Consider the following 243,793-nt stretch of genomic DNA (forward strand, 5'->3'; position numbering starts at 1 on the left):
AATAATACAATCTACACAACACCTAACCCAAACCCGAACTTCTGTGAAGAAGTTCGGGTTCGGGTACCAAACATGCCGATTTTTCTCACGCGCGTGAAAAACGCATTAAAATGTTCCTGCAACGCACCCGCATCTTTTCCCGCAACACACCCGCAACGCCCGTGTGAAATCAGCCTTAGGCCGCTTTCACACAGTCTTTGGTCAGTGTTTGATCTGTGATTTCCATTAGTAATTGTGAGCCAGAAGTAGGCGCTGGTCAAAAATGCAGATCAAATGCAAATCTTTCCATTATACCATATTTGTGTATAAACACTTATGGTTTTGGCTCAATCACTGATGGAAATCAATGATCAAACACTGACCAAGCACTGACTCTTTGAAATAGGCCTTAGCATTACTAAAATGTTAGCAGTAGATAATGAATACATGTTTATTGTCCCAATGGATGAATACATGTAAATGTATGGTGCTGAAATCTGAGCATGGGGATATTTTCACTAATGCTTTTTTGCCAGATTTTGTGGCATGATATTATTTCAAGGTACCATATATTCTTGTTGGGAAGAATACCTCCATAATGCGGCATGTAGTGCAGCTTGTTACAATCTCATAGATTTGTATGGACTCTGTTCAACTCTGTTCCTCTGAAAAATGGGAGGTGCACAGAAATAAATGTCGACTGGGCTCCTAGCAGGCTATGGGCATAGGAGTTATGAATATCGATATGGTCATAGGCATGAGGCCTGAAGAAGGGGGTTTTATGTGCTATTTCTGCTGCAGAGACCAGATGAGAATGTTTTTGAAATGGCCATAGTGTCATTTTCCCCCACCGACTATAATAGGGAAAATAACAGTATACCGGTTCAATCGTCCATTTACCCAAACATTCTGAGGTATATCTTATGCAAAATTTAGAGTACTCATTTGGTTATATTTTAGAGGGTAGCTGTTAGTTACTCAAAATTGGTGCTTTTTTTTTTACAGCAGGAAAGTGGTGTACAGGGCTTGATAAATTCGTCCAGTGTATTAGAAATATTATTACAGGTCCCGTGGGGATGGAGATTTATACAAAGATTGAAAGCACATTGGTTCTCCTCAAGAAGAAAGGAAACTTTCTTTGTAGAGACCCTGGTAGATAAATATTCTATAAGTAAATATGCAACCCATTACAGAGTCTTTACACATAACTAGCTAGACCAGCCAAACCATAGACACCCATCTGTAGGAGCATTGTTTTAGAGTTTTTGCTCCTCCTCACTGTAGAGTAGGGTTCTATTTGCTGGGTGTGTTCCCTTAGATGCAGCTCTTGAAGGTACCATTTTTTCTTACAGAGATAGAGCTGATGAAGGGAGTAAAAGTACTATGTGCTGATAAGAGCAAATATTCACAGCTGCCTACAGATAAGTGTTTCTGGTTTGGCTGATATCACTAGTCATGTTTAAGGCTCTCTTATGGGTTGAAATTAGCTGACTGGGTAGGTACCTTTTTAGATGGCACGAGAGACAGTTTTCTTCCTTCTGGAGAAGAGATAATTTGCATACATTTCCCAGGAAGCACTGCCTATAGGACTCCCCACAGTTAACAAGGAGAACCAGTACAAGAACCAGTACCTTCCAATAACAATACTTAAAATAACACCAAAGACAGAAGTTGTGGACCTCAGGTCTTGCAGTAGATATGCCACAATGGATCAGTTTTGCTAGGAGTTTTCCTTTAAAGGCTTTTAAACTGTAAAGCTGAAATAGCACATTAGCCAGTAGCCGCTAATCAGATCACATCTAGAATACAGTAAAGGAGCAAGCTGACTGGTTGCTATGGACAACTACAACTCTTTCTCTTGGCATTATGTGTTTTATACCAAAGGCCCAAAGCTTTTATTTAATTTTTTTTTCAACAGCTACATATCTGACTAGGAAATGTTTTACAGTTTCATGATCATAAAATGTTTTATAGTAATGTAATTTGCCCCAACAGAAATCTTTGTTTTCTTTGTACAATTTGACTTATAAATATTATACATCTGGATCAGCAAGAAAACATAGTAATCTCTGTAACTAAAAAAGGTAAAAAAAGAAAGCATTCCACCGGTAGAGGCTTTTCTAGATTCTGTGGAAAGGGATTGAGAATCTGAGCATTGCCAGTTAAGAAGTGCATATATTTTTCAGCAAATCACTAGTTCCTCACAAGAAAGAAAATGAGAAAAAGGATCAAAGCACTCAAAATAGATAATATCAAAGTAATACAAGCAGAAATAAACTCAACAGTTGCAAAAAGGAATAAAAAGGCAAAAAAACTGTCTTGGGCATATTTATTATAAAATATTCTACTCGTATACCAAACGTATCTTCAATTTCTGTCTGAAAGCTCAGCTTTGAACACCATTAGATAGCACCCCTCTTCTAAGTTCTCTATACCAAAGGTAGTAAGTAAGACCCTGTGCAACACACTGAGTAACAGTACACTTTTTGTCTGATAACCAATAGCACCTCATTGATGCCTCATTTGAAGCTACTTATTGTATTTGCAGTACTTGCCTAAATGTTAAAACCCTATAGATGCACATTTCAGATAATACAAAGTACAGTCAGGTCCATAAATATTGGGACACCGACACAATTCTAACATTTTTGGCTATACACCACCACAATAGATTTGAAATAAAACAAACAAGATGTGCTTTAACTGCAGCCTGTCAGCTTTAATTTGAGGGTATTTACATCCAAATCAGGCGAACGGTGTAGAAATTATAAAAGTTTGAATATGTGCCTCCCACTTGTTAAGGGACCAAAAGTAATGGGACAGAATAATAATAATCATAAATCAAACTTTCACTTTTTATTACTTGGTTGCAAATCCTTTGCAGTCAATTACAACCTGAAGTCTGGAACGCATAGACATCACCAGACGCTGGGTTTCATCCCTGGTGATGCTCTGCTGGGCCTCTACTGCAACTGTCTTCAGTTCCTGCTTGTTCTTGGGGCATTTTTCCTTCAGTTTTGTCTTTAGCAAGTGAAATGCATGCTCAATCGGATTCAGGTCAGGTGATTGACTTGGCCATTGAATACCATTTCACTTCTTTCCCTTAAAAAACTCTTTGGTTGCTTTTGCAGTATGCTTTGGGTCATTGTCTATCTGCACTGTGAAGCGCCGTCCAATGAGTTCTGAAGCATTTGGCTGAATATGAGCAGATAATATTGCCCAAAACACTTCAGAATTCATCCTGCTGCTTTTGTCAGCAGTGACATCATCAATAAATACAAGAGAACCCGTTCCATTGGCAGCCATACATGCCCACACCATGACACTACCACCACCATGCTTCACTGATGAGGTGGTATGCTTAGGATCATGAGCACTTCCTTTCCTTCTCCATACTCTTCTCTTCCCATCACTCTGGTACAAGTTGATCTTGGTCTCATCTGTCCATAGGATGTTGTTCCAGAACTGTGAAGGCTTTTTTAGATGTCATTTGGCAAACTCTAATCTGGCCTTCCTGTTTTTGAGGCTCACCAATGGTTTACATCTTGTGGTGAACCCTCTGTATTCACTCTGGTGAAGTCTTCTCTTGATTGTTGACTTTGACACACATACACCTACCTCCTGGAGAGTGTTCTTGATCTGGCCAACTGTTGTGAAGGGTGTTTTCTTCACCAAGGAAAGAATTATTCGGTCATCCACCACAGTTGTTTCCGTGGTCTTCCAGGTCTTTTGGTGTTGCTGAGCTCACCGGTGCGTTCCTACTTTTTAAGAATGTTCCAAACTGTTGTTTTGGCCACGCCTAATGTATTTGCTATTTCTCTGATGGGTTTGTTTTGTTTTTTCAGCCTAATGATGGCTTGCTTCATTGATAGTGACAGCTCTTTGGATCTCAATTTTGAAAGTTGACCGCAACAGATTCCAAATGCAAATAGCACACTTGAAATGAACTCTGGACCTTTTATCTGCTCATTGTAATTGGGGTAATGAGGGAATAACACACACCTGGCCATGGAACAGCCGAGAAGCCAATTGTCCCATTACTTTTGGTCCCTGAACAAGTGGGAGGCACATATGCAAACTGTTGTAATTCCTACACCGTTCACATGATTTGGATGTAAATACCCTCAAATTAAAGCTGACAGTCTGCAGTTAAAGCACATCTTGTTTGTTTTATTTAAAATCTATTGTGGTGGTGTATAGAGCCAAAAATGTTAGAATTGCGTCGATGTCCCAATATTTATGGACCTGACTGTATCTCTCAGTTGAGATGCCCAGGTTGCCCAGCAAGTAATGGCACCCAATAAAATGGTACATCCTGAGCAGGCAACAGACTATTTTACTAGCTGTTCTAAGGGCTTTGAAGCTCCTTTCTATATTATGATTCAGTCATATTATAATGAGAAAAAACACAATTTAAATAGCACTATAGTGAAGCTGGTGAGGTTGTGTATATCATAAAAAGAGTCTTATGTGGCTGCTGTAAATCAATGGAGGAGGATACTCCTTTAACTTTTTTTCTTGTGAACGTCCACAGGGATCTACAAAGGCACTGCAATTTTAATAAACAAGGGGAAGGTGAAGACATTTTGAACCTCCTTGGAAAGTCCTAGTGTTTGCTATGGGCCTCCTCTACACTATATCTGTAAAAGTGACAGACTTGCAATATAGTTATCATGGAGCTATTGGATGACAGGAAGATTGATCTAGCTGAGAGGCAATCCTTGACAACCACTCTGGAAACCTTACTTTTCTTTCATGTAGCTAGTTGGAAGGGTGGTTCTGAATAATACAACACTAAGTAAATTTCTCCAGTCTAATTACCTCCTAATAACAACGGGGGGAAAAATGAGATACGGTCCTAAGAAGTTCTAAGAACAAAATACATACAACTAGATTTGCTAAAATATGGGGTAAACTTGAAAGAGCCTAAACAAACTAAGTTTTCACTCTTGACTGGTGCTATAAACAATGACTTTGGAATGAGGGATGCAAAATCCTCTCTTGTGACCTGGCAGGATGTACCTATACAGTCATTATCAGGTCCTGGTGTCTAAGCGGGCCCAGTGTCGTCTCTGGTATGAAAGAACACATTAGTTTAATAAATTGCATGGTGTGGTGACTTGGTATCAGATTTTGCACTGGGGCAAAAGAACGTCAAGTTATACCTCTTTTAACATGAGAACCTCTATTCAGTGACACTTTCATAATAGTCCGTATCCCAGCCAGTAGGGAAGAAGGGTGGGGTTGCTAAGGCATTCCAACTGGGTTCACTCCTTTACCCATGGCTGGCAAAAAATGAGACTGAAATCAAAATGAGTATCAAGGGAAAGGATAAGTTCTCAGATTTTAAAGTGAACTCAACAAACCGTCAGTGGAGATAGATGATTTGTATTCTGAGGATATAGTCTAAGATCAGTAGGTGCTTATACACTCATCTGGATAATTACAATGTTGGACAAATAAGACTAGACCTTCACCATGGAGCAGTCACACATGTACTTCATGGACAATGTTACTGCTTACCATTTTATTATATTGATACATATACTATCTTACATTATGGACCACTCCATGTTTGTATGGTTGTAAGGCAAGCTCTTATACGTTCTTTATATCTGGGATATATCAGCTGTTTGTGAATGACCTAGACTTTTATCTAACCAAGATCATATGGAAAGCAATACCACTTCACATTACATTGCTCCATTGACGTGTACCCCTTGATCAATATTCAAGCCAGCTCAAGCTTGCCATTGACTAGTATTGCTATCAAACTTGATCAAGTGTAAAGAAGTGAATATTGGGTTGTGGAGGGCTTTGGACAAAACAGGAGAATATCACTGACACCAGTATCATTGTGAGTATTTTGCCCCAACTATTAAAGAAAATACCTGAAAATTCACGGATGAAAGGTTATACTTATATTTCCAGAGCAATCCAATATCAACAGGAACAGGCAATGTGTGCTTGAATATATTAAGAATCCCATCATCAGACTATTGGATGTGTATCAATGGTAACCTCAATTTCTTCTTATTCCAATAATAATCTAGTAGCAGCAATAGATTAAATAAGTTAATGTGGTAGTATAAGGCCACTATTAAATCAGGTAAATGTAAGCATTTACTGACTTTAAAAACATCATAAATTGGAGCTTTGGAAATCAAAAATTTCACCGCATTTCACTGCAATTGACCCTACTTCACTGAGGTACAGAAAATGATTGGCTACAATGCAGCACCACTTTACATGTAAAATGCAGGCGGCTCTAAACTTATTCTAAACTAGAGAAAGCACCAGGTTTCATGTTCTTCATAGCTCAAAAAGAAAAAAATGGCCACTGGCCTGAAGAACTGAGGTGATAGAAATCTTTTTTGTGTTCTGAATCCAGTTGGTAGCACCCTTATGACATCATAAAGTGCATTCACACTGCACTGTGAGGTAAAAATACAGGGCCTTATGAACAACGACCCAAAGCATTAAAATGATGTCATTTCTCAATGCCCGAAAAGTGCTACCTGCAAAAGAGCCTTTTCTTTACTATTTTTATTTTAAAAAATTGTTCTCAGTGAGGCTGCCTCGCTGCTCCTTGTCATGTGCATGGAGGCTCATGTAGCAACTGTGTGCTCTTCTTCAGTATCTTCCCTTCTTCGTCTTAGAACTTCAGAAGATGACAATGCACTGGCCTTGCTCTGTTTATTAACAGAAGTTTTATTGGCTGGTGTACCTAGGTTCTCGGTAAGTCCACCGCTGTTTTCTGCAGGATATGTTTTTTCAATATTGGTCACTGAGCTGTTTTTTCCTTGCACCATTGCATTCCCATTGGTAACGTTGTTGGCTGCTGAATCCTGTTGAGTTTGTTCAGCTGCAAGAGCAGACAAAGGTGCATCCACTGGACTATTACCTACAGAGGTTTCAGTTAAAACAACTGTAGGAACAAGAGTTACCGGTGGGATTGGGCTAGGGAGGGTAGCACCCTCTGGTGCTCGGAGCTCCAGAGCTGCATGTTCTGAACTTGGAGTCAAGCTGGTAGGAGCTGTCTTCTTACTGCAGGATTCACAGCACAGCTTGTTGTATCCAGGTATAGAGCAGTACCGTGCCAAAACCTCCATCTGACAGAATATGGACTTGTCTCCTTGGCATGAGTCTTCTGTAGAGGAAAGAATTATTTGGTTAGACCGTCCATATTAATTATAAAATTTTATACTATATAGATTATACTTATAGATTATAGATTTGTAGTTAGCTTTGTTTTTCCTTTAGCTGGGGCCAGTGGCGTAACTACAACTGACTGGGCCCCACAGCAAATTTTTGAAGGAAACACAACTTCTCTGCTAACCCCAACCTCCTGTGGCTAGTCAAGATTGAGTTCTCAGACAAGGTCCACCAGCTGTTCCATCTGTTTCATACTGTGTCATTGTATATCATTTCATTGTATACTACTGTTGACGGGGCCCTGACAATAAAATCTTTTAGTCTTCCTTCTGAGGGGGCCCCTAGGGAGTCTGGGCCCCAAAGCAGCCACTTCCCCTGCTTCCCCTATAGCTACGCCCCTGGCTGGGGCAAAGATTGACTTTGCTTACCTAGTAGTGTATCCAAATACCCTGGTCAGGGGGAAGCGGCTTGTTGGCAACCCACTGGCACAAAGTTCATGGGGATTATGGCTTGCTGACATGAATTTTTATTTTTGTAGCAGAAGTGCAATTAGAAAGAGAGCATTACATCATCACATATTTCAACTTTGATGTAAAACAAGTGTGCATGAATTTAGAAATATGAACACTAGATGGCAGTATTTCAGTAGTGCTGATCTCAAGCGGCACTCCGAATGCCACATATGCTAGCTATAAAACATGCATCTATCTACTGATCATAGCAGACAGGAGAAATCCAACTTATTTTAAATATGCTGTCATTTGGTAGCCTTCATTATCAATGGGATGGGAAGTACATAGACTAGAGGGAATATAATAGCAAATAAATGGGGAGTTTGCGGAATCCTGCTATTTCAGATTTTACCCCTTGCAGGAGAAAAGAACCATTTACCCTTGAGCCTAGGCTTGATCAGAGTACGCAAGAGGATGAGGACAGGGGGCCAAACAGTAGATTTGCTTTCCAATATGGAGGCTTCTTAGAAGTCACACAATATATAATGTCTAACCAGGATGGTAAAGCTTTAATATCTGATAGTGAACCCACACTCACATATAGTAGATAATTGATTTCAAGTCAAAACTCCATAATTTGCTACTATCATTTCTGCTAAATACAGACGCCAGTCTCCGTCGAATTTGATGTCTCCTAACAAAGCAAGTGATATGTGTGCATTTCACTGATCTGGGTTTAACGTACTGTATTTATTCTACATTGATCTTATTTATCTCCTGATTTCTTTGCATACCGCCAGCTTTTGCATCAAACTGAGTCCTTTTTGGTTGTTGTGGGCCTTTTTGACAATATCAGATTCCAAAAATTCTTTCTGCCCCTAATTAACAAAGCAAATAATTGTGCTATGTACTGTATTTCTCTACATTGTGCTATTCCATACTTACTTGATATTTTATTCACATGATTTTTTGAGTTTAGTGAGGGGGCCCATGGGGTTTTGGGGGTACTTAAATCACTTGTTTCTGCTTGTTGAGTAAGCCCTGGAGATTTTCCTAAAAGAAAACAATAATAAATGTAATATTATTTTAGAACAGACATCCATAGAATGAAAAAATGAAACTACTGGAGGTTACGGAATTTTCTCTTGAAGGTGTTCTTCAGATACCAGATTCATTTTTTGTCATCATTAAGAAAATAAAAATACCATGCATTAGGACCCTTTCACTTTTTCACATTTTGTTATGTTGCAGCCTTGTGCTAAAATAAACAAAATTAAGTTTTCCCCATCATTCTGCACTCAGTACCCTATAATGACAAAGTGAAAACAGAATGTTTGACATCTTTGATAATTATTTGAAAAGGTAAAAATAAAATCTTGCTTTGACATAAGTATTCACACCCTTTACTCATTACTTAGTTGAAGCACTTTCGGCAGCAAATACAGCCTCCAGTGTTCTTGGTCATAATGCTGCAAGGTTTGCACACCTGAATTTTAGGATTTTCTGCCACTCTGTGCAGATCCTATAAAGCTCTGTCAAGTTGGATGGGGGACCGTCAGTATACAGACATTTTCAGGTCCCTCCAGAGATGTTCAATTGGGTTCATCAGGGCTCTGGCTGGGCCACTCATAGACATTCACAGAGTTGTCCCTAAGCCACTCCTGTGTTGTCTTGACTGTGTGCGAAGGGTCTCTGTCCTGTTAGAAGGTAAACCTTTGGCTCAGTTTAAGGTCCAGAGCACCGTGGATCAGGTTTTCATTAAGAATATCTCTGTACTTTGCTCCATTCAGCTTTCCATCAACTCTGACCACTTTCCCTGTCTCAACCTTTGAAAAACAACCACGTGTCGCATGATGCTGCCATCATGCGACACTGTAGGGATGGTATTGGGCAAGTGATGAGCAGTGCCTGATTTCCTCCAGAAATGGCACTCAGAACTGAGTCCAAAGAGTTCAAGAGTTCAATCTTGACTTCATTAGACCAGGGAATCTTGTTACTCACAGTCTGGGCCTTTCAGGTACTTTTTTGCAAACTCCAAGGGGACTTTCATGTGTCTTTTTACTGAGGAGAGGCTTATTTTTGGCCACAGATGGAATGCTACAATTATGAAAGTTTCTCCTGTCTGCACATTATATCTTTGGTGTGTAGCCAGACTGACCATTAGGTTCTTGGTCACCTCTCTTACTAAGGCCCTTCTCCCCAATTATGTAGCTTGGTGGGGCGGTCAGCTCTACTAACAGTCCTGTTTGTTCTTCCATTTAAGAATTATGAAGGCCACTGCGCTCTTGTGAACTTTCAGTGTAGCAGATTTTTTTGTACTCTGCTCCAGATCTGTGTGTCTACACAATCCTGTCTCTGTGAGAACTTATATAGACAGGATAGTGTTTTTCGAAATCATGTCCAATCAACTGAATTTACCGATGGTAGATTTCAATAAAGGTGTAGAAACATCTGAAGGATGATCAAGTGAAATGGGAGGACCAAAAGAGCTAAATTTCAAGTGTCATAGCAAAGGGTCTGAAATGTTCATGGCAAATTTTGGTTTTTCCTTTTTTTGTAAATTAGCAAAAATTTCTAATTCTGATTAGGATGTATTGAGTTCAGAATGATGGGGAAAACTCATTCTTTTTTTTATTTTAACAGAAGGCCGCCAGCATAGGAAAAAAGTGAAAGGGTCTGAAGACTTTCTGAATGCTAAACATTACAAGCATATGAAATATCTTCATGTGCAGTTCCCTGCTCACATGTTGCTGATACTGCCAGTTTAGCAGGGGTGAGCATGTTCTGTGAGGGTCCCCACATTGACTTTTATCACCTATCACTTCATGCAGACCCCTCCTCACTGCGCTTGATAAATGTCAGTTGTGCAAAAACTTTTAAATGGTTCTGGTATTTTGGATGGCAAAAATGTTGTAGACATCGAAGGGCTATTCAAATAATTAAAAGATAGAGACAATAAATGTAAAGTCAGTAGCTAATAAAAGAAAAGATTTAAAAAGCTCGAATATTACTATAATCATACATATTTGCTGATATTTAAATGGATATTGCAGGGCAAGAAAAAAGCTTTACCAGGGGGTGTACATGCTGTAAAAATAACAGAACCTATACCCACCTTACCAATCCCCCCATTGCTGCAGTTCTGCTCTGCAGTGAGCCAAAAATGTGGGTGGTCTGGTTATGTGGGTGATCTTATGCAGTGATTGACAGCCCCCACATGAATAGTAATGCAGTTAACTGTCAGTCACTGATAGTACTGCCTCATAAGTCCAGAATGAGCGGAGAGTCATATGAATAAACCTTTTCACATAAACCAAATATCAATCTGCTCCACTCCTCATGTCTGTGGCTCTTCCAGCTATTACAGCACCGTTTCTTAGATACATGTGCCAAATGTAGGTTAAATTGTTTAGCAATCAAGTCTGTACTATTTCACTGTGGTTTCCATAACCTCTGCTTGCATTCCTAAAACAATGTAACACTCAATTTCAAAAGTTGGTTCAACCAAAGTGAAAGCCATATGAGCTGCATCTTCTAATCATACCTGGGCAGGGGGCCATCTTGCAGACTTGGATTGTTTCAGGCTTTTCGCCATCACATTGACTGATAACGTTATCACTTGCTTTGCACACAACTTGGCGCTGCTGGATGCCCTCGCCGCAACTTGATGAGCACTGTGAAAGCCAACAAGATAACATCGGTCAAGAAAGAACACAGCTTGTGGAAGTGTAGAGATTTCCTTCAGAGAATGCAGGATGTGAAGTGTCTTCCAAGTCACTGGTCTCTTACAAACATACAGCAGATGCACCACAACCTCCCCTGAGCCTCATAAATAACTACAATAAATAGATATAAATGAAAAGCACATGGTGAGTAGCACAGATTCATGTATACTTTGTTTTTGCCAGAGTTGTTTTTTTTAACTAAATATTTACTTTTGTATACTTACATGCAGTAAAGCAGCTTTGACGTCAACGTCAAGAGAGGAAATTACACATCTGTTGCTGTCTTATCCATTGCGATTGCATAGAAATTAAGATAAAACTTTAAAGGGATTTTATTACTGAGGCATGTAGCCAATGGCCAATCATGTGGCCCCTTGATGAAAGCTTAGAGGAGTTGGGCAAGGGGCACATTGCTTGGAGGTCACCGTCATCAGACCCTCACCAATTGGACATTGACAGCATATCCTAACCTCTTTAACATTGCCATATAATGTACAGTTGTGGCCAAAAGTTTTGAGAATGACACAAATATTCGTTTTCACAAAGTTTGCTGCTAAACTGCTTTTAGATCTTTGTTTCAGTTGTTTCTGTGATGTAGTGAAATATAATTACACGCACTTCATACATTTCAAAGGCTTTTATCGACAATTACATGACATTTATGCAAAGAGTCAGTATTTGCAGTGTTGGCCCTTCTTTTTCAGGACCTCTGCAATTCGACTAGGCATGCTCTCAATCAACTTCTGGGCCAATTCCTGACTGATAGCAACCCATTCTTTCATCATCACTTCTTGGAGTTTGTCAGAATTAGTGGGTTTTTGTTTGTCCACCCGCCTCTTGAGGATTGACCACAAGTTCTCAATGGGATTAAGATCTGGGGAGTTTCCAGGCCATGGACCCAAAATGTCAACATTTTGGTCCCCGAGCCACTTAGTTATTACTTTTGCCTTATGGCACGGTGCTCCATCGTGCTGGAAAATGCATTGTTCTTCACCAAACTGTTGTTGGATTGTTAAAAGAAGTTGCTGTTGGAGGGTGTTTTGGTACCATTCTTTATTCATGGCTGTGTTTTTGGGCAAAATTGTGAGTGAGCCCACTCCCTTTTCATGAGAAGCAACCCCACACATGAATGGTCTCAGGATGCTTTACTGTTGGCATGACACAGGACTGATGGTAGCGCTCACCTTTTCTTCTCTGGACAAGCCTTTTTCCAGATGCCCCAAACAATCGGAAAGAGGCTTCATTGGAGAATATGACTTTGCCCAGTCCTCAGCAGTCCATTCACCATACTTTCTGCAGAAGATCAATCTGTCCCTGATGTTTTTTATGAAGAGAAGTGGCTTCTTTGCTGCCCTTCTTGACACCAGGCCATCTTCCCAAAAGTCTTCGCCTCACTGTGCGTGCAGATGCGCTCACACCTGCCTGCTGCCATTCCTGAGCAAGCTCTGCACTGGTGGCACTCCGATCCCGCAGCTGAATCCTCTTTAGGAGACGATCCTGGGGCTTGCTGGACTTTCTTGGACGCCCTGAAGCCTTCTTAACAAGAATTGAACCTCTTTCCTTGAAGTTCTTGATGATCCTATAAATTGTTGATTGAGGTGCAATCTTAGTAGCCAACAATATCCTTGCCTGTGAAGCCATTTTTATGCAACAGCAATGATGGCTTGCACGCGTTTCTTTGCAGGTCACCATGGTTAACAATGGAAGAACAATGATTTCAAGCATCATCCTCCTTTTAACATGTCAAGTCTGCCATTTTAACCCAATCAGCCTGACATAATGATCTCCAGCCTTGTGCTCGTCAACATTGTCACCTGAGTTAACAAGACGATTACTGAAATGATCTCAGCAGGTCCTTTAATGACAGCAATGAAATGCAGTGGAAAGGTTTTTTTTTGGGATTAAGTGAATTTTCATGGCAAAGAAGGGACTATGCAATCCATCTGATCACTCTTATAACATTCTGGAGTATATGCAAATTGCTATTATAAAAACTTAAGCAGCAACTTTTCCAATTTCCAATATATATGTAATTCTCAAAACTTTTGGCCACGACTGTACATTTTTCTGCTACGTACTTAAGTCACCAGTCCCTGATGATTTTTAATAATGGGATTGAAAGTCAAAGAGAGGCTCTATACATATTAAGCTACAAACCGGATTCCAAAAAAGTTGGGACACTATACAAATCGTGAATAAAAACTGAATGCAATGATGTGGAGGTGCTAACTTCTAATATTTTATTCAGAATAGAACATAAATCACGAAACTAAAGTTTAAACTGAGAAAATGCACCATTTTAAGGGAAAAATATGTTGAATCAGAATTTCATGGTGTCAACAAATCCCCAAAAAAGTTGGGACAAGGCCATTTTCACCACTGTGTGGCATCTCCCCTTCTTCTTACAACACTCAACAGACGTCTGGGGACCGAGGAGACCAGTTTCTCAAGTTTAGAAATAGGAATGCTCTCCCATTCTTGTCTAATACAGGCCTCTAACTGTCAATCGTCTTGGGCCTTCTTTGTTGCACCTTCCTATTTATGATGCACCAAATGTTCTCTATAGGTGAAAGATCTGGACTGCAGACTGGCCATTTCAGTACCCGGATCCTTCTCCTACGCAGCCATGATGTTGTGATTAATGCAGAATGTGGTCTGGCATTATCTTGTTGAAAAATGCAGGGTCTTCCTGAAGAGATGACGTCTGGATGGGAGCATATGTTGTTCTAGAACCTGAATATATTTTTTCTGCATTGATGGTGCCTTTCCAGACATGCAAGCTGCCCATGCCCACACGCACTCATGCAACCCCATACCATCAGAGATGCAGGCTTCTGAACTGAGCGTTGATAACAACTTGGGTTGTCCTTGTCCTCTTTAGTCCGGATGACATGGGCGTCCCAGATTTCCAAAAAGAACTTCGAATCGTGACTCGTCTGACCACAGAACAGTCATTCCATTTTGCCACACTCCATTTTAAATGATCCCTGGCCCAGTGAAAACGCCTGAGCTTGTGGATCTTGCTTAGAAATGGCTTCTTCTTTGCACTGTAGAGTTTCAGCTGGCAACGGCGGATGGCACGGTGGATTGTGTTCACTGACAATGGTTTCTGGAAGTATTCCTGAGCCCATTCTGTGATTTCCTTTACAGTAGCATTCCTGTTTGTGGTGCAGTGTCGTTTAAGGGCCCGGAGATCACGGGCATCCAGTAGGGTTTACGGCCTTGACCCTTAGCACAGAGATTGTTCCAGATTCTCGTGAATCTTCGGATGATGTTATGCACAGTTGATGATGATAGATGCAAAGTCTTTGTAATTTTTCGCTGGGTAACACCTTTCTCATATTGCTCCACTATCTTTCTGCGCAACATTGTGGGAATTGGTGATCCTCTACCCATTTTGGGTTCTGAGAGACACTGCCACTCTGAGAAGCTCTTTTTATACCCAATCATGTTGCCAATTGACCTAATTAGTGTTTAATTGGTCTTCCAGCTCTTCGTTATGCTCAAATTTACTTTTTTCCAGCCTCTTATTGCTACTTGTCCCAACTTTTGGGGATTTGTTGACACCGTGAAAATTGGAATCAACGTATTTTTCCTTTAAAATGATACATTTACTCGGATTAAACGTTTGATCTGTCATCTACGTCTATTACAAATAAAATATTGACATTTGCCATCTCCACATCATTGCATTCAGTTTTTATTCACAATTTGTTTAGTGTCCCAACTTTTTTGGAATCTGGTTTGTATATGTGCCAGAATAAAACTGCCATTCATCCTTTTGGAATGTATGTATGTGTCTTAGACACTTTTTGTGCCTCCCTTGGTAATGGGGTGTGGGCTATCGTGAAAGCCATGGCTTAAGAAGCGCTAGTGTGCACCAAAATGATACTAAAATGTTGTAGCAAAGTTAGCCAACCAATTGGTGATATGAAGTTAGACAAAAGTATCTAAAAATGCACCAAATAAATCTGAAAATTGGCACTATTAGGATTAGTAAATAATTATTACAGAGAGAAAATGTATTCAATCATGTTACATCAGCTTACAATCTAAGGGGATTTTAACAAGATCAACGTTTGATATTCCAGCCTCTATTTCCCCTGCGCTGCTGAAGGATGCACTTAATTTATGGCAAGGCCTCATCATAATTTAGGCATATCCTCCTAAACTGAAATCTATGGCAGCTCGGATTTGTCTTCACCAGAAAAATGGCCCTAAAAAAGATAATTGTGTCGGACCACTGACCCCCTTCACTCCCACCCCCCCCCTCCCTACTCTCCCTCAATCAACCCTTGGAAATGGAGAGGGGCGGTGTAGAATAAATTTAGTCCCAGAGCGTGTTAAAAATTCCTGTGGCATAGGTAGACGATAAATCCAATAAATCTCCCCCTACGTGTTCACTGGCACATATTAGCAGTCAGATCTAGCATCTGCCATGGATATGGGATGTATAGTCAGTTGTTGTGAAATCCCCCTGACCAGGTGCCATTGCCCTGGAAAGAATACTGTAAATTAATGAATTCATATTCTATTTCTACACAATGCACACTCCTACAAGAGAAAATGTAATTGCTACTTCACAGTTCTCTATTTACTAAGTAAATCCTCTCTCAATGACCACCGTACAAGTACTAACCTGTGACCAGGCTCCTGTTCTCCACTGTGCAGGACATGGTATACGGTTGCATGGCCTCCTCGGTTCTGGACGCTCAGCGGTACAGTATTTTGTATGGACAGTGCGATTGGTGCCATTTTGCAGGTGCTGGATACATTGGACTAGCCTTGTTTGGACACCCAGCTTGCCACACGTTTTGCTGCAAAGTCCCCACTCGTCTGCTACCCATCTACAAGAAAAATCAAACATTTGTTTTTGTACTCAATTATAATTTTGGAATAGTGTTCTATGACCCCATTATACAGTGACTAACCTGGCTACAGGACATAAATAAATGTGCAGTGCATCATTCTGCATTTAGACCTAGTCATTCTGTGATTAATTTGAGAAGCTTAGCAAGATGGAAGCAAGATGTCAGTGAGTCTATCTTTTCTGTTGAAGCCTTTAGAAAGCCACGATGATAACCAGACACAATGAGGTAACCTAAATAAAGCTGACCATCAAAAACTTTATGTAAGCGCACCTTTCCCACAACTCACTGAATAAATGAATAAAAAAAAAATGTTTTGCTTCTCTAAGAATTAAATTTAACCCAGTTAAGTTAAAAGTTCAATTGAAAGTATAATATGCTAGAATCTATACTTTATGTAAAAATAATAATGAATTTACATGATTTTGCATTCCCATCTGGACATTTAATTCCACAGGATATGCCATAAATCTCTAATAGGTGCAGGTCACAGAGGTGAAACTCCCATCTGTCTTGAGAGCAAGGCCTTATCTCACCTGCCTGGAATGCATACAGCTCTCTCCATTTATTTCTATGGAATTCTCAAAACACTAGTTGAGTAAGTACACTTGGATATTTTCACAAACTCCACAGAAGTGAATACAGTGACCTATTCATGTGCGGCATATGCCTGTTGGACATTTATGGCATATGCCATAAATATCCAGCTATGACTATCCCTTTAAAACCCCTAAAACTTAATCCATAACATTGTAGAGTCTTAAAGTGACTTTCTGAGTTGGGCACCTGCCACATGGCAATAGGGCATATAGGTGTTATAGAAGGGGGTTATCCTCTATTAGCCAGAGCATAGAGCAATGTCTCCCAATCATAGTTACCAAAGACCTGGATTTCTTGAGCCCTAATCAGGGGATCTCCAGGAGCACAGCACCAAACCAGACTTCCACTATGGAAGGCAAACTAATCTTGTACTATCAAATACAGTTAGATCTCTCTCTCTCTCTCTATATATATATATATACAGCTGGCTCAAAAAAATAAAGGGAACACTTAAACAACACAATGTAACTCCAAGTCAATCACACTTCTGTGAAATCAAACTGTCCACTTAGGAAGCAACACTGAGTGACAATCAATTTCACATGCTGTTGTGCAAATGGGATAGACAACAGGTGGAAATTATAGGCAATTAGCAAGACACCCCCAATAAAAGAGTGGTTCTGCAGGTGGTGAACACAGACCAACTCTCAGTTCCTATGCTTCCTGGCTGATGTTTTGGTCACTTTTGAATGCTGGCGGTGCTTTCACTCTAGTGGTAGCATGAGACGGAGTCTACAACCCACACAAGTGGCTCAGGTAGTGCAGCTTATCCAGGATGGCACATCAATGCGAGCTGTGGCAAGAAGGTTTGCTGTGTCTGTCAGCGTAGTGTCCAGAGCATGGAGGCGCTACCAGGAGACAGGCCAGTACATCAGGAGACGTGGAGGAGGCCGTAGGAGGGCAACAACCCAGCAGCAGGACCGCTACCTCCGCCTTTGTGCAAGGAGGAACAGGAGGAGCACTGCCAGAGCCCTGCAAAATGACCTCCAGCAGGCCACAAATGTGCATGTGTCTTCTCAAACGGTCAGAAACAGACTCCATGAGGGTGATATGAGGGCCCGACGTCCACAGGTGGGGGTTGTGCTTACAGCCCAACACCGTGCAGGACGTTTGGCATTTGCCAGAGAACACCAAGATTGGCAAATTCGCCAGTGGCGCCCTGTGCCCTTCACAGATGAAAGCAGGTTTACACTGAGCACATGTGACAGACGTGACAGAGTCTGGAGACGCCGTGGAGAACGTTCTGCTGCCTGCAACATCCTCCAGCATGACCGGTTTGGCATAGGGTCAGTAATGGTGTGGGGTGGCATTTCTTTGGAGGGCCGCACAGCCCTCCATGTGCTCGCCAGAGGTAGCCTGACTGCCATTAGGTACCGAGATGAGATCCTCAGACCCCTTGTGAGACCATATGCTGGTGCGGTTGGCCCTGGGTTCCTCCTAATGCAAGACAATGCTAGACCTCATGTGGCTGGAGTGTGTCAGCAGTTCCTGCAAGACGAAGGCATTGATGCTATGGACTGGCCCGCCCGTTCCCCAGACCTGAATTCAATTGAGCACATCTGGGACATCATGTCTCACTCTCTGTCCAGGAGTTGGCAGATGCTTTAGTCCAGGTCTGGGAGGAGATCCCTCAGGAGACCGTCCGCCACCTCATCAGGAGCATGCACAGGCGTTGTAGGGAGGTCATACAGGCACAGGGAGGCCACACACACTACTGAGCCTTATTTTGACTTGTTTTAAGGACATTACATCAAAGTTGGATCAGCCTGTAGTGTGTTTTTCCACTTTAATTTTGAGTGTGACTCTAAATCTAGACCTCCATGGGTTGAAAAATTTGATTTTGTTGTCAGCACATTCAACTATGTAAAGAACAAAGTATTTCAGAAGAATATTTAATTAACTCAGATCTAGGATGTGTTATTTTTGTGTTCCCTTTATTTTTTTGAGCAGTGTATATATATATATATATATATATATATTTTTTTTTTACCTGTTTACTAAAACATATTCAAGTTATAGTAATATAATGTAAAATATAAATCCACGACACACTCCGTTATTCCCCCCAAAATAACGGAGTGCCTTCCAAAAAATTTTTCATAGTAATATAATGGACATGGACTACCTGTTTACTAAAACATATTCAAGTTATAGTAATATAATGGACATGGACATAAAGTCCAGACTTTTAGCTTTCATTTGAGAGTATTCACATTAAAATTGGATGAAGGGTTTAGGAGTTTCAGTTCCTTTAAATGTGGCATCCTGTTTTTAAAGGGATCAAAATTAATTGGACAATTGACTCAAAGGCTGTATAATGGGCAGGTGTGGTCAATTCCTTCATTATTTAATTCTAAATTAAGCACATAAAAGGCCTGGAGTTGATTTGAGGGGTGGTGCTTGCATTTTGAAGATTTTGCTGAGAAGTAAACATATGCGGTCAAAGGAGCTCTTTATACAGGTCGTACTTTGATTCCGGCCGCCTCTCGGCATGTTTGCCGTGCTGGCGCCGGAACTCCGGCCCGCCCCAATTATAGTAAATGGGGCCGGAGTGGTAGTCCGGGGGCACGCGTGCACTAGTGGCAGCACGGATCCGACAGGCTGTTCACTTGCTGGAACAGCCTGCCGGAGTTCCTTGCCGCTAGTGTGAAACTAGCCTTACAAGATGCTTTGCTGCCCCTACACCAAGCTTATAGAAAGTGTTAGGATAGCATTAAAGTGGTTGTCTCACTTCAGCAAATGGCATTTATCATGTAGAGAAAGTTAATACAAGTTATTACTAATGTATTGCGATTGTATATTGCCTCCTTTGCTGGCTGGATAAATTTTTCCACCACAATGTACTTTGCTTGTATCCAGGGGTTACGACCACCCTGCTATCCAGCAGCAGTGGCCATGCTTGCACACTATACAGAGATGCTGGTGTCTTTTTGTATAGTGTGCAGACACAGCCACCACTGCTGGATTGCAGGGTGGTCGTAACCCCTGGATAAGAGCAATGTATAATGTGATGGAAAGGGTAAATCAAGCCAGCAAAGGAAGCAATATGGACAATCACAATACATAAGTAAGTGTCTTCAAAAAATTGCATTTATCATGTAGAGAAAGTTAGTACAAGAACTTTCTCTACATGATAAATGCAATTTTTTGAAGTGAGACAACCCTTTTAAGGTTTCCCCAAGAAAGTAAACATTTTTCAGACGTTCCCCTGTAAATAAGTTTGGAAATCACCGGGATGGATGCTAAAACTGATGATATTCAAGACTGTTGGTGACCTTGGGATGTAACATTTTATTCTGCTAAATTTTACTCATCCTCTATTTATAATTTTTTTGATAGGTGGTCACAATGTTTTATCTGTTGACCTATAGCTGTGGTCATTGGAAAAGCTATTATCGGGATTAATTATCTTTTTGACAACCGTATTCACATGTGGTTTACTAACCATGTCCTAAAATCTGCACTCTTGTCAAGCAATGGTTAGGTTGTTAATTGGTAAATGATATAAATTTAGACAATACTTTTAGGATCAAGTTACTAACTTGTTCATACCCTGGCTGGGAGCATTCGTGCAAGTTACACCGTTTACGAATAGGCTTTGGTTTCTTGTTGTTGTCACATAGGGTACGTTGAACCATCCTGCTGTCACTTTTTCTCCGACATCCATACTTTGTATACTGGATACCTGTGAGGTGTGACAATATAAATTTATAAGATTTACAGTGTTACTTGATGTTGTGCTCTTGCACATTATGAAGCCGGGAAGGGCTTTGGGAAGGGCTTATTAATGTTGTAGCCTGAAATATCACAATAATGCATCTCATACCTTGGTGCATATGTGGCTGGGACAAAATATTTGAGCAGTTTTGGAGGGTTGTCTCTTTGAGTTGGGAATATAATGATGTTGTGATTTTGTTACTGGTTATTTGGCCTGTATTCCCAGATACAGTATGTACCAGTCCATGTAACCATTAGCAATGATGGTTGAACAGGAAATGTTGAAAATTGTGTAATTGCTCATATCTGTCGTATTACTGGGGTCATTAATATTGACATTTTAGTATATGTAGGTTGTAGATAAACCCCTCTCTGTTTGTGGCTATACACATAAGATGGATATTGGTCAAATACCCATGGAGACAACTGGTATCTCCCTTAAATTTCTTATAATCATGTATGACCTTCCTTAGCCAACAATTAAAGCTACTTCAAGCTCACACCTCCACTTTAGTGGTATAACAGGGTTGTCCCACTCAATCAACAGGTTATAAAGGAAGGTTAGAAGGGGCTCCAACCTCTGAAAGCTTGCTTACCTCCACCACATGCTTTGGAACATTGGGACCAACTTTTCAGTGCCCATTCATAAGAATCCATCTCCTCCAGTAGAACATTGTTGTTACCAATCATTGGTAAAAGGTCTTCATGAATAATATATTTATATGTTAGGCTGCTCTTTACCTCCTCATCCTGGGGCACAACCTTGAAGGCAGTAAGACAATGGCATGATAGACTCATTCCCAAGAATATGCTTTGAGAAATTGCAATAAAAGACCGAGTATGAATGAATAAATAAGTCTAACAGTTTAAGCACTTAAAGGAATATGTTAAGTTATGCCCTATCAAGGATAGGGATAACTATTAGATGAACTAATCTATTAATTTCTATGGGAGTTTTAGAAATAGCCGAGCGCTATACTAGGCTGTCTCCGGAACTTCCATAAAAATGAGCCTGCATGCCCAGACAGCCACTTTGTTTATTTTGGGGAGCTCAACAGGGTACAGAGGGTACAGAGATCCTGTGATCTATGGGCTCCCAGTGGTAGGACCCCCACAGTTGTAATAGTTATCCCCTATCCTGTGGAATACTATATTAATGGAAATAACTACATTTTTATTCACTAATTAAAACCAGATACTGAGACATTCTTATTTCTAATCTGTTTTTATTTTCTGATGGCATATTTTCTTTTTTACAATCTGTACATTCTTTTGCTGGCTACCATATTACCTGACCAGCAGTTGGCTGAATTCAGAGATATGCTTTACAGTAGGCACATGGGCAATAGGAGCCTGTAGTCAGAAGAAGAATTATTGACTTCTATGAAAGAATTTGTCATTGTGCAGGGATGGGGAGAATATGAGCTGTGATCATCACCTATTGTGAATAGTGTTATTCTGTTTTATCTATATACTTAGGTGTTACATTTCATTGTAATCCAGAAATGATATTGAGATGACTGTTGAAAAGTGATTTCTACAGAAGAGGAATGGCCAGCCTACTTTTAGGCTTAGTTGCCAGAGTGAAACTGTAGGATTTTAGGATTGTTTTAATTATAGTAGAAGAAAAACACATGTATCTTAGAACATTCTCTCATGTAAAAACTCTTTCAAACCCCCAAGTAAGGTCTAGAACAGGCATGGCCAACCTGCGGCTCTCCAGCTGTTGTAAAACTACAACTCCCAACATGCCCTGCTGTAGGCTGATACCTGTAGACTGTCCGGGCATGATGGGAGTTGTAGTTTTGCAACAGCTAGAGAGCCTCAGGTTGGGCATCCCTGGTCTAGAAGGTGTGACATTGTCTGAAAACAAGGCAATATAAATGTTATTTCACCTTTCACACAGTTAGAGACACTCCCATAATGTCCGTTTTTGTAACTAGTAGTGATCGATTCATCTGCTTGAAATCATCTGTGTTACAGAGTTGCTTTGATGCTGTTATATGTAACATACATCATAAATGTGTAATTTTAGTGAATGTAGAAGGCTGTGGATAAGCTAAAGCAGATTTGCTTCAGGCACTTAGGAAGATGTCGATACATTTGCAACCAATGACAAGGAAAGCAACTTGCGTCTTGCAGTTCCTCTGCATATTGTATTTATAATGGCAGCATTTCTGCAAACCTTAATATGTCAATTTAAAATGCATAAAATGTTATATTGACCGACAAAAAAAAAAAAAAAAGGGGAGAGAATTTTGGACAATGTTATCATTTCATAAAAGTCAGTGCGGCTGTGTGCTGTGCATTCCCTCCCTGCTGGGGGTGAGTGCTGATTGATGGCCTGCTGCATCTGCACAGGTTGCATATAATATGTATTTGCTTATGGCTCAGTGTTACATGAGCTCCATAGTAACTTCTCCTGTATGCTTACCAGTGTGACTGTGAATAAATAATATCTTATTGCAGTGATTAAGTTCAACATGTACAATCATAGTGGTAAATGGATCTCACCAGGACCACAATGGGTTCATGCAATGGCCCATTGGTTTTCACAGTTTTCTTCCCATCTTCAACAGTGAATTCCCACTCCAAACCAATTTCTATAAAAGTTCTCGATTTATTATCTTTGCCTTTAGCATTCAGGATAAAGTTTCCACTCACTTGATTTTTAATAGCTGTAAGAATATCACACAATGAAACATAACAATGATAGACTTTACCACCAGCAACTTTAAAGTTAATTGTACTGTGTTCATATATACATTGTATCTGGCCAGGGGCGGACTGGCAATAGATCCTACAGGGAAATTTCTAGGTGGGCCGATGTTCAGAGGGCCGCTCAAGCCCTCCTCACGGCCGCCAGCCGGTTACATGATGACCTTATGCTCTCAGCACTAGTTAATGCTGGGACCATAAATACAGTGACTTTTTTTTGTATAAGAAAATAATACCAAACATGTTATTTTTAGGTTCATAATTGTTTGCTGATTAATCTCCTATTATAAGATTATACAAGTTGGAGTCCATTTTATATTACTAGCTTCAGACTCTCCTTTCAGACCTGCATAAATTTAGATAATAAATTGCTATGGGGAGATTACTGCATCATGATGCATACAGTTCTATTGAAACTAAAAGGGTATTCTGCTGATAAGCAATTATCATCTATCCATTGGCTGGGTCATAAGTGCTATAATGGTAGATGTCTGATCACTGAGTTCCTCATTGATTGTGCATTCTTAATCACCACTCCATTCAAATGCTGCTATTGGCTAGGGGCAATGGGAAGCAGGGGTCATTAGTTTTGGCAATCAGTGGGTGAATAGGTGTTTATTACTTATGACTGGAATATCTCTATAATAATAAATCTGCCTTCAGCTCTCCAATAGGCTTCTCCTTTAAATAACTATAATGGTTTAACTCCAACATCTGAGCCATTGGCCAAGTGGCTTGTGAGCTGGCAAAACTATTCCATAACTTTTATCCTTAAACATTTGGAACTTGACAACTTTTGAAAAGCCCAGGTTCCATATTTGAAAACTTTGACCCAAAACAAAATTTGGTCAGATGTGCAATGCAATGACGTATATAATAAAATTACTGATTTAAACTTTTCAAAGGACTGGATCCTCTTACCGAGACTGTTAGAAGATGTTTCTGTCTCTTCTATTTGTATGTGCCTGGCTCCTGCTGGAATCTCAAACATTTTTAAAACGCCAGCTGCAATAAAATGAGGATACTTTAAAGATTTTGAATTAACTTTATCAAACAAGTACTTAATTTAGAAAACACAATAGTTAATGAACAGTCATCTTAAATGGCCACAAACATTTCACACAAGTTTGCATAAATCAATAGTACCTCTTTCTCCACTTATCGGCTATTCCCCATCCCTCCTAAACTAAAGGCCCTTTTTACATGGGCTGAGGATTATTGGCAATTAATGTGTTTTGGAAGCCTTGTTCATAGTAGTTGGCTTGCGTACTCACCCAACAAATGAGCAAATGCGAATAAGGACAAATGATTGTAGTAGCAATTTTACATCCGCATTCAGAGGGGATGATTGCTGCATGTAAGTGCAGCTGATTGAGTGGGCAATGATTGGGGATAAACAAATTATTCTCAATCTTTGTTCTGTGTATCTCCATATGTAAATGGACGCTAACATTCTCCAAAGACTTCAACTGTCAGCATGTAATTTAATGCTTTAGTGAGCTGACAGCCTGTCTCTCAATCTTGGAGAATATTACCTTAGAGGATGTGGATAGAAGTGCTGCCTAGTGGAGATAGAGCCATTTTTCTGTAGGATATAATGTAAAGTTATTGAAATACTATACAAGTATCATCAAGGATCTAGAAAAGCTTTGATGGTGTTACTCCTAAGCCTTGACCTGTTCTGCCCTCAGTCTAGTTCTCACAGTCTCAGACCTGATCTTCCCTCATTTAAATAATTTGAGACAAATTAGTTGCTAAGGACGCATTGACTGACAGCCAGAATTAAAAAAACTTGAAGCTATAGACAGTGGATACATTCAGGGCCGTCTTTAATATTGATTGGACCCTGGGAAAAAATTTACTTGGGCCCCCTGGATCCCGCCTTCCCACACCCTAGCATGCAATCACGCCCTCCACCACAACACACACACCTGGTAGAGTACAGTGAATGACTGTAAATACTTCCAGTTCTGAAGACTCCAGTGGCTCTGGATCAGTGCTCTGGGCAGCTGGGCTCAGGCTGGAAGTGGGCACCGCTCTGCAGGAAGGAGACCGGGGCTTGGCTCACCCTAGTATTACAGTGCACTCCAGAACCCCACAGTAAAGCAGTATAGCACCCCACAATATACAGCAACCCAACGGTATACAGCACCCCAGAGTATACAGTAGAGCAGTATAGCACTCCACAATATACAGCTCCCCACAGTATACAGCACCCCAAACTATACAGAATACAGCAGCTCACAGTATACAGCACCCCAAACTATACAGAATACAGCACCTCACAGTATACAGCAGCCCACAGTATACAGCAACCCAGGTATACAGTAAAGCAATATAGTACCCCACAGTATACAGCACCCCAATGGTATACAGCACCCCACAGTATACAGTAGAGCAGTAGAGCACCCCACAGTATACAGCACCCCATAGTATACAGTAGAGCAGTATAGCACACCACAGTATACAGCACCCCATAGTATACAGTAGAGCAGTATAGCACCCAGTATATAGCACCCCACAGTATACAGTAGAGCAGTATAGCACACCACAATATACAGCACCCCACAGTATACAGCACCCGACAGCATACAGTAAAGCAGTATAGAACCCCACAGTATACAGCCCCCCACAGTATACAGTAGCTTACAGTATATTAGTATAACAGCACCTGTCACATTTTACTGATGTAATCTTCACACAAAAAAGCTCCACAAGTCTGGAAAACTTCTCCTGCAGCAACACTCCTGGTAGACAGGACCATTGATGACCTCATAGCCATGTGACCAGTAATCTTGCTAGGTTACTGGTCACATGGTGATGATGTCATCTAAGGTCCTTAAGAGAATCGCAGCTCTCATAGTTCCCTGCCTGGAGTGCCAGCCGGCAGGCAGGCATTGCATAGCATGGCAGCACCCCACTGTGTAGCTGACAGCCTGACACCCGGGGCAGCGGCCAGCAGGGCTCATGAGGAAGCTGCCTTGGGCCCCCCAGGAGCCACTGGGCCCGGGGCAGCTGCCCCTTGTTAAAGATGGCCCTGGATACATAGCAACAAGTCTGTCTCATATGACTCAGAACAACTTGGTAGCAGCCCTAGATCTGTCATACCATTCTCCATATCATGAGGATCATTCATTTTCAAATTATTTCTAAAATGTAAGTATGGAGTGGAACCTCTTTAATATTTTTATTTTATAAATGTGCAATGACCAGGGGCATACACACGATTTTGACAAGAGTAAGGGTGTGTGTGGGACAGGGGCCCATGGATATATATACATGTAGGGATACACATTCACAATACACACATTCATTTCACCTTCAGCCAGTGCTCACATAACTGTGCATCCTACTATGTCCTCATAACAGGGTCAACCATAGTGCCCCTAAAGTGCGTTCGACTCCAGCCTGCTGTACCTGTGGAATGATCCATACTCACCTTTTCCTCGTTGCTCCATTCTGGCTTCCTGGCTCCATTCACTGGTCTTCTAGTCCCTGTCTATAAACATTGCATCCACAAGTGGTACGTGACACAGCACTAATATGCTGCTTGGGGACATGTCACTGCTGAGGCCAGTCATTGGCTGCAGCAGCTTACATACATGTCCACGTTCCATCAGGAAGTTTACAGATGGGGTCCGGATGGCCATTGATGGGAGCCGGAGCGAAGCAAGGGGAGCAGGTGAGAATGTATTTTTTTCCTCAGGTCCAGCAGGCTGCAGTCAAAATTTTAAAAAAGCTAAACGGCCCCTTTAATATAATGCAAGCCACAAAGCCATATACAATGCTAGCAAAACTAATATCAGTACAAAATAATACCAGCCTATTAGCCTCATTTGTCAGCCACAAAGAGTCAGATGCATAGGAAAGTACAAAAATGGTAAAGTTACACTAATTTAACACGCTTGCCATCCTATATACCATTTGCAATACCTAACAGAAAAATGCAATAGTTTTTCTTACCAGGCTGCTTTGGTGATTTGACTAAGGTTCCCTTCACAGTTCGGCAATGAGAATTATCACCTCCGCAAACACCACACTTATCATCTTCTTTCATAGAGCTAATTTCCTTGTCACATCCAAAGTGCTGTAATATAAAGACAAAGGTCCTCTGTTAGACAAATCCGGTGAGATAATGGACAACCGTGAAAGAACCTGTGAATTTAGTCCTGGAGGAAATGGCTTTCATTCACCTGTTCTGCAAAAAACATTCTTGGTCCAAAAAGACTTACATTACTCTTACCGGTATCGTTTTTTCCCTTTAGCCCTCCACAACGGCAGTAAACATGGAGATTATCCCGCCTTCTCAGGGACAGGAAAACAGCTTTGTGGACCAGCCCATATAAGGCCCCCTCCCTCTTACCTCTCCAGTTAGTAACCTAGTACTCAGAGATAAATGCAAGGAAGGTTTAATAAAGAACAAAAGTAACAAATATCAGAGCCAGTCTGCTCTAACTTAGAAGAACATATATATTTCATCAATAGAATATATAAGTATGAATACGTATTAAATAATGTATATCTAAATATAGTAGATTTTTTTTTTTTTTTTTGGGGGGGAATTCCTCCTGCCGTTGTGGAGGCTAAAGGGAAAAAACGATTACCGGTAAGAGTAATGTAAGTCTTTTCCCTACGCCTCCACAACGGCAGTAAACATGGAGGAAGTAACATAGGATAATAGCCTAGGGTGGGACAACTGCAGATAGGACTCTCCGCCCAAAGGCTAAATCCCTATTTGCAGAAACATCTAACTTGTAATGTCTAAAAAATGTACATGGATTGGACCATGTGGCTGCACGGCAGATGTCCTCTAAGGAAGCTGAAGCACCCTCGGCCCAGGATGTGGCTAGGGCCCCTGGTAGAGTGAGCTTTGAGAAACGGTGGAGGAGGAACTCCCTCTGTCTGGTAGGCTAGATAGATACAGGACTTGATCCATCTTGATATTGAAGTTTTGCTGGCAGCTTTCCCCTTCAACATGCCCAGGTATTGAATTAGAAGTTGATTAGTCTTCCTAATCTCCTTAGTGGCTTCCAGGTATTGGAGGACACATCTCCTGACGTCCAGGTTATGAAAAAGTCTCTCTTTTTCGTTCTTTGCCTGAGAACAAAAGGAGGGAAGGATAATTTCCTGTTGGCAGTGGAATTTAGAGACTACTTTTGGGAGGAATTCAGGAGCATGTTTTTAGTGTGATCCTGTCGTCAGAAACGGAAAGGTATGGAGGCAGGATAGAAAAAGCTTGTATTTCGCCTACCCTTCTGGCCGTAGTGATGGCTAGCAGGAATGATGTCTTAAGAGTAAGAATTCTTAAGGGTATATCTGTAATAGGCTCGAATGGAGGGTACATAAGCTTGGACAGTACCAAGCTTAAGTCCCAGGGAGGCACTAGGGATCTTAACCTAGGGCGAATCCTGATGGCTGCCTTAAAAAACCTTTTTATTATTTCCATGTTAGCCAGTTTACAGTCCATAAATACACTCAAGGCTGCTATCTGAACCTTCAAAGTACTTACTGCGAGGCCTTTATCCAACCCTGCTTGAGAAAGTCCAGTATGAGGGACATCTGAGGTTCTCCTGATGGGTCGTATTATCCTCCCCGAAGAGTAGAAAGGATTTCCAGGCCCTCAGATATATTTTCGAGGTGACTGGTTTCCTACTAAGAAGTAAGGTGGAGATCACTTTCTAGAGAAACCTTTGTTCCTCAGGATGTTTCTTTCAGCCTCCAGGCCGTCAGACGGAGTTGGGCGACTTGAGGATGAGAGACCGGACCCTGAAGTAGAAGGTCTGGGCGAGGAGGGAGGATCCAGAATTCTTCTCCTGCCAGAATCTTCAGGATCGGAAACCATGATCTGCGGGGCCAAAATGGAGTGATCAGGATGATTCGTACTCTTTCTTCTAAAATCTTTGCTATGACCCGCTGTATGAGGGAGAATGGTGGGAATGCATATAACAGGATTGGCGGCCAGGGTACCGAGAGCGCATCCACCTTTAAGGGTTGATCTTCTACCGCCAGAGAGTAGGAATCGGAACCTGTCTGTTTTTTCTCCTGGCGAACAGGTCGATCTTCGGCGTTCCCCACCTGGAACAGATCTGCTTGAATACCTGAGGGGTTAGCATCCACTCTCCTGCGTTTAGCTGGTCCCGGCTGAGGAAGTCCGCCACCTGATTCTCTTTTCCTCTCACATGTGCTGCTGAAAGGGACTGAATATTCTTTTCTGCCCAACTGAAGATTTTTGTCACCACCAGGGCTAGCGACAGGCTTCTTGTGCCGCCCCTGTTTGTTCAGGTATGCCACTGTTGTAGAGTTGTCCGACAAGATCTTTACATTCCTCTGTAGGAGGGAGGGTGCAAATGTCTTCAGGCTTCCCAAACCGCGGACAATTCTCTCTTGTTGGAGGAGGCTTTTTGCAGAACGAGACCCCACTGGCCTTGAGCTAGTTTCCCTTCCATGTGGGCTCCCCACCCTTGTTGGCTGGCGTCTGTAGTAATAACTACCTGATCCGATGGTCTCCAGGGTACTCCTTTCAAAAGATTTTTCCGATCTGCCCACCAATTCAAGGATGTTTTTACTGCATGAGGGATTATTAACCTTCTTGTTTAAGGATGTTTGTTTTTTGTCCCAGGTTCTTAGAGAAATGATTGGAGGGTTCTTGAGTGGAACTGTGCCCATTTTATGAAGGGATAGTGGATGTCATTAGACCAGGATGACCATAATCTCTCTGAAAGAGACCAAGTGTTGTTTCTGAAATCTTCTCACTGTCGTGATCAGGCCATCTTGTTTCTGTAGAGGAAGAAAAAGAGATCATTTTCTCCGAGTCCAACAGTACTCCTAGAAAGTTTATCTGGGTTGAGGGTATGAGACAGATTTTTCCGTATTGATTATCCACCCCAGGTTGGTAAGTGTGGTCCGGATTGTCTGGAGCTGCAGGGAGTAACAGATAGGATGATGGGGCTGCTATTAGGAAATCGTCTAGGTACGGAAAAAAATAGAATTTCCTTTAGGTGAAAGAACTTGGATACTTCTGTTATGACCTTCGTGAAAAGCCTTGGGGCTGAGCTGAGACCAAACGGAAGTACCCGGAACTGGAAGTGGCACAGCTCTCCCTTGAACCATGTTGCCAGTCTGAGAAATTTCTGATCCTCCTTCTTGAGGGGTATATGGTAGTAGGCATCTGCCAACATATTGTTACCATGGCGCCGTTTTTTGGGATCAGGCTGATGACTGTTTTTATGGTTTCATCTTGAAACCTTTTGTATATGATGTATTTGTTTAACATCTTCTGGTTTATTATTAATCTGAACGATCCGTTTGGTTTCTTTATCAAGAAGATCGGGGAGTAAAACCCTTTCTTCTGTTCTTGCTTTGGGGACTGGGATGATGGCCCCTTTCTCCAGCAGAAGTCTCAACTGATGATCCATAGTTAGTTGGCTTATCTCCCCTGGACGAGGGTTCTCCATATATCTGTCAGGTGGGCAGGTTTTTAACTCTAGACTGTACCATTTTTTATGACTGACAGCACCATGGAGAGGCCTGGATATTTACCCAGGCTGGATAGAACTGGGACAGTCTTCCTCCCACTACGCTTTTGGCGTCATTGAGTAGAGGTGTGGGCCGATTTGTCAGGGTTAAACAGGAACCCTCTGCCTTTACCCCTATTGGACTGCCAGGTTGGTCTAGTGTCCTTTCTTTTTTGGTCCGGCCTACCTCGTTTCTGGGACCGAAAGGACCGTCTTTGTTGAAAAAATTTTGATTCTGTAGGAAAGCCCTTCTTTCTATCTGAAGCTTTCTCTAGAATGTCGTCCAAGGCCGTACCAAACACCCTATCTCCCTCACATGGCAGAGTGCACAGCTTGTTTTTAGAGGCTGTGTCACCCGACCAGGTGCGTAACCATACTGCTCTTCTAGCAGAGTTAGAGAGGGCAGCAGATCTGGCTGAAAGCTTCACTATGTCTGCTGACGCGTCTGCCATAAAATTAGCGGCTTGTTTTAGCATAGGTATAGAAGCTAGGATGTCTTCTCGTGGAGTGCCTGACTCTAGATGTTCCTCCAACTGTCCCAACCAAAGGCCCTGGGTTCTAGCTGTATAAGTTGCAGAGATCCCTGGTCCTTAGAGTGGCCGTAGAGGATTCCCACATCTTTTTAAGGAGGCTTTCACATCTTTTGTCCATCGGATCTTTCAGAAGGCCGAGGTCTTCAAATGGAAGGGCAGTTTTTTTGGAGATTCTTGCTACTGGGGCATCTACTTTAGGGGTCTTATCCCAGGCCACAGAATCATCTTCCGCGAAAGGGGTATTTTCTCTTTAACCACTTAGAGGCGGACTGTTTTTTCTCAGGGTCTCTCCATTCGAGTGTATTAACGCTCGGAATGTTAGGGTGGACGGGAAAAACACGTTTTTTCCTGTCCCCTAATCCAGCAAACAATTGGTCCTGTACTGAAAGGGGTTCTCTGGGCTCTTCCAGGTTTATTGTAGCCCTAAAGTTTTCAGAAGGAATCCGTCTCCCTCAACTGAACAGAGAGGTTTACCGCCTGCTTGATCTGAAGTATCAGAGTCAGACCCAGAGGAAATTTCACCTTCATCAGGTCAGAGTCCTGCATATTAGAGACTATGGCTCCTGAGGTAGATGGTCTGGGAGGCAATGTAGATAACTAGCTTCTACAGCTTGCACCCACTTCTTCTCTGATTATGTTTTCAGACTTTCAATTAAGGATGGGGTCTCCTCTGACACAACCTTGTCACAACACTTTTGGCACAATGATTTCTTGTATGTACCAGACAGCGATTTCTTGCACATTACGCATTTTTTCTTCAAAGGCGGATCCTTTTTTGAGGATTCTTTACCCTGAGAGACACAAAGTTAGAGAGGAAAGTTTTACCTTAGTCTCTAAAAGAGAAGGGTAAAGAACCACCACCAAGGAGACCCCCATACAGGATAAGCACCCTGTTATTTAGTAATGGGAGGAGGCTTAACCGGGCTAGAGGGCTGGAGGTATCTGTGGCCGCCTGGGCGAATCGTCAGCTTGCTGGACAACTCTTTCCTCAGGAGAAGAGCGCAGGGAGCTGCATCTGGACGCCGGCAGCCGCGCTCTTTTACTTCCTGGTTCCCACTGATGATGACATATGCCCCGCCCCCCCCTCGCGTCACGCGGCCGCCTTCCGACGTCACATAGAATTCCAAACTGCCGGCGCGCGCCGCATAGGGAAAGAAGTGGGGAGCGATCCCAGGCCCAGGAACGCTCCCCCGGCTCGCAGAACAGGGCCGGTCCGCACTGGACGCGGGTCCAAAGCCCGGGGTGGCCAGCAACGCTGGGCTTAAACCTCAGGGAAGGAGGAACTTTTATAGAGTTCCGCGACCCTATCCCCTGCCTCAGCCCTCCGGCCAGAGCCGGGATACAAACCGAAAAGGCTGGGCGCGTGACTGATCCATTCCGGCAAGTCCTGACCTTCTGAGGGACAGGAAAACAACTGGAGAGGTAAGAGGGAGGGGGCCTTATATGGGCTGGTCCACAAAGCTGTTTTCCTGTCCCTGAGAAGGCGGGATAATCTCCATGTTTACTGCCGTTGTGGAGGCGTAGGGAAAATATATATTTTTTATATTCTTTCTCTGTTAGCAATTTAATTAAAGGGAAAAAGTCACCCAAAAATGCTTTTGCCAGTTTATATATATATTTTTGGTAATTCTAATTCCTTATCATGATTATAGGACTGCCATCTGTCCTGAGTTGTTCTTAACAGCTGGAGCGTAACTACTGCTATAGCAGCCATAGAAGCTGTTACAGGGACCGTTGGTCTCAAGGGGGCCCAGGCCGCTAGCAGATGCCACATGTGCTCCCCAGCAATGCCTGTGTACAGGGCAGGAGCAGGGGGCATGCACACTGCTCACACAGAGCTGCCGCTGAAGACAAGGGCTGAGTACAGCCACAGAGGGACAGGACAGTAAGTCAGTGGGACCGATCCTATGATGTACTACACATGTAGTATCAGTAGCTAAACCCCTGTGTCTCCAGTGTGACCCCTTCCTCAAGCTTCCACCTTAAATATAGTTTACTATGTTTTCCTCCCCTACCCACACTGGAGCCCTCCGGTGCCATTGTTCTGCACTCTCCTAACTGTATAATCATTGTGCACCTTCAGTTTTATCCCTTACCTTTCCTCTCCAGACTATTTCTGTAAAATGCCACTATACTTCACCCCAAATCTTGTTCTCACTGCTAACAGGGATAATAAACTGCAGTATAGAAGTACTGATGCGTATTATATAAGTGATTGTATTGTCTAGCCCCCTAGTGTGACTAAAAAACAAGAATAAAATGTTTAAAAAAACAACAACAAAAAATAACAACACAAACACATTTTCTGTTTGAAAATGGTTCATTAAAGGGCTTCTGTCACCCCACTAAACTCATTTTTTTTGGTGTACTTATAATCCCTATACTGCGATATATCTATACATTATGTTATTAATCATTTTCGTTCAGTAGATATGTCAAAAAACGTACTTTTATAATATGCTAATTACCTGTTTACCAGCAAGTAGGGTGTCTACTTGCTGGTAGCAGCCGCAAAAAACCGCCCCCTCCTACTGTTGATTGACAGGGCCAGCCGCGATCTCCTCCTCCGACTGGCCCTGTCAGCATTTCAAAACTCGCGCGCCTGTGTTGATTCGGCACAGGCGCTCTGAGATAAGGAGGCTCGCCTCCTCAGCACTCCCTCAGTGCGCCTGCGCCGATGACGTCTTCTCTTTCGGTGACGTCATCGGCGTAGGCGCACTGAGGGAGTGCTGAGGAGGCGAGCCTCCTTATCTCAGAGCGCCTGCGCCGAATGAACACAGGCGCGCGATTTTTGAAATGCTGACAGGGCTAGTCGGCGGAGGAGATCGCGGCTGGCCCTGTCAATCAACAGGAGGAGGGGGCGTTTTTTTGCGGCTGCTACCAGCAAGTAGACGCCCTACTTGCTGGTAGACAGGTAATTAGCATATTATAAAAGTATGTTTTTTGACATATCTGCTGAACGAAAATGATTAATAACATAATGTATAGATATATCGCAGGATAGGGATTATAAGTACACAAAAAAATATATATGAGTTTAGTGGGGTGACAGAAGCCCTTTAAGTATAAATAATTTGCATTGTCATGGCTGTAATGACCTGTCCTATAAAACGAATGCAGTCGTCATACATCGGGCTTTCCTGGGCCATCGTCAGACTCAACATACAATGCCTCAGACACTGCTGATCTGTGGTTCATGTGATTAACTTGAAGATCCAACCAATCAACATGGCCATTTCACTGATAAAACACCTGCATTAGCTGTCTAGTGGAACCTCTCTACAGTACGGTGGTGGTACCACATGTTCTGTAGTGGTCTTTACCTTTACCAGGATGAGCTGCACCTTCGGATACCAGGTGAGGGTGGCTCCATTTTATTTTCCTTGTACTCTGTATGTACTGTACAGAATGCTGAAGAAGCTTTCATCCTCTAAATAGAAAGTAATTTACAGCTTCCAGCAGCTCCTTCAGGCTGCTGTATGTAAGGACTTGCTTTATTTGTAGTAGTTGGCTGCTTGATTTTCATTAATCTTTATTTTATCTTATTTCTGGGTGACATTTAGGGGCTTTGGTTGGTCGTTCGGGAACCGATTAACCCTTTCCGCGATCAGCATTAGCGCTGATCATGAACATTAGCCCCAGGTGTCTACTGTATGAGACAGCAGTCAATCAGCTGCTATGGTGCTTGCTCAGGACTGGGATGGGCACCATCTTTAAAGACCCGACATTCTCCATACTATTATGGTGGATGTCGAGTCTTTTAAGATTTTTTCCGTTCCGTAGCAGAGTAAGCGTCATAGCAACAAGGTTCCTGCTGTTTCACATAGCAGACACCCAGGGCTAAAGTCCACAATCGATGATAATGCTGATGACGGACATTTAACCCCTCAGATATCAAATGTAACTATGGCATCTGAAAGGCCAAAAACCCTGAAGCACGTGCTTGCCAGGCAGGAACGTCTCCCTCAGGCAGAGATCGGGAAAGAAGTTCCATTGAAGTAATAAGCCAGAGCCTATACTATGCTTCTAGGCGTATTACTGTTATATTACAATTTAGGCCAGCAGGTGACAAAAATGAATTGTAACATACCAATATTTGTATATGGATAAAATGGCATTACTTTATGCAAATTGCAGTCCATTTTTGAGCTTAAAAAAAGGTTTTTAATTTTTTTTTATAAAAATTTCAAATTAAAGTCCCCCTCCCCCCCCCCCCCCCAAAAAAAAAGCCCATCATAGACATTGCCAAGTCCAAAAACAGCTGTACTCTTAAACTATTAAAAAACCTATCCCATACTGTGGATTCCCATACTGTGAAACCGCCGTATGAAAAAAATTTGTCCAATTTTTTCATCGCTACATCTCACTAAAAATCTGAATAAAAAATGATCAAAAAGTCATATACACCCCAAAATGGTATCAATAAAAAGTAAAGATCATCAGAATATGCCAATGAAAAACTATACAAATGTGGTACAGACCTAGAGAATAAAGAGCACAAGTCAGTTTTACCGGATACTGAACGCCGTAAAAACAAAACCCATAAAACTATGGCGGAATTGCATATTTTTTTTTCCAATTCCACAACATTTGGAATTTTTTTTCCAGGTATTAAATACTAAACGGTGCCAATACTAAACAGTGCAAATAGAAAGTTCCACATGTCCCACAAAGAAAACGTTCCCATACGGCTATGTGAACAGAAAAATAAAAAAGCTATGGCTCCAAGAAGGAAGGAAGTAAAAAACTAAAACGCAAAAAAAGAAAATTGCTCCATCAGGAAGGGGTTAATATTGTCTTATTGTCTTTTGAGGGACCACGGTACATTTTTTATCCTGTATTTAACACAATAAAATTAAATTAAAGGAAAAGCTGATTTTTGTCACCTCACCGCCAAAGAATAAAGAATAAAAAGTGATCAAAGTAAAAATGCCCTCACTCAGCTCCTTCAATGTAAAAATTCAGTTATGGCAAGAAAAAAAAAAAAAGTTTTTGTTGTGCAAATGTAGGAAAACACCCAAAAAAACACATAAGGTTAGTATCACCATAATCACTCTGACCCACAAAATAAAGGCAATTCTCATGGCTATAATTATATCACGTAAGCGATAAGCAACAGGCACTCTTCCTCTGCTACATCAATATACAGTTTACACAGTAATTGCAGGTTTGAGGTCTGATAATAAAGGGTTCTGGGGTCGGTTCATGAATTTACGGGTCTGGTCTGGTGTAACATAATACACCAATACTTAATATTTTATTCTGCTATAGTGGTCACAGGCACATCATCGCTGCAGCCAATATATGACATCATGGCTGCAGCAGAGAAGAAGATTGGAGTAGCAGTGCTGGAATGGACAGAGTTCAGGATGGTGAGTATACATTGTTTTTATTATTCTAAAAGAATCCTTGCCTTAAAGGAAAAAAAAAAAAGTTTAAAGAGGTTGTCTTGTTTTCTTAAATTGATGAACTATGTTCATGTTAGGACATCAATATCAGAACGGTGGGGGTCCCATTGCCGGCACCCCCACTATCTGATATTGATGGCCTGGTCAGAGAATTGGGTATCAATATGAGCAAACCAGACAACCCCTTTAACTATCACATGGACATAGTAGATGTTAATGTTCAGGCAGAATGAGGGGGGGGGGGGGCAGTCTGTGACAGCCAGCCTTTTCTAGTTACGCCCCTGCTTATCAGCATTAAGAAGATGCTTTATAGCGGCCACCATGAGCCATAGACACAATGGACAGGAGAGGAGTTCACTGATTGGGAGAGTTTTCTAGACATGCCCTGTGATCTGTGCAAAGGTCAGGAGGGAATAGATAAGTTGTCTGTCTATATAAGTACAGACAGCAGAGGTGTGTTTTTCATTAACTATAAATATCCATACTATAGCATAGGGTTTCATGTATATACTTTTTTATAGGGACAGCAAGAAAATACAAGTATCTATTATCAGGGGCGGATTGGCCATAGACCTTACAGGGAAATTTCCTGGTGGGCCGATGCCCAAGGGGCCGCCTGAGCCCTCCTCACAGCTGGCCACTGGAAGTTTTTGGGGATGTATTTTGTGCTGATGGGGGCAGTATTTTGTGAGGGACTGAGGTATTTGCTCTGTTGCGGTGGTATAATGTGCCACAATAAGGTATTGCTTGCCCCGCCTACTTGTGTTGGTCCTGCCTTCCATCAATTTGGACCGACTACAAAACAGGGCCACTTTAAGTTCCCAATCCGCCCCTGTCTATTATCTATCTATCTATCTATCTATCTATCTATCTATCTATCTATCTATCTATCTATCTATCTATCTATCTATCTCATATTTATCAATCTATTATCTATCTATCTATCTATCTATCTATCATATCTGTCATTCCAGTCCTGCCGGTAATGACACATTACCGTTTAGTGCAAAAAAAATGCTCTGTGAACTCAAGAAAGAAGGAAATATAAATAAAAAGAAAAATATGCTATTCTAGTATGTGTATTAACAGGTACTGTCAAGGGATCCAGACTACAAAGTGCCCCTATTTTGGCAGTACATTGCCTAATATATTATGGAACAAAATGGATAAAGTAATATTTAAAGTTTACATTAATTGCCACTAATTCTGGAGCAACTTCCATCCATCCACAAGGTGGCAGCTGTGAATTTAAATAACACAATGGCTGTAATTAATATTTATTTTCATAGTCTGTATAGCATTCCCATAGCCAGTAATATAAATTAAGATTTTTCAGTGGGTTTCCCTAAAAATCTGATACACACTTTAACTGGACACTTCCCTGCAAAGAGAGGTCATATCAGGACACATGTAAGTATGTGATATTTAGCTATCATTGTTCACCAGTGGAGGGTGCTATAGCAAACACGAGGAAATAGATTCCTTGAGTATACAACTAGTGGTATGACTACAAGACCTGTAGGAGAGGAGTTAGGAACAGCTCGGCTGACAAGTTTTCTGGTGAAATCTTTCATTCTCAGTACACTTTGGATGTTCAGAATACATGGGATTATAAATCACATAAGAAACCCAACCGATTAAAACAATAATAAATTAATAAAAAACATGGACACAAAATTTAAGTGGAATAAATTAGGCCACGGCCAACTTTATTGAAGAATAACTTAACATAATATATAACAACCATAAAACTTACTTAACCACAGATTAGACCAGCCATAAACTGGACCAAATTACCATATCATCTATTCCACTCTATTCCACTCGCCAATATCTAAACCAATATCTGAAAGATGAATCTTATCTGCAAAATAAAGGCCATAATTCTGTTTATCGAATTCTAACTTTATCCAGATACTTAAAGTTCGCATAAGACAGACACAATAACGAGACAGGAGTCCGGAAACAAACGCCTAGTTCTCACCATGGTACACTTCATGCAAAATGCTAAATCAATGGTGCCCATCTTACCGACATCATTACCACCCGCATGAAAAATAATAATGTTAGGATCAGGATACAGAGAGCACATTTCAAGAATGACATCCATCAAACCTTCCCAACGTAGTCCCCTAACCCTGTTCCCGAAAACCCAGACGTCATCCGTTGAGAAGGAGAGGTTATCACCATATGATCTCTTCACCGCTTCTTTCATGGTCCCAATGCACAAAGGAATGGCCGACAATCCATACGGTGATTTCTGTGAAGGCTACCGAGAAACAGACACAACATTAGACAACATTAAGGGATGGCCGAATATAAAGATCAAAACGACTAGAAGACCACCTCACAATCTATTTAATTACCGATTTAACCTAAACCAGGACTGAGCCGCCGTAGTTGTGGCTCCCAATCCTAAAAGAGTGTGACGTAAAATTGAAACTCTCTAAACCCAGCTCCCGTAGACATTTGGAAAAAACAGAGCGAAATTGATACTGCGTTAACGTAGAGGAGTTTTCATGGATAAAACACCAAATACCCACCAGCTGGCTAACGGTTGTCAATATTGCGATAACATACTTACTGGGCAAATTTGCCCCAGCCTTGATTTTGGCCACACTGAATTTAGAATTTGGAAGAAAAAATAAAGCATAAGTACTGTGAATATGCACATTTTGTAATGTCAGACCAAGCTCAGATCCCCTATTTTTCGGCAATAGCTCACTGATCCGAAAAGGCTACAAAAAACATGCAAGAAAACGCAGTGGAGAAAAACAGCGCCTCAAAATCGCTAACACAAACTGAAGACGTAATGCCACACAGTGAACATAACAAACTAGGGGAAATAGGGAACCTGCTATCAGGGGAACAATTCCCTTTCCTATAACCTTTTAGCATCTGCTTCACCATAAAATGATTCAAAAGCGCAGGGGCGCCCAAGACCTTAAGAAAAAAGGAAACACCAGCTAAAACCCGAACCACCGTAGAATGAGCTAGTTGTCTCCTAAAAAGCGATAAATAAAAAGCTAACGCCGAAACTTCACTTCCTACAAAAGGAGACCAACCCTTATCAGCCGCAAAATGACACCACCAACCCCATGAACGCACATAATCAGACCAAGTAGCAGGGGCCACAGAAGACTGCAGATAAGACATACCTAGGACCAAATCAGATTCCAAAGATAAAGCGGCACACATCCCCTTCCATGTCGACCCTACTCATCAACATGCGAAACTTCTGAAACTTAAAACAGGGAAAGCGAGTCCAGCAATAGAGTTATCCACACCCGGAAATATGACGTGCTTTCACCCAAATATTCAATTTTTAAAACAAAGAAGCAATAGATGATGTAACAATTTAACAACTAACGGGCATTTGTGACGATAAACCAATTAACTACAAATAAAACCCATTTATTATCAGTATGCAGATAAATTCGCTTATTAGAGAAAAACTGTCCCCATAGAACTAACGACACCACCACTGGGAAACAATTCCAATAGCACAATATTCTTTGTTACCCCATTCGCCACCCATGATGGGTGCCATTTAGAAGTACACCAATGGCCCCCCCAGAATTCACCAAAATCACAAGCACCAGCCGCATCCGTAAACAAATCCAGAGTAGGAGCAGACACAAATTCCTCCTGCCAAAAGAAACAACTATTATATTGCCTGAAAAAACTCTACCAAATGGACAGATCCTCTTTAACCTCTTTACACAATCGCCCATGAAAAAAAGGGATACGCACACCTGAATTTTTTCTAGCCAACTGCCGACAGAAAACACAACCTGTGGGCATAACCAACAAACCCAACACTGACTGAATCACTGTCGCTTTTTCCTTACCCAACAATTCAGATATACGTAGCAGAACGTATTTTATTAACCTTTAACAACGGAAGACGAAACTCCCCTTTCACCGATCAATTGACAATGCCTAAGTATTCCAAACAAGTAACCGGAAAAACTGTCTTATCAGACGCCAAAGGAACACCGAACTCTGAACAAATAAGAAAAAATGAATTTAATAAATCTGAACAGAGGACTCACCCGGACCAATAAACAAAAAATCATCTAAACACAATGCTCAGTACTGAAACCACCCACTCCAAAAAAGATGAGAAAACTTCAATAAAGAGATAAAGAAACATCAATCGGCAAACACATCAAAATAAAGGAACCTTGAAAATGAAAACCAAGTGAACTAAAAGCAGAAGGATGTAATGGTAATAGGCGAAAAGCCGACTGGATGTCCGCTTTCGCCATTAATGCCCCCTTTTCCAAAACTACGCACTATATCCACTGCTGAATCAAAAGTAGCGTACTTCACCGAACATAATGCTTTATCAATCTCATCATTCAGCAATTGCCCCATTGGGCAAAGACAAATGATGAATTAAACGGAAAGCTTTAGGCTCATTTTTAGGCGCCACACCTAAGGTGGAAATGTGAAAAATCAGAAAAGGAGGAAACGGGAAAGGACCAGCCATCCTGTTCGCAGCCAATTCCTTCTGGAATTTCTCCTGCACTACCAAAGGAAGCTGTGTAACAGATGATAAATTATTTACCCACTCACAACCTACTCCAGCAAATAATGGTAATCTAAAACCTACTGAAAAGCCATCAAGAAGCAGATCCGCATTCTTGCAACTTAGATATTGCTCTAGCCACGGACGCATGCTCTCCAATGTTACTGAAGTTCAGACTCTGCAAAAAATTATTTTGTAGATGGCCGAGTGGGTAAATTAGCTCTTTTAAAATACCACGCCATGAGATGGCTGCCCCCACAAAATGCACATTCGTGACGTTACTTACAGGAGGCAGGCCATCGATACTGCGCTTTATTAAATGCAAAGCCGTGCCTTCTTTAGCCCCGAAGACTGCTGTACCATAAAAGAGGGCTGCTGCTTATGAGCCGAAAAGGATGTACACTGCAGCACCATAAATTAAGCCACAAACCCACATCCTTTGTGCCACAACTCATGCTAGGGTACACTGACAACCTAACACCTCATTATAGCTAAACCACCCGATACCTCCAAAATTTTTAATATGCCTCTAGAACATTGTCTATAACGCTACAAAATATACAATAAACCTGCAACCAATTATTAAAGGTCAGAGGGATCGGACGTCTCCTATCTTCCTTTGACTTATCCTCCTTTTTTTCTAATTTCATGACAAACTCCTTGGACGCAAATGAAAACCAAGAGGTGAAATGTCACAGAGAAGCGACTCCTTATAACATTCCTCCACCACCCCTTTTCTTTCAACAACTAGAGGAACTGGGAGAGAATCCCCACTGTCCGAAACCTCTTCACCCCCCGCGCTCGACAGGCCGCCAAGCGCTCACAACATCATCCGCCCAAAGTAGCTGGTCCAGCAGGAGGAGATAAAGAGGGAACCAATTCCCTTAATGAGGACAATACTCCCGAAAGGGACGCAATACACAGGGGCCAGCCCATTCAGGCACTCACCATTCAACGCATTCTCCAGTCCGGACCCTGAGAAGGAGAAAAGATCCTAGGGCTCCTTGGAGGAATTTCCGTGCCTGCATCCCCCTGCTGCTCAACACGGAGTGGAGCTGCTGGGATGGACACTGCAGCGGCAGGCACCCGAGTCCCGGTGCTGACGTTTCTTCTTTTGCCTTGCCGCAGATGACGATCCCTCCCAAGCCAGCATCCCTTGAAGAAGTCACCTGGGAATCTTGAATCTGCACAGGGAAAGCGGAACCCGACAGCCGACCAATGTTCCTGGGGGCGGAATTCTCTGGTGCACATCCGGAAGTAACGACATCAGCTTGCAGATACTTCCTGTTTAGGCATCTGCAGCTGGCCGCTCCTTGGTGGACCTGGAAGGGGAAGGAGAGAAACGGGTGCGCTGCCTCCTCTCCCACTGAGAGGAGTGCAGCGCAGGTAAAACAGGAGGAGCTCCCTTATCCAGCACCATATCTGCCGCAGCGCCCAGGTCCTCCACAGCACCGGACTCCATCTCCTCAGACGAGGGAGGTGCAATTTCCCGCAGACAGGCTTCCAGCCTGGCCGACATGTCCCCGCTCCCAGCGCACCTCCGGAGCTCCGCAAGCAGATGAACCATAGTAAGTAGTAGACTGGACCACATGGCAGGTCAACGATTTTCACCACAAGCGGCAATCAGGCAGCAGTCTTCACAGGGGTGGCAGGAGGGCAACAATCTTCACAGGGGCAGCGGGCGGGCAGCAGCTCCTTCCAGGCGGCTTGCTAGTAGTGTTAATCGAGCACCAAAGTGCTCGGGTGCTCTGGTGCTCGAGTAGAACACTTTGCAATGCTCAATGGAAGTCAACGGGAGAAACTGAGCATTAAACCAGGCACCCCTTGTTCTGAAGAGGGGAGGGTGCCGGGTCCCACTGAGTTCTATGAAGAAGATCACTGTACAGTGAGGGAATCTCCCAGTGTGAGTCCACGGGTTAGGAGTCCCTGCTCTGACTCCATGTATAGCTATGTCCATATATGGAGTCAGTGCTTGGGGACACCCAGTGTATTTAAATCTAATTTAGCCTCTATTTCTGAAAAGTTTCTGCAGGGATTTGAACTCACAACCTTCTACATTAGAGGCAACAATCTTAACCACTCAGCTATAAGCTGAATGATTAACTATATCAGAAAAAACTCATAGTAGTTTGTCATGTAGAAAGTATTCCTATACAGCAGAAGTATCATTCAGTGCAGGTTAACATCTAACTGTATAGCGCAGTGGTTAAAGTTCTTGGCTCTAATTTGGAAGGTTGTGAGATTAAATCCCGTCAGAAATGTTTCATTAAAAAAATAAAAAAAATCATTAATTAACATTCCCATATGTCTACTTTATGTTGGCATCATTTTGGTAAGTGCAAATTTTTTTTTTTTTAGAACGTTAGAAGGTTTAGAATTTTAGAAGCAATTTTTTTTAATTTTTAGAAAATTTCCAAAGTCAACTTTTTTAAGGACCAGTTCAGTTCTGAAGTCACTTTGTGAAGCTTACATAATAGAACCACCATAAATGACTCCATTTTAGAAACAACACCCCTCAAGCTTATTCAAAACTGGTTTTAGAAATGTTGTTAACCCTTTAGATATTCCACAGGAAATTAAAGCAAAATAGAGGTGAAATTTCAAATTTCACTTTTTTTTGCAGATTTTCCATTTTAATATTTTTTTTTCAGGGTTAACAACAAAAAAAAACCTCTATATTTTGTGGTCATATACCAATGTTTGGGAAAACGACAGGGCACAGAAGGCAAGGAGCGCCATATGGTTTTGCTGGAATGGTCTTTGGGCACCATGTTTCATTTGAAGAGACCCTGAGGTATCCCCACAGTGAAAAGAAAAAGTGATCACATTTTGTAAACTATACCACACAGGAAATTTTTAAGGGACGTAGCAAGCACTTCACTCAACAGGTGTTTCATATAATTTTGAATACTTGGGTGTGAAAATGAAAAATACATTTTTTTTTACAAGAAAATGGTGCTTTAGGGTCCAAACTTTCTTTTTCGCAAAAGATTTCTAACATGGAATTTTCTGTCATGGTTTTTAGGAGCGATAACTGAGTGCTTATTTTGTGTGGGACAAGCTGTCGTTTTTATGGCACCATTTTGAGGGACATTTGGCTTTCTGGTTGCTTTTTATTGCATTTTTTGGGAGGTGAAGTCGTAAAAAAAATATTGAAAAATGACACCAAACTGCTTTTTTTGGTACTTTACCTCATGGGGTAGATCATGTGATATTATTATAGAGCTGGTCGTTGTCTAGTTAGTTTTTTTATTTTCATGTTTTAGACAACAAAAAATCATGTTTTGTGTTGCCATTTTATTAGAGCTATATTTTTTTTCATTTTTCTGGCTATAGTCTTGTGTGAGGGCTTATTTTTTGTGGGACGAGTTGATGTTTTTATTGCTACCATTTTTGGGTACATATGACTTTTTGATATGACTGATTTATGTTTTTGTGAGGTGACAAAAAAAAGCTGTTTTGGCATAATTTTATTATTATTTTTTTTACACTGTTCACTTGATGGGGGTAGATCATGAGATATTTTTGTAGAGCCAATTGTTACGGATGTGTTGATACCAAATATGTCTATTTTTATTTATTTTTTATATATATATATATATTAGACAATAAGAGCATTTTTAGAAAAAACAAAATCATATTTTTGTGTTGCAATTTTCTTACAGCCATATTTTTTTTTATTTTTCTGGTTATGGTCTTGTGTGGGGCTCATTTTTTGTGGGATGAGGTGACTTTTTTTGCTACCATTTTGGGGTACTACGACTTTTTAATTGATTAACATTATGTTTTTTGGAGGTGAGCTAACAAAAAAATCTGTTTTGGCGCAATGTTTATTTATTTAATTTTTTTACAGTGTTTCCTGAAACTTTTTTTTTTTTAAAAACACTTTATTTTTTATTTTTTTATTTTACACTTTGTGTCCCCCATTTGTCCCCCATAAGACCTCTGGGGGACGTTTAACTTAATTTTTTTTTTTAGAACTATTGATTTCCCCTGTAACGTAGTAGCCCCAGTTACAGGGGAAATACACCCCCCAGAGAGGCTGTACAGCATAATACTATACTATACAGCCTCAGTGCAGGGCTGATCAAGGTCTTTGGAAGACCCGGAAGCTCCTGCACTCCTCCGCCCTGGCGGTCACATGACCACCGTGTCGGAACAGGAAGTGGCAAAACCGCTTTCTCAGCTGTATACACAGTGCTCATTCAGCGCTGTGTATACAGAGATCTAGAAGGCAGGGACATTCAAGAACGGGCCCTACCTTCTCTCTGGGGTGCCCTGCTGTCACTGACATCTCTGAACGGACATTCCGAAATGTCCTATCAGAGATAAACCCCAACCGCCCAGAACGTTTATAGTCAATGGGCGGTCGGGCAGTGGTTAAAGGGGTTGTACGCTTTTTTATATTAATGACGGGATATATTGATGACCTGAGGATTGTTCATCAGTTTAAGAAAGCAGACAATCCTTTTAAAAATGACCTATTCACCACTCCTGACTTGCCTGTTTTAATAGCTTCATGCATTCCTCATGTAATAACAATCTTGAGCATCTAGTCTTATGTCTGTATATTGTGCCATTCCTTTATTATTTCTACTAGAAGTTATGAATGAAGTGCTAGCAGTCTGCAGTAAGGGTACAGAGGGGTGGTAACAAGTTGGGGGAGTGTACCTACACAGTCTGAAAATGGCAGCACTGATTGGATGGAGTGATTCTATGCAGGTACACCCCCCCAACTGGTTACCTCCCCTCTGTACCTTACTGCTGACTGCTAGCAATACATTTCATAACTTATAGCTGAAATAATAGAGGAATGGCACAATCCTAGAGTCATAAGAGTAGATGTTCCAGAATTGTTATTACATGGGGATGCATAAGCTATTAAAACAGGCATGTCAGGAGTGGTGAAAGGTCCTCTTTAAGCTCTTGCCACTCTGGCCAAGATATAAGGATCCTGAACAGAGAATCTCTCTCTATTAGCTGAGAATTCCATAACAGGATTTATGAAAATGGGTTTTATAACCTGTGTATTCCCTTTAGTACATTGATGATTTATTTAAGAGGCTGAGCACTCACCACACAATCTCCTCTGGCACAAACACTATAAGGATCTTTGTAGCTACAACGGGTACCATCATGGACCACCTGATTCATGAAAACCACATCTCCCGTTTCTTTAGACTGGCATATAAGTTCACATTTCTGTTCATCTGTAGGGGAAAGCAGGTTAGAATATAAATAGCTACAGAGTTTGACGGATATGAGACGAAAACCGCCCTTTTAACACTATATCATGGAAAACTCCTGGGCAACCAGCTAATTTGTGATGTGCCCAAATTTTCTTCTGCCATTAAACAGCCATTATCCTTAGTAATAGAATTTAACAATAGTAATTTAGGTCATAGACATAAGATGTTTTTTTTAAAACCAAAGATCTGATGGCAATTTTATTTTTAATAGGGACATCCAGATTCTCCCCTGACATCGGGGAAATAGTAATCAGACACAATAGATTGCAGCCAGTTCAGTAGCTCAAACTGATGCGCTATTCAAATTTTGGTTGACTTCCATCTTTTGTCTATTTTCTGTTTTACAGTTTCTACTGTATCTGCTTTCATCAAAACATCATCAGATGTGAATGGACAATGTACATTATTCAAATAATAGTGACCTATTGATATAAAACATGTCTCTGAAGGTGTTTTACCATCATGATGTTCATAGGGAAGCCAAGTGTGCTTGGTGTTTTGGTGCGTTGTAGTATGAGTTTCGCTGGGAGCACTGCTGAGCACGGAAATCCTCAAATGGTCCTCGACATTCTTCAGTGTTGCACATCTGATATTCATAGGTAGGACCCAGGCAGTCACGACCTCCATACGCTGGTCTGCACAACACAATTTATAATAAATGTTTTAGTAGCCCTGGGTTATGACAGTATTGGGTCATCATTCTCTTTCTCCTAAACAGTCCATGAGACTAAGGGGTTAGAGATGCACAAAAATACTTTACAGTACATTATTGCTTTTGTTCGTTTTTAAACATAGTACCCAGTAAGACAATGTATTTGACCTATTAATATAAGGGATGTGTCTAATTGCTGGGGATCCTTCTGGCACCTCCACCTATTACCAGAATGGGGGTTCAATGTCTCCCATTTGAATAGGTCAATGGTCAAGTACTGCTGCTCTGTTCAGACTTAATGGGATTGCTATGGATAGCCAAACTCTGTACTTGGTTATCTTCAGAAACCCCCAAGACATTGAAGCGAAAATGTGCATGCTCGACCACTGCTATTTTCAATAGTGGACCCTGGCCCTCTGTTCTTTTTGTATCCCTACCCACTGTGGAAGAAGTAACAGTCATTCTGGGACAACCCTTTGAAAGTTATTTTCTAATTACAGTTGCTGAAGTTTCCAGTGACTGCTCATTATCCCTTTAGCATCTTCTATAGACATGTAGTATTCCATATGAAAGGACATCCATGTAATACATGGGGTGAACCATTTCTGGCAGGGATAAAATGCTATGTGTTCGTGTCCCTCTGCTCTGGATCATAAAGGGAAGTGCCAAACAGTGATTCTCCTTTTTTGATGTTGTAGAGTTGAGATAACCTCTTAAACCAAACAGTGGGAGCATATAATTTGTTGGAAGGAGGCCTGCTCTTGTGTCTACATTTTCTGGACAATCAGGGACACGTTGCTAAGTTATTCTATACATATTAAAACAGTATTTTCATTATGTCACAAAAAAGTCACATGAATCATTATATTTGTCACAAAATAATCATAAATGGAAAGTAAAATGTGTACTTTTTATTAATATTATAAGACTAGGTATTTGGGTTAGCATATCACACATAGGTACGTTTATTCTATTTTCCAGTTTTTGTAAAATCTGTAAAATCAAATGTGTAATTGGGGTGTTATGGTTTAAAAAAAGAAAGAAAAAAGAAAAAGATTCACCTATAAAGGTTTTAGAAATGCATTCCTGGTCTCAAAGGACTGATTCTGATTTTGTCATCAACGCTACATAAAGTATATGGTTGTTAAAGGTGTTCTTAATATTGGATTGGCGGGGGAGGTCCGACACACAGCACCTCTACCTATCAGCTGTTCGAGAGTTGCTCCGGTGCTGGAACTACACAGCTCCACCCATGGCATAGCGGGCAGTGCTGGTCACTGTAACACTCCTCTCGCTGAAGTGAATATGAACAATGCTGCAGTAATAACCAGCTCCTTCCACTACACAGTGGACAGATCTCTGAAGTTCCAGTGCCTATTTTAAGCACAACAGTTGATCGCCAGGGGTGCGGGTCTCAGACCCCTCCAGTATCATATTTATGAACTGACATAAGGATAGGTAATCAGTAGTTAAATCCTGGAAAACCCCTTCAATATGGCCATCAGTCTAATTCATAATTTATATTTGGTGGGTTCATTGTTTCATAGTCTGAAGCCCCTCACCATCGTAGCAAATGGATTGTATGAAAGATAAAATCTATTACATAGGGTTCTTCAGATGAGAATCGATATCAGTTGGCGGCCAATACAGATTACAGATAATATACATATATAATTTGTTACATAGGTAAAAAACTCTTTATGTCCATCATCGACTTCTCCTTTTAGACTCCACTCTAAAATGTCGGTCTTAATAAATGATCCCCTTAACATAGAAGATGTGTTATGGTAACCTAGAAATATAAGTATGTTCAAGGCTCAATCGTCTTAAAATTTGAATCGTTAACTCTTGTGATGACATATGGCAGAATAAATGAGGTTGCAAGAAAAAGAAGAAATAATATCTGAGAAAGTAGAAGCAGTTGAAACAGCAAATGATGGCTTTGAGCTATATTAACATTTGCCTTCAATAAATCACAACTTTCTGAAAATTTATTGTTTTGCTATATGCCTTATGCCAAGTCTGTGTTTATGTAATCCGAAAATATGGTGGAGAAAGAACAAAAAGAGCACACAGATGTGGCTCTGCTGAGAAGAAAGAACCACCAGAAGCATAACATATGCTTACATTTCACTGAAGTGGAATTTGAAAGATTACTCACAAGTGTTAGGCACACAAGCTAGGGATCTGGTCCCCAAATTGAGCATGTGAGACTGTCAGCCATTGATTCCATGTAAGCACCTGCTGAGTCATACCATTTCACAAATGAAATATTAAACTATTTTTCAATTCAGTGGATTGTCTGGAAGTCTTCTCGGAGTGGCATGGCAATGATTGGTTTAAATGTTTTGCAGATGCCCTTGGAATGATTCTGGTATGCCTTAAAGAAATACACAACTCAACCCTTTGAATGTAGAAACAGTCGGTACTCTAATAAAACAATGGCATTCATTGTTTAAAAAAGGTTTTAGTACAGGTCAGGAACAGCATTTGTAGATTTGACATAGATGATATTTAGGAATTACTTTATGGAAATTTAACTGAAATGTATTTTTTTTTATAGAAAACTAAACTAAAGCGGTTCTTGAGGGGTATTAAAGGTACATGGTAGAGCTGAGTGATGAAAATCTGCAGCATTTACAATAACCAGAATGTGTGTGGGATTTAAAAAAAAAATCTCATGGACACATTGCAGAATCTATACATAACGTGATCTTTGGTGTGGATTTCCACTTTAAATTTCACCGTAGAGGTTGAATGCAGCATTTACACTGCATGTGCGGATTTTGGAGCTATTAAATTCCGGGAGTGCTCTGAAGATTTCCTGCTGCAGAAAATTTCCGCAAATTGTGTGGATGTCCAGTAACACAGCTTGCTGTGGACATAAACTAATGTTCAGCTGAATGCTTGGATCAAACAAGTGTGCATGTTTATTTCAGCTGGGAAAGATGGTTAAGTAACCTATAGGCACATCTGATGCCACTTATTAAAACCCAACCAGTCAATTCCTTCTTTCCCCTGATGGTGGACAAAGATGTTCATGTTTCTCTCTATAGTATATCAATATGGCCAGCTTATGTTCAGGATGGGGACACAAAGGGAGAGATCGAGTGTGTGTCTCCAGGAAAATGTAGATGGATAATATAAAATGTATAATATACAATGATGTCAAACAAGAATAACAACAACAGGGCACATGTAGATGGGTGGCACATCACATGGGTGGTTACACCACTACTGCTCTTAAAAATTCACTGAATGATTTCTCAGAGTTTTATAGCGATGACAGTTTCTAGGAATGACGCATGGAGGACATGTTACCGCTGTGGCCCACATCAAACAAGTTTACCAGCAGGGACTTAAGCAAGGCAGCGGTGGCAGGGTCGGACCAAGGCTCACCGGCGTGGAGCAGGTAAGTATGCTTCACCCTGCAGGTCCTATCACATAGGGGGTCTGCCCAAAAGACAGTGTTGGACTGATATTCCTTGGGCCCACCAGAGGAAATTATTGTTTCGGCCCAAACTCTATATAAATCAGGTCTAATAGGTTTAGAATCAAAGAAATAGACCTTGGTGGCAAGTGATTGGCTCCAAAGGCAGCTCCAAATGGGATTTTTCTCTTGGACCTTTTGAGAACCTGGGCACACCAGAGGATCCTCTTAGAAAGGATACACCCTCTGAGCTGCCAGCTAGAAATAAATCTAGCAGAACAATTGGAGCAATGAATGTGGAGATCTCTGGACCCATGTGAGGTACAGGGCTGATTCTAGCTTTGTTAGAAAGAGGTTGTCATGTACTATATGATGTCTGATTTTCATTGTTTACATTAATCATGGGATAACCCATTTAAGGATACTTTGGCCAACTTTTTGTCTGTGATTTTTTTCTTTAATTGCAGCATACTCTGATTGTGTCCTTTTTTCAGGCATCTTCATACAGGAAAAGCACAAAAAATGGTGTATGACTAAAATATACCACCCATAAAAAAACACTTTCATGAATTTTGCACCAATTTTATTTACAAGCCCAAACGTGCCAAGAAAAAGATGTAGTGTGATAGCATAATTTTTTTTTACTCTGTAGGTTACACCTCATGTGTTGCCTTACAAATACTGATGTAAAATGCTGACCAAATACTGACCGTGTGAAAGTTTCCTTCATGGAAAAATGTCCCCCGGATATATAAATCATATTCACCTGACTTCAACCTCTGTATGACTAAACTGCAGACTAGAGATTCTATTTCAAGGCAGTAGTAGGACTTTCTCACTGTACACATTTCATAAAATGCCCACATTTTTTCCCAAACCTCATATGGAAAAATGAACATCCTTTCCAAATTACCAAGGTTTTCCATTCCACAGGAATATTGGAATATAGTACTCTCACCACATTCAATTAGTGTAGAAATGTCTTTCTGCTTTCTCTCCTTCCCATAGACACATGGATTTAGTAACAATCCCATAGTTTATATCGCTGCAAGCAATATATTTTACAGTACACATCACTACTATCTGTATCTTGTTATCTTATGAAAACTCAATGACTGGTCAAGGTACTCTTTAAAGGTATTTTCCAGGACCAAAATATTGATGGCCATTAGTATCTCATTAGTGGTCTAGGACTTGGCACCCCTACTAATCAGCTGTTTGAAGGAGCTGTGATGTTTGTTTGGTCTCTTCATTATTATAATTATATATTAGTTTATCCTTTCCAAAGCTCACTAGGGTGACACAATCTTCATACTGTATATAAAAGCAATCATGAGTATACTTCACCTTGTGGGACTCCACTGTCTGTGGTGCTCTACTGGACCTCCATATACTACCAGATTCATACGGATACATATAGAGGCATCCTCCAGTGGAGGCCACATTATGGAAATATTCTTTTTTTCCAAATCAGTTTCTCTTAGAAGCAGACATCAGGGTAGCGCATGCACATTTTAAAGGGGTTGTATGTCTTAGAAAAGCTTAGTTTTGTAACAGAGATAAGTATTTTATTAGCCAGATTTTATTAGCCAGATTAGAAAGCAGCTTGAATGGGTAGTAAACTAGGAATTCATTTTACAATGAGGGCTCATCACAAGTCATCAGATCACCTGGGGACCTTTCACATAAAAATGCTCTTCAAAAGTAGGTAAAATGTCTATGGTACTTACGGTGGGTTGTTGCACTGCCTTCCACGGGAACGTACTCCTCCTCCACATGTCCGAGAACAGGATCCATATCTTGACCATGAACTCCATCCTCCATCCTGAGTATAAGATTGCTCTGGCGTCTTCCAGATGCAATGGCCTTTAAAGCACCACTGAAAAAGTAAGAATACATTACAGTACAGATGAATGTTTAATGTCATAGCATATGTGAACATATCAATTCTTGATCTGTATTGAAATCCTACAATAAATTGTAGTAAGTGCAGAAATAGGTTACATGAAGAGTGGCATAGAAAACTAATGAAGCCCCTAACTAGAGCTTAACTCAGTAAATAATTAGATAACCAACAAAGCAACACTGAGAACTATTAAGCTAAAAAGGTATATTTTTATTAGACATATGGTTAAAAACATAGACGAAGAGATGACAGACAAGTGCAAAATAGTGCAGTACAATCCTGGGAGAGTTAATTCAGTATAATAGAGTAATAAGGTAAGCGACCAAAAAATATATATATATATAAATGCCTGTATATAAAGAGGACTCCTATACAAGAGCTACACTTGAAAAAAGTCCACAGTGCAAATAAATGCATTCAGTATGAAAGTGCAAGTGCGTATATGCAGTTGTGACTAGGGGACATAAGGTATAAATCCTCAAGTGTGGCTCTTTCCAAAAATGCAATTGTATCTATACCGCTATAAGTAACAAGCGGTAAAGTGCAAGTGCAATATAGGAGATAAGAGGTGAATAGCAAGACCATGTATGGTACAAAAAAGGCAAAGGGCCGCAACAATGATAGTGAAACATGCGGTCCAAACAAAGCAAGGTCACATACCGTTATGGAAGTAACAAGTCCACAGGAAGACTGCACACCCCGACGCGCGTTTCGATTTGAAACCTTCCTCTGGGGGTACAGGTACCCCCAGAGGAAGGTTTCAAATCGAAACGCGCGTCGGGGTGTGCAGTCTTCCTGTGGACTTGTTACTTCCATAACGGTATGTGACCTTGCTTTGTTTGGACCGCATGTTTCACTATCATTGTTGCGGCCCTTTGCCTTTTTTGTACCATACATGGTCTTGCTATTCACCTCTTATCTCCTATATTGCACTTGCACTTTACCGCTTGTTACTTATAGCGGTATAGATACAATTGCATTTTGGAAAGAGCCACACTTGAGGATTTATACCTTATGTCCCCTAGTCACAACTGCATATACGCACTTGCACTTTCATACTGAATGCATTTATTTGCACTGTGGACTTTTTTCAAGTGTAGCTCTTGTATAGGAGTCCTCTTTATATACAGGCATTTATATATATATATATTTTTTGGTCGCTTACCTTATTACTCTATTATACTGAATTAACTCTCCCAGGATTGTACTGCACTATTTTGCACTTGTCTGTCATCTCTTCGTCTATGTTTTTAACCATATGTCTAATAAAAATAAATTGTAGTAATAGAATTGAACACTCTATTACTAGCATGCGTGGGAACACTTGTTCTTGCTCTGCACTGGAGGAAGCAGGGCCTGACGCTCCCAGCGCTGTGATGTCTGATCATCGTGTGGAGAGAGCAGATAATATATACTGTTGGCATTGCAGGGGTTAGGGTTAAAAAAGCCAGGAAATGGATGTGTGTTAACAGCCCTTTTTTTCCCTCACTTTTGTGTGAATGTACCGTAAGGGCTCATTCAGATGACCGTATATTTGTGTCCGCATCATTTCTGCAATTTTGTGGAACGGATGCCTACCCATTCATTTCAATGGGGCCCCAAAAGATGCGGACAGCACACCGCGTGCTATCTGCAACCGTAGTGGCCCCACAAAAAAGATAGAACAGGAATAGGCATTTCTATCATAGGTCTGGCCGTTCCATTACGCAAAATGCTGAACGCACTCGGCTGGTATCTGTGTTTTGCGAATCCGCAATTTGCGGACTGCAAAACAGATACGGTCGTCTGAATGAGCCTAAGTCCCACTTATACCTAGCATTGCCCAAATCACCAGAAAAAAACTCCACTACAATTAGGGTCATTGTCCTGTTGCAAGGTCTGCTTTCAGGAGAACGTCAGTCCTCTGACAAAAATTCATAGCAAAGCAAGTTCTATTATGGTGATCTGCTCAGATCCTAATGCAGCAAAGCAGCCCCAACTATATAACATTTCAACCACATTCTTTACAGTTAGTATCAGGTTATGCTAGTAAAATTATGGATTCGTTTTTTACGAACCATAGTATGGTGACCATATAAGTATATGTGCCCAGTAGAGATGAGCAAAGTTATGGAAAATTCTATTTGGCTGCTAAGCCGAATTTCACAAAGAAATTTGCTTTGTGGTGAATTACTTACATCATGAAGCACATTTCTTTGTATGTGGGGGGTAAAATGATAGGGAGCGGCGATTGCGCCGCCCCCTCGTCATTGAACCGCTCAGATGCTGCATTCTTCTCTGATCGCAGCATCTGAGATTAAAAATGAGGGCTCTCAGGAGTTAATAAGTTTAAAAAAATACTCACTATCCATCTATAAGGTATGTTTTTTTTTTTTACTGCTATTTCAGGGAAAATGTATTCTTTGCCACGAAGTGCAAGTAAATTCAGCTTCTCAGCAAATCAAATTTTTCCTGAAATTCATAATGAAGTCCACTTCAGATACTTCAATTTGCTGAACACTAGTGCCCAGAAAAAGTTTTCACCTGGCTATGGGCAGATTGGCCATAGACCTCACAGGGAAATTTCCCAGTGGGTCAATGCCCAGGGGGCTGCCCAAGCACTCCTCTCTGTTGCCGGTGCTCATGTACCCAGCTAGAGACCACACATACCCTCCTGAATTCAACTACTGTGGCCCGCATGTCACCTCCTAAGCCCCCTGCACCGTATCTTAATCAGAGACAACTGGAGGAGGAGAAAGAAAATGGCAGCTATTGATGGCCACCACAGATGGACAGCTTTTGGTGCAATATGTTATGCTGCACTTTGTTATGTGGTTCTGATGGGACTGTACTTTGCGCTATTGTATTGCTGATCCCTTTTACTTGTGTTACCCACCTTCTGTCAATTTGGACCCCGCTACAATATGGGCCACTTTTAGTTTTTTTTTTCCAGTGCCACTTTAAGTTCCCACTCTGCCCCTGCACCTGGTACATTTTTATATAGATCTAATATATAAACCTCTTTCTAATGTTAGACTTGTGCAGTTTGATGTTAACAACTAGTGTATATCATGAAGTTTTAGGGTTGTTAGAGATGTTTTCTGCATCTTTAATTCTGCTGCTCGATGTTCAATAGTTTGATGATCTTTTTAAAGTGGTATTTCCAGTACTCAACTAGCGGACCGTGGTTCGAATCCGGACCGCGGTTGCCAGCTGTCTGGACCCCTGCAGTGGTGTGCTAAGTCAGGGGCAGTCCACAGTCCAGAAGCAATAAGCGCTTCCATCAATACAGATGGAAGCGCTCATTGCAGGAGTGCAGGGAGCTGCGGTCCTCTCACTCAGCTCCCCGCACTCCGTCTCTCCTTCTCCCTGCTCCACCATTCAGCCTGCAGGCACAGATCGCGCTGCCGGCCTGTGTTAGTGGAGCCTGCAGTCCGGGAATCTGCATAAGCTCCGCCCACGCAATCCTGCAGAGCGATCTGTGTCTGCAGGGGAGAGAGGACTGTGAGCTTCAGGAATGGGAGAAGGTGAGTAGTTACTGTGGGTTTTTTTTGTTTGTTTTTTAACACAGAGGGGGCCTAATGGACATTTCTACTCTGGAGGGGGCACAATGCCGAACAGTGTGTTGTCTGCCGGGTGCTCTGGTTCGGCATATTGCGGATCGGATTGAAAGATTGCTGGGTGGGGCTGGGGAAGACCCGGCGGTCATGGTACACATTGACACCAATGACAAAGTCAGTGGGAGATGAAAGGTCCTTAAAAATGATTTTAGGAAACTAAGTGAGAAGCTCAAGTCCAGGACCTCCAAGGTAGTATTTTCAGAAATACTACCAGTGCCACAAGCGTCACTAGAAAGACAATGGGAGCTTAGGGAGTTAAATAAGTGGCTCAGTAGCTGGTGCAGGAAGGAAGGGTTTGGGCTCATGGAGAACTGGGCCGACTTCGTGGTTGGTTACAGGCTCTACAGTATGGATGGGCTACACCTCAATGGGGAGGGTGCAACTGCCCTGGGGGAAAAAATGGTTAGATGGCTGGAGGAGCTTTTAAACTAGGATCTGGGGGGGGGGGAGGTGTCATACTAATAAGGGGGTAGATAGTGTAGCTAGAGAGTGGGTTATAGAAGGGGGCAGTGGGGATTTAGTGGGGACTGGGGTTAGCGAGGAAAATAGGGAGAAGACTGTTCATAACTATACATTTATGAAAAATAGAACTGCTGGTAACAAGAACCTGTTATATACAAAAATTAACCAAGGTAACCAAAAAATCCTGGATAATCACTTTACAAATAATAGTAATTTAAAATGTTTTTTTTTACAAATGCCAGAAGTCTAGCTAGCAAAATGGGGGAGCTGGAGGCTATGGTACTAGAAGAACACATAGATGTAGTTGATGTGGCTGAGACATAGTTGGACTCTTCGCATGACTGGGCTGTAAATATTAAGGGTTTTACACTATTTAGGAAAGACTGGGTCAATAGAAAAGGTGGTGGTGTGTGCCTGTATGTGAGGAGTGATCTGAAGACAAGTGTGAAAGAGGCAATTGTGTGTGAGGATGGTGAGTATGTGGAAACCTTATAGGTGGAAGTTCAAAGGGATATAAACAAAGAAAAAATAATACTTGGTGTAATCTATAGACCCCCTAACATCACAGAGGATATATAAACGCAACTGTATAACCAAATAAAACGGGCGGCACAGGCTGGTACACTGGTCATAATGGGAGATTTTAACTTCCCAGACATTGACTGGGGTCATGGTTCTGCCTCAACCGCAAAGGGGAGAAAATTCCTCAACTTGCTGCAGGACCACTTTATGGGTCAGTTCTAGAAGCTCCCACTAGGGGCGATGCTCTGTTGGATCTGGTAATTTCTAATGATGCAGAGCTTGTTGGTAATGTTACTGTTCGAGAAACACTAGGTAATAGTGACCACAATATAATTATATTCCCCCTAAACTATAAAAAGCAAACTCTGTCAGGCAGAGCAAAGACACTGAATTTCAAAAATTTCCCTGGGTTGAGGGCAGCATTTCAGGGCAAAGACTGGGAGCAGCTACTGTCACATAATAATACTGAGGATAAATGGGAGAGCTTCAAATCCACATTGAGTAATTGCACTAAAAAATGTATCCCTTTGGGTAACAAGTATAAACGGCTAAAATTAAACCCCCCATGGCTTACAGCTACTGTAAAAAGAGCAATAAAAGACAAGAAGTGGGGCATTTAAAAAATACTAATCTGAGGGGTCAGCTGTAGCGTTTGAAGATTACAAGGGACTTAATAAAATCTGCAAAAAGGAGATAAAATTAGCAAAGATACAAAACAAACAGCAGGTAGCAAAAGAAAGCAAAACAAATACCAAAAAGTTTTTTAAATATATAAATGCTAAAAAACCTAGGTCTGAGCAGGTAGGTCCCTAAATAATGGTAAAAGGGGGGGGGGGGGTGTAGTCACTGAAGATAAGGAAAAGGCAGAGTTCCTAAATAGGTTTTTTAGCTTTGTATATACAAAAGAAGAGAAAGGAGCTGATATCTGTGGCACCGGGGCTGTTAGTACATCCAGTGATATACTCAATTGGCTAACTGTAGATATGGTCCAAGAGAAGTTAAATAGGGTAAATGTGAACAAATCTCAGGGTCCAGATGTACACCCAAGAGTGCTTAAAGAGCTCAGTTCAGTAATTGCTGTGCCCCTGTTTATAATTTTTAAGGATTCTCTAGGGACTGGTACAGTGCCAAGTGATTGGCGCAAGGCAAACGTGGTGCCCATATTCAAAAAAGGATCAAAGTCCTCCACAGGTAATTATAGACCAGTTAGTTTAACTTCTGTTGTGGGAGAAATGTTTGAAGAACTCTTAAGGGACTATATACAGGAGTATGTGACTATAAATAATATTATAAGTGATAACCAGCATGGGTTTACCAAGGACAGAAGTTGTCAGACTAACCTGATTTGTTTTTATGAGGAGGTGAGTAGTAGCCTGGACAGAGGGGCGGCTGTGGATGTAGTGTTTCTGGATTTTGCAAAGTCTTTTGATACTGTCCCTCATAGACGCTTAATAAGTAAAGTAAGGTCTATTGGTTTGGAAAGCATAGTTTGTAATTGTATTAAAAACTGTCTGAAGGACCGTGTTGTGGTCAATGATTCCTATTCAGAATGGTTCCAGGTTATAAGTGGTGTACCCCAAGGTTCAGTGCTGGGCCCTTTATTATTTAATTTATTTATTAATGATATTGAGGAACGGGATTAATAGCACCATATATATTTTTGCAGATGACACTAAGCTGTGTAGAACTGTACAGTCTATGGAAGATGTCCACACTACAAGCTGACTTGAACACTCTGAGTGATTGGGCATCAACTTGGCAAATGAGGTTCAATGTGGACAAATGTAAAGTTATGCATCTTGGTAGTAATAATCTCTGTGCTTCATATGTCCTAGGTGATGTAGCACTGGGAGAGTCACTTATAGAGAAGGATTTGGGTATACTTGTGGATTGTAGATTAAATTACAGCATGCAATGTCAATCAGCTGCTTCTAAGACCATCAGGATATTGGCATGCATTAAACGAGGCATGGACTCGCGGGGCAGTGATGTAATACTACCACTTTACAAAGTGCTGGTGCGGCCTCATCTGGAATATGCAGTCCAGTTCTGGCCACCACTACATAGAAAGGATGCACTGCAGCTGGAAAAAGTACAGAGGAGAGCGACTAAAATGATAAGGGGCATGGAGGGTCTTAGTTATGAAGAAAGATTAAAATAATTTAATTTATTTAGTCTTGAGAAGAGACGTCTAAGGGGGGACATTATTAACCTATACAAGTATATAAATGGGCCATACAAAAAATACGGTGAAAATCTGTTCCATGTAAAATGTGCTCAAAAGACAAGGGGGCACTGCCTCCGACTGAAGAAGAAAAAGTTCAGTCTCCAGAAGCGTCAAAGCTTCTGTGAGAACTGTGACTCTGTGGAATAGACTTCCTCAGGACGTGGTCACAGCAGGAACAGTGGACAGTTTCAAAAAGGGTTTAGATGAATTCTTAAAAGTAAAAAACTAATGCTTATGAAAACGTCTCACTTTCTTCTGGGATTCGCGTCCCCACCTATCTCTTGGTTGAACTTGATGGACGTATGTCTTTTTTCAACCATATTAAATATGTAACTATGTAACACAATGAGCATTGCAAATGTGAAGGGGGCAAAATGGAGGGGGTACAATGGGCATTTCTACTGTGGAGGAGGCACAATGCGCATTTCTACTCTGGAAGGGGCACAATGGGCATTGCTAATGTGAAGGGGGCACAATAGGCACTTCTACTTTGGAGGGAGAACAATGGGCATTGCTAATGTGAAGGAGGCACAATGGACATTTTTACTCTGGAGGGGGCACAATGGGCATTGCTAATGTGAAGGGGCACAATGGGCATTTTTATAATGGAGAGGGCACAATGGACATTGCTACTATGGAGGGGGCACAGAGGGCATTACTACTTTGAAGGGGGCACAGTGCACAGAGGGCATTACTACTATGAAGGGGGCACAATGGGCATTACTAGCACAAAGGGCATTACTAATATTAAGACTGTAAAGGAGGCACAATGGGCATTATTACTGTGAAGGGGCACAATGGGCATTACTACTATTAAGGGGTCACAATGGGCATTATTACTATTTAGGGGGCACAATGGGCATTATTACTTTAAGGGGGGTACAATGGGCATTACTACTGTTAAGGGGCATTATTACTGGGGATTATTACTATGAAGGGGGCACAATGGGGATTATTACTATGAAGGGGCACAATGGGGATTATTACTCTGCAGGGGCACAATGGGGATTATTACTGTGAAGGGGCACAAAGAGGGCATTACAACTGTGAAGGGGCACAGATAGGGCATTACTACTGTGAAAGGGGCACAGAGAGGGCATTACTACTGTAAAAGGGGCACAGAGAGGGCATTACTACTGTAAAAGGGGCACAGAGAGGGCATTACTATTATGAGGGGGCACTTAGGGTATTCATACTCTGTGGGGAGGAACCAAGGAGGCATTGCAATGTGTCAGGGGCACTAAGGAGCATCATAATAGGTGGGGGCACCAAGGGATCACCCTGCTGTGAGGGTGCACTTAGGGGTATCATACTCTGTGGAGCACTAAAGGGATATCATACTTTCTGAGGGGCATCATTATTGTTAGGAGGCACTGAAAGGACATTCTTACTGTTTGGTAGGCAGAAAGGAAATTGGGTGTGCTTGGAGTTGTGGATTATTGCAAAAAAATAAAATAATAAGGTAGCGCTACACGCCAATGGTGTTGTCCCTCCATATATATTTCTTTGTTTTGCAGCTCGAACCTTCATCCTACAGCAGACTCAGGTATGTGGACCTTTACAAAAAGTACTTGAGTACCCCTGCCATAAATGAATATTAGGTGTCTGCCACTTATCAGTTCTGGCACTCATGTCAGGTGAATGGAGATCCAATTTGTTGAGTCTGTGCAGACACTTTATGCATGACATTCAACGGAGAGGTTGGCTTTGCGTGCGCACAGTCCTCTCTCTTGAAATCTTTAAACATTACAGAAAAGCCAAGCATTACATCTAAAAAGGTTCAATAGCTATAATGTAAGACAACAATCATTCTCTGTGTGAAAGATTCTCCAAGTATGATATAGACTCACAAAACAAAATATGTCAAGTCAGCAGCAAATTGTATATATATTATTGAGAAAGTTTTGAATAAGTATTAAATTACCTTTCCAGGAGAACATTCAGTTCCGTCAAGAGGGGGGCCCTTCTTCGTTTTGCAGAAATAAGGATTATCTGGGTGACTGCACCACAGCTGCTTGCAAGGGTCAAATGTTCTAAACTGTGAGAACAAATGAGAACAAACATTTGCAGATTTTCAATCTGACTGTACATGAACAGCCTTTCCATACATTTAATCAGCAAAAAGGTAATTTCATCAGAGAAAAGATAAGTCATTGAAAAAAAAAACTACAACGACTAAGTAGAAGTCTAAATTAGAGATGAGAGAATTTGGGAAAATTTATTTTTGAGCTGATTCGCCGAATTTGTGTTTGATTTAACTGAATCAAATATGCTTCAATCGTTTTGAAAGTTGGTATATAACACTTTCTGGTCTCCGAGTACTTATATTTTCTTCTGGAAAGACTCTAGGATGAGAGACTAGTATGCTACTAGGTACTCTTTCTCATTATGGAGGGTGCCTAGTATGCGTAGTATGTGTGTGTATTGTAGGCCAGTTAATCCCCTCTGGATCTCTGGAACAGATATTAAAATTAGCTTTCCTAAGCCTAGCTGAAGCCAGCAGTAAAATGTGCTAATTTTTTTAATTTTTTTCCCCGGAAACCCAGAGGAGCGTTGACTGGCTTACGACGATACTTCTCATTCATACTTGGCACACTCCATTAGGAGGAATAATACCCCGACCATTGCCTCTCTGCAGCCAAGCAAGTTTTCTTTGCTCAGCTCTTGTAAAGGGTGGTTCCTGGCATGAGACACTCTGTATTCCTTTCTTTTTGGAAAGGAGACTAGCTTGCATGTCTCGTTCCCAAAGAAGCATTATGTGAGGATGCAAGCACAAGAATGGATTAAAAAAAATCTTATTATGAAAAAGCACTGATTGAACAGTTTGAGGCTACCACCAAAAACATAGTGGAAAAATATTTGGAGAAAATTGATCTATATAGCACAAGGAGATATATATATAAGTGTACATACTAGAGATGAGCAAATCAATTCTATAAATTTGGAATCCATCCTGAGTTTTCCCCAAAAATTGATGTTAACTAGAGATGAGCAAACTTCTTCAAATTTGTTTCAGGGCCGACTTGTCAGACTTTTTGAAAAGTTCAATTCAGACTCGAAACAATTACAGTGTAATCATATATGTACCAATTAACCTAACAATTGTTATATATTCTCCTAAGACTCATATTTTTTTTAAAGGCTCAGTAAATAAGCATAACAGAGTCTAGAATAGGAGAGAGAAAAAGAGCTTAAGGTCTATATCTCACAACTCAGTTGAGAGATTTCAGGAGACCAGTTAATGAAGTTCTATATGGCTTGCACCCTGCCATCGTGAAATTAGCAATTGAAAATGAGAAGGCATACCTCCCAACCATCCCGGATTCGGCGGGACAGTCCCAGATTTCAGTGGCTGTCCCGCGGTTCCGGTACTGGGGAGCTATGTCCCGCTTTCTGGCAGCTGTCTCTGCTTCCTTAGGAAGCCGTCCACTCCCTGCTCCATCATTCCTCCTCCTGTTAGCGCTCCACACTGCTGGTCTTGGCAGGGTGAGGGGCCGGCCGGAAGCTCCATGTATCCTGCTGCTGGGGAAGGAGGTGAGTATGTGGAGTTTATTTATTTTTTAGTTTTTTTTTGCTGCCTGTGAAGGGGGTCACAATCCTGGGCATATTACTGTGAGGGGGCACAACTGGGCATATTACTGTAAGAGGGCACAGCTGGGCATATTACTGTGAGGGGGCACATAACTGGGCATATTACTGTGAGGGGGCACAGCTGGGCATATTACTGTGAGGGAGCACAGTTGGGCATATTACTGTGAGGGGGCACAACTGAGCATATTACTTTACTGTGAGGCCCTTTTTTTTTCCCAGAAAAAGGGTCATTCTTATTTATGGGTTCACAGTCAGTGTCTGATACTGCAGTTTAACACCCTGTTTTTAGGAAAACAACAGACCTTTTGTCTAATCTTTTTCCACCTCGTTGTGTTCTCCAGGGTGAGGATCATACATGAAGAATCCTCATTTATTCATCCTGAATACATAATGACCCTGATTTATCATGCCTTCACTCAGAATTCTGGCATCAAAAAGTAGCAAAATGGGGCTTTTGCGGCTTTTTAGGTTCACTTGCGCAAAAATGTTTTGACTTTTTGCATTTTTACACCACTGTATTGCTTACGCGTTTCGCACGATCCCATGCTTACTCATTGCATAATATACTACAGAAATGGCAGTGATTTAAAAGTAATAGTGGATCAATCACATTGCAACGCTAGAAGTGATGACATAAATGAAAATCATTTAAAATAATGAACACTTATAGGCGGGGCAAGGTGGAACATATTGAATATCATATAGGCTAAATGAATACAAATACATAAAATCATTTCTAGAATTCATGAACTATGGAAATCTAGTTTTTAGGGTATGTATACAGTAAGCCTCTTAAATATAACAAACATTGCCAATCTCTGACACTTGTTTGACACCCTTTCAATGCCAAAAAAAAATAAAAATACATTTGATGCTTATAATGTTGCTTCAGTAAAGTACCAACAAATTTTAAAGACCTGGGATCTATCTATTTGTGGTGTACACTTTCTCATTCCAGTAGGAGGGTGGAGGACAAAAGTGTTTAACGGGGTTGTATCTCAAACATTGGTGCCATATTACTAGTGATGAGCGGCAGGGGCAATATTCAAATTCGTGATAGTTCGCAAATATTTTGTAGAATATTTGTCATATATTCGCGAATTCGCTATTATTTTCTTGACTACGAAAATCAGCAATGTAATATTTGCATTAAGCGCGCGCAATACAGGCGTGGGTCACTTTTGCTACATTTTCCAAGCTGTTAGAAGTTTCCTGAGACTGGAGAAAATGGTTGGCACGGGAGAACATTAAAAATGGCTTTATATGCAGATAGAGTGCTCCAATATATTTGCGATTGTGCTAATCGGCAATTAATGATGCGCAGATTTTGGCCCTATACGTGAAACTTCACATTTTAGCAGGTCTGACTACATATTACTGATTGGTGCACTAAGTATTGTTGTGACATCACGCACTATGTCTGTAGCATGTATGTATGGGCAGCAGAACCTATCACACTACTTAACACCCTACACTGGAACAGCTACACTATATCAGGATATAGCCTACACTGACTATCTCCCACTAACTATCTGTATTATACATATAAGCTATCTAACTATCTATCTAATATAGTGTGGAAAGCACAGAGCACAGCAATGACACTGCTGTCTCTCTCAGAACTTTAAAAAACTGCAGAAAATGGCTGCTGGGGGGGTTCTTATATAGTAAGGGGTAGACAACTTTCCTATTGGTTACTAGGGTTGTTGCTAAGCTCAGACAAAGACATTGCAGCCTTCTCATTGGCTCACAAGCAAGAAGCAGGAAGGGATCATGGGTTCTAGAAAAAAATCTAGAATATTCGAAAAATACAAATATATATCACTATATTCTAAATATTAGCGAATTCTCTAAGTGCCGATATTAGCAATTAATATTTGCTATTCGAATATTCACGCCCAACACTACATATTACTAAGATGTGCCACTAATGTCTCATGTGGGTCCCACCTCTTGGACACACACATATCTCTAGAATGGAGCCCACAAAGTGAAGGAGAGATGACCACGCCGAAAATAGCCGAACGCTGGCTTGGCTATTTCAATCAGGTCCTGTCACGGCCATGCCCATGACCGTGACTCCTGCAGTTGCAGTTGCATGCAGTTGCCTGCGGTTTTGTATGGGTGTTCAACCACGGGTGAGGGCCGCTTGTCTGTGGCCTCACTTGTGGTTGCCGCGGGCAACCAGTGTTGTATTTTGCAGCAGAGCAGCCTGAGCGTCGCTAGGCAGCTTGCTGCCCTGGCATGCGGTCACACCTAGCAACCTTTATGTTAGGTGTGTGTATGTTATGCACGTTGTATGTATTGTGTGCACTTCCCATTTATGTGTCTTTCCCTTCTGTGGTACTGGAAGGGTTAACTTCCTTCCCAGTGTGTGTGTGATGTCACTGGGTGTGTCCAACCCTTGGGTGTGGCCACTTTGGCCTATATAGACCCTCTCTCTAGCAGGGCTCAGTAGGTTGCTTCAGTCTTGCTAGCTGAAGCAGCCTCCTGTGTTTTCCATCCGCCTGTGAGAGCCACCACTGTGGTCATAGTTTATGTTTATGTTTTCCTGTACTATTTAGTGCTGCCATGTATCTGGGTTCCGGTGTGTGGATGAGTTTGTGCTGATGTCTGTCTGCTATTTGTGGACTTCAGCTTTCCTGCACACGGATCCAGTCAGCAGGGCTGTGGCAGGTGGCTGGAACTAGTGCAGCACCTGCCATATACATAGGCTGTTTATGTTTCCCCTTTTCCAGCAGCTTGGCCGTTGAGACTCCTGCTCCTCCGTGCTTAGGAGGAGTGGGTTGTCTTACTCAGCTCCTAGCTTAGGGCCATCTTGAGGGCTAGCAGGGACTTCTAGGTTCCGGAGCATGAGCCCTCCTACCATCAAGGTTGGCTCATGTAGCTAGGAGTCAGGGTCAGGTTAGGGATGCGTTTAGGAGGTGACCTGCTCCCTAATCCTGTCTTCTTGGTCAAGCAGCCATAACATCACCTGGCTCCACACGGCTGAGGATTTCCCCCATCCTCAGCCGTGACAGGTCCCTTAGGAGTGAATGGAGCTGTGGCCATGCTTGTGTAATGCGCTTCCCATTCATTCTTACAGGACTTACGAAAATAGCCGAGCACGTGCTATGTTTATAGCATTAAGTAAGATACTTACAGCAGTGCACATCTTGTAACCCACTCCAAAATCAAATCTGCATTGTTCATCCATTGAGTAATTGATTCCTGGTAATTCTGGGAGCTTTGGCCATTTATGTTCAAAGGGATCATCCAGGAGACAATCGTAGGAACTAAAACAGAAGATTGCACATTGATTATTATTGATGGCACAGAATGTGGTCAGGATCAGTCATCTGTGAACCATGTAAGGCTACGTTCATATCTGCGGTAGAGTTAATCTGGTTGTCTGTTCTGACAGAGGAAAAGACTATTAGAGTTACCGTATATAGCAAAACCGGATACTGCCCCACACCATCAGATCCCCTTTGACTATAATAGGGTTCGGCGACTTTCTGGCATAAATGCCAACTTTTGGTTGGACAAATACCACTTGTATGCATTTATTTTGGAAAGCCGACTGATTCCTGTTGGATCCCATTATAGTCAATAGGGATTTGGTGGTGTACAGTAGTGTTGATTGCGAATATTCTAATAGCAAATTTTTATCGTGAATATCGGCACTTCGAGAATTTGCAAAGATGTAGAATATAGTGCTATATATTCGTAATCGCGAATATTCTAGATTTTTTTTCATCAGTAACCTCCTTCTTGCTTGTGAGCCAATGAGAAGGCTGCAATGTCTTTGTCTGAGCTTAGCAACATCCCTAGCAACCAATATTATTATTAATATTATTTATTATTAAAGCGCCATTTATTCTACAGCGCTGTACATATGAGAAGAGGTATACATACATAATACAGACAATTGCACTAATCATAAACAAGACGAGTTACAAACTGGTACAGAAGGAGATAGGGCCCTAACCGTGAGGTCTTACAATCTACATGGTATGGGAGAAGGACACAGTAGGTGCGGGTGAAGTTGGTCAAGGCAGCAGGGTCACTGGTTGTACGCTTGTCTGAAGAGGTGGGTTTTCAGGTTTCTTTTGAAGGATTCCACTGTGGGTGAGAGTCTGATATGTTGGGGTAGCGAGTTCCAGAGTATGGGGTATGCACGGGAGAAATCTTGGAGTCGATTGTGGGAAGAGGCGATAAGAGGAGAGGAAAGAAGGAGGTCTTGTGAGGATCGGAGAGTGCGTGTGGGGGTGTATCGGGAAAGTAGCTCAGAGATGTAGGGAGGGGAAAGGTTATGGACGGCCTTGTATGTATTTGTTAGTACTTTGAAGTGAATTCTCTGGGCAATGGGTAGCCAGTGAAGGGATTGGCAGAGGGGAGAGGCAGAGGAGTAATAGGGTGAGATGTGGATTAGTCGGGCAGCAGAGTTGAGGATAGATTGGAGGGGTGCGAGAGTGCTAGATGGAAGGCCACAGAGGAGAGTGTTACAGTAGTCTAGGCGGGAGATGATGAGGGCATGTACAAGCATTTTCGCAGATTCAAAGTTAAGGAAAGCACGGATGCGGGAGATGTTTTTGAGTTGGAGGCGGCAGTTGGTGGAAAGGGCTTGGATGTGCGGTCTGAAGGAGAGGGCAGAATCCAAGGCCACTCCAAGGCAGCAGACTTTGTTGACCGGAGAGCGTGTGCAGCCATTGATCGTGATAGATAGGTCTGTTGGGGGGGTTGAGCAAGATGGGGAAAAGAGGATGAATTCTGTTTTATCCATGTTAAGTTTTAGAAAGCGAGAGGAGAAGAAGGATGATATAGAAGATAGACATTGTGGGATTCTTGATAGTAAGGTGGTGATGTCTGGACCAGAGAGGTAGATTTGTGTGTCGTCAGTGTAAGAGTGATACTGAAAGCCATGGGACTCTATGAGCTGTCCCAGGCCAAAAGTGTAGATAGAGAAGAGCAAGGGTCCTAGGACAGAGCCTTGCGGGACACCAACAGAGAGGGAATGAGACGAGGAGGTGGTGCGGGAGTGGGAGATGCTAAACGTCCGGTCTGTGAGGTATGATGTGATCCAGGAGAGGGCCAAGTCAGTAATGCCAAGAGATGAGAGAGTTTGCAACAGAATGGAGTGGTCAACAGTCGAAGGCAGAGGACAGGTGAAGGAGAAGGAGGACAGAGTATTGTTTCTTGGTTTTGGCTGTCAGTAGGTCGTTGGTGACTTTGGTGAGGGCAGTCTCAGTCGAGTGGTGGGGTCAGAAGCCAGAAGCCAGATTGTAGGCGGTCAAAGAGGGAGCAGGAGGAGAGGTGAGATGACAGTTCAGAATGGACGTGTTGTTGAAGTAGCTTTGAGGCATACGGAAGAAGTGATATGGGGCGATAACTGGACAAAGAGGATGGGTCAAGTGAAGGCTTTTTGAGGATGGGTGTAATGGTAGCATGTTTAAAAGCAGAGGGGAAGACACCAGAGGTTAATGATAGGTTGAAGATATGAGTTAGGGCTGGGATAAACACTGTGGTGAGGTTAGGGATGAGGTGGGATGGGATTGGGTCAAGTGCACAGGTGGTGAGATGTGATCTGGATAGTAGAGTGGAGAGTTTTTCTTCTGTAATTGTGGAGAAGCGGGTTTTGGGAGAAGAGGACCGAGCCGTTGTGTAGAGGGTCTGTGGGGACTGTGTAGTGAAGCTTTCTCTGATGTTGATTATATTTTGTTTGAAATATTTGGCAAAGTCCTCAGCTGAGAAGAGAGGAGAGGGTGGGGGTGCTGGGGGACGGAGAAGGGAGTTAAAAGTGCTAAAAAGTTGTTTAGGGCTGTGGGCCAGGGAAGATATGAGAGATGAGAAGTAGGCCTGTTTTGCATCAGCGAGTGAGGATTTGAATATGAGGAGGGATTGCTTGTATGCAGTGAAATGATCTTTTGAATGGGATTTCTTCCATCGCCGCTCAGCAGCCCTGGAAGCTTGTCTGAGTTTTTTGGTCAGGTTGGTGTGCCAGGGTTGTCTGTAAATTTTTCGGGTTTTGTTGTGTGTGAGGGGGGCAACAGTGTCCAGAGCTGTACTTATTGTGGTGTTATATAGTGTGGTAGCAGCATCTGGGTCTTGGAGGGAACAGATGGTAGAGAGTGGGAGAAGAGAGTCAGAAAGCAAGCGAAAGTCGAGATGTTTAAGGTTCCTGCGGAGGTGTGCTAGTGTGTGGACCGGGGGAGCAGCAGAAGAGACCAATGAAGAGAAGGTGAGTAGGTTGTGGTCAGATAGGGGGAGAGGCGAATTAGAAAGGTTAGATAGGGAGCAGAGGCGGGTAAAGATAAGATCCAAAGTGTGACCATCTCTGTGGGTGGGAGCTGAAGACCACTGTGATAGGCCGAAGGAGGAATAGAGAGATAGGAGTTTAGAGGCGGCCGAGTGGCAGGTGTCAATAGGGATGTTGAAGTCACCCATGATGATAGTGGGGATGTCGGCAGAAAGAAAGTGTAGTAGCCAGGTGTTAAAGTGGTCCAGAAAGATGGTGAAACCAATAGGAAAGTTGCCTACCCGTTACTATATAAGAAATTCCCCAAGCAGTGACATTGCTGTGCTCTGTGCTTTCATCTCGATCCTATTCCTTATCCAATTACATTAGATAGTTAGCTCATATATATAATACAGATAGTTAGTGGGAGATAGTCAGTGTAGGTTAGATAGCAATATAGTGTAGCTAACAGGTTCCAGTGCAGGGTGTTAGCAGGGCCGGTGCAACCATATAGGCGAACTAGGCGTTCGCCTAGGGCGCCGGCCTGCTGGGGACGCCCTGGTGGGCTCCCCCTGACTGGGGCTGCAGCCCTGGGCGAGCGGCTCTTGAGCCGCCCCCAGCGCCGTTACAGGGGGGCCAGTAGGTGGAGGTCCTTCTTAACCACCTCAGCCCCTATAGCTTAAACACCCTGAAAGACCAGGCCACTTTTTACACTTCTGACCTACACTACTTTCACTGTTTATTGCTCGGTCATGCAACTTACCACCCAAATGAATTTTACCTCCTTTTCTTCTCACTAATAGAGCTTTCATTTGGTGGTATTTCATTGCTGCTGACATTTTTACTTTTTTTGTTATTAATCGAAATTTAACGATTTTTTTGCAAAAAAATGACATTTTTCACTTTCAGTTGTAAAATTTTGCAAAAAAAAACGACATCCATATATAAATTTTGCTCTAAATTTATTGTTCTACATGTCTTTGATAAAAAAAAAATGTTTGGGTAAAAAAAAAATGGTTTGGGTAAAAGTTATAGCGTTTACAAACTATGGTACAAAAATGTGAATTTCCGCTTTTTGAAGCAGCTCTGACTTTCTGAGCACCTGTCATGTTTCCTGAGGTTCTACAATGCCCAGACAGTACAAACACCCCACAAATGACCCCATTTCGGAAAGTACACACCCTAAGGTATTCGCTGATGGGCATAGTGAGTTCATAGAACTTTTTATTTTTTGTCACAAGTTAGCGGAAAATTATGATTTTTTTTTTTTTTTTTCTTACAAAGTCTCATATTCCACTAACTTGTGACAAAAAATAAAAACTTCCATGAACTCACTATGCCCATCACGAAATACCTTGGGGTCTCTTCTTTCCAAAATGGGGTCACTTGTGGGGTAGTTATACTGCCCTGGCATTCTAGGGGCCCAAATGTGTGGTAAGGAGTTTGAAATCAAATTCTGTAAAAAATGACGAGTGAAATCCGAAAGGTGCTCTTTGGAATGTGGGCCCCTTTGCCCACCTAGGCTGCAAAAAAGTGTCACACATCTGGTATCTCCGTATTCAGTAGAAGTTGGGGAATGTGTTTTGGGGTGTCATTTTACATATACCCATGCTGGGTGAGATAAATATCTTGGTCAAATGCCAACTTTGTATAAAAAAATGGGAAAAGTTGTCTTTTGCCAAGATATTTATCTCACCCAGCATGGGTATATGTAAAAAGACACCCCAAAACACATTCCCCAACTTCTCCTGAATACGGAGATACCAGATGTGTGACACTTTTTTGCAGCCTAGGTGGGCAAAGGGGCCCATATTCCAAAGAGCACCTTTCGGATTTCACTCGTCATTTTTTACAGAATTTGATTTCAAACTCCTTACCACACATTTGGGCCCCTAGAATGCCAGGGCAGTATAACTACCCCACAAGTGACCCCATTTTGGAAAGAAGAGACCCCAAGGTATTCGCTGATGGGCATAGTGAGTTCATGGAAGTTTTTATTTTTTGTCACAAGTTAGTGGAATATGAGACTTTGTATGAAAAAAAAAAAAAAATCATCATTTTCCACTAACTTGTGACAAAAAATAAAAAATTCTAGGAACTCGCCATGCCCCTCACGGAATACCTTGGGGTGTCTTCTTTCCAAAATGGGGTCACTTGTGGGGTAGTTATACTGCCCTGGCATTTTCCAGGGGCCCTAATGTGTGGTAAGTAGGTAAATGACCAGTGAAATCCGAAAGGTGCTCTTTGGAATATGGGCCCCTTTGCCCACCTAGGCTGCAAAAAAGTGTCACACATCTGGTATCTCCGTACTCGGGAGAAGTTGGGGAATGTGTTTTGGGGTGTCTTTTTACATATACCCATGCTGGGTGAGATAAATATCTTGGCAAAAGACAACTTTTCCCATTTTTTCATACAAAGTTGGCATTTGACCAAGATATTTATCTCACCCAGCATGGGTATATGTAAAATGACACCCCAAAACACATTCCCCAACTTCTCCTGAGTACGGCGATACCAGATGTGTGACACTTTTTTGCAGCCTAGATGCGCAAAGGGGCCCAAATTCCTTTTAGGAGGGAATTTTTAGACATTTGGATACCAGACTTCTTCTCACGCTTTGGGGCCCCTAGAATGCCAGGGCAGTATAAATACCCCACATGTGACCCCATTTTGGAAAGAAGACACCCCAAGGTATTCAATGAGGGGCATGGCGAGTTCATAGAAATTTTTTTTTTTTGGCACAAGTTAGCGGAAATTGATATTTTTTATTTTTTTCTCACAAAGTCTCCCGTTCCGCTAACTTGGGACAAAAATTTCAATCTTTCATGGACTCAATATGCCCCTCACGGAATACCTGGGGGTGTCTTCTTTCCGAAATGGGGTCACATGTGGGGTATTTATACTGCCCTGGCATTCTAGGGGCCCTAAAGCGTGAGAAGAAGTCTGGAATATAAATGTCTAAAAAATTTTACGCATTTGGATTCCGTGAGGGGTATGGTGAGTTCATGTGAGATTTAATTTTTTGTCACAAGTTAGTGGAATATGAGACTTTGTAAGAAAAAAAAATAATAATTCCGCTAACTTGGGCCAAAAAAATGTCTGAATGGAGCCTTACAGGGGGGTGATCAATGACAGGGGGGTGATCAATGACAGGGGGGTTGATCAATGACAGGGGGTTGATCAATGACAGGGGGGTGATCAATGACAGGGGGGTGATCAATGACAGGGGGGGTGATCAATGACAGGGGGGGTGATCAATGACAGGGGGGGTGATCAATGACAGGGGGGGTGATCAATGACAGGGGGGGTGATCAATGACAGGGGGGTGATCAATGACAGGGGGGTGATCAATGACAGGGGGGTGATCAATGACAGGGGGGTGATCAGGGAGTCTATATGGGGTGATAACCACAGTCATTGATCACGCCCGTGTAAGGCTTCATTCAGACGTCCGTATGCGTTTTGCGGATCCGATCCATCTATCAGTGGATCCGTAAAAATCATGCGGACGTCTGAATGGAGCTTTACAGGGGGGTGATCAATGACAGGGGGGTAATCAATGACAGGGGGGTGATCAGGGAGTCTATATGGGGTGATCACCACAGTCATTGATCATGCCCCTGTAAGGCTTCATTCAGACGTCCGGATGCGTTTTGCGGATCCGATCCATCTATCAGTGGATCCGTAAAAATCATGCGGACGTCTGAATGGAGCTTTACAGGGGGGTAATCAATGACAGGGGGGTGATCAGGGAGTCTATATGGGGTGATAACCACAGTCATTGATCATGCCCCTGTAAGGCTTCATTCAGACGTCCGGATGCGTTTTGCGGATCCGATCCATCTATCAGTGGATCCGTAAAAATCATGCGGACGTCTGAATGGAGCTTTACAGGGGGGTAATCAATGACAGGGGGGTGATCAATGACAGGGGGGTGATCAGGGAGTCTATATGGGGTGATAACCACAGTCATTGATCATGCCCCTGTAAGGCTTCATTCAGACGTCCGGATGCGTTTTGCGGATCCGATCCATCTATCAGTGGATCCGTAAAAATCATGCGGACATCTGAATGGAGCTTTACAGGGGGGTGATCAGGGAGTCTATATGGGGTGATCACCACAGTCATTGATCATGCCCCTGTAAGGCTTCATTCAGACGTCCGGATGCGTTTTGCGGATCCGATCCATCTATCAGTGGATCCGTAAAAATCATGCGGACATCTGAATGGAGCTTTACAGGGGGGTAATCAATGACAGGGGGGTGATCAATGACAGGGGGGTGATCAGGGAGTCTATATGGGGTGATAACCACAGTCATTGATCATGCCCCTGTAAGGCTTCATTCAGACGTCCGGATGCGTTTTGCGGATCCGATCCATCTATCAGTGGATCCGTAAAAATCATGCGGACATCTGAATGGAGCTTTACAGGGGGTTGATCAATGACAGGGGGGTAATCAATGACAGGGGGGTGATCAGGGAGTCTATATGGGGTGATCAGGGAGTCTATATGGGGTGATCAGGGAGTCTATATGGGGTGATCAGGGGTGATTAGGGGTGATCAGGGGCTAATAAGGGGTTAATAAGTGACGGGGGGGGGTGTAGTGTAGTGTAGTGGTGCTTGGTGCTACTTTACTGAGCTACCTGTGTCCTCTGGTGGTCGATCCAAACAAAGGGGACCACCAGAGGACCAGGTAGCAGGTATATTAGACGCTGTTATCAAAACAGCGTCTAATATACCTGTTAGGGGTTAAAAAAAACACATCTCCAGCCTGCCAGCGAACGATCGCCGCTGGCAGGCTGGAGATCAACTCTCTTACCTTCCGTTCCTGTGAGCGCGCGCGCCTGTGTGCGCGCGTTCACAGGAAATCTCGCGTCTCGCGTATATGCGTCCACTCGGAATGAATCAACCACCTCCAGGACGCGTCTGTGCGTACAGCGGTCCGGAGGTGGTAAAATATGGCAGAGAAGGCATCTGCTTACCCTGATGGCAGGTGCCTGCTCTGCAAGTAAATTACCGGAGGAGAGGAGGCGGGCGGCAAGGGAGGCTGTTCTAGCAGCTCCCCACTCCTCCCTCGCACGCCCTCTGTGATGCCGGAATATGACGTCATTCCGGCCCCGGCATACTAAACGGCGCACTGGAGGACTGAGGAGCTGCACCACACTGGACCCCAGGGAGGTGAGTGTTTAAATGTTTGACTGAGTGTCTGCCTGTGTATTTATGTCAGTGAGTGTATGTATGTCTGTCTTTCTGTCAGTAAATGTATGTGTGTCTGTCATTGAGTGTCTGTGTGAGTATGTCAGTGAGTAAGTGTATGTCAGTCAGTGAGTGTGGATGTCTGTCGGTCAGTAACAGTGGCGTACACACAATCCATGGGGCCCTGGTGCGAAACTGATCTATGGGGCCCCCTCCCCGTCTCCCCCCCCCAACCTGCCTCCAACCCCCGCCCCACTACCTCCCCTACTAGTGTTGTAACTATAGTGTTATGGGCCACAGTGCAAACATTTTTACAAAGAACCTGCAGATTTTCTTACTAAGGGCTCTTTCCGTGTGGGTAATCCGCTGCGTGACTGAGTGCCAAGCCCCATTCTGGACAGCAGGGACACGGAGCAGTAACATGATTGACTGTGATCTTTTTACTACAAAATCACGGTGACAACTTTATGTCTCTGTGATTTTGTAGTAAAAAGATCACAGAGAGGAGCAGAGCATTACCAATCATGTTAATGCTCCGTGTCTCTGCTGTCCGGAACGGGGCTTGGCTGTCTTTCACGCAGCGGATTACCCGCACGGGATCCGCTCGTGTTAAAGAGCCCTAAGCCCAATGCATGGCTACACTCACCCAGTCCTAATAAAATCTGGTCCTACCTCATCCAGGGTGTCGCTGGCATTGGCGTGATGTCCACTGGATCCGGACCAAGGTCCCTGTGGTGAGAAAAAAATAATAATCACATAAGGAAGGGATGGTGACTGCCCCTGTGAAATCACCAGCAGGGGGCGCTGTGCTGGCCTGTAAGACTGAGCCATGCCAATGTATAGCAGGGTAATCTAGGACATTTCCCCTAAGTGCAACCACACAGTACTAATGCCCACCTTTGTTCCTGTCACAGAAGTTGTGCCCAGATATGTGCCCCCTCATAGTAGTTATGCCAAATATGTGTCCCCTTACAGTAGTTATGCCCATATATGTGCCCCCTCAGAGTGGTTATGCCAGATTATGTGTCCCCTCACAGTAGTAATGCCAGATTATGTGTCCCCTCACAGTAGTAATGCTAGATTATGTGCCCCCTCACAGTAGTAATGCCAGACTATGTGCCCCTCACAGTAGTAATGCCAGATTATGTGCCCCTCACAGTAGTAATGCCAGATTATGTGCCCCTCACAGTAGTTATGGCAGATTATGTGCCCATCACAGTATTTATGCCCAGTTATGTGCCCCCTCAAAGTAGATATGCCCAGATATGTGCCCCCTCAAAGTGGTTATGCCAGATTATCTGTCCCCTCACAGTAGTAATGCCAGATTATGTGCCCCTTCACAATATTTATGCCCGGTTATGTGCCCCCTCAAAGTAAATATGCCCAGATATGTGCCCCCTCAAAGTGGTTATGCCAGATTATGTGTCCCATCACAGTAGTAATGCCAGATTATGTGCCCCTTCACAGTATTTATGCCCGGTTATGTGCCCCCTCAAAGTAAATATGCCCAGATATGTGCCCCCTCAGAGTGGTTATGCCAGATTATGTGCCCCTCACATTAGATATGCCCACATATGTGCCCCTCACAGTGGTTATGCCAGATTACATGCCCCGTCACAGTAGTTATGCCTTCATATGTGCCCTCTCATAGTTATGCCTTTATATTTGCCCCCCTCACAGTAGTTATGCCAGATTAGGTGCCCCCTCAAATTAGTTATGGCAGATTAGGTGCCCCTCAAATTAGTTATGGTAGATTAGGTGCCCCTCAGTAGAGATGCCAACTTTTGTGCCCCCTCACTCTAGTTGTGCCCATCAAACACCCCCCCTGCCCCCAGTCTGCAGCGTTAGAAAAAAATAAATACACATACTTACCTTCTTCCCTGATGAGAGGAGGCAGATTGCCGGGCTTTCAGGTCTCCTCCCACAGCAAGCAGCGCGATCTGGGGCCAGCAGGGGGAGCTCCTGAGCTCTGAAGATCAGTGAAGCAGGGAGCAGAGAGGTTTCCCTGCTTCACTATAGAAACGGAACTGCCTGGCCGGGTGTGAGTGAGTGTGCGCCCCCCCATATTATACATGTAATGGAGGCATGGAGCGCGCTGATGGGGCCCGAAATTGCCACTGTACTTCATGCCAGGCCCCACCAGAGCGCTCCATTACATGTGAGTAAAGAGGGGCCCCTGCCAGCGGCCGGGCCCCCTGGAGTGCCAGGCCCGGTCGCAACTGCGACCCCTGCGACCCTGGTATGTACGCCACTGGTCAGTAAGTGTCTGTGTATTTGTCAGTGAGTATGTGTATGTTTGTCAGTGAGTATATGTGTGTGTTTGTCTGCCAGTGAGTGAGTGTCTGTCAGTGAGTTTCCGTGTGTGTTTCAGTGGGTAGGTGTATGTCTGTCAGTGAGTGTCTGTCAGTGAGTGTATTTGTGTGTCTGTCTGTCAGTGAGTGTATGTGTGTCTGTCAGTGAATATGTCTGTCAGTGAGTTTCTGTGTACGTCATTCAATGAGTGTCTGAGTGTGTGTCTGTCTGTTAGTGAGTGTATGTGTGTCTGTCAGTGAGTTTCTGTGTATGTCATTCAGTGAGTGTCTGAGTGCGTGTCTGTCTGTCAGTGTGTGTGTGTGTCTGTCAGTGAGTGAGTGACATGAGGGGGCGGCAAAATGGATCTTTGCCTAGGGCGGCAAAAATCCTTGCACCGGCCCTGGGTGTTAGGTAGTGTGATAGTAATTACTGTTTCTCTGCTGTCCATACATACATGCTACAGACATAGTGCTGTGATGTCAGAACAATACTTACTGCACCAATCAGTAATATCTACTCAGACCTGATAAAATGTGAAGTTGCACGTATTGCGCAAAAAATATGCACATCATTAGTGCCGATTTTCACAATCGCAAAATTAATGACCGGAGATCACGAATTCGAGAATTTATTGTGAATATTATGCAAAGAATTCACAAAATATCGTGAAAATGAATATTGCCTATGCCGCTCATCACTAGTATACAGCAGTATCTGGCTATTCCAGATAAGGAAACTCTGGTAGCGTGTTCCTCTGCTTTAACCAGCTACCGGAAAACCTTTACAGCAGGTTTGAATTTACTCTAAGGCCATATTGACACAAGGCAGATTTGATGCAGAAATTTCTGCAATAGAAAAATCTCTTCCATACTTCCGAAATGAGTTGTTTGCAGTCATAAACATTGGATGATTGACTCATCCTGACAAAATGGAAGGACAATATTTATCAATGTTTATGGCCAGCTTAAAGGGGTATTCCCATCTCAGAGATTGATGGCATATCACTAGGAAACGCCATCAATGTCAGATAGGGTCACCCTTCTAGGACCTACTCCTATCTCCAGAATGCATCCCTGAAGTGAGGCAGAGTGCACTTTGCAAACTTAGCCACCCTCGATAGTTATAAAAATAGCCGAGCGATATGTCATCAGTGGCAACAAATGGTGAAGAATCCAGCTTCCTTAAAACGTGGGGATTTTATTTAGCAAAAAGTATAAAACTCATACATCAAAAACAAGCATCCGCTACGCCTTTTGAATCACACAATTCACATCCTTACTCGTGACATGAGTTGTGAGTAAGGATCTGAACTGAGTGATCCGAAAAGCGTAGTTGCTGCTTGTTTTTTGCGGTATGGCCTTTATCCTTTTTGGCAAATAAAATTGCCAAGTTTTAAGGAAGCTGGATTCTTCACAGTTTTTTGCCATTATGCTTGTCACATCCAGGCAATTCCATGCTTTCTAAGTTGTAAACAGGTGAACTGGACTCTTTCTTTTTCTATTGATATGTCATCAATGTCTGAGATGGTCAAATCCCTTTAAGTCTTTATTGAAGATAAAACTAATAAAAGTAAGGCTAATATTAAGATGATGATCGTTTACTTTTGTTTGCCAAATATTTCTAAAAGGATTTATATTGTATATTAGCCTAATATTTAGAACATGGATCATACAGACAGTAGTGCTTAGACAGAAGAAGGTTTTCAGATATACAGAACACTACAAGGAGACAGACAGATTCCAGCCAGTGATTGTACTTCGAGAACAACCCCACTACAAAAGACTGTCTAGACCTCCATTGTAGTGACTGACTCATCGACTATTCACAGGTTTTACAGATGTTCAGATTACACATGTGGCTATAACACATCTTTAAAACCACAGAGGTCTTCCAGCTACAGAAACAAAATAACTACGCGTTAAAGGAATTTTTCCTCTTTAGTATAGAATTTCAGGAACTTACTGTATGTATCTATTAAGTTCCTGCTTACTGCATCTTGACCAGTGATAACGATGGAATGCGGCTTGTACCAGTGGAGCCATGATGCTTCCCATACTGGTTTCATCAGCACAACGATTTCCCTGACCGTCATGCTCCATACCTAACCTATAAAATGAAGAAAATAAAAACTAAAATAATATACTGCAGTATAAACTTCAGAACATCCTCATGTGTTATTCAACACTAAATGTGCTTACATTTTTAATACAAACTCTAAATGTTCCTCCTAGCTCCAACATTTCTCTGTGGCAAGTGGAGTTTAAGAAACATTGAAGGTACTTGCATATCATGGAGAAAAACTCATGGGCAACTAAATGTTGGTGCCTGTGCATGTTACGGTTTGAACCACTGTATATTTCAAGTATATACTCTTAGGCTTCTTCCACACCTGCGTCAAAGCAATTCAGAGGAACCGCCTACTGGAATTAACCGTAACTGGCCATTATAATCAATGAGGTCTGGAGGTGAACAGCAGTATCTGGCTAGGCCGGATACAGTGAGCTCTGGCAGGCTGTTCCTCTTCCGGAACAGCCTGCTGGATAGCCTTAGTGCAGGTGTGGTACTAGTTTTAAAGTGGTTGTCCGACTTTAAAGTGTATTTAAAATAACCCCCTTCCCCCCAGCCAAACCTGTCAAGGGAAGGTTTCTTACCTGCTCCACAATGCAGGTAAGTATGCTTCTGTGTCCAACTTTCAAGTGTTTTTTAAATAACTCCTCTACCCACAAGGACCTGTCAAGGGAAGCATACTTATCTGCAAACTGAGATTTGACTGTTTGGGTCCTCTGCTTTCTTCGTTGTCCCTTGTAAACTGGATGGGGTCAATTAGGGTACTTTCACATGTTGTGAAGATCCAGCAGGCAGTTCCGTCGCCGGAACTGCCTGCCGGATACGGAAATCCATGTGCAAATGGATAGCGGATCCGTCTAACAAATGCATTGAAACACTGGATCCGTCTCTCCGGTGTCATCCGGAAAAATGGATCCGGTATTATTATTTTTTTGCATTTTTAAAGGTCTTTGCATGCGCAGACCGGAATACCGGATACGTTTTGCCGGAACACTTGAGATCCGGCATTAATGCATTTCAATGGAAAATAATGCCGGCATTCCGGCAAGTGTTCCGGAATTTTGGATGGAGAAAATACTGCAGCATTCAATACCGTAAGAGTGACTGCACTAAAGACATCCTGATGCATACTGAACGGATTGCTCTCCATTCAGAATGCATTAGGATAAAACTAATCAGTTTTTTTCCGGTATTGAGCCCCTGTGGCGGAACTCAATACCAGAAAACTTTAACACTAGTGTGAAAGTACCCTTAAACTGCTCAGCCAATAACGGGCCACATCAATGATATATCCTTCAAACAGCACATGACTGCTTCTCAGCCTTTTGGCTAAGATCAAGTGTAGTATCTGTTCTTATCAGTTCTGGTGGTTAGTACTGGGCCATCAGGATGTAGAAGAGACTAGAACCACACAGTTGTCACTAGGGTGTACGACTTTGGCCATTATTGTCACATGGTAGGTGACCAAGGGCCGCCGGATCGAGGCCAGGTGCTGAGATGTGCTTAAAATCCTGAGGTGCAGAAGTACCCCAGGAGTGGTGACCCTGGGATGCTGGAGGTGGGAGCCCACTGAATAATGGCACATTTCCACGTTCACACATTTTGAGTGTATTCACTTCTAATCTTTGCCCGGCGTTCCGGCCTGGAGTAAGAAGGACTTTTTTTTTAATAAATCTGGCCAAACGTCTGGACAGTAACTGGCACACATTCACTACTTATTTACTTTATTTTTCATTGTGTGTTTATTTTACATGTTTGTTTTGTCACTAGGACTATTCAGGTTGTGGTGCCCTTATAGTTTACCCCTTCCTGTTGTCGGGGGGGGGGGGGGGGGGGGGGTGAACATCTGGTTCCTCACACCCCTGCAAAACCTCTTGGCTTCTACCTCTGGGGAGGGCCACACCTAGACATTTGGCTTTTGGCCAACACCTAGGTGGCAGCTAGGTGGAAGCCATAGCAAGACAAGCACCTGTCCAGCTTTGACTGTGGGATGGCCACTAGTCCAAGTCTCTATCAGGAGCCTTCTGGCCGGAGAGACGGGATTGGTATAAGGGGGGGGGGGGGGGCTTCTCTTTTGGAGAGGGCCTGCGATTAACACTTTTTGTACAGTACTGTATATATATATATTTTGCATTTGGAAAGTCTTCAGGCCCTTTAACTTTTTTATATTTTATGCTGCAGTCTTGTGCTAAAATAAAAAATAAATATATAAAGTTTCCCTTAATCTGAACTCATTACCTCATAATGAGAAATTGAAATCGCAAACCGCAAATTTATTAAAGAGGAAAAACTATAATGTCTCATGCATGTAAGTATTCAGACCCTTTGCTATCTCACTTTGCTATCTTGCTTGAAATATAGCTCTGGGGGCCTCCCATTTCTCTTACATAGTTACATAATATGGTTGAAAAAGGATGGACGCAAGTCCATCAAGTTCAACCAAGGGATGAATGGGGTGGGAATTAAGGCAAGGGGAATGAGAACCAGACATCTATACATTGACATAAGCATTAATGCAATTTAGTTCAAGGAAATCACACTGTCCACTGTCCCTGCTGTGACCACCTCCTGAGGTGATTATTCCACAGATTCACAGTTCTTGTTGTGAAGAAGTCTTGTCGCCTCTGAAGACTAAACTCTTTCTTCTTCAGATGGAGGCAGTGTCCCCTTGTCGTTTCAGCAGATATTTTATGGAATAGCATAGTGCTTGTACAGACCATTTATATATTTATACAAGTTAATCATATCCGCCCTTAGACGCCTCTTCTAAAGACTAAATAAATGTAATTCTTTTAGTCCTCATAACTAAGACCCTCCATTGCCCTTATCAGTTAAGTCTCTCTTTTTTGTACTTTTCCAGGTCCATGGCATCCTTTCTATGAACTGGCGCCTAGATCTGAACTGCATATTTCTGATGAGGCTGCACTAAAGCTTTGTAAAGTGGTAATATTATGTCCTTGTCCCGCAAGTTCATGCCTTGTTTAATTCTCCTTGCCTTAGAAGCAGTTGTTTGACATTGCATGCCTTTATTTAGTCTATGATCTACAGGTACACCCAGAACCTTCTCTACAAGAGACTCTCCCAGTAATCATCTTTGAAATGTCTTTACACGTTGACTGGAGTCCACCTGTGGTAAATTCAGTTGATTGGACCTGATTTGGAAAGACACACCCCATCTCACAACTGACAAGACAAATCAGAGCAAAAATGAAGTCATCCAGAGAAAAGAACTGCCTGTAGAGCTCAGAGACAGGATTGTATGGAGGCACAGACCTAGAGAAGGGTATAAAAATTTCTGCTTCACTGAAAGCTCCCAAGAGCACAGTCGACTCCATAATTCTTAAATGGAAGACGTTTGGAACAATTAAAACTCTTCCTACAGCTGGCCACCCCACCAAACTAAGTTATTGGGGGAGAAAGGTCTTTGTTAGAGAGGTGACCAAGTACCCAATGGTGCAGGAGCGTAAATACCATAGCAGCAAACCATGCAACTGCTATGGAGCCCAGGGCAAAAGGGGGCCCAGTTTTAATTGGATTATCTCCTCTTCTACTGGACATGAAAACTTAGTCAGGACTCTACCCTCTAAAGGAACAACTTCTAACAAATGAGGCAGTGGAAAAAATGGCCCAAGGGTCATTGAAAAGGGTTTAGGTAGAAACCCTTCTGTCCTATTTGTGTGTGTGTGTGTGTGTGTTTGGGGGGGGGGGGGGTTCGGGGGGACAATGGTGCCTCTGGCTGAGCTCCAAAAATCCTGTGTGCATTGTGTCTGGAGGAAATCTACCTAAACCTATCTAATACAATCCCTACAGTGAAGCATGCTGTTGGCAACATCATGCTGTGGGGTGTTTTTCAGTGGCTAGGGCAGGGAGACCATTGAGGGTTGAGGAAAAACTGAACTGAGCAAAGAACTTACATATTGATCAAAGGTTCACCCTCCAAACCAAAAAAATGGTCCTAAGCAGTCTCGGACTGGCCCACAGGGGTACAGGCGAATCCCCCAATGGGCCCCTGAGCAAGGTGGGCCCCTAGTCTCCCACCCCCTGCACAAGTGGCACATAACACAGTAGACTTACTGCACTACATACATATATTCACTTATATAACACTTGTCCTAAGCACACATCCAAGACAACACAGAAGTGGCTTAGGGACAATTCTGTGAATGCCCCTGAAAGGCGCAGCTAGAACCCTGACTTGAATCGAACATCTCTGGAGAGATATGAAAATGGCTCACCACTGACAGTCCTTTTTGAACATGACAGAGCTTAGGAGGATCTGCAGAGAAGAATGGCAGAAAATCTCCAAATCCAGGTGTTCTTACTTTGGTGCATCATACCCAAGAAGACTTGAGGCTGTAATCATTGCCAGAGGTTTTTTAAATAAGTCCTGAGTAAACGATCTGACTGAATACTTATGTCAATCCAATATTTTAATTTTTCCTATTTTAATAAAATAGCAAAGATTTTGAACGTTCTGCTTGTCATTTTAGGGTACTCAGTGCAGATGGGAAAAACTAGAATTTTTTTAAAATTATTTTACCAAAAGGCCGTAACATAACAAAATGTGAAAACATTGAAAGGGTCTGAAGACTTTCTGAATGCACTGTATATATGCACACACACACACACACACACATACATTTTTATAATTTTTAAATGTTTTGTCCAAACCATTGCTCCTAAACTAAACATGTTCAATGGGACAATGAAGGTCTTTGTGAATGACACAAAGAGTTCCTGACCTTTCTTTTCTGTGGTTATGAATGAAATAACGTCTAAGCCAATGTGAAGGTAATATAGACTGTGGTTTGTAGAAAGAAAAGCAAAAGCTTATGTTAAATGTGCTTACCAAACGTTTAAACAATTCAGTTTCCAGAAGATGTACCTAATTGTAAGCTCCTGGTGGCCTCAGCAATATGTAGTCATCACATGTTCTTTTATCTCAGGATGTAGATACAACAGATAACCTCATTACTTTACAAGTGGCCCGCCATTTAAGCACTGTTTAGACAAATTGCCTTAGATGACACAATCCCCTAATCACAAAGACTAAATTGTCTATAGTTGTTATATTTTACCTAATTCTTCTTTTTTTTTAAATTAAAAATAGCTCCCTCTCAGATGCTGATGTTTAAACAGAACTGCTTGTTGCTGAAATTTTGTTCCTTAAACTTCATTCACATCTGCATTGGAGAATGCAGATTCCATAAAAATATTGGTAAAAAGATGGGATTGGAAACCCAACAGGACCCATTATGTCTGTTGGACACCATCACTGTCTATTTTATGACAGATCCAACACTCCAGTTATTTTCATTGTTCTTCTCCTATGATGAAGCAAAATGGAAATAACAGCCGAAATCGTTCAGAGAAGGCAGCATTTGCCACCAAAAAGGGATCATTTGTGGATCATGTTTTAAATTGAAAATAACATCTTATAGTGCAGTGTGTTTGTTACAAGCTGGTAGTTACTAGTGTTGGTCGAGCACCAAAGTGCTCGGGTGCTCGAGTAGAACACCTCGGGATGCTCGGGTGCTCCACCGAGCACCTGAGCACAATGGAAGTCAATGGGAGAACCCGAGCATTAAACCAGGCACTCCCTGATCGGAAGAGGGGAGGGTGTCTGGTTCATAGTAAAAGTTCAGAAATTGATGGAAACACCACTGAAATGGTTCGGGAACAGCATGGAGAGGATGTCTGGATGCATCTTGGATTCCCAGGTCACTTTTACAGAATGACAATAATACCACCAAACCGAAGATAAAATCGATTTTATAGGAAAAATTGTTAGGAAACATTCTTTCCTGTATATTTAATTGTATATAAAGTGCAAGTGCTGCCAAAAATTACAAGGAAGAGGCACTCTGATACAACTTGTATATCACATAAAGGAGGGCCTCATTCAAATTGTGGTACAATTGTTCAGGTAGTGGGACTCCTACATTCATAAAGCCTATGCACTAAGTGAAAGGGCTGCCAAAAATTACTAGGAACTGGCACTCCAATACACCCTTTATTACACATAAAGGAAAGCATCATACACACCCTTGAAAAATTATGATTGATGGCCTGCTGGTGAACCTCAAAAACTATTGGAGCAAGGACCTGCTGATCTAACCATCTAAAACATTAGGGGCGAGGGCCTGCTGCTGAGCTGACCATCTAAAACATTAGGGGTTAGGGTCTGCTGCTGATCTGACCATCTAAAACATTAGTGGCGAGGGCCTGCTGCTAAGCTGACCATCTAAAACATCAGGGGTTATGGTCTGCTGCTGAGCTGACCCTCTAAAACATTAGGGGTGAGGGTCTGCTGCTGAGCTGACCCTCTAAAACATTAGGGGTGAGGGTCTGCTGCTGAGCTGACCCTCTAAAACATTAGGGGTGAGGGTCTGCTGCTAAGCTGACCCTCTAAAACATTATGGGCGAGTGCCTTTTACTATGAACCAGACACCCTCCCCTCTTCTGAGCAGGGGGTGCCTGGTTTAATGCTCGGGTTCTCCTATTGACTTTCATTGTGCTCGGGTGCTCGGTGGAGCACCCGAGCATTCCGAGGTGTTCTACTCAAGCACCCGAGCACTTTGGTGCTCGACCAACACTAGTAACTACCAGCCTGTAACAAACACACTGCACTATAAGATGTTATTTTCAATTTAAAACATCTAAAACATTAGGGGCGAGGGCCTGCTGGTGACCCTCAAAAACATTATGAACAAGGGCCTGTTGGTGACCCTCCAAAACATTATGGGCGAGGGCCTGCTGGTGACCCTCATAAACATTAGGAGCGAGGGCAGCCTAATAAGCATGTTGATATAATGGAGGAGGAGCACGAGAAAAGGGAGATTGAATCATGTACCCTTTTTAGTGGTGGAAGGGGTGCATGGGAATACAGTGTATTCAATACACCATAAAAGTCATATTTAGAGTGCCTTTATGTTCAGCCGCTTTCCTCTGGTGGAGTAGAGAAGTCAGGGGCAATCCAGGCCTTGTTCATTTTTACAAGAGTCAACCAGTCAGCATTTTCAGTTGATGGGCGGATGCGCCTATCAGTTATTATGCCCCCAGCAGCACTAAATACACTCTCTGACAAAACGCTGGCGGCGGGGCAGGCCAGCACCTCCAAGGTGTAGAGCGCCAGTTCATGCCACGTGTCCAGCTTGGACACCCAATAGTTGTAAGGCACAGAGGGATCACTGAGGATGCTGACACGGTCTGCTACATATTCCTTTACCATCTTCCAAATTTTTTTCCTCCTTGTGACACTAGGCCGCGCATAAAGTTGAGGGTACTTTTTGTAGCGGGGGTCGAGAAGGGTGAACAAAATACGTACAACGCGAGTGTCACAGGAAAGGCAGCCTAATGTAAAGTCAGCCATGTATTCCAGAGTCCCAACAGACAAGACTTCGCTGTCTTTATCAGGAGGATGACTCTCAATCTCCTCATCCTCTTCCTCCTTTTCTACCCATCCACGCTGAACAGATGGAATAAAACTTCTCCTGCTCCTCCTCATCATCCAATTTGCGCTGAGAAGACAAACTCAGGGTGGTCTGGCTATCACCCTGTGTACTGTCTTCCCCCATTTTCACCTCTTCCACATGCAAAGCATCCGCCTTAATTGTGAGCAGCGAGCGTTTGAGTAGACACAGAAGTGGGGTGGTTACGCTGATAATAGCGTTATCGCCACTCACCATCTGTGTTGATTCCTCAAAGTTTCTTAAAACCTCACAGAGGTCAGACATCAAAGCCCACTCATCGCTTGTGAAGAGCGGAAGCTGACTGGAAAGGTGATGACCATGTTGCAACTGGTATTCCACTACTGCCCTATGCTGCTCACAAAGCCTGGCCAACATGTGAGCGTGTGCTCACGTTGCAAAACAGTCGGTGAGCTGGCAATTGCAAGGGCTGCTGCAGCGTTTGCAGACCGGCAGAAGCTGTCGATAACTTGTGTAAATGGGCAAACATGCTGCGCACCTTCACCAGTAGCTCAGGCAAATTGGGGTAGGTTTTGAGAAACCGCTGAACCACTAGTGTGAACATGTGTGCTAGGCATGGTATGTGTGTGAACTTGCCGAGCTCCAAAGCTGCCACCAAGTTACGGCCATTATCAGACACAACCATGCTTGGTTGTAGGCTGAGTGGCGAGTGCCCCAGCTCAGTCTGGTCCCTCATCCCCTGCCACAGCTCTGCGGCGGTGTGCTGTTTGTCACCTAAGCAGATCAGTTTAAGCACGGCCTGTTGCCGTTCCCCACTGCAGCTGTCACGGCTGGGGATGGGGGAAACCCTCAGCCGGGCGATGTCTCTCTGAAGGATAGCTGTTAGGCCAGGACAGGAATCAGGGAGCTGGTCACCTCCTATCACATCCCTAATTCTGACCCTGTCTCCTAGCCGTATGAGCCGACCCTGATGGTGGGAGGGCTCATACACTGGAACCTGTAATTCCTACTAGCCTTCAGGGTGGCCCTGGACTAGGAGCAGGGTAAGACGACCTGTTCCTCCTGGATACGGAGGAACCGGAGTCTCACTGGCCAAGCTATGAAGAAAGGGGAACATATACAGACATATGGCAATGGCAGGTAGTTGAAACTAGTATCACACCTACCTGCCACAGACACACAGCCTGGAACCCATGCACAAGTGCTGCAGTCCACAACAACATAGACGGACACAGCACACACCAAACATCACACAGGAACCCAGGAACCATACGCTGCAATAAACATAAAGACACCACTAGACATATAATATAAAAGAACAATAATGTCTAACATAAGTTTATGACCACAAGGATGGCCCTCACTGGCAGATGGTAAATACAAGGAGGGTGCCTCCAGCTTACAAACAAGGCTGGAGTACCCCTCAGACATCAGGTCTCAACTGAGGCTTTATAGCCCAAAGTAGCCACACCCATACTCAGACACACCCAGTGTTCACACAGAGAAGGGAATTAACCCTTCTCACACCAGGGAAGGGAAGACAGCAACTTAAAGGGAGAAAGTGCACACACACACTCACCTGTTACCGCCGGCAACGGCATGCGTGGCAATCATGTCCTGAGGAAGAGCCAGCCAGCAGGCCGAGACACTGCCACCACATGCACACAACACCAGACGTTGCCGCGGACAACCACAAGTGAAGGGAGGTGTCACAGTGCACACAAACACAACCTCGTGCACAACAAACAGACATACAAAGTGCACACATACACACACACCCAACCAGGTGTAACCGCATGCACCTGACAGCAAGCTGCCCAGCACCAGCTCGGGCTGCCAAACTGCCAAATACATCATGTTGCCAGCGGCAACCACAGGCGAGGCAACATACTACAGCCCTCAACAAGACAAGACCGCAGGCAACTGCATGCGGTTCCAGAGTCACGACCATGACCATGGGTCGTGACAGCAGCGCTACACTGCTTCCAGCTACTGACTGATGTCTGACTGGTGCTGCAAGATGATAATTCAGAGGTGAAAGTGGAGGAGGAGGTGGAGGAAGAGAAGGGGGGTTGCAGCCACTAACGTAGGTAGTGGCGGAAACCCTGATGGAATTAGGGCCCGCAATCCTTGACATCGGTAGCACCTGTGCCATCCCAGGGTACGAATCGCTCCGGCCTCCACAACATTCACCCATTGTGCCGTCAGGGAAATGTAGCGTCCCTGGCCAAAAGGACTTGTCCATGTGTCAGTCGTTAAGTGGACCTTCCCAATAACTGCGTTGGTCAAGGCACGGGTGATGTTACGGGACACATGCTGGTGTGAGGCTGGGACTGCACACTGTGAAAAATATTGGCGGCTGGGGACAGAGTAACGAGGGACGGCCACCACCATCAGGCTGCGGAAAGCCTCAGTGTCCACAAGCCTAAATGGCAACATTTCCAGGGCCAGCAATTTGGAAAGGTGTGCATTTAGTGCTATGGCCTGTGGGTGGGTGGCTGGGTACATGCACTTTCGTTTAAAGGCCTGGGGTATAGACATCTGAAGTGGATGTGCTAGCTGAGGTGCTTGCAAAGGTGCATGGTGGGAGGCATCCGGGCCTGCGTCTTGGACAGGGGATTGGCCAGCACGTAACACAGGGGAAGAGGAGGCAGTGGTGTGACCCACAGACACTGATTGTGAACCCAGGTGTTTGTCCCACCTATTAGGGTGCTTTGATACCATGTGGTGGATCATGCTGGTGGTGGTGAGATTGCTAGTGTTCATGTCCCTGCTCTTTTTGGTACGGCACAGGTTGCAAATGACAATTCTTTTATCGTCCGCACTTTCCTCCAAAAAGCGCCAGACTGCGGAACACCCAAATTAAGGAATGGCAATGAAAAGACCTCCTCGGTATATCCGAGTGTGGGATCACTTGTTTGCAAAGACTCTCCATGGTGGGAGGAAGGAGGATCAGGGCGAGGATTCTGTTGACCAGACTCTTGGCTAGTGAGATTGGACTTTGTGGAATACAGGGTGGTGCTTAACCGACTGGAAGCATTATCTGTTGCAATCCAACCGACCACCTCGAGAGTGCTGTCCTGAGCCGTCCTGCAAACTGGGACATGAAGCTAGATATCGTGGATGAGTGTGTTTCTTGTGCTCTGGCAGCAGGCACAGCTTCACCACGCCCAGGGCCACGGCCTCTGCTTTCAACATCAGCAGCACGGCCACTTCCCCGTCCCTTACTGCTCTCCTTGAACATATTAAATGGTATATATGCTTGCAAGTATGTCACACCTACAGTAGTGCAGGTTTTGTAAGTGTATACGCAAATAAAGTACACAGAATGTCACAGATATTTTTAGGCTGCGCGCAGGAGGTATAGCACAAGTAATGTCGCTGTCACCACCGTCTAATAAAATATTACACTAAATGATTGTCACTGATATTTAGGATACGCACACGTTAAACAGGAAGTATAGCGCAAGTAATGTCGCTGTCACCAGCGGCTAATAAAAATTTACACTGAATTAATGCCACTGATATTTAGGATGGGCAAACGTTATAGTGGAGATGTAGCGCAGGTAATGTAACTCTCCGCAGCGGACACCGTCTACAGAAAAAGTACACTGGATGTCACAGATATCTTTAGGCTGCGCACACGTTAGACAGGAGATGTAGTGCAGATAATGTCGCTGTCTGCAGTGGCCAAACAATTGCAAGCTATTTAGCGCAGGTTGCGCTAAAAATATATATTGCTGCCAGATACAACTATAGTCCTTAAAAGGAGTTCTGGGTCTCTCTAACAATTCCACGCAATTTAGCGCAGGTTGCGCTATTAATTATATTGCTACCAGATACAACAATTGTCCTTAAAAGGACTTTTGGGTCTCTAACAAGGTTTTTCAATAAAAATATTAGTATTTCACAGTATTTCACAGCTCTCCCTAAGACTGAGCCGAACATGTGTTATCGGGTGCTATATAGCACCCGATAGCGAGTTCCGGCCAGCCAATCACTGTAATGTAACCAACATGGCTACGGCATTACAGTGAATGGCAGTACTTACTTGCACGGTTATTGGCTGCATAGCAGGCAACAAACTTACAGGAAGGAGACTCAAGCATCGCGCTCGAGCACACGCGGTGTTCGGCCGAACACTGCGATGTGCCGAGCATCGCGATGCTTGAGTAAAATTTGAGTTCGACTGAGCATGCTCTCCCAACACTAGTATTTGCCACCACCTACCACGCGTTTACCCATAGCTATATATGTCACTGTCACTTTGATATTACTAATGCTGTTTGATGTTGAAGAGCTTGACAGGGAATGCATACAGTCCTAGGAGCCCCCAGAGTGTCATACACAACTTTTAAGGACAATGTGAGCACTTTCATTTAGGGTTGAATGTATTCGTACCCAAATCGAACCTAGGGATTGATTCATTAGAATCAGACCCAAAACTAATTTCAAGAAATTAGTTTATCTGTAGTCTCAATCTGGCTGGCTGAGTGCAATGCCTTGAAAGGAGCTTAGGCAGGGTACTGGCTCTCCTTAAATAGACAATTTCTGTATGCAGACTTTTTGGCAGTGGTCCAAGGTATGGAGACCTGCCTAAGCTGCGTTCAAGGCATTGCGCTCAGTCAATCAGAATCCTACTTAATACTGATGAGGGCAAGCACTCCGAAACAGCTGTGTACAGATTGATATTTGGTTTGCCTACTTCCCCTTGTCATGTTCCAAGACTAAAAAAGTCAGTCTTTGACTCATAGGAAGCCACCCCCAGAAGGTCGCACTAGAGAGATGGTTCTCTTTTCCAGGGAAATACCTCTTTGCATATTTTTTTCCACATGGAGAATTGCCAATAAGACATACCATGGAGCACTGCTAAAAAGTCTTCATACACAGCTGGTCTCTTTAAGGAGAGATAGCACTTTGCCTAAGCCCATCATTTACAGTATAGTACTGTTCTCATATGGCATAGAGAGACCCAAGAGCGTAGCTATAGGATTAGCAGGGGTACCAACTGCTTTTGGACCCGAACTCCACTAAACTGATAGAACATGTCCTATTCTTGTCTGTTTTGAGGACGAGAATTGGCATTTCTACCATACTGCTAGATATGCGGAACGGGAAAGTGTGGGACACCTAAGGCCTAGTTGCAACTACAACTTTTGCACCCCTTATAATTACACCCTTCCCCTAAGCATGCTCTGCTCCTTCAAAAATATAGAATCCCCAATGAAATTACCACCTGTATTCATGCTATTATTTGTATGATTTTGCTATAGGAATACATTCAGTTTTACCACTTTTTCTCATTTGATAAAGAAACCATTCGAGAAATTGCTCTGGAGGAATGCAGCATACTTACACATGACCGGTTTCATGGGCGACCACAAATGCAGAAGAGAACCCATCCTCATGGTTCAGGGTACAGCTGCGCAGTGGGTGACACATACCCGTAACTGGAGCATAACCTAGTAAGCAAAAGAAATAAAATAACATGATATGTTAAAGGGGTTCTCTGGGAATTACAAACAAGAAAATACTTAAATATTAATTTATGATAAATATATTCCCAAATACCTTTGATTAGTTATAATGGCTCGTTTGGTCTAGGGAGCAATCATTAGGAGAAATAAAATGGCTACTGTCCTATTACTAAACACAAAGCCTGTCCTAATCACACAGCAGGACAAGTTACTTGACAACACTGAGCTAAAGAGCTGCCTCATCCTCTTCTCTGCTGTGCTTGTCAGTATACAGCTGATAAGATCTTCAGCTTAATCTCTGTAAGAATGGAGTTAATGAAGAGACATGAAGTACAGGGTGTGGGGGGTAGGGGGGGGGGGTTGGATAATGAGCAGCAACTATTATATGCAGTCTCCATAATCACAGCCCACAGTCTGTCCTGTCCGTTCTGTCTGTACTTCATGTCTCCTCATGCACTCCATTCCTACAGAGATTCAGCTGAATATCTTATCATCTGTATTCAGGATCATAATCCCTGATAGGTAGAGCAGAGATGGGGCAGCTCTTTAGCTCAGTGTTGTGAAGTAACTTGCCCTCCTGTGTGATTAGGATAGGTTTTGTGTGTACTAACAGGACGGCAGTCATTTTGTTTCCCCTGATGATTGCTCCCTAGACACATGAGCCATTATAAATAATGAAAGGTATTTGGAAATATATTTATTATAAAGTAATATTTAAGTATTTTCATTTTCTTAATTATCGGAGAACCCCTTTAAGATGAATCTTTCAGATCATCTTTAAAATAATAATAATAATAATAATAATAATAATAATAATTCCAGCTATAAATCACACCTTACACATGTAACAGATAATTAGCAGTTACTAAGTCCCATTGAAAACTATTGTGCAAGTTAATTATAAATTTGCTCTACGCTGGCCAATGCTATGGAATAAAAAAATGATTATAATTTATACATGCATAAAATTAATGAAATAAATAGTTGTCTAAAGTTGCTATCAGGGTCATATTATAAAAAAAAGTGCACAAGGGGCCTCCACTGCTTTAGAGATCAAGGGGCCATCTAACAATCGCCAACCCTGCCCGGGCCAATACTTTCAATCTGGTTGTTGAAATCACAATTAGATAGGGAGAATAGGTTTTTTATGTGTGCAAGCGAGTGTTCTGCTTCCTTCTCCGCCATTTAACTTATAGACCACAAACAATTTGTAGCATGCAGTCTCCAGGCATTCTCTTTCCTTGCAAGCCTGAGTCATTATTTATATGGAAAGTATAACTATCCTGATTTCAGATGCCTAAACCTTGTCGGGGTCACATTTAATTGCCATTGGGCAAGGTGGATAGGCGTGCATATTCCTCTCTCCATGGAAGTCTTAAGCTAGACATACAGTTTAGACCATCTATTGTGCATGGAAGCCTTAATTGGCGATATCGGGAGAGATTGCAGCTGCTCAATTCTTTTTGTTCTCAGATAAGACTTCTGGCAGCGTCTCTCCCCAACCCCATTTCCTAAGGATGCAGACGTACATATGAGGGGATCGGAAGTGATAGCTGTTGGCTGAATAAGCGGTCAGCTGACAGCTGTCTTATGTGTACGATCGACCTTATGGTGTCACTGGCTCAGCTGTCTCTGTAACATAACTATAAACTTCAGTGGAGAAGGTCATATGTTTGTCATTATGTTTGAGCAATTTTATTCTACCCTGCTTATTGTCCCATATATATTTTTATCTTAACAAAATATGTTGTGTATACAGTATCTGTGTGTGTGTGTGTGTGTGTATGTATATATATATATATATATATATATATATATACAGTTGCAATAAAAAGTATGTGAACCCTTTGGAATTATATGGATTTCTGCACAAATTGGTCATAAAATGTGATCTGATCTTCATCTAAGTCACAACAATAGACAATCACAGTCTTCTTAAACTAATAACACACAAAGAATTAAATTTTACCATGTTTTTATTGAACACACCATGTAAACATTCACAGTGCAGGTGGAAAAAGTATGTGAACCCTTGGATTTAATAACTGGTTGAACCTCCTTTGGCAGTAATAACTTCAACCAAACGTTTCCTGCAGTTGCAGATCAGAAGTGCACAACGGTCAGGAGTAATTCTTGACCATTCCTCTTTACAGAACTGTTTCAGTTCAGCAATATTCTTGGGATGTCTGGTGTGAATCGCTTTCTTGAATCATGCCACAGCATCTCAATCGGGTTGAGGTCAGGACTCTGACTAGGCCACTCCAGAAGGCGTATTTTCTTCTGTTTAAGCCATTCTGTTGCTTATTTACTTCTATGCTTTGGGTTGTTGTCCTGTTGCAACACCCATCTTCTGTTGAGCTTCAGCTGGTGGACAGATGGCCTTAAGTTCTCCTGCAAAATGTCTTGATAAACTTGGAAATGCATTTTTCCTTCGATGATAGCAATCCGTCCAGGCCCTGATGCAGCCCCAAACCATGATGCCCCCCCACTATACTTCACAGTTAGGATGAGGTTTTGATGTTGGTGTGCTGTGCCTCTTTTTCTCCACACATAGTGTTGTGTGTTTCTTCCAAACAACTCAACTTTGGTTTCATCTGTCCACAGAATATTTTGCCAGTACTGCTGTGGAACATCCAGGTGCTCTTGTGCAAACTGGAAACGTGCAGCAATGTTTTTTTTGGACAGCAGTGGCTTCCTCTGTGGTACCCTTCCATGAAATCCATTCTTGTTTAGTGTTTTACGTATCGTAGATTCAGTAACAGGGATGTTAGCATATGCCAGAGACTTTTGTAAGTCTTTAGCTGACACTCTAGGATTCTTCTTCACCTCATTGAGCAGTCTGCGCTGTGCTCTTGCAGTCATCTTTACAGGACGGCCACTCCTAGGGAGAGTAGCAGCAGTTCTGAACTTTCTCCATTTATAGACAATTTGTCTTACCATGGACTGATGAACAGCAAGGCTTTTGGAGATACTTTTATAACCCTTTCCAGCTTTATGCAAGTCAACAATTCTTAATCGTAGGTCTTCTGAGAGCTCTTTTGTGTGAGGCATCATTCACATCAGGCAATGCTTCTTGTAAAAAGCAAACCCAGAACTGGTGTGTATTTTTATAGGGCAGGGCAGCTGTAACCAACACCTGCAATCTCATATCATTGATTGGACTCCAGTTGGCTGACACCTCACTCCAATTAGCTCTTGGAGATGTCATTAGTCTAGGGGTTCACATACTTTTTCCACCTGCACTGTGAATGTTTACATGGTGTGTTCAATAAAAACATGGTAACATTAAATTCTTTGTGTGTTATTAGTTTAAGCAGACTGTGATTGTCTATTGTTGTGACTTAGATGAAGATCAGATCACATTTTATGACCAATTTGTGCAGAAATCCATATCATTCCAAAGGGTTTACATACTTTTTCTTGCAACTGAATATATATATATACACATATATAGGGTGACCACTTCCAGACGGGTATAAGAGGACTACAACTCCCAGCATGTCCAGGTTGGTTTTTGATATCAGAGGACATTACAGGGATGAGGTACTGTATAAGATCAGAGAACTACAACTCCCAGCATGTCCAGGTTATTATTATAGGATATAAGTGGACATTTCAGGGAGGGGGTATAAGAGGAGATATCTACAACTGCCAGCATGTCCAGGCCATTATTATGAGATGTTAGAGGATATCTCAGGAAAGGGGTGTAGGGGGAGAGGACTACAGCTCCCAGCATCCCCGGCCTTGCTGTGACTCCAAATATGTCTGTGTCCATATTTGAAGTCAGTGCTATGACCCTGCAGGGGTGTATTCCCATGCCATGTGCTGTCAGTATGCCTGGGGACACCCCTGTGTATCTTACTTTTATTCAGGCTCTATTTATTAATATTTTAATAGTCTCTGCAGGGTTTGGAACCAACAATCTTTTGCATTGAAGGCAAAGACTCTAACCACAGAGCTATAGGGCTCAATGTTAGCAAATGGAATATTTTCTATGGCTAAAAAATTTGGTAGTATTTTTACCATGTATTATGTATTCACTTAAAAAGTATTCATACCGCTTGAACTTTTCCAAATTTTTTCAAGTTACACCCACAAACTTAAGTATATTTTATTAGAATTTTATGTGATAGACCAACACAATGTAGCAAGTATGTGTGAAGTGAAAAGAAAATTATACATGGCTTTCGAAATATTTTATAAATAAAAATCGGGAAAGTGGCATGCATCTGTATTCAGCCCCCTGAGTCAATACTTTGTAGGACCAACTTTCACTGTAATTATAGCTGCAAGGCTTTTGGGGTATGTCTCTACCAGCTTTACACATTTAGAGACTGACATTTAGCTCAAGCTCAGTCAGAATTAATGGAGAGCATCTGTGAACAGCAATTTTAAAATATTGCCACAGATTCTCAATGGGATTTAGGCCTGGACTTTCACTGGGCCATTCTAACACATGAATATACTTTGATCTAAATCATTCCATTGTAGCTCTGGCTGTATGTTTAGGGTCATCATCTTGCTGGAAGGTGAACCCCCTCCCCAGTCTCAAGTCTTTTGCAGCCTTTACCAGTTTTCTTCCAGGAGTGCCCATCCATCTTCCCCTCAACTCTGACCAGCTTCCCTGTCCCTGCTGAAGAAAAGTATCCCCACAGCATGATGCTGCTACCACCATGTTTCACGGTAGAGATGCTGTGTTCAGGGGGATGTGTAGTGATAGTTTTCCGCCACGCATAGCGTTTTCGCATTTAGGCAAAAAAGTTGAACTTTGGTCTCATCTGACCAGAGCATCTTCTTCCAGCTGTGTCCCCTAAATAGCTTATGGCAAACAGGACTTCTTATGGCTTGCTTTCAAAAACTGCGTTTTTCTTGCCACTCTTCCATAAGGTCAGGTTTGCGGCGTACACAACTAGTAGTTGTCCTGAGGACAGATTCTTCCACCTGAAATGTGGATCTCTGCAGCTCCATCAGAGTGACCATGGGCCCCTTGGCTGCTTCTCTAATTAGTGCTCTCCTTGCCTAAGCTGTCAGTTGGATGGCCATATCTTGGTAGGTTTGCAGTTGTGCCATACTGCTTCCATTTTCGGATAATTGATTGAACAGTGCTGCGTGAGATATTCAGAACTTGAGACATTTTTTATAACCTAATCCTGCTTTACACTTTTCCACAACTTCATCCCGGACCTGTCTGATATGTTCCTTGGTTTTCATTATGCTATTTGATCTCTAATGCTCTCTAACAAATCTCTGAGGTCTTCACAGAACAGCTGTAGTTATACGGAGAATAAATTACACGCAGGTGGACTCTATTTACTAATTAGGTGCCTTCTGAAGGCAATTCGTCACACTGGATTTTACTTAGGGGTATTAGAGTACAGGGGGCTGAATACAAATGCAGACCACTCTTTCCAGATTTTTATTTATAAAAAATTTCAAAAACCATGTATCATTTTCTTTATAGTTCACACATACTTGCTACTTTGTGTTGGTCTATCACATAAAATCTCAATAAAATACTTTCAATTTATGGGTGTAACGTGAAAAAATGTGGAAAAGTTTAAGGGGTATGAATACTTTTCCAGGAAACTGTATATTTTTTTTGGCAAAAAAAGGCTATTATGGGAGAAAAATTAAACAAATGGAAGTGCAGTCTCCATCAAATGAAGGGAATTAACTTCATATAACCGCACTGACTTTAACATCACAATTATTGCAGACTGTGCCTGGATAAGGCCTTATTCACACGTCCGTTGTTTCTTTCCTGATCTGTTCCGTTTTTTGCGGAACAGATCTGGATCAGATCTGGACCCATTCATTTTCAATGGGTCCTGAAAAAAAATCAGACATTGAGCTGTCCGTTTTTTTTCAGGACCCATTGAAAATGAATGGGTCCAGATCTGGTCCAGATCTGTTCTGCAAAAAACGGAACAGATCAGGAAAGAAACAACGGACGTGTGAATAAGGCCTAAGAGTCATGGCCACCTGAGAAGAGTCATGGTTATTCATGAATTCTTGCTCTCCCTGCCCACCGGCTGATGACTGACAGGCTTCTAGTTCTAGTTTTCTCCCTTTCTCTCTAGGAGAGAACTGACAGTCAACAGCAGATAGGCGGGAGAGCAGGAGATTATGAATAACTATGACTCTTCTCAGGTAGATTTGACTCTTTTCAAGGACTGTGCTGAAATGATTATGATGCTGGTTCTCGGCCACCACTTACGTTTAGCTCATGAGTGACACACCGCTGAAATCAGCATTTCTGTCACTAATTTATGCTGCCCTCAGTGAGGTCAGCATAAAGTTGATGACAAGTTCCCTTTAAGGCCTTGTGTACATGACTGTATCTGTTTTGCAGTCCCAAAACTGCAGATCCGCTAAATGCAGATACCATCAGCGTGCTGTTCACATCCGTATGCCTGTTCTGCAAGTTATACAACATGTCCTAATCTGGCCTATAAAATGTGGTCTATGGACCCAATAAAGTCGATGGGTCTTCAAAAAAATGCATATGGCACATGGACGGTACATGTGATGGAAAAATGAGTCAAGCCAGCAATGGAGGCAATATGGAAAATCACAATACATTAGTAAGTGCCTTATATTAACTTATTCTACATGATAAATGCCATTTGCTGAAGTGAGACAACCCCTTTAATCAATGTTAAATACAATGCAGTGTCCCCAACAGGGAAAATTTTTTTTTTTTTAAAAACAAAGGCACAAAATTCTAATATGGTCAAACCATTGGTGCCAGATACCACCCTGTGTTAAAACAAACCTCCTTTTTTCCATGTAAACTTGGCTGGAACTTTTTGTTGGGGAAAGTGACAACCCTAACTGTAGCAGAGAACAGTGCCCCCCCCCCCCACCTTGAGAATCCTGGCCGTTTTTGGTAATTTATAAATCTTGAATGAACAATTTTTTTAGGTCCCAGGAAGAGGGTAATGTCTGGGAAAAAGAGGATGTAGGTGTATATACAGTCAGGTCCATAAATATTGGGACAGCAACACAATTCTTACATTTTTGGCTCTATACACCACCACAATGGATTTGAAGTGAAACAAACAAGATGTGCTTTAACTGCAGCCTGTCAGCTTTAATTTGAGGGTATTTACATCCAAATCAGGTGAACGGAATTACAACAGTTTGCATATGTGCTTCCCACTGGTTAAGGGACCGAAAGTAATGGGACAGAATAATAATCATAAATCAAACTTTCACTTTTGAATACTTGGTTGCAAATCCTTTGCAGTCAATTACAGCCTGAAGTCTGGAACGCATAGCCATCACCAGACGCTGGGTTTCATCCCTGGTGATGATCTGCCAGGCCTCTACTGAAACTGTCTGTCTGTCCCGATGTCTGTCTGTTCTTTATGTGCAACCAAACGACTGGAGCAATCTCCGCCAAATTTGGCACACAGGTACATCAGGTGCCCGGGAAGGTTTTAGACTGGGTCTGCACTGGGCTCTCTAGGATGTACCGTTACTGAGATATTCCCAAAATATGACCTGCATTAGCCAATACAAGCCTGCAAGTCTTTCTCTTCATATCCCAACTGCCATACACATGGTCACATGTCCCTTATCAGCCAATAGAAGCTCGCAGGCCCTTAGTCTCCACATACACACAGTTTTACTTCAGGTTTCCATAATAACCCAGCCATTTTTCTTCACTACTGTAGTTCAGCTTTAGGCTAGGGCTACAGGATGTCAATAAGTCGCACGACACATAGAGAACAATTACGCTGCTACATGCATCCATCTTGGATGGATTGTTTGCGATTGTCGTGTCACAGTCGCAGCATGTCGCATGTCGCAGTGCGACACCATAGCCTATCATTGTTGAGACAAAATGTCGCGCAACACATGTCATCGTGTAGCCCTAGAATTAATGGGGCAGGGCACTGTGGAGGTCACTGTTAAAGAGGAGGGCACTGTTAAAGGAACGGGCACTGTGGAGGTCACTGTTAAAGGAACGAGCACTGTGGAGGTCACTGTTAAAGAGGCGTTCACTGTGGTTGTTAATGTTAAGGGGGCAGGCCACTGTGGAGGTCACTGCTAAAGGGGCGGACAATGTGGAGGTCACTATTAATATTAAGGGGGCAGGGGGCACTATTAAAGGGGCAACTGCTGTGGAGGTCACTGTTAAGGCAGCAGGGTACTGTGAGGTCACTGTTAAGGCAGCGGGGTACTGTAGAGGTCACTGCTAAGGGGACGGGCCCCTGAGGAGGTCACTGTAAAGGGAGTAGGGTGCTGTGAAACTCACTGTTAAAGGGGCGGGCTTGGTTGGATTTTTTGCTACTGTTCTGTTGCAGTCGCAGCATGTCGCAGTGTGACACCATAGCTTATCAATATAAAAACTGTTAAGACAAAATGTCACGCGACACATGTCGCCGTGTAGCCCTAGCATTAAAGGGGCAGGGCGCTGTGGAGGTCACTGTTAAAGGGGCAGGCACTGTGGAGGTTACTGTTAACGAGATGGGCACTGTGGAGGTCACTGTTGAAGAGGCGGACGCTGTGGATGTCACTGGTAAAGGGGTAGGGCGCTGTGGAGATCACTGTTAAAGGGGTTGGCACTGTGGAGGTCATTGTTAAAGAGGTGGGCGCTGTGGAGGTAACTGTTAAAGGGGCGGGCACTGTGGAGGTCACTGTTAAAGGGGTGGGCGCTGTGGAGGTCACTGTTAAAGGGCGGGCGCTGTGGAGGTCACTGTTGAAGAGGCGGGCGCTGTGGATGTCACTGTTCAAGGGGTAGGGTGCTGTGGAGATCACTGTTAAAGGGGCGGGCACTGTGGAGGTAACTGTTAAAGGGGTGGGTGCTGTGGAGGTCACTGTCAAAGATGCAGGCACTGTAGAGGTCACTGTTAAAGGGTCTGTAGAGGTCACTGTTATAGGGGATACTGTCGATATCTTTTAACGACACACACAGAAACATTAAATGAAATAGATGAAATATACACATGTGAAGCCGGGTCTATCTGCTAATGTATATATGTATCAAGGCCGAGTTATTGGCCTGAATTTGTGAGAGGGGCGACCTGCCCTATATCAGCTGCTCACCTCTCACATAGGGGCACGGACGGCAGCAGCATTCCGCGTTACCAGTCTCCAGCCGGCAGGTCTACGTCACAGCAAGATCTCCTTCGGCGCTTCCGGTCAGCTGATTCCTCCGTCGTCGCAACAGCCGGCGTCCGTGCGGCTCGTGTGGCAGGTAAGTGAAAGCTGCCTCTCAGCGCAGCAACGCCTCTTCAGTCCGGTCGGTGGGGTCGGTCCCTTCAAGGTATGGAAGGGACATCCCCACACCGGAGCGGCAGTCCGGCAGCACGCCCCGCTCCCACGTGACTTGCACGCAGGTAGCAGGAGTCAGCGGGACACCGTTCACACATGTCCTTTGGAAAATGCGCAAGGAGTGAGAAAAGGGGTGGAGGATTTCGTTGCATATGGGGGGTAAAGTCTAGCACGGGCCGCCGTGCTGTTAGTTAGGTAGGAGTATGATGCCTTACAGTGGTTATGTTGAAAGTGTTGGAGGATAGCACTCTCAGTACCATGCACCATGATATATGAGATAAGGTACATTCCAGACATCACTTGGTGTAACTTTGGTCCATATCATGGTTGTGGGGGGGCAGTGCTCTTATTGACGTGATATTACGCACTTATTGCAATTTAGCGGAGTTTGTGCGCACAGGTACCCGCCATTTTGCGTGGGCCCCTTAGCCATTCAGCTGGCATCGGTTGCACCCCACGTTTGATGCCCGGTGTGTCCATAATGTCCATAATCTCGTGGTTGGCAGGGGCGTCCGTGCATAAAGGTGGCGACACTCTAGGCAGGCTTTGATATAGAATGACGAAGGTCAGCGGTTTAAAAACAAAAAAAACAAAACTCATTCTGATTCCTGCAGGTGGTCAGGTTCCATTCAGTCATTACCGGTTTCCTCCTATACTGACGTCGTGTCCCGTTCTTTTGGTAGGGTCCTCTCTCCAAGACTTTACACGTTTTCTGCCTCCCGCTATACCTCATCTTCGTTCGTTATGCCTCAGCTGTCAGGTTGTCACCAGGGTCGGTTTTCTTTTCTTGCATGACGGTTCTGCAGTGGCGGTGGTGGAGTCTGTTTTCACGGGTGTTAGTCAGCAGGTCGCTAGACTGTGATGGTGACGTCCCGAAATTTTTTTGTTTTTTTGTTTTAACAGTCTGGTCATGTCTCACACATCGGATATCGTGGAAGCTTCTGGTGAAGATTTTGGTTCCAGGGTATCTGAATCCGGGAGTATTCCTTCTCTTTGCAACTGGACTGTGCCTAAACTTATGTCCGAGTTAACGAAGAGAGGCATTCCCTTCCCGGCTGCTGCCCGGAAGGCGGAATTGTATCGGCTACTGGTGTCCACCCCTGTAGAGCCTAATCAGCAAGAAGTCTCCATGGCTACGGTTCAAACCTCCTTGACTCAACTCCACGTTATGCTCAATAGTCTGACGTCCTCCATGTCTAGTGTACAATCTAGGTTGGAGTCAGTGGAGTCGAGGGTTTCGGGCTTATCTACACCTGCTGCATTGTTACCGGTCGTAACTACATCGGTGGCTAGTACTTCAGGTAACTTTGTTTCAGTGCCCAATGTCACGCCAGCCCATTTTATCCCGGCCAATATAAAAAAGGACATCCTCGATGGGAGGGACGTGAACCTAGCTTCCCTGCTAATTGCCACTCGTGACCTATCGAACAATAGGGTCATCTCTTGTGGCGCTGTCTCTGTCGTCCTGAAGGGTCGCGATCTTAAGCTGGGTAGGAAATTGACAATACCAGAATTTGTACTTGCTTTTAGTTTGTACCGAGATATCATTTGTTCAGTACGGCTGGATAGGAGGGAAGAATTGGACCTATACTTGTTCAGGGTCACGGAGCTAGGCTACAAATACGGCGGGTTTGGCTTCTATGACTATCATTGCTCGTTTTCCGCGAAGGCTGCAGCGGCGCTCAGCCAGTTTCAGTTCACCACCAACTGGGCAAATATTGATACAGAGATATTTTGCAGGCACTTCGCAGGGCTGAAAGCTCCGGCATGTTCATCTTGCCAGTCTATCTACCACACAGGCGAATGGTGTCATAATGCAGCGAATACACCGAGGTCCAATCCTTCTGCTCCTGTCCCAGGTCCGTCGGTTGTGGCCTAGCAGCATGCAACGGTAGACAAACTCGGCCGTCCCATCAAGTACCTGGGCAGATCACAAATCTGCAACAACTATAATTTTTCAGCTTGCAATTATAGTCAATGCCGTCTGTTGCACATTTGTGTTAACTGTTTCCGGGCTCACCCGAAGGTTGCCTGCTCATTAAAGTCAGATAAACGTCGTGAATGTGGATCTCCTGAATTTTTACCTGCAGGGGCACGAGGATACTTGTTTTTGCGATTTTCTGGTGTCTGGTTTTACTGGTTTCCACACAGGCCTAGTAGCATTGCCAGAAGTAGCATTGCCAGATGACACTCATGAGTGTAGAAACTTGCAGTCCGCATTACTTAACCCTGGGTCCATAGATAGACTATTACAGCTGGAGTTAGATAAGGGTTACGTTATCGGGCCCTTTACAACATCCCCGTTCGAACGGTGGAGGGTCAGCCCTATAGGGGTCGTCACGGGTAGATTCAGTAACAAAGAGAGACTGATATTCGATCTGTCGGCACCTCACGGTACACATGCACCTAGTCTCAATTCTCTCATACCGGCTGAGGAGGTCAGCATGGTATACGCCTCCATCGATCAGGCAATCGCGCTTATCTTAGCGACAGGTCCCGGGGCTATTCTATCCAAAGCGGACATATCGGACGCTTTTAAGTTAATCCCGATCAGGCCAGAGCTTTGGCGGTGGCATGGGATCAAGTGGAATACTCGTTATTATTTTGCCACGAAATTGATTTTTGGGTCCCGTAGCAGCCCTTGGATTTTTGATCAGCTGGCAAAAGCTTTACATTGGATCCTAGAGAATAAGTTTGATTGCGAACATGTTATACATTACCTAGACGACTTCCTGCTGATTGAATCTCCACAGGGCCCGCGAGGTGATCTCCAAAGTCTCTTAAATTGTTTTGCGCAGTTAGGGATCCCCGTTTCCCCAAAAAAGGTGGATGGTCCTGCTACCGTCATTACCTTCCTGGGCATTGTGTTGGATACGGGGAGCATGTCCGCTAGGCTACCAGTAGACAAGTTGGTCAGGGTCCAGGAAGTTATTCACAAATTCACAGTGGGCAGGGTCACCACGAAGGTAGCGCTGCAATCATTGTTAGGCATGCTCAATTTTGCAATGCGCGTTATTCCTCAAGGTAGGTCTTTTGTAGCTAGGTTGTTACCAGTCCTTTCAGAGGCCCCCTGTCAGGATAGTCCAGTGTTCCTGGATAGTCAGGCGCTAGCAGATTTAGGGATGTGGGACCACTTTTTAAGTCATTGGAATGGCGTGTCTATGTTTGTTCCAGCAGTCTCAGATAACTCCCCCATTATATTCTCCAGTGGAGCGGTGAACACTGGTTTCGCTGCAATTTTTGGCCCCCATTGGCTAAACGGGACTTGGCCAGGGGAGGTGTTCGAAGCCACGGGAATTTGTCAGTCCACGGAGGCGAGGGACTTGTATCCCATGGTGGCAACAGCTTGTGTTTGGGGTAGCCATTGGACAGGCCGTACCGTGATCTTTACCTCTGATAGTTCCTCCATCATCACTATCCTTGACAGTGGCAAAACTAGGTCTCAACTAGCCATGTCCTTTCTAAAGCGTCTGGTGCAGTTGTCACTCATGCACAATTTCCTGTTCTGTGGCTCCCTCATACATGATGCGCAGATGGTAGCAGTTGACGCCCTAGCTAAGCACAATTACTCTCTGTTTTCTCAGGTCTGCCCTGAAGCCGATACGTCGAGGACCCCGTCTCCTCATCTGGCCTCGCTAATGCTCAACTAAACAGGTTCTTAGCCGCTGCCCATGGGCTGTTTTCCAGGTCTCTCTTGGCCAATACCACCAGAGCGTACAACACCGGCTGGCGCTTGTACTGTAAATTCCAACAGGAACACGCACAAGGCGGTCTTGGTCATATTGACCTCATACTGTCTTTCATCGGGTACTGTCATGTGCACAGGCACCTTTCAGATGGCACAGTGAGGACTTACTTGTCAGGGGTTCAACATCACTTATCCCTCCCTCATCCAGAGAGAAAATCATTATTTTCCAGTCATGTGGTCAAGGCCACATTGAAAGGCTTACAGAATAGTACCCCCGGGGTAAGCTCCCGTAGACAGCCCATTTCCGGCCCGGTATTTAGAGACATGTCCGACCTGTTAGATTCAAGGCCTTTCGGGGTACTACAAAGCTTGGTAGTTAAAGCTGCCATCTATTTGGCCTTTTACGGCTTCATGAGGCCAGGAGAATTCTCCTCTTCGTCACCTAGTAGGCCATTCTTAGCCCGTCGGCAGTTGGTCCCTAGCTCAGAGGGCTTTGTCCTGTCATTACCCGTGACTAAGACTTCCCAGTCAGGCCCCCCTACCCGGATAAAATTCTTCCGTACGACGCACAAATGGTGTCCAGTCCACTTTTTACAGGAATTGTCAGGGGCTTTGGGCGACCTCGGCTCTAACACTCCTCTGTTACCCTTCGGGCCAGCAGCGTTGTCCACCTCCCAGTTCATCTCACATGTGCATATCCTGGCGGTCAATTTAGGTTTAGACCCACTCACTGTATCAGGACATTCCTTTAGGATAGGTGCGGCATCAGCTGCTTCCAAGAATCAAGTCCCGGCACACATTATTCGTAAATTGGGCCGGTGGCGCTCGTCTTGTTTTAATCAGTATTTTCCCAACCCTACAGGGGAGATTTCATGTGCCTTCCAGACTTTGGTGTTGTAATGTGTAAATAAATATGTTTTGTACTTCATGCTGGTTTTTTGGCCTCTTTCAGGTGTACTCTCGACGGTAGCGGTTATGGCACAACTCAGACCGTTAACATCTGTTTTGAGTAAAGAAGGTGCTAGGTTCTGTCACATATAGCCCCGATCACAAGTATCAAGGCCGAGTTATTGGCCTGAATTTGTGAGAGGGGCGACCTGCCCTATATCAGCTGCTCACCTCTCACATAGGGGCACGGACGGCAGCAGCATTCCCCTTCCCTCCCGGCCCGCTCTTTCTCTTTACTCTCCCACAGGGTATGCCCTCTTTCAGGTGTACTCTCGACGGTAGCGGTTATGGCACAACTCAGACCGTTAACATCTGTTTTGAGTAAAGGAGGTGCTAGGTTCTGTCACATATAGCCCCGATCACAAATATATATATATATATAACAAAAGGAAAATGATGGCGGCACTGGAAAAACAAATGCTGGCGGGTGCTAAGTCCAGGGATATAGCTGCTTACCCCATGTAGATAAAGAGAAAGGTGAGAAAGGCTCTTGTATGATCTGAAACGTTGCCTTCCACATGGGTGAATAAACACCAATTTCTTTTTTACTTGGAGTGCTGTCCGCTTTTCGTCTTTTTATATATATATATATATATATATATATACACACAGTCATCACTGTTTCCAAGTACTCATTTCAAGATTAGAGGAGGCGAACACGACACACACTACAAACTGGAATATCATCTGTTTCTCAGTATTCAGTATGTTCCTTATGAAGCTGTATTCCCTTGAAGTCGAGCATGCAGCAACTTGCACAAACCACGCTGACCTCATTAACATCTAAAGATCGTACTTTAAGCAAAAAAATGCACTGTCCAATTTTAGCACAAACTACTTTTCTTTAAGCAGCTGTCTCTACCAATACCCTTTTCAAAGTACACTTACAGTAAGTGCTCTGAAAATTGTATGTGCCCTCTTGTCTCTGCCTGAGCTGAGATCTTATGCACTAATTTTAGGAGAGTGGGTGGAACTCTAGTGTATCCAGCAGGGAGGTCGCTCTTTGAACTTGTACTTGTTTACTAGACATGCTATCATTTGCGTGCAGCTTATCGTGACTGTGTTCTCTTCCCTGTGTACAGACACTAAATTTACCAGAAGTAATCAAGGGATGTAACTGTCAGTAAAGATCACATTCTGTTCAGGTGATTACAGGCTGGTTAGTCCTTATCATTGATCTAGGAGCTTCCATGCAACAGAAGGTAGTATTAATCTTTAAAGGAACCAAGGCGTTGAACATGTATTATTCTTCATTTGTTCATTTATTTTTACTATCTGAGTATTTCAATTAGATTTCAAGAACAATCTAATATAGTTGGGCATAATATGTTAATACATTATTATATACAGTAAAAGTACATTTATGTGTACAATCATGTCCAACTGTCCCCAACAGTCCCCAGTTTTGGTCTCTTTCCGGTGGTCCCAGGACAGTATCCACATGACTTGCCCTGCTCTGTCATCATGGGAGCACTGGGGAAGTGAGTGTTCATTTGACTGTGTTGAGGCACTTAAGGGGACCTCATAATGTATAGGGGGAGCACTTATGGGGAAATCATACAATCCTATTGCCTTTTGAACACATAACAGTGCCAGCCACAGTGTAGCTATCACAGTGCCAGGTACAGTGCTTCTTTCCATTACTGGGGCGATTTGTCATTGATAGGTGATGGCAGAAAACCTTGACATTTCTCCCTGCTCCCTGTATAGCAGTGGTTGTGTATTTGCACATTCACATACCCTAAGACACTGTGTGGGGAATTTATCATTGGCGGTGGTTTGGGCGTCAGTTTAAAGTCTGTCCTTGTTTTGTGAGGTTATGCCAAATTTACTAAATGGCGTAAAGTAATAATATATTTGACGTAAGTGCAATGTGGTGTACTGCTATGTCTTAAAAGTACACCAGGGGTTGCCTGGTGTGGAGATGTGATTTTTTTTAAAAGTCACCCATCAAAAATAATGTGCCAAATGTCACACGTGGGTATCACTTGCAACATTTTTACGCCACAAAACTGGTGTAGCAGACTTGATAAATGTCCCCATGTGTGCGCAAGTACAGATACGCTACTGTGCAGGTAGGGAAAAAACACCAATGATCCCGGAAGTAAAGCCTACTCTTCACAGACTACAAAAGGTCTCTTTTACGGAGGATGAAACATATCATACATTACAGACTTCTCTACTCATATCAGTCAGTACAACTAGGGCATGCTCAGCTCCTCTAGGCCAGCATGTTCTACCAAACAGCTAGACTTCATATTTCATATAGTGGGAGTTAAACTGTACCGAATGACTCTTAGGCCTCAGGCACACGACCATATGTATTTTGCGGTCCGCAAAAAATACGGATGACGTCCGTGTGCATTTCGTATTTTGCAGAACGGAACAGCTGGCCATTTGTAGAACAGTACTATCCTTGTCCATAATGCGGACAATAATAGGACATGTTCTATTTTTTTGCGGAATGGAAATACGGACATACAGAAACCAAATGCACACGGAGTACCTTCCGTTTTTTTAAGTGAATGGTTCCGCATACGGTGCGCAAAAAAACCTGAACGAACACGGAAAGAAAATACGTTCGTTTGCATGAGCCCTTAACTTGTAGTCCGAGGATTAAATAGAGACAAATGCATTACTAAAATACTGGACTGGTAGCACAGTTGGGCAGAAGCCAGTGTGACACTGGCATTCTTCACAGTGAGATCATCTCAGCTTCATGTGCCAAGATTTCATTAGTGCTAAAAAAAGATAGAGACTCTTGGTCAGGAGACAAAAATAATTCTTAATTGTGGAAGCATCTAAGTTTCAACTGTGAGCCAAATATATAACAAGTCTTTAATCTGAAAGGTTAATTGGCAAGAAGCGCAAACAAGACCAATTGATGAATTCAGCCTGGTGACTAAGTCGCAATCTATTCTTGGACTTTTACAGTAGTCATTGTCATGCTGCAATGCGGTGATGATGACTGCCTTTTCCCTAGCTAATATCTGGGCTTAAAGCTTATTTGCATACTCTTTGCATGTTGGTATGCATATAAGTGTTCATGCCTGTTTATTTAAAGGGAAGCTGTCGCCATGAAAATTCTAATTAATCTGCAGGCAGCATGGTATAGAGCAGAAGGAGCTGAGCAGACTGATATGTAGTTTTGCGGGAAAATATTCAGTATAGCCTGTATTTCATTCACTTAAACCTCTGTTCTTTCTGAGCTTTGAAGGCGGTCCTATCAGTGATTGACAACTATCACTGACTGTCAATCACTGATAGGACCGCCTCCTTGACCTCAAACCCACGAAAGAGCATGATATAAATGGATAAATTACAAGTTTTACTGAACCTTTTCCCATAAAACTATATATTAATCTGCTCAGCTCCTTCTGCTCTATTGCATGCTGCCTGCAGCTTAGACACCATGTTCAACATGACATGTTCCCTTTAACCACCTCAGCCCCCAGTGCTTAAACACCCTGAAAGACCAGGCCACTTTTTACACTTCTGACCTACACTACTTTCACCGTTTATTGCTCGGTCATGCAACTTACCACCCAAATGAATTTTACCTCCTTTTCTTCTCACTAATAGAGCTTTCATTTGGTGGTATTTCATTGCTGCTGACATTTTTACTTTTTTTATTATTAATCGAAATTTAACGATTTTTTTGCAAAAAAATGACATTTTTCACTTTCAGTTGTAAAATTTTGCAAAAAAAACGAGATCCATGTAGAAATTTTGCTCTAAATTTATTGTTCTACATGTCTTTGATAAAAAAAAAATGTTTGGGTAAAAAAAAAAAAATGGTTTGGGTAAAAGTTATAGCGTTTACAAACTATGGTACAAAAATGTGAATTTCCGCTTTTTGAAGCAGTTCTGACTTTCTGAGCACCTGTCATGTTTCCTGAGGTTCTACAATGGCCAGACAGTACAAACACCCCACAAATGACCCCATTTCGGAAAGTACACACCCTAAGGTATTCGCTGATGGGCATAGTGAGTTCATAGAACTTTTTATTTTTTGTCACAAGTTAGCGGAAAATGATGATTTTTTTTTTTTTTTCCTTTTCTTACAAAGTCTCATATTCCACTAACTTGTGACAAAAAATAAAAACTTCTATGAACTCACTATGCCCATCACGAAATACCTTGGGGTCTCTTCTTTCCAAAATGGGGTCACTTGTGGGGTAGTTATACTGCCCTGGCATTCTAGGGGCCCAAATGTGTGGTAAGGAGTTTGAAATCAAATTCTGTAAAAAATGACCTGTGAAATCAGAAAGGTGCTCTTTGGAATATGGGCCCCTTTGCCCACCTAGGCTGCAAAAAAGTGTCACACATCTGGTATCTCTGTATTCAGGAGAAGTTGAGGAATGTGTTTTGGGGTGTCTTTTTACATATACCCATGCTGGGTGAGATAAATATCTTGGTCAAATGCCAACTTTGTATAAAAAAATGGGAAAAGTTGTCTTTTGCCAAGATATTTCTCTCACCCAGCATGGGTATATGTAAAATGACACCCCAAAACACATTCCCCAACTTCTCCTGAGTACGGAGATACCAGATGTGTGACACTTTTTTGCAGCCTAGGTGGGCAAAGGGGCCCATATTCCAAAGAGCACCTTTCGGATTTCACAGGTCATTTTTTACAGAATTTGATTTCAAACTCCTTACCACACATTTGGCCCCTAGAATGCCAGGGCAGTATAACTACCCCACAAGTGACCCCATTTTGGAAAGAAGAGACCCCAAGGTATTCGCTGATGGGCATAGTGAGTTCATGGAAGTTTTTATTTTTTGTCACAAGTTAGTGGAATATGAGACTTTGTATGAAAAAAAAAAAAAATCAGCATTTTCCACTAACTTGTGACAAAAAATAAAAAATTCTAGGAACTCGCCATGCCCCTCACGGAATACCTTGGGGTGTCTTCTTTCCAAAATGGGGTCACTTGTGGGGTAGTTATACTGCCCTGGCATTTTCCAGGGGCCCTAATGTGTGGTAAGTAGGTAAATGACCTGTGAAATCCTAAAGGTGCTCTTTGGAATATGGGCCCCTTTGCCCACCTAGGCTGCAAAAAAGTGTCACACATGTGGTATTGCCGTACTCAGGAGACGTTGGGGAATGTGTTTTGTGGTGTCATTTTACATATACCCATGCTGGGTGAGAGAAATATCTTGGCAAAAGACAACTTTTCCCATTTTTTTATACAAAGTTGGCATTTGACCAAGATATTTCTCTCACCCAGCATGGGTATATGTAAAATGACACCCCAAAACACATTCCCCAACTTCTCCTGAGTACGGAGATACCAGATGTGTGACACTTTTTTGCAGCCTAGATGCGCAAAGGTGCCCAAATTCCTTTTAGGAGGGCATTTTTAGACATTTGGATACCAGACTTCTTCTCACGCTTTGGGGCCCCTAGAATGCCAGGGCAGTATAAATACCCTACATGTGACCCCATTTTGGAAAGAAGACACCCCAAGGTATTCAATGAGGGGCATGGCGAGTTCATAGAAATTTTTTTTTTTTGGCACAAGTTAGCGGAAATTGATATTTTTAATTTTTTTCTCACAAAGTCTCCCTTTCCGCTAACTTTGGACATAAATTTCAATCTTTCATGGACTCAATATGCCCCTCACGGAATACCTGGGGGTGTCTTCTTTCCGAAATGGGGTCACATGTGGGGTATTTATACTGCCCTGGCATTCTAGGGGCCCTAAAGCGTGAGAAGAAGTCTGGAATATAAATGTCTAAAAAATTTTACGCATTTGGATTCCGTGAGGGGTATGGTGAGTTCATGTGAGATTTTATTTTTTGACACAAGTTAGTGGAATATGAGACTTTGTAAGAAAAAAAATAAATAATTCCGCTAACTTGGGCCAAAAAAATGTCTGAATGGAGCCTTACAGAGGGGTGATCAATGACAGGGGGGTGATCAATGACAGGGGGGGTGATCAATGACAGGGGGTTGATCAATGACAGGGGGGGGTGATCAATGACAGGGGGTTGATCAATGACAGGGGGGTGATCAATGACAGGGGGGTGATCAGGGAGTCTATATGGGGTGATAACCACAGTCATTGATCACGCCCGTGTAAGGCTTCATTCAGACGTCCGTATGCGTTTTGCGGATCCGATCCATCTATCAGTGGATCCGTAAAAATCATGCGGACATCTGAATGGAGCTTTACAGGGGGGTGATCAATGACAGGGGGGTGATCAATGACAGGGGGGTGATCAGGGAGTCTATATGGGGTGATCACCACAGTCATTGATCACGCCCCTGTAAGGCTTCATTCAGACGTTCGGATGCGTTTTGCGGATCCGATCCATCTATCAGTGCATCCGTAAAAATCATGCGGACATCTGAATGGAGCTTTACAGGGGGGTAATCAATGACAGGGGGGTGATCAGGGAGTCTATATGGGGTGATCACCACAGTCATTGATCACGCCCCTGTAAGGCTTCATTCAGACGTCCGGATGCGTTTTGCGGATCCGATCCATCTATCAGTGGATCCGTAAAAATCATGCGGACATCTGAATGGAGCTTTACAGGGGGGTAATCAATGACAGGGGGGTGATCAGGGAGTCTATATGGGGTGATCACCACAGTCATTGATCACGCCCCTGTAAGGCTTCATTCAGACGTCCGGATGCGTTTTGCGGATCCGATCCATCTATCAGTGGATCCGTAAAAATCATGCGGACGTCTGAATGGAGCTTTACAGGGGGGTAATCAATGACAGGGGGGTGATCAGGGAGTCTATATGGGGTGATAACCACAGTCATTGATCATGCCCCTGTAAGGCTTCATTCAGACGTCCGGATGCGTTTTGCGGATCCAATCCATCTATCAGTGCATCCGTAAAAATCATGCGGACATCTGAATGGAGCTTTACAGGGGGGTAATCAATGACAGGGGGGTGATCAGGGAGTCTATATGGGGTGATCACCACAGTCATTGATCACGCCCCTGTAAGGCTTCATTCAGACGTCCGGATGCGTTTTGCGGATCCGATCCATCTATCAGTGGATCCGTAAAAATCATGCGGACATCTGAATGGAGCTTTACAGGGGGGTGATCAATGACAGGGGGGTAATCAAAGACAGGGGGGTGATCAGGGAGTCTATATGGGGTGATCACCACAGTCATTGATCACGCCCCTGTAAGGCTTCATTCAGACGTCCGGATGCGTTTTGCGGATCCGATCCATCTATCAGTGCATCCGTAAAAATCATGCGGACGTCTGAATGGAGCTTTACAGGGGGGTGATCAATGACAGGGGGGTAATCAATGACAGGGGGGTGATCAGAGAGTCTATATGGGGTGATCACCACAGTCATTGATCACGCCCCTGTAAGGCTTCATTCAGACGTCTGGATGCGTTTTGCGGATCCGATCCATCTATCAGTGGATCCGTAAAAATCATGCGAACGTCTGAATGGAGCTTTACAGGGGGTTGATCAATGACAGGGGGGTAATCAATGACAGGGGGGTGATCAGGGAGTCTATATGGGGTGATCAGGGGTGATCAGGGGCTAATAAGGGGTTAATAAGTGACGGGGGGGGGGGGGGGTGTAGTGTAGTGTAGTGGTGCTTGGTGGTACTTTACTGAGCTACCTGTGTCCTCTGGTGGTCGATCCAAACAAAGGGGACCACCAGAGGACCAGGTAGCAGGTATATTAGACGCTGTTATCAAAACAGCATCTAATATACCTGTTAGGGGTTAAAAAAAAACACATCTCCAGCCTGCCAGCGAACGATCGCCGCTGGCAGGCTGGAGATCAACTCTCTTACCTTCCGTTCCTGTGAGCGCGCGCGCCTGTGTGCGCGCGTTCACAGGAAGTCTCGCGTCTCGCGAGATGACGCATATATGCGTGACTGTGCGCAGCGCTGCCACCTCCGGAACGCGATCCTGCGTTAGGCGGTCCGGAGGTGGTTAAAGGGCATCTCTCAGCAGATTTGAACCTATAAATCTGGCTGACCTGTAGCGTGTGCACTTGGCAGCTGAAGGCATCTATATTGGTCCCATGTTCATATGTGCCCGCATTACTGAGAAAAATATGCAAATGAGCCATTAGGATCAACGGGGGTGTTGCCATTACACCTATAGGCTCAGCTCTCTCTGTAACTGCTGCTCCCTCTGTATTTTGATTGAAAAGACTGGGTTTTGATAATATTTGCACTGCCTGGCCCTGTCAATCAAAGTGCAGAGGGTGCAGCAGTAGCAGAGAGAGCAGAGCCTCTAGGTGTAATGGCTCCGCCCCCGTTGCTCCTAGAGGCTCATTTGCACATATGAAACATTATTTTTCTCAGCAATGTGGGCACATATGATCATGGGACCAACACAGATGTCTTCAGCTGCCAAGTGCACATGCAGCATCAGCCAGTTTCATAGGTACAAATCTGCTGACAGATGCCCTTTAAAGTGAGCCTGTACTTTTAACAAACTTTTGATATGTGATAGTGAGATCAAAGGTTTTAATCAATGGGGTTGAGACCCTACCGATCTCCAAATGAAGAAAAAGAAATGCTTAGACAGAGCACTTTCTCTCATCACTTCAATACAAAGTCTATGAGCCTTTTTTGAGTCCACTGTGTGTCGCCTCTTACTCCTTGTTTTAGTGATCGGCGGGGGTCTCAGTGTTCGGATCCCCACCGATCAAAACCTTCAATATGTCGCTAAGAGATATTAAAAGATTGCTAACAGCACAGCTACACTTTAAACATGTTGATGTTCCTAAAATGTCGGCATGCACACAGCTGGGATCCGTGTTTTGCAGATGCGAGGTTTGTGGACCGCAAAACACTTACCATCATGTGTATGAGGCATAAACCTGTCCAAGATTCTAGAAAAAGCAAAGATAATCAGATCTAAACAACATGAAGTAAAAGTGCAGGGGCTGCAATCCAAAAGTATACAAATGCTAAATATACTGCAGCACTCAAATTTCAGTGTGTAGCAACTATAGCATTAATGCAATTCGATAAAATCCATATATTCAATGCCTGCATATACTGTAGCATGTTGTTTGGATGTGCTGACTTGTACACTCGGGGCTGTGGCTGCTTTGTGCACTTCTTCCCATCTGCCCAAGGCTTTTAATTAAAACAGAATATAGATGGATTCTACTTGTCCTGAGTCCAAGAGAAGTGAGACTTTTTAGCGGAGGGTCCCATCTGAAGAGGTCATCATGTGGGACAGATGGGTTCACACAATTTGATTAAAATGAACGCTAAGAACTTCAGATTAATACAGTAAGAATAGAGAGTATAGCAGTAATGCTATAGTTTACATTTCTATACAAAATTATTTCATAATCTTCATAGAAAAATAGAACTATAACTATTGAGGAAGTTGAGACAGGGCAACCCCCCCACCCCTTTCCCTTCATACAATGATGAGTTAAATGATGAAATTCTATGAAATAAAGTAAACCTATTAAAATTTGTATATAGAAACTCCCCCTAGAAGCAGTTAAAGTTAAAGTTTTGGAATGGCCAACTCAAAGTCCTGACCTTCATCCAATAGAAATGTGTGGAAGGACCTGGGGCGAGCAGTTTTATGGGAGGACACTCACCAACATAACAGAGTTGAAGATGTTTTGTACGGCGAAATGGGTTAAAATTCCTAATCAACAACTACCAGAAAGGTTTAGTTACAGTTATTGCTGCAGAAGGGGTGACACAAAATACTGAAAGCAAAGGTTTACATACTTTTGTTACTCATAAATGTGATATTGGATCATTTTATTATGACCAATTCTAACATTTTTGACTCATTTCTTTGATTTGGTTATCTTTATTTACTTTTAGGACTGATGTAGTTTTAGGTCAAATGATACAGAAATATAGAAAATTCCTTTCAAGCACCACTATATATAATAATCTTCCCTATAAAACAATAAAACCTCACTGAATAGCCACGTCCACCATATGCCCTGCAATATGATATAATAATGCCAAACATATAGCTATATTAAAATCCCTATATGAATCATGGATGGTAAAGAGAATCATTAAGCTTCTACTGAACAGAGAGTGCAATGCGTCTCTACTGAACAAAAAAGATAAATAAGTCAAAATAAATGATTCTGCAAAAAACTGACAATATAGGAGATTGATGCAAGAAGCAAAATATACTGACCATACATAGACGAGGGGTATACCATAGAGTGCAAATGTTATGTTGGAAAATAGAAAGACACCGACCTCAAAGGAAAAACCAATGTAGGTATAGACACTATGCCATAAATAGGTACAGTACAGACCAAAGGTTTGGACACACCTTCTCATTCAAAGAGTTTTCTTTATTTTCATGACTATGAAGGCATCAAAACTATGAATTAACACATGTGGAATTATATACATAACAAACAAGTGTGAAACAACTGAAAATATGTCATATTCTAGGTTCTTCAAAGTATCCACCTTTTGCTTTGATTACTGCTTTGCACACTCTTGGCATTCTCTTGATGAGCTTCAAGAGGTAGTCCCCTGAAATGGTCTTCCAACAGTCTTGAAGGAGTTCCAAGAGATGCTTAGCACTTGTTGGCCCTTTTGCCTTCACTCTGCGGTCCAGCTCACCCCAAACCATCTCGATTGGGTTCAGGTCCGGTGACTGTGGAGGCCAGGTCATCTGGTGCAGCACCCCATCACTCTCCTTCATGGTCAAATAGCCCTTACTTTCAAAGTTTTCCCAATTTTTCGGCTGACGGACTGACCTTCATTTCTTAAAGTAATGATGGCCACTCGTTTTTCTTTACTTAGCTGCTTTTTTCTTGCCATAATACAAATTCTAACAGTCTATTCAGTAGGACTATCAGCTGTGTATCCACCTGACTTCTCCTCAATGCAACTGATGGTCCCAACCCCATTTCTAAGTCAAGAAATCCCACTTATTAAACCTGACAGGGCACACCTGTGAAGTGAAAACCATTTCAGGGGACTACCTCTTGAATCTCATCAAGAGAATGCCAAGAGTGTGCAAAGCAGTAATCAAAGCAAAAGATGGCTACTTTGAAGAACCTAGAATATGACATATTTGCAGTTGTTTCACACTTGTTTGTTATGTATATAATTCCACATGTGTGAATTCATAGTTTTGATGCCTTCAGTGTGAATCTACAATTTTCATAGTCATGAAAATAAAGAAAACTCTTTGAAAGAGAAGGTGTGTCCAAACTTTTGGTCTGTACTGTATATAATTCCACATGTGTTAATTCATAGTTTTGATGCTTTCAGTGTGAATCTACAATTTTCATAGTCATGAAAATAAAGAAAACTCTTTGAATGAGAAGGTGTGTCCAAACTTTTGGTCTGTACTGTATATCCACAATTCAGTCATACAATGAACATACCCTGGGACATGGTTGATGCAGTAGAGGTATAGAGCCCCACGCGCAAAACCTTGACGCACGTTTCACCCTGAAGGCTTTGTCAAATCTATATTGTCTGTTTTTTGCAAGAATCATTTATTTTGACTCCTTATTTGGTAGTCTGATTCATCTTTTTTATTCAGTAGAGACGTATTGCACTCTCTGTTCAGTAGAAGCTTAATGATTCTCTGTACCATCCATGATTCATATAGGGATTTTAATATAGCTATATGTTTGGCATTATTATATCATATTGCGGGGCATATGGTGGATGTGGCTATTCAGTGAGGTTTTGCCCCTCGCCTTTCTTTGTATCTTTTTCCAACTTGCCTTATTTTTCTCCTGATCTTTATATGTGTACTACTTAATAAAGTTATTTTATTGATATATGGTTCCACCGGTTATTTCTGTTATGATATTTGGATTCACCATAAAAAGGAGGCAGTCTAGACTTAAACCCCTTAGTGATGACCATAAAAAGGCGTATTGACAGTCACTAATAGGTTAAAAGAGGCATGAGGCCTAAACAAGGTTGAACAGTCTTGGTTCAGGCAGTGAATGGTGGCTGGCAGCTCATGTGTCAACACAACTCAGTGCTTTCTTCCTCTTAGTGGATTTTAGGACAGCCCTGACTTTCTTAACCAGGCTCTTTGGTCAAGGGAGCTCCTCTCCAGGAACATTTCTGTTGAATTGTGCTCACGAGCACTGCACAATCCCTTTAGTCCTCAAGAAAGTACTGTCATAGAACCTTGCAGATGAGGGTATTTGATTTTCAAACCATGGGGATTCTAAGGGGTTAGACTTTGTGTTTGAGCCCAGAATTCATGGTGTTAAAATTGAAAGCAAAGACACTTTAGACATTAGCATTCAGAAGCAGCAAACAAGTGCTAACTTTCCTAATAGCCAACATAAAGTCAAGACCTTTGACCCAGCAAGCAATTTTTGGAATGTGGGATGTTTTGTACCATAGACAAGCACAACTGTTTGCAGGCTAAAGGTTAAGCAAACCAAACCAACATAGTGAGTTGGGGAAGTACTTACTAAAATATATTGTAGACGGGAAGATGACATCCTTATGACAATTTATTTACTTCTTAAACTACAAAGATTTTCTTTTGACTTCCAGTTTCTTATCTATCCTATAACCTCCTAAACTTATGAGTAGGTTCCTACCAGCATATCCTACTGAAATTAGCTGTAATTTAGTTTTATTGATTCTCTAAGCTGTATTTTTAAGAATATCAATGTTTATATACTGCAAACCACCACTTCCCTTCCTATAGTCAGAAAATATTTTTTGGGGTCAGCACCAACCAGCTGAAGACACATACCTGGTTGACATCATACAATATACAGTACCTTGCATACCTGCAGGACCAAAATCTTGCCTGGTGAGAAACACAGCATGGTCGTGGTGCTCTGCATGATCTGGATCTGAACGCTGCTGGGAATGGGCCCAACGACACACTTGTTCGAGACTCCTAGATGGATTTCCACGTTCTATGAGACTAATAGACTAAAAAAAGAAAACGGGCAAATGTCAGCACATATTTCAGCATCCATGCAAACATGATAGATAGTCGTTTCACTTATGAACTATTATTTAGTTGGTTTATACTTAGTTAACTTGTGCACTTGTTTTCATTTAAAGGGATTGTCTCACTTCACACAATTGTAGAGAATGTTAGTACAAGCCACTTACTAATGTATTGTTATTATCCATATTTCCTCCTTTGCTGGCTTGATTAATTTTTCCATCACATTATATACTGCTCGTATCCAGGGGTTACGACCACCTTGCAATCTAGCTGCAGTGGTCGTGCTTGCACACAACAGGAAAAAGCAGCCTCGTGGTCCCGGCTACCAGAGAGGCCGGCGCTTTTTCCTATAGTGTGTAAGCACCCGATAGTAACCATGGAAACAAGCAGTGTAAAATGTGATGGAAAAATGAATCCAGCCAGCAAAGAAGACAATATGGACAATCACAATACATTAGTAAGCGCCTCTACATGATAAATGCCACTTGCTGAAATGAGACAATCCCTTTAATGTCATCCAGTTTTCAGGTCCAGTAAAAGTGGATTCAGTAGATCCAAGGATTTGGAGACTGGATTGCTAGCTGGCATAATTTATAATGGTCACTTTAAACCACAAGGTGGTTTAGGTCCTATATAATCCATGTGTGTAACTTTTCTATCAATGATCATTCGTACAATTAAAATAAAACACAATTATTTTTTCAAACTAAAAGAAAAAAATTATAATCAATAAACAATATGACAACATTTTTTTATAATTTCTCCACATCAAGCTAATCTCCATTTTGATAATGAACTACATTGAAAATCTTGGCTGAGTTACAGAGATGAGGTTAATATGAAAGAATATATGTCCACCTCCATTAACCCTTTAAAGGGGGTTCTCCAAGATTCAACAATTGATGACCTAGTCCTAGGCTAGATCATGAATATCACATTGGTGGAGGTCAAAACCCCACACCCCTACCAATAAGCTCTTTAGGAGTAGCTCTGGTGCTGGAACTACACAGCTCCGTCCATTGTGGTAGGAGCTGGTTACTGCAGCGCTTCTCCTACTGAAGTGAATTTGAGAAGCACTTCACGAACCAATGGTGTAACTAGAACTAAATGGGCCCCACAGCAAATATTTGAATGCCTTCCTTCCCCCCCCCCCCCCCCCCTCAGCAACCATCACCCCAGTGGCTAGTCAAGATAGCTCTCTCAGAATAGGCCAGGCAGTGGCTCCATCCTTTTCCTACATACAGATACACTTGAGGACAAAATTATTAAACCCCCTATGAAATTTAAAGTTTTTTCAAAATGCCCCTAAGCCCTTTTATAACAGAGCAAGGGTTTTTCAACATAGCATTTGTAAACATACTACATTTCTTTAGAAAGCATAAATCATTTTTATTTGCATACTATAACATAACTGTTTTAAAAGAAACATAAATCACCGAGGTCAATATTATTAGCTCCCTTAAGAACTGCATTTTTTTTATTGAGCCATAGCACGAACCACTGCTGTGCAATGGTGTGCTTTAACTTTGTAATGACGAAAGCTTGTTAAATCAAGTCATAGCTGAGGGTCATCTCCCAATTTACATACAGTATAAAAGCTTTAGTAAGTATTTGAGATGTCACTTGAGAAAGCATCATGACAAAAACAAAAGAAATCAGTTTGGACTTGAGAAAAAGAATCACTGATGCTTACAAAGCAGGAGAAGGATATACAAAGTTATCACAGCGTTTCCAAGTGTCAAGAACTGGAGTGAGAAGTGTTATCAAGAAATTTAAAGAGAGCCACACAATACAAACCTGAAAGAGGTAAGAAGCGCAAGATTTCAAAGACCCTGGAAAGGAAACTAATGAGAGATGTGTCTAAGGACGCCAGAACAACTGCCAAGACACTAGTCAATGATGAGCCAAGTGAGGTGTTGTTTTAAAAAAGACATTCACTAGAGCCTTGCATAGGAATTAATTGCAAGGTTGCAGACCAAGAAAAAACTCCACTTCTGCAGAAAAGACATATTCAAGCCAGACTTAAGTATGCTAAGGACAACCTGGAGAAAGATTATCCATACTGGAAGCATGTCCTTTGGTCAAATGAGACACAACTACATACGTCGCTCCTAGTGAAGAACTAGCTCCAGAAGACCTAAGTGAATGTTTTTGACTGACCTGCACAAAGCCCTGACTTGAATCCCATTGAAAATCTGTGGGGTGAAATGATGAAGAAGGTTCATGCCAGGAGGCCATTAAATCTGGAGGAGCTTGAGAGATTTGCCAAAGATGAATGGGCTGGGATTCCTCAGGAGATGTGTCAGAGACAAATGATTGTAGGCTGTTATCCAGCAAAATGGATAGATAATTGACTATTAGCATCAGGGGGGCTTATAATTTTGACTGTAGTAGTTTTTATTTTATGGGAAATAATTTTGTTTCTGTAGGCAAAGTGAAATGACTATGACTATGTATACTGTCATTGTATAATACTGTTGAAGGGGTCCTGACAATAAAATCTTTCAGTCCTCCTTCCAGACAGGCCCCTTCGGAGTTTGGGTCCCGTAGCAGCAGCTTGCCCCACTTCCACTATAGCTACACCCCTGGCAGTAACCAGCTCCATCCACTATTTGATGAACAAAGCTGTGGGTACAACACTCGGCACCCCCTCCGATCAGCTGTTTGAAGAGAAGGTGACGCTGCATGCTATCACTGCTTTCTCGTTATTACACTACGTGTAGTCTCCTGCGTAGCCGTCATGTAGTGTAATTACAAGTACTCAATCCATTCAAGTGAATGGAGCAAGTACTTAGTTGTCATTAAACTGCACTTCCGAGACAAAGTGCAGTGTAATGAACAGGAAGTGGCGCATGCATGGAGCGCCGCCTTCTCGTCAAACAGCTGATCGGCGGGATTGGCGGGTGTCGGACCCCCGGCCATCATATTTTGTTGACCTATCCTAAGGATAAGTCATCAATATAAACTACTGCACAACCCCTTTAATATGTGTTTTTTATGTGTCTTTTTTTTTGTGTGACTTTATTAAACTCTTTATTAAGAAGTGGGCAGCATGGTTTAGTTAGTGAAGCAGAGCCCTGTGATAACCTATGTTTTACCTGCTTGTTATTCTTCCATATTAAACAGTCAGTCCCTGTCAGCCCTTTCCTTCTGTTTCGATCACTTAGATGCCATAGGCAGTATTTTTGGCCTCTGCCAATCTTGACTGTTGCCAGGGGAAGCTATCTAATAGGCCCCATTCACATGACTGTATTTTTGGTCCACATCTCATCTGCATTTTTTGTGGATTGGATGCCGACACATTCATGTCAATGGGGCCACAAAAATGCGGACAGCACACAGGGTGCTGTCCAAATCCATATGTCCTTTCCGCAGTCCTGCAAAAAAAATAGTACATGTCCTATTCTTGCCAAGAACAAGAACAGGCATTGTTGCAGTGGGTTCACAAAACAAATGAATGCAACATGGACGTCACATGGACGTCATCCTTTTTTCTTGCGGATCAATGTTTTGCGGACTGCAAAATAACTTTGGTCGTGGGAATGCACCCTTAATCACAGCCTGGTAGTGTAATAGCATAGAATATGAGGTCACATTATGTGGTATGTTTATGGAGCTGTTTTTAAGAGCAGGATTCCAGCACTGTGAATGTAAGATGCATGGCACCAATGGGTTTAAAGCATTAACTTGATCAATAAGTCTCGGGTAAAGAGGTAGACATTATAATGGAAGGTAATTATATTGATAATTATAATGAAAGGTATTACATACAATTCTCTCTTGGTTACAATAAAATAATTTGTATAAATCCATGGGAATATTAAACAGTATATTCACTGTACAGTTAGCGGAAAAGCACTTAGACCCAAATAGTAATTTTCTTGATTCCTTACCTGTCTGTATCCTACCATGATTATACGGACCAACACTATGTTGATATGGACACCCAGTGATTCATCATGGTAAATTTCATCTACCTGAAACAGAAATCCCAAGTTAGTTACTTATAGGATAATTTTATTAATTTCATATATTTAATAAATCAACAGAACAATTTACAATATTGAAAATGTACTGAGATTGGGAATCAGGGAACTTTATAAGGAGAATGGTTTGCTATTGCTATTATAAATGTAATACAAAAAAAATATATACTTTTATTTTCGTTTTTGTGTTGGTATTGCAAGTGTTAAAGCCCATGAACTGTAAATAAGACAGCTAGCAATATGGGATCCCCTTCCTTCCGGATCAAGGTATCACATATCTCCCTGACTTTGCCTTTTCATTTCTAGAACATAGTTCCAATTGTGCTCCTGGTGGATGAAGGATGAAGCTGCTTCGAAAGATGTTAACACCAAATAAAGAAGCATATATCACAGGACAGAGTGTTTGAAGAGTCTCCATAGATACATAAACTTTCTACCCTTCCCTCTTTTACCACTTGTTTTAACTGACTTCTGCAAACTTTACTGAAGCCTAACTGGAACATTAATAGAGGCAAGTTAGAAAAGTCTGCTGGAAGATAATGTTAATTCAGAAAGAAGCTATTTATATTATCGCCAGTGCCCTGAAGAAAGCCGCTACGAGATAGAAAGGGCATAAAAAACAAAAAACAAGAATTAGTAAAATTATAACTATATCAATAAAAAAAAAATCAACTTCAGATGTTGTAAACTTGCAATAAATCTCTACTTGTCATCAGTAAAAATAAATATTCACAAAACAAATTTCCTATCTTAAAAACACCTACTCTACATCAGAAGGACTCAGTGGTGATCAAGTGATCGCAGCAGAGCCAGAGCTGAAACTGCAGTACACTTAAATCAGTAGGTGACCATTTTATACATGCTTATCCCAGAGCCAATCTTTCCATTCCTTACGACATATGGAAGTTGTTCTAATATGTTGTTCTAATATGTTCTAATATGTTCTAATATGACCACCCCTTTAATGAAGTCCACCATCTACCTCATAGGAGCCAATACATTCTAATACTGTATGGAGCGCTCACTCCGTACAGTATTTAAACTAAGTATTATGCAAATCGACTTCTGATGTTTCATCCGAAGTCGATTCACTCATCGCTAATAATGAAGATAACTCATATTAGCTGATCAGTGCTATTAATACAGTTTCTAATGTTATTTTTAACTTTCACCTCTTGATTATGCCCATTATTGTTGGGACATGAAGCCCACACATTCCTAGTTATGTCTCTGTTTGTGCTCAACACTATAAAAAAAAAAGTTTTTTCCTCTCTACAGAAAGAAATGATAATTGACATGTTGAGAATGAAGTTACAGTCTCACAAAATTAGAATGCTTCTCATGGTCTATGTAATGAGTGACACTAATGAATTACTTAGAGTAACCTTGCAAAATAGCCTTCCTGAAGAAGGAAACAAACGCTAGTCACTCTAGTGCCACCTATAGGTGGCTGCTCTGTAATCAATGTCTGATTCTTTGTAGAGCTTAGAAACGTAACGTGGGCTATCAGCCAAACCACAGAAACTCATCTGTAGACAGCAATATTTTGGAGGTTTTTTTCTCCTCATCAGTAAGGGCACAGCCCTATAAATAGCCTCAGCCATCTTGGATTCAGCCATTTTCCAGTGTACTTAGTGCAGGGAGAGACGTCCGCAGGTGCTAGGGACAGTGCTAGAAAAGATTTTAAAACTTTTATTTTGCTGTGTAGAAGTTCAGGGAAGGATAGGGAGGAATCATTCCATAGTATTGAAGCAGAAAAGGGTTCAGTAGGGGAGTTTACAACCTGGGAAATAGGAACAATCCTATTACACCTTGCTGCACTGACTGGGGTTCCAAATTGTCATTATACAGCTCTGTAATTCCAGCAAACCGTTCTTATTAGGGTGCAAGTGCTGTTTGATACAGGCATTAACAGGGTTTATTACAAGGAAATATTTCTACGTCTTATTTGCCCTTTTGCGGTGCAGTTATATGTTCTAAAGCATTTTTTGGCTTGTATTAGTGGGGAAAAAATGGCTTATTAATCGTTGTGTGGTGAGGTGAGAAAACTACAGCCCTTTTTGGCATGTATTAGTGGCAAAAAAATATATATTATCTGCCATTCAGAGGTGCAGTTATATGCTCTAAAGCCCTTTTTGGCGTGTATCAGTGGCACAAAAATATGCTGTAAAAGTGGGGGGAAAATGCCCTTGCGTCTTATGGGGCGAATACTAATGAGCACTTCTATTATGGAAGTGCTTATTAGTACTGGAGGACCAAAAAGCTGCGAAGGCTCTGTACTCAGCACTTCTTGGTCCTTGGCTGTCGGCTGTGCACTGGCTGCGCACAGCGTGAGGGCGCTCTGTGACCTCACGCTGTGCGCGCCAGTTCACAGCACAGCCGACAGCAGGATGGAGAGGTGGCGTCCAGGATCAGGAGAGGTTAGTGTTTTTTTTTATTTTATTAAACATGAGGATGCTTGGGGCTGATCTGAGGCAATGGGGGTGATGATAGGCATAATGGCTGATAATTGGGCTGATGAGAGGCATAATGGCTGATAAAGGGGGGTTAAGGAGAGGCATAAGGGCTGATATGGGGGCTGATGAGAGGCATAATGGCTGATAATGGGGGCTGATGAGAGGAATAATGGCTGATAATGGGGGCTGATGGGAGACATAATGGCTGATAATGGGGGCTGATGAGAGACATAATGGCAGATAATGGGGGCTTATGAGAGGCATAAGGGATGATAATGGGGCTGATGAGAGGCATAAGGGCTGATAAGAGGCATAAGGGCTGTAATGGGAGTGATAAGAGGCATAAGGCTGATAATGGGGGCTGATAAGAGGCATAAGGACTGATATGGGGCCTGATGAGAGGCATAGGGGTTGATATGGGGGCTGATGAGAGGCATAAGGGCTGATATGGGGGTGATGAGAGGCATAGGGGATGATATGGAGGCTGATGAGAGGCATGGAGGCTGATGAAAGGCATGGGGCTCTTATCTGAGGTCTGATTGGGGGTCATTTACATTGGGGTCTGAGCTGACATCTGATTGGGGGTCTGATCTGAGGTCTTATTGGGGTCTTATTAACATTGGGAGTCTGATTGGGGCTGTCAGCTGAGGTCTGATTAACATTGGGGGTCTGATTGGTGGTCTGACCTGAGGTGTTATAAAAAATATATTTTTCTTATTGTCCTCCTCTAAAACCTAGGTGCAGGTCTTATGGGCCGGTGCGTCTTATAGGGTGAAAAATACGTTATATTATTTGCCGTTCAGCGGTGCAGTTATATGTTCTAAAGCCTTTTGTGGAGGGTATAAGTGGAAATAAATAAGGACCTATTTGCTGTTCAGGGGTGCAGTTATATGTTTTGAAGTCCTTTTTGGCATGTATTAGTGGCAAAAAAATATATATTATTTGCCGTTCAGCGGTGCAGTTATATGTTCTAAAGCCCTTTTTAGCGTGTATTAGTGGCAAAAATATATATTATTTGCCGTTCAGCGGTGCAGTTATATGTTCTAAAGCTCTTTTTGGCGTGTATTAGTGGCATAAAAAAAGTATTTGCCGTTGTGTGGTGAAGTGAGAAAATTACAGCCCTTTTTGGCGTGTATTAGTGGCAGAAAAAAATATATTTGCCGTTCAGTGGTGCAGCTATATGTTCGAAAGCACTTTTTTGCGTGTATTAGTGGCACAAAAAAAAGTATTTGCCGTTGTGTGCGGAAGTGAAAAAATTACAGGCCTTTTTGGCATGTATTAGTGGTAAAAAAATATATATTTGCTGTTCAGTGGTGCAGTTATATGTTCTAAAGCCCTTTTTGGCATGTATTAGTGGCAAAAAAAAAAAATTATTTCCCTTCAGCGGTTCAGTTATATGTTCTAAAGCCTTTTGTGGCGTGTATCAGTGGAAAAATGTAAGGGCCCATTTGCCGTTCAGTGGTGCAGTTATATGTTCTAAAGCCCCTTTTTGGCGTGTATTAGTGGAAAAAAATATAGATTATTTGCCGTTCAGCGGTGCAGCTATATGTTCTAAAGCCTTTTGTGGCGTGTATAAGTGGAAAAAAGTAAGGGCCTATTTCCCGTTCAGCGGTGCAGTTATATGTTCCAAAGACTTCTTTGGGGTGCATTAGTGGAAAGAAAAGGGCTTATTAGCCGTTGCGTGGTGAGGTGAGAAAATTACAGACTTTTTTGGGGTGTTTTAATTTCCTTTTCATTTATTTATTTGATCTAACAGTATGTCAGACAGAGAAGTGCCAGACCCTGCACAGGGGAGTGGCAGAGGCCTAAATGTTTCTGGTGCAGGCACAGGTGGCAGCAGAGTAAGGGGGCGTGGCAGCAGGAGTCGCAGCGAGAGGCCTTAACTCCCAGTGTCATCTAGCGGTCGTGTCTTAACCAGAAACCCAGAGGTTTTTGAATGGTTGACTCAGTCATCCACTTCATCCCAAGTGATATCAGACACCCCCAGCCAAGAGTTGGTAGGTTCATCAGACACAACCCTTAGTTGGCATGGCCTAGGAGCAGGCCCTGTGCTTACACCTGTCCTCAACCTGCCTCTGTCCTTTTCTGTTCCCTCAGCCAGGCAAGTATTGTATCCTGTGGGCTCAGCTCCCCTATACAGTAAGGGCAAGCTACTAGAAGACAGTCAGCAGCTACTGGCAAGCCAATTATGTGGAGGAGACATCCGCTGCTTCCTCCACTAGGCGGGCAAGTAGTGATGAGGAGAGAGGCGTGAGAGCTGGTGTTGCGATCAGTCAGGCTCCTGAGCCAGAGACGGTTGAGGAGGACATCAGTGACGTGCAGACACTACTCGATGATGATGATGTAGCTGATCGCACTTGGGAGCCAGGTGACAAAGGGGCTTTATCATCATCGGGAGAAGAGGGTGGCAGCTTGCCCATGATGCAGCGGCGGAGCCAGCAAGTCGCTAGCGTGGCCGGGAGTCAGCAGGGTGGCAGCAGTGGGAGGTCGGGAGCCAAACGTGCCCGGGGTAGACCAACCGCTTTGGAGGAACCTAAGTGCATGGAAAGTAGTGGTGCAGGGGTTCATGGAGGCAGCGGCGGTAGCAGTCAGTCAGTGTGGAGTGTTGGGGGTAAAATCACCTACTCGGTGGTGTGGCAGTTTTTTGTTAAGCCACCGGTGGAGGTGAACATGGCCATCTGTGGGCAGAAGGTGAAGCATGGCCAGGGTGCCAATGTTGGCACCACAGCCCTGCATCAACATATGCAGCGTCACCATAAAGTGGCCTGGGAGAACCGTGGCTCCGATGTGGTGGTTCAACCGAAGCGATTGCCAAGAGACAACAGTATGCGTACACTCATCCAACGGAGCAGAAGCTGAATGTGCTCCTGGCCAAGTTGTTGCTGTAACTACGGTCAGGGACAATACATGTCCTTTACAGCCCACTGGGTGAATGTGGTTCCTACACAGCCACACCGGCAACGTGGCCAGGTGATGCCGCTTCACTTTCTCACGCCGTTTGTCCTGTGACAAACTGAACTACTATAGAGACATCCTATGTAGTCAGTTGGCCGCTGCCTATCTGCGCCATCGTCCATCCTCTCGAAGGTCTGACCAGGGGGACCCTCTGAGCTCACGTTCCTCTGCCATGGCTGCTGTGGCAGGGGGGGGGTAAGAGCAGTTCCAGCTCCATCAGCAGCAACTTGAGTCTAGAGTTGCTGATGAGCAGCTTTCTTCACCCACCTAGTGAAGAAACTACTAGCCAGCATCAACAGCTAGACCTGGAGCAGGACCTGAACCAGCAGGTGGTGGCATACTTGGACAGCACCCTGCCATCCCACATTGAAGATCTGCTGGACTAATGGGCATCCAAACTGGATCTGTGGCCGCAACTGGCAGAGTATGCCCTGGAAAATCTGTCCTGCCTGGCCAGTAGTGAGGTATAAAAAGCGGGTGTTTAGTGTGGCGGGGGCCATAGTTACCCCAAGAAGAACACGCCTGTCCACCCAAAATGTGGAGAGACTGTCCTTTGATAAGATGAATCAGGCGTTGATCAGCCAGGATTTCCACCCACCAATGCCTGATGCACCAACACTTTGACAAAAGAGACCGGTTTCTTCTGGATACTTGCCTCAGCTACTATTCTGATGCTGTCACCCGCCTGATGCCACACATCTGATGCTAAGTGCTCCTTCTTTCACTCACCATCTTCAGCTGGTACTAGTATTGCCACCCACCTCCACACTCTATGAACAGGTCACTCTGTGGTCTCCTAATGCTGCTGTCACCTCACCACTCAGGTCTCCTGATGCTGCTGCTGCCACCTCCACACTGTCATTGTGCCACTCTTTGGCCTCTTCCTGATGCTGCTGCCACCTTTACACTGTCATTGTGCCACCCTGTGGCCTCCTCCTGCTGCTGCTACCTCCACACTCTGTCATTGTGCCACTCTGTTGCCTCCTGATGCTGCTGCCACCTCCACACTGTCATTGTACCACTCTGTGGCCTCCTCCTGATGCTGCTGCCACCTCCAGACTCTGTCATTGGGCCACTCTGTGGTCTCCTCATGCTGCTTCCACCTCACCACTATATCATAGGGCCACTCTGTGGACTTCTCATGCTTTTCCCACCCTCCCCACTTCATGACTGGGCCACTATTTTGCCTTTCGGCCTGGCTGACATCATCATTTATTTGACCCTTCTTCTAATCTGTCAGAAGGAAGGAAAAATTAGACGCACAACGGATCCTGTCTATGTAACAGCTGTGAGGCCTGCATGACATGGTCCCTATTTTGCATCAGAATTGGCTTGTTATTTGGTAGCCAAAAGCAGGAGTGGGTACAAAACATAGAAGACATGCAAATATTACATTCACGTGTCATCTCTGTTTTGGATCCAATCCTGTTTTTTTGGGCTTTAGCAAAACTGGTGGATTACTGACCAAATGCTGACCTAGTGAAGGCGGATGCTCCACAGACAGGATCCATTTTTTGGGGGTTATTGTTCTGACAGATCAGAGGAAGGGCAAAATAATCAGTGACGTCAACAAACAAACTTACTGCTGACACCTACTCCACTCTATTAGGGGGGGGGGGGGGGCTCTACTTGTATAAGCATTTAATAGAACAGGTTCTGTAGAAATCTATGTGGAATCAGTGAATTGGTTTAAAAGAAGTGTGCTCTTTCACGCTATAGTAGGATCTCGGGCCTCTGCACAGTTCTTTATACCTGGCGCTAACATTGACCTGTAAGGCTGAGTACACACTTGAGTTATTTGGTCAGTTTTGGCCCCGTAACTGCCCAAATAAGTGAAGTGTGCCATGATTCCAAAAGCGACGCCTGTCATCCACATGTCATACTGACTCACAGTATTATTTTACTACCACAGCAGACTCCCTATGCTAGTTACTGCAAGGCACAGTGTTCTACACCACTATAAAGGCTCTCTGAAGCCAGGAAATAGCATCTTTTTAATGCGATTCGCCACAAATAAGTTCGTATCGAACCAAATTTTTTAGGAAAATTTGGCTGAATTGAATTTTTGAGAAATTTGCTCATCTTTAGTAGCTACATAAGACATAAATTATTTTAACAGACTTACCACTGTTCATTTTACCCAGCCCTTATCTGCTTAGTTTAAAAATTGGTAGATTTTCTCAGCAAGTAGCTCTACCCTTCAAAAAACTGAAACAAAATGACCTTTTGTGTCTTGATGAGAAAAACATGTTACCATTTCCCAGAGAGGATATCAGTTAAAAAAATGTTCTTATTGCTGCTCCGAGCACAATATTGATGGGTTAGCTCTCAATAGTTGCAGAATTTCTGCTAAAATATCCATCACATCACACTAGCACAATAAATATAGGATCTCTCACAAGTGAGCTATGCTTCCGGAAAATTAATACCACTCATTCTAGTACAGATGCAGCAGGTTGCTGTAAAACTGTTCAAACCAAAAATTTTATGTTTTTTTTAATATATTTATAAATTAGCTAAAGAAATCTTGTCTTCTCATTAAAAAATAATGCTAAAAGTATACTAAAAGTACCCAAGGGAAAAGGGTTATCTGCAATAGCATGTTAATGTACTATAATGTTATGTTATACACTGCTGTGTAATGTGACACACCCAGTATGGTTAAAGGGGTTATCCAAGACTTTTAAATGCCCCCATATGCCCGAGCCCCTCACAATGAATATACTTACCTGGCTCGCCACGCCGCTTCTGGTCCCCGCACCGTCACTTCTGCTTCTCCCCCTGCGCAGATGAAAACATCCGGTGTCAGGGGGGAAGCAGCCAATGGCAGGTGGTGATGGGGTGAGCCTCCCTAGCATCACCCGCGATGTTAGGGAGTCTCGTCCCCGCCTGCCACCGGATGTTTTCATCTGTGCACATAGAGAAGCAGCAGCCGCGGTGTGGGAACCAGAAGCGGTGCAGGGAGGAGGGAGCCAAATAAGTATATTCATTGAGAGGGGCCTGGTCATATGGGGGCATTTAATAGTCTTGGATAACCCCTTTGGAGGCTATGTACACGTTCAGAGGCAATTTTTTTTTATGATTGCATGTAACTAATTTTTTTCTAAAAATCATTTTTTCAATTGGTCTTTTATTAAAAATATTGAGTTGTTCTGTCACAAAGGGTTAACTGTTTTTCTAGTTGTGTGACTGGTAATTTCACTTTGTGCTGGTCATCTTATTTCTAAACTACTAAGAGGTCATAAACACTTATTTAGGCCACATTTTTATCAGTAAGATAAGGACTGAGCTATAATGAGTGTTTAGGAGGTCAGAGAGCAGATATAAGGAGCCCGTCAGCTCCTGGTATGACGGAAAAGACAGAAAATCCAAAGGGTGCTACTCGAACATGTCAGCTCTGTACAGAAAAAAGGATGCCATATTTTTTATAAAGACCAATTTAAAAAAATAATTTTTAGCTCAAAATCAGTACAATGTAATAATAAGAAAAATGGCTCCCAAAGGTGTACCTAGCCTTTAAGCATGACACAAGTGTGGCTAGAGTCAACACTTCTGGCCCAGCCCTCTCTGGAGCGGAGGGTGTGGGCTGGCTTCAGACCCTAGTTCCAGAAGATTCTAGTTATGCTAGGAGTAGGTAGTGTGAGGATGGGCCTGGAGGAGCCAGGGAGCAGACATTATGTGCTCCTTTTCTCATGTATTCCACTTCAATTGTTCTGGAGACTGATCCCCATATGTCCTCCACTACCATCCGAGAGAGAGAGAGAAAATATTTTTGAGAATTTGCTGGCTACAGAGAAAAAGAGAATCAGCAAGGTAGCCAGTGTAAGACACTGCAAATTTAATGACCACAGAGGCTACAACATTTTAGTCAGTAAGGTGATCAAAGTACAGCATTTCAGACCCTGCACACTTCAGGTATGATTTTGTCCAGGCGCATTATTGGAACTGCATGCCATCATGTGAATTGCAGACATTGTGCCAGATTACCGTTGCTAGACAGAGATCCCAGTATTAGAGACTGTAGCAAGAGAAAGAGTAATTTGAGGGCCATTGCTGCAAACATCTGTTTAGCTCATGCTTGATCATCTGGAAAAGAGAATTTGCACTGTGTACAGATAATTTCTGGATGTACTTAAACTACTACTTTGTACATAATAAAGAGAAACCTTCAAGTTCAATCCGGCCTGGTTACCAACTCTGCTAACACCATACACTGGCCACTGCACCATTTCAAGCCCTGCCTTGCACCCACACGGACTGATAGGGTTGCCAACCGTACGGGAATGACCCGGACAGTCCAGGTTTGTAATCCTAATGGGGGCATTACTACTACTGAGGGGGCACCAATGGCTCATTACTATTACTAGGGGCGCTAATGAGGGCTTTAATATTCCTGGGGAGCCACAGTATGACAGCGACTTCACACCCCGTGTTAAGCCATGCCCCCATAACCACACACCCTTTGGGTGTGACTTAACTTGCACAGTATTTTTTGTTGGGAAAGGTGGCAACCCTACGGACTGAGGGAGCACACCATAATGCATCAGCATCAGGGCCACTACCACTCCCATTCTCTGCTCCGGCTCCTCAGGGACTTGCTGTATAATGACACCTTTGCACAGAAATGTTATTATTCATTTGCTTCCTAGATGTTTGTGTAATTACTTCATTTAGATGGGGCACTGCTGAATCTGACAAAACTCCATCAAAACTGTACTCCAAATTAGCCTCAATTATTGCTAAAGCCTGGCATCGAAATGAGCCTCAGACCACTGGAGTGATTTTATTGTCTTTCTCTGCTTCTGTTTGTGGCGGCACTCTGCTCCATCCCCCCTTCTTCTAGTGTTAGCAGCTTGGTGGAGGAATTGTACAAGGTACCCAAACAAACTCTGCAGAAGGGAAAACACCACACTCCTCAGCATGAACAAGAAGAGAACCTGGAGGAGCTGTAAAAAGGAGTGAAGGTGTGCTGATACATGAGAGCTAGTAAAGGAGGAAACATCTAGCATACACACATCTAACATGTATTACTAGGTGGAACTTGTCCACATGAGAAATGTCTGAAAGTAGGAGCAACTTGCAAACTACATATCAGGGTTCTGAAAATGAATGAATAAAGTAATGAAGATTGAAAAATTTAGTGCACCCTTTTCAACTCAGGGAAACCATTGTCATATGTAAAAATAATTAGTTCCATGTCAACCTGTCCACAGCCTTTTAAAGGGGTTTTCCCCACCAGGACTGTAGGAGAAATGTAATATTACATGGGGCTCTTTTACATAAATGGGTGACCATAAAACATGGTCATGCTGAGATCTCCAGATCAGGAGCTGCTCTTTTCAGTTGCTTGTTGATTAGTTTTTTTTAATAATTTACATCCATATGTTAAAATATTGAAAGAACCTTGAAGAAGATCTGCCACAGGAATAAAATATATCCTCTCATGACTGAAGAGCTTTTAGTCCAAACAACACAATTTGTGAGTCTTTTAATATACCAATTCCATTATAATTGCTATTCATTTTGGAGTACACTTTTCAATGGTCTTCTTGGACAATGTCTATCAGTAAAATTATTTCCTTCCTTATGTCTGTCTGAAAATCCAGAAAACTAGATCATCTAGCTCCTCTGGAATCGCATGGAGACTAGCTAATGATTCTTAAAGGGATTATGAATCCAACTTACATGGAAGATGCATGCTTGTTAGTACTTTGCAATGGTCGTGGTCTATTTCAATATGTGACCCCCATTGTATAGAAATCAGTGATTATATTTTATACTAATTAGCCCCTGGATGCACCCAAAATTACGCTCCTTTTCATTTCTGGCTGCACTCCAACCACTTTGACTGACAGGGCCTGGTACTGAGGTCTTGCAGCAGGTATTGTGTTCAGTGCATGAGCAGTATAGGGATGGAGACTGCATGCTTGTACAGCACATGCGCCGAAAAGGCCAAATTCCAGGTAGCACTGAACCTGGGAGTGCAGTGTCCCACCCCGTAATAGTAGAAGGGCCCTCTATATATATGGGTATTTGAAGAATGTCAATTCATAAGATGTATGTATATTGCTGTAATTCCTTCTAAGAGACTGTTTTCACCTTGCATGTAGATAAACCTAGTCATCTCTAGGTGCTGCTTGCACTATATATATATATATATATATATATACACTGCTCAAAAAAATAAAGGGAACACAAAAAAATAACACATCCTAGATATGAATTAATTAAATATTCTTCTGAAAAACTTTGTTCTTTACATAGTTGAATGTGCTGACAACAAAATCACACAAAAATTAAAAAATGGAAATCTAATTTTTCAACCCATGGAGGTCTGGATTTGGAGTCACACTCAAAATTAAAGTGGAAAAACACACTACAGGCTGATCCAATTTTGATGTAATGTCCTCAAAACAAGTCAAAATGAGGCTCAGTAGTGTGTGTGGCCTCCACGTGCCTGTATGACCTCCCTACAACGCCTGTGCATGCTCCTGATGAGGTGGCGGATGGTCTCCTGAGGGATCTCCTCCGAGACCTGGACTAAAGCATCTGCCAACTCCTGGACAGTCTGTGGTGCAACGTGACGTTGGTGGATAGAGCGAGACATGATGTCCCAGATGTGCTCAATTGGATTCAGGTCTGGGGAACGGGCGGGACAGTCCATAGCATCAATGCCTTCGTCTTGCAGGAACTGCTGACACACTCCAGCCACATGATGTCTAGCATTGTCTTGCATTAGGAGGAACCCAGGGCCAACCGCACCAGCATATGGTCTCACAAGGGGTCTGAGGATCTCATCTCGGTACCTAATGGCAGTCAGGCTACCTCTGGCGAGCACATGGAGGGCTGTGCGGCCCTCCAAAGAAATGCCACCCCACAGCATTACTGACCCAATGCCAAACCGGTCATGCTGGAGGATGTTGCAGGCAGCAGAACGTTCTCCACGGCATCTCCAGACTCTGTCACGTCTGTCACATGTGCTCAGTGTGAACCTGCTTTCATCTGTGAAGAGCACAGTGGCGAATTTGCCAATCTTGGTGTTCTATGGCAGATGCCAAACGTCCTGCACGGTGTTGGGCTGTAAGCACAACCCCCACCTGTGGACGTCGGGCCCTCATATCACCCTCATGGAGTCTGTTTCTGACCGTTTGAGCAGACACATGCACATTTTTGGCCTGCTGGAGGTCATTTTGCAGGGCTCTGGCAGTGCTCCTCCTGTTCCTCATTGCACAAAGGCGGAGGTAGCGGTCCTGCTGCTGGGTTGTTGCCCTCCTACGGCCTCCTCCACATCTCCTGATGTACTGGCCTGTCTCCTGGTAGCGCCTCCATGCTCTGGACACTACGCTGACAGACACAGCAAACCTTCTTGCCACAGCTCGCATTGATGTGCCATCCTGGATAAGCTGCACTACCTGAGCCACTTGTGTGGGTTGTAGACTCCGTCTCATGCTACCACTAGAGTGAAAGAACCGCCAGCATTCAAAAGTGACCAAAACATCAGCCAGGAAGCATAGGAACTGAGAAGTGGTCTGTGGTCACCACCTGCAGAACCACTCCTTTATTGGGGGTGTCTTGCTAATTGCCTATAATTTCCACCTGTCTATCGCATTTGCACAACAGCATGTGAAATTGATTGTCACTCAGTGTTGCTTCCTAAGTGGACAGTTTGATTTCACAGAAGGGTGATTGACTTGGAGTTACATTGTGTTGTTTAAGTGTTCCCTTTATTTTTTTGAGCAGTGTATATATATATATATATATATATATATTTACAGTATATCGGAGGGGCAAGGCAGGAAGAGCAATGCAGATGAAGTTATGAAGTGAAATGCAGCAGTTGAGAGCAGTGTAGTGCAGTCAGGTCAGTTTATCCTGAAGCCAAGGAAGGCTAACTCAGAGACACACAAAAATCAGATGCCACAGCCAGACTGTGGATTCAGACAAAATGAGCTTCCTAACCAAAGCTAGGGCTGGTCCTGCTGAACCCAGAAGACAAGTAAGCTGACAAGTAGCTACCCCTCAGAGTTGTGCACAGACCCAGTGTAGGCCTCAAGATAGGAAAAAAATAACTGTTTGATGAGAGAGTTTGAAGGAGAGACTAGTGGAGACTACTGGAGACGAGAGTGCTACCTCAGCCTATGAACTCCATTAGCACCCGATGTGAGACAGAAATTAGCCTATGTTACCTATTCACAGTCTACAGTGAAGTACAACCTTTATTTGGAGCCGCAATCCTCTATGGACAGTGTTGACGTATTATTGGAGATTATAAGTAAGCCAGGAAGGCAAGATATTTGTACCGACCGTGTGAAAAAGAGATGTTTATTGATGTATGCTCCACACCTGGAAGATAGACAGTCAGCCAGAAGTTACAATAACCTGAGTGTGACCAGAGCCAATACCTCACCAAGAGCCTGTTATTAGGATTACATGATACAACTAACTTTGAATGGATTACAACTTCCGCTTTGCATTGCAATAATCTGTACATCTACCTCAAGGTAAGTGATTCTAAGTAAATTTTCCAGTTATTTACTCAAACAGACTCCTCTTTATTTAACCACCTCAATTGCAACCAAGGGTGATGGCATCACGAACCTCAGGGACCCTGCCTTCCCTGCACCTTAAACCCTATACCATCAAGGGCACCTCAACCAGCATCTGTCAGGAGTAGTGATGGACGAACATCGGCCGGGATGATTTGCAAACACGATCGCGCAAACTAAATCAAATCAAATGTTAGCGAACCGCAAGTTCGCAACGGGCCCCATTCACTTTAATGGCAGGCCAACCTGAAAAACCTTCAGGTCATATTTGCAGCCACCAAATACTTACTAGAAGTGTACAAATAGTCCCACAACATGGACAGTGACATACTAGAGGGGGATCAATGGCAAAAATTCCCACAAAAAATATGTATTTTAATCAGGGGCGATTTTTATGCGTCTTAAAGAGAAATTCTCAAAAATGTGCCCTGCTGGAGCCTAGAAAATGTTTATTTTAGGCCACGGGAGTAAGGCCCTAAAATTAGGCATTCACCTGACATAAAAGAAATTGTGATTAGGTGGCTCGAGGTATATTATGCGGTCACTGAATAACAATTTTATTTGTAGCCCACTGGAGTACAGCTCCCAAACATTAGGCATTCACCCGACAGAAAAGATCAAGTGATTATGTGGCTGGAGGTATATTAGGCGGTCGTTGGATAACAATTTTACTGCAGGCCAGTGGAGTACAGGCCTCAAACATTAGGCATTCACCAGACAGAAAACATCAAGTGATTATGTGGCTGGAGGTATATTAGACGCTCATTGGATAACAATTTTACTGTAGGCCAGTACAAATACATGTCAAATACATATCTTTAAAAGAACTAAAAATATAAAATTGGATTAAAAACATGGCTAACGAAATACCCCCTCTTGAATAAACCCCAAATGATAATAGGTGAAATTTGATAACACGTGGTTGTCACAGGTGTTGAATTCCTCCGAGGCCCCAACAATTAGGCATTCACCATACGGAAAAGATCAAGTGATTATGTGGCTGGTCATTCACCAGACAGAAAATTCCTTTTATGCCACTGTATTTACATAAGACATGGACCATTCTTTGTTCTGGGTGGTGGCGGATATGTGTGGGCTGGCATGAGGAAATTCAATTAAATGTGGTCGTCACAGGTGTTGAATTTCTCCGAGATCCATGCCTCATTCAATTTAAAAAATGTGAGGTAGTCCACACTGTCGTGAGCTAGGCGAGTGCGCTCATCGGTCACGACCCACCCTGCTCCGCTGAACGTCCTTTCAGGATGCTCGACGAGGGGCTAGCCAAGAGTTCCATGGTAAATTGTGCCAGCTTGTGTTTGCTGGACCACGTGTCTGTGGTCAGATGTATCTTGGCACCAACACTGTGTTCACTTGCTGCTGAACTTGGCCATATGGCTCTGGGATGCCCTTCTGGGAGAAATATTTCCTTCCAGGGACCGTCCATTGCGGTGTGCCAATGGCTACAAATTTTCTAAAGGCCTCCGAGTCCACCAGTTTATATGGCAGTAATTGGTGGGCTAGCAGTTCCAACAAGCCAGTGGTCAGCCGTTGGGCAAGAGGGTTATCCAGCGTCATCAACTTTTTATGCTCGAACATTTGGGCCACGGAAGCCTGCCTTCTGCCAGATGAACACGACAGCACTGTGGAAGGTGGAGTGGAGGACAAATGGGAGGAGAGAGGAGAATGAGAAGGAGAAGAGGCAGGACGTGGAGCGCCGGGAGTGTGGCTTTGTGGGTTCTGACGGGGTTGCTCCCACTGGGCTCGGTGGTGGGAGGCCAGGTGCCTTCTTAAAGTGGCTGTCCTTAGGTGAGTGTTGGGCTTACAGCGACTTATGTGTTGACAGCACAGGATGCAGATGGCAATACTATTGTCAGCAGCTGACACGTTAAAAAAAGCAGCAGCTGACACGTTAAAAAAAGCCCACACTGCAGAGCCATGTGCCGGCATCCTGGGAGTGGCAGATGTGACCGTGAATGGTGGATGGCTCGCTCCAGATACATTTGCAGTCTGATTTTTGCCTCCTGTGTACTGTGAGTTCTGCCTGCTTCTCCTCCTTCTACCACCTATCTGCTGCTCTGTCTCTCCCTCTGCACTCTCCTCCTCTTGCTCTCTTGTGGGCACCCACGTGACATCCATCAACACGTCATTATCGTCACCTTCACCACCACTGACATTAGAGATCTCAGAGTAGGCAGCAACAGCGGGGACCTCCGTCCTTGGGCTGATCTGGGTACTGTCATCAGACCGCTGGGCGGCAGCCGTTGCTAACCCCTCTTACTGATCCGATGCCAAGAATGGCTGTGCATCAGTAAGGTATGAGAATGGATGGGAAAATAATTCCTCTGACTCGATTGGAAGGTTTATGGTGGTGGTGGTTGTGTCTTTGGGAGTGCACACAGCAGAGAGTGAGGAGGGTGCAGATACAGAGGATGAGGAGGGTGCAGAAGTGGAAGGCAGAGTAAGTCACTCAACCAACCCTGGTGCGTCCTTTGACATAATCGCACACATCTTCTTCAACTTCCCACTTAGGCTCCAGCCTGGTGCACCTGCCCGACCCGTACCACCCCTGCGGAATGGCCTGCCTTTTCCTCTGCCTGTCATTTTCAAAATGACCCTGTGACAAAGTCCCTATAGAAGAGCAGTATTTGTGGAATAAGGTATATTGCAGGCCTCAATCAATATTTGGTGGGACCTAGTATATCAATCCCCTTAATCAATATTTGGTGTAAGCTGGTGTATCGCAGGCATCAATCAATATTTGGTGGAAGCCGGTATATCAATCCCCTCTATCAGTATTTTGTGGAAACAGGTATATAGAACCCCTTTCTATATGTTAGAAGGTATATTATAGGTATATCACACCTTTCAATCAGTTGGGGGGGGGGGGGTGGCAACAGGTATATCTCACCAGTTGCAATTAGTTATTCCAATAGCGTTTGTCCTTCTATCTAGCTGCAGTATCTCAGCAGAACCGCACACAACTGCTGCACAATACAAATGCACTATAATATACTTTCTATGTTATAAAGTATATTATAAGTATATCACACCCCTCAGTATGTCACACCTATCGATAGCACACTTATACCAGTCCTTAAATGGACTTTTGTGGCCCTATTAGCTAGCATTTGATGTCCCTAACAGTCTGTCCCTGCTCCACACAGCAACCTCTCCCTACACTGGTAAAAAACTGAATGTAAAATGGCTGCCAGATCGGGTTTATTTATAGGGTATAGGGTGTGTCCATATGCTGAAATATCTCAATTGGCTGTCCTGTCCCACCTGATGGATTTGTCATGGGTCAAAATTTGGAGCATATGTACGCATGTTCGACAAATCGCGAACGAGCAAAGTTCGCCACGAAACGACCGCTGGGTAAACCGCAAGGCCATCTCTAGTCTGGAGATCCCTCACCACCAGAGTGTTTCCCTCAAAGGAATCTGGTGCTTTCCTTCTAATCACTGCATGGGGAGCTGCAGAAGCATGAGTACCAACTGCTACACCCAACAATTCACCACATTCTCACACATTGCCCCTGTGGTCTCGGTCACTGCAGGTTTTCAGGCAGTATGTCTACGTTTGCTGATTTTCAGCAGCCTGGTGGAGCACATGGAAAAAATCCTCCATACTGAACTGAATGCTGCTGTAGCTTTTGCTATTTCTGGTAGCAGAGACGGCGGGGAGCGGAGAGTGCTTCCTTGTCAGACACGCGTGGGGTAGACATCTGCTCGCCGAAAGCTGTGGCAAGCTGCATACACAGTGTATTTTGGCCTTCCTTTTGGCAACAGGAAAACATTCCCCCATTTTGCTCAGATTGCTTCATGTGAATGATACACCTGTCAGTATGCAAGCACCCATACAGCTTGCCATCATGCCCTAGGACCCAGTTCTTTCCAGCTCAGCCCCCCACTGTGATGTTTGGTCATCATGGCCATTGTTGTTGAAATCATCAAGCTTGTCCTCTTGCACAAGCGACCCTCCTTTTAAGTGGTAGATACTCATCTTTATCCTACACTTTCTCCTCCATCGGCATTTCTCAATGTGGGTTCCCAACGGATGCAGAGTGGCCAGCAAGTAGCATAAGCTGTTCTTCTTCTATTTTCCTTTGTTGCATCATGGTGACTATCATAATAATAATAGAGGCAGATCAGGTCCTGACAGTTTTTTGGGAAGCGGTGGCCATACGTTGCCTCTGCTCTTTATTGCTACTGCTGCCACCACCCTCCTCCTCTGATGTTACCTCCTCCTCAGAACACCAATCTGGCTCTCAGGTCCTGCACAACACACAATCATTGTCATTCTCACCTTCCACTAGTGATGAACGGGAGGTGCCATATTCGATTTCGCGATATTTCGCGAATATTCGAATGAATATTCTTATTATTTTCGGCGAAATTGAATATTCGTAATTATTCAATTTTTCGCGAATAATATGCGATTAAAATAATCGTGCGATTTTTTTTTTTTTTTTCCTGTATAAGGCAATGTTCCTATGACTATGGCTAGGCTAATATGTGTATTTTACGAAATTTCTTAATATTGCTCTAACTTCGTATTTTAGAATATTCGTAATATTGCTCTAACTCCGTCTTTTAGAATATTACGAATATTCTAAAAGACGAAGTTAGAGCAATATTAAGAAATTTCGTAAAATACACATATTAGCCTAGCCATAGTCATTGGAAAAAAAAAAAAATCATAAGATTAAAATAATCGTACGATTTTTTTTATTTTTTTTTTCGAAAAAAAAAAAACGAATATTCGATTTCGCGAATATTTGGAACTATATTCTAAATATTCGCGAAATCTCGAAATTGCGATATTCGAGAAAAAAATTCGAAATTCGAATATTCGCGCTCAACACTACCTTCCACCCCATTTTTTTTAGACTGTAATATGTAATTGTGGGCTTCTTGGCCTTCCTCCTAATTCCCTGCACTGGGTGCCACTGTTCCTATCACTGCTCCTACCACCACCACTGTGGCTACAAGTGCCACTACTACAATCACCAACACAGCTATGCGTGGGGTTCCCTGCCTCTTCCTGTACCACCTCCTCATGGCAGTCCAATCACTGACTGTTCTTACACAAGTCATCAATAGAGAGACTATCTTGAGTATCTTCCATTTAGAAAAAAAGAAGGGGCCTACCAGGAGGGGTCAGTGAAGAAAGAGATGATACAACTAAATGCCTCACCTGGCATTGCAAGGAGGAGGAGCAGGAGGAATGCTGTGACCCCTGGATCTAAGGCACGATGTAAGACTCAGAAGTGACGGCCACATGATCCTGCTATGACTGAGAGGAGTGAGCCTTCCAGTCCACAATGTTATCCTCTTTTCATCAATATAATGTGGCACCTATCGGTAGCCAGGGAGAACTGTGACCTACTACTACTACTACTACTACTATTGGCTGGATGACTTGTGCTGCTACTACCCACATTTGGATAATGAGGCCATAGTCTTTCATTTTGCACACTTCCATTTTCCTGAAATTTTATCATGAAGCCTATAAATGAAAAGTTAGGGGTTTCCTATAAATGAAAAGTAATGGGTTTGGCACACAGATTATTAAATGGTGCAAACAAAATTGCAAGTGCTTTTTCTGTAATTTAAAGATGAATACAGTTTAATGCCCCCACCTCTTCTACAAACACACTGCAAACTGGTATTGACAATTTACTTTGGTAATAATGTGTTTGTAAAATGTGTTTGAACTACAAGGTGTTGTGGGGTTATAAGGATGCAATGTTTTTGCTAAAATGTCTTTTAACAATGTGTTTGCTAACACAGGTATATCAGTGCAATTTCTGAAGTAAAATTTCTTTGAACTACACACCTGATGCAGTACTGCATTCACAATCTCATGTATAATAATGCAATGTTTGTGGTAAAATGTCTTATGTGTTCAAAAACATACCGTAGGTATAAAAATTATCCTTTTGCAGCATTGTAACTACCCATTATCTTCAAAAGTGTTCGGTAGGTATTCACTATGAACATACATGTTAATAGCGGGATTTGACTTGGTAGTTGCCAGCCAAATTATCTGACACCCAATGGCAACCATGTAGTAGAGGTAACTATGCTGCAGCATTTGGGCCTATACAGATAAGTAATGGGCCCCTGCTCTAGCAAACCTCATTCTCTTTTTCTATAGACTAAAAACCTACAAATAACAGACAATCGAGGTGACCTAAAAGAATGGATCGGGCAAAAGGCAAAAGGGGCTGGACTGTTCTGTCTTGGGCTTTTGAGGTTTGATGGCATGATCCTGCAGTAGCAGGGTGGCATTTTGATTTTTGTTATGGAGCCCTGCCTGCTATATGTATTCCACTGCTTAAGCAGTCAATTTTCTTAAATGTTTGACAAGTTTAAAAGACATTGTTTGTCAATCTGTTTTATTTAGAGATGAACTAAGTTTTGAAAAATTTGATTCAGTTGCTTCGCCGAACTAAGAATCGCTTTCCATAGTATGGAGCCAGCGCATAATAAACAAAAATCACAGAAAAGAGAAAAAACTAAGATAAAAACATCCTGCACAATATGATAAATAAATATGCAGCTGTCCCTGGCTACATTTATGAAAAAAAATCACAGAAAAAATGGATAATAATGCACTTAATAACAAAATAGATGCAAGCATTATATATGGACTAAGCCCTCATTCTGATGTAATAAAATCTGAGACTCTTAGCCAATATATTTTGATCAAAAACACATCTGTGCCCACCTACCCCCGCCAAGATGGTCTAAGGTCAGGCAGGTCCCACGCTAAACCTACCTATGCCATTGGGCATCTATGTTTAGGAGCACAGACCCTGCACATATAGTCTGCTGCTACTAGTCACCTCTATGTGCATCCAGCAATCAATGAGAGGAGGAGCAAGCAAACCTATATGTACCACCTAATCAAGGCGGTCTGTTTGATGGGAAGGGCAAATGTGCACAGGAATGCTACTCCCAAGATAAAATAGGAGCGCATTCACACTTGAAGTTGCCACTCTTCTATAGACCGCCTTGATTAAGGTGATACATATAGCTGTGCTTGCTCCTCCTCTCATTGGTTGCTGGATGCACATAGAGGTGACTAGGAGCAGCACACTATATGTGCTGAGTCTGCGCTCCTGAACATAGATGCCCAATGGCATAAGTAGGTTTAGCGTAGGACCTGCCTGACCTGAGACCACCTTGACGGGGGTAAGTGGGCACAGATGTGTTTTGATCAAAATATATTGGCTAAGAGTCTCAGATTTTATTACATCAGAATGAGGGCTTAATCCATATATAATGCTTGCATCTATTTTGTTAGTGCATTATTATCCTTTTTTTTCTGTGATTTTTTTCATATATGGAGCCAGCGCAGTTACGGGGAACGTTGATCCCGCTGCCTCCCCATCCTTTAACCCCTCAAATGCCACATTTAGCACTGATCGCAGCATCTGTAACTCACATTCAGCTCTTCAGGGGTTAATCCGGGGTTAAAAAAATAATAATACTTAGCTCATCCACTTGCTTACGGAGAGGTCGTCTGCTCCCATCTTGATTGAAGAAAACCCGCCAAAGGACCTACGGTGAGCTTGATGATGTCGCCGCGCACGTCCAGCATGTTCACATGGTGATGTCATCATGCTCGCTACAGGTCCTTTGGAGGGTTTTCTACAATCAAGATGGGGGCGGATGGCCTCTCCACGAGCAAGTGGATGAGGTGAGTATTTTTTTTCAGCCACCGTTTTTAAGAAAAATTGCCTTGCTATCATGAAGAGCAAAGAAATTTTGCTTTGTGACAAATCAAATTTTTCCTGAAATTCGGATCAAAGTCCACTTCAGATACTTCGATTCGCTCAACACTAGTTATATTCCTTAGTAGAGTGTTCTTTATCTTTGTTGTTATCTTTCTAATTGGAAGAAGGTTCCTTTATGTGTCTCGCATTTACATAAAGGAACAACATGCATTCCATAAACAGATGCTACATTTATAGAAATCAATACATATTGGACCAGGTCCAATTAGGTTGGTTAAATTGTACAATATATTTAAAAGCCTAGCAAGTAGGGATGAGCGAACCCGAACTGTATAGTTCGGGTTCGTACCGAATTTTGGGGTGTCCGTGACACGGACCCGAACCCGAACATTTTCGTAAAAGTCCGGGTTCGGGTTCGGTGTTCGGCGCTTTCTTGGCGCTTTTTGAAAGGCTGCAAAGCAGCCAATCAACAAGCGTCATACTACTTGGCCCAAGAGGCCATCACAGCCATGCCTACTATTGGCATGGCTGTGATTGGCCAGTGCACCATGTGACCCAGCCTCTATTTAAGCTGGAGTCACGTAGCGCCGCACGTCACTCTGCTATGATCAGTATAGGGAGAGGTTGCAGCTGCGACGTTAGGGCGAGATTAGGCAGATTAACTCCTCCAAAAGACTTCATTCTGTGACCGATCTGCAGCTGTGGATCATTGAAGTGCTATTATTGACTTGCTCACTTTTTTGAGGCTGCCCAGAGCGTTTTTAGATCACTTTTTTTCTGGGGTGATCGGCGGCCATTTTGTGACTTGTGGTGCGCCAGCACGAGCTATCACCAAGTGTATTTAACCATCGATAGTGTGGTTATTTTGTGCTATATCCTACATCAGCTGCAGGCTGAGCCTGTGTCACCGAAGTGCATTTAACCATCAACAGTCTGGTTATTTTTTGGCCATATACTACATCAGCTGCAGGCTGAGCCTGTGTCACCCAAGTGCATTTAACCATCAAAAATCTGATTATTTTTTGGCCATATACTACATCAGCTGCAGGCTGAGCCTGTGTCACCCAAGTGTATTTAACCATCGATAGTGTGGTTATTTTGTGCTATATCCTACATAAGCTGCAGGCTGAGCCTGTGTCACCCAAGTGCATTTAACCATCAACAGTCTGATTATTTTTTGGCCATATACTACATCTGGTGCAGGCTGAGCCTGTGTCACCCAAGTGCATTTAACCATCAACAGTCTGATTATTTTTTGTCCATATACTACATCTGGTGCAGGCTGAGCCTGTGTCACCCAAGTGCATTTACCCATCAACAGTCTGATTATTTTTTGGCCATATACTACATCTGGTGCAGGCTGAGCCTGTGTCACCCAAGTGCATTTAACCATCAACAGTGTGGTTATTTTTTGGCCATATATTACATCAGGGGCAAGTTGAGCCTGTCACCCAGCGCCTAAAAAATAGACCTGACATTTCTATTCAACCAAATCTGTACTGTTTTAGCTGGTCAAGTTATTTGTATTGACCGTAAAAGCACACTTTTTGTTCTGGGTTGAAAAAGCATTCCCAAATTTGCCATTCTCAAAATAACTAGTTTCTGGTATTTGAGGCCTACTTGAAGTCTATCCCAAAAAGAAAATCTTACATTGAAGGTATTGATAGTCTCATTCAGAAAAACCTAAGACACACGCTAGCGTGCTGATAGAAGTGTGATTCTGTGATTAAACCTATACTTGTCACACAGCGCAAAAAAAAAACAGGTCTCACATCTCTATTCAACCAAATCTGCACTGTTGTAGCTGGTCAAGTTATTTGTAGTGACCGTAAAAGCACACTTTTTGTTCTGGGTTGAAAAAGCATTCCCAAATTTGCCATTCTCAAAATAACTAGTTTCTGGTATTTGAGGCCTACTTGAAATCTATCCCAAAAAGAAAATCTTACATTGAAGGTATTGATAGTGTCATTCAGAAAAACCTAAGACACACGCTAGCGTGCTGATAGAAGTGTGATTCTGTGATTAAACCTATACCTGCCACACAGCGCAAAAAAAAACAGGTCTCACATCTCTATTCAACCAAATCTGCACTGTTGTAGCTGGTCAAGTTATTTGTAGTGACCGTAAAAGCAGACTTTTTGTTCTGGGTTGAAAAAGCATTCCCAAATTTGCCATTCTCAAAATAACTAGTTTCTGGTATTTGAGGCCTACTTGAAATCTATCCCAAAAAGAAAATCTTACATTGAAGGTATTGATAGTGTCATTCAGAAAAACCTAAGACACACGCTAGCGTGCTGATAGAAGTGTGATTCTGTGAATAAACCTATACCTGTCACACAGCGCAAAAAAAACAGGTCTCATATCTCTATTCAACCAAATCTGCACTGTTTTAGCTGGTCAAGTTATTTGTAGTGACCGTAAAAGCACACTTTTTGTTCTGGGTTGAAAAAGCATTCCCAAATTTGCCATTCTCAAAATAACTAGTTTCTGGTATTTGAGGCCTACTTGAAATCTATCCCAAAAAGAAAATCTTACATTGAAGGTATTGATAGTGTCATTCAGAAAAACCTAAGACACACGCTAGCGTGCTGATAGAAGTGTGATTCTGTGATTAAACCTATACCTGTCACACAGCGCAAAAAAAAACAGGTCTCACATCTCTATTCAACCAAATCTGCACTGTTGTAGCAGGTCAAGTTATTTGTAGTGACCATAAAAGCAGACTTTTTGTTCTGGGTTAAAAAAGCATTCCCAAATTTGCCATTCTCAAAATAACTAGTTTCTGGTATTTGAGGCCTACTTGAAATCTATCCCAAAAAGAAAATCTGACATTGAAGGTATTGATAGTGTCATTCAGAAAAACCTAAGACACACGCTAGCGTGCTGATAGAAGTGTGATTCTGTGATTAAACCTATACCTGTCACACAGCGCAAAAAAAAACAGGTCTCACATCTCTATTCAACCAAATCTGCACTGTTTTAGCTGGTCAAGTTATTTGTAGTGACCGTAAAAGCAGACTTTTTGTTCTGGGTTGAAAAAGCATTCCCAAATTTGCCATTCTCAAAATAACTAGTTTCTGGTATTTGAGGCCTACTTGAAATCTATCCCAAAAAGAAAATCTTACATTGAAGGTATTGATAGTGTCATTCAGAAAAACCTAAGACACACGCTAGCGTGCTGATAGAAGTGTGATTCTGTGATTAAACCTATACCTGTCACACAGCGCAAAAAAAAACAGGTCTCACATCTCTATTCAACCAAATCTGCACTGTTTTAGCTGGTCAAGTTATTTGTAGTGACCGTAAAAGCAGACTTTTTGTTCTGGGTTGAAAAAGCATTCCCAAATTTGCCATTCTCAAAATAACTAGTTTCTGGTATTTGAGGCCTACTTGAAATCTATCCCAAAAAGAAAATCTTACATTGAAGGTATTGATAGTGTCATTCAGAAAAACCTAAGACACACGCTAGCGTGCTGATAGAAGTGTGATTCTGTGATTAAACCTATACCTGTCACACAGCGCAAAAAAAAACAGGTTAACATCTCTATTCAACCAAATCTGCACTGTTTTAGCTGGTCAAGTTATTTGTAGTGACCGTAAAAGCACACTTTTTGTTCTGGGTTCAAAAAGCATTCCCAAATTTGCCATTCTCAAAATAACTAGTTTCTGGTATTTAAGGCCTACTTGAAATCTATCCCAAAAAGAAAATCTTACATTGAAGGTATTGATAGTGTCATTCAGAAAAACCTAAGACACACGCTAGCGTGCTGATAGAAGTGTGATTCTGTGATTAAACCCATACCTGTCACACAGCACAAAAAAAAACAGGTCTCACATCTCTATTCAACCAAATCTGCACTGTTGTAGCTGGTCAAGTTATTTGTAGTGACCGTAAAAGCAGACTTTTTGTTCTGGGTTGAAAAAGCATTCCCAAATTTGCCATTCTCAAAATAACTAGTTTCTGGTATTTGAGGCCTACTTGAAATCTATCCCAAAAAGAAAATCTTACATTGAAGGTATTGATAGTGTCATTCAGAAAAACCTAAGACACACGCTAGCGTGCTGATAGAAGTGTGATTCTGTGATTAAACCTATACCTGTCACACAGCGCAAAAAAAAACAGGTCTCACATCTCTATTCAACCAAATCTGCACTGTTTTAGCTGGTCAAGTTATTTGTAGTGACCGTAAAAGCACACTTTTTGTTCTGGGTTGAAAAAGCATTCCCAAATTTGCCATTCTCAAAATAACTAGTTTCTAATATTTGAGGCCTACTTGAAATCTATCCCAAAAAGAAAATCTTACATTGAAGGTATTGATAGTGTCATTCAGAAAAACCTAAGACACACGCTAGCGTGCTGATAGAAGTGTGATTCTGTGATTAAACCTATACCTGTCACACAGCGCAAAAAAAAACAGGTCTCACATCTCTATTCAACCAAATCTGCACTGTTGTAGCTGGTAAAGTTATTTGTAGTGACTGTAAAAGCAGACTTTTTGTTCTGGGTTGAAAAAGCATTCCCAAATTTGCCATTCTCAAAATAACTAGTTTCTGGTATTTGAGGCCTACTTGAAATCTATCCCAAAAAGAAAATCTTACATTGAAGGTATTGATAGTGTCATTCAGAAAAACCTAAGACACACGCTAGCGTGCTGATAGAAGTGTGATTCTGTGATTAAACCTATACCTGTCACACAGCGCAAAAAAAAACAGGTCTCACATCTCTATTTAACCAAATCTGCACTGTTGTAGCTGGTCAAGTTATTTGTAGTGACCGTAAAAGCAGACTTTTTGTTCTGGGTTGAAAAAGCATTCCCAAATTTGCCATTCTCAAAATAACTAGTTTCTGGTATTTGAGGCCTACTTGAAATCTATCCCAAAAAGAAAATCTGACATTGAAGGTATTGATAGTGTCATTCAGAAAAACCTAAGACACACGCTAGCGTGCTGATAGAAGTGTGATTCTGTGATTAAACCTATACCTGTCACACAGCGCAAAAAAAAAACAGGTCTCACATCTCTATTCAACCAAATCTGCACTGTTGTAGCTGGTCAAGTTATTTGTAGTGACCGTAAAAGCAGACTTTTTGTTCTGGGTTGAAAAAGCATTCCCAAATTTGCCATTCTCAAAATAACTAGTTTCTGGTATTTGAGGCCTACTTGAAATCTATCCCAAAAAGAAAATCTTACATTGAAGGTATTGATAGTGTCATTCAGAAAAACCTAAGACACACGCTAGCGTGCTGATAGAAGTGTGATTCTGTGATTAAACCTATACCTGTCACACAGCGCAAAAAAAAACAGGTCTCACATCTCTATTCAACCAAATCTGCACTGTTTTAGCTGGTCAAGTTATTTGTAGTGACCGTAAAAGCAGACTTTTTGTTCTGGGTTGAAAAAGCATTCCCAAATTTGCCATTCTCAAAATAACTAGTTTCTGGTATTTGAGGCCTACTTGAAATCTATCCCAAAAAGAAAATCTGACATTGAAGGTATTGATAGTGTCATTCAGAAAAACCTAAGACACACGCTAGCATGCTGATAGAAGTGTGATTCTGTGATTAAACCTATACCTGTCACACAGCGCAAAAAAAAAACAGGTCTCACATCTCTATTCAACCAAATCTGCACTGTTTTAGCTGGTCAAGTTATTTGTAGTGACCGTAAAAGCAGACTTTTTGTTCTGGGTTGAAAAAGCATTCCCAAATTTGCCATTCTCAAAATAACTAGTTTCTGGTATTTGAGGCCTACTTGAAATCTATCCCAAAAAGAAAATCTTACATTGAAGGTATTGATAGTGTCATTCAGAAAAACCTAAGACACACGCTAGCGTGCTGATAGAAGTGTGATTCTGTGATTAAACCTATACCTGTCACACAGCGCAAAAAAAAAACAGGTTAACATCTCTATTCAACCAAATCTGCACTGTTTTAGCTGGTCAAGTTATTTGTAGTGACCGTAAAAGCAGACTTTTTGTTCTGGGTTGAAAAAGCATTCCCAAATTTGCCATTCTCAAAATAACTAGTTTCTGGTATTTGAGGCCTACTTGAAATCTATCCCAAAAAGAAAATCTTACATTGAAGGTATTGATAGTGTCATTCAGAAAAACCTAAGACACACGCTAGCGTGCTGATAGAAGTGTGATTCTGTGATTAAACCCATACCTGTCACACAGCACAAAAAAAAACAGGTCTCACATCTCTATTCAACCAAATCTGCACTGTTGTAGCTGGTCAAGTTATTTGTAGTGACCGTAAAAGCAGACTTTTTGTTCTGGGTTGAAAAAGCATTCCCAAATTTGCCATTCTCAAAATAACTAGTTTCTGGTATTTGAGGCCTACTTGAAATCTATCCCAAAAAGAAAATCTTACATTGAAGGTATTGATAGTGTCATTCAGAAAAACCTAAGACACACGCTAGCGTGCTGATAGAAGTGTGATTCTGTGATTAAACCTATACCTGTCACACAGCGCAAAAAAAAAACAGGTCTCACATCTCTATTCAACCAAATCTGCACTGTTTTAGCTGGTCAAGTTATTTGTAGTGACCGTAAAAGCACACTTTTTGTTCTGGTTTGAAAAAGCATTCCCAAATTTGCCATTCTCAAAATAACTAGTTTCTAATATTTGAGGCCTACTTGAAATCTATCCCAAAAAGAAAATCTTACATTGAAGGTATTGATAGTGTCATTCAGAAAAACCTAAGACACACGCTAGCGTGCTGATAGAAGTGTGATTCTGTGATTAAACCTATACCTGTCACACAGCGCAAAAAAAAACAGGTCTCACATCTCTATTCAACCAAATCTGCACTGTTGTAGCTGGTCAAGTTATTTGTAGTGACTGTAAAAGCAGACTTTTTGTTCTGGGTTGAAAAAGCATTCCCAAATTTGCCATTCTCAAAATAACTAGTTTCTGGTATTTGAGGCCTACTTGAAATCTATCCCAAAAAGAAAATCTTACATTGAAGGTATTGATAGTGTCATTCAGAAAAACCTAAGACACACGCTAGCGTGCTGATAGAAGTGTGATTCTGTGATTAAACCTATACCTGTCACACAGCGCAAAAAAAAACAGGTCTCACATCTCTATTTAACCAAATCTGCACTGTTGTAGCTGGTCAAGTTATTTGTAGTGACCGTAAAAGCAGACTTTTTGTTCTGGGTTGAAAAAGCATTCCCAAATTTGCCATTCTCAAAATAACTAGTTTCTGGTATTTGAGGCCTACTTGAAATCTATCCCAAAAAGAAAATCTGACATTGAAGGTATTGATAGTGTCATTCAGAAAAACCTAAGACACACGCTAGCGTGCTGATAGAAGTGTGATTCTGTGAATAAACCTATACCTGTCACACAGCGCAAAAAAAACAGGTCTCATATCTCTATTCAACCAAATCTGCACTGTTTTAGCTGGTCAAGTTATTTGTAGTGACCGTAAAAGCACACTTTTTGTTCTGGGTTGAAAAAGCATTCCCAAATTTGCCATTCTCAAAATAACTAGTTTCTGGTATTTGAGGCCTACTTGAAATCTATCCCAAAAAGAAAATCTTACATTGAAGGTATTGATAGTGTCATTCAGAAAAACCTAAGACACACGCTAGCGTGCTGATAGAAGTGTGATTCTGTGATTAAACCTATACCTGTCACACAGCGCAAAAAAAAACAGGTCTCACATCTCTATTCAACCAAATCTGCACTGTTGTAGCAGGTCAAGTTATTTGTAGTGACCATAAAAGCAGACTTTTTGTTCTGGGTTAAAAAAGCATTCCCAAATTTGCCATTCTCAAAATAACTAGTTTCTGGTATTTGAGGCCTACTTGAAATCTATCCCAAAAAGAAAATCTGACATTGAAGGTATTGATAGTGTCATTCAGAAAAACCTAAGACACACGCTAGCGTGCTGATAGAAGTGTGATTCTGTGATTAAACCTATACCTGTCACACAGCGCAAAAAAAAACAGGTCTCACATCTCTATTCAACCAAATCTGCACTGTTTTAGCTGGTCAAGTTATTTGTAGTGACCGTAAAAGCAGACTTTTTGTTCTGGGTTGAAAAAGCATTCCCAAATTTGCCATTCTCAAAATAACTAGTTTCTGGTATTTGAGGCCTACTTGAAATCTATCCCAAAAAGAAAATCTTACATTGAAGGTATTGATAGTGTCATTCAGAAAAACCTAAGACACACGCTAGCGTGCTGATAGAAGTGTGATTCTGTGATTAAACCTATACCTGTCACACAGCGCAAAAAAAAACAGGTCTCACATCTCTATTCAACCAAATCTGCACTGTTTTAGCTGGTCAAGTTATTTGTAGTGACCGTAAAAGCAGACTTTTTGTTCTGGGTTGAAAAAGCATTCCCAAATTTGCCATTCTCAAAATAACTAGTTTCTGGTATTTGAGGCCTACTTGAAATCTATCCCAAAAAGAAAATCTTACATTGAAGGTATTGATAGTGTCATTCAGAAAAACCTAAGACACACGCTAGCGTGCTGATAGAAGTGTGATTCTGTGATTAAACCTATACCTGTCACACAGCGCAAAAAAAAACAGGTTAACATCTCTATTCAACCAAATCTGCACTGTTTTAGCTGGTCAAGTTATTTGTAGTGACCGTAAAAGCACACTTTTTGTTCTGGGTTCAAAAAGCATTCCCAAATTTGCCATTCTCAAAATAACTAGTTTCTGGTATTTGAGGCCTACTTGAAATCTATCCCAAAAAGAAAATCTTACATTGAAGGTATTGATAGTGTCATTCAGAAAAACCTAAGACACACGCTAGCGTGCTGATAGAAGTGTGATTCTGTGATTAAACCTATACCTGTCACACAGCGCAAAAAAAAACAGGTCTCACATCTCTATTCAACCAAATCTGCACTGTTTTAGCTGGTCAAGTTATTTGTAGTGACCGTAAAAGCACACTTTTTGTTCTGGGTTGAAAAAGCATTCCCAAATTTGCCATTCTCAAAATAACTAGTTTCTAATATTTGAGGCCTACTTGAAATCTATCCCAAAAAGAAAATCTTACATTGAAGGTATTGATAGTGTCATTCAGAAAAACCTAAGACACACGCTAGCGTGCTGATAGAAGTGTGATTCTGTGATTAAACCTATACCTGTCACACAGCGCAAAAAAAAACAGGTCTCACATCTCTATTCAACCAAATCTGCACTGTTGTAGCTGGTAAAGTTATTTGTAGTGACTGTAAAAGCAGACTTTTTGTTCTGGGTTGAAAAAGCATTCCCAAATTTGCCATTCTCAAAATAACTAGTTTCTGGTATTTGAGGCCTACTTGAAATCTATCCCAAAAAGAAAATCTTACATTGAAGGTATTGATAGTGTCATTCAGAAAAACCTAAGACACACGCTAGCGTGCTGATAGAAGTGTGATTCTGTGATTAAACCTATACCTGTCACACAGCGCAAAAAAAAACAGGTCTCACATCTCTATTTAACCAAATCTGCACTGTTGTAGCTGGTCAAGTTATTTGTAGTGACCGTAAAAGCAGACTTTTTGTTCTGGGTTGAAAAAGCATTCCCAAATTTGCCATTCTCAAAATAACTAGTTTCTGGTATTTGAGGCCTACTTGAAATCTATCCCAAAAAGAAAATCTGACATTGAAGGTATTGATAGTGTCATTCAGAAAAACCTAAGACACACGCTAGCGTGCTGATAGAAGTGTGATTCTGTGATTAAACCTATACCTGTCACACAGCGCAAAAAAAAACAGGTCTCACATCTCTATTCAACCAAATCTGCACTGTTGTAGCTGGTCAAGTTATTTGTAGTGACCGTAAAAGCAGACTTTTTGTTCTGGGTTGAAAAAGCATTCCCAAATTTGCCATTCTCAAAATAACTAGTTTCTGGTATTTGAGGCCTACTTGAAATCTATCCCAAAAAGAAAATCTTACATTGAAGGTATTGATAGTGTCATTCAGAAAAACCTAAGACACACGCTAGCGTGCTGATAGAAGTGTGATTCTGTGATTAAACCTATACCTGTCACACAGCGCAAAAAAAAACAGGTCTCACATCTCTATTCAACCAAATCTGCACTGTTTTAGCTGGTCAAGTTATTTGTAGTGACCGTAAAAGCAGACTTTTTGTTCTGGGTTGAAAAAGCATTCCCAAATTTGCCATTCTCAAAATAACTAGTTTCTGGTATTTGAGGCCTACTTGAAATCTATCCCAAAAAGAAAATCTGACATTGAAGGTATTGATAGTGTCATTCAGAAAAACCTAAGACACACGCTAGCGTGCTGATAGAAGTGTGATTCTGTGATTAAACCTATACCTGTCACACAGCGCAAAAAAAAAACAGGTCTCACATCTCTATTCAACCAAATCTGCACTGTTTTAGCTGGTCAAGTTATTTGTAGTGACCGTAAAAGCAGACTTTTTGTTCTGGGTTGAAAAAGCATTCCCAAATTTGCCATTCTCAAAATAACTAGTTTCTGGTATTTGAGGCCTACTTGAAATCTATCCCAAAAAGAAAATCTTACATTGAAGGTATTGATAGTGTCATTCAGAAAAACCTAAGACACACGCTAGCGTGCTGATAGAAGTGTGATTCTGTGATTAAACCTATACCTGTCACACAGCGCAAAAAAAAACAGGTCTCACATCTCTATTCAACCAAATCTGCACTGTTTTAGCTGGTCAAGTTATTTGTAGTGACCGTAAAAGCAGACTTTTTGTTCTGGGTTGAAAAAGCATTCCCAAATTTGCCATTCTCAAAATAACTAGTTTCTGGTATTTGAGGCCTACTTGAAATCTATCCCAAAAAGAAAATCTTACATTGAAGGTATTGATAGTGTCATTCAGAAAAACCTAAGACACACGCTAGCATGCTGATAGAAGTGTGATTCTGTGATTAAACCTATACCTGTCACACAGCGCAAAAAAAAACAGGTCTCACATCTCTATTCAACCAAATCTGCACTGTTTTAGCTGGTCAAGTTATTTGTAGTGACCGTAAAAGCAGACTTTTTGTTCTGGGTTGAAAAAGCATTCCCAAATTTGCCATTCTCAAAATAACTAGTTTCTGGTATTTGAGGCCTACTTGAAATCTATCCCAAAAAGAAAATCTTACATTGAAGGTATTGATAGTGTCATTCAGAAAAACCTAAGACACACGCTAGCGTGCTGATAGAAGTGTGATTCTGTGATTAAACCTATACCTGTCACACAGCGCAAAAAAAAAACAGGTTTCATCTCTATTCAACCAAATCTGCACTGTTTTAGCTGGTCAAGTTATTTGTAGTGACCGTAAAAGCAGACTTTTTGTTCTGGGTTGAAAAAGCATTCCCAAATTTGCCATTCTCAAAATAACTAGTTTCTGGTATTTGAGGCCTACTTGAAATCTATCCCAAAAAGAAAATCTTACATTGAAGGTATTGATAGTGTCATTCAGAAAAACCTAAGACACACGCTAGCGTGCTGATAGAAGTGTGATTCTGTGATTAAACCCATACCTGTCACACAGCACAAAAAAAAACAGGTCTCACATCTCTATTCAACCAAATCTGCACTGTTGTAGCTGGTCAAGTTATTTGTAGTGACCGTAAAAGCAGACTTTTTGTTCTGGGTTGAAAAAGCATTCCCAAATTTGCCATTCTCAAAATAACTAGTTTCTGGTATTTGAGGCCTACTTGAAATCTATCCCAAAAAGAAAATCTTACATTGAAGGTATTGATAGTGTCATTCAGAAAAACCTAAGACACACGCTAGCGTGCTGATAGAAGTGTGATTCTGTGATTAAACCTATACCTGTCACACAGCGCAAAAAAAAACAGGTCTCACATCTCTATTCAACCAAATCTGCACTGTTTTAGCTGGTCAAGTTATTTGTAGTGACCGTAAAAGCACACTTTTTGTTCTGGTTTGAAAAAGCATTCCCAAATTTGCCATTCTCAAAATAACTAGTTTCTAGTATTTGAGGCCTACTTGAAATCTATCCCAAAAAGAAAATCTTACATTGAAGGTATTGATAGTGTCATTCAGAAAAACCTAAGACACACGCTAGCGTGCTGATAGAAGTGTGATTCTGTGATTAAACCTATACCTGTCACACAGCGCAAAAAAAAACAGGTCTCACATCTCTATTCAACCAAATCTGCACTGTTGTAGCTGGTCAAGTTATTTGTAGTGACTGTAAAAGCAGACTTTTTGTTCTGGGTTGAAAAAGCATTCCCAAATTTGCCATTCTCAAAATAACTAGTTTCTGGTATTTGAGGCCTACTTGAAATCTATCCCAAAAAGAAAATCTTACATTGAAGGTATTGATAGTGTCATTCAGAAAAACCTAAGACACACGCTAGCGTGCTGATAGAAGTGTGATTCTGTGATTAAACCTATACCTGTCACACAGCGCAAAAAAAAACAGGTCTCACATCTCTATTTAACCAAATCTGCACTGTTGTAGCTGGTCAAGTTATTTGTAGTGACCGTAAAAGCAGACTTTTTGTTCTGGGTTGAAAAAGCATTCCCAAATTTGCCATTCTCAAAATAACTAGTTTCTGGTATTTGAGGCCTACTTGAAATCTATCCCAAAAAGAAAATCTGACATTGAAGGTATTGATAGTGTCATTCAGAAAAACCTAAGACACACGCTAGCGTGCTGATAGAAGTGTGATTCTGTGATTAAACCTATACCTGTCACACAGCGCAAAAAAAAAACAGGTCTCACATCTCTATTCAACCAAATCTGCACTGTTGTAGCTGGTCAAGTTATTTGTAGTGACCGTAAAAGCAGACTTTTTGTTCTGGGTTGAAAAAGCATTCCCAAATTTGCCATTCTCAAAATAACTAGTTTCTGGTATTTGAGGCCTACTTGAAATCTATCCCAAAAAGAAAATCTTACATTGAAGGTATTGATAGTGTCATTCAGAAAAACCTAAGACACACGCTAGCGTGCTGATAGAAGTGTGATTCTGTGATTAAACCTATACCTGTCACACAGCGCAAAAAAAAACAGGTCTCACATCTCTATTCAACCAAATCTGCACTGTTGTAGCTGGTCAAGTTATTTGTAGTGACCGTAAAAGCAGACTTTTTGTTCTGGGTTGAAAAAGCATTCCCAAATTTGCCATTCTCAAAATAACTAGTTTCTGGTATTTGAGGCCTACTTGAAATCTATCCCAAAAAGAAAATCTTACATTGAAGGTATTGATAGTGTCATTCAGAAAAACCTAAGACACACGCTAGCGTGCTGATAGAAGTGTGATTCTGTGATTAAACCTATACCTGTCACACAGCGCAAAAAAAAACAGGTCTCACATCTCTATTCAACCAAATCTGCACTGTTGTAGCTGGTCAAGTTATTTGTAGTGACCGTAAAAGCAGACTTTTTGTTCTGGGTTGAAAAAGCATTCCCAAATTTGCCATTCTCAAAATAACTAGTTTCTGGTATTTGAGGCCTACTTGAAATCTATCCCAAAAAGAAAATCTTACATTGAAGGTATTGATAGTGTCATTCAGAAAAACCTAAGACACACGCTAGCGTGCTGATAGAAGTGTGATTCTGTGATTAAACCTATACCTGTCACACAGCGCAAAAAAAAACAGGTCTCACATCTCTATTCAACCAAATCTGCACTGTTTTAGCTGGTCAAGTTATTTGTAGTGACCGTAAAAGCAGACTTTTTGTTCTGGGTTGAAAAAGCATTCCCAAATTTGCCATTCTCAAAATAACTAGTTTCTGGTATTTGAGGCCTACTTGAAATCTATCCCAAAAAGAAAATCTTACATTGAAGGTATTGATAGTGTCATTCAGAAAAACCTAAGACACACGCTAGCGTGCTGATAGAAGTGTGATTCTGTGATTAAACCTATACCTGTCACACAGCGCAAAAAAAAACAGGTCTCACATCTCTATTCAACCAAATCTGCACTGTTGTAGCTGGTCAAGTTATTTGTAGTGACTGTAAAAGCAGACTTTTTGTTCTGGGTTGAAAAAGCATTCCCAAATTTGCCATTCTCAAAATAACTAGTTTCTGGTATTTGAGGCCTACTTGAAATCTATCCCAAAAAGAAAATCTTACATTGAAGGTATTGATAGTGTCATTCAGAAAAACCTAAGACACACGCTAGCGTGCTGATAGAAGTGTGATTCTGTGATTAAACCTATACCTGTCACACAGCGCAAAAAAAAACAGGTCTCACATCTCTATTTAACCAAATCTGCACTGTTGTAGCTGGTCAAGTTATTTGTAGTGACCGTAAAAGCAGACTTTTTGTTCTGGGTTGAAAAAGCATTCCCAAATTTGCCATTCTCAAAATAACTAGTTTCTGGTATTTGAGGCCTACTTGAAATCTATCCCAAAAAGAAAATCTGACATTGAAGGTATTGATAGTGTCATTCAGAAAAACCTAAGACACACGCTAGCGTGCTGATAGAAGTGTGATTCTGTGATTAAACCTATACCTGTCACACAGCGCAAAAAAAAACAGGTCTCACATCTCTATTCAACCAAATCTGCACTGTTGTAGCTGGTCAAGTTATTTGTAGTGACCGTAAAAGCAGACTTTTTGTTCTGGGTTGAAAAAGCATTCCCAAATTTGCCATTCTCAAAATAACTAGTTTCTGGTATTTGAGGCCTACTTGAAATCTATCCCAAAAAGAAAATCTTACATTGAAGGTATTGATAGTGTCATTCAGAAAAACCTAAGACACACGCTAGCGTGCTGATAGAAGTGTGATTCTGTGATTAAACCTATACCTGTCACACAGCGCAAAAAAAAAACAGGTCTAACATCTCTATTCAACCAAATCTGCACTGTTTTAGCTGGTCAAGTTATTTGTAGTGACCGTAAAAGCAGACTTTTTGTTCTGGGTTGAAAAAGCATTCCCAAATTTGCCATTCTCAAAATAACTAGTTTCTGGTATTTGAGGCCTACTTGAAATCTATCCCAAAAAGAAAATCTTACATTGAAGGTATTGATAGTGTCATTCAGAAAAACCTAAGACACACGCTAGCGTGCTGATAGAAGTGTGATTCTGTGATTAAACCCATACCTGTCACACAGCGCAAAAAAAAACAGGTCTCACATCTCTATTCAACCAAATCTGCACTGTTGTAGCTGGTCAAGTTATTTGTAGTGACCGTAAAAGCAGACTTTTTGTTCTGGGTTGAAAAAGCATTCCCAAATTTGCCATTCTCAAAATAACTAGTTTCTGGTATTTGAGGCCTACTTGAAATCTATCCCAAAAAGAAAATCTTACATTGAAGGTATTGATAGTGTCATTCAGAAAAACCTAAGACACACGCTAGCGTGCTGATAGAAGTGTGATTCTGTGATTAAACCTATACCTGTCACACAGCGCAAAAAAAAACAGGTCTCACATCTCTATTCAACCAAATCTGCACTGTTTTAGCTGGTCAAGTTATTTGTAGTGACCGTAAAAGCAGACTTTTTGTTCTGGGTTGAAAAAGCATTCCCAAATTTGCCATTCTCAAAATAACTAGTTTCTGGTATTTGAGGCCTACTTGAAATCTATCCCAAAAAGAAAATCTTACATTGAAGGTATTGATAGTGTCATTCAGAAAAACCTAAGACACACGCTAGCGTGCTGATAGAAGTGTGATTCTGTGATTAAACCTATACCTGTCACACAGCGCAAAAAAAAACAGGTCTCACATCTCTATTCAACCAAATCTGCACTGTTGTAGCTGGTCAAGTTATTTGTAGTGACCGTAAAAGCAGACTTTTTGTTCTGGGTTGAAAAAGCATTCCCAAATTTGCCATTCTCAAAATAACTAGTTTCTGGTATTTGAGGCCTACTTGAAATCTATCCCAAAAAGAAAATCTTACATTGAAGGTATTGATAGTGTCATTCAGAAAAACCTAAGACACACGCTAGCGTGCTGATAGAAGTGTGATTCTGTGATTAAACCTATACCTGTCACACAGCGCAAAAAAAAAACAGGTCTCACATCTCTATTCAACCAAATCTGCACTGTTTTAGCTGGTCAAGTTATTTGTAGTGACCGTAAAAGCAGACTTTTTGTTCTGGGTTGAAAAAGCATTCCCAAATTTGCCATTCTCAAAATAACTAGTTTCTGGTATTTGAGGCCTACTTGAAATCTATCCCAAAAAGAAAATCTTACATTGAAGGTATTGATAGTGTCATTCAGAAAAACCTAAGACACACGCTAGCGTGCTGATAGAAGTGTGATTCTGTGATTAAACCTATACCTGTCACACAGCACAAAAAAAAACAGGTCTCACATCTCTATTCAACCAAATCTGCACTGTTGTAGCTGGTCAAGTTATTTGTAGTGACCGTAAAAGCAGACTTTTTGTTCTGGGTTGAAAAAGCATTCCCAAATTTGCCATTCTCAAAATAACTAGTTTCTGGTATTTGAGGCCTACTTGAAATCTATCCCAAAAAGAAAATCTTACATTGAAGGTATTGATAGTGTCATTCAGAAAAACCTAAGACACACGCTAGCGTGCTGATAGAAGTGTGATTCTGTGATTAAACCTATACCTGTCACACAGCGCAAAAAAAAACAGGTCTCACATCTCTATTCAACCAAATCTGCACTGTTTTAGCTGGTCAAGTTATTTGTAGTGACCGTAAAAGCACACTTTTTGTTCTGGTTTGAAAAAGCATTCCCAAATTTGCCATTCTCAAAATAACTAGTTTCTAGTATTTGAGGCCTACTTGAAATCTATCCCAAAAAGAAAATCTTACATTGAAGGTATTGATAGTGTCATTCAGAAAAACCTAAGACACACGCTAGCGTGCTGATAGAAGTGTGATTCTGTGATTAAACCTATACCTGTCACACAGCGCAAAAAAAAACAGGTCTCACATCTCTATTCAACCAAATCTGCACTGTTGTAGCTGGTCAAGTTATTTGTAGTGACCTGTAAAAGCAGACTTTTTGTTCTGGGTTGAAAAAGCATTCCCAAATTTGCCATTCTCAAAATAACTAGTTTCTGGTATTTGAGGCCTACTTGAAATCTATCCCAAAAAGAAAATCTTACATTGAAGGTATTGATAGTGTCATTCAGAAAAACCTAAGACACACGCTAGCGTGCTGATAGAAGTGTGATTCTGTGATTAAACCTATACCTGTCACACAGCGCAAAAAAAAACAGGTCTCACATCTCTATTTAACCAAATCTGCACTGTTGTAGCTGGTCAAGTTATTTGTAGTGACCGTAAAAGCAGACTTTTTGTTCTGGGTTGAAAAAGCATTCCCAAATTTGCCATTCTCAAAATAACTAGTTTCTGGTATTTGAGGCCTACTTGAAATCTATCCCAAAAAGAAAATCTGACATTGAAGGTATTGATAGTGTCATTCAGAAAAACCTAAGACACACGCTAGCGTGCTGATAGAAGTGTGATTCTGTGATTAAACCTATACCTGTCACACAGCGCAAAAAAAAACAGGTCTCACATCTCTATTCAACCAAATCTGCACTGTTGTAGCTGGTCAAGTTATTTGTAGTGACCGTAAAAGCAGACTTTTTGTTCTGGGTTGAAAAAGCATTCCCAAATTTGCCATTCTCAAAATAACTAGTTTCTGGTATTTGAGGCCTACTTGAAATCTATCCCAAAAAGAAAATCTTACATTGAAGGTATTGATAGTGTCATTCAGAAAAACCTAAGACACACGCTAGCGTGCTGATTGAAGTGTGATTCTGTGATTAAACCTATACCTGTCACACAGCGCAAAAAAAAAACAGGTTAACATCTCTATTCAACCAAATCTGCACTGTTTTAGCTGGTCAAGTTATTTGTAGTGACCGTAAAAGCACACTTTTTGTTCTGGGTTGAAAAAGCATTCCCAAATTTGCCATTCTCAAAATAACTAGTTTCTGGTATTTGAGGCCTACTTGAAATCTATCCCAAAAAGAAAATCTTACATTGAAGGTATTGATAGTGTCATTCAGAAAAACCTAAGACACACGCTAGCGTGCTGATAGAAGTGTGATTCTGTGATTAAACCCATACCTGTCACACAGCACAAAAAAAAACAGGTCTCACATCTCTATTCAACCAAATCTGCACTGTTGTAGCTGGTCAAGTTATTTGTAGTGACCGTAAAAGCAGACTTTTTGTTCTGGGTTGAAAAAGCATTCCCAAATTTGCCATTCTCAAAATAACTAGTTTCTGGTATTTGAGGCCTACTTGAAATCTATCCCAAAAAGAAAATCTTACATTGAAGGTATTGATAGTGTCATTCAGAAAAACCTAAGACACACGCTAGCGTGCTGATAGAAGTGTGATTCTGTGATTAAACCTATACCTGTCACACAGCGCAAAAAAAAACAGGTCTCACATCTCTATTCAACCAAATCTGCACTGTTTTAGCTGGTCAAGTTATTTGTAGTGACCGTAAAAGCACACTTTTTGTTCTGGGTTGAAAAAGCATTCCCAAATTTGCCATTCTCAAAATAACTAGTTTCTAATATTTGAGGCCTACTTGAAATCTATCCCAAAAAGAAAATCTTACATTGAAGGTATTGATAGTGTCATTCAGAAAAACCTAAGACACACGCTAGCGTGCTGATAGAAGTGTGATTCTGTGATTAAACCTATACCTGTCACACAGCGCAAAAAAAAACAGGTCTCACATCTCTATTCAACCAAATCTGCACTGTTGTAGCTGGTCAAGTTATTTGTAGTGACTGTAAAAGCAGACTTTTTGTTCTGGGTTGAAAAAGCATTCCCAAATTTGCCATTCTCAAAATAACTAGTTTCTGGTATTTGAGGCCTACTTGAAATCTATCCCAAAAAGAAAATCTTACATTGAAGGTATTGATAGTGTCATTCAGAAAAACCTAAGACACACGCTAGCGTGCTGATAGAAGTGTGATTCTGTGATTAAACCTATACCTGTCACACAGCGCAAAAAAAAACAGGTCTCACATCTCTATTTAACCAAATCTGCACTGTTGTAGCTGGTCAAGTTATTTGTAGTGACCGTAAAAGCAGACTTTTTGTTCTGGGTTGAAAAAGCATTCCCAAATTTGCCATTCTCAAAATAACTAGTTTCTGGTATTTGAGGCCTACTTGAAATCTATCCCAAAAAGAAAATCTGACATTGAAGGTATTGATAGTGTCATTCAGAAAAACCTAAGACACACGCTAGCGTGCTGATAGAAGTGTGATTCTGTGATTAAACCTATACCTGTCACACAGCGCAAAAAAAAAAACAGGTCTCACATCTCTATTCAACCAAATCTGCACTGTTGTAGCTGGTCAAGTTATTTGTAGTGACCGTAAAAGCAGACTTTTTGTTCTGGGTTGAAAAAGCATTCCCAAATTTGCCATTCTCAAAATAACTAGTTTCTGGTATTTGAGGCCTACTTGAAATCTATCCCAAAAAGAAAATCTTACATTGAAGGTATTGATAGTGTCATTCAGAAAAACCTAAGACACACGCTAGCGTGCTGATAGAAGTGTGATTCTGTGATTAAACCTATACCTGTCACACAGCGCAAAAAAAAACAGGTCTCACATCTCTATTCAACCAAATCTGCACTGTTTTAGCTGGTCAAGTTATTTGTAGTGACCGTAAAAGCAGACTTTTTGTTCTGGGTTGAAAAAGCATTCCCAAATTTGCCATTCTCAAAATAACTAGTTTCTGGTATTTGAGGCCTACTTGAAATCTATCCCAAAAAGAAAATCTGACATTGAAGGTATTGATAGTGTCATTCAGAAAAACCTAAGACACACGCTAGCATGCTGATAGAAGTGTGATTCTGTGATTAAACCTATACCTGTCACACAGCGCAAAAAAAAACAGGTCTCACATCTCTATTCAACCAAATCTGCACTGTTTTAGCTGGTCAAGTTATTTGTAGTGACCGTAAAAGCAGACTTTTTGTTCTGGGTTGAAAAAGCATTCCCAAATTTGCCATTCTCAAAATAACTAGTTTCTGGTATTTGAGGCCTACTTGAAATCTATCCCAAAAAGAAAATCTTACATTGAAGGTATTGATAGTGTCATTCAGAAAAACCTAAGACACACGCTAGCGTGCTGATAGAAGTGTGATTCTGTGATTAAACCTATACCTGTCACACAGCGCAAAAAAAAAACAGGTTAACATCTCTATTCAACCAAATCTGCACTGTTTTAGCTGGTCAAGTTATTTGTAGTGACCGTAAAAGCAGACTTTTTGTTCTGGGTTGAAAAAGCATTCCCAAATTTGCCATTCTCAAAATAACTAGTTTCTGGTATTTGAGGCCTACTTGAAATCTATCCCAAAAAGAAAATCTTACATTGAAGGTATTGATAGTGTCATTCAGAAAAACCTAAGACACACGCTAGCGTGCTGATAGAAGTGTGATTCTGTGATTAAACCCATACCTGTCACACAGCACAAAAAAAAACAGGTCTCACATCTCTATTCAACCAAATCTGCACTGTTGTAGCTGGTCAAGTTATTTGTAGTGACCGTAAAAGCAGACTTTTTGTTCTGGGTTGAAAAAGCATTCCCAAATTTGCCATTCTCAAAATAACTAGTTTCTGGTATTTGAGGCCTACTTGAAATCTATCCCAAAAAGAAAATCTTACATTGAAGGTATTGATAGTGTCATTCAGAAAAACCTAAGACACACGCTAGCGTGCTGATAGAAGTGTGATTCTGTGATTAAACCTATACCTGTCACACAGCGCAAAAAAAAACAGGTCTCACATCTCTATTCAACCAAATCTGCACTGTTTTAGCTGGTCAAGTTATTTGTAGTGACCGTAAAAGCACACTTTTTGTTCTGGTTTGAAAAAGCATTCCCAAATTTGCCATTCTCAAAATAACTAGTTTCTAATATTTGAGGCCTACTTGAAATCTATCCCAAAAAGAAAATCTTACATTGAAGGTATTGATAGTGTCATTCAGAAAAACCTAAGACACACGCTAGCGTGCTGATAGAAGTGTGATTCTGTGATTAAACCTATACCTGTCACACAGCGCAAAAAAAAACAGGTCTCACATCTCTATTCAACCAAATCTGCACTGTTGTAGCTGGTCAAGTTATTTGTAGTGACTGTAAAAGCAGACTTTTTGTTCTGGGTTGAAAAAGCATTCCCAAATTTGCCATTCTCAAAATAACTAGTTTCTGGTATTTGAGGCCTACTTGAAATCTATCCCAAAAAGAAAATCTTACATTGAAGGTATTGATAGTGTCATTCAGAAAAACCTAAGACACACGCTAGCGTGCTGATAGAAGTGTGATTCTGTGATTAAACCTATACCTGTCACACAGCGCAAAAAAAAACAGGTCTCACATCTCTATTTAACCAAATCTGCACTGTTGTAGCTGGTCAAGTTATTTGTAGTGACCGTAAAAGCAGACTTTTTGTTCTGGGTTGAAAAAGCATTCCCAAATTTGCCATTCTCAAAATAACTAGTTTCTGGTATTTGAGGCCTACTTGAAATCTATCCCAAAAAGAAAATCTGACATTGAAGGTATTGATAGTGTCATTCAGAAAAACCTAAGACACACGCTAGCGTGCTGATAGAAGTGTGATTCTGTGATTAAACCTATACCTGTCACACAGCGCAAAAAAAAAACAGGTCTCACATCTCTATTCAACCAAATCTGCACTGTTGTAGCTGGTCAAGTTATTTGTAGTGACCGTAAAAGCAGACTTTTTGTTCTGGGTTGAAAAAGCATTCCCAAATTTGCCATTCTCAAAATAACTAGTTTCTGGTATTTGAGGCCTACTTGAAATCTATCCCAAAAAGAAAATCTTACATTGAAGGTATTGATTGTGTCATTCAGAAAAACCTAAGACACACGCTAGCGTGCTGATAGAAGTGTGATTCTGTGATTAAACCTATACCTGTCACACAGCGCAAAAAAAAACAGGTCTCACATCTCTATTCAACCAAATCTGCACTGTTTTAGCTGGTCAAGTTATTTGTAGTGACCGTAAAAGCAGACTTTTTGTTCTGGGTTGAAAAAGCATTCCCAAATTTGCCATTCTCAAAATAACTAGTTTCTGGTATTTGAGGCCTACTTGAAATTTATCCCAAAAAGAAAATCTTACATTGAAGGTATTGATAGTGTCATTCAGAAAAACCTAAGACACACGCTAGCGTGCTGATAGAAGTGTGATTCTGTGATTAAACCTATACCTGTCACACAGCGCAAAAAAAAAACAGGTCTCACATCTCTATTCAACCAAATCTGCACTGTTGTAGCTGGTCAAGTTATTTGTAGTGACCGTAAAAGCACACTTTTTGTTCTGGGTTGAAAAAGCATTCCCAAATTTGCCATTCTCAAAATAACTAGTTTCTGGTATTTGAGGCCTACTTGAAATCTATCCCAAAAAGAAAATCTTACATTGAAGGTATTGATAGTGTCATTCAGAAAAACCTAAGACACACGCTAGCGTGCTGATAGAAGTGTTATTCTGTGATTAAACCTATACCTGTCACACAGCGCAAAAAAAAACAGGTCTCACATCTCTATTCAACCAAATCTGCACTGTTTTAGCTGGTCAAGTTATTTGTAGTGACCGTAAAAGCACTCTTTTTTTTCTGGGTTGAAAAAGCATTCCCAAATTTGCCATTCTCAAAATTGTGGTGAATGGGAACAATGAGGAAAACATCTAATAAGGGACGCGGACGCGGACGTGGACATGGTCGTGGTGGTGTTAGTGGACCCTCTGGTGCTGGGAGAGGACGTGGCCGTTCTGCCACAGCCACACGTCCTAGTGAACCAACTACCTCAGGTCCCAGTAGCCAGCAGAATTTACATCGATATTTGGTGGGGCCCAATGCCGTTCTAAGGATGGTAAGGCCTGAGCAGGTACAGGCATTAGTCAATTGGGTGGCCGACAGTGGATCCAGCACGTTCACATTATCTCCCACCCAGTCTTCTGCAGAAAGCGCACTGATGGCGCATGAAAACCAAGCCCATCGGTCTGTCACATCACCCCCATGCATATCAGGGAAACTGTCTGAGCCTCAAGTTATGCAGCAGTCTCTTATGCTGTTTGAAGACTCTGCTGCCAGGGTTTCCCAAGGGCATCCACCTAGCCCTTCCCCAGGGGTGGAAGAGATAGAATGCACTAACGCACAACCACTTATTTTTCCTGATGATGAGGACATGGGAATACCACCTCAGCACGTCTCTGATGATGACGAAACACAGGTGCCAACTGCTGCGTCTTTCTGCAGTGTGCAGACTGAACAGGAGGTCAGGGATCAAGACTGGGTGGAAGACAATGCAGGGGACGATGAGGTCCTAGACCCCACATGGAATGAAGGTCGTGCCACTGACTTTCACAGTTCGGAGGAAGAGGCAGTGATGAGACCGAGCCAACAGCGTAGCAAAAGAGGGAGCAGTGGGCAAAATCAGAACGCCCGCCGCCAAGAGACTCCGCCTGCTACTGACCGCCGCCATCTGGGACCGAGCACCCTAAAGGCAGCTTCAAGGAGTTCCCTGGCATGGCACTTCTTCAAACAATGTGCTGACGACAAGACCCGAGTGGTTTGCACGCTGTGCCATCAGAGCCTGAAGCGAGGCATTAACATTCTGAACCTTAGCACAACCTGCATGACCAGGCACCTGCATGCAAAGCATGAACTGCAGTGGAGTAAACACCTTAAAAACAAGGAAGTCACTCAGGCTCCCCCTGCTACCTCTTCTGCTGCTGCCGCCTCGGCCTCTTCTGCTGCTGCCGCCGCCTCGGCCTCTTCTGCTGCTGCTGCCGCCGCCTCGGCCTCTTCCTCCGCCTCTGGATGTGGATGTACCACCAACACCACCACCTGCGTCACCAAGCATCTCAACCATGTCACACGGCAGCGTTCAGCTCTCCATCTCACAAACATTTGAGAGAAAGCGTAAATTCCCACCTAGCCACCCTCGATCCCTGGCCCTGAATGCCAGCATTTCTAAACTTCTGGCCTATGAAATGCTGTCATTTAGGCTGGTGGACACACACAGCTTCAAACAGCTCATGTCACTTGCTGTCCCACAGTATGTTGTTCCCAGCCGCCACTACTTCTCCAAGAGAGCCGTGCCTTCCCTGCACAAACAAGTGTCCGATAAAATCAAGTGTGCACTGCGCAACGCCATCTGTGGCAAGGTCCACCTAACCACAGATACGTGGACCAGTAAGCACGGCCAGGGACGCTATATCTCCCTAACTGCACACTGGGTAAATGTAGTGGCGGCTGGGCCCCAGGCGGAGAGCTGTTTGGCGCACGTCCTTCCGCCGCCAAGGATCGCAGGGCAACATTCTTTGCCTCCTGTCTCCTCCTCCTCCTACTCAGCTTCCTCCTCCTCTTCTTCCACCTGCTCATCCAGTCAGCCACACACCTTCACCACCAACTTCAGCACAGTACGGGGTAAACGTCAGCAGGCCATTCTGAAACTCATATGTTTGGGGGACAGGCCCCACACCGCACAGGAGTTGTGGCGGGGTATAGAACAACAGACCGACGAGTGGTTGCTGCCGGTGAGCCTCAAGCCCGGCCTGGTGGTGTGCGATAATGGGCGAAATCTCGTTGCAGCTCTGGGACTAGCCGGTTTGACGCACATCCCTTGCCTGGCGCATGTGCTGAATTTGGTGGTGCAGAAGTTCATTCGCAACTACCCCGACATGTCAGAGCTGCTGCATAAAGTGCGGGCCGTCTGTTCGCGCTTCCGGCGTTCACACCCTGCCGCTGCTCGCCTGTCTGCGCTACAGCGTAACTTCGGCTTTCCTGCTCACCGCCTCATATGCGACGTGCCCACCAGGTGGAACTCCACCTTGCATATGCTGGACAGACTGTGCGAGCAGCAGCAGGCCATAGTGGAGTTTCAGCTGCAGCACGCACGGGTCAGTCGCACTGTGGATCAGACCCACTTCACCACCAATGACTGGGCCTCCATGCGAGACCTGTGTGCCCTGTTGCGCTGTTTCGAGTACTCCACCAACATGGCAAGTGGCGATGACGCTGTTATCAGCGTTACAATACCACTTCTATGTCTCCTTGAGAAAACACTTAGGGCGATGATGGAAGAGGAGGTGGGCCAGGAGGAAGAGGAGGAAGAGGAGGAAGAGGAGGAAGAGGAGGAAGAGGGGTCATTTTTAGCACTTTCAGGCCAGTCTCTTCAAAGTGACTCAGAGGGAGGTTTTTTGCAACACCAGAGGCCAGGTACAAATGTGGCCAGACAGGGCCCACTACTGGAGGACGAGGAGGAGGAGGATGAGGATGAAGCATGTTCACAGCGGGGTGGCACCCAAAGCAGCTCGGGCCCATCACTGGTGCGTGGCTGGGGGGAAACACAGGACGATGACGATACGCTTCCCACAGAGGACAGCTTGTCCTTACCTCTGGGCAGCCTGGCACACATGAGCGACTACATGCTGCAGTGCCTGCGCAACGACAGCAGAGTTGCCCACATTTTAACGTGTGCGGACTACTGGGTTGCCACCCTGCTGGATCCCCGGTACAAAGACAATGTGCCCACCTTACTTCCTACACTGGAGCGTGATAGGAAGATGCGCGAGTGCAAGCGCACGTTGGTAGACTTGCTACTGAGAGCATTCCCAAATGTCACAGGGGAACCAGTGGAAGCCCAAGGCGAAGGCAGAGGAGGAGCAAGAGGTCGCCAACGCAGCTGTGTCACGCCCAGTTCCTCTGAGGGCAGGGTTAGCATGGCAGAGATGTGGAAAAGTTTTGTCAACACGCCACAGCTAAGTGCACCACCACCTGATACGGAACGTGGTAGCAGGAGGCAACATTTCACTAACATGGTGGAACAGTACCTGTGCACACCCCTCCACGTACTGACTGATGGTTCGGCCCCATTCAACTTCTGGGTCTCCAAATTGTCCACGTGGCCAGAGCTAGCCTTTTATGCCTTGGAGGTGCTGGCCTGCCCGGCGGCCAGCGTTTTGTCTGAACGTGTATTCAGCACGGCAGGGGGCGTCATTACAGACAAACGCAGCCGCCTGTCTACAGCCAATGTGGACAAGCTGACGTTCATAAAAATGAACCAGGCATGGATCCCACAGGACCTGTCCATCCCTTGTGCAGATTAGATATTAACTAGCTCCCCTTAACAATATATTATTCTACTCCAGGGCACTTCCTCATTCAATACTATTTTTAATTTCATTTTACCATTATATTGCGGGGCAACCCAAAGTTGAATGAACCTCTCCTCTGTCTGGGTGCCGGGGCCTAAATGTGTGACAGTGGCCTGTTCCAGTGGTGGGTGACGTGAAGCCTGATTCTCTGCTATGACATGAAGACAGATTCTGCGCTGACATAAGGCCAGATTCTCTGTTACGGGACCTCTCTCCTCTGCCTGGGTGCCGGGGCCTAAATGTGTGACAGTGGCCTGTTCCAGTGGTGGGTGACGTGAAGCCTGATTCTCTGCTATGACATGAAGACAGATTCTGCGCTGACATAAGGCCAGATTCTCTGTTACGGGACCTCTCCTCTGCCTGGGTGCCTGGGCCTAAATGTGTGACAGTGGCCTGTTCCAGTGGTGGGTGACGTGAAGCCTGATTCTCTGCTATGACATGACTACAGATTCTGCGCTGACATAAAGCCAGATTCTCTGTTACGGGACCTCTCTCCTCTGCCTGGGTGCCTGGGCCTAAATGTGTGACAGTGGCCTGTTCCAGTGGTGGGTGACGTGAAGCCTGATTCTCTGCTATGACATGAAGACAGATTCTGCGCTGACATAAGGCCAGATTCTCTGTTACGGGACCTCTCTCCTCTGCCTGGGTGCCTGGGCCTAAATGTGTGACAGTGGCCTGTTCCAGTGGTGGGTGACGTGAAGCCTGATTCTCTGCTATGACATGAAGACAGATTCTGCGCTGACATAAGGCCAGATTCTCTGTTACGGGACCGCTCTCCTCTGTCTGGGTGCCTGGGCCTAAATGTGTGACAGTGGCCTGTTCCAGTGGTGGGTGACGTGAAGCCTGATTCTCTGCTATGACATGAAGACAGATTCTGCGCTGACATAAGGCCAGATTCTCTGTTACGGGACCTCTCCTCTGCCTGGGTGCCTGGGCCTAAATGTGTGACAGTGGCCTGTTCCAGTGGTGGGTGACGTGAAGCCTGATTCTCTGCTATGACATGAAGACTGATTCTGCGCTGACATAAGGCCAGATTCTCTGTTACGGGACCGCTCTCCTCTGTCTGGGTGCCGGGGCCTAAATGTGTGACAGTGGCCTGTTCCAGTGGTGGGTGACGTGAAGCCTGATTCTCTGCTATGACATGAAGACTGATTCTGCGCTGACATAAGGCCAGATTCTCTGTTACGGGACCGCTCTCCTCTGTCTGGGTGCCGGGGCCTAAATGTGTGACAGTGGCCTGTTCCAGTGGTGGGTGACGTGAAGCCTGATTCTCTGCTATGACATGAAGACAGATTCTGCGCTGACATAAGGCCAGATTCTCTGTTACGGGACCTCTCCTCTGCCTGGGTGCCTGGGCCTAAATGTGTGACAGTGGCCTGTTCCAGTGGTGGGTGACGTGAAGCCTGATTCTCTGCTATGACATGAAGACTGATTCTGCGCTGACATAAGGCCAGATTCTCTGTTACGGGACCGCTCTCCTCTGTCTGGGTGCCGGGGCCTAAATGTGTGACAGTGGCCTGTTCCAGTGGTGGGTGACGTGAAGCCTGATTCTCTGCTATGACATGAAGACAGATTCTGCGCTGACATAAGGCCAGATTCTCTGTTACGGGACCGCTCTCCTCTGTCTGGGTGCCGGGGCCTAAATGTGTGACAGTGGCCTGTTCCAGTGGTGGGTGACGTGAAGCCTGATTCTCTGCTATGACATGAAGACTGATTCTGCGCTGACATGAAGCCAGATTCTCTGCTATGGCATGAAGAGACTGATTCTCTGCTGACATGAAGCCAGATTCTTTGCTATGGCATGAAGAGACTGATTCTCTGCTGACGTGAAGCCAGATTCTCTGCCTCTTTAGTGCCCAAAAGTTCGGGTCCCCATTGACTTCAATGGGGTTCGGGACGAAGTTCGGATCGGGTTCGGATCCTGAACCCGAACATTTACGGGAAGTTCGGCCGAACTTCTCGAACCCGAACATCCAGGTGTTCGCTCAACTCTACTAGCAAGTAATATTAGCAGTTGATATTAATAGTTCTGTGCTTCTCATTTACTAGTATTAACTCAAACTAATCTCGTATCGTAACTGTTACAGTTTGAATCTGACCGGCTGTAAAAGTTTGACAGGGGGATTTTTCACACTTAAATCTGATTAGGGTGGCAGGAACTGGTGGCACTTAAAACTGAAAAAAGAAGACTAACTGAAAAGCCCAAAGCCTATAAGATGATGAAGCCGTGGGACTTTTATTTTGGACAAAATAAAATTAAAGTAATACTAAAGAAGAATATATTTGTTCTTACTACAGTATCTCTTTACAAAAAAATCTAAGAAATTTGCACCAAGCGGTAAAACAGCTGACTATATTGCAAAACTCCATTCACACTGTATGTATTTTAATACTTGATGCAGACTTTCACTTGAGCAACATACTCTATTTTGCTGTGAAACAGTGGACATTATTCTTGACATTACAAATAGGTAAAATCTGCATTAACCCCTTCAGGACCCTGCCATTTTTCACCTTAAGAACCATCTTTTGCAAATCTGACATGTGCCACTTTATGTGGTGATAACTTTAAAACGCTTTTACTTATCCCAGCCATTCAAAGATTGTTTTCTTATCACATATTGTACTTCATGACAGTGGTAAATTTGAGTCAAAATATAAATTTTTTAAATACCAAATTTACCATTTTTTAAAAAAAAAATTGCAATTTTTAAAATTTCAATTTCTCTGCTGTTAAAACAGATAGTGATACCTCCTGAAATAGTTATTATTTTACATTTCCCATATTTCTACATGTTTGGATCATTTTGTAAATGACATTTTCTTTTTTTGGGACGTTAGAAGGCTTTGAAGTTTATAAGCAAATCTTGACATTTTTCCGTAAATTTTTCAAAACCCACTTTTTAAGGACCACTTCAGGTCTGAAGTCACTTTGTGAGGCTTACATAATAGAAACCACCCATAAATAGCCCCATTTTAGAAACTACACCCCTCAAGGTATTCAAAACTGATATTACAAACTTTCTTAACCCTTTAGGTGTTCCACAAGAATAAAAGAAAAATGCTGATGAAATTTCAGAATTTCAATTTTTTGGCAGATTTTCCATTTTAATCATTTTTTTTTTACGCTAACAAAGCAAGGATTAACAGCCAAACAAAACTCAATATTTATTGCCCTGATTATGTAGTTTACAGAAACACCCCATAGGTGGTCATAAACTGCTGTATGGGCACACGGCAGGGCGCAGAAGGAAAGGAACGCCATATGGTTTTTGGAAGGCAGATTTGACTGGGGTAATTTTAAGTTGCCATGTCACATTGGAAGACCCCCTGATGCACCCCTATAGTATAAACTCCAAAAAAGTGACCCCCATTTTTGAAAATACACCCCTCAAGGTATTCAAAACTGATATTACAAACTTTGGTAAACCTTTAGGTGTTCCACAATAATTAAATAAAAATGTAGATGAAATTCCCAAATTTTACTTTTTGGCAGATTTTCCATTTTAATCCATTTTTTCCAGTAACAAAGCAAGGGTTAGCAGCCAAACAAAACTCAATATTTATTGCGCTGATTCTGTAGTTTACAGAAACACCCCATATGTGGTCGTAAACTGCTGTACGGGCACACGGCAGGTCGCAGACGGAAATGAATGCCATATAGTTTTTGGAGGGCAGATTTCACTGGGGTAATTTTAATGTTCAATAGTATTTTATTGGATTTTTTCAACAAATTATCAAATACATTTAAACAAAGTATTTTCATTGCATTTATACAGAGTATTATCACCCAGTGAGCATTTATGCTTTATCTACTCATGACACTTTTTGCTATACGAGGGCTTCCTTTATACCAGATAAATTGATTTATCATTGGTAAATTGCACTTCGGATTCTTGCCAGTCTAGTGGGAACTGAACTTTTAGATACTCCAGTGTCTTATGTGGAATCAGAAAAGGAAGGGCTTGAGATTTATTCTCGTTAATTTTATAATAAGAGAGTACTCCATATGAACGGATTATTCTCATCACTGCTTTTAGGGATATTGTAGGATTTGCTAAAGGGAGAATTATATGGTCTGCATAGAGTGAAAGACGGTGTTGCATGTGTCCAATCTGCACTCCTTCAATGTCATTGGTCTAGCGGATTGCTTGAGCTAGGGGTTCTAATGATAAAATAAATATGAGGGTCGCTAGGGGGCATCCCTGTGTCGGGATTCGAACCCGTGACCAGCCACATCCCAGGCGGTAGCCCTGCTTACTAGGCTACCGTCCTCTCTGGACATTCCTCCCTGAAGCCTATTAGTTAACCTCAGTCTTGCCTAGCCTTGCTCATTACCCTTGATTCCCCACACCTGGTACTTCCCTATATAGTCCAGCCCCTTGCACTCCAGTTTGCTGATTATTGAGCTCCTGAGCCTTGATCAAGCGTCTCCTCATCTGTTGCTCCTGCTACTGCTGGAAGTCCACTGCTGACCAGGAATTGCCTACCGACTACTCTTCTGCCTTATCCCTACCTACTGAACTGCTACCACCGTTGCCTTCCGGATTGTCTGACCACGCTTACTGCCGCCTGCCCTGACCCACCGCCTGCCTACCGACTACTCTTCTGCCTTATCCCTACCTACTGAACTGCTACCACCGTTGCCATCCGGATTGTCTGACCACGCTTACTACCTGCCTGCGGTCCTTGCCACTGGGCTCCACTCCTACCTCCAGCCAGCGGTCCCCTGACACAGGTGAGCCTGTAGGACTGTTACAGAATAATCAGCCACACTATGGAGTCCGCAATGGCCACTCTGCGTAAGCAGGTCTCCGAACTTCAAGAATTTGGTACTACATATCAGGAGAAATTTGCCCAGCTCCAAGGCGTAGTCCAAAGCCAGCAAAGGGAGATTATTGAACTACAGAGGCAACACCTGGACGTCCGCGGCGTGGCCGCAGACACCCGCATCCCACTCCCATCAAGATTCGGCGGCGACAGACGCCAGTATCGGGGGTTTCTAAACCAATGCCGCATCTATTTTCAGATGTACCCGGCCCCCTTCACCACCGAGAAAAAGAAGGTGCTATTCATGGTCAATCTCCTGACGGAAGAAGCATTAGCATGGGCATCACCTTACGTGGAGACTAACAGTCAGCTCCTGGACGACCTAAACAACTTCATCACCGCCATGAGCCAAGTCTTCGACGACCCCAACCGCTGTGCGACAGCTGAGGCGCGAATACATGGTCTGCGGCAAGGGAGACGCTCCGTCGCCGAATACACCGCCGAGTTTCGCCGTTGGGTCACGGACACCACCTGGAACTCAGCGGCACAGAGGAACCAATTCCGGCGAGGCCTGTCAGAATTAATAAAGGACGAACTCGCCAGAGTTGAGGCCCCGGACGATCTGGATGACTTCATTCAGTTATGCATCCGGATAGATCAAAGACTCTCCGAGAGGAAGAGAGAAAGACTCTGGTCCTCGGACCACAGACCCACTTACTCCTTCTCTTCCAACGCCCAGCGCGACCCCCAATCAGCAACTGAACCTATGCAGGTCGACGCTCTACGTAGGTCTCTATCTACAGCTGAGAAGGAGAGACGGCTGGCCGAAAACCTCTGCCTCTACTGTGGGGAGCCGGGTCATTTTGCCATCAAATGTCCTCATAAGATCCGAAAGACTATTGCCGTCACGGAACTAAAGGAGCAACCACAGACTCAAACCCCGTCAGCAGCCCCGGAAAATAACAATACGGCGGCTCATGGATCCCATTTCATCATTCCCATCCTCATCGACATTGAGGGGCGACAACTCCCCTGTTCAGCGATGTTAGATTCCGGGGCGGGAGGCAACTTCATGGACTTAACCTTCGCCCGCGAAAAGAACATTCCACTGACAATCAAGGCAGCCCCCGTTGACCTGGAAACCGTCGACGGATCCCCACTCTCCTCGGGGCCGGCCACTCACGAGACCACCGAACTACAACTCCTCATAGAACCCGATCACCGCGAAAAGATCCACTTCTCGCTGATCGCTTCCCCGAAGTTCCCGGTGATCTTGGGCATCCCTTGGTTGGCCACCCACAACCCCTCGGTAGACTGGGAAACCCGCTGCATACGATTCCCGTCCGAGTTCTGCTCGCTAAATTGCTCCCACAGACCCGTCCTTCCACCCGAAGACAACACCATCTCAAAGCTATCCGTCAAGGATCTGCTACCCCCTCAATACAGCGAGTTCCAGGATGTCTGCGACAAGAAAAACGCAGACAAGCTGCCACCACACCGACCCTACGACTGCCCTATAGAACTGTTGCATAGAACTGCCCTATAGAACTGCGTAAGCAGGTCTCCGAACTTCAAGAATTTGGTACTACATATCAGGAGAAATTTGCCCAGCTCCAAGGCGTAGTCCAAAGCCAGCAAAGGGAGATTATTGAACTACAGAGGCAACACCTGGACGTCCGCGGCGTGGCCGCAGACACCCGCATCCCACTCCCATCAAGATTCGGCGGCGACAGACGCCAGTATCGGGGGTTTCTAAACCAATGCCGCATCTATTTTCAGATGTACCCGGCCCCCTTCACCACCGAGAAAAAGAAGGTGCTATTCATGGTCAATCTCCTGACGGAAGAAGCATTAGCATGGGCATCACCTTACGTGGAGACTAACAGTCAGCTCCTGGACGACCTAAACAACTTCATCACCGCCATGAGCCAAGTCTTCGACGACCCCAACCGCTGTGCGACAGCTGAGGCGCGAATACATGGTCTGCGGCAAGGGAGACGCTCCGTCGCCGAATACACCGCCGAGTTTCGCCGTTGGGTCACGGACACCACCTGGAACTCAGCGGCACAGAGGAACCAATTCCGGCGAGGCCTGTCAGAATTAATAAAGGACGAACTCGCCAGAGTTGAGGCCCCGGACGATCTGGATGACTTCATTCAGTTATGCATCCGGATAGATCAAAGACTCTCCGAGAGGAAGAGAGAAAGACTCTGGTCCTCGGACCACAGACCCACTTACTCCTTCTCTTCCAACGCCCAGCGCGACCCCCAATCAGCAACTGAACCTATGCAGGTCGACGCTCTACGTAGGTCTCTATCTACAGCTGAGAAGGAGAGACGGCTGGCCGAAAACCTCTGCCTCTACTGTGGGGAGCCGGGTCATTTTGCCATCAAATGTCCTCATAAGATCCGAAAGACTATTGCCGTCACGGAACTAAAGGAGCAACCACAGACTCAAACCCCGTCAGCAGCCCCGGAAAATAACAATACGGCGGCTCATGGATCCCATTTCATCATTCCCATCCTCATCGACATTGAGGGGCGACAACTCCCCTGTTCAGCGATGTTAGATTCCGGGGCGGGAGGCAACTTCATGGACTTAACCTTCGCCCGCGAAAAGAACATTCCACTGACAATCAAGGCAGCCCCCGTTGACCTGGAAACCGTCGACGGATCCCCACTCTCCTCGGGGCCGGCCACTCACGAGACCACCGAACTACAACTCCTCATAGAACCCGATCACCGCGAAAAGATCCACTTCTCGCTGATCGCTTCCCCGAAGTTCCCGGTGATCTTGGGCATCCCTTGGTTGGCCACCCACAACCCCTCGGTAGACTGGGAAACCCGCTGCATACGATTCCCGTCCGAGTTCTGCTCGCTAAATTGCTCCCACAGACCCGTCCTTCCACCCGAAGACAACACCATCTCAAAGCTATCCGTCAAGGATCTGCTACCCCCTCAATACAGCGAGTTCCAGGATGTCTGCGACAAGAAAAACGCAGACAAGCTGCCACCACACCGACCCTACGACTGCCCTATAGAACTGTTGCACGGGGCCGAAATACCCTTTGGCAGTATCTACTCCCTCTCAGAGCCTGAACTCAAGGCTCTGAAAGAGTACCTGGACGAGGACCTGAGGAAGGGGTTCATCCGGCCCTCCACCTCCCCCGCGGGAGCCCCCTTTTTCTTCGTAGAGAAAAAAGACTCCTCCCTGCGTCCCTGCATAGACTACAGAAAGCTTAATGACATAACCGTAAAAAACCGGTACCCGCTCCCACTGATTTCCGAACTCCTTGAGAGACTCCGGGAAGCGAAGATCTTCACCAAACTCGACCTTCGAGGGGCCTCCAACCTCGTCCGAATCCGCCCTGGGGACGAATGGAAGACCGCCTTCCGGACACGTTATGGTCATTTCGAGTACCTGGTCATGCCTTTCGGACTCTGCAATGCTCCCGCCACCTTCCAGCACTTCATTAACGACGTCCTCAGGGACATGCTGGATCTGTTTGTTGTCGTTTACCTGGACGACATCTTGATCTTCTCTGAAGACCTCGAGCAGCACCGCGAACACGTACGCAGGGTACTGCAGAGGCTCAGACAGAACTCACTCTATATTAAGCTAGAGAAATGCGAGTTTGAGCGAACCACCACTCAGTTCCTCGGATACATCATCTCCCCAGCGGGCCTAAGTATGGACCCGGGGAAGGTCCAAGCTGTGATGAACTGGCCCGTTCCGAAAAACGAGAAGGAGATACAAAGATTCATTGGCTTTGCCAACTTCTATCGGAAGTTTATCCGGAACTTCTCCAAGGTCATAGCACCAATCACCCAACTCACCAAGAAGGCAGTCCCCTTCTCCTGGACACCCGAGGCCCAGGAGGCCTTCACCAAGTTGAAACTTCTCTTCACTTCTGCCCCAATCCTAATCCACCCGAACCCCGAGCTCCCATTTACAGTCGAAGTGGATGCATCGGACTCTGCAGTGGGGGCAGTTTTGTCACAACGGACAGGGGAGAGGATGCTATTACACCCGTGCGCATATTTCTCCCGCCAGATGTCCCCCTCCGAGAAGAACTATGACATCGGGAACAAAGAACTACTGGCGATCAAGGATGCCTTCTCCGAGTGGAGACACCTGCTGGAGGGAGCCACCAACCCCATAATCGTACTAACTGACCACAAGAACCTCGAGTTCATCCGCAGCGCTAAGAGACTCTCAGCCAGACAGGCCAGATGGAGCCTATTCTTTTCCCGCTTCAACTATCTCATCACCTATCGCCCTGGATCAAAAAACGGCAAGGCTGACGCCCTCTCCAGAATGTTTTCCGAGCCCTCACTGAGTAACAAGGGCCAAAATAACATCTTACCCGAGAGAAGGGTCGTAGGGGCCACCTACTCTAAAGAACTCCTGGGCACAATCAAAGAAGGATATGAAAATGACCCCTTCCTCTCCCACCCCACAGGCAATGTCAGCCTTACGTTTAAGAACGGTCATTGGTTTCATCAGGACCTACAACTATATGTACCAGAAATCGCACGGCTCGAAGTGCTCAAACTCAACCATGACTCCAAGGTGGCCGGCCATTTTGGCACAAGAAAGACCCAGGAGCTTCTCTCCCGCTCCTTCTGGTGGCCAACATACAAGGAGGACATCAAGAGGTACATCTCCTCGTGCACGGTCTGTGCCCGCAATAAGACTCCTCGTTCCTCTCCCGTGGGTCTGTTACAACCCCTCCCGATTCCCTCCCGCCCCTGGTGCTCGATCTCCATGGACTTTGTGGTAGACCTTCCTCCTTCAAAAGGGATGAACACCATCCTGGTCGTGGTCGACCGTCTCACCAAGATGGCCCATTTCATCCCCTACAAAGGCCTACCCACAGCCAAACAGACGGCCGATCTTATTCTCAGAGAAGTCTTCAGGCTGCATGGGATCCCGGACGACGTGGTCTCCGACCGAGGTGTACAATTTGCCTCAAAGTTCTGCAAGAACTTCTGCCTGGCGCTCGGGGTTAAAGTGAACCTGTCCTCTGCTTTCCACCCTCAGTCAAACGGGCAGACGGAGAGAACTAATCAGACCCTAGAGCAATACCTACGCTGTTTCAGCTCCCACCTGCAGGATGACTGGCTTGATCATCTCCCCACGGCCGAGTTCGCCTACAACAATGCTGAGCACAGCTCAACCAAGCACAGCCCCTTCTTTGCTAACACAGGCTCGCACCCGGTGTTCATTCCCCACCTAGCCGTTGCCTCCACCCTCCCAGCAGTGGCCGAACGCCTAACAACCCTACAGGAGGCACAAGAGAACATTATAGACAACCTCCAGCTTGCCCAGAGGCGCTTTAAACAGGGAGCAGACAGACGTCGCAAACCCACCCCGGGCTTCCATGTGGGAGACAAGGTGTGGCTGTCCACCAGGAACCTCAGATTGAAGGTCCCCTCCAAAAAATTTGCCCAAAGATACATGGGTCCGTTCCGGATCACCGCACAAATCAACGAGGTCACATTCCGGCTCGACCTCCCGGACTCCATTAGGGTGCACCCTGTCTTCCATTGCTCTCTCCTCAAGCCATACGTGGAGAACACTTTCACAGGCCGCCACTCGCCCCCTCCACCACCTGTGAGGGTACAGGGTGAAGAAGAATACGTTGTCGCAAAGATTCTCGACTCCAGGATCCACCGGGGAAGACTACAATACCTAATTGGGTGGGAGGGTTACCCTCCCGAGGATAACTCCTGGGAGCGAGAAGAAAATGTCCACGCCCCCAGACTGGTAAAAGAGTTCCACCAACGGCACCCCGGTAAGCCTGCCCCTGAGGTGCCCGGAGGTCACCTTGGAAGGGGGGGAGTACTGTCGGGATTCGAACCCGTGACCAGCCACATCCCAGGCGGTAGCCCTGCTTACTAGGCTACCGTCCTCTCTGGACATTCCTCCCTGAAGCCTATTAGTTAACCTCAGTCTTGCCTAGCCTTGCTCATTACCCTTGATTCCCCACACCTGGTACTTCCCTATATAGTCCAGCCTCTTGCACTCCAGTTTGCTGATTATTGAGCTCCTGAGCCTTGATCAAGCGTCTCCTCATCTGTTGCTCCTGCTACTGCTGGAAGTCCACTGCTGACCAGGAATTGCCTACCGACTACTCTTCTGCCTTATCCCTACCTACTGAACTGCTACCACCGTTGCCTTCCGGATTGTCTGACCACGCTTACTGCCGCCTGCCCTGACCCACCGCCTGCCTACCGACTACTCTTCTGCCTTATCCCTACCTACTGAACTGCTACCACCGTTGCCATCCGGATTGTCTGACCACGCTTACTACCTGCCTGCGGTCCTTGCCACTGGGCTCCACTCCTACCTCCAGCCAGCGGTCCTCTGACTCAGGTGAGCCTGTAGGACTGTTACACCCTGTCTCGTGCCGTTTGATAGAGTGAATAGATCTGACAAAACTCTGTTAGCCAATACACGGGCCACAGTATTTAGAGCCTGAATTGCTGTTACGATTTGTTCCCAGGAGCCCATAGTGTGGAGCACCGAGAAGACAAATGACCAATTCACCCGGTCAAATGCCTTCTCAGAGTCCAAAGTAACAAACACCGCAGGCACCGATGATCTGTTGATATAATCTAGTAGATTTAGTACTCGTATAGAGTTATCTGTCTGCCTTGTACAAATCCGACCTGGTCAGGGGCCACCAAAGATGGTATGATCTTGGCGAGTCTATTAGCCAGCAGCTTTGCGTAGATTTTAAGGTCAGTATTTAATAAGGAGATGGGTCAGAAGTTCTGAGGGACCGATGGTTCTTTCCCTGGTTTTTGCAAAGTTACTATGACCTCCTCTAACCTTTCTTTGGGCATATTACCCTCCACCACGGCATGAGACAAGGATGCATAAAGGTGAGGGGTCAAAATCTCAGAGTACAGTTTATAGTAGGAGTTTGAGAGGCCATCTGGGCAAGGGCTTTTTTGATGAGGTAGTTGGCTAATTATATGGGAGATTTCTTCAGAGGTTATAGGGTTGCATAGGGATTCACGTTGTTGTTCATTCAGAGAGGGCAGAGATAGGGATTGAAGAAAATCTTCAATCTCATGAGTAAAAGGGCAGGCGAAAGAAAGAATGGGAGGCTCACGAGGGTTCCTCCTATGTACTTGTGGGGAAAGTTCAGTCAATAACACTGAGAGAGGGTATACTCATCAGCTCTTGTATGGCATTCTTTTTTGAACTGTAGATCCCTTCAGCAGGTCTTCTTGCATCTGCTCTCCACCAGTTGCCAATCATTTTCTGCTGGGATGGAGATCTGTATATCTTCCACTGCAACATTCCAGGAAACCAACACTGCTTTCCCCTCCTCCACAGATATTATCACCACAAAGGAGCCATTCCTGTGTACTAGGAGCTTAACTGGGAACCCCCAGCGGTATGCAATGAAGTTTGCTCTCAGGGCTGATGTGATAGGAGCCAGATTGCAGCGTAGTTGAAGTGTGGCCGCTGAGAGGTCAGCAAACAGAACCTCCAATTTCCTGGCAGTCGCCAGAACCCCTTCTTTTATATGGTAGAAGTGGATCCTTGCCAGCACATCTCTCGGGGTATCCTCAGACAGATGTTTCGGTCTGGCTATTCTTTGAGCTCTATCTATAACGATATTTTGCTCCGTGCATGAAGGAAAAATGAGTTTAATTAGCCCCTGTATATAGTCCTGGAGTCCCTCTGGTGATATGTTCTCTGGCACCGCAGTTTCAAGTTGTTCCGACGGGAAACGGTCCTCCAGATCCGCCACTTTTGCTCTGAGTTGAGCTACTTCCTCAGACAGGAGGTCATAAGAGTTAATAAGATTGTTGTAGGAAGTCGCAAACTACCCCATCTTAAATTCTACATGGTGAACTCTGTTCCCTAACTCTGTTACTGAGGACTGGATTGGTGCAATTATTTGGGTTAAATGCGCCGTCGTAGACTGATTAAACGCTAACAACATATCTTTCAATAAAGTGCTTGACGCTGGATTATCGGACGTGGGGAATTTTTATGCTGGCTGCTTAGCAACCTCAGACGTTGGCCTTGTTTGCATCATATCCTCTCCGGTGCTCGTTCCAGTGACTGTAATAACGTGGCCGGCTGGACAGTGGCAAGAGAGGATGCCGACACAGGATTTAAGGCAGCAGCGGATATGCCACATGGTGCCGTCTACACATTGGTGATACTGGGGTTGCTATAAACCCCTTTACTTTTTCATTTTATGGGCCGCATGGTGGAGTATCACTGTCCATCCATCCACCCAGCTAAGATACCTAGTGGGAATATTGGCGCCCAATGGCTCCCCTCTAATACTTTAGAGTTGAGAGCCGCACTGGTAGTATGTGCTCCCTCCTCATCACCTAGAGTGGGATCAGAGACCAGATTGGCAAATTTGTCCATTGACATATGCCGTAGTGTCTTCCTTTTTATTATCTTTGGAACATTTATCTGTTTTATTACCTTCCTAGCTGTCTTTCACTGTCTAATCCCCTGAGGAGTCCTTGATGTTGGAAGAAACATGTCGTGACGGGACATGAGTGAGGGATAATGTTAGGTTTACGGATGCCTCAAGAACAGGCTCCTGATAGGGTCGCCCCTATCGAGGCCGGTGCTCTGTATGTGTTATGCAGGAACTAATAGGGCTATATTCCCCATTTTTGCACCTAGGGTGATTCTAGCGCCAGTCATCTTTATGTCCCTGTCACGCTTGTGTGTGGGAGGAAAACACCACACCGAGCATGGAAAGGGGATACCGGAATAAGCCCTGGAAACTAGGGAAGGTGGACACCTCCTAGAGAAAATCAGTATGAACAAACCCCAAAGGTAGGCAAGTTCATACATCGGATAACTAGAAATCTATCTCACCCTATAGGACTCTGGAACTAATGTCAGGACAGAGTCTACCTGTTCCTCTAAAGGGAAGGACGAACTGGAGTTTCCCTCAGGCGTAATGACAAACAACAAGGAAAGGCAACACACACATATATCAAAACAAAATACAAAAGGGAACGGAAACACTTATCTTCAATGAAGCTTTGGTAGCACCAGGAACTCAACCAAGAACCAAACGCAAACTAACCACAAGTCCAACAGAAGCTATAAACCGCATAGTATAGTGGGAGAAGCAACAATAAATAGAGAAGGTTAAATGAACACAATAGCAGCACATGGGGATAGAAGGTGTGGCAAGCACCAGAAACAACACAGATGTCATTTGATCCAAAAGAAAAACATGTCAGATAAAAAAACACATGTTGCCAGTCTTACAGATCTCCTGCCACCTGTCGTGGGAATGTCTGTGACAGTACCCCCCCTTCTACGGGTGACCTCCGGACACCCAGGACCAACCTTATCTGGATAAGACCTGTGACAGGCTTTCACCAAACGACTGGCATTCACGTTAGATGCCGGTACCCACATCCTCTCATCTGGTCTATAACCCTTCCAGTGAACAAGATACTGAAGAGATCTACGGAGAACTCGAGAGTCAATAATCTTGGTGATCTGGAATTTCAAACTGCCGTCCACCATGACAGGAGTGGGTGGCAAGGGGGATGACTCCAAAGGTTCAACATATCTCTTCAACAAGGATTTGTGAAACACATTATGAATTTTCAGAGCCTGAGGAAGTTCAAGACAAAAAGCTACAGGATTAATAATTGCGGTGATCTTATATGGACCAATAAACTTTGGACCCAACTTCCAAGAAGGAACATTTAACTTAATATTTCTTGTGGACAACCATACAAAATCACCCACACTTAGGTCCTGACCATTCATATGTTTTCTGTCAGCCACACATTTATACTTGTTGCCCATATTCGTCAAGTTGTTTTGAATTTTACGCCGTATAGAAGACAATGATATCGAAAAACTTTCTTCCTCAGGGATACCGGAAGTATCTGATCCAGAGAATGTGCCAAATTGCGGGTGCCCCAAAAATCGTCGACTTACCAGTGGATTCCTGTCTACGATTGTTTATGACAAACTCTGCCAAAGACAAAAACGAGGACCATTCCTTCTAGTTCTCAGAGACAAAACATATTAAGTAAGTCTCCAGACTCTGATTATTGCGCTCCGGTCTGTCCATTCATCTGAGGATGAAAAGCAGAAGGAAAAGACAGTTGTACCCCCAGTTGAGTACAGAATGCCTTCCAGAATCTGGACACAAACTGAGTCCCACGATACGAGACTACGTCAGAGGTAATGCCATTAAGTTTCACAATGTTGTCAACAAACACTTGTGCAAGTGTTTTAGCATTAGGTAGGCCAGGCAATGCTATAAAACGCACCATTTTACTAAAACGATCAACTACCACCAGAATAACTGTCTTTCCAGACGAATTAGGCAGATCAGTAACAAAATCCATAGACAAGTCCATGGTCTGGACAGGATGGGCAACAGAAGTAGAGATCCAGAAGGTTGAGTATGTGTCACCTTAGAACGTGCACATATACAACAGGCCGACACATAGTCCTCAACACACTTACAGAACCCCAGCCACCAGAATCTACGAGAGAAGAGGTCGCCAGTGGATCTACTCCCTGGGTGTCCTGTAAAAACCGTACAGTGATGTTCTTCAAACACCATATGACGCAATTCTGATGGAACAAACAATTTACCAGAGGGGCAAGACTCTGGTGCGTCTCCCTAAGTCTCTAACACCTTCACCTCTAGTTAAGGGTATAAAGCAGATATTACCACACCTTCCGACAGTATCGGAATTGGATTTTTATAATCACCACCTCCAGGAAAACTACGCAACAAGGCATCTGCCTTGACGTTCTTAACCCCAGGACAATAAGTGACAATGAAATTGAATCTGGTGAAAAACAAAGACCATCTGGCCTGCCTCGGGTTTAGTCGTTTAGCCGGTTTCCAGGTAGGCCAGATTTTTGTGATCTGCGAACACCATGATCGGATGAATAGACCCTTCTAACCAATGACGCCACTCCTCAAAAGTCAACTCAATGGCCAGCAACTCTCTGTTACCCACATCGTAATTTCTCTCTGCGGCAGAGAGTTTTTTAGAGAAAAATGCACATGGGCGCCATTTACCATGTGACGGGCCCTGCGATAAAACTGCTCCTACCCCCACCTCAGATGCGTCAACTTCCACAATGAAAGGTTGTGCTGCATCCAGCTGCACCAATATAGTGGCAGAAGCGAAGCACTTCTTAACCGCAGAAAAGGCTTGCAACGCCGAATCAGACCACACTGAGACATCCGTCCCTTTCGCAGTCATGTCAGTTAAGGGTTTTACCACTGTCGAATAGTTCTAAATAAATTTTCGGTAATAGTTGGTGAACCCCAAAAACTGCATAAGAGCCTTCAGATTTTCGGGTCGATCCCAGTCCAATACAGCACGGACTTTCTCTGGATCCATTCGAAAACCTGAAGATGACAGCAGGTAACCCAAGAATTGCACCTCGTGTACAGCAAAAACACACTTCTCTAACTTTGCATGCAATTTATTATCTCTTAGGATCTGTAACACCTGTCTAATGTTATCCTGATGAGTCTCCACGTCTGGAGAATAAATTAGTATGTCATCCAAATACATGACAACAAACCTCCCCACCAGGTGCTGAAAAATGTCATTCACAAAATGCTGGAAAACTGCAGGAGCATTGGTCAACCCAAAAGGCATGACCAGGTTCTCAAAGTGACCTTCTGGGGTATTAAAAGCCGTCTTCCATTCATCTATTTCCTTGATCCTTACCAGATTATATGCATCTTAAGTCCAACTTGGAGAACACCTTGGCATTGACAATCTGGTTAAACAAATCAGGAATCAAAGGAAGGGGGTAAGGATCATGGACAGTAATCCTATTGAGCTCATGGAAATAAAGGCATGGCCTAAGAGTTTTGTCTTTTTTTCAAACAAAGAAAAACCCTGCTGCCACTGGATATTTGGAAGGTCTTAAGTGTCCTTTAGCCAAACTCTCGGTAATGTACTCTCTCATGGCCGTTCCTTCAGGTCCAGAAAGGTTATACAACCTAGATTTAGGCAACTTAACTCCGGGAATAAGGTTGATAGGACAATCATATTCCCGATGCAGATGTAAATCCTGGCATCCACTTTTAGAAAATACAGTCGTGGCCAAAAGTTTTGAGAATTAGATAAATATTGGAAATTGGAAAAGTTGCTGCTTAAGTTTTTATAATAGCAATTTGCATATTCTCCAGAATGTTATGAAGAGTGATCAGATGAATTGCATAGTCCTTCTTTGCCATGAAAATTAACTTAATCCCCAAAAAAACTTTCCACTGCATTTCATTGCTGTCATTAAAGGACCTGCTGAGATCATTTCAGTAATCGTCTTGTTAAATCAGGTGAGAATGTTGACGAGCACAAGGCTGGAGATCATTATGTCAGGCTGATTGGGTTAAAATGGCAGACTTGACATGTTAAAAGGAGGGTGATGCTTGAAATCATTGTTCTTCCATTGTTAACCATGGTGACCTGCAAAGAAACGCGTGCAGCCATCATTGCGTTGCATAAAAATGGCTTCACAGGCAAGGATATTGTGGCTACTAAGATTTCACCTCAATCAACAATTTATAGGATCATCAAGAACTTCAAGGAAAGAGGTTCAATTCTTGTTAAGAAGGCTTCAGGGCGTCCAAGAAAGTCCAGCAAGCGCCAGGATCGTCTCCTAAAGAGGATTCAGCTGCGGGATCGGAGTGCCACCAGTGCAGCGCTTGCTCAGGAATGGCAGCAGGCAGGTGTGAGCGCATCTGCACGCACAGTGAGGCGAAGACTTTTGGAAGATGGCCTGGTGTCAAGAAGGCCAGCAAAGAAGCCACTTCTCTCCAAAAAAAACATCAGGGACAGATTGATCTTCTGCAGAAAGTCTGGTGAATGGACTGCTGAGGACTGGGGCAAAGTCATATTCTCCGATGAAGCCTCTTTCCGATTGTTTGGGGCATCTGGAAAATAGCTTGTCCGGAGAAGAAAAGGTGAGCGCTACCATCAGTCCTGTGTCATGCCAACAGTAAAGCATCCTGAGACCATTCATGTGTGGGGTTGCTTCTCATCCAAGGGAGTGGGCTCACTCACAATTTTGCCCAAAACACAGCCATGAATAATGAATGGGACCAAAACACCCTCCAACAGCAACTTCTTCCAACAATCCAACCACAGTTTGGTGAAGAACAATGCATTTTCCAGCACGATGGAGCACCGTGCCATAAGGCAAAAGTGACAACTAAGTGGCTCGGGGACCAAAACGTTGACATTTTGGGTCCATGGCCTGGAAACTCCCCAGATCTTAATCCCATTGAGAACTTGTGGTCAATCCTCAAGAGGCGGGTGGACAAACAAAAACCCACTAATTCTGACAAACTCCAAGAAGTGATGATGAAAGAATGGGTTGCTATCAGTCAGGAATTGGCCCAGAAGTTGATTGAGAGCATGCGCAGTCGAATTGCAGAGGTCCTGAAAAAGAAGGGCCAACACTGCAAATACTGACTCTTTGCATCAATGTCATGTAATTGTTGATAAAAGCCTTTGAAACGTATGAAGTGCGTGTAATTATATTTCACTACATCACAGAAACAACTGAAACAAAGATCTAAAAGCAGTTTAGCAGCAAACTTTGTGAAAACTAATATTTGTGTCATTCTCAAAACTTTTGGCCACGACTGTACATCGGCAAAATCAGATATAAAAGAGGGTAATGTTTTAGTGGTTAAAGCAGAAAAAGATGTATTCAGACAATTGTCAACGCAATAATCACCCCAATCCAGAATCTGTCTAGCTTGCCAATCGATGGTTGGATTGTGCCTGCTTAACCACAGTAAACCCAGAACCAATGAAGCAGGGAGACCCTCCAACACAAAACACGAGATTAATTCCTGATGAAAGTCACCCACTCTTAATCGGATGTCATGCAGCATTTGAGATAAACACTTCTGAGTTAGAGGTGCAGAATCAAAAGCAAAAATGGAAATGTTTTTCTCTAAAGCACTTGGAGACAACTGGAGCATCAATCAGCTTCACCCCTGTCCCACTGTCGATAAACACCTCAATCCCCACAGTCTTGGACTCTACCGCCACCTCAGCAGTCAGGAGAAATCGGGTACTACCAGGCAAAGACAAATGCACATTTTGTAACTCTCCTCCCACCCCTCCAAGAGTCAGATGGGAATTAAACTTCCCCCTTTTTTTTCTTTTGAGGCTGAATGCATGGACATACATCGATAAAATGTCCTTTCTGTCCGCAGAAAAAACACACTCCTTTACTACGACCAGAATGCTTAAAAGTGGATCCGGGAGTAGCTACCCCTAACTTCATGTGTTCGTCCCCAGACATAAACCCCAAAGTGTCAGAGGAAGACGATACGTAACATAGAAACATAGAATGTGTTGGCAGATAAGAACCATTTGGCCCATCTAATCTGCCCATTATATGATAGTATGTCCTGAGAGTTGGGGCCCCTAGATCTCTCTCTCAGGCGTCTATCAATGCATACTGCAAGAGACATAGCGGCTTCCAAAGACTCAGGATTCTCATTAAAGGCCAAAGCATCCTTCAGTCTCTCTGATAATCCCTGACAGAACTGACTACGGAGAGCCGGATCGTTCCACTCAGTATCCGTAGCCCATCTCCTAAACTTAGAGCAATCGATCTCAGCAGAACGCTCTCCCAGATGAAGGCCATGTAGCTTGGTCTCGGCCAGGGAGGTTCGATTCGGTTCATCATAGATGAGATCCAGAGCTTTGAAAAATTCATCCACCAACCGGAGAGACTGCTATAAGGTCGGCAGAGAAAAAGCCCATGACTGAGCCTGTCCCCCTTAAGCAACGAAATAACCACACCAACTCTCTGATTCTCATCCCCAGAGAATCTGTCCGGGAGGGCAACTTTAGGCTCGAGACATGCCTGGTAACCACCACCAGGACCAGCAGCCTGTGGTCTCTGGATCTGCAAGATGGTTGTGCGGAGGTCAGCTACCTCCAAAGACAGCCCCTGCAGCTGTCCATCCAGTGCAGCAATAGGATCCATGGCTGTACTGAAGCAAGCAAAAATGACGGTTTTGTATTAATGTTGGTGATTTATAATGTCATGCTTGTGTGTGGGAGTAAAACACCACACCGAGCATAGGAGGGAAAGAGGATACCGGAGTAAAGCCTGGAAACTAGGGAAGGAAGATGGACACCTCCTAGAGAAAACTCTAACTCCAGTCGTGACAGACTACCAGTATGAACAGGCCCCAAAGGTAGGCAAGTTCATACACCAGATACCTAGAATCCTATCTCACCCTATAAGACCCTGGAACTAATGTCAGGACTGAGTCTACCTGTTCCTCCAAAGGGAAGGACTAACAGGAGTCTCCCTCAGGCCTAATGACAGGTAAAGGAAACACACACATACAGTTTATGAAAACAAAATAAAAAAGGGAACGGAAACACTTATCTTCAATAAAGCTTTGGTAGCACCAGGAACTTAGCTGAGAACCAAACACAAGCTAACCACAAGTCCAACAGAAGCTATAAACCACATAGCATAGTGGGAGAAACAACAATAAATAGAGAAGGTTAAATGACCACAATAGCAGCACATGGGGATAAAAGGTGTGGCAAGCACCAGAAACAACACAGACGTCATTTGATCCAAAAGGAAAACATTTCAGATCAAACCATGTGTTGCCAGTCTCACAGATCTCCTGCCACTGTCACGGGAGCGTCCATGACAGTCCCCTCGACAGCCTGTGTGTCACATACAAGGGCCCCGCACCAAGTATCATTCTTCAATAAGGATTAGACTGAAAAAAGAAGATCCACCTATGAACATTCTTCTTCTATACATGACCATAAAAATACATCAGACGTAGTAAGACCTACCCTGATTGATAAGAGACATTTCATAATTAGATTTTTCTTCTAAACAATTATTCCAGTTTGAATACCTATGTATTTTAACTAATCAAGTAAAAGTTAACTTTTAATTACCTCATATTCTCATTGTATATAGTTTTGTCGAATGGTTCCGAGGAATCAGTGCTGCATCACCAAGCCCTTGTAAAGTTTGTTATATGCGGAGAAAGCCCTAAAAACTCCATGTTTTTTTTTCAGAATTTCATGAATGGGGTTTAGAAAACCTGCACTACAGCTGGCTGTGGATTTTCGTGAGTGAACATAGCCCTAATGTTAAATAAATTAAGGACTGTTGACAAACTGCAGTATTCTAATGCATATTCCGGAGTAATTTGAGACGTCTTGTGTCATAGTCTATCTAAATAGACTCTTATATAACATAGAAACCCTATAACAGAAATATTATTCAGATGCAAGACAAGAGGAGTGAACAGCCACAATATTTGGCTAAAACTTCTTCGAGGGAAAATCATCAGCGCACAATACATGCCTTCACACAGGCTTGAATACAATTGGTAACTGGAGAAGTGCCAGTGAAAATGTAAAACACAGTTCTCTGTTCCCCATTAGTCCCTCAGGGTCCTAAATGTTTTGGGAACAAATGTTCCCTGTTCCTCGTTCTGCAAAATGAACTACTAGGAAATGAAGGGCAGGGATGTTTGAGCTGTTTCAAAAGCTGAACCTAGACAGATTGGTCAGGAAATTGCATTACGGTGATAAGAATAAGGTAATGTGTACACTATACGTTGTCTGTTTCGCTTTTGTTTCTTTAAAAAGGAGCAGAAAAGGATTGCAAAAGTTATACCAAAGTTTGTTTGTTGACTCCTTTTGAGCCAGTCTTTTAATCTATTATCTGCTAATAATCTCCAGATCTATAAATCTCTAGTTTCACATCAAAATGCTCAATTTCTGTGTTCCAGGGCTAATCTTAGGATAAAAAAGTTATTTAGTCCAATGCACATGTCCATCCAAAGACTTAGAAACGTATAAATCTCTAGCAAAGTCTGAGTAACTTTGCATTACTTATCTTGTGCTGGTTATGAGTTACAGCTTATATTATAGTCAAGAGCTACATTCACAATTCTGCATACTTCAGAGCTGAAATTTCCCCATTTCCCAGCATTCCTTGCCTGCCCAAGGTCTCCACAGAATTTTCTGTGGTGACTTAGTCTAGAGATGGCAGGCTTTATAACAGGCACTGGTCATAAAACTATTTTACTTCATTATGGTTGCTCAGCTAAGCTGTCTGATGAAATGCTTGTCGCCTGTTTCTATAATATCTATAGGTATGATGTAGCTCTGGGGTATAATACAAGCTGGAAATAAGGATCAACAATGCTTTTAGAAAGCTATTCATCTTTTTATATAGCAGTAATTTTAAATATTTATTTGCTTCAGTAGCGCGCTTATATTTGCTAAACTTATATGGTTGCGTTAATCTAAAAAAGGACAGTGTCTGCCCGAAACGCGTTGGTGTTTTTTGGCACCTGTAGCAACCCTTAGCTACAGAAGTGACATCACTAGTTGCTCCGTGAGAGTGCAAACCACTAACTCCTAACTTACCAGCATCACGCTACCGGCCGGGGCGTATGCTGTATAGCAAAACAGGTATCCGTGACAGCGCGGGATCCCAGATTCAATACAGCAGAGTGCGTACCTCAACAGAGCAGCGCCGACTAACAAGGTAATATAACCGATACACAATAGTAGCAACATTTAGAGATTATTCATAGTGCAATTGGAACACACACTATTGCATATTTGCATATGTAATAGAAATATTTAATACCCCCCCCCCCCCCCCCCCCGGTACCATTTGAATTAATTGATGTGATCTTTTTATATAGATTACACATGTGCCACCAAAACAGCCGTGACTCATTGAGGTATAGGATACCCAAGACTTCTGAAGGTGTCCTGTGGCGTCCTAGCATTAGATTCTTTAATGAGGACCTGTCACCAATCCAAAAAAGTTATATATTTCAATATTCTTCTCAAATCAGAGTGAGACGCCACCGTAGAGAAGAGTCCTCTCTGCAGTGGTTGGGGAGAGAAGCTGTTCCATTGGAAACTATGGTACAGCGTGGTCTTGCGAGATCACACTGTATCAGGAGGCTGTCTGATGGAGATCATCACAGTGGGGATAAACTCCCCCTAGCAAAGAATAAAAGTAACTAGCCACACCTCTGTAACTAATCACTTCAGATTGACATGTGTGGTGCCAACAATCTCGTGGGACATTACTACAGAACGGTGGAGAGCATATTAATAAGTGAAAGTATGCCATGCTCAAGAAATCATGGCCAACTTGAATATATAAATATCTCACTTTTTTGGATTGGTGACATGTCCTCTTTGAGTCTTGTAAGGGACCTAGGGGTTTCCAACAGAACATTGCCCAGAGCATTACACTGCCTCTGCTTGCCTTTCTTCCATAGAGCATCCTATTTCCATTTCTTGCCAGATAAGCAATACACACACACACAGCCATTCACATGATGTAAAAGAAAACATGCTTCATTATACCAGGACACCTTTTTCCATTGCTCCATAGTCTGGTTCTAATGCTTAGGTGCCTATTGTAGGGACTTTCAGCAATGGACAAGGGTCAGCATAGGACCATGACCAGTACAATGTCATGCATGTTGTGTTCGGACACCATTCTATCTTAGTCAGCATTAGCTTTTTCAACAGTTTGTGCTTCAGTAGCTCTTTTAAAGGATCAGACCAAATGAGCTAGCCTTCGCTTCCCACACACATCAATGAGTCCTGGGCACCCATGATTCAATCACCAGTTCATCATTTTATTCTTCAATGGCCCCTTTTTAGTAGGTACTAATCACTAGTGTTGGGCGCAAATATTCGAATCGCGAATATCGGCACTTTGAGAAATTGCGAATATTTAGAATATAGTAATATATATTCGTAATTTTGAATATTCTAGATTTTTTTTCATCAGTAACCTCCCTTCTTGCTTGTGAGCCACTGAGAAGGCTGCAATGTCTTTGAGCTTAGCAACATCCCTAGCAACCAATAGGAAAGTTGCCTACCCCTTACTATATAGGAAACTCCCCAGTAGCCATTTTCAACAGTTATTTAAAGTTCTGAGAGAGACACCAGTGTCATTGCTGTGCTCTCTGCTTTCCTGTTTATTACATTAGATAGTTAGATAGCTTATATATATATAATACAGATAGTTAGTGGGAGATAGTCAGTGTAGGTTATATCCTGATGTAGTGTAGCAAATAGGTTCTAGTCAGGGTGTTAGGTAGTGTGATAGGTTTTGCTGTCCATACATACATGCAGAACTGCTAAAACGTGAATTTTCATGTATTGCGCCAAAATATTTGCATCATTAGTGCTGATTAGCGCAATTGCGAATATATCAGACCACTCTATCTGCATATAAAGCCATTTTTAATGTTCTGCCGTGCCAACCATTTTCTCCAGTCTCAGGAAACTTCTAGCAGCTTGGAAAATGTAGCAAAAGTGAGCCACGCCTGTAATATTCGTGAAATATCGCAAATTCGAATATAGCCCCTGCCGCTCATCACTACTAATCACTACACACCACTAATAACCCACAACACGAATCCTTTTTGGTGCTCTAACCCAATCCTCTAGCCATCACAATGGCTCTTGTCAAAGTAGTTCAAAACCTTACTCTTGCCAATTTTTCCCGCTTCCGACATCTTAATTTCAACATCTGATTGTTCACTTGCTGCCTTATATAATCCACCCCTTGACAGGTCAGAGAGAATAGAACAAAATGCCATTGCTGTAGTTCCCTACTATTTTGTTGAAAGAGGTTCTCACATATTTTTTTTTTAAATAGAACATTTAAGACAAACCTTGTCAGTCATAAAAACACAAAAGACCATAGTTACCATAGCATGACATTGTACATTTACTGACTTATATTGTCTGTCTTTTGCACCACCATAAAACATCTCCAGAAAATAGAAAATGCACAAAAATTTGAGAAAACAAATCAAATCCGGAACAGCAACATCATACTGAAGAGCTGAAGCCTCCTCAGAGCAACCCATTCATAAAATTGCAAGTTTCCATAAGGCTGCTTATCCTCTGTTCTCTAAGGGGGTGTCAGGACACACTTTATTACATATGTAAGTTTTATGTGTGTAGAATAGACCATTATACTACACTGGTCCGATTGTGCCTAAAATGTATTTTTCTGCCAATGTGCAAATGTACAGTGAAGTGTGACCAATTAAAACCATATGGCAAGATCCAACAACTTGACCTGATGTGGCACAAAAGTCCCTTTGTTGAATGACAATGACATTGCATTCCACCACAAAACAAGGAGTACCCCTAAAAATGCACCTCCACCTATTTACCTACCAAGATAAGGATGTGTATCTCCATTCTCTTCTCTTTTTTGGATGTTCCATTGCATGCTGTATTTAGAGGGTACTCCTAAATTAATAAATAAAAATAAATAAAAAAAAGCGCCTTGTTTCTATAAAAGAAATTGGAGCCTCATGGATTGCCTTTGGGTTTATAATACAGATGTAGCTGCATGCTATACAACAAGGTTTGACCTGCACTTGCCTAGACTCCTGGATTCCTTTTTAAAATTATACAACCCACTCACTCTCCTATTTACTTCCAGGCATCACTGCTAAAAATGTCCTGATGCTGACCCCATCATAAGAACATTATCTGAGGTGGAGTCTGCGGAGTCTGTATTAGTTTCTGGGGGTCTCTTTAAATTTTTTGATATGATGGAGTTATTTGTATTATTAGTGATTCCAATTCTTCCCCGCTTTTGCATATTTTGGCTCCATATTGTGTCTGTATGGAATAGATGAGAGCCACGTATAAAGTAATTTTTTTAAACTTTTTTCTGCACGTACTGCATATTTTGTAATATGTACATCAGATATTCCCCTTAGATGCAGCTCATTGCTTCTAGAAAGTAATTTGTTGCATTATATGGCACCCACATAGAACAATACAATACAATTCCAGTATTGCATACCATATTAAAGAACGAATTTGACAAACTAATGTGAATGAGGCCTTGCCCACTGTTTTAACAATTAAAACTTATCAATCACAAGGATCAGTCTAGTTGCAAACCGAGAAGGTGTTGTTTCTCCTTGTTTTTTGGCTTGTGGATCTGATCTGATTTTAGTTGCTTACTAACACATTAAGGGAACAATGTATAAACTAAGAGTGGTGTCACATATTCTTATGTATTAGAGAGTATGAACCCACTGTACCAACTAACCAGTTTGGCATAGGGCTAACCCTAAAGGTGTTGTTCTGAAACTTCCCCGGTATTCACCCTTTAACCTCTATACAGGGATCTGGACTTAGCTGCGGGTTAGCCACCAGACTGCTACCTCCTGGGATAGTCCAGTTGTAGTTGGCATATGACTCACTAGGGTCAGGGACGATGGTGCAAGCTTCAGGCACATTCTGCCTGTAGGGGGTGCCTTAAAAACCCAGAGACCTTGAGAAATTGGCTGGGAAGGACTTGGATGTGCTCACACTGGCCCTTTAAGAAGCCAGAGGTGAGCACTTACACATGTCCTAAGGGAGCATCCAGTAGGACCATGGCGGCAGTAGCATGGAGAGGATACTGGCGACCAGGACACCTGGATAGCATTGTGAGTCACAAGCCCGCAGGGGACAGCAGGACCACAGACCTAACACATATGATTTTTGCAGCAATAATTATTATATTTTGTAGCAATATTTATTTATGCAGTTTTTTATGCAGTTTCTGAGGAAAAGCCAGAAGTAGGTTGGAAGAAAATGATACATGTAAAGTAAGGACTTCTCCTACCTGCTGGATTCACTTCTGGCTTTGGCTCAAAGAAACTGCATTCAAAACTGCCATAAAAAGCTGTGTGTGACACCACCCACCCTATGGTGTTTTAGAAGACAGACAGAATATCAAAAAATGGGTCAGTTCTAAATTCTTAGATTCTAATCATCTTAACTCAGCGAAAATAATGTGATTATAAAAATAGCATTGTACTTGTTTGTGTTGCATAAGGACAGATTTTTTTTTAATTTGTGCCAACTAACCATCAGGTTGAAGCAGAGAAAGCACCTGAAGCTTACTATCAGTATAATACTGGTTATGACTTTTATAGATATAGGGGCACACTTTTAAGCCCTATACCTGGCGGTGGATCCGCTGGAGTTATGAGGAGGTGCCAATCTCTTTATAACTTAGGTAGATCCACTGCCACTTCTAAATGTAAGACTGGTTCTTGGCTGTCTGACATTTAGACCATTTTCTATGCCTGAAATAGGCGTAGGAAATGGTAAATGAGATGGTCTGCCAGACCGTCCTCTTCTCTGCCCATGCCACACCCACTTTTTAGACCTGGTGTGAGCACCAAGAAATCACAGATTGCGGCACAAAGGACCTTTGCGCCGCAATCTTCGCCAGAAATATGCCTAATTTGGGCATATTTCTGTTTAATAAATGACCCCCATAGTTCCTATTGCATGTTGCATCCAGCCTACAGTAACCCCACGTAGATTACTGCTAATTGCAGTGCTTTATCTTGCCATAGTTTTGCAGCAAGAACAGGTGAAGCGGGGGAATTAACGTAAATCTTGTGTGTATCACAGCTTGCAGGCATTTTTCATTGCAAACTCTAACTTGCCCTCTTTTCCCCATGGGTTTCTTAGACCACAAACTACAGGTTCCTGTAGAGAGGTTTTTCCGAAATTGGCAGCATATTTCAGATTTAAAAGTTTGAGTTTTCAACAGTTGTGTAATTCTCTCATCCTATGAACTTTGGTTCACCAGGTCAATACAGGAGTCTGTAACTTGCGTCTGTGGTAATTGTACTACTATTATATAACGATCAGTCTAGTCCATCCAAAGCAGTGATGCTACATCTACTGAAAATACAGCATGTTACCCGTGATCAAGTACTTTCATTCTCTGAGGCAAGTTTTACTAAAATTTTGTATTGCTTGTAGAACGGTTTGATGTTTTAGAAAATAAACTGCTGTTTACGGATCTGTTTTCCTTATCCAACCACTTCAAATTGGTATATTAGATCTCTTGCACACAGCAGACCCCTATGATTCCATATTATGGTCTCCATGCGCCACTGTATGACACCATATAATGTAGGTATCATATGCACCATATGGCTACTCAATTTATTTATTTTTTCACAATAGTCTCAATTACGTCCCTTACACAATACCCCCCAAAGAACCAAAAAAATTATAAACCCCAACAAGTCCCCTCTCTTCCTGCTCCATAGATTGATTGTTACTCAATTTAAGGACCCTATTTATATGCCAATTAGACTAGTAGAATATTCATATAAAGTCTCATTCACACGTCAGTGTTCCACGGACGTGTGATGTACGTGTTCTCCACTGACAGCACACATCCCCATTCATTTTAATGTGTGTATTCACACATCACTGTTTTCTCACGGTCTGTGGGTTCGTTTTTTTTAGCACGGAAGCTCTACTTTGTCCGTGTTTACGGATCCATGATGCCCATTATAGTTTATGGGTCTATGAAAACCACAAATGCAACACGGATGGCAGACAACTCTATTTTGTATCCATGTCCGATCTGAATTCTTTGCAGATTGCACACTGAACCATTAATTTCTATAGGGCCACAGAAAAAAATAAATGGACAGCACACAGATGTTATCCGGGTGCTGTCCACATCCGTATCCATTCCACAAATTATAGAACACTTTAACACATCCTTTTCTTGTCTGTCCTGTGGACAAGAATAGTCATTTTTAGTACAGGAAGTGAGAAAAATGTGGATTGCACATGGTTGGGTGCATAAGACCTAACGTAAGCCAAAATGAATGATTAAAAATAGCCTCAGCCACAATTAGCCTGCTTGTTACGTAGTTCAGATTCTTCTCTACACGATACCGTTAAATAACAAAAATGTAATGAAAATAATATGATAAAGATGGCAGAAAGAGGTCCACAGGATAGGAAATAGGTGCTACTTCTAGGAACAACAGCGTTTACGAGAACGGGACCTCATACCCCGTGGAGCCCCCAAAATAAATGGAGCAGATGGTTGGGCATGTGTGCAGCCACTCCATTTTTCTAAGGCCTCTTTCACACGAGCGTGTTCGGATAAGGTCCGGATGCGTTGAGGCAAACCCGCGCGAGTAGGTACCCAATTGCAGTCAGTTTTGACTGCGATTGCGTTCCGTTGTTCAGTTTTTATCACGCGGGTGCAATGCGTTTTGCACGCGCGTGATAAAAAACTTAATGTGGTACCCAGACCCGAACTTCTTCAGGTTTGGGTTCAAGGTTGTGTAGATTGTATTATTTCCCGGTATAACATGGTTATAAGGGAAAATAATAGCATTCTGAATACAGAATGCATAGTACAATAGGGCATAGTATAGTTAGGAGCTGGAGTAGATTTTATTCTAGGTGTATGGACTGCTGAAGGATGAGCCTAATTTATGATGAGGCCTGCACCTTGTAATTAAGTGTATCCTCCAGCAGCACAGGGGATATAAAAGACTGGCATAAAATGCCAGTCTATGATAAATGACCTCCAAAGTGGATAGGACAATCATAGTCCTCATCCTGGTTGTCTAATAGCAGAAACATTTTCATTGAGACTTGGAGGGCAGAAGTGATTTATATCTTCAAGGGCTAATATTTGGCACCTGTAAATAAGCTCCATCATAATATTCCTTATCATGTGTTGGAGGCTATTTCTATTTTTCTCTGGATGGTTAAGAATAACTTTCAGCTTTGCTTCCAAGCTCTCGAAAGCCATTATTAATGCATTCCTAGAATTGTTGGTCAAATCTAATGCCTGAACAATGTTGGCCATATAGAAGCACAGCTTGACGGCATGGGAGGTAAGGGTGCAGACCTACATAGGCAATATCAAGAAGCTTTAAATGTTTTAGAAACAATAAGCATTCTACATTATTTTCTCCTGGACGTGGCTCAGCGCATGCATGATCTAAGATTACAAGCAATAAAAACTATAAAAAGAATGGAAAAAAATCAGAAAAGCAGGAAGGACAATGGAACGGAAATAATTTTTATACAGGCAGCATCTGGTGCCCAGATAAGTATTACATTTAGAATTCGAAACATCAATGCTTCAATTGGCATTTTCAGTAAAACTATAAAAATGAGGACCAGTGCAAGTATCTAAAGAGGTTAATGGCAGAATTACAAAAATATCAATCGATTTTCATTTTCAGCTCATGTGAAGTTGAAATTAAAAAATAAAGGGCATACATGCTAAACCAAAAACATCCTTCTCATCAGTAGCAAACACAGAGAAAACTTTTTTATATCTGCTTTTCCATACATCAAGCCATTTCTTTACATTTTATTTCTGAAAAGGTATTGGATTTAAGATATTTTAAATCAGCATTACAAGGCATTTTCACTGAATTAAATATTGATGACCCGTACCTAAGATAGGTCATCAGTATCTGATCGGTTGGGTTTTGACTCCCAGCACCCCTGTCCATCAGCTGTTTGAAGTGGCCTCTTCATACTATATCAAGCACAGTACTGTATATTGTTTAGTGGCTGTGATTGGTATTGTAATGCAGTGCAATCCCATTCACTTGAAAGGGGCTAAACTTGTGCTGAGAAGCCAAGTGACCAATGGATATGATGTCATGTGCTAAACAGAGTGCTGTGGCCTCTTCTAATAGCTGTGGGAGTTCTGGGAATCAGCCCCCCCCCCCCCCGAACAATCACCTATTGTGAGGGTAGGTCATCAATATTTAAATCTTTAAGCATCTTCTATACTTTTCTGTCTGTGCATGCACTATGACTCCTTATCATGTATTAGTGACCAGGCATGCGTAAAACATGCTACATTTCTTAGTCCTCTTAGATTTCATACAGATCACTGAGGAAATGTCTTTATGCATATAGAAATTCCAAGACACATAGAGGAACAGTATGGTCCCATAGCAGGCTATGGACACTATATTAGACACTGGTAAAACATGGATTCTTAATATAGTAGTGTTCAAGCCACCAAAGTCTGGCTACACAATTGACTTTGACAGACGTCTCAAATTATTACCATTTAAACATCAGAAAAATGTATGACACCCATTCTATACAACAAATAAACCAAACCAAAAATATCAAGAAAAATAATTTTTCAAAAACCTCACTATGTTCATAAGGGTGAGTACGTAGTTCTGCACATGCTCTTTTCCATGGAAGCGCACAACAGAGTCATCCACTGCAAGGAGCACCTCTATATTATAGTCATCCTTCTTAGCATGACGTTTCTTGCGTTCATTGTCCAGCAACCTGACCTGCATTGATTCCAGTGCAAAAGGGAGATCGCCCACTTCACTCTTTACAACTAAAAATAAATAGGGATTGTAAGTTGTCATGATACAATAGGTATCAAATATGTGTTCAATATGACAGTACTATATACTGTATGTTACTCACCAATCCCCTGCTGCTCCCATTCCAGCAACTCCCAGGTATTCTGCCAGTTTCTAATTCCTGTCCTTCTTTACGTGGACATGTAGTGTGGCAGCCAATAACTGGCTGCAGTGGTCACATTTCCACATCCAGAAGGACCAGAAATGGGAGACCCAGGAAGTTTCAAAACAGTGGTGGAGACTGGAGCAGGAAGTATGACTTTTTAAAAAAAAAATTAAGTCATTAGGGATCCAACCCCCAATTAATGGAATGAAGGGTCAGCAATGGCACTTTCACCCTTTAATTAGAGAAGCAGGTGATAGCGAGAAAGAGAGACTAGTGCACAAATGTATGTTTCTGACACCGGCAGATGTTAGACATGATAATTTGCATATATTTTACCAAGAAATACAGGGGAGCATCGTCTAGCCTACAATAGTTGTTACATGAATCAACTGAAATAGTACCCACCCAGAGGTTCTCCCTAAGGCCTTGAAACTAAAAATGTTGTTGTCATCTTTTTTTTAATTTTTATTAAGGGCTTTTATCCTGAAATAACTAGTTGCAGATGTGAGGCTGGCTTAGCTATTTTTATTTGCTACATAAGCTTTGCTACATAAGCATGGTTAAAAGGCAGGAAAACATCTCTGCCAATCCGCTGTGTGAAAATAATACAGTGCTCATATTGCTGTTGTGTTCTTCTTACTGTATACCTACTATAATTATAGCTCCTGCTGTCTCACTTGAATGGGACAGCTCCTTCCTATTCACCTGAGGATCAGTACAGCAAAGGCAGACAATACCTTCATCAACTTTGGGTCAATGTTTTGGATCAACTTCAGGCAGAAACACCTCCAAAGCAACCTTCAACTGAAAGTGAGACAAGACAAGCTAGTTCTCTTTCCTAGGACAAGAGAGCCAGAAAGCCTCAAGAGAAACATGTCTTACTTGGTTGACTTGCCTTGTGGGGTACTCTTTGGGGTGCTCTTTATCATTAGGGAGATAAAAAAATAAGCGTGAGTATTGTATGCCAGGAGACACTACTCTTGGTTTCTAGGAAGAGTATATGCAAATCACATATCTTAATTTAGCTGGCATGAGAAAAGATTTGCATTCTTTTCTGTTTTTGAAGAAGAGCTAATTTGAATATCTTTCCCAGTAAGCAGAAGGTATGCAAATTAGCTTGTCTGGCAAAAAAAGAATGGAGTGGATATCCTATCTAATGTCAGAAGAATTAAGATATGTGATCCCTTTAACCCAGTATTAGGCTACTTTCACACTAGAGCTTCTATTTTCTGGTATTGAAATCCGTCGTAGGGTCTCAATACCGGAAAAAAATGTTTTTGTTTTGTAACTGAACAGAACAGAATGTTCAAAAATGCATTCCATTCCATTTGGTTGCGTACTCATACCGGAGAGCAAACCGCAGCATGCTGTGGTTTTCTTTCCGTCATGGGAAGCGGAGCAAGATGGATTAATCATGACCCACAATTAGAGTTGAGCGGACACCTGGATGTTCGGATTCGGCAGGTTCGGCCGAACTTGAAAAAAAAGTTCGGGTTCGGTACCCGAACTTGACCTGAACTTGACCCCGAACCCCATTGAAGTCAATGGGGACCCAAACTTTTGGGCACTAAAATGGCTCTAAAATAGTCCTGGCTAGAGGGCTGCAAAAGGCATCAAAATGTTCTTAAGAGCATGGCAACTGTTCTGCAAACAAATGTGGATAGGGAAATGACTAAAAATAACATAAAATATAGAAAATTTTAAAATAACAATCTGGATCTAGGAGTAGGAGGTTGAGGAGGCGGTGGATGGGTGGATGTGGCGGTGTAGGTTGACGTGACGGTGTAGGTGGAAGCGGCGGTAAAGGAGGAATAGGTAGCCAACACTGATTTGTGTTATTTTTTATTTTTTAATTGGGGTATCCCCCAACATATTGGGACATATAACAAAATAAAACTAAGAATAAGTGCACTTGAGTACAAGAATGGATGGTTGAAGCTGGTATAAATGTCTATTCTGCACTAGGTACGGACAAGTCCTGTGGGATCCATGCCTGGTTCATTTTAATAAACGTAAGCTTGTCCACATTGGCTGTGGCCTGTGATAATACTCTCTGCCATGCTAAACACACGTTCACACTATACACTGGCTGCAGGGCAGGTCAGCACATCCAAGGCTTTTGCACATTTGGGCCATGCTAACCCTGCCTTCTCAGGTGCTGGCAGTGCCCCAGCTGCGTTGGCGACCTCTTCCTCCTCCTCTGCCTTCGCCGTGTGCTTCCACTGTGCCCCCGCTGTCAGGTGGGAATGCTATCATCAGCGTGCGCTTGTAGTCGCGCATCTTCCGATCAGTAACAGATGTTTTCACTAAATTTAGTTCCCTGTCAGCAATGCAGAGCAGGGGTTCATTCACGGCAAAAGGGGGTACATGTCACCCAGCAATAGAACAGAGGATTTTGAGAGATTTAGGCCCTGTCACCCAGGCACAGCAGGGGTTCATTCACGGCAAAAGGGGGTTCATGTCACCCAGCAATACAACAGAGGATTTTGAGAGATTTAGGCCCCTGTCAGCAATGCAGAGCAGGGGTTCATTCATGGCAAAAGGGGGTACATGTCACCCAGCAATAGAACAGAGGATTTTGAGAGATTTAGACCCCTGTCACCCAGGCACAGCAAGGGTTCATTTACGGCAAAAGGGGGTTCATGTCACCCAGCAATACAAGAGAGGATTTTGAGAGATTTAGGCCCCTGTCAGCAATGCAGAGCAGGGGTTCATTCACGGCAAAAGGGGGTACATGTCACCAGCAATAGAACAGAGGATTTTGAGAGATTTAGGCCCCTGTCACCCAGGCACAGCAGGGGTTCATTCACGGCAAAAGGGGGTTCATGTCACCCAGCAATACAACAGAGGATTTTGATAGATTTAGGCCCCTGTCAGCAATGCAGAGCAGGGGTTCATTCACGGTAAAAGGGGGTACATGTCACCCAGCAATAGAACAGAGGATTTTGAGAGATTTAGGCCCCTGTCACCCAGGCACAGCAGGGGTTCATTTACGGCAAAAGGGGGTTCATGTCACCCAGCAATACAACAGAGGATTTTGAGAGATTTAGGCCCCTGTCAGCAATGCAGAGCAGGGGTTCATTCACGGCAAAAGGGGGTTCATGTCACCCAGCAATAGAACAGAGGATTTTGAGAGATTTAGGCCCCTGTCACCCAGGCACAGCAGGGGCTCATTCACGGCAAAAGGGGGTTCATGTCACCCAGCAATACAACAGAGGATTTTGAGAGATTTAGGCCCCTGTCACCAAGGCACAGCAGGGGTTTGTATACGCCTAAAATGGTAAAATGTCACCCGACAATTGAAAATAAGAATTTTTTCAATTTAGGGCACTAAAATTGCCACTTTTTTAAAATTAAAATGCCTCTAAAATAGTCCTTGAAAAGGCTAGAGGGATATAAAAGGCAGTACAATGTGCTTAAGAGCATGGCAACTGCTCTGCAAACAAATGTGGATAGGGAAATAACTTAAAATGAAATAAAATAACTAAAAATTACAAATTATTAACCTGCAACTCAGAGAAGGAGGTGGATATGGAGTCGGAGGTTGAGGAGGCGGTTAATGTGGTGTTGTAGGTGGAGGTAGCAATGGAGGAGGAACAGGTAGCCAACAATGTTTTTTTTTTTTTATTATTGGGTAGGTAGCCCCCAAAATATTGGGACAAATAAAAAAAAGAAAACAAAGAATCATTGCACTTGACCTGAGTACAAGAATGTATGTTTGATGGTGGTATTAAAGTCTATTCTGCACAAGGTACAGACAAGTCTTGTGGGATCCAAGACTGGTGCATTTTAATGAACGTGAGTTTGTCCACGTTGGTTGTGGACAGGCGGCTGCGTCTGTCTGTAATGACGCCTCCTGCCGTGCTAAATACACGTTCAGAGAATACACTGGCTGCAGGGCAGGCCAGCACCTCCAAGGCATACAGGGCAAGCTCTGGCCATGTGGACAATTTGGAGACTCAGAAGTTGAATGGGGCAGAACCATCAGTCAGTACGTGTAGTCGTGTGCACAGGTACTGTTCCACCATGTTGTTCAAATGCTGCCTCCTGCTAACACGCTCCATATCAGCAGTTGGGGCCGGTTGTTGCGGCGAGGTGACAAAGCTTTTCCACATGTCGGCCATGCTAACCCTGCCTGGCGCTGACACAGCTGCGTTGGCGACCTCTTCCTCCTCCCCTGCCTTCGCCTTGTGCTTCCTCTTGTCCCCCGACGTCAGACGGGAATGCTCTCAGGAGCGCGTCTACCAGCGTGCGCCTGTAGTCGCGCATCTTCCGATCACGCTCCAGTGAGTGAATTAAGGACGGCACATTGTCTTTGTAACGGGGATCCAGCAGGGTAGCCACCCAGTAGTCAGCACACGTTAAATTGTGGGCAACTCTGCAGTCGTTGCGCAGGCACTGCAGCATGTAGTCGCTCATGTGTGCCAGGCTGCCCAGAGGTAAGGACAAGCTGTCCTCTGTGGGAGGTGTATCGTCTGCGTCCTCCGTATCCCCCCAGCCACGCACCAGTGATGGGCCCGAGCTGCGTTGGATGCCACCCCACTGTGTACATGCTTCATCCCCATCCTCCTCCTCCTCGTCCTCCAGTAGTAGGCCCTGGCTGGCCAAATTTGTACCTGGCCTCTGCTGTTGCAAAAATCCTCTTTCTGAGCCACTTCTAAAAGACTGGCCTGAAAGTGTTAGAGATGACCCCTCTTCCTCCTCCTCGTCCTGGGCCACATCCTCTTCCATCATCGCCCTAAGTGTTTTCTCAAGGAGACATAGAAGTGGTATTGTAACGCTGATAACGGCGTCATCGCCACTGACCATGTTGGTGGAGTACTCGAAACAGCGCAACAGGGAACACAGGTCTCGCAAGTCATTGGTGGTGAAGTGGTGCTGTTCCGCAGTGCGACTGACCCGTGCGTGCTGCAGCTGAAACTCCACTATGGCCTGCTGCTGCTCGCACAGTCTCTCCAGCATGTGCAAGGTGGAGTTCATATGAGGCGGTGGGCGGGAATGCCGAAGTTACGCTGCAGCGATGACAGGCGAGCAGCAGCAGGGTGAGAACGCTGAAAGCGCGCACAGACGGCCCGCACTTTATGCAGCAGCTCAGACATGTCGGGGTGGTTGTGAAGGAATTTCTGCACCGCCAAATTCAAAAAAATATTCACAATATGGGTAGCTTATTAATACTTAACATTTATTTATATCAAAAGTTAAAATGATGGGCCCTTAATGTATGGCAGCTGCCATACGCGGAATGCCGAGGCGTGACACCCGCACCCCTCTGTGAACAGTTGGTGCATCACGACTGTACAGATAAGTACCTTGCTGACTGCATGTGCTCAAACATTATCGCTGTACTAGCGCTTCCTGGCACATAGCATTGAACGGCTTTTGAACATCATCTGGTGGGTGACAATACACCAGCAAAGCCGATCCAATGCTTAAGAGACAGCTTTTTCAGTTTTTCTGAGTGCAATTCAGGTCATATGTATTGTCTTATACCTGGACCTTGATTTAACTGGTGGTCTATCTGTTATACCATGTTTTATGAGTGACTTTTGAACAGGTAGTCACTTTATTATTTTTGATGATTGATGAATCAAACTAGCGACCCTTAAACAGGTGGTCATTGGCTAGTTTGAGTGTTTTTGAACCAGAATGACTCTAGACCCAGTTACTTGATAACCTTTGAGTCTATGACCCTGAACATAGGTGGTCTTAGAGGGTTTGTTGAGTCTTTCCTGGTGAAAAGACAATATTTCTGTATATCATTAGTGTGGCTATTGCTCTTGATACTTGAGAGCTACCTTTTGCAGAAATTGATATATTGGACTGAACCTGTGACATCTACAATTCAGTCAAATTTGTGACCAGTACATTTAAAGGTTGTAGTCCCCTGAAGATTTGCTAACCTTCGAGGAAACGCGTCGGGACATTTTTTACCAACTTGGGACCTACTATTGATCCCTGAGCACTGTATCTATATAGCTTATTTATCGCAATTAATATAGGTTGTCTCATATTCTTTGTTTGTCAGTCCTTATACACTGCCCTCCTTTCTCTGATTTAGTTTGCTTTCCTTTAGATTTAGGGACCACACTCTATCTCTCGGACAAAGCTGGGCAGTTCATGTCTAGGTAGGGCTATATAGGGTTAGTGATAGATGTATAGTGTGTTGAGGAGTCAGGATAAGGGACATCTAGGGCTTTGACCCAGCAGTGTGTCCCTCTTACTACGCATCCTTTCTTCTCAACCTATCATTATATCTATCCCTTCCTCCTTTTTGGTCCGTTTTCCTTTCTCTGCATTGGCATTGCCAACGGAAAATTGTATGCAATATCCCAATTGCACTCAGTCTAGATTTTTTATAATCTATACATTAAGGGCCCATCATTTTAACTTTTGATATAAATAAATGTTAAGTATTAATAAGCTACCCATATTGTGAATATTTTTTGGATTTCAGGGTTTAGCCCACTTTATTAGTATCGGTCTGACCAAAACCCTTATCTTGGTTGCGTCATTTGACCACCAAATTCAGCACATGCGCCAGGCAAGAGATGTGCGTCAAACCTGGCTGGTCCCAGAGCTGCAACGAGATTTCACCCATTATCACACACCACCAGGCCGGGCTTGAGGCCCACTGGCAGCAACCACTCGTCGGTCTGTTGTTCTATACCCCGCCACAACTCCTGCGCAGTGTGGGGCCTGTCCCCCAAACACATCAGTTTTAGAACGGCCTGCTGACGTTTACCCCTGGCTGTGCTGAAGTTGGTGGTGAAGGTCTGTCGCTGACCGGATGAGGAGGTGGAAGAAGAGGAGGAGGAAGCCGAGTAGGAAGAGGAGGCAAAGAATGATGCCCTGCGATCCTTGGCGGCGGAAGGACGCGCGCCAAACAGCTCTCCGCCTGGGGCCCAGCCGCCACTACATTTACCCAGTGTGCAGTTAGGGAGATATAGCGTCCCTGGCCATGCTTACTGGTCCACGTATCTGTGGTTAGGTGGACACTTGATTTTATCCGATACTTGGTTGTGCAGGGAGGGCACGGCTCTCCTGTAGAAGTAGTGGCAGCTGGGAACGACGTATTGTGGGACAGCAAGCGACATGAGCTGTTTGAAGCTGTCCGTCTCCACCAGCCTGAATGACAGCATTTCAAAGGCCAGCAGTTTAGAACTGCTGGCATTCAGGGCCAGGGATCGAGGGTGGCTAGGTGGGAATTTACGCTTTCTCTCAAAGGTTTGTGAGATGGAGAGCTGAACGCTTCCGTGTGACATGGTAGAGATGCTTGGTGACGGAGGTGGTGTTGTTGGTGGCACATCCTCTGTTTGCTGGGCAGCAGATGCCAACATTCCTCAAGAGGCCGAGGGAGCAGGAGGGGCCTGAGCCCTTTCTTGGTTTTGAAGGTGCTTACTCCACTGCAGCCCGTGTCTCGCATGTAGATGCCTGATCATGCAGGTTGTGCTAAGGTTCAGAACGTTAATGCCTCGCTTCAGGCTCTGATGGCACAGCGTGCAAACCACTCGGGTCTTGTCGTCAGCACATTGTGTGAAGAAGTGCCATGCCAGGGAACTCCTTGAAGCTGCTTTTGGTGTGCTCGGTCCCTGGTGATGGTGGCCAGTAGCAGGCAAACTGTTTTGGCGACGGCTGCTCTGCTTTTGCACCCTGCTCCCGCTTTTGCTACGCTGTTGGCTTGGTCTCACCACTGCCTCTTCCTCCGAACTCTGAAAGTCAGTGGCACGACCTTCATTCCATGTGGGGTCTAGGACCTCATCGTCCCCTGCATCGTCTTCCATCCAGTCTTCCTCCTTCCTTTTCGGTCTGCACACTGCAGAAAGACGCAGCAGCTGGCACCTGTGTTTCATCATCATCAGAGACGTGCTGAGGTGGTATTCCCATGTCCTCATCAGGAAACATAAGTGGTTGTGCGTCAGTGCATTCTATGTCTTCCACCACTGGGGAAGGGCTAGGTGGATGCCCTTGGGAAACCCTGCCAGCAGAGTCTTCAAACAGCATAAAAGACTGCTGCATGACTTGAGGCTCAGACAGGTTCCCCGATATGCACGGGGGTGATGTGACAGACTGATGGGCATGGGTTTCAGGCGCCACCTGTGCGCTTTCTGCAGAAGACTGGGTGGGAGATAATGTGAACGTGCTGGATCCACTGTCGGCCACCCAATTGACTAGCACCTGTACTTGCTCAGGCCTTACCATCCTTAGAATGGCATTAGGCCCGACCAAATATCGCTGTAGATTCTGGCGACGCGTAGCTGTGGCAGAACGGCCACGTCCTCTCCCTGCACCAGAGGCTCCACCAACTCCACCACCACGACCATGACCGTGTCACTTATTAGATGTTTGCCTCATAGCTAGCGTTTACAAAGCAAAGTAAAAAGTGGTTAAGTCTGTTAACAAAAATGAACCGCCAATAAAAAAAACACTGATGTAGGGTATTGCACTAAAAAAAAAAATCTTCAACTCTATATGACAGCGGTATTTGTGGCCTAAATGTGACACTCACTTATGCACGTCTTATCCCAGATGTGCAGTATATCAGAGGTTTTTTTCACCCCAGTAACCAAAAAGGCGTATTTCTGGCCTAAATGTCACAATCACTTATGCACGTGTAATCAGGGATGTGCAGTATATCAGAGGGTTTTTTCACCCCAGTAAGAAAAAAGCTGTAATTGTGGCCTTAATGTGACAATCACTTATGCATGTGTAAGCACAGATGTGCAGTATATCAGAGGGTTTTTTCACTCTAACCAAAAAGCTGTATTTCTGTCCTAAATGTGACAGTGACTTATGCACGTGTAATCACAGATGTGCAGTATATCAGAGGGTTTTTTCACCCCAGTAAGAAAAAAGCTGTATTTCTGTCCTTAATGTGACAATCCCTTATGCACGTGTAATGACAGATGTGCAGTATATCAGAGGGTTTTTTCACCCCAGTATGCCAAAGCAGGATTTCTGGCCTTAATGTGACAATCACTTATGCATGTGTAATCACAGATGTGCAGTATATCAGAGGGTTTTTTCACCCTAACCAAAAAGCTGTATTTCTGTCCTAAATGTGACAGTGACTTATGCACGTGTAATCACAGATGTGCAGTATATCAGAGGTTTTTTTCACCCCAGTAAGAAAAAAGCTGTATTTCTGGCCTTAATGTGACAATCACTTATGCACGTGTAATCAGAGATGTGCAGTATATCAGAGGGTTTTTTCACCCTAACCAAAAAGCTGTATTTCTGTCCTAAATGTGACAGTGACTAATGCACGTGTAATCACAGGTGTGCAGTATATCAGAGGGTTTTTTCACCCCAGTAAGAAAAATGCTGTATTTCTGTCCTAAATGTGACAGTGACTTATGCATGTGTAATCACAGATGTGCAGTATATTAGAGGCTTTTTTCACCACAGTAACCAAAAAGCTGTATTTCTGTCCTAAATGTGACTTATGCACGTGTAATCACAGATGTGCAGTATGTAACCAAAAAGCTGTATTTCTGTCCTAAATGTGACAGTGACTTATGCATGTGTAATCACAGATGTGCAGTATATTACAGGCTTTTTTCACCCCAGTAACCAAAAAGCTGTATTTCTGCCCTAAATGTGACAGTGACTTATGCACGTGTAATCACAGATGTGCAGTATATTAGAGGCTTTTTTCACCCTAACCAAAAAGCTGTATTTCTGTCCTAAATGTGACAGTCACTTATCCTTGTCTCATCCCAGATGTGCAGTATATTAGAGGGTTTTTTTCACCCCAGTATGCCAAAGCTGTAATTCTGGACTTGCAGATAGCCTATGCTGGTGCACTATCGTTGCATTAAAAGGGGCTGCCGATCAGATATTGATATTGATGAAATGAAGAAAAAAAGGTTCGTTTTCAGCAGTAGTTGGCTCAGGGCAGGCTTAAAAAAAATTGCACCCACAAAACACTTTTTCTGTAGATCGCTGAGTACATAAACCAGTTCTTGATAAGATCGCTCCCTGATCTCTCCCACACAGCAGCAGCAGCCTCTCCCTACACTAATCCGAGCAGAGTGACGGGCGGCGCTAAGTGACTCCAGCTTAAATAGAGGCTGGGTCACATGCTGCAGTTGGCCAATCACAGCCATGCCAATGGTAGGCATGGCTGTGATGGCCTTTTGGGGCAAGTAATATGACGCTTGTTGATTGGCTGCTTTGCAGCCTTTCAAAAAGCGTCATAAAAATCGCCAAACACCGAACCCGAACTTTTACGTAAATGTTCGGGTCCGGGTGCCAAAAAACCTAAAGTTCGGTACGAACCCGAACTTTACAGTTCGGGTTCGCTCAACTCTACCCACAATGCAAGTCAATGGGGAAGAATCAGTTTTACTCTGACACTATCTGACATAATAGAAAACGGATCTGTCCCTCATTGACTTTCAGTGGTGTTCATGATGGATCCATCTTGGCCATGTTAAAGATTAGGGATGAGCGAATTGACTTCGGATGAAACATCTGAAGTCGATTCGAATAAACTTTGTTTCAATACTGTACAGACCGAGCGCTCTGTACAGTATTAGAATGCATAGGCTCCGATGAGCTGAAGTTATTACTCACGAGACTTCGCATAATAACTTCAGAAATTGATTTAGACTGTAAAAAACCATTTCAAGAACTGATGCAGATAGTTGTATTATCAGTAGCGGAAGTGTTTTTGCTGAGCCCTGCCGGATCCAGCAAAAACTCTAGTGTGAAAGAAGCCTTATCTAGTGATATTAACTAGTTTTTTAAGGTTAGATGGCATTTGGCTTTAACCATGTGCAAACATAAACTTTTTTATATGGCATATTCAGAATTTTGAAACGAGTGAAAATTAGACAACCCAAATAAAAACAGGGTTATGTGAACAATACAATGAAAGAGTACATTATTATTTTTGAGGTACCTTCATTGCGCATCTCCCCATGATTTCCAGTTTTATTGTGTTGAACAGCAGATCTCCTGTAGACCACATGAGCACGACCATTTTCTTCATCTTCCTGTTTTCCCCTTTCTAAAGGCTCAATAAAGAACTCACTGCTGTCAGTTCTTATCATTCCAGCCTAAAGTAAAAAAAACAGCCCATAATCAGTTCTTCATAAAAATCATAAGAAAACATACTACTACATAAAGATTTCCTTAACAGGTATTAACAATTACTACTTGGTAGTGTTGAGCAAACTTCTGTTTTCAAGTTCAGCGTACCGGGTTCGGGTTATCTAAAAATCCTGTTATGGATTCCGCTACCACGGACAATAACTTTTGGTCTGTGGTAGCGGAATTCATAACGGAATTTTTAGATAACCCGAACCTCGTATGCCGAACTTGAAAACTTGAAAACAGAAGTTCACTCATCCCTAGTACTTGGCTTTAGCTAAAATCCTATTTGACTACCTTGCATTAAAGGATAGTAACATACAACCACAGTGACGCAGATAACTACCATTATCACATTATTATACCTTTTTACCACAAAGAAGAAGATAATACCACCACAATACTATACTACTACAGAGAAGACACAAGCACAATGCTAACTACGACAGAGAAGAAGGTACTAACACTATGATAGAACACACAACCACAGATACAGTACCACAGATACAGAGATATTACCACACACTACTACAGGGAAAAATATTCTTGCACTACCATACAGTCACATAAAGGAAGATACTACCACATTACTATACTACCACAGAGAAGAAGCTACTAACATTAACACAACAATATGCTACTATAGAGAAGATACTACGATGTTACTCCAGTGAAGATACTACCACATTGCTATATTAAAACAGTGCGGTAGGTAATAACACTGTGATACAACTTACAACCTCAGAAATGAATATACTACCACACACTACCATAGAGAAGATACTAGAAGATGCTACCATGCAACCTTCAACCACATAAAGGAAGATACTAACACACTACTATACTACCACAGAGAAGAAGATACTAACATTACGATGCAATATACAACATGAAATGAAGATACTAGCACACTACATACTGCAACAGAGAACATACTGCCATATTGCACAACACACAAAAATAAGGACAAGTATTAGGCAAATGCCAGTTGCCAGGAGGGTTATAGTGTGATTCCACTCCTCAGCAATCTACTGTTGAGTGTCAGTGGTCACGTCTTTTGCAGGTGCTAGAATACATATTTAGCTGTTATTATCACTCTATTGGTCAACTGTGTGGAACATTACAGCTGATACCTGCATCGTAAGATGACCAAGAACTTATTTATTTTCGATGGTCATTTCTACCACCAGCTCAGGAGTGTGGCAGTGGGTAGCCTTTGCACCCCCACTGGACTGGTGGGAGGCCATATGCATCTTTTCAGAACATATGAAACAAAAACACAGATGTCTGGTTAAGATACACCAATGACATTTCCATCCTTTGGAGTGGCTCCAATGGAGATATTTATAAGACAATGAGAAAAATATGTATGATTGGTATCTTCAACAGGGCACATGAAGAAGTCAGGAGAATTTTTCAAAAACATTGGGGCATACAGAGAGCAAATCCAGATTTAGCATAGTTGCTAGGTGAACAACCTGAGATCACCTTCATAAGGGGATGGAGCATTCAGAGACTTCCTTGAAAACAATCACTTTGTCCTGATACCAAGAAAAAGAATATGGCTGGAACTAAACCATGGGGTAATTTTCGCTGTGGGGACTGTAGTGCATGCAAACAATTTCTTCAAACAAGAAAACAATATCTGATCAGGGATTTTATTAATTGTAAATCTAGTTCAGTGATCTACCTAGTACAGTGTACATGTACCATGCATTATGTTGGAAAAATGAAATGTGAATGTCTTAGGCACATCAGAGAACTTATAAATGATATACTAAACAAAAAAGACACACCGGTATTCAGGCATGTTCATGATGCAATCAGGGAAATGTTAACTTAATATAATTCACTGGCATTACCATGATCCCCCAACAGTAGAGATGGTAACTAGTGTTGAGCGCGAATATTCGAAAAGCAAATTTTTTCCGCAAATATTGGCACTTCGAGAATTTGCAAATATTTAGAATATAGTGCTATATATTCGTAATGACGAATATTAGTTGTTTTTTTTTTTAACACAGTACATATCAGGCGATCATCCCTCCCTTCTTCTAGCTTGTGGGCCAATCAGAAGGCTTTATCACAGCTTAGCAACATCCCTAGCAACCAATAGAAAAGTTGCCTACACCACGCCGGTATTTCTCGCGCATTACACGAATAATACATTGCCGATTTTCGCAATCAAGAATATAATCTCGAATTCGCGAATATTCTACAAAATATTCGTGAAATATCGCGAATTTGAATATTGCCCTGCTGCTCATCACTAATGGTAACTAGGATCAGAAAGTGCTACAGGTAGACGGCCAGTGGATCCTATTGGATGAAATCTATGACACTAAGTGGTCTGAATGAGAGCATTCATTTTAATTGCTTCATTTTAATGGCAGCTTAGCCTAACTGACTTACCGCAGTGAATACTGAACCCTTTAGCTGTGACTGACGCTTATAAGGCGCCTATGTAACTGTCACTTAACCTGAGCACACTAGTAACATGGAAACTATTTATTAGTAAACTGACGATAACCCATTGTAGACAAACTTTGTATAACGCTCTGTTTTATACTTACCTTTTGTAGATCCAACACCGAGAACCAGTTATGAGATACTCCTCTACATATATCTTATGAAATGTTTGTTCATATGATCCACAGGAGTGAAAGCTTACCATCGAACTCCTGAGCTGTGGCTGACACTTGAATGGCCATCATGTAGCAATCGCCTAACTGGAGCACACTAGCAACACGAACATAATTTATTTGTACACTCGCTCTGTATTAGACCCATCTCTTGTAGATCCCGCAATGACTACCGGTTATTCTCCATGAGAACTGTATAGGATACATATAACCAGGAGACACATCGATGTCTAAAGCCACTGCCTTAACTTTATACCCAGATGTCATAATTCCAGAATTGCCCCCTTAAAAGCGAGCAATATAGTAGGAGTCTAAACAAACAGCGATTAGGGTAATACAGCCAGGATAGGTTTAAGTTCCAGCTTTGGATAAAGGATTTGCCTTCTCAGGGGGTGCTCCGCTTATATCTGGCCTAGGGTTTAGCTATACCATAATATCCGGTTAGAGGATAGGGCGATGTAGGAAATGAAGCATCCATCTAAGCCTGGGATCCCATCATGTTTTTGCCACATCATTATTTTGCCTGTTTAACGTATACAAAAAACGTATGTCATACAGTGGCATTTGTCCCCAAAGAGTACACCTAGACATTGTCACAATTTGGTGCAATTTGGAGCATTTTAGTGCAATTTGGCACAGGTACTTTCAGAAAAATGCATTGCGGCTAACTTGCTAAGGGGGCATGGCATAGTAGAGAAGGAGACGTGGTCAAAGATGCAATATTTTGCGCCAAAATTGCTCATCAACTCTGGTATACAATTATGTAAGCCAACCAGCAGCTGTTATATGCTCACAGAAAAGTGTCTATCCCTGCACCAGATTCATCATCCAGCCAGAATCACCGTCATACAGGTCTAGACAGCCTGTCTATGCTTACGCCATCTATAGGATTAGTAAACCTCTCATTATGTTCTATCAATAAGGTAGAAATGTGAGACTTGAATATTATTACAATAAAAATGAACCTAAAATTCTTTGCCAGCTTTGTCTCACGCACTGCGCTAATAACACACCTGTAAAATTCCTACATTTGGCATATAACAGAGAACTATAAACTTCATTGAGCTCAGGTTGCAGTCATATATGAACCCCACACTTGTTTCACATTAAAGCAAAAATTGCCTGAAGTGCTCTAGGGTTTTAAATAGCTGCTGTTAGCTAGCAAGGATGCAGCCAAGACTCGCAGTCTTCTGGTACAAATTTTAGACCATGTGTCTGCTTGGTGTATTGTAGTCTAATTGTGCAAAAAAGCATAAATGATAATGAACTGTCTAATAATGTATTACTGCACTGTAAGATTTAGAGATAGATGCCAGGTGATTGCACAATACATCTTTGGGATTAATTTTTTAGGTCTCAGGGATAATGTAGTCCCTACTGCAGGGATCAGCAACCTCTGGCACTCCACCTGTTCTGAAACTACACCTCCCAGGAGCCTCCTTTCACTTCTGAATAAGTGTGGATGCTGGGAGTTGTAGATTCACAGCAGATGAAGTGCCTGTAAATGTTAATAAAACAAGTTACTAAGGAGTCGCATGACTAATGACATTGTAGACCAAGTGCATTTACAGGTCACAGAGCTCTGAGGGGACTATATATTCTTATTAATTTGAGATGAGCTAATCAATTCTAAACAAATCAAATTTGACATGAATTTTCAAAAAATTTGGGACAAATCCAAATCCGATATTTTGGTGCTTTGATTTGGGTGAATTTCTCAAGATTACATCAGCCATTTTTGAGCTCAGAAGACCTGAGAGATGAAGAGAGGTGACCCCAAATTGGTCATTAAAAAAATCCTGCAGTGCAATTTGTTTTAAAGAGGTTGTTTGTTACCACCAGTTGGATACAATCCTAGAATACCCAGGAATATCACCCACAACTTGTCAGGGCATTTGGAGCACTTTAGATTAGGGTTGAATTTATTATTCTTTCATCAATGTTATTAATATATAATAGGAGGTACATTGTAATAACCACCTCAGCGGCTGTGAAAGCTATCTTACAACAGTAAGGCTGGGAATACACAATGATATGTGTCATATGACTGTAAGTCTTAGAAGCTACTTGACTACACGACTAGTTTAGCGTTTAGCTGAAAAAACACAAGCAAATTGCAGGAAAGTCAAAGGTAAGTAGCACACGACATGCATTGTGATCTATTATAGCATAGTGCAGCGCGCTGGCCTGCAGAGGAGGTGTGGGGTGAAGAGAAGCCTAGGAGTGGTATTGGCAGGATCAAGGATGATTGTAGTCCTCAAGGTAGCTAATCCTTGCCCCAGTGCTCCCACAGGTAGTGTGTGCAGTGATAGAGGGTAACAACCCATGTTCCCCTCTGGGCACACCCTGGACTTTGGGGTCTCCTGCCTGGTGGTGCTCTTGATATTAAGTTAACAGCGGGGTGCTACGCAGGAAATGGGGATGGTGGTTCCAATCGGGAATGGAGACCAATGACCAGGCCCGCTTAGTTACAATAATATAAAGTCTCTCCTTTATTGAAAAAAATTATGGGGTTCACAGTACATATAGTAGCAGTAAGCACAGTTCTCAAGTATCTGACAAAGCAGGAATTTCCCAAAGGTCGTGTATAGGAGGCGATTATGATGTTAATCCTCCCTGAGTCTCTTTCTATAGCTATATGCAATATTTCCAAAATGACCAAAGCGGAGCAATTCCTCAATACTTCTCTGCAATGCCAAACTGCAGTGTGCAGTCCTAGATCAGATGTCTAGTCTGTCTCAGTAGTGTGGCGGGTGCCAGAGGAAATAAGCTAAACCACATTCAGTAAAGTATAAAGCCATATGCGTGTGTTACCTTTAGTGACTTTGTCCAATCACAGCCCTTAAAAGGTGCTCAACCTTCTGCAATAATCCAATGCTTCTTTCCATCAGGCTGGTTCTTAGCATAGTTGCTTTTCTGGCAGCTTGTCTGGCTTACACACCAATAGTAACATGCAAGTCTTTACTCCTTGCTGGCTGACCAGGAACTACCCACTAGTCAGGAGAGAGTAGGACCAGCCCAACACCAGGCAACTATTACTAACAACTGCCTATCCATAATGAGCCTTTCGGAATACATAGTGCATAGTAAAGCCATATAAACCATTTGTACCAGTGTAAGTGAATAGTTAGGATCTAAATAAACATTTTAAACAATTTTAGTAGTGAACCATAGCATTAACTCTTTAACGGTGAACCAGCGGTGCAACACCTTTAATCGTCATTAGATGCAATATCGGAAGACTCACATCACAAAGTAGACCCAGCTGTAAGGAGGTTTTCTGGTTTGCATAAACATCCTTTAAAATAATCATTTATGAAGGTAGCTGTAATTATGTATTTTTTTTTTTTACCTTTATTGCTCCTTTCTTCTGTTCAGGGCTGTGGTCACATGACCATGTCACTGCAGCTCTTTCTTATTTACTGTGATGTTATGTCCTACAGGGCAGTGATAAGGGAGTGTCTATGCAACTAGCTGGGTGGGAGGACCTATAAACTTCCTGGGAGTTGTTGGGGGGGATGCTGGAGTTGTGGTAGAAAAAGTGCATTATGGGTTTAGTTGGATACAGGAACAGGAAGTGCTACATACAAGATGTGAACCAACCAGAGTGATTTGTTTAAATGGTGAAAATGGGTCTGCAGAGTCCAAATTGAAAAAAAAAGCATGGAGAAGATGTACATGAGGTAAGCAACTACATAAGCATATTAGTTAAAAAGCAATGTAATGCTGAGAATATGATTGATAGGAACTGTTCTTTTAAAAAAAAGTTCTTTCAAGTTGTTTTGAAGTAGCTGAGGGGGATTTTTAAACTCAGTTTTCATGGAGTCTGTGTTGCCTTATTTTGACCCTAATCTATCAAATGTTGTACAATGTTTGATAAATTTGGTACATAATTAGTTCTACTTCACTTTCTGCGCCACTCTTTACTGTAGTAAATTGCGACTATTTTTGCGAAAAATGTGACAAATTAGTTTGAGAGGCTAAACACTTTCGCACCCACTTTTTAAGGCCTCATGCACACGACAGTTGTTTTTTGCGTCCGCAAATTGTGCGTCCGCTAAAAAAACCGGATACGGCATCAGTTTTTTTTGGAGGATCCGTTTTTTCCACAGATCCCTTGTAATAAATGCCTATCCTTGTCCGCAAATGTGAAAAAAGCAGGACATGCACTATTTCTTTTGCTGAAGGGAAACACGGACAACGGACGCGGAACACAAACGGATGAACTATCAGCATTTTTTTGCTGACCCATTGAAATGAATGGGTCCCCATCCTATCCGCAAAAAAAACGGAACGGAGGCCGAAAAAAAACAACTGTCGTGTGCATGAGGCCTAAAACTGTAGTGATCAATTAAAAATGCTACATTTTTAAATAAGCAGAAAAAGTCACAAAGCCCTAGTTTGTACATTTTTAAAGGAAATACACTGCGTGCAGAATTATTAGGCAAATGAGTATTTTGACCACATCATCCTCTTTATGCATGTTGTCTTACTCCAAGCTGTATAGGCTCGAAAGCCTACTACCAATTAAGCATATTAGGTGATGTGCATCTCTGTAATGAGAAGGGGTGTGGACTATGACATCAACACCCTATATTAGGTGTGCATAATTATTAGGCAACTTCATTTCCTTTGGCAAAATGGGTCAAAAGAAGGACTTGACAGGCTCAGAAAAGTCAAAAATAGTGAGATATCTTGCAGAGGGATGCAGCACTCTTAAAATTGCAAAGCTTCTGAAGCGTGATCATCGAACAATCAAGCGTTTCATTCAAAATAGTCAACAGGGTCGCAAGAAGCGTGTGGAAAAACCAAGGTGCAAAATAACTGCCCATGAACTGAGAAAAGTCAAGCGTGCAGCTGCCAAGATGCCACTTGCCACCAGTTTGGCCATATTTCAGAGCTGCAACATCACTGGAGTGCCCAAAAGCACAAGGTGTGCAATACTCAGAGACATGGCCAAGGTAAGAAAGGCTGAAAGATGACCACCACTGAACAAGACCCACAAGCTGAAACGTCAAGACTGGGCCAAGAAATATCTCAAGACTGATTTTTCTAAGGTTTTATGGACTGATGAAATGAGAGTGAGTCTTGATGGGCCAGATGGATGGGCCCGTGGCTGGATTGGTAAAGGGCAGAGAGCTCCAGTCCGACTCAGACGCCAGCAAGGTGGAGGTGGAGTACTGGTTTGGGCTGGTATCATCAAAGATGAGCTTGTGGGGCCTTTTCGGGTTGAGGATGGAGTCAAGCTCAACTCCCAGTCCTACTGCCAGTTTCTGGAAGACACCTTCTTCAAGCAGTGGTACAGGAAGAAGTCTGCATCCTTCAAGAAAAACATGATTTTCATGCAGGACAATGCTCCATCACACGCGTCCAAGTACTCCACAGCATGGCTGGCAAGAAAGGGTATAAAAGAAGAAAATCTAATGACATGGCCTCCTTGTTCACCTGATCTGAACCCCATTGAGAACCTGTGGTCCATCATCAAATGTGAGATTTACAAGGAGGGAAAACAGTACACCTCTCTGAACAGTGTCTGGGAGGCTGTGGTTGCTGCTGCACGCAATGTTGATGGTGAACAGATCAAAACACTGACAGAATCCATGGATGGCAGGCTTTTGAGTGTCCTTGCAAAGAAAGGTGGCTATATTGGTCACTGATTTGTTTTGGTTTTGTTTTTGAATGTCAGAAATGTATATTTGTGAATGTTGAGATGTTATATTGGTTTCACTGGTAAAAATAAATAATTGAAATGGGTATTTATTTGTTTTTTGTTAAGTTGCCTAATAATTATGCACAGTAATAGTCACCTGCACACACAGATATCCCCCTAAAATAGCTAAAACTAAAAACAAACTAAAAACTACTTCCAAAAATAATCAGCTTTGATATTAATGAGTTTTTTTGGGTTCATTGAGAACATGGTTGTTGTTCAATAATAAAATTAATCCTCAAAAATACAACTTGCCTAATAATTCTGCACTCCCTGTATATCACCAAAAATTTTATCTGCCAGCTAAAACCAGATACAACACTGAGCCTTTAGGAGTAACGGAAATGCCCCTGTTGCTCCTAGAAGCTTATTTGCCTATATAAAGACTTCATTTTTGTCATGTTCATGGAAAATTGAAAGAGTAGAGGAATTGTAAGCCCTCTGTGTTAAGCTACAGTAAGTAACATTTCATACACCTTTATAACATCTTGAAATTCTTGAGAAGCTGTCCTGTAGAATATTCCAAACTTGTGAAGTGTTTTCCCTACTGCTCGGCAATCCTAGACAGATGGCTGTGCAAGAACTTTCTTCAAAATAGTCATGAGCATATTAATCCAATTAAATATTAAAGCCAAGCGAAATATGGGATATAAATATGAAGAAAAGCAAGGTAATGACCCTAGGGAGATAGACCTAAACATCACTGGAGTTGTGACAATGAAGTAGAACATACAATTATTAAAGGATATAGCAGTCAAAAGGTACATTGTCAAGACTATGGTAGGGATGCGGGATGTAGATTGGGTGTACACACCACCTTACCCATAGTCTTTATCATCAGAATGTACAAGCTTAGAATGTACTTTTGGCATACAGATGAACTGGTATACAATTATACTATAAATACACTATATTAAAGTGGTTATCTCATGATAATGTAAAAAATGAAAATCAGATATCATATAGTACATGACAATCTCTTTCTACCAAAGCTAGAACCAGCCCTGTACCTCACATGGATCCAGAGATCTCCCCATTCATTGTTCTGCTAGACTTATATCAAGCTGAAAGCTCAAGGAGAGTGTCTTTTCTGCTGGAGCTCTCTCCCTATCACAGCTCAGGAGGCAGCGGTAGGACCGTCACCAGTCTAACAGTTAATAACTTTCTCTAAATGGAATACCCCTTTAATAATTAATTCACCATCTTTGAACCATCTCCAGGAGTTGTTTATATGAAGTGACTTTTTTATAATTCTATTTACCATATGGGAAGTTAGAGTTAGCTTGAGAAGATTGCAGTTTCTGGTGCACTGACAGCACAAGATGCGACAAAGTTATTAAGAGACGTGTGTGACCCCCATGATTTACCTGTTGCTTATTTAGTGAAAACATATTTTTCACTGCTGTATGGAGATTGTCATCATTCACGAACGTCACTGTCCATAATCTAATTCCCCTATGTCAGGAACTAGGGAAAATTTCATAGAAAATAGATTGACCTATCAATAAGTTTTTGGGGAGTGGGAGGAAACTAGATTATCTAGAAAAATACCATGCAAAAACATAAGGGGTACACAAAAAGCCCATGAAGATGTCTTTGGGTCAATTTGGACCCAGCACCTCAGTAGGCATTTTTTTCTAATTCTCAGCTGTCAGTATTTCACTATCAGTGCTGGCCCATAAGTGAATAAGCCCAATTCAGTAAAGCAATCATTGTAATTGGTTACATGTGCATGTCTCTGTAAATTATATTCTAATCTGGAAGCAATTGTAAAAAGAATTAAATGATTTACGATTACAAGTGAATCAAGTTAAACATAAACATAAGTGAGATGAGGTTCCTCGATGGGAAAACTCTATTAATCATATTCACACTACTGTTCACTCTTATCATCATATTAGTGCTCTTCAATCACAACTGCCCAACACATGTCCTCTGAATATTTATTTTAATACTTGCAATTATTTACTTATTTTCTAAAGTAATTTTAGATTTGAATGACATAAACTGGTCACACACTTTAGGCAAATGTCAGCTGAACCCACCGATTTGGTGGAGCTGGCTGATCTAATGGGCATTGGATCCTTCCAACATCTGCCTTTCAGGGATATAAGGATCAGGCAGCTGGATAAGCCACTGCCATAGGAGTTAGGACACATGCATGGTTGAGAGAGATAGCTGTCAGCCTGACCGTTTGGCCAACAGAAATCTGATGTTTATGGCCTGCCTTATAATATTATTGTATTATGTATGTTAATGACTTTTATTTTCTTATTTCACTCATGAATATGATATGTAATCTCTACTAAACCTCCAAATTTGAAAAACAAAGTAATCACAAAAAGGTTTTAAGTGATCACTAAAAATAATTCCAAAATTGTATTAAATAAATGTAACCTGACTTTCCCCTAAATTCTATCAAATTAAATTGAAATATTTCCTAAATCTTCAAAACCTAAGCAATGAACAAGTATTACCGCCTATGTAAAGACACTTTCAAAGACTAGTAGTGAACAGTATGTTAAAAACAGAAATTAAATTTTACCTTATTACTTTCCCCAACACTACAGTGGCAAGGGTCATCTTCTTTAATACCACTAGAATGCCTGCTGAATCTATCTCTCCCCTCTCCTTTGCATAGAAAATCATCTGAGAAGACAGATAAAAGGTAAGTAAGTTAAAAAAAAAAAAGAACCTACTTCAGAAAAAATGGCAAGTGTGACATATATCTTATATGTAATGTGACACTTATGTGGATATGACTATGTTTGGTCAAATTCACACTGATGGTGAGAACAACACCCCAATCAGACTAAGGGTATGTTCCCTGAACTGGCATTGCTGGGGAAAGCTGAGGTCAGCCAAAAGCAGTCAGATACATTTCCATCCATGTAATAGATGGATGGGCCAGCTGCTCCAAGTGTGCCATATTATGTCAGCAGCTCTCACAGGTGGATCCCAAGCAGGGGAAACCCTTCTGTGATGGGGTTTGCCACTGACATTTAACATTAGGTCACTGTGTCATTAAAAAAGCAAAAGAAACACACCATGTAGTCACCGTATGACTCCCTAAAGCACAAATGTTTATCACTCATTTTTATTATAATTTTTTTCTGATGGATATGTCCAGGTTAATTTAACTAAATCTATAGAGGTATATTTTGCTTTAACCCCTGGAACCTACACAAGTGAAAGGAGGGACAGGTGTGGCAGGATTGGCTCACCTTCTAAGGTGTATGGAGTCAGCCTTACTCTCCTCCAACATCTGTTTGAAAAAGAAGAATTGAGCATGTTGGATTTTAACACGCCAATCCATTGTTCCCATGTGAGAGGAGCCGATGCCAGAAATACCAGCTAGAGATTGAACAAATAAATTCATACAAATTAATTTTTTCATCAAAAAGAGTTTTCTGGGTTGTTCCCACTCCTCAATAAGCTACTGCCACTTGATTGACAGGTCCAGACATTTCTCCTGGCCCTGACAATGTCACGCATGTGCTGCTGCTTTGAGTAGTGGTGAAAGTGGAGAGGCTCTGCTACGGCTACCGGAGCAGAGACAGTTTTTCCGTCGCTACCTGGAAATGTAGTAGTGCATGCAGAGTCACTGCTCCAGTATCAGCAACAGAGTATCTGTGCTTGCGCCGCTACCCGAAGCAGTGCCGCAGGCATGAGTTTGAAACTATACACTGAAAATAGGATACTTGGAAAATAATGTGATTGAACAGGGACTGACAAAGTGTAAACTGCTAGTGGTTTTTGATCAATGATCACACAACTACAGTGGTACACCGTTTATTTTGTATTTTGCAGTAGGGCATATGTTGAAGCAGGGTTACACATTGTCATGGTAACAGTGATACATATGCTGGATAGCCTCCTATAGCATGTCATTCCAAGCTCTTTCAACTTGGACCCATATTTCAGTCAAGGTCGTTGTTGGCTGTTGTGCATGGGAGATCCAGTCCTCCTGAAAATTCTGATGTGGTCAACATTATTACAAAGGCAAAAGCTGCTATCATTACTGAAAACTATTGTTGATGGCCACCTCAGAGTTTTCAGGAGGGCTGGAGAGCGTCTATTGCCATCATACAAAATGTTTAGGCACACAGGACCAACAACAGATGTCATAGTGTGGGTTAAGCCATCATGGCCATTGCCATCTTGCATTTATGGAGGGTGCATTGACCAGTTTTTGATATGCCCAGGACATCGTGGAACCAGTCCTAGTGCATTTTTTGACTCAGGAGATGTGGTGTTCCAACAAGATAATGCCCACACACTTCCCACACTAAACTACATGCTGTTCAGAGTATCCAGCAGCTCCCCAGGCCAGTATAATCGCCAGATCTGCCCTCTTCATGGATCTCCCATGCACAGCTGCCAATAACCACCTTGACTGTACTACAGGTCTAAGTTGAAAAAACTTAAAATTACGTACCACAGATATCCAGCATATACCATGCCACAGTAGCTGCCTGTATCGCAGCAAGGAAAAATGCCACCCAGTATTATTGAGACCCAACCTCAACATATACCCTGCTGCAGAACTCAAAATAAAGGGTGCACCACCTTGATTGTGTGATCATTGACCAACCACCACTAGCAGTTTATACTTTGTCAATCTCAGCTATATCGCATTGTTTATTTTTTGTTATTTTTTTTTCAGTAATGTACTTAGGACTGCATTCTTCTCCAATCTGACTTTAATCTAATTTTATTTTTTCATCTGGAGGAGAAGACTTTGGGTGAAAATTCTAATGGATAACATTGGATCAATTCCATCAAATAACATGTGTCTTTAGAATATATTTAGTGTTAACTTTTATCCAATATGGGCTGAATAGGATCAGTTAATTGTTAATTGTTGGACTCTGAATATTAATTTTTAGTAGTACTGGTTTATCAAATGACTTTTACATAAAGCACATTTTTGCTTAGTTAATGTGGCTATGCATAGGCTGAAGTTTCAGTCATTAAGACATCTGGCCATAACGGACACTTTATGCGGAAGAGATATTTCACAAGGGTCAAAGTTTCAATTCTGACCCTTGAGGCAGAACTGTCTCTCTTCTGCTTCCACTGACTTATCATTGTCACCCTGGGCCACTGGACACACAATTCTCTCCCCAACTACACCCCTTCTGTATGCTCAGGTGTAAGAAAGAAAAAAAGAATGAAAGGAAAAAAAAAAGAAAGAAAGAAAGAAAGAATAATAATTTGATCAAACAAAGGTGATATCTCCTCAAGTTTCCTGTTGAACCTTCGCCGGATTATCAGCTCAATGCCTTACTAGGATGATCTACTAAACCATGTATGGACAACTTTAGTTGAGTGGTATAATTGTGAGCATGATTTCCATGGTAGATCTATAATTAGGTGCATATACTGGAAACCAAGAGAAAAATGTATCCTATAATACAGGAGATATCATTTTTGTATCAAAAATGTCATTAATATGCACTTATCTAGCAGTTTTTTTGAATGTTCTTTCTCTACTTTCTATGAAATTACTACCATAATAAAATTTTACACTTTGCACACACACTTTTAAGACCAATGCAAACATCCTAGTCTGCCTTAGATGTGACCTGCAAAGTTATGCCCATAGTCTCCTAGTTTATATAAAACCACCACTGTATCACCACTACATTTCTTTGATGGTACCAATGTACCTGTGCAAGAAATGTCTAAAGGAAAGAAGTTTTGAGGGCAAAAACCAAGTTGCCTTTGTATGCACATCACTAAGAGAAAATACTGTAAATCAATTGTACTGTGCAGCCTATTATGTGACCTTAGCTGATAGGCTCCCCTGTATTTTCTTTGGCAGGATGCCACAGGTTCCATTATTTTATATTAGTGCTTCCATATCCTTAATGAACCATTTGTAAGCCTACTTGTCTTTGATTTAAAAACTTGTGGGACCCTAAAATTGACGTTAGATGGACTTTATTATAACAGCTTATTTCACAGCAGATTAGAAATAAGATACTGGACAGAAAGCTCCAGCAGTAATAAATCAACTACACAGACATAAACCATTTTATTACTTACAACTAGAGATCAGTGAAGTTTTGAAAAATATGATTCAGCAACTTCGCCAAAGTTCACAAAGAAATTTGATTCATTCCAAATTAATTTGTCACAAATCGCTATAAATCAGGTATACCCAGGCCACTTTTCTTTAGGGTACGGCCAGAAGGAGCAACCATGCTGCGGGCAGGTTGCATCCATGCTGCAGTGAAGAACTGCACCACCAATTATACACCATTTGACTCAACCTACCATTTGTCCCTGAGCATGTCAGATTTGTCCAACTCCCTTGAAGATTATTTCCACCTGCCATGCCTGAGGCAGCTCCATGAGATAACTACCTCATGAGAGGTCGCGTTGCCACACTCACAACAGAGCTGATGACATGACTGAAGTCACCATAAAACAGACTTGCACACTGCATCATAAACTGAAGAGCGGACAAATATTTCCATTACGTAAAAAAAATATGAAATTGTCACGGGGTTCCGAAGGTGCACTCGGTCCCCCATTTCCCGCAGACCTGTTGCTTAGCTTTTGAAATCAGGATCTGTGTTTGACAACATTCCCAGGGCGGCTTTACTAGCTGGGTGGTTCCCTGCTCCTAGTCTGCCTTGAGCGACGAGCTGATCACTCGGTGCTCGACTGGTTGGTCTGTCGGTCATGTGACGCTGGCCACGTCACATGACCCTCACTCCCCACTATAAATACAGGCAGCCTGCTGGCTACAGGTTGCCTGTTAATTTCTAGGTTCCTGGCTATTTGTTGGACTACTGAATACTTACCTGATCCTGTTCCCTGACGATCCTTTGCCTGCTCCTCCTGTACTGCGCATCCGTCCTGGTATTGTGACCTCGGCTCCCACCTGACTACTCTCTTAGGACTCCTCTTGTACTTCTCTGCTCTCCTGGTATTTGACCCCGGCTTCTCCTGACCATTCTTTGCTTAATCCTTTGTACTGCATAGCTTTCTTGGTTCTGACCCGGTCCGTTCATGTTCCGTATTTTGTCTTGTCTGTCTTCCCTGCACATATCCTAAGTTAGGGACTGTCGTCCAGTTGTCCCCTGTCATCAGGACTCGTGAGGCAAGTAGGCAGGGACAGGGGTGAGGGTGGAGCGCAGTGGTCACTATCCTTCCCCCTGTGTGTGTGGACGTGACCGTTACAGAAATGCTAAATGTGACCACTAAGCAGAAATAATCCCTTACACTAAGGACTGCATTTAAGGGCATATGGATGGATACTGTCCCATTTCAAAAGACTGTTTGTAGCAGTATTTTTGTGAAGGTCTTCACTTTCAGTCATGTCCTCTCTACCTCGCCTCAGGAGTACATGCAAAAATGCCAGTTTGTCATAGTGAATTTCACTGGTGAATCTTAGATCCAGTGTATTACGTTCCCATACAAATTGACAGAACTCCCCTTTTGTGAACACGTCATCAATATATCTCAACCATAGACCTAAAGATGACAGGCTTTTTGATTTGAATAAGGTATAGTTTTCTGTTTTGGGCAATAGTGCCTGAAGATATAGTGAGAAACAGAAGTATTGGAACACCCTGCGATTTCGCAAGTTCTCCCACTTAGAAATCATGGAGGGGTCTGAAATTCACATTTTCGGTGCATTCCCACTCTGAGAGACAGAATTTAAAAAGAAATATAGGAAATCACATTGTATGATTTTTTAAGAATGTATTTGTCTTGCACTGCTGAACATAGTATTTGAACACCTGAGAAACAGCAAGAATTCTGGCTCTCAAAGACCTGTTACTGTGCCTTTAAAAAGCCCACTTCTACTCCACTCATTAATCTAACTTAGTAGCACCTGTCTGAGCTCTTTAAAGACACCTGTCCACCCCACATACAGTCAGATGCCAACTACTACCATGGGCAAGACAATAGAGCTGTCAAGAACTGTAAAAAGACAAAATTGTGGACCTCCACAAGGCTGGAAAGGGCTACGGGACAATTGCCAAGCAGCTTGGTGAAAATAGATCAACTGTTGGAGCAATTGTTAGAAAATGGAAGAGGCTAAAGACGACTGTCAGTCTCCCTCGGACTGGGGCTGCAGGTAAGATCTCACCTCGTGGGGTATAACTGATGATAAGAAAGGTGAGTAATCATCCCAGAACTACAAGGCAGGAGCTGGTCAATGACATGAAGAGAGCTGGGACCACAGTTTCAAAGGTCACTGTCGGTAGAACACTACACCGTTTCAAATCATGCATTGCACGGAAGGTTCCTCTGCTCAAGTCATCACATGTCCAGGCCCATCTGAAGTTTGCCAATGACCATCTGGATGATCCAGAGGAGGCATGGGAGAAAGTCATGTGGTCAGATCAGACCAAAGTAGAACTTTTTGGTCTAAACTTAGCTCATCGTGTTTGGGGGAAAAAGAAGGATGAGTTGCATCCCAAGAACACCATCCCTACTGTGAAGCATGCGGGCGGTAGCATCATGCTTTGGGGGTGCTTTTATGCGAAGGGGGCAGGACGACTGCACTGTATTAAGGAGAGGATGAATGAGGCCATTTATTGTGAGATTTTGAGCAACAACCTCCTTCCCTCAGTCAGAGCATTGAAGATGTCATGGCTGGCTCTTCCAACATGACAACGACCCAAAGCACACAGCCACGATAACCAAGTAGTGGCTCCGTAAGAAGCATATCAAGGTTTCGGAGTGGCCTAGCCAGTCTCCAGACCAAAATCCAAAAGAACATCTTTGGAGGGAGCTGAAACTCTGTGTTGCTCAGCGACAGCCCCGAAACCTGACAGATCTAGAGGAGATCTGTGTGAAGGAGTGGGCCAAAATCCCTGTTGCAGTGTATGCAAACCTGGTCAAGAACTACAGGAAACGTTTGACCTCTGTAATTGCAAACAAAGGCATATGTACCAAATATTAACACTGATTTTCTCAGGTGTTCAAATACTTATGTTCAACAGTGCAAGACAAATACATTCTTTAATGTGATTTCCTGAATTTTTTTATTTATTCTGTCTCTCAGAGAGGGAATGCACCTACAATGTGAATTTCAGACCCCTCCATGATTTCTAAGTGGGAGAACTTGCAAAATCGCAGGGTGTTCAAATACTTCTGTTCCTCACTGTATGGGACAAAATTCTCTGTATAGCCCCTAAACGATGTATATATCTCCCCAGATAAACATACAACATGTTATACTGTCTGTTTAATATAAAATATGAAATCCAATACAGCTACCCTCAAATGAGTTTAACACCAGAACACTATTCTTTTGATTTTTCTGATGACCTTCCGCTGTGATCATGTAGGTGTCCTGTGTAGATCAACTGGCTTGGAGATGCGCTATTATATCTCCTTATTAACCTGTAACCAAACCCGCTGTGGGCTCATCTCAGCTTAGCCAATGGGGTATGGCTGGTTAGACCGACACCACCCCCTTAATCCTATTGGCTGTTGATAGGGTTTACCCTGATGGTGGGCTGGCCATAGTGGTTAAAAGACCATGCTCTGATTGAGTACAGAGCCACTGCCTATATAGAAAGAACCCGTGTCACCATGCTGCTGTTCAGGGCATGTTATTAAGACCTCTTAGCACAACTATTACATCATACATTGGTCCCTTATTCCGTGGGGCTCTGCCATATCACACGTGTTTTTTTTTTTTAGGAAGATACAGACTATTCTCCTTTTTTAATACATATCAATAAACACTATGTTTTAGTTCCATTTGATATACCATTGTCTCTCTCCCTGCATGGTATTACAGTAGAAAGCTTCTCTTAGGATAGTACTGGACCTCTCAACAGCTGCATAAGATGCACATATGGAATGTCTGCCCCAGGGTCCTACATCTGTTTTATTTGTCCACGTCCATTTTTTTTTTTTTTTTGCTGTAGCATTCATAGAGCATTTTTGGTCTACCTGTTGCTTACTCTTTTGTATCCAAGCAAATAGTGAAAGTTAGCCTCTCAAGGGTCGATAGCCAATATTCCTGTTCTAGGACTTGCACACATAAATGCTTTGTATTTGTGCTCAGTTGGGCCAGAAATTCAAAAAGAAAACCTTAAACTACGTATAGGGTCATTATAATTCCAATAAACATTTACAAAATGCATATCATTTTTCAGTACTTCCTGGTTATATTATAGCTCATATTTCATACATACTTCTGGAGAGAAACATCTAGACAAATAGTACTGTTCCTACTCATTACTAATGGATAAATATATGAATTTCAATAAATAATATAAGCATATATTTCATATGACCAAGATTTATTTCAGTATATCAAAAGAAGCAGTTTATCATATTAACAATATTAAAATGCTAAAATATAAAGCATTTAGAATGCAATGATTTCTAAAGTGTTTAACCCTTTTATGACCAAGGGTCATTGATACCCCCGTGACCACGTCAAATTTTGCAAATCTGACGTGTCACTTTATGTGGTAATAACTTTGGAATGCTTTTACTTATCCAAACCATTCTGAGACAATTTTTTTTGTGTGACACGTACTTCATGATGTTGGCATCATTTTGGAAATGTAATTTTATTTTTTTAGGAGATTATAAGGCTTAGAAGTTTAGAAGCAAATTTCCAAAACCCACTTTTTAAGGACCAGTTCAGGTCTGAAGTCAGTTTGTGGGGCTTACATAGTGGAAACCCCCTATGAATGACCCCATTTCAGAAACTACACTGCTCAAGTTACTCAAAACTGATTTTGCTAACTTTGTTAACCCTTTAGTTGTTCCACAAGAATTAAAGGAAAATGGAGATTACATTTCTAAATTTCACTTTTTTGGTAGATTTTCCATTTCAATCCATCTTTTTCTTTAACACATCGAGGATTAACAGCCAAAAAAACCTCAATATTTTTATACCCTGATTCTGCGGTTTACAGAAACACCCCACATGTGGTCATAAACTGATGTAAGGGCATACGGCAGGGCGCAGAAGGAAAGGAGCACCATATGGTTTTTGGAAGGCAGATTTTGCTGGACTGGTTTTTAGATGCCATGTCCCATTTGAAGCCCCCTGATGCACCCTTACAGTAGAAACTCCCAAAAAGTGACCCCATTTTGGAAACTAAGGGATAAGGTGCCAGTTTTATTGGTAGTATTTTGGGGTACATATGATTTTAATTGCTCTATATTATGTTTTTTGTGAGGCAAGGTAACCAAAAAATTTCAGTTTTGGCACCGTCTTTATATTTTATTTTCTACAAGATTCATCTGACAGGGAAGATCATGTACTATTTTTATAGAGCAGGTTGTTACGGATGTAATGATATCAAATATGTCTACTTTCTTTGTTTGTTTCAGTTTTACATAATAAAGCATTTTTGAAAAAAATATATGGTTTTGAGTCTCAATTTTCTGAATGCCTTATTTTTTTTATTTTTCTGCCGATCGTCTTGTGCAGGGGCTTGTTTTTTGCAGAAAGAGTTGATGTTTTTATTGGTACCATTTTTGGGTACATATTATTTTTTGATCCTTCATTATTACACTTTATGCGGCAAGGTGACCAAAAAATTGTTTGTTTGAAACAGTTTTTATTTATTTATTTTTACAGCATTTACCAGAGGGGTTAGGTCATGTGAAATTTCTATAGAGCAGATCGTTACAGACGTGGAAATACCTAATATGTATACTTTTTTATTTATTTAAGTTTTACACAATAATAGCATTTTTGAAACAAAAAAAATGATGTTTTAGTGTCTCCATAGTCTGAGAGCCATAGGTTTTATATTTTTTGCCTAATCGTCTTATGTATGGTCATATGCCTTTTTGATCGCTTGGTGTTGCAATTTTTGTGCAGTAAGGTGACAACAAATATTTTTTTTTGGCACTGTTTTTATTTTTATTTTTTACGGTGTTCAGCTGAGGGGTTAGGTCATGTGATATTTTTATAGAGCTTGTTGTTACGGACATACCATACCTAATATGTATACTTTTTTACATTTATTTCATTTTAGAACAATAATAGCATATTTTAAACAAAAAAATGTTTTAGTGTCTCCACGTTCTAAGAGCTATAAGTTTTTAAGCGATTTTCTTATGTAGGGGATCATTTTGCGGGATGAAGTGACGGTTTTATTGGTACCATTTTGTAGGACATACAACTTTTTGATCGCTTGGTTGATTGCTTTTTTTATGGTGTTTATTGGACAGGGTGGAATATGTGATATATTTATAGACGCGGTGGTCGTTATGGACGCGGTGATACCTAATATGTGTAGTTTATAATTTTTTTAATTTTTTTTTATCTCTTATAAAATTAGCGGATATAGGAAAAGGCAATTTATTTTATATTTAATTTACATTCTTATTAATTAATTTTTTTTACCTTTTTTATTTTCACACTTTTTTTATCAAGTCCCACTTGGATCTTGAAGATCCAGTGGGGCTAATGGTTGTACTATACTTTGCAATGCTCTTGCATTGCAAAGTATAATACTATCAGTTTTACACTGATAGATGGCAACCATCAGGCTGCTGCCATCGCAGCACGGCAGCCCGATGGTTGAGAGAGGGAGCCCCCTCCCTCTGTTAACCCCTTGGATTCCGCAGACAGCGCCATCTAAGGGGTTACAGCAGAGTGTCAGCATACAGCTGACACTCACTGCTGATGGTGGCATCTCAGGAACAGAGCCGCCGCCATCAGATACAGAAGTGGGACCGCATAAGGGGGCACAGACGAGGGCTGGGGAGGGGACACATGGGTAGGGGACACGGATGGGGGCAGGCCAGTCGGCCCATACACAGTGCACGGCCGGCAAAGCTGTAGGCAGGGCGCACAGAAGGGGGCACAGATCGGGGCAGGGGGCTCACATATTGGGGGCAAATATTGGGGGCACGAAAGATATGGTTCCTGATTTCAGGCTCTGATCTGCAGAGTGCAGATCAGAGCCTGAAAGCATCATTTTAACACTGCCGTGCTCCGATTTTTTAGTCTGCACAAACTAACCAATTGGAGTGATCGTCAGCAAGGGACCACTCTGATTGGTCCCTTGCCGGCATTACTGGACTGTACGCTGTCGGTGACAGCAGCAGTGCAGGGGCAGAAGCTTTAATTCAAGCGCTTTGCAGTGCCTGGATTAAAGAGGTGCCATAACGTTTATATACGTGCTAGCTAGCTGCACGTATATAGCCATATGGCAGTCGTGAAGGGATTAAACCAACTCCTCACTCAGGCATACAGCTTTAAATGTGTGCTTCCATTTATGGTGATGAGGGGACTAGAATAAATTTTCCCTATATATAATAACCATATGTGGATACTTAGGCTACTTTCACACTAGCGTTTTGGCTTTCCGTTTGTGAGATCCGTTCAGGGCTCTGAAAAGTGGTCTAAAACTGATCAGTTTTGCCCTAATGCATTCTGAATAGAAAAGGATCCGCTCAGAATGCATCAGTTTGCCTCCATTAAGTCACTATTCCGCTCTGGAGGCGGACACCAAAACGCTGTCTGCAGCATTTTGCTGTCAGCCTGACAAAGCGGAGCCAAATGGATCAGTTTTCTCTGACACAATAGAAAACGGATCTGCCCCCCCATTGACTTTCAATGGTGTTCAAGACGGATCTGTGATGGCTATAGAAGACATAATACAACCGGATCCGTTCATGACGGATGCATGCGGTTTTATTATTGTAACAGAAGCGTTTTTGCAGATCCATGACGAATTCGCAAAAACGCTAGTGTGAAAGTAGCCTAAGCCAGAGATCAGTACCTTTTTTCACTTTTATTTCTATAACACAGACACACAGATAAGCCATAACATAAAACCACTTGCCTAATTTTATGTTGGTCTCCTTGTGTCACCAAAACAGCTCTGACATGTCAAGGTATAGTCGACACATGACCTCTGATGGTATCCTGATGTATCTGGCACCAAGACATTAGCAGTAGATCTTTTAAGACCTGGAGGTTGTGAGGTGGGGACTTCATGGTTCAGATTTGCATTTCCTTCATAGCCCACAATTGTCTTATTGGATTGAGATGTGGGAAATTTGGAGGCCAAATTGACATCTATATTCCTTGTTCCTCACACTTACGGAATATGTGCATCATCTGACCATTTTAGCTGCTTTCAGCAGTGGTCATCATGGGCACTCTGATGCCTGAGAACATCACTGAAATCTTTAGCATTTATGACCCAGTCGCTGGTTTGCTTTCCTTGAACCACTTTTTGTAGGTAGTAACCACACAATAATGGGAGCACCTCACAAGAGCTGGAATTTTGGAGATGCTGTGACCCAGTTGCCAAGCGATCACTATTTGGCCCTTGTAAGCCACACACATCCTTATGCTTACCATTTTTCCTGCTTCCAACACATCAACATTAAAAAATAACTGTTCACTTACTGCCTAAGATCTAACATCCCTTGATTGGTGCTGTGAGGGCTTAAGTCACGTGCAGATAGACTCACTTCATCTCACTACTGAGGCCAACAGGACATCTCTAGACTATCTGCCAAATTGATTGATTAAAACAATACACTAATGTTAGTCCTAAACATAATAATGACATTGTCAGGCTTCGTTCGCACCTTTACATTCAGCATATGTGTCGTGAAAGTTCCCGGTACACATGCTGAATGCATCCATAGGTACCCATGTACCAAGCAGATCCCAAAGGAATGTTCTTTTGGTATACATTTCACCAGTATGTGTCAACATAGCTTTTTTATCACTTTATAGGAAAGCGTAGGCTTCATCACCTGCTTCCATTAGAGGTACACATCAGATAATACTCCAAAGTATACCACAAATGGATGCATAATAATCATAATGATTTTGATATTGTCCAAAATATAGTATAAGTGCTAATAATTGATAATTCGTCTATAGCACTACTACAATCTGTTCCAAACAATCAAAATGTGCTCCATCAAACCTAAACCTTGTAATCCTATAAACAGTATAATAATGCACACAGAAGCGCGTGACTCCATATGGTTTCAGCAGCAGTCACATGCTCTACGTACTGACATCACCTCTATGTTCAACCAAATATCACATCCATTTATTCTGAATAAACATCTCATTGCAAAGCTATGGGCATTTATATGTATGCTAGGCTTTTGCTCCTATAACAGCCTCCATTCTTTTAGAAGACCTTTCTCTAGATTTTCAAACATGGCTACCAGAATTCATGGCTTAATTCATGTCTATTCACCTATATGGGTGTTATTGAAGGTTTGAGTCTGATGTCACATGATAAAACTTGTCTGATAGTCACGATCTGAGTAATCCAATAGCCTTTAGTGTTGAGATGGACTGTACCAACAGCTAGTGTATGTTCTTTCACACCACGTTTGACAAACCAATAACCCATGAATTGTACTGTACTGCCATGCTTATAAAGGAAAGAGTCATTCCTAAACTATATTCAGAAATCTGATGCAAATAATCCTTTAGAAAACACTCTTACAGTATTGGAGCCAGTGGCTCAGTATAGACCATAAATACACCTGATCATGATGTCTTATTCATCAAGCTTTAAAGGGGTTGTGTGATCCTAAATATTAGTGGCATATCTCTAGGATATGCCACCAATGTCAGATAGGTGCGAGTCCCAGAGGTCCAGATCTCCAGAACAGGCCCCTGGAAGTGAACTGTGCAAGTGCGTTGTGCTCTCCATTCACTTCTATGGGCATTCTGCAAATATTTAAGCTAGTGCGCTCAGCTATTTTTGGAAGTCCCACAGAAGTTAATGGAGAGAGCACAGCGCATGCACGACCACCTCTATGGGACAACTAGAAATAGCTGAAGCATTTTCGAAACTGCCATAAAAGCGAATGGTGGGTGGGTAGCTGTGCTTGAGTGGTGTGCTCTCTTTTGGGCCATGTTTCAAACTCAGTCATATTTTAGACGTCAAAGTATTTTGTTGAGGTTAAAGGGTGTGTCCAGGATTTTACTGCTGATGGCCTATCCTAATGATAGGTCATCAAGATCTTTTCAGCAGGTGTCCGCTTTCACGCATCCCCACCGATCAGCTATTTTGGGCTAGCTTCATCACGGAAACTACACAGCTTTATCTATTGTGTAGTGGACAAAGCTAGTTACTGCTGCTCCTGTTCATTTCAATAGGAGCAGCACTGCAGTTACCTGCTCGAAGCTGTGTAGTTCCAGAGCTGACTTCCAATGCTGCAGCTATTGCAGAAGAGCTGTTCATCAGGCGTGCCAAATGTCAGACCACCGGCCAGATATTGATTGCCTATCTAGGCCATCAATATTAAAATCTTGGACAACCTTTTTAAGGATGGTGTAGTTGCCCACATTTGTTCCAGTGGTAATTTGGAATTTTGCAACTGAAGATGGACAAGTATTAAAGCATGGCAGACATTTATCAAATCTGCTATGCCTGTTGTGTGGCATACAAATGCCACAAGTGATGTGCAACATTTTATGCTCTTTTTTGTGACTTCTTGTTACATTTTGATGAGCTTTGTCCATTTTAATGTGAACACTATCGTTTTCTAAGTCCCTGTGGTCTTCTAGATGAGTAATTCAACTGCTAATTTTGGTGTATGGATAATGTGGTTATCAATTACACATATTTTAGACATCTATCTAGCAATAGATGTGAATGAAACTGGAAAATGAGGACAAATACCCATCTACCTATGTATTAGTAGCATCAGACAGCAGCTGCAAACAGTATGTCTATCCCTGGCGGACCTCTGCCATAAACCCATAATCTGCTGGTTACCAAGATTCTTGCTAAATGAAAACAGGTTTTTTTTTCATAGTGGGAGCTCACTTGTATGACTATATGAAATTATAGCAATCTGATTTGGATGGGTAAAAGTCCAGTTGGTCCAAATTTTGCTTCCCATAAGGACAGTTAGGTTGTCCTCATGCACGTTAGATTGCATTTTTTATAAATTTTTCAGGAGGAAATCCTGAAGATTTAGGAGTGTTTGCAAATGTTTTCCCAAGTTGTGAATCGAGGCACACCAACACTAAGATATGTACTATTTGCCACTTCCTGGTTGTCAGTGTTCCCTCCATTTATGTGCTGTGTTATAGGGGTATTCTGGTTTCAAGATGAAATAGGACAACTCAGGGGATCTACTTATAATTCAAAACAGATGCTTACTTACCTGATAGACCCTGCACTGCCACCCTGGTTCTCCCAACTGGGCTCTGTTTTCCCAGTTGCAGAAGTGATGTCACATTGCCAATACCTGTATGTGACCTCTGGAGCCAATCACTGACCTCAGTGCTGTCTCATGTGTTGTTGACATGACATCACTGCTGCAGTCAGGAAAACAGAGCTCTGCCAGGAGAACAAGAGTAGCGGCACAGAATCTGTCAGGTAAGTAATTATCTATTCTTTATTACAGGTCGAATCACTGAGTTGTCCAGTTTCCTCTTGAAAGACTTTGGGAAGACTTTGGGAAAACCTGAGAGTCAAAAGCACAAGGTAGCCATGTTGACAGCAAATAAACTACTGTCAGTGCTTCTTTCATATTTTTCTTAGTTTGAAGAACTTACAGTAATGCGTGGGAAACTGTGAGAGAGATTTTTCCACATGCTGACAAATGGAATTTAGTTAATCTTCCCTACTGATCATATTGTCAATTTAAAGGGGTTCAACTGGTTAAATAAAAAGTCTTCCTTCTCTTTAAGGACTCGTACATGCTACAGTCAGAGGTCAACACTAGGCAGGTTTCCAAGCTGGTTCAAATTTATGGAAAATACATACTCACTCCCTGAAGCGTTGTAATGAAACCCAAAGCCATATGAAGAGAAAAGGATTTAGATATAAGTTGACAGAGCCAACAGCAACTTGATTCTAAAGCCCAATCCCTGCACTCTACACAAGTGTTTTAGCAGCAGTATTAAAATATCAGGAGCTATGGCATTTTCTTTAAGTGTCTCTGGTCATCCACAACCTGTTTTGTGCAGGTTCCATATGCAGTCTCAGAAAAAAATGGATGGGCTATTGATCCATAGCTATATAACTACAGTATTTTGTTAAATGAAGTTATGGTAAGACTGGACTGCTAATCCACACATATTTACTGTTCCTAACTGATGATAAGTAGGAATCGGTACCTAATATATATAACTCACATATAGCTCGGTGACAATGGCTTAAGGAAGTGGTAGAGAAGATGAATGAAGGTTTAAATATGTAGGACAGCAGATGGTAATAATAATACCATCAAATAGTGTTACATGTCTACAAACTTGTACAATATCCGGTAAGATAATTGCAGGGGAAGAAGAAAAATTAAAAGCTACAAGTTGGTTTTGTTTGCTCCGTAGGTCCTAGTCTTTGCTGAATTGCCATATGGCAGTAGGTTGATACAATGGGCTGCAACGTGAGCAATGCAGTTGCATTATTGGTGTATATATAATCATGAAAATACTGTATTTTAAGGTGTGGTTAAAGGGGTTATCCATTTTCTCAAACAGCCCCCCATGTGCTGGGCCCCTCATAGGTAATATACTTACCCCGCTCCGCCGCTGCTGCTTCTCCCTGTACAAACATGAAAACATCCGGTTTTGGGGGAAAGCAGCCAATGGCAGGTGGGGACGAGCCTCCCTAGCATCACCCGTGATGCTAGGGAGAATCGTCCCTGTCCCCTCCTGTCATTGGCTGCTCCCCCCCAACACCAGATGTTTTCATCCTTGTACAGGGAGAAGCAGCAGCGGCGGTTCGGGGACCAGGAGCGGTGCCGGAAGCGGATAAGTATATTAGCAGGGTAAGTATATTACCTGTGAGGGGCCCAGCACATGGGGGGGGGGGCTGTTTGAGAAATTGGTTAACCCCTTTAAATGAGTCACAATTTACTTGGCTCATAATCCCTATGAAAATGTGTTGTTTTTTTTTATAGGATCCAACATATGGCTAATTTACATAATGAGGTAATGCTATATATCAGTCCATGAATTCTCTAAACATGTAAGTAAATGTGGAATACAATATTGGTATAAGATTCCAAGCTCTGACATCTGACCAGACTCCTGTAGACTATGTATGATAAAGCCTAACTTCCAAGAAAAATATGTGAAGTTCAGACATACCCACCAGGCAAACAGGTGAAAGTATAATACACATTTCTGCATACTCATTTTTCTTCTGATATTAAGAATGTTTAGTTTGAAACACTGTGGGAAAACCTGAGAGAACCAAAAGCATAATTATGCAGTTACTGTATGTTCTGTTTTCAGAAATGCGCTCAAAAATCCAAGCCTGTTATATACTGTACATAGGACATGTCAAGCAAGCCCCCATAACTCTTCCAGAGATACAAATAACAAGCCAATGTATTTTTGGCACAAGTTGAACTGACAGCAGTTGAAGTTCAGTTAGCTGCCAAAGCTTATTATGTCCCTAGAGTTGTTTAGTGTAGTATGATGTTTCAGAATTAGCCATGAAAGAACATTACTACTATTTGTGTTTTCCATAAAGCAGGTTTGCTGGTGACAAGTTAAAATGTTGAACATGTATATATTCTAGAATAAGAAGATCAAATTAATTCAGAAACCATTTGCAATCCAAGAGAGATCCAAAAATGTTTGCAGGGATGAGTGCACACTATATATCTACTTTCCAGTACTTCTTTTCAACTTGATTTCTTTTGCTTTCCTAACAAATCAAGACATTTTAGAGCATGTTTAGCTACTCCAAGTTCCATAAGTATATGGGGAAAGTTGTAGAGCATAAAATTGTAGTAACAGTTGACTTACCAGTCCATCACAGTTGCTGATGGCCACAGTGGCTCCAGGCATATCTGTGATATCTCCCGTATATACACAATCACCACGGATTGAGCCATGAGAAATATCCTGAAAATCCTCCTGCCACTCAATAGTAGCCTCTTTAGAAACCAGCTTTTTATTGGGCTTCAAACGTAGATGTAGCTGCTTGCCAAAGACTGTGACATTGAAGTACAAGCACCTATCATCTGACTGAGTTTTTGGTGGATCAGGAATACTTCGGGCAAACCTCTGCCCAGGGTGCTTTAAGGTCATTCTACTTCCTGCTGCTGACACCACGTGGGAAATATATCGTCCTAGATGATCTGTACTGAATGGGACAACCACACCGTATTCACTTAGCTTTCCAGAGAGGTGTTCTATTGGGAATAAATAAGAGTTTTAGAGATAAATTGACCTAAGTAGGTTTTAGCAATGATATTGGGTCACAAAATCTTTCTCTTTCTTTGACATTTTGGACCACACATTTTTTACCACATTTTCTACCAGTAGTCCAGTCGCTGCCCCAAGCAAATTTGCCTGACAAGGAACACATTGCTTTTGTTTGTTGACACCATATTGAGGCTTGTAAATTAGAATGTAAATTAGAACAGGGGTTGTATGCTGCAACACATTCACAAAAAGTTGAATACGGCTGTTAAATATTGACCTTAGCCTGTATTCTAAGAAACATTTTACAGCTTTCCCAGCTGCATACTCTTATTACAGTTTCCTCGCCAGGGGGGAATGAGCAAAGCCTTGACTTGCAGCCCCATCTGCATGAAGCAAGTTTATTGACACCTGTCAAAACAGACTCACCTATGTATTAATTTACAAGTAAAAAATAAAAAGTGAATGGGCTATTCAATGAAGGACCACAGCTTTTCTATGGACTAATGGTTATAGTAATCTACAAAATGTAGAGTAATTGTTTATTCCTCTATATTGGGGTAGCATTTACATATGAAACCTACTAAACAGACCTATTCATATGAAGTCAGTTGAAATGAGTGATTATGCAAAATCTAAAAAGTTAGAAATAACAGTACAAAAGTCAAACTTTAAGATATTTAGCCAAGGTCACAAAATAAAGTTTAATATTTATCGTCCAGAATGCTTAATTAAATCATGCTGATTGCTTATGAAGTCAGTCAGTATAAGGTATACTCACATTTAACCAGTTTCAAAGAAATCTAATGGATAAATGAGGTCTAATCTCTGAAATATATTTTGTAAACTGTTTATTCATTGCATTAGCCAAGTACATTCATTCAGGCAAAGCACAAATTTCAATGCAAATCTTTTTGAAATCCTACCTTTAGAAATAAATGAATCCACAGTCAGCCAGAAGAAAGATGTAAAAAAGCAAAACACAATCCCACACATGTAAAGAAAATCCATTGGATAAAGCTTGCAGAAGAGTTTGTGTAGTTTCCTAAGTGAGAAGAAGTGGAATAAAACAGTATCCAGTAAATCAGGAGTTTGATTAGCCTTTTTTCGTCTTCAGATAATCTCAATTTTGACCAGTTTGAAGGACATTTGCAGATTCAGAGAGATACAGAAAGAGAGAGAAGGATCTTGCAGGATTTTCTCCAGCCAGCCAGGCGTTTAAAAATCTGTTCTCCTCCTGTTGCAGTGCTGCAGATTGTCAGATCAGGAGAGGCACACTCTGGAGTGCTGGGGGAGAAACTTAAAGCAGCTTTGATACAGTCTTTTTGGACCCTTGTAAACTGTGCCTATCCAGGAGAAGCCCCATCCATTTAGGAAGGCAAAAGAAATAAGGGAGGAGGAGAAAAAGAGAGTGGAAAAGGGAGGGAGGTCTGGATAGTCAGAGTGCATTGCAACTCCAGCCAGAGGATGCAAATACTGACATCATCTGTAACATTGTAGCACAGACACACCCTGGGTTCCCTATGTCCCTCCTCTGGAGAGACGGGGTCTCCCAAATCTGTCACATGTGAGACTGTACTTTGCCGTAAAACTGAAAATAAAGAGGAGGTGGAAGTAAAAACAGAATCAGTCTGTAGGATGTACCTTCACTGTGAAGAATGGGCTCAGTGTTCCCAGTAGGAAAATACTTGAGCATTTGAACAATTCCTCACTTTTCTTCCAGGTGACTCGTCTCAATTTCTCTTTGTATAATTGTAATTTTGACCAGCCATAACAATTTCCCTAACTTTACAAATTAGTTCCATTTTATTTCAACGAAACACTTTTCATAAACAGGCAATACATCGTCATAATCACCTATTGATGTCAAAAAGGGACACTGGCAACTGTGGGATATAGCTGCTCTATTATGTGGCTCTAGCAAATAAATCACATTTAAGCCAGTTGCTCAGGTGGATTGCAACTGATCAGTAATTGTGAGCCATAGATTGTACAGAGGTAGAAAAACATGGCTGCTTTCACCCAGAACACTCTGCCACACCTGTCATGTCTGGTGTTACAGCTGAGTGAAGTGAATGACTCTGACTCTGAGCTGCAATACCGCACACAACATGTGAACAGGGGTGGAGCAGTTTATGGAAAAAGCAACCTTCCTTTTGTAATCTTGTACCCTTTTAACATATCTATAACTATCTAGAAAAAACACTATCTGACCTGAGTAAGAAGGAGATCTGCCCTTGAAATGCGTTATAAATAAAGTACAAGTGTTTTATCAGCATCAACCCCATTTCTGAGCAGCTCCTGTGACAGCACCAAAGAAGTCCTCTTTTTATATTTTTTTACAAACTTGGATGTAGCATAAGTTTAGCTACTCTCGTTTTACTATAGTTATAAAATAATAGGAAATCACTAATAAAGTACTAATATTCCTGCTTATTCTAAGGTTTTAAATAGTACTTCAGTTTGGTGCCAAGAAATGTATTAGGGATTGCTCATATAGCCTGCAGACCTGAGTTTACTGACATGTTATTATGAGATCATGGCTATCGAGTGACTTCAGGAATAACTTGTGCTGGGGATTTGCCACGGAAATCCTGTAATATACTCCTCCAATGTAAAGCTTCATTTTGAAGCATTAAAGTTAGTGAAATGTTTGTTTTTTGAGGTTTGTAAGTAGTCTTCTTTTTGAATTTCAGTTTTTTATGACTTGACTTCTATTGACTCCCAATTATTGACAAGTGTGTTACGTAAATGTAGTAGTAAAGAATTGAAGGAAAGTAGACTACATAGCCACATGTCTGGTACCTTTGTGGCATGCTGTTGGCCAATTGGGTTTAGAAAAGGATATTAGGCCTTTACAAGTGGTCCATGCTGATGCCGGTGATGTAGTACACACATCCATGTTTCTTATAGTTAATGAGGTTTGTCCTGGTAAAAACATTCCAAAAATGGTGCCACGAAAATGAATAGGCTGTGCAACGGAACTAAGGC

The 243,793-nt window shown here is 42.5% G+C and overlaps 1 protein-coding gene and 1 pseudogene across 1 annotated transcript; one reads left to right on the plus strand and one right to left on the minus strand.

The window, feature by feature from the left end:
- Positions 1-4,236: 4,236 nt before the first annotated feature.
- On the minus strand, positions 4,237-242,169 carry ADAMTS14 (ADAM metallopeptidase with thrombospondin type 1 motif 14). The gene is given in 23 exon segments (XM_040437079.1): positions 4,237-7,129; positions 8,532-8,639; positions 11,131-11,260; positions 15,951-16,158; positions 20,332-20,464; positions 21,093-21,258; positions 23,011-23,174; positions 24,136-24,219; positions 27,178-27,301; positions 46,280-46,413; positions 46,911-46,959; positions 46,961-47,087; positions 52,265-52,413; positions 61,175-61,288; positions 65,984-66,116; positions 78,510-78,653; positions 91,401-91,506; positions 118,171-118,327; positions 122,243-122,326; positions 200,910-201,106; positions 212,144-212,300; positions 240,404-240,792; positions 241,729-242,169. Coding segments are annotated over 23 exon segments (3,684 nt in total). The 5' UTR covers positions 241,814-242,169; the 3' UTR covers positions 4,237-6,587.
- Positions 79,924-80,026, plus strand: LOC121006534 (annotated as a pseudogene).
- Positions 242,170-243,793: the final 1,624 nt, after the last annotated feature.

The sequence above is a fragment of the Bufo bufo genome, chromosome 6 (assembly GCF_905171765.1).
Source record: "Bufo bufo chromosome 6, aBufBuf1.1, whole genome shotgun sequence".
NCBI lineage: Eukaryota > Metazoa > Chordata > Amphibia > Anura > Bufonidae > Bufo > Bufo bufo.